General features: G+C 46.4%; 5 protein-coding genes across 13 annotated transcripts; 1 reads left to right on the forward strand and 4 right to left on the reverse strand.

The window, feature by feature from the left end:
* Positions 1-4,434: 4,434 nt before the first annotated feature.
* Positions 4,435-151,677, reverse strand: TTLL5 (tubulin tyrosine ligase like 5). Of its 7 annotated transcripts, XM_082318434.1 has the most exons (36): positions 151,599-151,677; positions 150,867-151,033; positions 146,373-146,482; positions 144,363-144,445; positions 143,434-143,540; positions 142,748-142,878; positions 142,103-142,185; positions 140,020-140,089; positions 139,640-139,724; positions 124,294-124,395; positions 124,075-124,166; positions 121,869-121,976; positions 112,098-112,179; positions 110,495-110,556; positions 109,663-109,754; positions 105,327-105,368; positions 102,155-102,268; positions 101,695-101,786; positions 101,022-101,084; positions 100,031-100,069; positions 98,945-99,090; positions 97,644-97,920; positions 93,433-93,553; positions 91,623-91,769; positions 89,149-89,249; positions 86,014-86,147; positions 85,261-85,374; positions 84,706-84,857; positions 84,447-84,501; positions 82,749-82,939; positions 64,759-64,913; positions 33,160-33,337; positions 24,988-25,208; positions 17,716-17,801; positions 8,933-8,969; positions 4,435-8,846 (listed from the first exon to the last, which is right to left on the reverse strand). In XM_082318434.1, exons 2-36 carry the CDS (start codon positions 150,944-150,946, stop codon positions 8,837-8,839), a joined length of 3,762 nt encoding a protein of 1,253 aa, XP_082174560.1. In that variant the 5' UTR covers positions 150,947-151,033; positions 151,599-151,677; the 3' UTR covers positions 4,435-8,836. The 7 variants fall into 7 exon arrangements, with proteins under 7 accessions (XP_082174560.1, XP_082174558.1, XP_082174559.1 ...); XM_082318432.1 differs by having other exon boundaries at positions 84,447-84,857; XM_082318433.1 differs by lacking the exon at positions 151,599-151,677 and adding an exon at positions 151,254-151,310 and having other exon boundaries at positions 84,447-84,857.
* A 332-nt stretch (positions 151,678-152,009) lies between these two features.
* ERG28 (ergosterol biosynthesis 28 homolog) lies at positions 152,010-154,923 on the forward strand. Of its 2 annotated transcripts, none has more exons than XR_014228733.1 (4): positions 152,010-152,202; positions 152,396-152,571; positions 153,748-153,866; positions 154,036-154,923. XR_014228733.1 is itself a non-coding variant. In XM_082317415.1 (4 exons), exons 1-4 carry the CDS (start codon positions 152,070-152,072, stop codon positions 154,113-154,115), a joined length of 423 nt encoding a protein of 140 aa, XP_082173541.1. In that variant the 5' UTR covers positions 152,010-152,069; the 3' UTR covers positions 154,116-154,923. The 2 variants fall into 2 exon arrangements, 1 of the variants encoding a protein (XP_082173541.1); XM_082317415.1 differs by having other exon boundaries at positions 152,396-152,486.
* Positions 154,924-155,424: 501 nt separating this feature from the next.
* Positions 155,425-197,411, reverse strand: FLVCR2 (FLVCR choline and putative heme transporter 2; the record flags this gene model as incomplete). Its single annotated transcript, XM_082317126.1, has 11 exons — positions 155,425-156,546; positions 164,775-164,872; positions 167,126-167,181; positions 167,603-167,714; positions 168,189-168,294; positions 168,937-169,047; positions 176,027-176,130; positions 176,919-176,986; positions 181,844-181,984; positions 183,261-183,402; positions 196,899-197,411. The coding sequence occupies 11 exons, from the start codon at positions 197,409-197,411 to the stop codon at positions 156,540-156,542; spliced, it is 1,458 nt and encodes a 485-aa protein (XP_082173252.1). The 3' UTR covers positions 155,425-156,539.
* An 11,498-nt stretch (positions 197,412-208,909) lies between these two features.
* Positions 208,910-214,305, reverse strand: BATF (basic leucine zipper ATF-like transcription factor). The gene is made up of 3 exons (XM_082318630.1): positions 214,059-214,305; positions 212,133-212,237; positions 208,910-209,358 (listed from the first exon to the last, which is right to left on the reverse strand). Exons 1-3 carry the CDS (start codon positions 214,122-214,124, stop codon positions 209,152-209,154), a joined length of 378 nt encoding a protein of 125 aa, XP_082174756.1. The 5' UTR covers positions 214,125-214,305; the 3' UTR covers positions 208,910-209,151.
* A 16,694-nt stretch (positions 214,306-230,999) lies between these two features.
* JDP2 (Jun dimerization protein 2) lies at positions 231,000-248,795 on the reverse strand. 2 transcript variants are annotated; one of them, XM_082316867.1, is made up of 4 exons: positions 248,713-248,795; positions 237,745-237,968; positions 232,841-232,945; positions 231,000-231,986 (listed from the first exon to the last, which is right to left on the reverse strand). In XM_082316867.1, the coding sequence occupies exons 2-4, from the start codon at positions 237,943-237,945 to the stop codon at positions 231,801-231,803; spliced, it is 492 nt and encodes a 163-aa protein (XP_082172993.1). In that variant the 5' UTR covers positions 237,946-237,968; positions 248,713-248,795; the 3' UTR covers positions 231,000-231,800. The 2 variants fall into 2 exon arrangements, with proteins under 2 accessions (XP_082172993.1, XP_082172994.1); XM_082316868.1 differs by lacking the exon at positions 248,713-248,795 and adding an exon at positions 242,639-242,755.
* Positions 248,796-288,358: the final 39,563 nt, after the last annotated feature.

Here is a 288,358-nt window from a genome sequence, read left to right on the forward strand (position 1 = left end):
TGGATACAGTGCAAGGAGGAAAACATGCCTTCTAATTCTTTAAAAATAACATCTATTACTTTTTTTTTTTTACATTAAAAATCACTAGAATATATTGGTCAAAAGCTGTATAAAATTAATAACTAACATACATACTATGATGTTCAGTAAAAGAACAACTAGACTTTCAGGTCTCTGCTTTACAAATATTTTCTTTTGTATACAGGGAAGTCATTTAAGCCCTGGTTCATTTTTGATGCAGCTCCAGAAGTGACAGATGGAAACAACTAAGCTCAGTGTCTTTTGTCATCTCTTGAAGAGAGGCTTCAGATGCCCTATACAAATGCAAGATCCTTTATCATGCAACAAGTCAACACAGAAGAGATGAGACAGTTTTGCTCACTGGGAAATAGATCGTCTTAGAAATTAATTCAGATACATCAACAAGAAATACAGCAAATGAAAATTGCTGATTAATGCCATTCTCTTACTTCTCTAAATGACAGTAATGCATTTAAGATGCCGCTTATGCCCATAATTTCAGAAAGAATATGGTACAGTACTTTGGATGTCACAGTGTGTTTCCAGGAAAGACTGATTTCAAAGATGACAGACCTCAGTTACTCGGCTGCTTTTAGAACATCCTTATCTAGGGCCAGGTTCAATCAGGAAGATGGCAGAGATGGTCTGAAGGCATTCAACCAAGCAGCTGGGCCTCTTCCAGTACTGGACTATGATTTCATGGAAAATACACTTAGGGATAAGGACCTTTATATCTAGTACAGCATAGAGGTTTCTTTACAGCTTTGGTTTGTGGCAAAAAAAACCCAGACATTATTGGTTTCCCACATCCTGCAGACTTAGTGAACAGCTTTCAGGCAGAAACTCTGTCCCCTGTGGTATATACTGGCACTGTTGAATTATACCAAGGAATACCAAAGTTTCAAGCGGTATCTTCTGAAGACAAAGATTTATTTCTCCCCCTTTCATGGGGGTAGTGGTCATTGTGCAGGATGATATTCTTTGTCTCTCATTCCATTTAGTTGGCTAAGCAAGATGATACCTCATTGCTGTCCACAGAGACCAATGCAAGAAATAATTACATGTAGGGGTTATGCATGTTGCAGAAAGCAAAGGTGACTTCCTTTTCTGGTCTGCCAACACTCAGACATTTCTCACTAGCTGTTTACAGATATTCGTTCATCATATACAGAAATCACCATGAGGCATTATTATAATATATCATGGCCAGTGCATGTACATCACTTGATGAAAGAAGCCAGCTAGGTCGTATCAAACCAGAGATTTCCTGACATTCTTCAAGAAGGATTTCTTTTTTCTCCTGAAGTTATTATCCTCTTCAGGACGCAGACAAAGCAAAGATTTGCTGTGCAGCCAGGGGCAAATCTTACAGGATTTGTGCAATGCATGTAGTGTAATGACTGGGGAATGTCTTGGTAACAATGTTCTGGTCCTTTCTTGAAACAAACATTTATGGTCTTTTGAAGTGCTGAAACCCTCTTGCAGGTAGACTAGCTGCTTGGGAGATCTCCACTGTTTTCAAGGATTTCTAAGAAACTCCACTTGTGGGGGAAAGCAGTAGCAGTCAGTCTGACTCGCAACAAGAGTTTCTGGAAGACATCCAGCTTGCAACAAACTGTCCTGCGTGACACAATTTGACATCTGCCCCTCAAAGGACACTTGCTACAGAAATCTCTAGCTGTACTTTAGGATCTGAAGATCTCATTTGGTTACTAGCATGCTAAGTGCTCTATTGTGCTAATCTGAAGAACTGGAAACAAATGAACCGAACAAACAACAAAGAGAAACAAAATAAAGGAGATGGCAAAATCTCAGGGAAGTATGGCATGGCAGCAGTTACAATGTGCTGACTACACATTTTAAATTGTCTTTCATTTTTATCAATTTCACTTGCCAACAGCCAAGCTATCATTCAAAAGACTTAAGAAACATGCAGAGCCACAATTTGGCAGGAAGAGCCACCAATCTTTATTCTTAGATATTTTTTCATGAGAAATTTTCAGTAGACATACGGAGACATGAGTTTTGTAGGTCTGTGGATAAGAAAAAAAAATCCTAGCTGATATCATAGACAAAATGTATTCCACGTTGAATTTCTGCAATGAGAAATGGTGGAGAAAACACACTTTCAGGAGGGAAGACAACCCCGATTTGAATGGGGGAAGCATCATGCAACTGGATGTATAAGTACTGTAACTATTGGCACTAATGGGGTGCCTACAACTTCATTTGCCCTCCCAGTAGATTCACAGCTGTTCATCTGCACACCTTGAAGAATGGCAGACATCCTAGATGTATTTAAATATATCTGACACAGCATGACCTTTTCAGGTCATATAAAAAAGGAAAAACCACTTGAAAAACATGAGATGAATCCTATATAGTAATTACTGGAAACAGAGGGGGAAAATGCCTTGTAATTTTTCTTCCCTAATCTCAGAAAAAAACCCAAATTTTATAGTAGAATGAGGGAGTGATGACAGTCAAACATTTGGACTTGGCAGTAGAGGAACTTTTCAAAGATTCCTTCCTGACTTTTGACATGGTAGTACTCAAGACATAGGGATTAGATCACTAACCCCAAAACGTTTTTTTGAGGAGATTGTATGACTTTTGAACACAACTACACTGAGTACAGTAACTTGTCTCCTCTTAGTCTGGCGGAAGGAGACTACACTTCACCATTGCTATAACCATGGTGAAATGACCATGGTATTTTCTAGAATACTCTTGCAGGGACACCAAATTAAACTAACGTTCTGGGGCTGTCTTCTGTTGCACGTCCCAGAGCGCCAGTAGGCAAAAGGCCAAATACAATGCTGAAATTGCTTTTAGAGATAATAGCACCTCTTCTACCTGCCCCAAACAAATGATAAAAATTCTGGTAATAAAAGATACATTTTTAACAGCTCCCAAATTCTTAACAATGGCATCAAATTTGTTTTAAGGCCAATTCAATTTTTTTGTCTGATAGGTCAGATAAAGAAGCCACTCCTTTTCAAAGAACATAAGATTTCACAGGCTCATTGTGTGCACTGTAGGCATGGACACGTAGAGAAGACGCCCTGTTAAATATACTCTTTTCCCTACAGAACCACTATGATTCACTGAATACCACTGGCAAAGGCTTCACACCAGGGTCTCCACAGTGATCAGTGATTATTTCCTTTAAATTGGAACAGCAGTGAAAACTCTTTTTCAATGAGGGCCAGTCAAATCCTTTTTTGGTAAGGTAAGAAAGCAGACTCCTCAGAGCAGACTTGGTGTCTTGTTTGTTACCTTTAGTTCAGTGGAATTCGTCCTCTGTGTTAAAGCTGCACAGAGAGGCTGTTTCAAAAACTCAGAATCCAACAATTTTGGAGAAGATCAGCTTGTGTTTCCTAACTACTCATCTCTAAGGCAGCAGGGAAACTTAATCATCTAATTCTTTGGAAAAAGGACAGTAGGGTTCTAAAGTGGGAAGAAAGCAGTTACCAGGTACTGCAGTTCTTTAGATGTGCTGTGGTTGTGCATATTCACCCTGAAGGTGCTCTGCACTCAAGCACTTTGGAAGACAAAGATGGCGAGAAGTGAAATGTGTATGAATAAAATAACTTAAGAACTTCAGTTAGTGGTAAGTATTTTCTCGTCCATATTTAAGTGATGAACCATTTACAAACATCACATTATGGATGACTTCCATACAGCAACCTACTTTCCTCCAAAATCACAACTGTCTAGAAGTGGATCTTGGTGTTCTTTATGCTCTCGTAAGAGCTTTATCATTCTGAAAGCCTCTGCAGTATATAGTGCCCATCCAGGTGAAGATGTAGACAAGCTGCATGTGACAACTTGGCAGATGTCAGCAATGGAGACTTTTCTTAGAGAACCCAACACCACAGAGTGAATTCTGGTGGAACATGCCGCTGTTATAGAAGGCAGCTTTGCCTTGGCTGTTCTAGTAGGCTGTACTGCAACTGTCAAAATAAAACGTCCATACACAGTCAGACTACAAGACCACCTAGCCCACCTCTTGTCTCTGACAGTGGTCAACAGCACATGCCTGACAGACAAGCTAAAAATTGGAAAAGCCCATTGTGATACTTCCCCAGAAGAGCCACTTGAAGAGTCTTAGAAACTTCCTGCTTGATTTTTAGTTTTAATATTTAATATCCCCTAACAGATTACTTTTTCATGGATTTGTCTACTCGTCGTTTCAAACCACATACGCTTTTTTGTATCCACAACATCTTGTGACAAGAAGTTCCATAGGTCACTTACATACTGTGAAAAAAAACCACATACACCCCCCCCCTTTTTTTTTTCCTTTGAACTTGATATCTGTTAGTTTCATTTGATGCTCCTACTTCTTCTAGACTGTGAACAATTACTCCCTTTTCACCTTCTCCCTTACACACCTCCTTGCCCACCTCTTCCAATTAACCACCTTCAGCATGAAGAGAACTATGAATGTTAAGTTTTATGGTCTTGGTGTAACCAATCTCAAGGACTGTTTGACTGACCTGATTCTATAAAGATAAAATAAGGTCCTCCTGATGTTTGGCATAAACAAGGATGTCTTAGCTCTAGAAACAGGAGGTTCTAGAAGGAAGAAAAGGAGGTCAAATCCCAGGTTTAAGTGAAGCTCAGAAGCTTCTTTTGGAAGAAACTCATGACAGATCCACAGGAATAATGTGTCCAGAAAGGAAATAGCATAAAGAGGATCAATCAGCTAGTTAGTTACTGCAACCAAAAAAATCCAACTATTTAAACATCAGCAAATAAACCATCCAGATTCAAACAGTGAGCCCAGGATTATGTATGCAGCAAATGTAGGACTGACTGAGGAAGAAAGTCCTTGGCAGTTTGATCAAGTAAACCTTAACAAAAATAAGTCAGGAGCCAGACTACTTTTGTTTCCAACAAATAATCCAAAATGATTGGAACTGTTGTATTAGTACAAAGTACAGGCCTGAAAGAATGCAAGCTGAGAATCCAGTCTGTTCTGTAAACTCATCTTAAGTTGATGATCTCCTTCACAGGTAAAGAGGAGGAATGGTCCAGCACTGCCAGCCATTCAACTCCATGCACACAGAGACTATCCATATTCTGGTATGAGGAAGAGGCACAGCATTGAGATTCCTACTAGTAAACAAAGGTCTTGATACCAAAACCTCCTGCCACAGTGTGGAACCAGTATCAGATATATGTATGTTGACTTTCCAGGCATCATAGTGAGGAGCATTTCCAACAAACCATGATTGTCCAAAAGCATATCTAGTCTTGAGAATGGAAATTTCAGTATGTCTCGTTGGCATCCAAGACTCAGTGGTCCATCTAGTGTCACAACATGATCTCCCACTGATGGCATTCACACAACTTGTGAGGCTGTTTTAAAGCCAAAATGAACCATGTAAAAGTGAACTTAATACTTCATGTACTGAGTACAAGTCAGCTGCTTCTGGAGAGGAGAGAATCTAATATCCCCCCCTTAATATTTATGTTGTGGCATGCTCATCACCTAAACACAGCACAAAATGCTTGTATGAACTCTGCATTACCTCAGCCTCCAGGACTCTGATGTGCACCTTACTCCTTTCAAGACTAACAAGCCTGATTCTCTGTCATTGGAACAGGCTCCTTAACTTAGAAGTGATGCAAACATCACAGAGTAGGAGAGAAGAGGACCCCTTGGCTACGTTATCCCGTCTCACTACGGAAGTAGATGCTGAACGATCGTTGGGGCTTTCTATTGGTAATTTTCTTTTCTCACAGTAAACAAAGGCACTTTTGATGAAACTTGTTGATGAGTACAGGGAAATAAATGTCATAAAAGCAGAGGCAAACTAATCCCCGCTTGAGGAGCACATATATAATTGTACTCCCCTTATGTGCAACTATTATAAATTCAAAATGGTTAGCTGTTCTTCTTTCCTCCCTTGCACTAGAAAACACTTCCTGTAAAATGCCTTCTCTCCAAGACGTGTGGGATACAGTTCTCTGCCTCCCCACTGAATCTCTTAACTGAAGCACTCTCTGAGAGGTTTTTGAAAAGGGACAGACATGGAGGTAGCAGAGCTGCAAAGAGACAAAATACATATGTTATCCTTCAGTACACAGTATCCACCATGCACAAAAACATACATGGACTCCAGGCTGAGGGGTACAGGGAGACAGAAAAAGTAAGAGGCTGGAATCACAGGATTTGTTCCTGATTCTCTATTGCACATGCTCCTAAGGTAACAGCATTTGTGCTCAGAGCTGGGATCAGCAGATGCCCAAGGCAAAGGAATACTGCTATTTCCCTTGATGCTCTGGCTGCCCTAACATATCCTGAGGCTGAACAGAAGTTCAAGGTCTAGGTGTTTGGCTTGAGGTAAAGGACCAGTCTTGATATCCCCAGGGTATTTTTATTTTTTTGGAAGCAGAAGAAAGATTTTCCAGGGACAAAGGATACAAGACTTCACTGCTCGTGAAGCTGACAAAATTCATCCCTTTGAAATGAGGGTCTTAGACTGCAATGTCCATTTCTCTGAATATTTCAAAAATCTTAGAGAGAAGATGTCTGATATACTGCTACTAAGTCTTCACAGTTATAGATGTGATGTTGGCTACATCTAACACGCAATGCAAAGAAGTTCAGAAAACATGCTGACTGAGTACAAATCATTATCCCAAAATGAGTGTGTGGGAGACTGGCAAAGCTGACAAAACAATTAACCTATGTTCATAATAAGTCAGCACTAATTGGTAATTTGCCAGACAAAGATATAAGAAAGCTGTTTCTGCCAATGACCCTCTGAAGACAATCACTTTTCCTGGGCTAACTGTGCATTTAAATCTCTGTCCTCCAAACCTCTCTCTAGTTTTCAGCAGTGGCTGTGACAACCTGAATGAAGAAACTAGAGCAAAAACAGAGGTGAGAGTTCCACAAAGATGTATACCCTATAGCTACTCAATCCTGCTCATGAAACCCCGTGGAATAAGGATAACTCAGATCCCCTGGGAGGAAGAAAGGAATGGAATTCATTATTTACTGAAGCTAAATCTTACAGGGAAATAGGCCCTCCAACAGTTCTGGAACAGAGCCGGAGGCTATAGCTAATACGATGAGTAGCAGAGTAGGCTATGAGAAGACAGACCCAAGGTCTTGAAGCCCACAGCTGCTGAGGATGTGCAGAAGTTTGAAGTAAGAACTTCTGCAACTAAATTTTCACTAATCACGAGCTGACAACTTGATGCACCAGTAGAAACATCTATCTCGGAGATCCATGGGTGGAATTCAATGATTACAGACATAAGTGACATGGTGTGAAAGTAACTTCACGAGGTTTTACAAATCTCTTGGTCACTGATGATATGTGATGGCGGCAAAGGCAGCAGACAAATGCTGTGGAGATTCTTGAAGAACACAGCTGAAAAATGCAGAGAAAGCGAACAGGATCACGACTGTCTAGGAAATGAAAGGTAAGCCAATGAAGTAAGAAAGGGAACACCTACATCAGAGAACTGCATTTTGGACAAATGAAGTATTCAATGTCTGTCATATGCGTGAGTGGAACAGAAATAGAAAAATGCATGTTCTGTCCTATGAATTCATGCCTGGATCAAGCGATAGTGAAACTAATGGGGTACGAACAGAATTATTTCATCTTCTCACAATTTATCTGGTCTTGAATGACAGAGAATATGCACAATCCAAGAGTGAACATAAACACAATCATTTCAAGAGAAAACACTTTCCCCCTCTGACACTGTCTCTTCTGTCGGCCATTTGGCTTGATCATTATCTACTTGCCAACACATGCGAATGATCTCTTAACACTGACTATACAGGCTAGAAATGACAGGGGAGCTGTGGAATAAGAAAACAGATCAAACAGGCTATTAGAATCCAGTCTCTGAGGGCTCTGATACACACAATAGGAGATTTTGTACCCTTTGAGAATTACAACCACCTGCTGTTTGACAAGGCAGAAGTTGCAAAATACTGAGTTTTCCTTTAACCTGGCACCAACAGAGAGCCAGAGCTGAAGCTGCTTCCTGTTCATTTTAAGGATGGGTGGATCTTCTCTCCAATACATTTTCCAGCTGCTGATGTTGTTTTCTAACACAAGCAAATTAATTTTCATAGCATTAGGCAAATTTTAACTGGAGTGCTTCACCAAGCCACTATCGCAACTGATAGGAGCCACCTGGGCCTTAGGGTTCAAGCTTGGGTCTGAAAACATCAGCCAATTTAAAAAGTTTATAAAGCCTAAACAAACATAAACCAAAATACAAAAATAAGCCACACAGAACATAAGCATCCAACAGTGAAACATAAAGACAGATTTAAAATCCTGTCCAATATAATGACAGCAAATATTTTGGGGGTGTGAATTAGCAACTGAAATTATAACCAAAACAAAAAAATGAAATTACTTTATTCAAACTCATCATTTCTATGGCTCTGTGCCAAAATTCAAGATGGCAACCAACACGGATGTCTCCAGTCCTATGTTCTAGTATTTTTCTCTGCTGATGGTTGCCATGTGATGACAGCAGAGAATCTTGGCTGTTACCAGACTAGGACAGACTGAAATGGCTGAGCAAATGAGACTTTATGTTCAAACTTGGACCTTAGGAAGAACAATACAGACAGCTGGAGGACCTCTGTCTTATACAAAGATCTCACAGTTAGTGATCAGGAAGAGGTGGGAGGAGGGGACCGCAAGACTCAGCAGCAGAAGCTCTCAGAGGCAATCATTCACCTCAGCTTGCAGGTGTATCATCAGCTTCCACAGATGTTCTGGTACTGTCCTCGGTGGGGTGTACTCTCACCAGGGCCTCCTCTTCACTCTTTCCTGGGTGTTATGGGAGTGTGGTGGTATGAAGTCACTGCTGCTTTTTCCTTTGCCCCATACTTGAAGCAACACCCTGGATTCCTCACCTGGTCTTCAGTGTTAGTCCTTCTCTGCGAGCAGAGGCTGGAAAAAAAACACAGCAAAGATTTTAAGTAATCACGGTGGAATGTTTTGTGGGAAAAATTGCTGTGCTGCTCTGCAAATCTCAGCCATCATGTGGATCTCCCTATCACACAACCTCTCTCTACAGTAAGAGATCACAGATGAGAATGACAACTTAATAAGCTACTGTGTGAAAAAGTGCTGTTGGTATTCCTCTCAAGCTCCAGAATACCTTCTTCACTCTTTGACTCATCTGAGTCATCTCTTCACATGCTCCTCCAGCAGCTCTAAATCCTTCTCCCATATCAGTATGCTTTGTCTCTTTCTTTGTGTCTTTTACTCATTCACTTGCATGGGAGTTGTCGTGGTTTAACCCCAGCTGGCAACTAAGCACTACACAGCCACTCGCTCACTCCCCCCACCCCAGTGGGATAGGGGAGAGAATTGGAAGGGTGAAAGTCAGAAAACTTGTGGGTTGAGATAAGAACAGTTCAATAATTCAAGTAAAATGAAATAGAACAGTAGTAGTAATAATAATAATATAATAATACAATAGTAATATACAAAGCAAGTGATACACGATACAATTGCTCACCACCTGCTGACGGATGCCCAGCATGTCCCCAAGCAGCGATCACTGCCCCTGGCAAACTCCCCCCAGTTTATATACTGAGCATGATGTCATACGGTATGGAATAGCCCCTTGGCCAGTCTGGGTCAGCTGCCCTGGCTGTGCCCCCTCCCAGCTTCTCGTGCACCGGGCAGAGCATGGGAAGCTAAAAAGTCCTTGACTGGTGTAAGCACTACTTAGCAACAACTAAAACATCAGTGTGTTATCAACATTATTCTCATACTAAATCCAAAACACAGCACTATACCAGCTACTAGGAAGAAAAAAAAATCAACTCTATCCCAGCTGGGGAAACCAGGACAGGAGTCTACTTCCCCACTCCAAAAGGTGCTGAGGACCTTGGTGCAACAGAGATGGGGTTGTGAAAAGGTTGATCTTTAAAAGAAACAAAATGGGGATACAGAAAAAAATGTTTCTTCCCATTACTAGAGAGGTAGATATTAATTCTTCATACTGTGACATTTTCCTACTTAGGCATGTTATAGGAAAAAGTCAATGTCATCTTCACTTCTTTCACTTAAAAATCCTTAGACAATCCTTTAAAAACAAAAAATCCAAAACAGTTAGATATGTACCAAGTTTATATTGGACAGTTTGCATTTTACAGCTAATCTAGTAGGTAAAGCTTGTCCTGTGTATCCTGTAAATGTGAGTGACATTTGTTGAGAAGTGTTTATTAAAAATATTGCTATATTTTAAAAAATACACTCTCCTTGAAAGGCCAGCATAGAGCCAAACATCACACAGCACCGAGGATCTGGAAAGATGTTTAGAAAGCAGGATTGCCAGCTGTGTCACTGCACAGAAAGTTTGGAACCTAAATTAGAAACCAAACTGTCAACCATGTGTATTAAGATAGGCTACCAGTCCAGAAACCCATCCCTTGGCAATATGCTGAAATTAAAGAAACAAAGGCACATGAGAAAGGCAGCCAACTCCATCCTCATCTTCCTGTTTTGAAGAGACTTTTGAGCCTTCCTTTCCCTACAGAAATGCACAGTACAGTTTGTCTTTTCTCACCAACTGAATTAAAATCACTTTGTGTGAGTTCCTCTTGTATGGCTGCCTTGAGGACTCAACACAGAGAGGGGCATTCCTGTGTCTACAAGTAAATATGTAGGTTCCTACCCTAAGTGCAGCTCATGGCCAATTCAATCATTTCATAAATATTAATGATAAAACTTCATAGAATTATATACATTTCAAAGCTACTGGTGAGCATTCCACCTCCTTCTGGTTGAGTAGGCTGAGGTTCTGGTTGAGTAAGGGGGACAAAAAAACCTCATTCCTGACAGCAGCCAACATTAAGGATTGATTCTCCCTAGCGATAAGAGTCATTGCAGTGAGTCACCACATACAACAGACTAAATCTCTTCTATTCTCTGCCTGCCAGGAGGTGTTAAAGTATCTGCCTGTATGTCTGTCCACATGTTTACATACTATTATGTCATCCATGACTGCACCTCAAAAACTTTAACACTTTTGCACTTAGAACACCTACATAGGGGGAAGAAAAGGATTACCTCCATTTTACAGATATGATTCTGAGTCACAAGGAAATCACAGGAGTTGTGTAAAGTCATTTATGGGATACCCGCACACTAAAATTCAGTGCCATATAGACTTTCCCAGCACAAACGCACACAGCCTTGGTCAGACATGAGCACCTAATCTACTCTGCTTCCAAGCTGCGGGATTGAGACAGAGCAGAGCACCAGGCTAGATGACCATATTGGGTCAGGGACCTATGCTAACATTTTTTAGAGCTAGTTTGGCCTGTTTCATCATACCCACAGCAAGTCTGTGGCAGAACTGAGAAGCATGGTGAAGCCTTCTGAATCTAGTGTTGAAAACAGGAACTTCCTTTCTCCCTGAAAAGCTCTGATAATCCTAGAAATTAAGATTTTTTTTTATCCCAGAGCAGAGGGAATTTCTAATCCTAGAGTGATGCCCAGCATTCTCTTGATAATATATAGTGCAACTAAGAAAGGCAATAAATAGATGGGGTTTATTTATATCCATGGATGACTGACACTAGCAAGCCAGGACAGCTGACAACAGAAGGCCAGTCTTCCCTCCCCCATCTTTTGGGCACAATTTCAAGTTGGCTTGCTGGACCAGGCAGGCAAGGGAAAGCAGCAGTTCCAAGTCATGAAAATTGACTTGGGGGGTGTGTGGGGTGTGACACAAACAATACACACAACTGTATTTAAGTGAACTGTCCCTGCACGAAAAGAGCAGCAAGCAGCCTCATTAACAAGTGGAGAAATAGCAGTGGAAGCCAGCATGAGCCTTCCTGCTCCCCATGCTACAGAGAAGACATTGGGTGGGCTCCTCACCCTGACTAATGCCCTTCTGCACTTGACAGCCTTCATTCTGATTTCTCTTATTCAGCTCCCTACTCCCTGGTTTGTTGTGGCTCTCTCTTCTCTGGCTCTTCTTCCCTACATTTCATTTCATAGCTTCAGACACTCCTTTTACCCTGTTCACACACATTTTGGCTTCTATTTTTAGTCTCAGTAAAATAATACCAGATTAAAACAAAATCCAATTTGGATGGGCAAAGTCATCCTCTCTATAGGTAGCTTAATGCCAAAGGGCCAGATGTGAGACAGAAGTAGCCAAGATATTATATAACCTCTCCCCAGTCTTTGCACACCTGATCTTGAATGACATTTCCAACACAGCAAGGAAATACAGGCAGTGCGCCATCACCTAACTACTGAGAACAAGCAATGCTCAGCCTCCAGTCAGGCAAAAATGCCAACTGCCTGAAGTCATTACTTATCCTGCTTTGGAGTTTTCTTTGAGTCTGTCAGAAGTGAAGGTTCCTAAAATTCAAGCTGGGTTCTAGTTCTTAAACAGGGATGCCAATTTCTAGAGACTGTCCTTTCCTTTTTCTCCTGCTTTCCCAGTGGTCCTGAGACTTGGAATGTCCTTTCAGTGGCATGAGACCAGTAGCAGCAGGAAAAAGCTCCTTCCCTTCATAAAAGAAAGGCAAAAGGTTGACTAAAGGTGTCAGGAGGCAGGCTGCTCTCACAAGTTAAGGAATAAATGTCATTTCTGATGATTAGAAGTGAATGCTGGCCCTCAGCTCTAGCTGAGAGGCGATGGCTGAGTTGGACATTATCTTCTTAACATCATCTGAGAAGGGCCTGGAATGCTGGTTTTGGCAGCGCTTTACACTCTACTGGGATTTAATGAGACTTACACAGTTTTCGGATAACTGGATAAACTCGAACATAGTCATGCCCTGTTGATAATTTGTATCTATTTTAAAGGTGTTGGTTAGACACAACAATATTTGCTTATTGCTAATCGTAAGGTAATGGTTCCCTGCTCCTTCAGAGAGTCCCAAGAAATGGGGTAAGGAGAAGGTCTTTCTTTACCCTTCTCCTCTCCCTTCTGGTCCATCTGGTACTACAGGCTTGTCTGTCATTATCTGACCTGGGACAGATGCAACAACTCTAGCAGGGAGAGAAAATATCTTTTCCCCCTTCCTGTTTGCCCTCTTTATGAAGCTGTGGAAGTCAGCAGGGGAGAGAGAGGGAGAGAAGATCCAGGATGTTTTCGTGATGCATAAAAGAAGAATAGCTTTAGGAAGATAATTCTAAAAACAAATGTGAAACCAAATATCCTCCATTGCAACCGATTGTTTTGCCCTCCCAAAAAGGGAGGCACAATAGTAGGATTCACCTCAAGCTCCACTGCTTTCCAAAATATGATAAAATGGACTAATTCCATTTCTCAATAATCCCTTCTCTGCACAGAGACGGCACTACAGAGAGAGATGCTGACAGAATGTTATTACTGCTGTTGACAAAGGCTGTGTGCAGGGTGAGAGGCTGCACTGGAAAAGTTTGATGCAACATGCTGGGTATCACGCTGCTGTTCCCTTTCAGTGACCCACCCAGAGCTTCTCAGCCAGACAGGTGGTTCTGGAAGGATTTATGTGGAAGAGCTCATCATTACTCCATTCCTGGACTAGGATAAGTAATGAGGTGACATCAAAAGTTGCTCTTTTGTGTCATAAGGTATCTTGAGCCTGAGTACCCAAAGTAGTCTGAGGTAGAGGTTACTCGAGGTGCCCGTTTGAAGGTCACCTTTCAAAGTCAAGACCACTTGTGCAGTCAGTCACAGCAATAAGAGAGAACCAGAAGGGTGGCAAATGAAGACTGGAATTAACAGGATTAGTAGGAGGGAGGAGGCGTACCAGCAATGTGCTGTGCAGAAACCTGAGTGATTTCTTTTCCCAGCTGCTCCTGATGAAGGATTTGGACAGTGTGGTGAGACCAGCTGAAATCATAGCCAAGGTTCCTCTTGGGAATGTGGTAACAACATAAAAATAAATACATTGGTGTTCAACAGTCTACTGCCTTCCAAGGCTGCAAGGGAGCCTGGCAGAAGCTGAGGAAGCATGGACAAGGCTGGGCAGCTGGGAATTCCACCCTACTGTAGCAAATGGCTGGGAGTCTGACACAGGGCATGCACAGTGGCAACAGTACATATCCCATCCCATCCCCACCCTTTATGCTCCAAGAGAGCTGAGACACAAAGGCTGATATAAGAATCTCCAAATCCCAGGCATTTTCTTTGTTTAGATCTGGCAAACAATACAAAGTGATTGTATGTGTCTTGTTTAAATGCCTGTTGTGTTTACTTCCTTTTTTTTTTTTTCTTTTGCTGGTGCGGGACCATTTTGAAGCTTGTACTTTTGCATACTTGCCAAAAGAATCTCTTCTTTTCTTTCCTTAAGCTTATCTAAAAGAGGCTGCATTTCAGGAATAGTGTTAATTCAAGCAGTGGGTAGACAACAGCTAGTCACAGCTTAGCACCTCCAACATTAACTTTAATTTCAGGTCTCCAATAACAAGATATACATGACCTTCTTATGAAGGACCATACAATAATCTTGGATATAAAAAACTTTAGAAATACACAGCATACCTGTAGATTTCCTGTAAAGTGAAAAAAATCTGGAGCGTGCTAGATGCAGAGAAGAGTAAGTGCAAAAGTGCTCCTTACTATCGCTAGCTTGCAGGCAGGCTCCATTCATTGCTCTATACCAGACCACACTGCTTGCACATTTATCTTATTTGGATGGCGTTCAGACACTGCTCTCCACCTTAGCCTAAAGAAGGAAATCACTAGAAAACTAAGAACAGCAGCCTGTCTTCTACATGGATTAGATCCAAATCAGCTTATTAATCCCCATATTCTTCAACTAGTCTCTTGGCAGTTCAGGATCCAGTTTTAAGCCCTTACAGATGATGATACACTTTATTTCAGAGTTGCATACCTTCAGGACTTAGCATTCATGCAGATATGGGGGCCAGGTGAATGTCCAAAGTAAACAGACAGCTGTGCATCATCCTGCAACTAAGCTCAGATACAGACCTGGGAATCACAGGGAATAAAATCAATACCACCTAGCTCAAGAAGTTTCCTCCCTAGCTTCAGATTGAGTTTTGACATTCACCTTCTGTATGAAGTATTCTCAAGAGATACTTTAAAGCAGACTAGGTAGAGATCTGAGACTTCACATGAATTAGCGGTCTTCACTGCTGTCAAACTCAGATAGCATATTACTAACTTTTACCTCCCCTAATCAGTAACTCTAATGCTTTTTTCTTCTCCCAGCGCACATAGTGGAAAAGCCATGTGGACACTAGTAATATAAACATTAGCACAATAAAACTGCATCACTGTTGATCAGTCTGAGTATAAAAGGTGAAAGTCCTGTCAAGTCTGGAGCCAGACATCAGTCTTGCCCAGTTTTAATCACGATTCATATTCATTTGTAATTATATAGGTTATTAGCACATTATGTTTTTGCCATAGCAAAACAGAACCCCAGAGGCATTCTGTCTTCTGAAGCTTTTAAAATAAAAATTTCACAAACTCTGAAGAAGCTGGCAGCAAACGAAAGAGAGAAGCATAAAGACAGAAGACAAATTTCACTCATAGGTGCTGATACCTTTACAAATCAAACCAAACTAAATAAAATCAGCTGGGGCCGGTTATCACCTCATGCATCCACTCCACAACTGCACTGAGGGGTTAACTATACTTTCAGATTGTTCCTGTCTCCAGGCTCTTGCAGACAAGAGTTCAGTTCAGGAACAGAGAAGTTGTCTGGAACTATGCCGTTATATTTTCATGAAGCGCCCTTCATCCTCTATTCTCTCTAAAACCTGCTTTGTTAGTGTTTTCAAAAAGGAAGTATAATAAATATAATAAATTTCTAACTATGAGGTCTTCCACGTAGCTACAGAACTTGCTTGATGTTTCTTGCCAGTTGTTCAAAAGCTGAATTCTAGTGGGAAAATGACACCTTTTTTACCTAGAACTTCACTTTCTTGAGAAGAAGAATTCATCATGCACTATTCACCTAATGCCACTAGAGAGGAACAGAAAATAAAACAGCAAAATGTGGCAACATGTCTCCATACACCTTACATTATTAATATACACAGTAAAAAAAATGAACAGCCTGTAGGTTCCTTCCTTCATCATCTGCACTCACCATATCAAACACAGCCTCATAAAGACAACCTGGAACTGAACAACCCATCATACTACTTAGCTTAGCTGCTACTCAGCACATATATTCTGAAGAAGACTTGGAAAAGATAATTGATTTCTTAGTTCATAATCACCCTGTTTCACTAATACTAATTGAATTGCTAAATTCCATGAAGCAGGAAACAATCATTGTAATGCTGTGGGACCCTCAAAGTAACACAAAATAAAAAAAGCAATGTGATAATGGCTGTATTTTCAGAATGACTGACAACCCACTAGTGGCTGGGTGTTCAATTTCAGTGAAAAATCAGGTCAGAAGCATTTTGAACGCTCCCTAGAGGTAGTAATTATTAGTATTTCTTTAATAGAATAAATCCTGTTAAGCTTTCAGGAACTTTGATAGGAAACTGTCTGTTCAGACACTACAAGTAACCCCCAAATGACAGCTTGCAGATTTAGCTTCCTATGTGTAGATACTCATGAGAATCTCTGCCTTCTTTCTCATTACACCAGTGGCACAGAGCTCACACACAACTTCTGCGTCTCCATGAAATGAGTATGAGGCCATAGGGATGACAAGCCGCCACACTTTCATTGTAGTTGAAAAAACTAGAGTTTTTGGCAGGTGGTAAAGCATGGGAGACAGTTTGGAACTGTATTAATAAGTGCATTAGCTTAATGTTTGTGCTAGAGGATCAGCAATAAAATCACTGACATTAATAATGGAAATGCCATCTTTAAGCTTCAGAGCTAAATATCCAAGAGATGAATTGGGTAGTTCACCCCTATGCAAACTTTTCTTTCAGCCTGTGAAAACAGAGATCACTGCATTAGTGATACTCAAGTCATGTTTTCAGGGTTTTCACACCAAAACAAAAGGCCAGAAACATAATTTTTTAAAGCACTCGACCATAATTTGTCCATATATTCCATTACAGCACCATCACAAAGTACTGTGGGCCATGGGTAATATGGGTTCATCAAGGCTACACTCTACCTGCTAATAGGTCTGCATCAATGAAAAATGGATTAGGTCCTCATTTACCAAGACCTTAACAGCAGATAAGGCTGTTTGAATTAATTAGCCACTAGGGAATGATGAAGATTTGATTCTATAAGTCTCAGTGATTTTCCTTTGGGAACTTTCACTTCTACTGATTGACTTCACTATGCAGCTGATTCACAAGTCTCAGCTATGTCTTTCTGAACTAAGGGGCTTTTCTACAAGACCAAAGAAAAATGTAAAGAATGTCCTGGCCCTTTATTACAGGCCAAGCTTAAACAACAGAGCATCTTTGAGCCAAAGCCTAAAGCAAAGAGCAACCATTTTAGCCAATTTTTTTTTCCCAGCTACATTTTTAGGCATCTTCCTCTTCCAACTCTATGAAATTCAGCCTTTGCTCCCTTCTGTTTAGTCTTTTTAATCCCAGGAGGAATACATTCCCTGCACAGCTGAACCCAGACTGTTACCTAGGAACCACGACATGCAGGGTAGGCAGCTGTGTTTCTTCTTCTTGCTGAGAAAGTTTTTTCCCTACGAGTTCTTGAGAAAGATGAAAGCATCCTAGCATGCCCACCCCCGCTTTCCTGGTCTTCGGCACTGGCACTCACCTGTGGAATTTGCCCCTGGCTCAGAGGATGCAGCACTGTGAAGGCTGTTCTGGAATCCATTCAGTTGCCTTTCAGTGGAGGTCACCCTAACAGGTAAAAGCATCAAATTAGACAGAGATAAGAAGGGATATACCAAGGAAAAATAACAGTGTCAAACAAAAAATTGAGAATTCTCCTAGTTTACACAATCTCACTGGGATTGTAGCTATGAAGCTGTGCCTGAACATGGTATGAAAAAGGCAGTAACAGCAACCAACTCCAAAAAGGCAGAGCAAGGCAGATGAACGCTCAAGCCACCAACAAGACTTTGATGTGCCTAGAACTCTTAATTGTCCCACGTGCCTTGGAAGCTGATTCTGGAGGATAAAGGAGATAGTACACGGTATTGGACCACCAAAGCACAACTCAACTAGTAATGCTGTGGTCACCTTATTCCAGTGATTTGAAGTACAATGATTAAGCAACCCTAGAACAGAAATGCACATGCTGGCAAAAAAATGCTACATTCAAAAGTTGAGTCTTTGCATCTTGTCTCAGCAGAGACAGCTCATTTAGGCAGGATTTCTCACTTGTCTTGGAAACTGAGACCCACAGGATGCATTGAATTTCCAGTAGTCCAGTGCCAGTCCTCAAGCAGATAATTTATGCAAATCCTCCTGCATTTATCTCAGCATTTGAGTTACAGCAAAACTATATTCTGTGGAGTACAACTGCACTTCCTTTAGCTGTTATAAAGATTCATTACCAAACTGAGACCATGCCCTCCTACATAAAAAATGGTTCTACTCACAAGGCGAGGTCAAGCTATACAGCTGCAATGATCTTTTCTGTCCTTAAAATCTATACAATTGATCCATCTGTTCCTGGTTTGTCCCCTCCTCCCTTATCCCTCCTTGCCTTTCTTCCTTCCTGCCCAACTCTATTCTGATCACTCTAGACTTCTGCGTGTACACTCCTGTCTCTCTGCCAGAGTCCTTCTCCTTCACTCATTCAGCTTTGCAGTCTTACACAGTTACTGTAAGCTCTTCCCCAGAAGAGCACTGTAATCTCCCATCCCCATGTGATGTCCTGATGACTAACAGACCCAGGCACACGTGTGCAGTTTCTATAGTTTTGTCTGAAACCTTTTTCTTTCAGATTTCAAAGTCAGCAAGTTGCCAGTAATCCAGGTGCTCCTGGCAGCTAAAAGGCCAGTGAGGGACTCCTGTATTTTATCTCAGTCAGATTTTAGTGAAATAAATTGGAGTCCATACAGGAAAGGAGAGGGATGCAGATATGACATTTGCAAAACACAACCCCTTACTTCAGTCAGCCATAATTTGAAATGCTATTGTCAAATGAGGTGCCTGTTTCTATGTTTATTGTCTCTTGGAGAGAATTTTGGATCTGTACTTATGGTTTCTTTTGCTGCTGATACTGTATGGTTCTTCTGGGAGCTGAGAATCCAGATGGATCTTTATGCTTCTTTACATAGAGACTCCATCCTCATAATAAGCTTGTCCACTTTGTTAACACAGCACAACTGACAGCCAAATTCAGCTCACCCTTCTGTAGGTAGAATGCAAGACTAGTGGTTGAAATTGTCATCAAGAATGCCAGCAAGTACAACAACAACAACAACCCAAAACAGGAAAGAGTCACACTTCCACCTTAAAGTGCGGTTTATGTTTAGAGAATCTCCTTCTCTCTACAGACTTGCCTTTCTTTTCTGCCTACCCACAGTATACCTCGATTCTTGCAGTTTCAACTGTCGCCTCCACACAGCTCATTCTCAGATCTGCTTCTGGGTCACTGATCTCCCTCCACACTAAGCTCACCCCTCAAGTTCTCTCTGCTGTCCTGATGGAAGCTCCAGTGCCAGAACATATTCACTGCTTAAACTGAGTTAATTCCTTCCCACTTTCTTCCTCCTTGGGTTGGCTGAAGCCCTACTGCCTTTTCTCAGTCTCCTGCTTTTAATGTCTGTGTTGTTTTTGCTTCCACTTTTCCAGTGCAATCCACTGTTATGTTCTCCATTTCTTCTTCTTCAGTACTAACAAAAACACTGTCCCCACTGTCCCCTCCACTTAAATATCTGTCATTGCCCTTTTCTATCTCTTATACAGCTAACCCCTCCTTGAAACTGATACTGACTTCCTTCATTTAGGCAATAAACCAGCCCTAAGCTGCCCAGCCTTGGACTGCAAATTTGGAGGATGCTCTTGTTCCACAGGTGACAAAGAAATACTTTCTTGACTAAATTTTGAACACCTCTGTTTTAACAACCTATTCCTGGGATGCTATGAACGCATCTAATGGTCCGGGGGGACAGAACTGACACTAACAAATTCACATCACAAAAAGCACAGGTTTGACAAGAGGACAGCAACAGATGTGAAGACGCAGAGCCAGGGATGCTTGTTCCTCTTTGTTGCTCTTGGACAGGGTATCTCCGCATATGTATCTGTGTGTACGATCTGAGGCTAGCCAAGGGCTAAGAGCTACAGGCCTAGTGAGCCCAGCTGTGTCAGGGTGTTAAATCAAGGCATGTCTCTCAGATGCACTGCTTTTGCTGCCAAAAATATCTAAGGGTCAGGCAGCCTGATTAACCCAGATGCTCAGGAGCTAAAAAAACAAGCGTGCTGCAGTACAGCAGTAGCAAAAAAGTGAAAGAGGTTCCAGTAACAGTTACATGCTTGCTTTCCTGCTGCCTGTCCTCTTTTCAATGGGCATTCAGTTTGTACATGTGATGCACCCGGCTCACTTAAGACACTTCACGCATGCCTACGAATAAGCACATGTGGGCGAGACAGGATACAAACCAGAATCACAGTGTTTTACAGGGCTCACTCTGTGGCCATCATTTGACTTTTGGCACATTTGCCAGGCTTGGCCAGCCTGTCCTAGAACAGCTGACTACTGCCGTATCCAACTGCAGTCAGGTCTCCACCCTGCCGTGGGATGGATTTCCTGAACCCTGGAGAAACGCATCACCTCTACCCTATTTCTGTACTAGTTACAATAGAGCAGGACTTTGGTTCTTCTGCTACTGGCACCATGCAAAGCAAATATACAAAAGAAGAACAAGGTAAAAAGATTTTGTGCTATGGTGTTGGGACTTCAAGGGAATATTTGTTTTGAAAGGCTTCCTGAATAGAGTTGTTGGGAATGACATTTACAGAGAAGTTCAGTACAAGAAATTATGCCATTTTGATCAGCATCCCCAATGGTTTGTGACATTGCAGTCTATTGCTGGTAAACTCAGTGATCTTCTTGGGCTCTCTCTCTCCCTGATAACATCTTGAACTATATGCTCCTTTCCTCTACCTGGCATTTCCTCTCTTTATATACAGTGGTCTAACATTGACAGCTGAATTTTTCTGAGATCTTTTCTTTGACTGGTAGTTCTGTTCAAGGCCTTGCTCTACTTGATGCTGTCATAGTTAGAGAGCAGGTTTCTGAAAAGTTACTACAGGAATGATAGCGCAGAAATTTGTATTTATTGTGACTTATTCCTAAAAGATCTTCTGTGTACCACCTGTACCAGTTCAGTCTGAGTTCTGACAGTTGAGCTAATATATTTTTCTACTTTGCATGCTGTCATCTGTAACGTGAAGATTTGATACACCAAATGCTGCTTCCAGGGACATGTGCTTCATTCCACGGCTTACAAATACTGTATCTGTGACCTCTGTCTCAAAACATTGCTCTCGGCTATCAGCAGGTCTCTTCATGGTTCACAGACCTGCCAATAGTAGTGGCAACATGAGCAGTGGAAAGGACCCAGTCTGACTATTAGAAAGAAAGAAGAGCTTGTTGTGTTAGCTGTTCAAAAACTATCTTTCTCCTTGTGATAGGAATCCATTTAATCAAAACTATGGAGCCCCATGAGACCATTTTACAGGGCTACATGTCAGCATAGAGCTACATATTAAACCATTTCTCCCAGTTAGTCTTTTTCCACACCTTAATATGGGCCCCAGTTTTCCACTCTGTTAGCTTAAGCAAGGAGTCTGCTTTGGACACAATCCATTATAAAGTCAACCTACCACCTTTTACAAGTTGAGAGACTGAGAAAACAAGAGAGGCCAGGAATTGAAAAGACAAGACTGAATTGTCTGGCTGTTCCATTACTTTTTTCCTTTATGTTTTAACCAGGAAAGTGTCCAAGTTACTAGATAGTTTTTGAATTAGTCAGTAGTGTTCATCTTTAGCATCTCATTCTGTTTGTAGTTGAGTTTTCTACTTCTTATTCTTTTCTTCCTCTTCTGGAAGCCACGTGTGCTGGCTGGGAGAGAATTGATAATGCATGCAAGGAAGAGATAGGTCAAAGAGACAAAGCTGATTTTAGTTTGTCTTCACAGTCCAGTCTCTGGAGAAATTCTACAAACAACTTTAAAAAGATGATCTTAATAAAGATGTTAAACAAAAGCCAGGCGTGCAAGAGCAGACAGAGAAATAAGGTCTGGCTTACTGAACTATATGAAAAAAAGAGAGACATGAGAGCTTTAACAACAGAATGGGATTAGTTTCAGTGAGTCTTGTAGAAATAATATATAGCACTGAGATCTTCTTTAAGGAAAGAGATCAGGAAAACAGCCAACAAGTATTAGGGGGTCAGAGTGGGCAGCAAATCAAAAATGACCTGACAGAGCAATGAAGCAGCCAAAAAGCCAAAATAAGATTAGATGTTATAGAGTGGGATATTTACCGTGTCATAACCTAAGGACATGGTAGTCCCACACTGGAAGAGTACAATTCTGGGTGCCACAATGCAAGCACAAACTGAAGAAAATACAGTAAATTCAAGACCATTAAGGACTTGGCAGGTGGAACTACTATCTGAGGTTAACAAAACCTCAACAAGTCTAAGCAACATTAGGAAACTCCAAGAAGTAGAAGGATATTCAAAAGATGGAAAGTATTTGCAAGGGAAAGTGTTTAGGGTGGTTCAGGAAGGAGAAACAAGGTACAACAGAATGAAACAAAGGAAAAACTCAGATTGCACATCAGGAGAAACTTTCTGATAATAAGGTTGTCTAGATTCTTAAACAGTCTTCTATAGCATATGGTGGGGTTTCTGCCACTGGAGTTTTTTGAAAGCAGACTACACACAGTGTCCTGGAATAAATTGTACATTACATTTGTACCAGGGACTGTAAAGAGCAGGCTGGAGCATGCAAGACATCTTTGTCTTCTCTAATCTATGTTCCTTTGACACAGAGGCTTCTCTCCATTCACTCTCCTCTGTCGATGCATCTCTGGTCTTTTCCTGACAACAATGAATGGATTAAATTAGACTGAGACATTGCAGTTTTTAAATGATCAGCTCTCAGTATGCTGGAAATATAGCTGGGCACTGCTGTTTTCCATGTAAGTGAAAAAATGTTACTGCAAGATCCCATGAATGGCAAGAATGGGTTTGGAGCTTTGTGCTGGAGACTGAAAGGCAACTTGGAAAGTATTTCCGGAGTGGCTCCTTGCAGCCTTCAATACTTGGATTAGTTTTCTGAAATTCTGAAGGAATCTTTTGCTTTTTTCCCCCCTTCTGTGCATTTTTGGTGCTGAACTTTTTCCGGTTTTCCCACACTCCTGCCCGTCACAGAGCAGAAACCACAAAAATGCAGCAAAGTAAAGTCTGTCCAAGGAGCTGCAATTCCATCTCACAAGGATAAACACTTCCTCTGCCAAGAAGTGAACACAGCACACCGGCATCTTCAAATACACATCCCTGCTGCCCAGCAGAGAAACCCACTGACATAGCCTGTCACCTGTACTAACATGAGCTACCCAACATAAAAGAAATCAGAGAGCAAACCCACCAGCATGTACCTGCCAGACCTGATGCTCACATATGCATTTGCTGAGTTGACAAAGTCTACTAACATCTTGTTTTCTTTTTAAATAGTTTTGGGGGATTAATTCAGTATGCTATCTCTTAAGATAGCAAGAGTACAGGCAGGAAATACACAAGCTTCCCCAAAGCAGTTCTGTCCAAGCTCCCTAAATAAGCCTTGCAGTTCCAGATTTGATCCACGCACACTGACAGTACCGTAGCATCTTCATAAGGTGTCTTTCATGAGTAATCTTTTACTAAAACTTCTCTCTTTAAACAGGAAGGGAACACAGAATCAGGAAACCTCACAGGAACCTGCTCTGAAAGCTTTACAACTCTTCTGGCTGTAGAGTAAGTTTAAGGGAGGAAGTTATGAGTGCAATTTTTGCCCTTCAGTATTCAGGCATGAAACAAGTCTGAGGATATATGAGGAAAGACCTGATGAAGGATTTAGTCTAAAGCAGTTCTGTCATTTAAGAGGAGATAAACAGAGAGCTGAGGAAGCTACCAAGAAAGGTAAAGGATAAGAAGAAAACCAAAAAGTCTCACTCACATTCTCTCATAATGCACAAAAGAGAAGACACACCAAGAAATGGAAAGGAAGGAAACTTACAATCAGTAAGCAACATTTCGTGGTGAATTTTTTTTTGTTTTTAAAGATAACACATGCCAAATCCATCTACCTTAGTATGGCAAGCACTATATAACTGAAAGCTTAGTAAAAGTTAAAAGAAGGATTTCTACAAATAATGAGGAAAGCTATCATTACATTAGGCACAATACTAACACTTTAAATGAAATAAACACTTGTGCTTGAAGGCATAAGTCAATCATTGTGTGTTAAATTTATGGGGACACTTGGCTCAAGGGCAGATTAGCTTGGTAAGGATATTGTTGGTTGTTTTTTTTTTTTGGCAGCCTCTTCTGACCCACCAGATTCTAGCCCCCATCAAAGATTAAACATGGAGGGAGTGACTCAAGTGCCTAAACATAGATGTCTAAGTACCATACTTGGTACTTTCAAGTTATTTGAGATATCTGCATGGGCTTGGCAGATACAACACAAGATCTACAGAAGATTTGTGCTCATCAGGAGCAGCAGCTGGAGGTCAGGTGGAATAGCCCTGGGCATCTAAAATGTCACTAGCAACCTGTATTTAGGTAACTGAATCCCACCCTGGATCAGATACTTCTCTGATTCAATCTGGCAGTTCTAATGTCCTTACGTTTGTATGATGTTACAGTCTTACCTGCCTTACCATTATGAAACACGAAACTGCAACACAGTGCACATGTATTTCAGTACACACAGCTCAGGTTATTCTGAGATTTATCTTGGACAGCATAGCCAAAAAGATCTATATCAGAGTTGCATGTAGACAGGTTCTTCTCTGATATGCCTTCTTGGGGGAACCAGTGCCAACTCCCTGTTGTGGATGGGAAGAGATAAAACTTACTTGGAAATCCTCTGGGCTGCAGCCTTTCTGACCACTGCCTGCCTGTGGTTTGCTGGAGGCTTTGGAACCAGCTGAGAAGGCGTACTCTGGGATGGCATCACTTTGTGCAAACTGGCTGCCTTCTGGATACTAGAAGTGGCACTTGATGTCTTGCAGGCATCAGAGCCAGCTGGCATAGATACATGGCTGGTGCTGGATTGTGAGTAATTGGCAAAGAGAGCCTGGTTAAAAAAAAAAAAAAAAAAAGAAAAGAAAAATACCACAGTAATTGGTGATTACCTCTCTGAATATTGCTGAGAGATCTGATGGAGGTGGGTGACATTTTTGTGAAGGATAATATCTGCCTGGTGAAGGCAACCCCAGGGCTCCAGGGACAGTCTCACACATAAGAAGAATAGTTAAGTGGTCAAGTCAGTGAAGTGGTTTTTAGAGCTGAATTTTATACCCTTGGAAGCTGGGACTAATTTCTAGGAAGGCAGACAAGCTCATTACTGCCACAGAATTATACTATTCTGGATTAAAAAATAAGAGGTCCTATCCTCAATCTAATCTTGCAGTGGGCTCCCATCCACAAAGAAGTAAAGCTTTTATTGCTTTGACTTTCTGCATTTATCTTGCTCAATTATTCTTTGTGTGGGAGGTAGGATTTGAGAAAAAGGTTATGGGGAAGATGTTACAGTTCCAGTTCTTCACTGTCATGCTGTAGGTGCTTGGAATAACAGAAAGGCTCTAGGGTACCTTCTCTGAAAAAGGGACTTTAGGTCAGCAGCTGACAAAAAGGAAATCCCCAGTAATACCAGGGAACAGAAAATAGTTCTTTTCCTATAGCAGGTGGGAGAGTAAGTATGTTGGATACTTGTCACAGGGAACAAAAGAATCTGCATGTTATGAGCCACTGGAGAACTGAGCAGTGGACTGGCAAAGCAGGGAGTGGGGAATGGCTCCCTACAGGAGCTCTGCAAACTGCTCAACTCTTTTCAGAAAGAAGCAACCTGCTGGGAGTTCTGCCTTGTCTTTCCTCGAAGTCAGTCAGATTCCCAGGGCAAAGAGGCAATACCGTAACCGGTAGTTTGGCAGCTAGAGGTCAGTGATAGGAGATGAGGGGAATAGCTGAGCACTCGCCAGTCACCTCAGTGTGACCCTGGGAGCAGTGCCCTTCACTGCGTCTGTCCTCTGGTGAAAAACACACAAAGCCACAGCGAGTGGGCTCCAGGCTCCAGAGAAAACCACAGTCTGAGGGCTGGCTGAGTCTCAGCACACAGACAGGAAAAGCCCCTCTCCCCCGCAATTCTCTGGCAAATGGCAGGGCAGTGGTGTGTGGGAAGGCGTTTCTGACAGGCAGAGCTCTAGGGAGAAAAGGAAGTGCAGGAGCCAAAACAGGCCTGTTTCCTAACTCAAGCTCACTGACAAGATGCCTTTGAGCTCCCAATCCTTCTTAACCTCTCCCTTCCCTGAAGCTCTACCTTGATCGCGGCTTTCAGATTTTGAATAAGTAGCTGGTACAAGTGCAGAAGTCTGGAAAATAGCAGTCACACCCCACCTCCCCCCAGCAAAACAAACTAAAATGGAACTTAGTTTAGTCTCTTGCATCTTTGAGTCTGACACATCATGGGGTTGGAATGGAGACCCTCAAGTCACCGCACCCCCTTCTTATTCAGGGGTGACATTTCATTGTGTTCTGTTTGATATTATGCATATTTCCTGTAAGTTGTTGTTCTTGTTATTAAAATCACTAAGATCCTGGAGTCCAAAAAGCATACAGTCTTAACCCCTTCCCTGTGTTAACATGCATTGGCAAGGAGGTCCATGACTCTGAAGAAACAGCAAGCATGGATGCTTTAACAAAGTCTGATCAGCAAAAGCTGGGCTGAGACCTGCCTAAAGAAACGTCATGGATGTTTTTCTTGGGGGTAATGGACTTCCAAAAAGGCCTTTGTCTCCATGCTGTGCTGAGATTCTGGCTGCCTTCCAGTCAAGGATGGGGAGACTGGAAGCTGACACGGACCACGGCTTCTGGATTCAGCTACAAAGCATGCTGCCCTGCTGTGAACTCCACGGGGACAGGACAGGAAACCAGGAGAAGCTACTGTGCAAATAAAGAGGGCAGCTGGGGAGAGCAGAGCCTGACCACACAAAGGAAGGGTTGCGAAGAGATTTCAGCACGTCCAAAAAGTAGGAGACAGACCTCATCACTCAGGATTCTGAAGGCTCGGGGTCTAGGGAGAGCAGAAGACTAGACAAACCCTGACAGAGGCAGTCCTGAAGCAGGTAGCACCCTGCAACTATTGCTGCTGCAAGTAAAAAAAAACCTTGAACCACACTTGCCAGGCTCTCAGATTTAACTTGATGTTGAAGAGACATTTGCTTCCCTCACAAGTTCTTAGGGCTACAAATCTGAAAAATACTTAGAACACTATAAGACTTTTTAGCTAAAAATCATGTAAAGCATTAGTGAGTTAATTCTCTTGCATAATTCTCTGGGGAGGTAGGACAGCACTAACCCTGTCTTGCACATGAAGAACGTTAGCACTGACAGAGGTGATTTTCCCTAAGCCACAGACTGAAGCAATATGAAAAGCTAGGTTGAGAGATCAGAGAAGATCCTGACTCCCAATCCCATATATGCCTCCTCAGACCAAACCTCTCCTTGCTTCCATATCTACACATGAACACCATGCACAAAGCGTTATCTGTACAAAAGTAGTTTTTAATTAGAAAAATCTCAACACGTACAGCATGTCAGTAAGGACAATGCACATCTAAGAGTATTAGCCAGTAGCAGCTGAGCTCGGGCTGCTCATGATTAAAAGCAGGGAGGTACTGTAGTGCTTTGAAGAAAAGCAGATATATTAATGATCTTCAAAAACAGAAAGAATGTTCCTGGCACTTACCATCCCTATATCTAACACCCATCCCTAGCACAGTAACGGAACAAATGTTACAAGCAAAAACATGTTCATTCTGTGACCCGAGGAGGTAATGAAGCTCATTTCCTGTGAATCTGTCATGGAGCTGTATCTTACAGTACCTAATATAAAGCATGCCCCAAATTATGCCTCCCTTCATGGGTTTGGGGCATTCTTGTGTTGATTTTCTGCTGTCTAATTAGGAGCGGCCTCATGCTGCAGCCTTTGCCTTAATGGGAACAGTAGTTGAATCCCTTTTCCAGATATATAGCTCTTTATTTTCATGAAATTCATATGAAACATAGCTGTACGATTTCTATCCTATAGTCATTCAGTTTAAATTGGATCAGCAAATCAGAAAACGATGAGAGACTCAGCAGTGTATGAGAACTGACAGACACACACACATGCACAATGCATAAAGATCTGTGCAAGCTAGTTCCAATCACTAGTGCTGGAAACTGAGATGTTTATAAGCAATAAGCAATGACGAGGATTTAAGTAAAAAAAAAACAAAAACAAAACCAAAAAAACCCACACCAAACCCAACAAAATAAACCCCACCACTTTTAGAAAAGCAACTGCATTTCAGATGACATTGCAAAAATACACAAAATTAAAAGGCTTGGAAGACCTTTGGAGTCATAAATTGTTCAGTGGAGATTCTTTTGAATTAATGCATTCAGTTAAATCAGTTTGGATGCAACAATTAGTTGAGTTGAAAAATCACAAAGTGGCAATAAAGAACAAGGTCAAAATGTACTATTAACTGCCATAGTGTTAAACTGCAGTAAGAGGAGCATCTTGGGGTCATCAAGAAATTTAAAGAAGAGCAGCAAATTCATCGTATGCACAGACTGTCCTGAAGCATGTCTTCCTTGGTAAATTCTTCAGAACGAGACTAAAATATACTAAAATAAGTTGACTTGGTGCCTTCTCCTTTGTCTCCCTTTTGGTACTGGGAGCTCTCTGGCACAAGGATTGGGCCATATCATTGTACTGGAAAGATACTTAATACATCTGGGCATTACCATAATTCTAATAATAGTGACAGGATCAGAAGCATGGGGACAAAATTTCAGCTGGTATAAATCAGCACAGACTACTGCTTTCAGAGCAGTTGTTCTGCTTTACTGAGACTTTGACTCATCAGTATCACAAGACTCAAACAGGAAAAATGGCAGTTAGCACATTTAGTGGGAAAACAATCTGAGCGAGAAAGCTGCAAAACAAGAATGAACAAGAGACTGAAGGGGAAGAAAGACTGCAAAACTGACAGCAGCCCAATATATAATAGTTTAGAAAACAGTTTGATGATGTTTAAGGCTGCATTCAAAGAGGCCCTGTGTCCTCAGGCAGGAATAATATAGTTCTAGGAATACTAGGAATATTATTCTGAATACTCACCATTCCCAGTTAGATCTAAATAAACTGTAGGGAATTCAGAGGAGAGTCACATACATTAAAAGAAAACAATTTTTCTGAACTTCATAAAATGAGGAATATTTCAGAGAATGTACTATTTTTAAATGATTGAGAGGAGAATTATTTAAGATTAACTTAGCCTGATGCTTTATAGCATAAAATCTACTTAAACTTCTGATTGAAAATGTGATCATAACTGACCACACAATTCATTAACATGATTTATGTCTTGTTTAACATGAGCTTTTTTGATATAAGCAGGACTGATGGGGATCATTCCACTATACGACTGTATTTTTCTTGTTTTAATTTAGCTTTTTTCCCATGTGAAATGTTTGGCATAAAATTCTAAACCCAGAAGATGCTAGGCTAAGCAGACAGAACATAGCCACACAGAGAAGGAGGAACCTCCCTAACAGCTAATGGCGCCTTTCCAGTACAGGAAACAATTAGAGAATAAACAATGATGGTATATTAACTGTCTTGCCAACTGCAGCAGTGATACTAACATCTAGGTCATAATGTGTCACATGAAGTCTCCTTTAAACATTAAAAATACTGCTATAAGCCTGGGGTATTTTTGTCTTTTGGTTTGATTTTGTAATTCTTGTTCCTTGATTTTGTTGATATCAGATTTAAGCTTCTTGTCTCCACTTTCAAACTCTGGCCCTTCATTTTTCTCTTTTCTCAGGCTCTGTATTGTCTCTGTTCCTGTCCCTATCACTGCATCCATTTGTTAGATTATCATTGAGTCAGTTTGGTGTTTTTCTTTTTATTCAGGGAATGAAGTACCTATTCTGGCATCAAAGATCTATTTCCACCATACTACAACTGTGTGAACTAACTTCCACATACAATGAGCGAAAATTGTTGGTTATTATTCCTCTTCCTCCACCTACACAGTATTTGCTACTCTGCAAATTGTTAAATGCCTGGAGGAGAAATCATCACTCTTAAGTGTCTGGAAAGTGCTCAACCAAGAGTGGGTGCTGCCATAAAGTACGCAATAAGCCTTCATGATGAGATACATCCACTGCATGGCAGATGGGGGTATTCCTATTACACAGACACTTGACTAGGAACTTCCATACTTTCCAATGCATCCATCTCATCTCCAACATATCGAAACTGGTTAATGTACAGGCAGAAAGATTTGCCTGTGTTATTAATCATGGTGCTTCCGTTACTTGTTCACATGCTATCCATATACATATGACTAGTCCATTTGTCACAGAGAGAATGAAAGACTGGCATCTAGTCATGTATGGTCATGCCATACTCAGGGTGTGCCTTGAGATATATTAATAAATGCACTTCAGCTACTGACAAACAGCTAGCATGCCTTCTAACCCTAACAAGAACTTGAACAATCAGATGAAACAGGCTTGGAGATATCCTGCATGCATTCCCCAAAGCAGAGAGATCATGACACTCTTTCAAGTGATAGGCCTTCCATTTTGGGGGATATATTTCTTCTGTTGAGAGGAGGCTGAGGAACTTGAATGTAGCAGGCAAGACAACAAAGGATGGAGTAGATCTCAATACGTGGGAAGGAAGAGAAGGGAAGAGTAGGCAACGGGAGATAGGTGGCTTACGTGACACTGACTAGGAAATGTGGTAAAGCCATGCAGGCTAGGATAAGCTACATCAACTGTGGGGAAAATGAGAGGACAAATGATGGCCAGCAGGACTTCCATCAGGAACAGGTGGGATGGAAGTCAAAGCAGTGTGAGTGGGAAGGAGATATAGGGCAGGGAGTGTGTAAGCAGCAGCAAAGAGGAGGCAGCTCTTGGAAAGGCCAAGTCAAAGAACCGAAGTCTGAGAAGCTAACTAGTATAAGGAAGAGGTCAGTGACAGGGAACTAGATAGGGAGCAGGGGATAGACAGATAAAGATGAGGGTAGTGCAGTGACTGGGAGGGGCATTAGAAGATTGGTGCAACTGTGACTGGAAGGGGAGGTCTGGCTGGCTCCATACAATGTCTTGTGGCAGAAGAAGTGTCCAAGAGACAATCATTTTATTAAGATTCGGTTTTCACTACAGAAAGTCTGAAAGCCCCCATGTTCAGCAAATACCTTTCTTCATTAATGGCAGCTTCAGTGCAGCCTGAGCCCTGCGGCATGGCAATGGCCTCAATACTGCAACTCCAAACTGCTTGGCTCAGAAGGAGAAGGGAGGGAGAGAAAGGAGGGGCACGTTGTGGGGGTGAGAGGAGGTTTAACAAAGAATCACTTTAACAGAAACTCCTGAGTAATGGCTCTGCCCCAGGCCAAGAATAACATCAGCTCAATGTCAGCAACTAGAAGAGGGCTCAGCCAGGCCCCATGGCCAGCTCCAGCCTCCTCACAGGCACAGCCAGCTTACAGCCCTTTCCTGAGCTCATGAGCAGCTACAGCTGCCCACCCAGAGACCCCTGAATGGAGATGAAAGGAAGACCTCCTGCTCAGAGGGGGAGCAAGAAGACTGTAGGTGAGGGAATTTGGGGATGGAAACTGCATGGCTAAGTGAGGGTCTTGAAAGAAGGAGTGCAAGGAGCAAAGGCAGAACGGCCTCTCCTTCAAGATGCTCAAGGATGAGGGCAATTTGCCTGTAACCTGTTGTAAAGGACCCTGACTAGCAACTCATCTGCTTCACAGGAGGAAGAGTGGGTGTTCAGACCTCCACGTTAGTTCTGTTGATGGTTTTGTAAGAGTCCAGTCCTGCCAGACTGACCAGCAATTAGCTCCTTCCTAATAGAGACCAATCTCTTGTGAATGAAGGGTCATTCACCCAAAAACTTCCTTCCCTTTAGCAGGGAAGGCTTTTAGACATCACTCAATTAAGAGCACACCTCTCCATAATAACAAAGAAAAGTAACGAGTGCATCAATGAACTCATTGTAACCTTGGAAGATTCCCCAGGCAGGATGGAAATGCAGTTCCAGACACAGTGGTCCACCCTTGGCATCTAGGTGTCATCCAGAACACCAATACAAACCCTTTTTCATATTTCCTCTAGCTCCTGGACACTTAGCCAATCTTTTCTCCTTGCAATTGTAACAGAGGAATCATGTATCTGTCAGATGGTTCCATGTAAAGCACTTAAAGGAGATCTTAAATGCAGTAATAACAAAATGTGTAGGGTGCCTGGAGAAGATTTTCAGGGTTGCAGAGAAAACTTGCATCTGGCATCAGGGTCAGTGGCCATGCCTCCTGTACACTGAAGGCTCTTAAAAGAAATTAATTCTTTTTCAAAAGAATGAAGATTCTCCTAAATAATTTTTGAGTCCCCTTAACATACTGCTCTTTTGATAACTGCATCGTATGAGAAGACATCCAGGAGGAGGAGAGTTTAGTCAAGATGAAGCCTTGATGGGGTCTGTTTGCCACAGAGGACACAGTTGCCAACACAATTTCAAGACCCTATGTTTAGGAACACTGAAATACAACAGTGACCCAGCTTGAAGCACTACTCAAGAAGAACTCAAGTCAAAGCAGGAACATATCATCAGTGACAAGATTAAGTGACAAAGAACTGTGGAGACTGTAGACAGTTCTAAGTCTGTCTGAGACACTATAAGTGGACAACAAAGGACCACCACCCTGAAATGGTGCAGAAAAGCAAGCAGCAGCATGCCAGTAGCCAAACGGAGGAGGATGCCAATGCAGTGGAAAAAGCCACTGGAAACTAAAGCATCAAAATGCTATCAAAATCACTGCAGGTAATATTAGTTTTGTTTTTGCAACCCACTTGAAGAGCTACTTCCTTCACAAAAGCTCTGCCATATGTACTGGCTCTGGATTGGTTCTGCACATTGAAGACTCAGCACTGCTACATCCCAGGCAGGATTTTTTCTTAGTTACCTGGTGCCGGGCTTGGCTTTGCTCCAACAGCTGTCGTGACTGAAGTTTCTGCTGCTGAAGTTGCTGCACAGCAAAATGGAGCTGATAGTTGGGATGTGCGAGCGGACTCCGTGTCACCTTGTTGTAGACACTGTTCTCCATCTCTCCTTCCCAGGCAAAACGATGATTCTCTGGAGCCCTGAGAAAAGAAGAGCCATCACGCTTTCACCACTCTGCATATAAGGACTCCTGCTTACAAGGCACTTCTGCTTCCTAAAAATCTCTTAATACTTAGCCAGCTATGAATTTGTATTAAGTGGCTCCAGCAAGCACAACAACTGCTAGAGGTACCATGTGCCAACTGCCATCTTGCTAAGGAGTTTCTTGAATTCCAGGCTGGGACTAGCCATAACACCATGCTTGAGGAGAACAAAGGAAAAGAGAAGAAAAACTCTAAACTGGAGCATGTCTCTGGCTGATTAACACTGAAGAGAGGCAGAGCTGCAGCAGGAAAAGAGCTAAGGATTCCCATTACTAATGGGATAATTATTTATTTGGATTTGTAGAGATTTTGTTAATACACTAACACAAAGCTTACGCCAAGCACACACATGCTGCAGTGAGAGTGGAATAGAAGACAGACATACAATACAATATCCGTAGAGAGGATAAAGGACTGGTAGGATGAGGTTGCAACTAGGGTACATATTGACTCCACACAGTTCGAATCCAAAAGACGTGAGGGGACTGAAGATAGGCTCATTTCTTTTATCATCAGAGTAATACAAGCCTTTCCCAGAGGAGAAAAGGCCTCCTGCAAAGAGGCAGGAGCTCTTACAACCCAGGCTTATACGGTGGAAGTTCAGCTGTGGCCTGCAACATGATAAGTACCAACAGGAGGTCACTGGCTTGCTTTGAAGTTTGTAAGCCTCGGTGAGACGGCAGCACCAACGCACTTCTACACAAGGCTGAGGGGCTTTGCAGAGAGCAGGTGGCAGACTGACAGGACCACAAGGTGTCCTGAAGAGGCTACAATGGCCCAGCAACTCACACATCCTGTGCTCACAAGGCAGGATGCCATATAACCCACTGAATCCTGACACTCTGGCTAATAAAACCTTCAAGCCTCAATGCCTGAGCTTCCCAAGTTTCTGCTGATCTCTGTCATGTTTCTCTCAGCCAGTCTTCCCAAATGTTTCTTTCAGATTCCCAGGGCAGACTTCCCTTGTGTTTCCTATGCATGTCATAAGTAACTGGGATGTAAAAGATACTTGGTGTCTTTTACATTTCGTGCCATGATTCAGAGTGTAGGTCATGGTTTTGGCAAGGGAGTTACCTGCAATCTCCTTGCTTCAGGATCCTATCAAAACTTACAACCTAGATCCTTTGAACATGTCATAGCTTCCCTTGAATGTGTTGCACCTTCCCCCACAAGCTTCATCATCACAGCAAACCCTTAAAATATTCAGAAGGATGTTTCAAACAAGACCAGAAGCAACTGCCAGCCCTATGTACTCTCCCTCAAAAATAACCTAATGCATCCCTTTCAAACCAAATTGAGGACAAGGACTCAACAACACTAAAGGGTCAGCAACAGAGGAGCTATGGAAAAGGAGTCCAGCTGCCAGCATCTCCACCCTGCATCCTCTGGGCCTCCTCCTTGGAGCACCACTACCACTTTTGCTCTTATGGGCCGTTGGCTGTAGGTAACCTTCTCTAGACTTCCCTGTTCAAGGGATCCCCAACCATGCTTCCTCAGGCCTTTGCTTCCATTGTACCCAAGTGCAACACTGGCTAAGTGACTCTCACTCCCTGCTCCCTTTTGCTACAAGATTCTCAGTCTTTCAGTTCTTTTCCTTTCACCAGTGCTTGGGAAAGTGACAACTATAGTGTGCTGACAGTACTCAGGCCTTGAAACCCAAGTTGTATAGGTCTGAATCTGGCTTTGTGGTTAACCTTGGGAGAGCTGCTTCTCTCTTCCAAACTTGCCTTCCCCCTTCTGCTCCAGTAATGGGGTCATGATCCTCTCCTACTGTGGTTTTACCTGCAGTTGCTGAGCTCTGGATCCATGGATGCGTGTGTGCTGCTTGGCCTCCCAGCACTGTCCCCTGCTGGGCACGGGATGCCACAGAAAGCATAACTTAAAAGGAGGACACGACAAGGCACAAGGAATCTTTGAAACGATCCCCAGCTGTCCCCTCTCCAATCCCACCAGCACACCACATGGGTTATCAGCAGGTTACCATCACCTGGCCTCAACTCCCATCCCAAGGCCAGTATCTGCTCCTTCCACTGCATAGATACAGACTCCACCATCCATTCTGATGTTAAAGCTCAGTGGATTTTTCCCTTGTGTGAAGTAGCTGGAGTCTCTGTTACACCACCCCCACCCCCCACCCCAGTATAGTCAGGTCACACTGACAGCTGAAAAGCACAAAGGACTGTTCTGGGACTGGGATGCACCCTTTGGGAGATAGCTGGGGGTTACTGCAGACCAGCCCTTGAAACAAACATCAACTGCACCAGATACAAAGCTGAGAAGCTCCATCAAAGTCATGTTAGTGCTCAGTAAACAGCCTGATTAATTCCTCATCAGTACTACTGAAAGACTATGATCTTCAATACCTCTGTTTTGAACTAAACAACAATTGTATTTGCCCATTTACCTAGAGTAACTTTTTCAAACCAGCAATTTCTCAGTTGAGAAAATTTGGCAAGTTCATTCAAAATGCTCCTAAATAAAGAAAGCCAACGTAGGATAAAGGGGTTACTTCTCATGGATTTCATAACTAGTTAAACACATGAAACCAGAGCTAGAATAAATGAACAGTTTCCACAATGGAAGGAGATTACCACTGGGGTCCCACAAGAATCTGTGCTATGGTCTCTGCTGTTCAAAACATTTATAAGTGATCTGGGAAAAGAAGAATGAAATGAAATAAAAAAAAAAAAGTTTGCTGCTGAAAAACTGAAAGTCACTGAGAAGTGTGAAAAAAACATCACATTACTGAATGATCAGACATTAAATTAGTAGATGACATTCAATTTAATAACTACAAAGTCATGTACCCAGGGAAACACAATCCTAGTTTTATGCAGTGATGGACTTTGAACTAGTTATTTCTATTCAGGAAGGAGACCTTATAACTATAGTTATAATAGATTTTTCTATGAAAACATCATTAAAATACTCTCACAAAAAGCAAATTCAGTGTAAGGAATTATTAGGAAAGGCATAGGGAGCAAACCCAGGAACACTACTATGCTACGATATAAACCAAAATTGCATCCATCTCTTGCATACTGAGGGTAGTTCTAACTCCTGTCCCTCCTCCCTTCTCAAAAAGCATACAGTAGAACTGGAAAAAGTACAAAGAAATGCTGTAGAGATGATCAAAGGTATGGAACAGCTTATATATTGAGGAATGACTAAGTAAATAAGGACTCTTCAGCTTGGAAAAAGGACAACTGAAAGGAAATATGAAAAATACCTATAAAATCATGAGCTTCAGGGAGAAGGAGAATAGGGAACAATTACTCACCTCTCATGATACATGACATAGGAAAAACCAAATGAAGTAATCAGGTGGGCACATTAAAACAAACAAATGGAGGCAGATTTTCTCATAACATAATTAAACTGTGGATGCCTTCTTACTACAGCAAGCTAAGGATGCAAAAAATTTACAGGGGTTCAAAAATAGACAAACTCACAGAAGCAAGAGCCACTAACATATATAAAAGACATTTATATACACATATAAACAAAGATATAATCTCCTGGCCAGAAAATCACTGATTACCGAGTCCCGGAGAGTACTGGGGAAGTATCACCATTCCGTAACATCACCTAATGGTCTTCCCACAGAATCTTCCATCGGCTGCTGTCTGAGCAGGACATTCACAGAATCATAGAATAGAATCATAGAATAGTTTAGGTTGGAAAAGACCTTTAAAGATCATCAAGTCCAACCCTTAACCTAGCACTGCCAAGTCCACCACTAAACCATCTCCCTAAGCACAACCTCTACCCGTCTTTTAAATACCTCCAGGCATGGGGACTCAACCACTTCCCTGGGCAGCCTGTGCCAGTGCCTGACTACCCTTGCAGTGAAGAAATTTTTCCGAATATCCAACCTAAACCTCCCCTAGCACAACTTGAGGCTGTTTCCTCTTGTCCTATCACTTGTTACTTGGAAGATGAGACCGACCGACCCACACCTTGCTACAACCTCCTTTCAGGTAGTTCTAGCGAGCAAAAAGGTCCCCCCTCAGCCTCCTCTTCTCCAGGCTAAACAACCCCAGCTCCCTCCAACACTCCTTGTAAGACTTGTGCTCTAGACCCTTCACCAACTTCGTTGCCCTTCTTTGGACACACTCTAGCACCTGCACGCCCTTCCATTAGTGAGGGGCCCCAAACTGAATACAGGATTCAAGGTGCGACCTCACTAGTGCCAAGTGCAGGGAGACGATCACTTCCCTCATCCTGCTGGCCACACTGTTTCTGACACAAGTCAGGATGCCATTGGCCTTCCTGGCCACCTGAGGACACTGCTGGCTCATATGCAGCCAGCTATCAAGCAACACACCCAGGTCCTTTTCCACTGGGCAGCCCTCCAGCCACCCTTCCCCAAGCCTGTAGTGTTGCATGGGGTTGCATGGTAACCCAAGTGCAGGACCCAGCATTTGGCCTTGTGGAACCTCATACAGTTGGCCTTGGGCCATCGATCCAGCCTGTCCAGACCCCTCTGCAGAGCCTTCCTACCCTCCAGCAGATCAACACTCCCGCCCAACTTGGTGCCATCTGCAAACTTACTGAGGGTGCACGCGATCCCCTCCTCCAGATCACTGAGAAAGAGATCAAACAGAACTGGCCCCAGTACTGAGCCCTGGGCAGCACCACTTGTGACCAGCTGCCAACTGGATTTGAATCCATTCGCCACAACTCTTTGGGCCCAGCCATCCAGCCAGTTTTTCACCCAGCAAAGAGTACGCCCGTCCAAGCCACGAGCAGCCAGTTTCTCCAGGAGAATGCTGTGGGAAATGGTGTCAAAGGCCTTACTAAAGTCCAGGTAGACAACATCCACAGCCTTCCCCTCATCCACTAAGTGGGTCACCTTGTCACAGAAGGAGATCAGGTTGGTCAAGCAGGACCTCCCTTTCATAAACCCATGCTGACTGGGCCTGATCCCCCGGTTGTCCTGTACATGCCATGTGATGGCACTCAGGATGATCTGCTCCATAACCTTCCCCAGCACTGAGGTCAGGCTGACAGGCCTGCAGTTCCCCAGATCCTCCTTCCAGCCCTTCTTGTAGATGCATGTCACATTTGCTAACCTCCAGTCAACTGGGAGCTGGACTATCAGCCAGGACCGCTGACAGATGATGCAAAGTGGCTTGGTGAGCACTTCTGCCAGCTCCCTCGGTACCCTCGCATGGATCCCATCCGGCCCCATAGACCTGTGCATGTCTATGTGGTGTAGTAGGTCACTAACCATTTCCCCTTGGATTACGGGGGCTTCGTTCTGCTCCTCATCCCTGTCCTCCAGCTCAGGGGGCTGGGTACCCAGAGAACAACTGGTCTTACTGTTAAAGACTGAGGCAAAGAAGGTATTAAGTACCTCAGCCTTTTCCTTGTCCTCTGTCACTACGTTTCCCCCTGCATCCAATAAAGGATGGAAATTCTCCTTAGTTCTCCTTTTGTGGCAAGACATTGAACCAGATAGTCCTTCTGGTCTGCGAAAATGCAACCAGTATTGTTTATGCATCAGGGGTCTGAAACAAAACCTATCTCAGTCAGAAGTTAGAGAATTCAGTCAAGCACTCTCTAAGGTATTCATTCAAGTTACATGATTAATTCTAGAAACTAATGTCTGTTCCAACTTCTCTCATATCTACCTCCAGCTCAGAACCTGCAATGCGTAAAATTTATCCTTTGATCCAAAAGAATGCTTGGGAAGCTAAACATTGAGTGATTTGTTCTAAAACATAAAAGTCAAGATGAAATAGAGGAGATAAAACTGATGGAAATGAGAACTCCACTGAAGTTGGACCTGCTGATAGCCAAATTGGCTTTGTGCCACAGAGACGATGTACAGTGACTGCAGTCTGTAGTACTGTGAGGGCCACTAACTGAATGGCAAAACTTTAGTATCATTTCCTTGATCCTCATTTGTTTTGAGATATCTGGCAAAGGATTAACTATTATGGAAATACAAATACTGAAGACTGATAGTCCAATTTTTTAAAATGCACTGGGATTGCTGCCTTGCTCCAACCTTTGTCCACTTTAATGAACTCTCAAATGCTTTCATTTGGTTTCTGACCTGTTTTAATCCACTTTTTCTGTTTTAACCAATATATGATCCATAGCCTAAACTAAATTCGTTAGGATATAATATTGCCCAGATAAGCTTAGTTTAAACTACCCAGGAAAACACTGTTGAAACTATGTTATTAAATCTTTAGGAAGAACTAAATTTAAAAAAAAAAAACAAACAAAACCACAAAAACTTTGGCTAACATTTTCTTGCAGCATAGACAGTTTTGTACACAACTCCCTGCGGTTCCAATACCTTCACTCCACACAATGCATGACAACAGCACTTACTTTTTTCTAGATAATATATTGAAAACACTGTTGCTTGCCTGAGTAGATTTTACTCTCATGGCCTGCAGAATCCCTTCCGGATTGAATAGGCTTTTGTTAGCTTCCATGGGTTTTGCTTCTTCATAGATGGAAATCAGTATAAATTTGTTATGCATGACTTCAGCCTTTTATAATATAAGCATTAAATATTTGATGACAGAAAGCCTGCACATTTGCAAGTCTTCGGATCACTTTCGTAGAGAGATGTTTCATCTGCAGTTTTGGAAAGTCCCCATATAACATGTTATCAAGTTGCTGATATTACATCTAAGGCAAAGTTTGCGTTGGTACAGGAGAACAGGGCTTAGGATCTGAGACTCAATATGCTGCTGCCAGAGACGTGCTCCAGCTCTGAGTCTTTTTGCCGTGCTCACAGGAATGCATCATGGTGCAGCTCTTATTCTCAGTCTCTGACTGTCAGATGATTTATCAAAGCATGACAGCACCTCTGCACCCTTCCTGAAGTTAGCTCTTCTGCTTAAGGAATTCTACAACAGGCTCAGCACAGTAACGAAGGCTGGAAAAAAGCTGTAGGGGACCTTACATGTTAATAGATACTATAGAGTTTACATGGCAGAGAGACTATATAAATACCCCAAACTGAAGGAAAAGCTTTTTCACAACTCACACCGTTTTAGGCAAAGCCAAAAACAACCAGAAAAGCCTCCACACCCCCAGTGGAAATGAGGATCATGGAGTCAGTACTCACGGACCTGCTTGCTTTCAATTCAGGATTATTGCTTGAACACTAACGATTGACTGAATATTCATTGCTCACATGTACAGATGACAGATATAGGTATAGATGCACACAGATGCCAATGGGAAATAGAAATTCCTGCCTGTGCCACCAGAAGAGATTGGGTTTCATTCTGTCAGCCAGGCTGGTTGTGAGCAATCTTCACACAACTTGCTCAGGATTATTTATGAGTTGCTTAGTTTAGAGACCTGGCCAGAATTCAGGCCTTCACTATGTACAGGAAATCTCAGCCTTGGCATTATGGTCCATCCTTTGCAACCAAGATTCTGTCCTTCCAGCAGCCCTTAGGGCTACTCAGTATTTTTGGCAAGAAACCCACTGTGTTCCTTTCTTTCAACTCTAGTTTTCATAAAGCCTGAGCCAGAATTCCCTCTTCCTCTTCACTGACAGCATAAGACCTCTCTGCTGCAGCTTTTTGCATCACAAAAGATACAGGATTGCTTCTGAGACCAATTTCAACAGATCTCCATGCTATTATGATCGCAACCCACCCTGAAAGTGCTAGAACACCATGCACTCATCTCCAGGTTTTCTGGTTCCACATTCCCTTTCTGCTCTAGTTCTCTTTTCCAATTCATTAGCTCTTTTCTGATGTAAGCAACCCTTATGCAATCAACTACCTACACCTGTACTAGGAACTAATGCTAGTGTATTAAAATACTAAATACTAATAAAATACTAATACATTCGCTCATTGACTACAGAAAAAGGAGGCTCAATGAAATCCAGCCTCTGTACAGAAGGGATGCGGTTATCAGCTCTTACAAGAAAGGAGAGAGCTGGCTTCTGTTCCCACTTCAAACAGATTTGAAGGGAATACCAAGGACTGAAGCTGTAGACAAGACCAAACCACAGAACACCACTCAGAATCTCGTAGTGATGAAGAACTATCTGACATACAACAAATCCATACTAAAAGAATGACACTGGTAACTACTAATGATAGCCCACACTTCTCCTAGCATCCATCATTCCTAAGTAACTCATTCAAACATCTGACAAAGCAGGGTCTACTACCCCACCACCACTGCTGGGATGAGGACAATAAAAGGCAACAGCAGAGGACAGGGCAAAGAAAACTCTTTAGTAAAGTGAAACTACAAGGAAGTAACCAGAGGAGGGGAGGGTAATGCAGGAGTAGAAGGGATTCAGAATATAATTTCTTTATGTATAATTTGGATATAAATTGGGTTTAAAGCTTCCAATGTTCCCAAAAAATATTTAAAGATTTTCACATATCATAAATATTACACATAGGGCTTTCATTTATATTCCAACTGAAGCCTTCTTCCAGTGGCACAGCTAGGCACTTGTTTGATACCAGCTCCTGTGTGGCAGGCAACAATACCAGTTCATGAAGTATACTGGTGTTCCCCATATATCACTTATTAAGCAGGCACTTTTGAAACATTTGAAAAGTGCCTACATCCCATTGAAAGGCAATGCAAACTAGGCTCAAATTACTTGTGAAAATGAAGCTTCAGCATTCTTGAAGAATATTCCTCTATGTTTAACCCCGCTTAGTTTGTGAGAACCGATAGGATCACAGCAGGAGTCAGTATAGCTGGAGGTCTAGCAAACTGAGAAAAGAATTATCCTCCTTTTAGACAAGGAAACAAGCTGACAATGAAAGTATTTCACATCCTTTCCTGTAAAGGCTGGAGCTAAGGTTGAACAAGGGCCATTGCTGGCAATAAGAGAACCCAGTGCATTTATAAATCAGTGCTCCCACCTTGCCATGGAATGCAAGACAAACTTAGACAGCAGTTTCTTTCCCACAGGGCATTCAGGTGGTATGACAAGTCCAAGAAGCTTTTAGTACAAAGCCTTGGTGGGCACCAGCTGCTAGAAAGTAGTTGGCATAGTAACTAATGATTCTGTCTAGTGTGGCAGCTCCCAGCATCCTGCTGACTTATGTTCAGGCACTCAGAAAAACACAGAACATTTTCTTTGGCACATTACATGCTTCTTCCATCCCTAACAATAGGCCCTAGATTGGGGCTGGCTATGGAGTAATGATAAACATAGTGGGACAAAGCCCAGGACGCTGGGGGCCTGGCTGGGATGCAGGACTGTCGGGCCTCTCACAGCGCTGCCTGCCTCAAGGCCTTTCTTTGTCTTTTCTCCCTCTTTCTCTCCCCTCAGCTTCAAAAGCAATAAATTAAAAATTGAAAAACAGAGCAACAAGTCTTTGAGAATGGTTTGCTCCTGGCCTCTGCTGTTATCAGGAGTGCCTATGAAAGAATGACTTTGGTCCAGTTTAGTCAGCAAGAGTCTGCATTTTAGCATGGTCTGTAGTTCTGATTGCTGGAACATGCAAGCCCCTAAAACATGCAGCAGCAGCAGCAGCTATGTTACAAAGGTAAAGAAAGGTAGCTTTCCAGAAAACCAGGGGCAAACAAAGCATTTTTAATATTCCTAAAAGAGCTCTGCCTGGGACTTTGGAGATCCCTGAGGCACAGGGAGCTGTCCAGAACTCGCCACGGTGCCTGTACTTGGAGACAGGAAAGGGGCAGGAAGCAGCTGGCCTGTATAAAACGAGGATGCCATCACCTGGCCTGCAATCTGCTTTTGAGCTCTGCAAGAGAAGCCAAGGAAAAGCTTTTAAAGTTAATGAGCAGCATGTCAAGGCTGCATTGGCACAATAAACATATGGAACTACATTTTGGGTTCAAATCCAGTTCAAAGCAACAAATGCAATCTCCCATGGTGAAGGTGTTGCAGAGATGTAGGAGAGTTTCTGTTCCAGCCTATCACTCAAGCTTTCACTTCTTAGTGATGAGGCACAGATGCAGGCATCTTGTAATAGTTTCAGCCTTAGGTCTTCAGCTCCCCACTTTCCCAGCAGCTCAAGCTACTTTTACCTACACAAGAGGTTCTCACCATCAGTATCTTTGTGCCATGAGACAACAGAAGATGTACAAGGTCCATGTGAAAAGCCTTGGGACTGAGTAGGCTTAGGTAAAGAACATGAAAAGTTCTGTGGATTTAACTACAATTTCCAGATCCATTCACAGGTTAACTGTAATAGCTACCAGAGGCACAATTCAAGCATCCCAGGACATTTTAATGTGCATAATTACTAGCAAATGTCAGGAGTCCCCCTCTGCTATTCTCACAATTCCCCCTTTCAACTGAGAGAGCTGATGTTGTTACAAGAATTTTATTCAAAAACAAAGATGTGAGCAAAAGCGTCCAACTTATCTCCTTGTGGTGCAGGATTAGCGCATGTTTCAGTGGCTGGAGGAGTCCATGTGTCACACTCTCAGCTGCACAACTCCACACACGTTCAGTGTCAAGAATTTTCCCTGAGATTCCCAATTAAACCTACATTTTCTCTGTTTTATTGCATGACCTTCCTCTTATTTCAGGTCTAAACCTTCACTACTAGAGCTATGCCTTCTTCGAGCTTAGCCAGCCTTGGGACATTTAACTCCCTTCATGTTTTTTCCTCAACTCAGTCCCTTCTGGCCTTTGATTGTATATTGCTTTTCTCTGAACTTTTTCCACTTTATCAGTATTTGGGGCTAGGCAAGTGCTCAAAACTGAGAACACTATTCCAGATGTGCATGCACAATAGCTATACAGGGAAAGCCCACTGCCTTCTTGCTCCTTCACTTTATTCTACAAGTACTATCAAAGTTCATGGGCTTCCTTTTTTTTCTGGTATATGCTGCTGTATAATTTATTTCCTGCTCCCTGACTTTTGAAAATTATTCCTGCTATTTCCCTGCCATTAAGAAACCTGGGGTTTGGAGCAAAAAGATTTTCTTATAACAAAGGCAAGGCAGTACCTACTCAGTTCTACTGCAGATCAGAAATTAAGTGCATTTTTGGTCCTGGGTCTCCATACACAGGCAAGGTCATGAGTGTAGCAGGTAAGAAATGAGGTGCATCAAAAGAGCCTTGTGACAGTCTAGCAGGGGAAGGGCAGGATGAGGTTATGGAGCACTGGAAAACCTCTGCAGGCAAGGCCTGATCTACCTCAACTATTCCTGGATTTAGCTGGCTTTATCAGCTTCTTACTTTCAGAAGCACTGAACTTGCCAGTCTTAGCAAATTAAATGAAATATTTACCCTTCAGTGAAGCCAATTTTTGTTGGGCCCCTAGTAGCATCCTTGGCTCCGTGCCAACTACGAAATACTGTCAGTCTCTCTGATCTGGGGAATACTTGGCAGGTAAATAACACTACTTTTTTCTTCTCTTTACAAATGGCAGCTTTGAAATTCACTAGTAGAAAGGCTAAATCAAGAAGAAAACTAACAGCCAGCTGGCTGCAAAGTTCAATGCCTTCATCCTATTCTGCCTCATCAGAGGCCACTGGAGAAGCAATGAAGGCAACTGAGCATATCTCCTCCGTGTGATCTAGATTAACAAAATCACATAGCCTTTCTACCCTCAATTAGTGAAAACGTAGGGGTGAGCTTTACTGAGTGAGAGGTGGTTCTGGCTTTGTGTTTCCTGCAAATACTTCCACACCTGCAAATATAGTCAGAGCCTGCAAAAATATTTTCATAGCAAGACATACATACAATAAGACTAACACAGAAACCTGCTATCATTTTACTCTCATGAGGAAGTCTTGGGGAAGATTACCTGCTTAAATCTGACATGCAATTGCCTGAACCATGTCTTGTCATCCACCCCTGCCCCAATTTTAAAGTATTAATTAATTAATGAAGTTCAGACAGAATAGGCGGACTCTGAGTAAAGTTACCTCACTGTACTGTCTAGCTCCACTTGGATTAAGATAAGTCATTCAGACTTAAGACGTGTTAAGTGCCACCTTAAATTTGATCACTTGTCCTAGCCCAGGCAGTTTCTGGGGTGAATATACACACTCCACAGAATTCAAAGTAACAGAAACTTAGATGCAATACCGCACCACTTACAGAGATGGGAAAGGTATTCCTTGCTGCAGAGGTTCCACTGTAAAATCCTAGCATGGATCAAGTGGATCAACACAAAACATGACTTGTACTGACATTCTTCTACTTTTCTTCTACCAATGTATGCAAGTCTATTGAAAAACAAACTGGAAAAGACTGATGGGCTCTATATATTCCTAGTCATGTATTTTTTTAGTGCTTTATCTAAGCAGAGTTTGCATTTTATGGGTGGATAGCAGCAGTAGCACATGAGGATGAACACAGTAAATGGCTACTGCTATCTGTCTAGAATATGTTTATGACTGGGTCTGTAATTAAAGTCACTGATCTCTCCTGGAAACCCATATTCTCTACCTCTCTCCAGAGAGGCAAGGGTTAAGTCAGGACCAGTAAGTTAGCCCTGCACCCTGTAATGCCTCCTTTGAAAAGCCGCTTACACAATTTACAGGGAAAGAGTGAGAGTGCAGCTGCTGTCCCAGCCAACATTTGGTTCCTATTACAGCGAATAAATCTCCCCCTCCCCCTTTTCTTTTCTTTTTTTCTCCCCCCTTTTTATATTAAAAGTCCATCAAACACATTTTTTTCTCCTTAATATTTTCCATTAAGTTTCCTCCTGCGTAGGCTTTCCCAGAGTGTGGTGCTCTTTGCTACATGTGCTCAAGCAGCAGCTGCAAGATCCCACTGCATAAGAGAATGGGGTATGAAGAAAGCAGCTCAGGCCCCTTGTTCAAGTCTCAAGAGGCAAGTGAAAAGTTACAGTTGGGCTAAACTGGTGAAATCTAGAGCACTTGAGAACAATAAACAAACAAACAAAAAACAGGCTGTTGACTTTTGTATGGTTAGGATTCATGAGGTGGGTGAGAGCACTCAAAGCGCTCTGCCCCTGCCCAAAGCTAAATGCCCCTGCCACCATCAGCCTCCCAAAAGACATAGCACAGGATGGCATTACGCTACAGGGCCTTAAGGGTTCCTCCAGGGTTGTGTTGTCCAGGTCTCATACCATGTGAGGCCCAAATGACTTTTTCAGTTATGCCATATGGCCATGGAGCAGAGATGTCATATGCTCCTAAAGTCAGGTGTTTTGCTGTCTAAATATTAAATATCAAGTACACAAAGAAACCTCTAAAGAACATGACAAGCCGCTAGATTCCACAAAATTTGCACTGAAGTTCATGAAAGCAATCAACTTTGCTTGACATCCAGTACACCTATCATTTTGTTATGTGGTAGATGAAGACCATCTGATGAGTGTCTCTTAGAGAAGACTTGATAAATCTGACAGCTTAAATGGTCTGTCTATGGGGACAAAGCATGCTGAAGCATACTGTTTCCCAACATCACGCCTATAAATTTCAAGGCCAAGAATTATAGCCAGATAACAGAACTTCACAAAAGAAGCAACACTTCTGCATTTATAATCTATATACCTAGAGGGAAGGCCAGAATCTGTTCTGTACTTCCAGAGCAAAGATGTACAAATTCACCTAATCCGGGATTGTGGAAAGTGTCACCTGAAAGCTAGCTGGGCCACAGTCATATTAGGAGAAATGCTCCAGGTAAAAGAGTTAGAGTAGCAGCATGGCAACAGCTATATGCATCTGCTGCTGCCATTCAGTAACATAACTAAAGCTGTATAACATCTAGGTGCTGAAATACAGTAGAATAAGAAAAAAATACAAAACAAGAACTAAAGGTCACTTCTCTGGGTCCTTGCTGTGAGGCTGTATGCTTGTGGTTAAGTCTCTTGTTTTTGGATAATTCCCCAAGCATTGATACATGGGCAGAGTAAAGGTCCTCAAGAGACCTTTTCCCTTAAACAACTGAAATTTATCAACCTAGCTCCAATGTAATGAAGCTAAAGGAGTTTCCCCAATAAAAAGAAGACAGGCTTACACAGTTCCCTAAGCCTGATGGCACTTACATGCTTGCCAAAAAGGCATCTCTAGCATCTTCCCCATTTTATAAACCTGATTCCATATGTATTTTCTGTTCTCCTTGTCCCTCACGTAGATTTAGATAAGGTAACTAGGTGTGACAAGAAATAGACTGGATTTGAGAGTGATCTCCCCCCTGTTAAACATAACATTTTTCCTCCTCAGGTTCCTTTTGCAGTTCTGTTATGCTGGAGTTAAGGGAGAAAATTTTTCACCTCCACCTCCTGTACAAAGATCTACTCACCTGCTACAGCTCCCTGAACATTTAAGAATAGAAAGAGGTGACTGTGTCTGTGTCAGCACACACTTTCTGAAGTCTATAACAAAGTGATTACATAAAATATAGTCCGGGGGTGGTGGTGGAATACGCTCAGATCCACAAAGAGAGAACACTAGCATGAGTTACTGCCTATTGCAGAAGCTGAGCCAGTAACTATATGCTGCATAGACGAGACCATCCTATCACACACATTGCAGGGGGGGAAGAGAAAAAAAAAAAAAAGGCTACTGATGCAGAGACTACAGATAGATACTACACACAGACACTACACACAAACCATGACATACAGATTTCCAGCCATCCTAAAAGCAGCATGGCACATTGGCACCAAAGCAATCCCAGGGTTGTGGTGCTGGCTGTTTTACAGTTAGCTTTTTTGGAATCCCTGCAAGTCTCATGATGGTCACACAATACCGTATTTGTAGTGTAAAGGGTAAGTGCTATTTTTCCCTCACTCCACTGGTCACCCAGTTTCCTTAGAGGTTATGGAAGATACTTTCTGGAAGTGCTTATGTCAACCAAGGCAGCACAAATTCCTAGCAATGCTCTTCTCAAGCTAAAACTGACAGAAGTTTTCCAGGCCTGTAGTGTTCCTTCTAAGAATCCTCCAGAGATACCCTACTTGCAGAAAACTACTTTTCAGAAAATAATTCTGCCCTAAAAATTCACAAGGTATTTTTCAAACATATTTGCTGTATTTTTTTGATAGCTAAAATGCAGCCTATTTAGAACAGAACAGCAGGTTCAATTTTGAATTACATGTTATCAATTTTTAATACAGAAAGAGAAAATATTTTAGAAAGATCTATACCCAGCACTGGAACAACAAAAAAAAAAAACCACCAACCCACACAAAAACAAACCAAAAAACAACAGTGCACCTCCTTCCCAAAACTTCCTATGCATCTGTCCCCCTCTATTGCCTCCAGAAACTGGTGATGACATACCAGGACTGGATCATAAAGAACTGCAAGAAAAGAGTGGAAAGACTTATTTTTATAAAGCCTCACCTGGAAAAGCAAGCTCTTCAAGTACTGCAGAGCAAGAACCTCGCCATTTTTTGGCACTTTGTTCTCCAAGGATTAATACCACAGAAACGTGTTGCCTTGCCAGAAGAGACTATTCCAGTTTACAACAATTTTGGCCTCCTTGCTGTCTTTTGTTTTAAGCTATACAGAATACAGTCCCCATTCCACTCCTAACGTTGTTCCATAAATTCCCACCTCCTATTGGGATCTATCTACCTCTTCACCTGAAAACAGAGCTCAGTCTGCAGCATTTCCAGTAACCCAATGTTTCAACAAGAAAAATCACAGAGGAGGTCACATTATCATAAAGAAGTTCAGTATTCAGTGGAATAAACTGAGTTACAGCATCTTGTTTCTGGCAGAGAAAAGCTAAGTGAGGAAAGGGGAAGCTCCCAGCTAACTGCCTGCAGCAGATACAGCAGTGAGGGGTGTCCTTGCTTTAAGAGAGGCTTTATATGAAGCCTTGGTTTAGCCACCACGTTTCTCTGTCTCTCCTTATTTGAAAGATGATCTGGTCCCTCTAGTCTCAGTAAGGAGTTCTGGGGCATCACGGAGGTAAATCTCTGCCTATTTTACATGGCCATTACAGAACAAAAGATTAAAATTACTACGATTATTTTGGGAGGGGACATAAAGCAGAAGAGAGGTGAGGAAGCAGTAATTAGAAAGGCAAAGAAAACAGAAGTGAAATAAATTTATTACTCTAATAGGCCCAAGCAAGTGCAAGGTGCTTCACTGACACGTGGCACAAGGCACTATAACTCAAAGGGTAAAATATAATAAAGCAAAATTATTGCTAATGCCCACACTCTTGGTTTAATTAATTTTCTTTTATTTTCCTCTCTCCATCCTGGCACTGTAAAGAAGAATGCAATGCATGAAGGCTGGGGGCAGAAGTGCTGCACAGGGCTGAGGCAGCATACCTGGCAGCTGCTAAAACAGAACTTCAAAGTCTCAGCTCCCTTTGAAAACCCATCAGGCCAGAACCACTCCTCCCCTTCAGCTTCTTTAGGAGCTGGTACACTTAACCACTTCAGCATGTTTGGCAGTTCTACAGCCACTTCCAAAGCAGGTGGTGGAGTGGAAAATTGCAGGAGAGCCCCAAATCACTCAGTTGTCTCCCTCTTTCCCCAGCAGGCAGCGACACACATGCTGACCAAGAAGGCCAGCTGACAGACCACAATTAAGCACAGAGAACACAGAATTTGTGATTACACCTCTGAAACTACAGAAAAGGCCCAGGCTTACCTCAGTAAACTGGGTTGACGATATCTTTCTCCAGGAAACTGCTAAATCTGATGACAGACAGAGTTTGTCATTAGAGGAAGATGAGTAAAAGGATGTTCAGATAATTATATTGTATAATACAAAGAGCTGGCACACTCTAAAAGGCAGTTCCCAGACTTGTCTAGGACTTGTTGAAAGATCCCCCTCTGTCAGACCCTGTCTGCAAAAGATGCTCAAGTTGCACAAAACCTACTTGGATCACCTAGAGCTTGAAGTCTTTTACTTGAGATTTCTGCCTCTGCCTACAACTACACAGCTAGGAGGTAGAGACTGTAAGCGCTGGTTTTATTTGCAGCACCTAGAAAAAAGCTTTTAGATCCTGTCTATTTGAACAAGCACCCATATTTGTGATGTCTCCTCCTCCAGTGTGGACAGACAAGTCTAGGATGCAGTTGTGCCAGCTCCGCTGGTCATCCCAACTGCATACTATATCCATCTTTTCTCCTCGGGGTTTGAGAAGAATAGGAATCTAGGGATGGTGCTCTTTCTTTAGGGATGCAACTTTGCTTGATTCCTTAATGACTGATTTTGGGTAGGCCTTTCCATTGCTAGGTCTTCTGGACTGTATATGGGTGTTGAATATTTCTAATGACTCTGGAAACCAAAAGCCAAGAGCAGGTATCTTCAGAGAGGAAGTGCAACAGCTTTCATAGGAATTTGTGGTTAAAGATGAAAAAAAGTTATGCAATCCTATATTCCAGTCCAACCCAATCCCTTTTTCTAGAGCCAAAATGGAATTGTTTCCTACAGCGTACAGAGAAAATTGTATAATTAGTCAGAAGCTCTCAGACTCAGGAACACAGATGGGAACCATGGAATGACTACCTCAGGAATTTCACCAACTGATTGCATGTAACGCTAAGCATGAGCACATCAAAGATGCAGCTGCAGATGCTAAACCCTTATAAGGACAGACTAAAATATCCCAGCCACTTAGTGGAATAATGTCCTTTCAAGAGTTCCCTCCTAGCATGGATAAGGCAAATCAAGAGAGGACAATAACAATAGTGTCCAGTATCTGATCAAGAAATATCCATTATATGCCACTTCTTTATACTTGATGCTTTTTGTGATGTTTCAGCAAGTGTTCTGAATAGAGTAGACTTTTCTCACAAAGGCCACAACTGGTACATTTCACAGAAAATGACTCTGTAGTAAAGACAAGTAAGAGCCCAAACATGACCTCCAGGTGGCTTGAGCTGAACACAGTAACATTTGCAAAGAGGTTAACCTTCATGTTGTGTACTGTGTTTATGGCTCTCTAGAGACCAGTTGCAGTCTAAGACAGTAAGCAAGCTCTCACATAAAGGCGAATAACAGACATTAGAAAAACCTGAAAGTAAATAACAAGTGTAGCTGTTACCTAGTTTTGCTACCTAACAATATACACCATAAACACTAGAGTGAGATTTTGATAAACAAGATGCAAACAATTATGCATTCTGTAACAACAAGCAGAACAATTCACAATCTATGAAGTTATACTATATCACAAATTTAGATAATTTCCGAGTGAGACATGCAAACAACAAAATATCCAGCACCACAGTTCTCTTTCCTGTCACAGAAATGCTCCTCAGTAACACAAGCCTAATGTCTACACTCACATATTCGGGTTCTGTAATGCTTTACAGGTCATAATATGTTAACAAAGAATTCGTTCTGTTTAGAAAATACCAATAAAGTAAACCACTGCACTACATGAATCATATTCTGTCCCCTAATGCCTCAAAACAACCTAGAAATTTGCACATAACTTTCATTCTCTTTACATAGGTAGTAGAGAATACTTTCATATTTAAATCGTTTGGGTTAGCATCAGCAGCAGGAAAGTGGAATTTCAGAAACAAATGAAAACATGACTCTGACCTTCGAAAAAAACAAAATCAGTTATGCAAACAATGTCCCGAACAGAAGGACAAAATATTTAAATGACTAAAAATGGATAGGATCCAAGTTTCTTGAAATATACCCAAATAATCCAATTACTAAAATTGGTCTTTCAAAATTATTTTACCTGTATCAATTTCATTATTTTATTTAATAGAATAATTTTTAAATGTATTATATGCATTTATTAATATAAATTAAAATAAAAAATATTTGTGAGCTTTAATAGATAACAGAGAAAGTTATTGTTCCTGTAGATTTTTAATGAAATTAATTCCACATTAAAACACAGCTCCTTCATGAGGGTTTTCAAATTTGAAGATTAGCAAGTTCTCAATATTTAAAACCAAACTCTATGAAAGCAGCTGTTCTGAAAAAAATATTAATAGGTAGCCTTTATTGGAACTGTTCATAAGGGATAAGCTCTAAAAACTTTCTTGATTTTTTTTTTTTTTTGTAAGGAATTTTGAAACCAGAAGGCTAGGGGGATTGCTGTCAGTAGGAACCAAAATCTCACTCTCTTGGAGAATATTCTGGAGATATTTTATGCAGTTCTTTATTAGAAAGAGATGTGTTTATCAATGCACCTCATCTCAAGAACAGCAAAGTCTCTGAAGAATCACTTTTGGGGCTCTCAGAGTTTCAAGAGCCTTTGGCTTAGGTCTTTCACATACATAGTTGTCCTTGTTGACTTCTTCACAACAGATGAGATTGTGTTCTTTGCCATGTTGACTGCCTGAGTTGGAAAGCCTTTAACTGCTGTTCAAATTATCATCCACCAGAAGATATTTACAGAGCAGCCAAAATCTTTAGAATCATGAGACTGTCAAAGAATCTTACACCCAAGCGTCTTCTAGTGGAGCTGAGATCAGAAATATATTGAACAGAACACTCTTTCTAACAAGTTATTTCAAGTTTTTTCTAACACCACAGTTTAAGATCTTTTAGGACACAGGCATGGGAAGTAGAAGACACTACACTGTAAGCAGTAGGTTGTCTTCAATGAATATTGGAAGTTCTCATTTGAAATTCAGAATTATTGTTTATAAGTGACAGAAGCCATAAATCCTAGATACTTATTCATCAGTACCATAAAATACCAACTTAGGTGTCAAACCTCAGCTTCTGACTAATATAAAGGATATTATTCCATTTATGCTGTTCTGTGGCTAAAATCTCAGAAAAGAAAAATCCCTGAAAACGGTATATTAGTTGTAAAAATAGATGTGGATCTGAAAGTTCAAACAGTTTCTAGGAATACCAAGCCTTCATTGGTATGACTGTTACCTCCTTGCAGATCTACACTCAGTCATCAGCAGCAAGAAACAAAATTCTTAAGCTTACTCAATTTCAAGTCTCAGCACCTGCAGCTTTTCAAAATGCTAAGTGAAGCTGACACCTCTACTCATCAGCATCTTTATCCCAGTATCAAAAAAGAAACAGATGGTCCAGACTTGAGGTTTCCTCCTCCTCTTCACACAGTCTACCAAACTGAAAGTTTTCTGAGCTGAATTTTGAAGGAAACTCAATTTTCAACACTGAAGACTTTCACAGCCCAACTTGGCTACCGTCTTCACAGAGAAGATTATAATTATTTTTTTTCAGCAACATCTTTATGCATACAAAAGGTTAAGACCACATAAGCCACAGCCCTTTTGCTCCAAAGGGTGACTCTTGCCCAGGCTAAGCATCCCTGACAGACAGCTGCCAAGTAGCATGTGCAACACTGCCAGATAACAATCTTCTCAGACTAACTTTTTAGTCAAGTCCCATGTGCCAGATAGCAGAAAGATAGAAAGAGCAGTGGAAGACATTTACTGAGCCAGACACAATCTGAAATTCAAGCAGAGAAGCCATGCAACATCATGGATACCATCAGCTGGAACATAAACAGTGTCTTTGATAAGGCGCTCTCACTTTGAAATTCCTTTTACTAAAGGTTGTTGTCTCAGGGCCAGTTTTCAGTAGACTTGGATCAGCCAGGCTGCCTTGGCCTCTCCCCACCTGGTTTGCTGTGGACAGTAATTGGATGAGAAATGTTAATAAGAGTTCAGTGAGTGCAACAGGATAGTGTCTGGAAACTGTGGTATCTTTGAGCACTACCTAGCTTTTTTGCCCTTTTTTTTTTTTAAGAGGATATCCATCTTTCAACAATCGTTACAGAATGAAACCCTAGAAATAACTGCTCATGATAAAGGACTCCAGATACATTGATATTTCCGTCCTGACATTGCAAAGCCTACCTTTGACAGTGTACTTAAAAATCTTTGTAATTGGCACTGGTTCTGGGCAATCCAATAACCAGCTTTCTTGAGCCACCAAGATGCTTTCTTGCTCATCACCAATCAAGTCCTCTTACCCAGAGTATTTTGGTCAAACTACTCACTGGCTGACAGTATACAGTGTTAGGTAAAGACTAAGAAAGTACTATTAACCATGGATGTTACTCATTATTATAATTCACACTATTCCCTAAACAAAAAGCTAGTATTCCACAGTGGAGTTCTGGTTGCCCCAACTTCTTCAGATTACACAATATATATGCACTTCAAAAACCTATGAGCTAGTGAACAGGATCACCAAGCAAAGCTGTCACCACATGCATAGGGAAGCTGAAATACTTTCTGACTTTTTTTACACTTTTTTTTTTTCCCTCCCCCTTTTTCAAAAGAGGTTTTTGTTAAACACTGGAGCCCTGCATGGCTCACAAACAGCTGCTGCTTGATACCTGCAGCCCAGAGAAGCCCTGGAGAATAACAGGCTGTCATGAAGCCAACAGCATACAACTCTCAAACTCTTGTATCAGCAACAAAACTCCCCCAGTGTGAAAGGAGGGGAAAATGAGGTGACAAAGCAGGATCTTCATAGGAAAGGCTGACTAACACTTTCAGTGATAAGAAAGGGGTTTCTTTGTGCTTTTCACAGGGAATTCCCATTTATATCACAAGATAAAACACCAAAAAGAGCATCATGCTCATCCTGAGCACGCCAAGCTAAAGCATGACCTCGGGCTGGATGGAAAACGTGAACACGCATTGGTGGTGAAAACTTCACTGTACAATGGAAGGTAGTCCCAAAACAAACCCTAGCAGGAAGGAAGACCCTTTGGCCCCTTTTGTTACCTCCTGCTCTGGCATTTGTACTTGGTCACTGAAACCCTTAACTCATCTGAGCTTGACTCCAGGCCCTTTGGCTGCTGACTTCAGAGAGTTGTCCAGGGACTGCCCCACATGAGGGCTGCCTTCTTGAAAGGCTTTCCACATGGATCTCAGACCACACCCTGCTCCCAACATCTGACAGGCTTACTGAGATAGCAAGATAATCCTAATTCAATTTCTCTTTCTCAGCTGTACAAGACCAATGTCTTCAACACAGCTGTTCAAGACCTTTGCTCTCACCAGTAATCAATCTTCCTTTCTAACACTACCCTCTAGACACCTCCATTTTCTTGAAGTGAAAAGGTATAGCGCAGACCTGGAAACCTCCAAAATATTCACCATGAGTTCAACTTCATGCGCTGGAGAGCATGAGGCAAATGAAAGAAAGGTTGCTAACCTGTCCTGTCCTTCACAAGCCTGGGTTACAAAGGGGATTTCCACTTTTACAAAGCAGCATTCTGCTGTGTGTCTAGTAGGGAGGATACAGAACATGTAGCTCTGAGATTTCAAAGTGCCTCGCTGTGACCCACAGGAATAGCACAGTTCAAAGATGGGCCCATTCAATCCCTCTGTTCTTAGGCCAGATGGACCTGCCCTAAGATCAATGCCAGAAAGGACGCTCTTCTGGGAAACTTCCCAATGCCCTTCTCAGCTGCACAACTGTGAACTAATTCCAACAGCTATGGCATGGTAGCACAGCTTTCATTTCTACCTCACTACCTGCAAGACCAATCAATGGACAAAACTGGAGGTCCCTGTGTGAGGAAGAGCCAGGGATGGATAAAAATATTGCTAAAAAAAATTAGGAAAGGGGAGAAACCAGACATTCGTGGGATTCCCTGACAGCTCCGTGCAGAAGGAAGGGCTGGGCTGGAAAAAACAGGGCCCCAGGTTCCTGCCAAGCTGTCTGAGGCCCGTCCTTTCCAAACAGCTCAAAGAAACAGCCAAGGCTCCCTTGTAACCCTTTCAGAACTCCTCTAGAGAGAAAGGCTGCTGTGGCCAGATCTGCTCCCACAGAGCACAAGACTACAGGGGTCCCCTCATTCCTAGAAGGCTGTAAGCAGCACAGTCTGTCTCCCCCATGAGACCTACTGAAGTGAGAGCTATGGTCACATTAACCCTCTGAATACCACTCTGGAAAGCAACTATTTTAATGATGATTGGGAGGTTTAAATAAACGCAGAGGAAAGGGAGATCTGCTGGTCACTTTGCAACATAAAATACCTAGAACCTACACAGGATATTTCAAAAAGACGTAAGACCAGGAATGGCTGGGGGGACGTTATGAGTCAAGTAGTGCAAGACACTAACAGATTTCAACTTGTTCTATATTGAATCAGATGCTTATTAGAACAGAAAACAGCATGTGACTTCTGTCACAGCCAACAAAATCCACTGGTGGCAGCTGAAAGCAGGAAGAGGAGAGTTCACTGGTGAGGAAGGGGGGAGGGGAAGAAAAAAAAAAAAGAATTGTATCACCATGAACTGCTTATACCTGTTGCTCAGTTTTACATTTACCACAACAGTCAAAGAAAAACAACTGCATATTAATAAAAAAATTCAGTGTTTAGCATGGTCAGAAGCCAGCAAGATATTAGTATATGTAAGTTATGAGTTCAAAAATAAAGATACAATAGTGTTACTTACATAAAACCAATGTTTTACTCCTACTTGATGTACTGTTTTCATTTCTTGTCATCTCTATAAAGACAGCCAGACAATTATTAGAGGGCTGGGAAGATTTCCATTTAGAACTTGAAAAGAATGGGACTGTTTAATTTAGGAGAGACAAATAAGAAGGGAGATGATAGAAACATAGAGAATAAATAGTGCAGAAAATAAATCAAGCATTTCTGTTTGCCTTCATGTAATAAGGGTGCAGAGACTTTTGGCAAATTCGGGGAAAAAAATTTAAAAAGGAAACTTTTGCATAATACGTAATTCACCTGTGGAACTCACTGCTACTGCTCAATGAGACTACAGTTTTTCCAGAAAATAAAAAAAAAATATGATTAACAACAACATCCACACTAGGATGTAGGACATCTGTCCCATGTACGACAGAAAGTATTGTGAGAACTACAAAGCAGCTGTTAAGAGGCAGAGGGTAAAAGCAAGCTTCCCCCCTAGACAGGGAATTTCACTGCTGCCCATCAGAACATTCTCTGTGCTTCTACTGAAGATGGTGGTGGTAGTTGCTCCGAAGCCCAGGACAGGAGAACTAGACAGATTAGCAGCCCAGTCCAGGATGGCAAATCCTATATTTACATTAGGGTAAGGTCAGTTTGCGGAGACAGCTGAAATGAGAAAACCCAAAACCATTACGCAGTATTGGCTTGGGGGAAGGTATGAAACCCCTGTCACTCCCCTCCACCTACCAACATGGCCTGCTTGCTGGGAATAACGGGAAAGATCCTCATACCTTCTCCAAAAGGAAGTCATGCAGTCAAAGAGAAACCTGCTCCCCTCAAATTCTGAGAGCTATTTGCAAAAACCATAATTGCCCGAGGCCAGCAGACACAAGTAATGCAGACGTCGTGCCCCCTGTGCTCAGCTAGAGCCAGTCCAAGGGAGGCCTCAGGCCGCAGCTCCAGCAAAGCCTCCCAGAAGCAGCTGAGCAGAGAGGCCGCACTCGCACAAGCCCGCTGGTGCCCCGCTCTGCCCTGCTGCAAGGCCCCAGCTCTCGCCTCCAGCTCACAGCCCCAGGACTGGCTCCTACGCTCTCCCTGCACGCGGCCCAAACCCCCTTCGCCTCTGGAAAGGGTCCTGCGATTAATCTCACTTATTACCTCGGAAAAGTAACAGCGCGGCGGCTGCCAGCCAAGTCCGACTCAACAGCGTCTGGGGAGCCGAGGCTGCAGGCCCAGGCCTCAGGCTGTCTGGGCAAGTCACGAGCTTTCCGCCTTTCCTCTCCCGGAGGCTCCAGACAGACAGAGCCAAGGCCTAGCTGTGGGAAGCAGGGATCCTTCAGGACTGTGCCAACCCATGGCGCTGAGGCTCAGGGCGATTTCCGAGCAGGATGGAGAGTAATTGGACCTGCCATCACAAGTTTCTTTAGTGTGACCAAAATATATATAGAAAAAAAAAATACAAGGCAAGCCATGTATTTCTGAAGTTTTAGTCAGCCAGTTCACTTCCACAGTTAACAAGTTGTCACCGGTGACCCTGGGAGATGTGTTATAAAAAAAAAAAAGGGGTAAGAGGTTGCTGGGGTGGGGGAAGGCTGTTACAGGCACAGATATGCATGGGGCAGAAGAAGAACATGCACAAACTAGAGACAGGATGAGTTGCAAGAACGTACAGCTACCCAGGCAGTGCTTCTATTTTTTGCCTGCCCTCCTCAAGCCTCCTCTGAGCAGAAGGTAATAACAGACCAAACCCCAAATTTGGGGCTCTCAGAAATGCTGCTTCTCAAGGACCGCAGGCAGAATCAGCATGACAGAGCTGCTGAGGAGACGCAGACAGGGGATCAGTCATGGAAAAAATCACTGTACCCACCCTCGGTTACTCCTCCACCTCAAACAAAGAATTGAATTAATTTAGGCATTACAGTAAAGAGAAAAGAGGGCAAGCGGTATGAGGAGCAAGGAACAGACACGTGGCTATGCTAGCACAGGGCTGGACTCTGTGCTGTTGGTCTGCTGCTGCTCTGGCACTTCTGTGCTGCTTAGCTAGGGAGGTGTTAAGGTCAACGCAGTTTGCTCAAACCAAACTGAAGGCCTATTGTGTAGCCCTCAGTGCCTGCTGCTTTCTCCCTTCATTTCCTCCAGAGGCATCAGTGCAGCACAGTCTCCAAGTTAGCTCGCACCCAGATGCTGTGCAAACAAACAGGCTTTGACCACTTGGCAAGTGCGGCACAGGACAGCAGTCGGGCAGCCTCTACCTTGCAAGAGACTGCAGGGAGCTTGAAACAAACGATTTGGAAGAGAATAAAGTCACTATCAACCCTTAAGATGCAGAACTACAAGGCAACATATATATAACAGAGAAATAGATTTATGCTTATAAAAACCTGGCATTAGCTGCCAAGATCCCTGGGAATTCTCTCCTCCTTACTTCTAGCTGAAAGCCCATGTGTAGTTAGCTCTTTCCCACAGCCCCTACTGCAACATCCATGCTGCTTCTGCCATGCTAAGCCCACTCTGGCCTAGCTCAAGAGTCTTGCAAAAAAGCAAGACTGTCCCATCAACTGCTCACTCCATCGTTGTGAGAATCACCTTGCACATTAGCATGTCTCTTGGCTATTCTAGTATCGCTCTTCTCAAAGCTCTTCAGAGCCTGTCTAGTCAGGGTCCAAGCCTGATTTCTTACTTTACATTCCACACCTCCAAAATTTAAAATAAAAACTGAGGAAACAATGAAGCCACTTTCACCTTCCCTTTATGTCAAATACAGCAAGCTGCTCCTTTAACACAAAGGATCAAGACTGGTGAACCACAGTTAGCCTGTGATAGTTGTCTGGGGTCTTTCTGGCAAAACTCAAAATTTCAGTGGAAATAGAGAAGCCACTTACACCAGCACAGAATAAACTCTCAAAAGAGATCAGAGACTCTTCCACATCCTCACAAGTCCAAAGGATATATACTTAGTATGATAAGAGCAGAACATCTGAAACCTAGTACATGTACCCCTAGCAGTAAATGAAACTGGCATGAAGCAGTAGTAGGCGCTAGGTGGGGAAGGAGGATATAAAGTATCCACTACCCAGCAGAGGCTAAGAAAGGTCAGCAATTAAAAAGAAGGTCCTGGTTTGGGAGACTGCGAAAGCAGTGTAAGATTGTCAGGGGATGCAGCACATGGGTCTTACTTTGTGAGCTGGGGTGTGCAGGAGAGTGGAGTGTACAATCACTTTTCTGTGTAGAATTTTTAGGATACAAATAAATACACATTTGCTATTACAACAGGCACAAGCAGCTAACATTAAGTGGTACTGGATTCCTGCACCCATATTGTTCAGCTGATTGGTACGTGAGCAGTAAATATATGCAATGTGACCCAGCAGCACCTACTATGGGAGTGCTCTATGCTGTGAATGGGCATGAAGTCTGATTCCTTCAAAAAGCTGCAGGCTTACCGCACATCAGATATTTCCAGAATTTCCAGACACAAGGCATACTGTTTGGGGTTCCTGAAAGCCTGAGATGCCAAATATCTGGGTGGCATCTTCTAGTTTCCCACCCCATTTGATACGTCCAGGCAGGGAAAAATAAAAATGAAAATACACAAAGCAGAACCTGTTTGGGAACCTGGACATATGGCAGCTACATGCACACAGCCCATGAAGCCCTGAGCAGCTGCCGCTGTTACTACCACTGAGAATGGCATCAAAGCAAATTAGACTTAGAAACCCTTAGATCAGAAAATTGAAACAGTCTGGTTTTATACAATTTAACCCAGATTGGACAGCCCACCAACAAAACACCATTTCTTGATGAACGTGAGCACCTTGGCTGAAACTATGAGCTAAGAAGTATTTCGGGCATGTCAAGCAATGAGAAGAGGAGAACCCTTTGTTTCTGACTGCAGTAGCCCTCCCAGGCTGTCTGGTATAATTTGGACTGCCATTCTACCCTCTGATTGATGACAGGGAAGCTTGCTTGCCTGCCTCCCCTAACCAAGTTAGATAAATCTGTCAGAATAGCCAAGGAGAAAATACATTGAGTACTTTGGAACAGCTAGGTTGATCTTGTCTTTAGGTTTGAGAAAGATGTTATGAAAGAACAAGAAGCTAATGAAACAGAGGTCTGAGAAAACACTGACCATTTCACTGCTGGATTACTGCCAACAGACTGCCCATATGAGTTCTAAAAGATGAACCTGAGCAAGGATGGCTGCTGTTGAATCCAAGGCGCCCACTGAAAACACAGAAATCTGTACCAGTTCGAAAGAAATCTTTCTCGCTAGCTTTGGTCCAGGTCTTGGAGATTAAAGTGACCTGCAGAGCCCAAGTTATTCTTTGAGGAGAAATCCACTGTCTTTTTCAAAAAACAAGTGACACAGCAGCTGCAGATTCCAGTGCCAGAAGCTTCTAGGAACATCTACCATCCCCACAACTAGGGATTATGCAACTATTTGCCAACAGGTACTCAAAAGTTAGTGTTCTGGTTTCAGCTGGGATGTTTCTGGTTTCAGCTGAGTTGATTTTTTCTTCCTAGTAGCTGGTATAGTGCTGTGTTTTGGATTTAGTATGAGAATAATGTTGATAACACACTGATGTTTTAGTTGTTGCTAAGTAGTGCTTACACCAGTCAAGGACTTTTTAGCTTCCCATGCTCTGCCCGGTGCACGAGAAGCTGGGAGGGGGCACAGCCAGGGCAGCTGACCCAGACTGGCCAAGGGGCTATTCCATACCGTATGACATCATGCTCAGTATATAAACTGGGGGGAGTTGGCCGAGGGCCAGCGATCGCTGCTTGGGGACATGCTGGGCATCGGTCAGTGGGTGGTGAGCAATTGTATCGTATATCACTTGCTTTGTATATTATTATTGTATTATTATATTATTATTACTACTACTGTTCTATTTCATTTTACTTGAATTATTGAACTGTTCTTATCTCAACCCACAAGTTTTCTGACTTTCACCCTTCCAGTTCTCTCCCCCATCCCACTGGGGTGGGGGGAGTGAGCGAGCAGCTGTGTGGTGCTTCGTTGCTGGCTGGGGTTAAACCACAACAGTTAGTTTAGGTTCTGAATCAACAAGCTTCATTCTCTTAAACACCTGATTTTTTACTTTTATTATGCAACTGAGAATGCTTTCAAGAGAATGCTTTTTCAAGAACAGTTCTAGTAAGGTCTTGGCTTCAGCAACTGGAAATTAGTTTCATGGGATAATGAGGCATCACTTTCATATTTGTCCTTAGATTACATTACTAAAATTGTGATAAAAAATTATATATGGGAATTTTAATTACTTCTACTACAAAATATGTAACCATGTTTAGTGCCTTTACAGCAGATTGTGAAAGGGTGACAATCCTGCCTGATGAATAGAGTGAGAAGCTGAGATGGAACTGAAATAGGGCACTGAGACAGGACTACGGTTGAAGGAGAGAGTAGATTTGGCATAACCTCAATGAGCTAGAGAGGGCAACAAAGGCAGGGCTGCAGCAAATGTGGCAGAGACTGACAGCCATGTTACAGTAGTCAGAAGTAAGCCCATGTACAACTTGGAACATACCACCTCATGTGTAGCCCTGCAGGCTTCTTTGTCTGGGGCACAGTGAAAGCCTAAACCATCATTTGAGTGGGAGTAGCGTCAATGCTTATAGAAAGTGCCAAAAAAAAAAAACCCACCTCAAAAAAGACACAGCAGTGCAGATTTATAAAATAACATTTTAACATATCCAGAACTGCTCTCTGTCTCTAAATTACAAACTCAAGATCTCCTTTGCCTTTTGGCAAAGATTTGGCACCTCACCTCATACAGCCAGAAGAATTCAACAAAATAAGGGAGAACTTCTTTTGAGAAACATTTAGGTAAGCCAGTACCAGGAGAGTGGGAATTTAGAGAGGAGGAAGATTTGTCAGTAAGAATAGCCTGAATCTTTTAAATTGCAAGCATCAAAACAAAATTTTCAAACAAACCTCAGAAGCACTAAAATGGCTTCGATTTACCACAGAGCTGTACAAAAACTGTAAGGACTGAGTTTCAGAGGCAGATGTTTGAACTGGAGCCAAGTGCAAGCCAGATAAGAGACCCATTTACAAAACATTTCCATCCTTGCTGAATTCTACAACTGATAGACCAGAACCTTAATGGAACAAAACAGGAAGCCTTTCTTCAGTCATCTTGCACTAAGCACAGGCTGACACCCATCAGATGACCCTCTACGAACTGCTTGCTCCAATGTAACAGATCAAGTAGCAAAAAAGGCATTTACAACACAAGATAGCCATCTCCATATATCATTACCTTGATATTCCTTTTGGAATTCTCTCATTAAATAGAAGTTCACAGCCCAAGTAATCCAGCACTGCCTCAAGAATCCCTTTTTTTCATTTCCAGATTTACATAAAACTTTTAACTCCCAGTATTCTGTCCATTTGATACAAGCACCCATGAAAATAAAGTAACTCAATAAAGGGTCTTAAGACATCTTTCTGTCTCTTGCTCTGAAGGTAAAAACAGAACAACTGAAGTACTGAAAGACCAAATGGTTCATAATAGGTTTGAAGAGGGAATCTTATACCAGCTGTGGCCAGAGAATTCTGAAGTACTTTTGGATTGCTGTACGAAATAAGATAGAATTTCTAAAGGCATTAAACTATGCATACAATGCTAGATGAGGTACAGCCCTGGAAATCATTCAGAGTGGAGTTCTGGGCATTAAATGGTGGGTTCTCAGATCTACAGGTAATATATAACTGAAATGGTTTCAGAGCAACCATTAATTGCTGCGATTCCAGTGACTTCTGCAGAGTTCTGCAACAGAGTATTTTGACTATGAGTAGTCCTTTTCCAGCCATGTCTGTGAGTCCATGCAGAGCTGCAAGCAGAGTTGGGAAAGGAACAGAAGCTCTAGGACAGCCTGCACTCTGCTGCTCTCTCAAGCTATGTAGGAGGGGAAAGCAGTTTACACCTGTTGGATAGGTTCTTTATTTGGATTAGGTAATAGCTTGCCTGGCTGGACTCCAAGAGCAGAATCACCACCACCTCTCTCAATAACTCTAAACCCCAGAGGCAAACATTGTGCTGGAACAGGAACGAGCCAGGAATTCATTTCTCACATTCCTCTTCTTTAGGCAAGATGAAAAGCAGTGACTGATGAAATAAGAACAATTTTACTTGAGCTTTCCAAATCCCATTCCAATCCTTCTATTGAAGGACCCGTTTGGGAAAGGATGACCACTCAGGTCACATGCCTTCTGCACTGTGTGTCTGCCTCTCTCACCTCCCTCCATTTTCCAGTAGCATTCAGGCATCAATGACAAGAATCAGTATCTTCATGTATACAGTGCTTTCCAGTCCTAAACTCATGTGTTGGAGAAGCTCTGCCTCATTATTCTATTTTAAAAGACAAAAATGAAGGCTTAGGCAAAGGAATAAATAGTATTTACTGAAGTGGCAAAGGAAGAACTCAAATCTCCAGCAGTTCTGGGCCTGTATTGAGCCGAGTCTACTGCAGCAAGCTCGCCTTGCTCCTAGCTTCCAAGATCCAGAATCCTTGGTGTAAATCTTGCTGCTCTTTCAATCCCAGGAAGAATGGTTTTACTGCAGAATCACAGTCCTCTGCCCTGAGTCCCACGAGTATATCAGCCATAAATATAAATTCCAATGTCCAAAATTTAAAAAAGACCATAAATAAGCCATCTGAAAAAGAAACTTTTAGAAACACTGCAAGATGCCGCTCTATCTTTGAACAATCTAAACTTGATATTCAAAGAAAAAACATGAAGATGAGGCCTTAGTGGAGATTTCTGCAGTATCAGGTGTAAGTCTGCATCCTGCATATATGCCTCAACACCAGCAAACCTAAATTTACACATGCAGGGATGACAAATGGTGAAAGAGAAACAGGCATTTTCCTTTCATTCTACATGTTCACCCATGCCCTTATTTCACCATGAACCTGCCAGCTCTGGGAACATATCTCTATTTTCATAGGCCTAGTTTCTAGGAGAGTCTTGAGAACCAGTACTAGGCCCTTAGATGTTATCTTCTGAGCCAAACACAAGTTACAAATGAGCTCCTGAGTGCATTGCATTCTTCTTCAAAAAGCTGGAACAGCAATTTTAACTTACCTGACTGCTGAAGAGACAGATCTTTTGTCAGCTATATGAGCGTCTGACTGAACAGCCCACAGTGACCCCCTTTTGTTGAGTGGTGACCGGTAACTCTGTGGGGTGGCTGCATTCCCCTTGCTTATAGCTCCACTTGCCAAGTTTAGGTTTGTTAACTAGAGGGGGGAAAAAAAAAAAAAGACATCAGAAACAATTAAAAACCAAGAAAAGAGCAAGAGGTGTCACTAAGTAACCTGGATAGAGTATGTACTAAGAGAACTAAGACTGCTAGAGAAGGGAAATCTTTAGATGCAGAAAAACTGTGCTAGTTGCATAAAGCAGTGGGAGAGATGACACCAACAGCCACCATGCTTGAGATGAATTCAAGTACCAACATTAAAACCACAACCCTTCCATTCACAGAACAACAAAGGATGAAAAGGACAAACATGGGGCAAAAATCACAAAGTAAGAAAGCAACATCACTTTCCTGACGTGTGAAAAATTAACTCTACATGCACTAATCAAAAGCTAGAAGCTCATATTACACTGAGTAGAGACCAGAGCGTCTGCCCAGTCATCATGAGCTGTGTCACTAAGCCAGCCATATGCATCTGTCCTCTCTCTACCCCTCTCTATGCACACATACAGGGACAACCCAACAGCATATGTACCTTGGATATAAAATTCAAAACCAAGCTCTATCACGCATGAAAGAAACTTCTCACCCAACCACTTCCAAACTGTTCACACAAGTAAATACACTAGCTAATGATAGCCTAAAATCATCTTAAGTGTAGGCTTGCTATATCAAGCTCTATTGATAGAACAAAGAAATTATCTATGTGTTCTTAAGCATATAAAATGTATTCCAATGTATTCTTGTGTTGCTTATCTTCTTGAAAGATCAAACTCTGCAAGCAGACACTATCTGTTGGTTTATTTAAGCGAACCTAAATACATAACATAATGGTATCTACTACAGCAGTGTAAGTATTAGTTTACATTTAAAAAAAAAAAAAAAAACAACAACATTTTATGAAGGTTACAAAGCACTACAAAGGTTGCAAAACTAAGATTCCCAGTCAGGCATTGTCAGAATTAAGTTTATGACTGCCTTTAATTACATGATCACATGCTTCTTTTTAGGAGCACAGAACAGACCTGGTTCTGCACCAAGATTAACGTCATGTCACAAGCAAGACTTACCTGTATTGCCCTTGCTCGCTTCTACCTGTATTGCCCTTGCTCACTTCTGTGGCAACTGGAAGGCATATAGCCAATGAGACACAGGACACAGCCAGAAAGAAGAGTGTAGCAACTAGCCCTGCATCGGCTCCAGATCTCAAAGGCAATGCTTATTAAGACACTTAGGTGTGACTTAAGCATAGCTTCTGAACTCCCAGCTTTGAGATCTTAACAATGCTCTTTTACCAGAATTTGTGCATAATTGCTCAAACAAGTACATACCAGCTTCATTTCAATACACTACACTCATACCTACAACAGAATTGTGCAGGACTGCAGACTTCGTATCCTCTGACTGAATTCTGGAACGTGAACTAACATTGCAACTGGCAACACAGTAGGTTGCCACTCCTTCTGTGGCTTAGTAGTACAAAGCATCTAAGCATCTTGTAAGCTCAGGAATCTTAACTCCTACTTCAAGTTCTGGACAGGATTAAATTATAGTGGTTACGCACTAGGCTTCTGCCCACTTCTCCAAAAGCAATCGCTTTCGTCTCATCCCTTCACAGCTCTATGCTTTCCCGTTCTTGCTCCTTGTCTGTGTCTCATTATTCACACCTAGTCAGTCCCAGCTTCCACGTTTCAGGTGTCATTCTCCTTATTCTGCTCAGTCCAGTTTCACTTTTACAGATACCCAGCACTGGCCTCACCACTACTTCTGGCCCCTGAGCCACACCATTTCAGGCCTGGAGCTTTCCATGGGAGTAGTTATTTAATCTGTCTTCCCACACTTTTGTTCTCAGTTCCTCTTCCAGTTGCTTACATGCCCTGTATCCAAGTGGCTCCAGTTTTATTCCCCTCCCCAGCCCGCTCCTTTTGCCAGCCTCTCTGTTCACCCAGTCCCAGAATGTGGGCTCCTCACTGGACCACGTTTACCACACTGCCATTCCTTCCAGTTCTGTCCTTTTACCCGAATGGTTTTCAGTGTCCTCTCCCAAATTACATCCAGGTCCAAATTTCACAACCTCCTTGTCCTAGCTGTTCTCCACACCTTGGCAGAATTCCCACTCATTCTGCATTCAAGTCAGACAGGCTACAAACACAGACCAGGTCACTGAAAGCACAGCAGAATGGGGACTCAAGCCTCAGTACTCTAGAGGTGCAACTACAGAGAAATTCAATTTAGCATCCTCAGTGTGGAGGGAATCTCCAGGAAGCTGAGAAGCTCTAGCAGGTGCTGCTGAGTATATTTCACCTGAAGCTTTTCAGATAGTTACTGGCAATCAAGCTTGGACAGAATTTTAAATTCCAAATTGCTATTCCAAAGCATGGGAGATCCAGACATTTGAAAGAAAAGTTCTGTAGATATTAAAATGCACAGAATATTTTTTCTTTATCCAGCCTTGGTTTTGGCTGGAACACTTCACCTTGCCTGAAGTATTCTGAAAACTGAACATCAAGCACAGAAAACATGAGTCCAAATGGATAGTTTCAGAACATTACAAGCAATTTAAAACAAGGTCTTACAGTGGGACATATCGGACAAGCTTAGTAATGGGCAGTGCTACCCATCTTATATGGAAAACAGCATTAGGTGTCATTTTGGTGCCTCTACCCCACCCTTAAATGTTGTTGTCTTCTGTGGAATTTAATTAAAAATTAAAGCATCTTCATTGCAACAACAGAAAACTTCAAATTAGTTCTGATTGTGCCAGGCACTATACAAATACCTAACAATAACAGTTTCTGGCCACAAAGAGTTTATTGTCTGAAAAGAAGCAAGAATGGCAAATGAGGCAAACACAGAGGGCAGCATGGTAAATGAAATAGGATATACACAATTCTCAGCTTGTCAGCAACAGTGATCACAACTTTCCTAACACATCCAATGTGTGAAACGAAGACAACTTTATCCAGTTCTCTCTCCTCATCATCTTGATACTAAGAACCATTTATAGTCTGATGAATTACCACCTCACCCCTGCTCTATTAATGCAATATGCTTTCCTCTCTGTATCATCTCTGTATAATACTGTATCATTGTTTATTTGAAAGCCATCTTTCTAAGCAAAGCAGGTGAGCAAATAGCTTAGCATGGGTAGTAGGGACATTTCACACATTCCAGGTAGACAGGTGTTTAAACTACGGCAGGATTAAACACAGGCAAGGGATTCGGAATGAGGGAAAGAACACCACCAAGAGCATAAGGTTTAGCTGCAGCCGGCCCACCCAGATGGGTGTTACTGCTTGTTACTGTGCCATGTACTGAGACATTTCAGCTGCTGTAATTAGCTTGCCAGGATGTTGCCTCGTGGATTGCTGGGGCACCCCCAACACATCTGTGCTCAGCAGAGCAGCTTCATTTTCTAGTCACCAGTCCTCCTGTGCACCTGATGAAACTATATTCTTCCCTTTATAGAAGCAAATACTTAGCAGCAAATCAACTGTTACTTTGGCTTAAAAGAAGATATTGTATAGCACCTGGAGCAAAGCAGATACCAAAATCTCCATAAAGAATAGCTTGCAGCTTCAGAAATTGTGGTGGTGGAAAACAAAAAACCTAACAAACAAAACCCACAACTACAACAAACAAACAAAAAAAATCACACGCACACACACACCCCCGCCCAAAACCAAGAAAGGCAGGCTAGTGGGGCTCACCAGGGAAGGTGGTTATTGGTGCGGATCTACAAAAACAAAGTTAGTTTTCACACTGATTTGCATCAAGATGGGTTCAAACTCTCCTGCTTGGTAAGATTCCTGTTTTTCACTAGCAGTGAGGGACTTCAGAATATTTTTTTCTGACACTGACAGTATGACAGGAGACCTGTGGGTACTGCACTGCATGCTTCAAGCATCCCTATTTTCAAACATCTCTCCTCACATCAATACGTTGTCTGTGGAGTCTGTAAAAGGCAAGATAATACACAGCTAATACCTCTCATGACAGAATGATTCATAAAGTTCTGCCACAATTTTTAAACTGTTGGGGACAGCAAAAAGGTCACAATCTGAAAGGAACATGCTGAGTGAAGAACATAATGGGATAGTAAATCCCAAAAAACTCTCATGGAAGGAGGAGAGCCCACTTGATTTACTTCTATTTATTATCTAACACGAAGAAATACGTGAGGGAAGAATATGCAGGTTGTCACAGCCATATCAATAAATAGAGCCTTGTGTTAGAAAACCTAACAGCACATATACGTACTGTTATACTGAGTTTGATACAATGTTAAGAAGCCAAAAAACAAATTATTGCACAATGCCAAAATACTTTTTTTTTTTTTTTTAATTCTATAAGCATTACAAGGTAAGTTTATGACTGCAATACACTTGCCTTCTTGACAGCAGAGACACATAAGCTTAAAAGAATTGTTCTCCATGGTCTTGCTTTATTCAGAGAAATTTATTTCGGAATAAATTCAAGATTGAAAGCAAGGCCACAACACAGAATGATACCCGAAAGTGCTGGATATAAGAGTTGAGGGTTTCGTTTTTGTTAGTCTGCTTTATAATTTAAATAGGAAATATGAAATCTCCAAATACAGAGAGGAAGAAAGAAAATTCCAGGATAGAATTTGTTTCTAATGAGTAGCATCCTACAGAAAAAGACCCATTGTATAGTACCTTTAAGAATTCACAAGCAAGAGTTAGAAAAGCAGCTTAGTATCTTGCATATTTCTGATCTACATTATACTATTCTTCCAATAGTTTCCCATTATCATATTCAAGAACCTTTTCTCTATAATAAAGTAAGTATTTTCATTTCATTTTGATCTTATCTAATGTTTCAAATAAGCTAAAACAGCAAATGTTAACAATGGCCAAAAAAAAAAAAAAAAAATCAGTGCTGCAGATCAGTCTTCACGGATTCAGGAAAAGCCTCCTAAAAAGCCTGAGCGTTTCTCTTGCTAGTTTGCAGGAGTCAACCAGGGTGAACAGGGACACATCATCACTAGAAGTTGTTACTCTGCCCTTCTTGGCAGAGAATGGAAAAGTGACTTAAATTTTCATTACCAACATCCTGAACAGCAGATCCAGAGTTTCACTGGTCAATGTGTTACAACACTGAGCAAGCAATGCACTACAAAAAATGCCTACTTCTCTCCCCAGTTGGCAGTTTCAGTATTTTTCTGCCAAAGACCAGTCATATCCTGTTGCTTATAAAGTGCTGGGGACTGGACATCTACAAAGTCTCCTCTCCAGTTCACACATCTCACATTTCCATTTGGATCTTTCTGATTGGTGAGGAGGAAAAGGGATTCAGAGTTCGAGACATATTTCAAAGATCAAGACTAAGAGATATGCCAAAAGAACACAGTCATCATAGTCTTGCTTTATTGCCTCTTCCAAAAAAACCTTCAATATGACAAAAAGTTCACAGTCTGAAACAGGAGGAGACCTAAGGCCACAAAGTTTTTGGCACAATGTACCCTATCAAAAAGTTTCAAAGGTATAAATGAACATCAACAGTTCACTCAGAAACCTTTTCCTTTAAAGAAAGATTGGACAAGGATCATGGTAAGACACATGTGCGATCACTGCTCCTCTACCTTAGGACCAGACCAGAATCTTTAGGTTTTGATGCCTCAGACAGGACAAGATGACACTATATCATAAGCTCAAAGAAAGAAGCATTCCACTAGAAAACTGAAAATGTGCAAAATGTCTCATCATTTGTAATATCTTCTCCTTTGCCTTTTAATCTATTCTTTCCTGTGTGCTCAGTTTGACTCCTTCAAGACCCTTCAGTCAATCCCTAATTTTCCATTTTACTACTAACCATTAATCCAGCAATGCTATCTTTATCCAATAGCTTGTAAAAAGAGATGTTTCTTTTCTTCCATTACCTGGCTTCCATAGTCACTGTATTTTCACCTTCCTCAGACACACATACCCCCGAGACTTTTGAGACCAGTGAAATATTTATATTCCCAGGAACTGAGGGGAAGAGCTAACAACTTGCCATTAAAAAAAAATTGCTGCATTTTCAGTTATTTTTCTTCTTTCAGCCTTCAGAGATTACTATGACTAGATGCTACAACATTATAAATATTCACTGTTAATCTATCCTCTCCCCAGTCTGTGTGTTGCATTTTCTTGGCTTCACCACAGAGCTCCCATGTACATCTGTGATCTAGCGCAGGCTAGCATGACTCGGTCTAACAGAGCACCAAGGTCTTCCAGTACTATTGGAAACAGTCCGTCTGCCTTGCCTTCCTTAATGCATCGAGATACTGGAATCCAACAGGCCACCCCAGTACGGGAAACATCACAGGATCTTAACCTGCCTCTTTCCTTAAGAGGCAAAGGAAACCCCAAACCACAAATCTCTAACACACTGTCTGAATAGTGGCACAAAATATACCTCCTACAAATTCCTTGAAGAAACCATGTAATACGAACAGATTTTTCTAGGGCCATCTTTTTGTTACCCAGGCCAGCTTCCTGATCACACCCCATACTAAAACACCTTCATTTTATGTACAGATTTGAATTTGCAGGAGCAGCCAGCCAGAAGAAGGGAAGAACTGGGGCTAACAGGCTGGGAAGTGTGAAATCTGTGTGTGTACCAAGGCTGATCTGGCCAAAGGCCTGTGACATTCCTTCCCTGCTCGGGGAGCTTACCAGCTTACAGGATATACATATGCATACAGAGCATAAGTGTTCCAGTCTCCAGAAAATGTTCCAGACAAAGACCTGCCAGAGACATTCCTGGGAAACCTGACAAACTTGCAAATTCCTTTGTAGTGTCTCCAGCGTATGCATCCATTTAACAATGAAAAAAAAAAAAAAACCAAGTTAGTGCTGCTGCTGCGGATGGCTGAATTCCCCTCTTCCTTCTCCTGAAAAAGTCAGGCTTTCATTTAGACATTCTCTGCTTCAAAACTTCCCAGTGGGAGTGATTTTGATAAGGCACAATCCTGCCAAACGTTTGATGATCAGGGTGTAATCTTTCCCATAACAAGAGTTCTAGCTGCTCAGCCTGGCCCATTTGGTGACTCTCTGCAGATCTGCAGATGTTGCTGCATCATAACAAAAGCCTCTGCTCCTATTCCCTTTGGAGCCTCAGAGCAGAAGGGGTTCAATTCAAGCACCGCAGAAACTACATTGACACTTTCACTTCCTACAACCTCTGCTGAGACCAGTTTTATTACTGCTGATGCCACAAATCAGTAGTATTAAAAGTAATTCCAGCTCCTGTGTGAACAGCCTGGGGATGAGGAGGAGATGGGGCCCTGCAGCAGTGCAGAGCTGTGTGAAAGAGGAAAGAAAAATATCCCTCAGACTTCATCTCCTGGCTTCTTGCTCCTCTTCCTAGTCAGAGTGAGATGCCTTTTTCTTTTACATTTCCCTTCCTCTCCATCAGTGGAAGGGTAAAAGCCAACCAAATGGTTACATAAGGAAAATAAATCTGATTAAGACTCAGATAGTGGGCTGAGTCAAAGCAAGAGACTAACACTGAAAAAAAAAAAAAAAAAACAAACCCAAAACTTTGGTGGGAAAAATATCCCCACAAAATTTCAGCAATATTTCCTGCATCCTGAGTTTAATGGTCTTTTTGCAGTCACTGTGTTGCGCTACTCAGCTCTAAAACTGAAAGACCTGATGCCCACTGGGACCTGTACGGTGTGCTTTGGCACACTGGCAGTTTGCTTTGTGGCACTTTTCCTCTGCTGAGGCAGGTAACTGAGGAGTGGTGTGGGTTCAAATATTGTTGTAGTTGATGTTAAGCTGAAGCTCGCTATTTTGCGATTCCTGTGGCATATTATTCCCACAAGGTCACGCTGGGGCACTGTGAAATGCCCATTCCAGTTCTTCCTCACTCCCTCTCCTCTGGCCTAAGGTTTAGTAAACTTATCTGCTTCTTGCTAATTCCCACCTTCTATCCAAATGAAAAACATAGAATGAGAAAAGTGCCGCATCCTCCTATGGATCTGTCAGCCTGTCTGCAGGAATCCTGGCTGCTGGATCTTGGGCACTGACGGGCTGCATAGCAGAGATGGAGGCAGCTCGGTATGGCCCTTGCCTGGGTGGTCTGATGTTATCCCTGTGATTAAACTCCCTGGCTAGAAGAATTGGAGCTATTCCTAATGATAGCTGAGTCCTGAAATCTCACACTCTCCCTCACAGAGAGAGGCAGAGCTCCCACCAGGCTTCCCCTCCCCCTTCTCTTCCTCCTCCTCCTGGTGAAGCTAGCCAATTCAACACATTCTTCAGTTCACTAGCATTAATAACTACAAAGTACTACAGCCTGGTAGATATCAACTGCAGGCCCCCACACCAGCCTCTGATAGGGACCTCACACAGATCCAGCATTGCAGAAGAAAACCTTCTTTTTACCTTACAGCATATTTCAGAGAGAAGTAGCATGCTATTCACCGAGAAGAAAACCACATACATATCCAGGATCCAGGCACCTGGCTCTGGATCTGTACACATGCTGTGCATTTTAATGTCCTCCCCATAGAAAGTCCTGTAATGCAAGCACACGGAAATATTTTATGCTAAACACACATGAAATAAAGACTTCAGGATTAACACCTGGTAAGGAACACAGTAGAGGGTAAAGAAGTCTGGGTTATTTTGGTCACATCCTTCATCCATGAGGAAAGGCCAATGGCTAAGAGTAGGTACAGGCGAAAAAACCCTCTTAGTTCAGCTGTCCAGAAGTAACATAGTAGCCAGTAAGGTCCCTATGCCACAACTCAAGGCAAGAAAGGCAATTACGTCTCTACACAATGAAAGGGGCTTACTGAACCGTATCTTCTGGCTTCATTCCCCAACTCACCATCAATTATCTGCCTTGATTCTCCAATAGTACTGTTACTATCTTGGGCTCATGCTAGGCAATGGGCAAACTGAATAAGAACATTTCAGGATAACTGAAAAATTTAGTTGAGTATCGTTAACACACTGACAAGACTGCAGGTGAACCACTGCACTACACATACTGACAAAGACATCATCACCCTGTAAAAATAATTAGCAATCATTTGCATGCCATAACTAGGGAAATGGCTAATTTCAGACACTGATTTCCTCACAAGTGTCTCAGTAACCCACTTATCATAAAGGAAATATTTAGCTTGACTACAGTAAAGCAATGTAGCAAAGAAAAAGCCATAAATATGGAAGCAGCAGCATAGCACGCGTTCCTCAGTATTAAAGACAAAAGGTCAGTTCAGAGCAACAGCCCAGCAAACTTGCTATCCTGCCTGACATATTTCAGAAGATGGAAGAAATTTTAGTTTCCATGCATCTAACTGAAGCATCTTATTGATAAAGAAAATTAATTTACTATTTCTGTATATTAAAAGCTAGGGATCTATCATTCGCAAAATCCTCGTTATTCTGAGGTAACTATGGCCTGTTAAGCTTTCTACCTTAATGGTATCTTGTTGCAGGAAGTTTCAGAAGGTAAATATATTCTGTGACAATAATATTCACTTTTATTATCCGTTTTTACTCTGATGTCTTCCTACTAAACTGAATATCCCGTTCTTATTATGAGAAACATGAATAAAATGAACTTTATTTACCTTGTCATCCACTGCTCTGTATAATTTCTTCATACCTGTCTCCTCCTGGAACAAACTTAATATTTTCACTTCCTTGTTAAAAATGCATTTTGCAGTTAATTGTTGTAGTCACTCATCTGTGAAGCCCAGTTATTTTTCTTGAATTGACTTTAGGAATGGCAACAGAACTGAAAACAGTTTTTCGAAGGAGGGCATGTAATTAATGCTTACATAATTACATACTATTTCCTATCCTGTTCCTTAAACATGCTGATAATTTTTGTTTGTTGCTTTTACTGCTTGACTTAGAACAGGTATCTCCACTGTGCTTTCCAGAACAAAACTCATCCTTTCTTCCCTAAATGATTAATTTAAAGCTTATTACTTTAAGTGGTTAAAATTATTGCTTGTCATGTAATCAGTTATTTGTAAACACTGAAATTCATCTGCCATTATCTTGCCCGGTTAATGCAGTTGTTAAATTTCTCTTAGCTTTTCTCATCATAATCAACAGAAGAATATAGACGTACTGACAAATTACCAGGAGGTAGGCTCAAGTTTAAGTTTACAGCACATATATAACTTCACAGTAATTGAACATCTGGACACTTGTAGCCCACATTACACTGAACGCAACAAGAAGTTACCTCATGTAGTAAACACGAGCTGCACAAGCATGTGTTCACATGGATGAACACTACAGAGTCGTTAATCTACTGTAAATTCACACCCCATATTACCTTGCAATAACTTGCTTTTATATTAATTCCTTATGTAATAATATGCCAGTCATTATGAACCTCCTCCTTTCAAATCTTTCATTTTACACTCCATTATGTGCATTCTGTATTCTGCATCTTCAGTTATCCACTTGCTGTATAGCAAACTGGCTAGTTATTCTTTTGTTTGCTTTCTCTCTGTTTTTGATCTGTAACTTTACCTCTCCCCCTGCAGATACCTGGCTTGACTAACAGTCTTTGCTGAAAGCTTGTCAAAAACTTTTTTGAAAGTTTGAACAGCAAGAACCAGTTCCACTAGATGCTATTTTTCTCAGTTCAAAGAATTCTAATAGATCAAGACATGGGTTGGGTGTTTTGGGGTTTTTTTTTGGTCTGAATTATGTTTACCTGGGTGAATTAAAATTCCACTTTTATTTCAATTTAATATATGTCTGCTAGAGGAGCAAAACTCACTGCTTTGATTTACAGGAAACTTTAGGGGCCTTATTACAGAAAAGCACATTTGTTGCTTTTCTGTCCTCTATACCAGCTTTACCAGTGACCACAGCTTTCAGTAGAAACTTTGTCACTACGCTGTTGCATTTCTGAACTCCTAAATGTATACCAACCAACCACAGAAGTCTCACAAAACATTTTTTGCCTACCTTTTTCTCCTACAAGCTTAACACTTCATTACCTGGAAAGAAAATGTATCTCCACTGTATCTACTATAGTGAAAAATAACGCAAAAGAAATTATTTAATATCTCTAATGCCCATATCCTTCAATATTGGTTTCTGCAGACCTAGACTATATCCTCACTGAATTAATAAATTAATCTATCAATAGCATATTTAAGGCCATTGATTTCCTGTGGGATCCCCGCACATCTCCCTGGTCAATAACCACATCATTCACAAGTCTGCTATCTATGATACCGTCAAGATCTTTCCTCCTTATGTCCCCCTAAGTTACAAGCAAGAACCAGCACATGTTACAGCTTGCCCCAAGTTAGAAGCCTGTTCACTGCTAATTAATACATGCATTCTGACTGGCTAGGCAGCGGTCCAAACAGAAGAGGTATGTTGAACTCCACCTGATTTTAGCCCTCAACTGAAACACTCTCATGGGCCTCGCACTTCTATGCACTTAATGTTTTTTTACAAAATGGGTAAGAACATACTATCTTCAAGACTAATTTAGTTGAAACTTGGGGCATTTGAACATTTGGACATGAAGAGGGGCGTTCTCGTTCTTACTTGTTTTCTTATGACCTTTTGAGCTCAGATAGCTCCTTATTATCCTACTCAGACATGAACTTATCAGGTTAATGCTGGATACTCAAAGGCACACATTTTCCACAGAGATTTCTGTGCTGCTTGCACCCAAACATATTGGGTAGTTAGAGGAACACCTTGTTATTTTTGGATACTGTGGAAGTACTACAGTTAGATGGCGAGTACTGCAAAAATCAGGCAGTGTTTGAAAGATCTCTTATGGATAGAGGTAGATAATTCTCACTGTTTGTCATAACTTCAAGATCAGCTTCATTATTAGATTTTATGTAATAATTTTATGTAATCACAAAAACATTGTAAATCTGTGGTTTTAAGTAAATAAAATTCCCCAGAAGTAAAAACTAACATTCATTGCTAATAGCTATATTTAATAATAAAGATTCTCCCTAGCAGCTGACATGATCTACCTGGACTTGTGCAAAGCATTTGACACTGTCCCGCAGGACAACCTTGTCTCTAAATTGGAGAGACATGGATTTGACAGATTGACCACTCGGTGGATAAGGAATTGGCTGGATGGTCACACTCAAAGACATGCGGTCAATGGCTTGATGTCCAAGTGGAGACCAGTGATGAGTTGCACTCCTCAGAGGTCGGTATTGGGACCAGTGTTGTTTAGCATCTTTGTCAGCGACATGGGCAGTGGGATTGAGTGCACCCTCAGCAAGTTTGCTGACTACACCAAGTTGTATGGTCCGGTCCGCACACTGGAGGGAAGGGGTGCCATCCAGAGGGACCTTGACAGGCTGGAGAGGTGGGTCCATGTGAACCTCATGAAGTTCAACAAGGCCAAGTGCAAGGTCCTGCACATGGGTCAGGGCAATCCCAAGCACAAATACAGCCTGGGCAGAGAATGGATTGAGACCAGCCCTGAGGAGCAGGACCTGGGGGTGTTGGTTGATGAGAAGCTCAACAAGACCCAGCAATGTGCGCTTGCAGCCCAGAAAGCCAACTGTATCCTGGGCTGCATCAAAAGAAACGTGACCAGCAGGTCAAGGAAGGTGATTCTCCCCCTCTACTCCACTCTCGTGAGACCCCACCTGGAGTACTGCGTTCAGCTCCGGGGCTCCCAACATAAGAAGGACATGGACCGAGTCCAGACGAGGGCTGTGAAGATGATCAGAGGGCTGAAGCACCTCTCCTATGAAGACAGGCTGAGAGAGTTGGGGTTGTTCAGCCTGGAGAAGAGCAGGCTCCGCAGAGACCTTGTAGCAGCCTTCCTGAAGGGGACCTACAGGAAAGCTGGAGAGGGACTTTTTAGAAGGGCTTGTAGTGACAGGACAAGAGGTAATGGCTTTAAACTGAAAGAAGGTAGATTTAGATTAGCTATAAGGAAGAAATACTTTACTGTGAGGGTGGTGAGGCCCTGGAACAGGTTGCCCAGAGAAGCTGTGGATGCCCCATCCCTGGAAGTGTTCAAGGCCAGGCTGGATGGGGCTTTGAGCGACCTGGTCTAGCAGAAGGTGTCCCTGCCCATGGCAGGGGGGTTGGAACCAGATGATCTTTAAGGTCCCTTTCAACCCAAACCATTCTATGATTCACTGTATTTATTAATTTGTAATGCTGAATATTTATCTTCCATAACCTGAGATTCTCATACTCCAGTGTGTCCTTAAGGCAACATCTTTCCTGCACTTACCATTAAAGACAGTTACAGAAGTTGCCCAAACAGCTGCTCCTTTTCTAGTCTAAGATAGAATAATACTGCTCCTCTTTTCTCTCTTCATCTCTCTCTCATTCCTGCAACTGAGCAGTAAGGCATCATACAGTGATGCAGGGGATTAAGTAATGATTCTTACAGGTTCTAGATCAATATTTCTATTGTATAACAGTGTGAAGGCACCCTTGTTTTCTCCATGTTGCAAACATGAAGATGCACTGATGAAATTTTATACGATATAATAAAAAAATATTTTTCAAAGATACAAATTAATGAAAGGCAAAACGTTCTCACACACTTTGTGAGACAGTCTGTGAGGACTGAAAACTGTGTACAAGGCAATGAAACTGCACATCAGTAAGGCTTTACCTTCCTACCATCTCCATCTCCCATATTAAGACCAGTTCACTTTATGAGTATCACTGAAGTTCCCAGCTGGTATTTCAGAAGTGAATGGAGAGGACTGACAAGACAGAAAGATGATGTCATCACAAAAATCTTGTTTTCTTAGGACAACAGATTTTAAATATCTTGTTCAAAGCTCATCAGATACTTACACTTAAAATTTTCGCTTTGAACACTGTCATTTCAACAGCCAATTCGCTTAATAAACTGATTTAGTACAGCAGGTAGAATACAAGAGTGTAAGAGAGAAAATGTGAAACAGGTGCTTTGGGGATGGGTAGGAAACAGTGAAGAACAGCAGGGATTGGAGAGGGACTTGCAACCAGAATGGCAACATCATTCCAACCACAGCTGTTAAGGCTACATTCCTGGGAACCCTGGAGACCCACGCTAGTACATGGATATCAGAAGCAATTCTCACAAGAATGGGAATGGAAAACAAGCTTCCCAGCTGCTCTTGGAAGGAGGTAATGTATTCAGCGTACCCCCGCCCCCAAGACACAGCTGGGCACAACACAGGGGACCAAGGCACAGACAAATGTATTCAACTCTCATAGAAGTTCTTGCCCTTGGAAAAGAAACACAGCCCATAGTAACAGTAGCATTTTCAAAAGTCTCTCTTTCACATACCACCTCCAAATCAATAGTCCTAATCTTGCCATTAAACATAATTAAATCCAAATATCAAGTCCCTTTCATACCAGCCAGGTACTTTCCAACAAGGTAGACTAACTCCAAGTTTCTGGAGTGGCTTTAAACAATGGTACTATTTTTATTATTTAGGAAAGTGATGTTCTCTTCCAGGGGTCATCTTTATGCCAATTTATTTTACAATGCTTTTACTTTAAAAGGACCATTATATTTCAAGTGCCTTAAACGGAGGAGTCAAAAGGGGGAAAATAACAATTCAGAATCTTCTGTCTAGAAATGCATAGGAAAGCAGTGCCCTGTTTAACTAAATCACCCTCATACAAGTGATCTCTAGAGATCTCTAACCTTCTCTCAGCTTTCAATCCCTTACTTCTCCTGTCCCAAAGCCACCAGGGTTTCATAACCCAGAGTCCCCAAGCACTCCCATCCCAAGTCTTTCCCCCTTTCAGCCCATACCAATGGTCTTTAACTTCTCAGTTCTCTCCAGCTGTTTAATAAATCCCCTTGCACATGTTTCTCTCTCTCTTCTGCCCCTATCTTCCCCCCTGCTGGTTCAGACCAAATCCTTCTCTGCCCAAAGCTATAACCACACAGTGCTGGCAAATAGCTTCACCGATATCTACCCTTCTGCAAATCACTTCGCAAACTGCCAGCCTACTCTGTAATGCCTGCGCTTCCCTTATTCATTCAATCCTCCTGCTTCAAATCCACATCCATATCTAGTGGCTCAATGCCAGGTGTCCTGGTTCAAGCCCAACCCTTTCTTAGCTCCTCCAGTTTTGCCTGTACAGGCACTTGCTGCCACACTATTATGCTTTTGTTGTATGCTGGTACCTCTTGTCACCCTTCATTGTCACAGCAGCCTTGTCTTCCCACAGAACTAAAGCCCTTGGTCATTGTTGCAAGACAGGCTTTAAAAGTCAGGCTGGATCAAAAAAAAATAAATCAGAATGACTCTTAGATGACAGAAGGGTAGAATTTGTTGGGGGTGGGGGGGAATAAAAAGCACAAGGAATAGCTGTATGCTTTAGCCATGTTCCTTTGGGCCTTGCAGTTACACCTGAACCTTCCAAAACATCACTGTTTCAGGTATGATTAAAATAATAGTCTTAGCTTAGAAATTACTATATATGTCATAAATTCAGTACTGAAGAATCAGTTTGCCTTAAAAGCAAAACTGTCCTCAACTAAGCCATCCAAATTTTCATACTAAGCAAGCTTCAGATTTCATCTCTCCAAAGGGATTATTGCAGAAATATGGCCTGGAGAATCACAGTAGAGAGCAAATGTCTAGAACTGAATGGATGCAGGCTTAGGAAGGAAATTCATTGTCAGATAGAGCTCCAGCTCTAAACTTTTCATTGACTTGTGAATCCCTTTCTACATGGATCTTTTTCATGATGACAGAAGACCACTAAGACACAACCCAACCCATGTTTCTGTATTTCACTACAGAAGCAAAGCCTGTACAAACACTGTGTAGCTGAATACAAAATGCATCAAGGTCACTCAGAAAATCTACATTGTCTGCTAGGAGCTCAGGTCTTTATTGTCTGCTTGTCACAAAGAAGGGAATTAGCACCTTCATTCTCCTTCTATACATGCTGTGGGAAAGTATCTTGGGAGAACCCAGAAGCAAAAAGCAATGCAGACACATTTACCACGACCAGTGCATTTCCAGAGCTACCACTGCACTTCATAGCCACTTTCAGATTTCAGTATACCTACACTGACTGACCGACTGGCGGCTAAACAGGTTTCGGCCTCCACCATCTCCAGCTACCAGAGTATGCTCCTTTGTCACTCAACACAGCTGTGCTCAGGAAGCTACCCAGCCCTTCCCATGTAGATCTTTGTGAATTCTTCTCTGGATTCCCCCTTCTGTACTTCCTAATTTAACTAGCAGTAACTAGCTATGGTAGGAATACAGAAGTTTAAAAATCATCTAATAGCTACATAAATGGCAGCAAGAGGACAACTTGGGTTCTCTAGACAGACCTAAGAAACCACAGCAGTTGGAGCCAAGTGCAAAATGAGTGGTTTTAGGGAGAAAGGCTATGAATTTATTTTTAAAAGTTCTTTTCTGAAAAGACTGAAATGAAATAGATGCATTTCAATTTTTTTCCCAAATATTTGTTTAGATACTAATTTTTATCCAAGGAGGCAGTTTCCACATATATTTAGCTTTCAACAAATCAGCATTTCCTGGATGAAAATGTTTCACTATCAAATTTTTTGAACAGTTTTACTGACTAAGTTTAGCTTAAAAAAGCTGAATTCTGATTTCATTAAGAGAACCAGACTGACAGCTCTGAATATTACTGGACAAGCAAACAAGCTTCTCCTGATGTTCCCATACCACTTCAGGCTTTGAAAGATCAAATTCTCTAAGGAGGGCCTGGCCTGATGCAAGATCAGGCCTCAGCATCACTGGTATATTCAGTGCTCACATTCTCTGCTGAGCCCATCAACAAGAAGGTGCTTTGTTTTGCTTATCCTTTAAAGTTCAAGACCTATCTGCAAAGACCAGAGTGCCTGTGTTAGTTTTGGAACTGCCCAGACTGAATCAAAACCTTGAACTAGATATAGAAGAGTCCAAAAATCTATTCAGCTTCCTAGAGTTACAAACGCACTCCACCTTTTGAAAAAGGCATATTGCCAAACATCTAACCAGATATTCAAAATCCAAACATATAACAATAAAATTGAAAGAAACAAAAAGAAGCAAATAGCAGCAGCTATTGCAACTATTAAACATGCCTCAGAAAACTTCGCAAAACATCACTGTTAAAACAATACTTCCAAAATCAAAGTATCAGAGCAAAGATATTTAAATTGTTTGTCCCTAGCAAGTAAAGAGGGAAAAAATTAATTTCCAAGGCAAAGTGCCTATCCTGGAGAACCTCCAGTTGGCAGCTTAATTAACTGAAAAGTGTTCAACTTGAACACCTTTGATGAATACAACTATAGCATATTATAAAGAAAAAAATGACTATGCGTGTAGCCATTTAGGATGTAACAACTCAAAAAGAAATACAAAACTAGAGTGTAATTCTACCAGAAGCCAATGTAAATTTGATCTATACCACCATGTTTAGCAACAGGATTATCATATCCCATGCTAGTAAGTACTTCATTATGTCTTTACAATGTTATTGGAATATAGAATTTACATTAGAACCCATTCTGCAGACTTCCATTCCCAGCACTGTGATGACACACTGGAGGAATGAGGAAGCGAATTGCATGGAAGCACAAATCTGAGAAGACTTGGGTTTATTGTTTAGTAAGACCAAGCATGGATTTGTTTTTTTTATAACATATTTTCTAATATTCTGCCCAGTCTCGCTTTCTTCTACAAAAGGTCTTTAGCAACATTCTTGTCATCTCACAGAATATCAAAATTCTGGTCACTGTAAACACTTCAAAACAATGATATGATAGAAATCAATTTTCATGAGATTTACTCCTTCCAGTGTGTCTCAGCCCAGTGCAGTGCTGACACAGAAGCCTGTGACAGACTCTTCTGTTGTCACAAGGACTCTTAGCTTTACTGCTTACATACCTGCTGTGTAAGGATACTCATGTGGCTCGGTGGGGAATACTGACAGGCTGCTTGCTTTTCTGCCAGCTGCTGCAGTTCTGCTGCTACCATACTGGGGCTATAACGTTTGCCCTGGGAAGAAGTATCTTCTGCATCTTTGTGCATCCTGGCTGAGCCCACATGCTGCCCACTTGGACTGCGATGGCACAAACCTACCAAACAAACATTTGGATATGTTTAGTGAGCGGTATGTCAGACTCTCTCAGCCTGCTGATCACAGATATCCAAAAGCAGGTATGACACTTTCTCCAGATTCTAGGGAAAATACAGCCCGTTATTCTGCATGGGTATTGCCTATATGAGCTTTTGTCAATTCCAGACCTGTATTCTCTTTATCATAATGTATCTAATGGCACTGAATTCCAGAGAATATTGGCTGCTGTTACCTAAGTTAAATCCATGATGTTTTTCCTTAAAAACAAATGGATCCTTATAAATAAGCTACTCAGCTGGCAAGCCAGATTTATTTTAGTGCTAGAAAGGTTGTCAATATATACACAGCAACCCTAGTCAACATGTGCTGACCCTGACGTACAACTTAAAGCAGATGTATACCATCATTAAAAAATATATATACATATATATATATTACTATTAGCTTGTATGTGGTTCCCAAAACTTTCCTAATAGATTACAGTCTGCATCCATAAATTCCCTTGGTTTCTTCTACCCTTCAGATTCGTTACACTCTAAAGCTGCATTGCTCAACTATGTTCTACCCCTGAATGGTAAATGAGAGGTCTCTAGATCTTGTTTTTAAGACACTCTTGGATATGGCCGTGCTGAAACATCCTAGAGAATGAGATACGGTAATGATTCATTCAGATCTTTCTTTTTTGGAGGTCTTGACACCTTTAAGTATTCAACAATTATGAGGTTTCATCAAAGGATTTCTCTGCATGATAAACACGGAACAAAGAACAGCACATAGACTGAGACAAGATTTCTGCTAACCAAAACTACATTAAAATCACTAAAGATAAACAAGACATCAGTAATACAACCAAGCAAAAATACACAACATTTCATTTCCCAGCTCTTTTCAAACACGTTCAAAGGCTGAGTTCAAAGTTCGAGGCTGAGTGGAGACCTTATCGCTCTCTACAGCTACCTGAAAGGAGATTGTAGCGAGGCAGGGGTCGGTCTCTTCTCCCAAGTAACAAGTGATAGGACAAGAGGAAACGGCCTCAAGCTGCGCCAGGGCAGGTTTAGGTTGGATATTACGAAAAACTTCTTCACCCAACAGGGTTGTTAAGCACTGGCACAGGCTGCCCAGGGAAGTGGTTGAGTCTCCATCCCTGGAGGTATTTAAAAGACATGTAGATGTGGTGCGCAGGGACACGGTTTAGTGGTGGACTTGGCAGTGCTACATTAACAGGTGGACTCAATAATGTTAAAGGTCTTTTCCAACCTAAATGATTCTATGATTCCCTGTCCATCTGCTCAATAAAAGGGCATCTTTGGCAAGCAAGAACTGCTTCCTGCACTCCTCCTTTCCATGAGAAATTTAGCACCATTCAACCAACAATTTCTCCTTTCCATGAGAAATTTAGCACAACAACAATTCCAGAAATGTAAAATTTTCTACCTACTCCAGAACAGGGATTACACAATCTCTATGTTAAACTAGCAGGTTATTATGCATCCCAGAACACTCACCTACTTTTGCAGAAGATGGTCGGGACAATCTTTGGCTGTAGATCTGAGCAGCTCTCTGAAAAGATGAGAATGGGCCAATGGTGTAGCTACCAGAATGACAACGATGTAGCCCTGCAAGGCTAGAAGCCTCACTGGACACTGGGTTTGTGAAGACAGAAGAGCCGTCAGGAGCTGTGCTCTGCAAGGAGGGTAAAGGGGATGGGGACTGAATCAGCCTGGGACCAACTGGAGGAGCCGGCAATGAATGGTGACCAGGCACCTGTGAATTTTCAGAGGCTGCAGGTTGAGATGGTATCCAGGAACTGGTACTTCTCTGGAACGGGGCACCAGAAACAGAGGAAGAAGCACTAGGAGGGCCGCACCGAGGTAATTTCACTTCAGCATTTAAGGAGAAGGCGGGTCCTTCTGGAACTACACAAAGATAATGAGCACACTACATGAGAAAAAGCTGCTTTTCAGGTCCTTCAGATAATACCAACACACCAAAGATGCCTCTACTCAGACACACTGAAGCCAAAATGACCTCATCTAGCAGCAAAGACAAGAAGAGGCTCTACATGATTAATATCCTCTTTCAAAGCTTGCCATATCTAGATCTTCCCCCACAGAAGAGCAGCTAACTCTTTCATACTGCTCACTCTACAGTATCTTCTCTTGGGTTTAGAAGAAAAACCTGCAGAATCTTCCCCAAAATTGGGCATTTGAATCTCTCAGTTTGAAACCAAAGGTTCCAACCTTTGTTTAAAAAAGTATTAAAAACAGTGTATGCATTCATTATTTTTTTCTTGATGATGATGTAAGCCAGTTCACTTACAGGTTGATTTAACTTCTTTGGGTTTACAGACTTTCAATGCTCCTTCTGCAGGCAGATCTGCAACTGAACGTTTGGGCTGATCACCTTTTATTTTTTTCACCACTTCAGGATGCTCTATAACAAAATCAAGGAGTTAGGAAGTAGAACAATGCAAACTGTGATATCATTAGAACAGGTCTGCAGAATTTAAACCTTGTTACAATGCACTTTCTTGCCAATGTTTACTGTAGACCATGCAACTCTATTGATTGCAATTGTGCCGTCATGTACAGTAGCATGGACTACTGGATATGTATGGCTGGCACTGCACTTCCTTCCATGGAATGCCTAATTAGGCTCAAATATACAGACTCTGCCCTCAAAGGAGTATGCTCACTGTAGGCAGCACAAGGCCTTAATTTCTCTCATCCCTTACTTTGATTTTGGGATTCTCTGTTCATTTAAAATCTCAGTGCCTTCAGTTTGCACATTCTCATTCCAGTCATGAGCCACCATACCTAGTTCCCTATAAATGCTAGTCCAGGTTCATCCCATTTCACTTCAGGCAAAGAAGGTAGGAGTGCAGTTACTCTAGTCTTCACATACAGAGTCAGTTAAATTAAAAAAAAAAAAAAAAAAAAAAGAAAAAGAAAAAAGACATGCAACCTCAAGAAACCTGAATAACATTCTATAGGGGTTGTTCTCTTTCCATAGCCTGAAGTTAAACTGAATTTGTCTGGGCAACATCATCTCAGAACTGCCTGCAACACTTACCCCCTGGAGGCTGTTTCTCTGACTGGTTACTGGTGTTGCTGGGTTTTGTGCTTGTGGAGTTTGTTCCTAGGAAGACACTTGCTGACTTGTTTTTGTGTGTGTAAAATGTTAGCACTTCCTCCAGGTCACTTTCACTACAATAAGGAGAGAAGAATGGATGTAAGTGAGGATTCTAAGCTTTTCTGCCTTCATGTAACAATCAAAGACAAGAAGCAATAAGGAGACTGAAGAGGGGAGTAGGGAAAAAAGGTGAGGCCAGACAAGCTAATGATTTGCTCAGTTCTGCAGGGTAAGAGCAGAAGGAAAGGAACATGCCTTGGTTAAACCTGAGATTCCCACTGAAATGCCATTTTCTTATGCAGCACAAAATTCAAGGCATTCAGGAGCCTTCCCAGGATAAATAAAGAGCAAGTGAAAACTCCAAACACATTTTTGGGGAGATCGGCTCAACAGGAAAGATTTGGTTCACAGCTAAATTTGTGCATCTTCCACAGGTGTTCTCTAGAACAAGCAGCTATCATGTTCATGACACAAGTCAGCTCAGCTTTTGTTTTACAGTCATCATTAGTAGTTTCAACAGTGTGGGGAGAAGAGGAAAGAAGATGGAAGAGCTTGTTAATTAGCTTAAACTGCAGGACAAACAAACAGAACAGTCAATATTTTTATGAATCTCACAAAACTTGCATCCATTTCTTGTTTTCTTTACACGAAGATAGTTTAACTGCCCCAATGTGCTAAGTGTCTATTGGTCCCAAACCAGTATCAATTACTTGAACATTCATATTAGAACTTGTGCAAGCTGTAATTTTAGTTGTTTTGATATCTAACATGCTTTCCTTTTGCTTTATAGTGTTGCCTCAGCATTAGTGAGTGGGTATATGGCATATCACACTTGTACTAGTCTTAGCTAGCCGGAGCTTTGGTAAAAGCAAAGTCTAAAGCTGACCCCACTGAAGTTTGGACCTTCAGGGTGTGCTGCAAAGTTCACCTTTTCTCAATGAGAATAGAGGTGAAGAGAAAATGCAAGAATGAAAAGTTGTTGGTGGAAAGGTGCTTTAAGCTTTTAAGTGAATTTACCAGCATAAATACATACTTTTACATTGCACTGAGAATGTTTAGAAACAATGGTTTTAGCGTGTGTATAACTAAACACAATTCCATCCATGTGATATCCAAGTTAGAGTCAATGAGACAATCCCCGTTATTAAGTGGCAAAATTTATTACCCATATTTTCTCAAGTGTTGCATCACTGTACTGCAGAAGAAACACTCACAGGGGAAATCTATCCCCTTTGCGTGGATCCAAATGACTAGCTCACTGATTGAAGCTTCAAGCACAGCACAAAGTAATGTCAGATATCAGAGTTTTCAAACTTACCCGATACTTCATAAGAAGCAGAAAGATCATCACTAGAAATTGTCTGATTGTTGGCAAACTGGCTTTTGCTGTTCTTTATTACTCAGGCAGATGACCCAGCAAAAAATCTCCAGCCCCAGCCTAGACTGTGCATCAGGCCATGATGGCACGGTAGCCAATAACATGGAAACAGAAGAACATGCAGTTCTGCCCCAAACAACCATCTCTTAGCATTTCTGGCAAAAAGCAAAGTGACCTGCCCTGGGAGGCAACAGTCATTTTAGTGGCCAGAGATGTCAGAGAACGAAGAGCATGCTGTGGGCCCATGTAATCTGCACTTCTAGTGACAGGAGTAGATGCTATGGCATATGGTAGTCAGACATCTTGAGTATCATCCTTTTATAGAACTCTATCTGAAAAGCAGCGAGATTTTTCTTGGAGCCTGTCAATCTCCTGTGGTTTTATGATATATATTTTATAATATATTATAAATATTTTATATAAAATAAAAATATATAAACATATATTATCATATATATTCTATATTATATTATATTATATATTATTATAATATAATAATATATTTTTATATTTATATATGAATATTTTATAAAATATATTTTATTATCAATTTTATTAGCAAAATGTAAAATTCATTGTTTTCATAAGAATGTAGCCTGAAAAGAGACTGTGAAGCCTCCTGAACTTAGTTAAGAAGCCTCACCTATTACCCACTTCTAATCAATCACTGAGTGCTATCCAAACAGAGAAAAAGAAAGAACAGTTTTGTAACTTATCATGAAAAAGAAGCAGTGACTGTCAACCTTCCCAGAGAAGATAGAAGGGCATTAAAAAGGCAGGTGAACTCTACCTGTCCAGGTATTGACAGGGGCCCTTGCCCATACAGGCATGTCATTTATGGGTGAAATAAGGGAGTCAAAAGGAATCAGTTTTTGTGCTCAAGAGTCAGAGACTTTGAGGACATAATTCTGGTTCACTGAACAATTTCAGACCTCTCCATAGTCGGATACCTGTAATACCATTGTTTTTCATGCAATGCTACAGGCCATAAAGAGTATTTACCTATTTTCAAAATACATTTCCTACCAGATTCTTGTAAGTTTAAGGCAGATGAAGTTCAGAGCATGCACAGTTAGAAAATGCTGCTTTTTCACTGTGAAATTAACTGCTTGCACTGAACTGCCTTACCAAGCCAATTAAGAAGCTAGGATGAAGACAAGGAGTCTACCTCCCTTCCTTCCTCACCTCAGAAAGCCCAGACCTGGAGAATTCCTGAAGAGAGGCAGCAAGCATGAGATTTGATTCAGAGAGCAGAAACTTGAGAACCAAAGTCACAACTGTTCAACCACAGCAGCTCAAGGCCATCTGAGCAGCAGCTCTAGTCTCATTCTCCTTCCAAAGTACTGCCACATTTGCTCCAGCATCACAGGAAAGGAGACCATTAGCCCACCAGCATCAGCTTGAAATTTACACAGACTAGGGCAACCACTGCTGTCCTTTGGAAATCAACTTAGTAGTCAAAACATCTATTGTATGTCCTTCTCTATGCACCAGATGCCGATGCTACAAGTGTTTGGTTGCTGGAAGGGAGAAAAGAGAAAAGACAAGTTCTCTGTCCCCCAGCAAGAGCAGGAGCAGGTGCTACAGTCAATAAAGGTATCTAGAGACCTTTAGATCAATCAGATCATCTTTAGAACAATCCCATCACCCTCAGGGCTGGGAGATCCTTTCTCAAAGGGAATAAAATCCATTCCTACCTTGCTCTGGTAATAAAGTTCTGAAAACCTTCAGGATTCACTCCCTCCTCCTCCTCTTCCTGTTTCTTTTTTGATCGCTTCTGAACCATCTGCTCCGTTTCCTGTTAATAAGCAGCATCAGTAAGTGTCTCTATGTAGTTACTTTATGTTCCATTTCCATGGCATAGCTACAGCTCAGAGAAGATAAAAAACAATTCCATGGGATCTAAGAAAAAAGAACATCAACTCCAAAGAGCCAAATTATAAGTATTTCACTATGTGCAATAGAATGGATAAATATAGAGAGCCCCAGAGACAGCATGCTAAGCATACACTAAACTCCTCATTCCTCCACCTGACATAACTTATTAGAATTGATTTGCTGAGAAAAGGCTAAGTCTTCACAAATATGTGCTGCTCCTTCAAATATACTCTTTGTTGGGACATAAGGAAGTATGGAGGGGAAAAAATATAAAATCATTCTTTACAGATATTAGGTCCCCTTTCTACTTCTGCTGTTTCTGTCACAAATACAGAGTTCCTCAAAATAGCTTTTATTTGAGCATCTGTCCCAAAAGGAGACATTCAGGAAGAAAGGAGGACAAAAATATGAAATTATATTAAAAAACTCAATCAAGAAGGTCTGCTGAGGGCATCCACATTTCCTACTGTAAACTAGGAGTTCTCTTCTTGAGTTAATTTCTCTTGTCATGCAGCAAATTGCCAAGGGTTTATCTACATACCAAAAATATCCTACTTTAGCAAAAGCAAAGAAAGTAAAACAGTAGAGCCTGTGGCAAATATACATTTATACATTAAAATATTCTGGAATAAAAAATGGTAAGCCTTTGTGTGTGAGAATGGGAGCAAGCTCTCAGATATAAATGATCTATTTTTACACCAGTAGAACTTGTTGACACTAGAGGTTGTATTGACACAAACATTTTTGTTAATTAAAAAATTTTTATTATTTTTATTTTATTACTTAATAAATTATTTATTATTATTATTTATTATTTTAATATTTATTTATTAATTAAAAAAAAACCCTACAGGCCTGTCTGAAATACCAATACCAGCATACAAGCTTTATCTGACCAGACTTGACCTCCACTTCATTGCTTCCTACTGGTACTCTGAGCATTCCCAGGATGAAAGAGTCAAATACATCTTTTGAAAGATAATTCAGGAGGGGGAAGAAAAAGCCACTCTGGGACATGTCTCTACCCTTCACTACCTAAGTAAAAGTCTGGACAATGTGTGATCTGTTTTACTTAGCTTGCTGGAGGTAGTATTTTTTCTTCTGTGTCATTACAGAACATACATAGTGGCTAGTAGGAGTCCCCTACTAAATCTGAAGTTACAAGTCAGTGAAAGAAGTCTATAAGTTGGAATCAGACATCAAAAAACCTCATAGCCTAAGAGTCTCTCAATGGCTTAAATGTGTACATCCTAAAATCTCAAGTGATCTGTTCTTACTTGTTTTAACTGAGAAAACATGTTTATGCACCAATTTATTACCAGTTACACAGCTTTATTTTGTGAATTTACTCAAGAGTTAGCAGAAAATCCTGATGTTTGAATACAATTTGAGTGGAAATTCTATCCAAAGCAGCTGCATTCTTCACTCACCACAGAGACACCCGAGTGTTTTGTGGTTACTCCTAACACAGTAATTCAGTGAGCATTAGGCGTACAAGGCACTCCCTGGAACAAATTTGGTCCAATACCAACCTTGCTTTGGCAGATCAAATTACCAGATGTCAGTTCTGACAAGGTAATGTAAGTGAACATCCTCTGCTAACGAGTAGGAGCTTGGAGGCCTGTGTGCACAGCAGCCTCTGAAAGCAAAATTTAAACTACCCTTGTTCTAACACCAAAGAAATGCTAGGGGGCAAAGGAAAGGGGAAGCTGTTCTTGCAAAACAAAGATTAGCATGAAACCACTATGCTAAGAACAGCATCTTCTACATCTAAAGAGGTGAAAATTATTTAAATTAGGACCTACTTCTCCTTATCACTGAGCATGCAGAGTCCCATACTACAGATAGGTAGCAGTCCCTCAGTATACTAAACAAATTGTAAAATACATATTTCACACTGTTCTGTATAAAAAAAAAATATCCCTAGGGAAGCATCATAAAAATAGGGAGAAATGGGAAGAGCCATTACAAAGCACTAGAATCAAAGACAAGCCAAAGAAAAAGCAAACTGCCAGTTAAATTCCACTTCATTTCAACACTTCTTTTTACTTTTATGCACATGATTAACGGATTGCATATATAATGTAGTAATACTGTTGTCTATCTAACAATTTGACCAGACAAACTACCATTACTAGATGCGCAACTGCAAAAAGACCATGTAAATTACAGAACCAAGCCTTTAAAACAGCCTGGTGTCTTGACAATGACAGCAGCCAGCAGGAGACAGTTTAGAAGAACAGAGCAGAACCAAAAGAGCTACCAAAAGAAGAATCAAGAAAGAATTAGTCACCTTATTATAACAGGTTATGAACTCGCCCAGCTGGTGAGCCAGGATACGACGACGATCGTTTAATCCTAAACGACGGCTGGGGAGCAGCATCCTCAAGGACTGCTGAAGATTGCTGGCAGCTCGCTTCAGAAAGCGTACCACAAGCTCCTGCAAGCAAGAGAGATGGAGTTAACAATGGACCAGCTGCAGGATGTGGGGAGAAGAGAACAGGTACTACAGCAGCTAATGACTGGCAAGAACTAAACTGACTGTCCTGAGAAAATGAGCTGACAACTGGCAGGCAAAAGCATTCTGCAATGTGCATTTTTAATATAGTCCTAAGAAATCCAAGGGGGGGGGGGAGAGAAGAATGATAGTGTGCCTTGCCTGAGGTGGGTCAGAATTGGGAACACTTGAGGAGTGTTTGTCTGAAAAGCATGGCAGATGAAGAAAAAAACAAGCAGCAAAAAGCAGCAACAACACAGAATAGCCTGTAAAGTCCAATACCTTAGGAGAACATTTCCAAAAAACAACTTGCAATGTGTTAAAGAAGGCCTGTGATGAAGTGTATTGACATAAAACCCTCTCAGTGCTATCACAGGGAAGGGGATCTTGGTCAGACATCTCCACTACAGTGATGTAGCCTCATTTCATCACTTTTCATATATGTATACTATTGCCACAGCCTCTCCACAGCAACAGATGACTACATCTACAGCCATGTAATTCCAATCCTCCACCACGTCTGTTTGACCTCTGGTGGAGGAAACGTATGGCAAGGCAGATCCTAAGGCAAGATGCATCCTGTGGGTGTTTTGAACCCTTTCTGTCTCCCCTCTAGATTTGCTTTTGGTTAGGAGCTCTGCTAATGCATAAATGAGCAGCCTCACAGCCAAACTATTGGATTTCACAGCTCGCCTCTCACTGCCATTACTCTAGGCTGGTTTGATCTGTTATTTTAAACATTATTTTTCACAGTACAGCAGACAAAGTGACTCTCAAAAAGCCAGTTTTAATTTCCACTTGGAAAGAGCAGGGGTAACATTTTCCACTGAGTTGACTGATTATTCTTGACACACAATTTTATCTCTGAACTGCACTGGCTGTTTCCCTGCAACATGCATTCAGCAAGAAAACATTTGGATTTGCAGAAAGCTCAAGAGCCTACGGTACAAAGCTCTTGTAGGAAGGTTTGTGAGGGGATCTGGGCTTGCTGCACTCTAAAATGTCTATACATCAAATATAGGACCTTAAAATTCAGCCTAGAAAAAATTCATCACATGTTTTTTTAAAAAGAAAAACCAACACCATATATGCTAGGAAGTAACTTTCTCTCCTCAGTGGCTTTTACTGTTTTTTCCCCTTTATCTAGAATGCAAGGAAGATTCCTAAGCGCAGATACCTGCAAAGAGTAAAACAGCACATAGGAGAAAAAGGTTAACTGGGTACCTGTTCTATTTGAGTAGATGTATGCTGTGTTTAATGCAGCAGAAACTGGATACTGCCAAGTAATCTTAAAGAATTTTAGAGAGAAGAATTCAAAAGCAGGTAAGCTCAGAGACCAGTGAAGGAGAACCAGTGAAAGATCTGAGTAGCTTGAATGTCAACCCCACTCTGGTCATTAAAAGCTGTCTAGTCTATCGCTGCTCAGATGTCAGTCAGCGGTCCTACCTCATCTGTATATTAAAAATACAGCACTGGCAGCTGGACAAAGATAGATGACTATAATCTCAGCTGGACTTCAACTCTTCCAAGGATGGGAACTGACCTCAAAACTCTCAAGGCAGATTTCAGCTTGGCTTCTCAGTCTGGCCAACATAAAGCTTCTTACCATTTGCTCATCCTCTTTGGCAGCCCAGGCAGGATTCTGGAGCTGGTCACCAGCCTCCTTCATCAGTCGCAACTGAACGTGCTGTAGATAGGCAGAGAAAGCCCTGCGAGCTTGCACTTTGCTGTGAACCAAGAGAATCAGTCAGCTATCTTCAGAGTAGTAGTGGGAACAGTTACAGCAGTCAGGCACAGCTTACGGATCAAAGTATGGTCAGTAAGGACCTCCTAGGTGCACAAATGTTGAAGCTCAAGGGAAGGAGGATCTCTCCACCCCACCATTATTTTCAAGGAGACCTTCAGTTCACCAAGATGGGGAAGGTATTGCAGGAGATACAAAAGACAGCAGACGCTCTCTAAGTTCTAAGATCATCTCTAAAAATGGAATGCTCTCTTTGCCTTTTCACAGCCTTAGCTACTCTCCTCCAAAAGCCAATAACAAGAACATCAGCAAAACAGTGTATTTTTAAACCAAATTCAAGGCTCTCGTGGGCCTCTGTCTTCACAAGCATTTTGAACACCACAACAACAGACCATAAAATAAATAAAGGGCTTGGTACTGGTGCCAGAGTTATAACAAAGGCCCTGCAATTCCCATTGGAAATGAAAGAATTAAATCTGTGAAAGTAAGCTCTTCCCCTGCTGGCCCAAGGACACAAGCCAAATTTCATTGAGCAAGGCACCACTGAAGAATGAAATAACATCAGCAAAATCTGCTGTGCAGCTGGCTGAACATGTTGGGAAGCTGTGAGCATGAACTGAGGAGAGGACTGGGGTAGGACTGGGAGGGACGCATTGCTTCTCATTCCCTCACAATGGTAGTCACTTTAGTGTATGCATCTGTTGTGAGGGAAATTGCTGAAAGCTTTGCCTAATTCTGTTCATTACCATCTTGGCCTACACCATCTTCTCCAACATTCTGCTCTCCCAGTCTCCACTCTTCCTCATGGTTTTACCTATAGTCGCTACAAGCTGTCCCTTGAATTGCCAAGCATGATTTCTCCTTTCCTTTTCATAATGATGTAGAAGCAGATGGCCTTTAGTGTCAGTGACAGATTCCTCTTCTATCATAGGCAATGTCCTTATCTTTTCTATAAAATTATCAAGTTTTGTCTTAAAACAAACTAGAGAGTTTTCAACCCACTACTTTCCTGGAATATTATTCCAGAACTTACTGTTCTAATAATTAGGAACCTTCTTTTACTACCCAGCCTAGCTTCGTCCATGAGCAGTTTATATTTACTTTTTCTTTCTCCAACATTGTCCTGTATCTTAAATAATTTCATCCCTGATGGGTCTCCTACCTTGAATGTATTTATTAACAGCAGCTACAGTTTTCATTTTATTAGTGTGAACTATCAACATCTTTCAGTGTCTTCTAACGAAGCACCCACACAGCTGACATGATGAGACTAGCAGCTCATATCCACCTGTTCCAGTCACAATTTACCTTCCATAAACATGGGTGATAGCAACTGATACAATATTCCACATGAAGTTTCAGAAGTATCTCAAGTGATAAGCCCTAGACAAAATCTGGTGTTTTCATGCGTGCATGAGCTAGAGCTTCGCAAACCTCCTGTGATCAACAAGCACGCAAGATATTTTTCCTTATAATTAATTTCCAGTTGATCAACACCCAGCTGATAGAATTTCTGCTGTAAATGATTAGTTCTTAAAAGCATGCCCTTGCACTTTGTGCTACTGAATGTCATCCTAGTTATATTATTCCTACCCTCAAGGTCATCCAGTTCTTCCCATATTTATTCCACTACTTTTCTCTTATGGTAATAACTCCCAAATCTTTTCCATCAGCAAATTTCACTAGCACGTTTCTACATTTTGTGTCATTCCTGAATTGATTCTTAAAATCAGCTTCAGACTGATTCCTGAGGAACCTCACCATTTTTTCTCTACTTGCTCTCTGCTTTTTAGGAATATTCTCAGATACTTATATGGTCCTCATCACTCCATGTACATGAGTCCCTGAAATTTCATTAAAAACTCAGTCCAGAAATTTAGTCGTCTTCTTTTGTACGTCTGTAAATTTCATGAACACTTTGTTACGGTGTTACACAGAAATCATACAACATAGTAGCACTTACAGGGATCAATGCATCAATCTAGGCAAGAATTGAAGTTAAAAGAAAATACATTAAAAGTATCCATGCATCTGCTTAATCATTAGCTTTTGATGCTTCTGGAAGACTATGCCAGGCCCAAAGAGGGGCTAATGATGAGTTCACAAGAGTCTCAAACTCACATCCTCTGTGGATAGCTGTACCAGTACTGCAGTAACTAAAAATGATAAAAATATCTGGTTACAATTCCTGTCTTCAGTGAACTCCAGAATGCACAGCAGGCCTTGTAACACCTCCCAGCTCTGTATGCTGCTAGTCACCACACCTGCCTTCTCTTCTGACATGTGTGGAACATCAGGAGAACACACTGAACCCTAAGAACCAATACACTATACATCAGGCCACCATATATCAGAAAGCTCTCCCCTGAGGGCTCTCTAGGACTGCCAGGTTTGTTTTAAGTGTAACTCAAACATCTCGTGACCAGGAGTTCAAGATTTGTGCTGGTAGGAATTAAGGACCCCCCATTATCAACACCAGCACAGTAATACAACTCTTTGCCTGCACCTCATACTTCTGTGATTACAAAATGGGAAACTGAAGGAGGTCCTTGTATAACACTGCTATTCCTCTGGTGTGTGGAATATTGAAACCTGAGGCCTTAAATGCAGGAACAAGTAACTCCCTTTTCTTTTTACTTCCCTGGGAATGGCACAGTTGGGGGAACAGGTTTTGTTCTACTGTCAACTCTTCACCAGTAACACCCAATGTGTAGAAGGCAGAGAAATTGCCTCATCAGGCCAACCAAAGGAGACAAAAGTCCTACCACTTAGAAAAACTGACTGGAACAGGCCTGGTTTCTTTTGGAGGAAAATTTCATTACTTCAGCTCCTCTGCCTGTTGACCCCACAAGCAAAGCTTTCATCAATGACAGATCAGATGGGGCCAAGCCCAGCACAATCCTGGAACATGAGGTCACCACAAGCCTTACACACTTCTGTGGGGAATCCCAACAGTACTGGGTGCTGAGCAAGATTCTGCCAGGAACGCCAGACAGAGCTTACATTCTTGGCAGGAGTCAATTCTATATATAGGTAGATGACAGCATTGCTACGTTTGTCCTCAAAACAGGTTTCAGAATCTTCCCTGTCACAACTGCAAATGTCCTTGCCACAAGAAGACATCAGAACAATCCCCAAAATCATCTGATAATTCATAAATCCTCTCAGAAACTAAACTAAGAAAGCAACAACAAGCAACAATTATTTTCTCTACCTTTGGACATTTTTCACAGAAAACATAATGCTGCTTCTTATCTAGAAGATGTAAAATCCTCCTGCACAGATATATATGACCACTCTTTCTTTTTGCCCTTCTTGTCCATCTGCAAATAGACAGTTTTACTACCCACACTTAAGGGGAGGATCATGCTTCTAAACACCTAGTAGGACCCTGGTTGGTGTTATTCTATACAATTTCCTCCAGCACCTCTCTTTTTTCCAAGCAACAGAGCCATGCATCAGAACATACTCTGCTCCACACTGTCATACTCAACAGCAGGCAATGAGATGTTTCAGTAACTTGTCACTCTCATATGACCTCCTATCTTGCTCTCAGGGGGTGATGACCTTGAGCAGAGATTAGAGGTAAAAATTTTATCACCAAAAATAAAGGCACAAAAGTGAGAAAACTAATTTTATGGAGAGGCAGCACTGAGGTATTCCTACCCAACCTTTACTGCATAGTTTAACATGTTTGGAAATGCAAAGAATGAGAAGATGAATTTTAGAATTCAATAGCAGGCATCCTGAGAGGCATTTTAGAAGCCTGAGTTGACCAAAGAACAGCTTACATCACTAGATTAGAGAACAGCAATGGAAACTATGGCTTATGCTTTATACTGATCCAACAGGTCAGGCATTTAGGTAAGCTGTAAGTGTTTGCAACTACCTCCCTTCTGTGCCGACTAGTCGTTAAGGCAGCCCAGAGTCAGACAAAACTCCAGGCCCCTTTCTCTAGGGTCCTCTTTTCAGCTCACACTCATTCATAATGTGGCAGTAAGTGTACATCCTCCATATTTTAACCAATATTATCTGCCAGTCAAAACTCAAGGCAATACGCAGAAATCTCTTACCTCAGGTTTCCATGCTTTTGAAGAGTCTGCAGCAAGTTAAACTGAGATTCTGAGTCTGTTTTTCGAAGAAACAGCTCTCCTCCATCTCCAGTTTTCTTGTCAGGTTTTTTTGGCAACCTCTCCTTACAAGTAGTTTTCACCAAGTCAGAGAGCTTTGGCTTGCTTTTCACCTGGGTGTCCGAAAGAGAGCCAACAGTTCTATCTAGCTCTTCATCTTCATCCACCTCCTCTTCCTCCTCACCCTCTGTGTCTGACTCGAGGGTTGGTTCTGATTTCCCTGTAGTAGAGAAGAAATCACCTGTGCTGATTTAGAAAAAAAGAAGCGGGGAAGACTGTCCTGCTACTCATACCTTTTGGGTTACTTCTAAACTCTTATGCTAGAAGGACAGAACACCACCATTTTAGAATAGCATCTTAAGTATTGCTGCCCTTTATTATTCTTTCTGTCTTTCTGCTTGTGTATCAAACAGTTGAGAAGCCCATTTTTCCAATATCAGAGAAGACAGACCAAGATTCTTGTCTTAACTTTACAAACAAACAAAAAAAAAAAATCAAAGAAACAAAGGCATTTTCCTATATTTTATCCCGATTCTTACATTTATACTGACATATATATACACACTCATACTTGATGTATATACTCATTTTTTATATTTTTGTGTGTGAGAAAAAACTAAAGCTACAAAATCTAAGCTTCCACATGTGCCAATAAAGATCACATACCTTAACATAGCACCAAAAATCATTTTATAACATACAATCTCTCCCATTGCAGCCACTATCACATAGCTACTAGAAAGAGTTTAGAAAATGGCTTCAGGAACAGCCACTTGTGAGGAACATTCACCTCTGTATCTTTTTCCCACATCAGCTTGAATAAGGATTTCTCTCTTTCCAACAGCTTAGTCACTGCTGTGTAGGAGAACCAGCCTGGAAGGTCCCAAGTTTTCACCTTTCTCTGAAAGGCTGGAGGACTAGAGAGGCACACGTACTGTTGAGTTCTTGTACCCAAAATGCAACCACAAGATCATCTTCAAGAAAATATTTATTACCTTTAGTCATATACATAGGAATGTGGAATAGTGGGAATGAAATTCTAGGCACTAAGAAGGCAGGAAGCTCAGAAGAGGAAGGAAGTGAAAGCTATTAATACTTGAAATGAAAACTATTAACTTCAAACTGTGAATCCCTTTAGGGACTACAAAGGCCAGAACAACCCCATTCACACACATTTCAAATGAAAAAGTCCTAGCCTGCTTGTTTTTGACTAGCTGCTCATCTAAGACTCTAGCCATGCATACCTGATGATCTTATCCGTGCTGCTCTAGCCTTGCCATGACATCGCCGGCGCTTCCGTAACTCCAGTGAAACAAGCTTTCTCTCATAAAAGAGAGCATGAGAGTCTACAGCTTCCAGCCTCATATCCAGCCTTCCATTAAGACCTGCTCTGGGAACCATAATACAGAGACATCCTCAATCTCCCTTTATACTTCTCTCCCTGATGACACAAGAGACTTAGTAGATTAAATTTATTCAAGAAACAGTTTTCCTGACACAGGGAAGAATTATTTACGATCAGTCTAACTTTGCTCTATTTAAAGCATGCAAATGTTTGAAGGGAGTCTTGCAAATACTTTACAGAACATCATCTCTCAAAGCCCCAAAACGCACTTATCTAGTGTCATGCTTTCATGATTGAGCAGCATCTGTCCATCATGCAGCAGCTCTAGCCACAATAGGGAAAAATTAAATTGCAAGAGTACAAAACAATGGAGGGGAGTGGGAAGAGAGCACATGGACCTGAGTCCAGTCTTCTGAACCTTTTACGTAGACACCTTGTTCTTCACTGTTTGGTCAGAGAGAAGAATTTTAACATAATTTAAGTGAAAAATGACAACCTTTCTACAAGTTCTGCCTAAACCAAGGGAGAAGGAGCCCTGCCAGATAAGGGAGACAAACATAACTTTCTGCCAGTGCACAAAGATCCAGCAAAGTGTTCTTTATGATGTAAGTGGAAATATCCACAGAAAATTCCTGTTGCTTCATTTCTTCTAGATGTAGCAAAGTGAATATATGGGTATATGAAGTCCAAAACCCTCATGCATTATGGGATCTGTTGAGAGAGCTCAATGATGGGGCTCATCAATATGGTAGGAATGTTAAAGTAGGAAGCCTAAAAGCAGCAATTTTAAGGTCCAATCCAACAAAACTTAAGCTCTCCACATGCTAGGATACTCTTTGCTCACTGCATTTACTTTTCTAAAATTAGTTTGATGAATTTCAGGTAGACAAGGTGTTGACCCAGGACTTGGAAGATGAAGCTGTTGAAATCTAAATTTAGATTAAATCCTACAAAGTACAAATTATTTAATTAAGAAGCCATTTACCGGGATCTCCCAGTGATTAAGTCTCTTTTCATCTTGCCCCTACAAAGGGAAAAACATCAAAAATTACCTTCCATTCTGGATCATCGACTGGAGTAAAAAGCCTCTTATGTCTTTCATATGTACAATGACAAGGCCAAATTTACAGAATTCCTTGTGAGTTCCTTAAAGGAGGAAAAAAAAGGAGGAAAAAAAAGGCTCTAAAAGAGAAAATCTGAGCAGCTGTTCTACCATTGATGCTTTCATCTGTCTGGCTTAAATTGCAGAAGGTGTCATTTGGAGCTACCCTCTAGACACATCCCTGAAAGTACACAGGAAAAAAAAAAAATAAAAAAACCTGTACAGTGCTGATGCTGGAAGAACTTCTGTAAATACTGTCTCCTCAGTCAGCAACCTTATACTTACTCTGTAGTTACTTTATTGTGGATCTCAAATTTGGATAAGACAAACCATTGAGAAGGAAGAGTGTTAAACATACATTGAAAGATACTGCATACAACTCTCAACAGAAGTTCAGCTAGTGGCATGAAATGTCATTTCCACCCAAGTACAACCCAGAGAAAGAGGCATCAAATCATGCTTGCACAGGTCAAGAGATAGGGATACTAAACCTTTGGAGTAAATTTCAGTGCTTACTTTACATAAGGACAAGCTCTAATATGACTTTAAATTTGAAACAAAAGGTAAGCAAGGACCACCTATAATCCCTTCATAGAGAAACCTAGGTGCTTAAAGGTTTTTCATGTCTATAGTCATCTTTTGACTGCAATGACTCCCATGCCTTTTGTGTATTGTCCTTTTTGCCCTTGGATTCAGAAGTGCAACACGTAAAAATGAGAAACCTCCAGTCACTGCACACTAGAGAAGAGATGTGCAACTATTACCACCCCTGTAAATCACAGACTGATGTTTATAACATTGGATAAGTGAGGAATCAATCCTTTTCATGCTGTTTGTGCCCTTTGCCTCCCTCCCAAATAGAAAAGCTTTCTACCTGTCCTGAAACAGACGTGTAGCCAGCATGTAGTTCATTGATGTTTTGTGCTCTAAAAAGGATCTAGGAAAACAAAATACAGGATGTATCAAGATAGAGCTCAACACAATGAAAGGCAGCATAACGCAGAAATAAATGATCTATAAAAAACACCCAGAAGTGGATTGAGACAATATGCTGTACCATAAAAGAAAAGAGAAAAGGAGGAGAGCTATCCCTTCTCAGCTGAAGTTCCTGGTGAGGCAAGAGACACAGAGAAACATTACAGACTGGAAAAAAAAATAGAAAAGCGTAATATAGTATCACTCACAGGATGAGTCCTATTTTGTGTTTATGGTCTAATGACAGAGTACACAGTATGTACAGCTCTAGGATGTAAAAGCAGATAGCAGGAATGGATTATCTGAAGTGAAGACATTTTTAGTCTGACAGAAAAAACATCAGAAACAATGCTTGATAACCTTCCATGAGGTGCAGTTAGGCAAAGCAGCAGCAGTTAAAAACAAGAGATCAGATAAAGCATCCTTAACACTAAAATAAACTCTACCAAAACCCTCAATATGTGTTTTTCTGATTGCTAAGCTGTTTGATATACATATATCTAACACAGAATATCCCTCAACACAGAGCATCAGTGCAACACTGAGCCATCCTATTGGATTCTTACTCTTACCCATAAAGGTCCCATGTTAATGGGGTAGGGAATATCCGGATGAAGCCTCCTCTCCGTTCATTCTCCTCTCTCACTCGACGAAGAACTTTTATCTTGAAATAGAGGAAAAAAAAATAGCCAGCAAAATAGATACAATGAAAAATGAACCCTAGAAAAATTTCTGAGTTTCAAAGGACAAGACTATTACTGCAGTTCTGGGAGTGAGCTGGGTAAATATGATATCCTTAAGCAATTTTATCTTGCATTTAAATTCTGAAGGAGTTTATCACTGTTTGGAGTACATATGTATGGCTGGCATGACTGAGGGCAAGGGCAGTATGAGCAGTACCAGCTCTGTTTCAAAAATTATACTACTTCTGTCATGTTTTTCATATACGTGCACTTGCTCTTTGCTGAGCAAATAACCCCACATATTGCATGAAAGCCAAGGTAAATAAAAGATATTTAATAGCCTACTTACCTCCTCCATGGAGAGACCTAGCACAGAGCTGCCTTGCCTTCCTGTTGCTTTTTCCCTGCCTGAGGGCATCGGGTTTTTAATTTCAGCATCACTGGCAGACAGAGGTCGGGTACGCTGTAGAGACAGTGAGAATTCAGATTTTTCCCTTTTCCTCTCTCAGCTTACTTAAAAAAAAAAAAGGTTAGATTCAAATTCCAGGACTGCATTCCCAGCAGAATCTACGCTCCAGAGTACTACAGCCAGAATTCACAATTCCACACTCCAGCTGTTGAAGAGTCCACACCCCAGCAGGCACTAAGTGTGAGTATTCACATTCCTAGTTTTTAGCACAGCAGGACTCACAATTCAGGCATCAGTGCCAGTATTTACACCCCTGGCCCCTTTCAGAAAAACATGAGACATACCCAAAAGCACCAAAGCCAGGATTTCATACAGAAAAATCCTCACCCAAGTGGCACTAGAGCCAGCATTCACACTCACAGGCCCCGAATACACTTGGATTCACACCTCAATGGTACCAGAACCATGATTCTCTGTTCCAGTTGTGTTGCTACACTAGAAGAATAGAACTGTAATTCACTGAGATACAGCAGCAGGGAAAAAAAAGTGAAAAATTCAATTCACCACCTGTTATTCTTTTGTTACTATACTGCTGGATCTCAACTCGCACTCTCAACTTTCTCACACTTAACGGAAGGATCTTGTATATGTACATAGATACATCATGCAAATTTTCATACACATGCAAATTTAAAAAATAAGAAAAGAAATAATTTGCAGACAGTCTCTCCAAGCTCATTCTTAACCTGATGGGCAGTTCTGATCAATCCTGACAAAAGGACAGGCATTCAAAGTGTCTTCAAATTAGCAGGATTATAAAATCTTAAAATCCCAGCAAGACTGAAACCTTTGAACATGTTCTCAAGTACATTTTAGCTGGTCTTAGGCCCAGTTCAGATAAACTACCTCTGTAGAAATAGCATTAAAAGCATCTAGATAAGGTCTCATGCCTTTCTACAAAATTCAAATTTTCTTTTACCACTATACTGAGCAAAGAATGCACAGAGAGCCTTCTTAATCTAGAAAGAAGAGAAAAACATGACAGAAACCTTAAGCTGGATAAGCCCAGGGGAATATCCCATACTGATCAGATACAAATAAAACTCACGGCAAGATCAAGTTGTATCTTTATTTGTAAGGACTATCGGAATCGAATTCCATTCTCTCCATTTCATCAGAAATTGCAAGCAGCTATTCAGAATCTGCAGATGAAGCAATTGCAAAAGCAACAGGCATTGCACTAGAATGGGTTACACTGCAGTGATTGGCACAGAAAGATCCAAAGAGAAAACAGACATAGCAGGTGCCAGCTGAAACATTTTGTTAAGCCTAATGAAAACTGATTAAATAAAACAAAAGAAAACAAGACAATCTGGTTGAGAAAGTAGGAGACACAAGCATTTGCAGAAGAAATAATGTCAGCAGGCAAACAGGTTTGCTTGATGCTGTAGATGGCATTAAGTTGAAAGGCTTTTAGTCTTTCTTCCTAAGCTTTCCTCCATTTCAAAAGCACAGCTCAACAACTTTGCTTAATAACTTCCTCTAAAATCTCCTGCTAGATAACCTCTTCTTAAAAACCATTTCCTGACACTACCATAACAATCATCATATGAGAACTGCTGCTCAGAGAGAATATTACAGGAAATTTTTCATCTTATCAGATGATGTCCTTTACTAAGGAAATACTTCAATGAAATCATCTCCATTGTATTGAGACAATGGAGATGATTTCATTGATTACACACAGAAAATGTATGCCTATGTATTGGCAGCTCTGGCTCCCACCTGATGAGAAACTACACTGCCGTCAAAATGGTAGAGAAAAACTCTAACTTTATTGAACTTCCTGCATAAACACTTCAGTGTTTCACTGCAGAATTCTCTCTGGCTGTAGGACAGAAACGTCTTGAACTTCACAAAGATCTTGTTTCCTCTTTGACCCAGCTTATCTTTAGAAGTATAGATAAATCCAACAACTTTGTTTTATCTCCAAATTCTGCAAGCATCTCTGGTTCCCACATCATGATTCTAATTATACTAAGCACTGACAGCAGTTGGCACAAAGATCCTTCCTATTCTCTATGAAACCTCATTATTCAATAAGACTCTTAGCCTCAGCTAAACTTACACAGAATGACATAAACGGCAGCACATAGAATGAATTAGGTTCTCAAGATGATTCCATCTGTCTTACCTTCCTTCCTGCTGGGAAACCTCAAAAAAATGAGAGTCATCACTATTATGTTCATGCATGAAGCCCAGCAGCAAAATAATGCCTACCGTGTCCCACACAGCCAGGTGCTTAGAATTGTAAACTAGCATTGATTTGTCCATATGGCTTGCAAGGAGGGTGCCAAATATGACATTTAGAAAGGCGGATCAGTCTGACTTATGCTAACAATAGTTCTACATTTTTCCATTATCTTTAAGAAATCCTTCTTATCTCTATACCTATTTTGACCCAGTTCACTCAAATTTTTGCGGTTTCCTTCAGACGACTGTCTCATGGAAAATAATTACTCCTTTTATGGGGCCACCTGCATTTTGCCAATACAGATTCACCTGTGCTATCCTTCTCATTCAGACTTATTTTATCCCTTGTAGTACACCAGACAAAAATTCCTCCTCCCTTTTAGTGCGACACTCCTATTTGTTGCTGCTTTCACCAGCTCTTCCTTCGTTTTTGCACTTTCCTTTTCAATGACCTACCAAATCCAGAAGGCTGTGCTGCCACTGTCGTCATTATTTGATGACCAGAGTGACAACTTTATCTTTAAACATCTATATCCAATTTCTTTAAAATGCAGTTCAGAAATACTTGTAGGGTTAAAAACTTTGAGGGATTTGACCCGGCTGACCTTGACTGTCAGCACACCTCACCTACTCATTTTTTAAGCTGCTAGAACCGATGTGTTTTTCCAACCTTTGCTCTTGCCACATGGAAACATATGCCAGTACCTATCCATCTCCTCTTTTCTTATAGTCTTCCCTCCCCCACCAGACTACTTAGCTACAAAATATATTTTAGGACCAATTGCACCAAAAGTATTGTACAAGGTAACATTTGAAATGGTGTCCCTTATATTGGTGAAGGGAGCTGAAGGGTACTTACCAATCTGGTGTTTGCTGTTTGTGACTGCGCAGACACAGGACGCTGCAAGAGACACACAAAGAGAATAAAAACCTTGTGCTCTCCAAGACACTATCATACCTGCCCGAGCTGCAGAGGAGTGGTGAGTACACTAAAGCAAAAGGGTATAACTGAAGTCCAGAGATATAGCTAACAGCTTCTATCATCTCCATTCAGGTCTTCCTCATATCCTCCACAAATGTATCCTGTCCCCATTCCAAACACCACACTAATCCTAACCTCAGATGTGCACAACTGTGCAGAATGCATCTGGACGTACACATAATTTTCAAAAGCACACAGAAAAGAGCTCTGCAAAATGGATGAACGAACTCAACTGTCATGACCAAAATTCGTATTTTTGTAAGATAAGAGTTATCCAGAGGAAAATATTTAATAGTTATGTATTAAGGAGAAACAGATGCTGTCAAGTAGAATTGTTCATAGAACAGATGGGATAAAAAAAAAAAAAAGTAAAAATTCTGACATTCCAGAAGCCATTTCATTTAAATATCTCAAAAATATTCCAATTCTTGTGGAGAAACAAGATGCTATTTAACATTCCAAAATAGGTGTAGAAATACCAGCAGAATGTCGAAAAGTACCCGGTATTACTTATCTGGCTTCAGGCCTACAATCAGGACCAGTTTAATGACAGGGGTAGGTTCAAAAGAAAACTATTATCATAGGAGCTTAGATTTTTCTTGCCTTTGGTGGTATTCAGGCGGGTTTCCTCCTCTCCAGTGTCCAAGAGGAGTAAATGGTGTAAGAAAGGATTCTCGAGAGACCTATCTATCATTTCTAGCTGTACTACTGCCAAGTTCTTCTCTACAGTTGGTCTATACAAAACAGGTCAAGGTCTCTTTATTGTTTACAATTAATTGAAAGAGCTCCAAACCAAATCAACAATAAGTTACAAAGGAAGCAGCTAAATTCTTCATTTCTCTAGGAAGAGAAGTGCTCAGAGAGCCAAATCAAAGAAACGGCACAAGGAACTTGCAGTCCAGTCTGGTGAAACACAGAAAACAGAAGCTGCCATAACTATCTCATGACCAAGAACGCTGGTATCAGCATTTCTTTCCCAAGAAGCAACTTATACAACAATTAAAGATGGCCTACGTGAACAATCAAAACTTAAGACATCATGAAAGAGTTAAGAAAAACAAAAGAGGTTCAAAGTACCCTTTGCAACTGAGAATGGGAACAGAAGTATCAAAGATCCAACAATCTGAGATAAAATGCATTCAGCAAAGAGCAGGCCAAAACATTGTTGAACCATGTAAGGATCTAGACACCTATTCAGTCATGGGATTTCCATTCAGGTACTTCAGAAAAACATGCTATAAAACTTTATGACTAGATTAGAAGCTTGTTCCTGGTAAACACAGGTAAAGGGGGACACCTGTCCCAAAAGATAAGTTAATCCCATCTCATAATCACTGCTCTGTCATACGAATCTTCGCACATTTCAACTGGACAGGCCTTACACCTATTTGTGTTTCTTTAAGCAAAATAAATCTGTAAGTTTACATCACAGAATCATAGAATTGCTTAGGTTGGAAAAGACCTTTAAAGATCATCAAGTCCAACCCTTAACCTAGCACTGCCAAGTCCACCACTAAACCATCTCTCTAAGCACCACATCTACCCATCTTTTAAATACCTCCAGGCATGGGGACTCAACCACTTCCCTGGGCAGCCTGTGCCAGTGCCTGACTACCCTTGCAGTGAAGAAATTTTTCCGAATATCCAACCTAAACCTCCCCTAGCACAACTTGAGGCCGTTTCCTCTTGTCCTGTCGGTTGTTACTTGGAAGATGAGACCGACCGACCCACACCTTGCTACAACCTCCTTTCAGGTAGTTCTAGCGAGCAAAAAGGTCCCCCCTCAGCCTCCTCTTCTCCAGGCTAAACAACCCCAGCTCCCTCCAACACTCCTTGTAAGACTTGTGCTCTAGACCCTTCACCAACTTCGTTGCCCTTCTTTGGACACACTCTAGCACCTGCACGCCCTTCCATTAGTGAGGGGCCCCAAACTGAATACAGGATTCAAGGTGCGACCTCACTAGTGCCAAGTGCAGGGAGACGATCACTTCCCTCATCCTGCTGGCCACACTGTTTCTGACACAAGTCAGGATGCCATTGGCCTTCTTGGCCACCTGAGGACACTGCTGGCTCATATGCAGCCAGCTATCAAGCAACACACCCAGGTCCTTTTCCACTGGGCAGCCCTCCAGCCACCCTTCCCCAAGCCTGTAGTGTTGCATGGAGTTGCATGGTAACCCAAGTGCAGGACCCAGCATTTGGCCTTGTGGAACCTCATACAGTTGGCCCCGGCCCATCGATCCAGCCTGTCCAGATCCCTCTGCAGAGCCTTCCTACCCTCCAGCAGATCAACACTCCCGCCCAACTTGGTGCCATCTGCAAACTTACTGAGGGTGCACGCGATCCCCTCCTCCAGATCACTGAGAAAGAGATCAAACAGAACTGGCCCCAGTACTGAGCAGCACCACTTGTGACCAGCTGCCAACTGGATTTGAATCCATTCACCACCACTCTCTGGCCTCGGCCATTTAGCCAGTTTTTTACCCAGCAGAGAGTGCACTTATCCAAGCCACGAGCAGCCAGTTTCTCCAGGAGAGTGCTGTGGGAAATGGTGTCAAAGGCCTTACTAAAGTCCAGGCAGACAACATCCACAGCTTTCCCCTCATCCACTAAGTGGGTCACCTTGTCACAGAAGGAGATCAGGTTGGTCAAGCAGGACCTCCCTTTCATAAACCCATGCTGACTGGGCCTGATCCCCCGGTTGTCCTGTACATGCCACGTGATGGCACTCAGGATGATCAGCTCCATAACCTTCCCCAGCACTGAGGTCAGGCTGACAGGCCTGCAGTTCCCCAGATCCTCCTTCCAGCCCTTCTTGTAGATCGGCATCAAATTTGCTAACCTCCAGTCAACTAGGAGCTGGACTATCAGCCAGGACCGCTGACAGATGATGCAAAGTGGCTTGGTGAGCACTTCTGCCAGCTCCCTCAGTACCCTCACATGGATCCCATCCGGCCCCATAGACCTGTGCATGTCTATGTGGTGTAGTAGGTCACTAACCATTTCCCCTTGGATTACGGGGGTTTCGTTCTGCTCCTCATCCCTGTCCTCCAGCTCAGGGGGCTGGGTACCCAGAGAACAACTGGTCTTACTGTTAAAGACTGAGGCAAAGAAGGCATTAAGTACCTCAGCCTTTTCCTTGTTCTTTGTCACTAAAGCTTCCTTGAAATTCAATGCTTCCCAATAGCTCAATTTTCTTAGACTGCCTTGTATAATTTTTTTCAGATAAAAGACGTCAAATTATCAGGATCTGTTCGTATTACCCTAAGGGAGAAGGTTGCTTTTTCTGGAATGGTTCCTAATTTATCTGACATACCATTTGTCTGCCACATAGAGTACCTTCATGGTCAGAGGGATCTGTATGAAACCCTATCTATTAAACTGGCCTTAGAAGCTTTGGACTCATCCACGCATCCTATGGATACTCAAACCTCACCTTACCAGCTATTCACCTCTCTCCCAGTGACTTAAGACTCCGAGTTTTACAAGAAGCAAAATGTTGCAATTTCTGTGAGTTTTCCCTATACCAAAATGAACAGTGTATTGGTACTCTGTCACTGAACAAAAATGACTTTTCATTTCCTAATTGAACTTGAGCTACACAACCACGTTGCATGTCCCTCACAGGAGCATATGCATCAGCTGCAGAGAGTGTCAGGATACATCGTTTGCCTATGTGCCTGAGGAGAAATACATTTGAATGCCCAAATGACATAAGGGATCTCCCTGCCTTTTGTGAATGCTCAACTTGCATGGATATTTATAGAATCCATCTCATAGCCAAAAAGAGAGAACAACTGCCCTTCAGCATTACAGTGCTAAGAAAGCACCATCTCAGCAGAAAAGGTAATGGACAGTCACAGCAAGCCACATGAGGCCTCAGTCCAAGGATCCACAGGAAAGGAAGTGAGAGACTCCAGGAGTGAATGGGAAAGCAGCCTTAAATTTAAAATGCAAAAAAAGCTTTTTCTGCCTAGAAGGAGGTCTTGGAGACGTTCATAAAGCTCTAGGGTTCTGGAAGTTTGTTGCCCACAACAAAACGAAAGTGGCTGAACAGCCCATAGCTCAGGTGCATCCCCTGAGTCTCTTCTGTAGTGATGCTAGAAATCCAGATAACCTCACTCACTCCCTGGCTCTCTCACCTGTGAGCCAAATTCAATGAGAATGACTTTCCAGCTATCCTCCTCAGCTCTGGCTTGTTGAAGTCACTTACCTGCAGCTTCTGGTATGGATTTCTCCTGACAGATTCAGATGAATGATAAATGGCCCTGCTTGACCGCTGGCCTGGATCCTGGCACACGAAGCCTATGGGCATCAGGAGCCACATGAGAACTTTTAAGACAGTCAAATCCTGAAATATAAACCTAGCATTCCTGTTAATGATCTCAGTTTATTCATGACCTTCCTGTCCCTGCCCAAGGACCAAAAAGGATGCTTTTCTTTTTTATATCTTGTTTTGTTTAATCCCTAACTGTACATTGCATTACATTTTTTGAATAAAACTAGAACTTGCTTCAAAACCAAGTACTTAAATCAATAACACAGGTTACTGAATAACAGCATAGAGATAGACTCCATTTCTTAAATAGCTGAGCAGGCTTCCTGCCTCTTTTAGTATTAGAGGTAAGTTGTGTCAAGTAACTGAACCAAGATGTACTAGGGATGCCTAAAAGGTGCTGTGCATCAGGAAGTCATGCAGCTTTCACAAGCATGACTCCACTTCTAACATAGCCTAACCAGAACCCACACATTCAACCTAAAAAAAATGCATGAATACTGATTCTGAGGGCTAAACAGAAGTCACCTGCTAAAGAGAAAGAGTACTGTCCTCAAATACTAAACTAGGGACTCTTAATACCATCTAAGCATCACAAACAATTCTGAAGCTGTAATGTCCACATATAACTTCCCAGTGCTAAATACAGTTGCTCTCCTTAACTAGAGTTCTCCTCTACTATATTCATCTAATAACATGCAGCTCATAAACCTACCTTTTATTGGTTTTAAATGAGGGAAAGATTGAAGGAGCTTTTTGTTACACTCACCTACAAGAGTGAACATATCTGAAAGCATACTAGCTTTGATCTTCAGGTCCAAAGGAGCATCACTATCCCCACATGCAACAGAGGACAAGAGGAATTATTTGTCTGGCATTAAATAAGAGGAATGCATCAATATCCAAGATATCTTCCAATATAGTTTCTTTGTATTGGTCCTTAACACAGACATAATCAACATGGGAGGAAAACTAGGTGATTTTCACACACATAGGTAAACATGAAACAGCAACAGATTAATCTGTTTCTGTTTATCCTTTTTCACAGCTTTAGTCTTCTAATGCAGCAATGTACAGCCTTGTTTTAGCTCTGCTTGGCTAGAAACATTTTCTTTGAATGTATCTATGCTACATTTCATGGAGTAGATAGAGGCTGCTGTTGTAGAATTCTTAAAAATCACAGTTACCTATGCCTCTTCCACATAAAATCATAAAATCAGATGGGTTAGTTCTAATGGATGGGAACAAATGATTAGGGAAGGTGACAGATATGAAGAAATCAGACAGTGGGGAGAGATGGGAAGCATCCAGTGGAAGAAAAATCAATGAATACAGTTCAGATCAGACAGGCAAAGTTTGATTCCTTGGGAGCAGAGAAATCAGCCATGTTCTACAGCACAGTGACAGACGCCAACAGCTTGGACAAAGAAAATGGCAATCATAACAAAGCAGAGCATAGGATGCAGATGTGAGTTAAGAGTTTTAAGTAGCAAAGGATGCAAATAATTCAGTGTGTATGTATACAAGCACAAACCACCAAACTGGGAAATTAAATGTTGTGGAAACATTCTAGTTGCACCTGAAAACAAAATGGGTACTGCGGAAGCTAGGGTTATGAGCAGTGTCTGAAAAAAATTCTATGCAGGATAAAGAAGGGGGGGGGGGGGGGGCGGGGGGGCAGAAATCAAGAGGAAGGTCAGATACGGCTATTCCAGGAACACATAACTTAAAGCTTATTTATATCGTTATAACTGAAATATTACGCACAGTACTACAAAAGTGTATGTGCATCTGCACTCCTGTAAAGTTAAACAGTAGTCCAGAAAACACACATAGTTGGAGAGCTACAAAAATAAATCCTCAAGTTGCATTAGAGTATGAGGACCAGCATAAGGGCCAAGACAACACTCACTCTCTTTATATTTTAGCTAAAGAGAGTACTAGACTAAAAATTTGAGCCCAAGCATACAACTACATACTTAAGTCAAGCATAATGCCTGAACTCTGCTTGGACTCCAAAATCTTGAAGTTTCTACTCAGCCAAGCAGATTGAAACCCCACACAATAGTCTGGAGAGTTTCAAAATTCATCTATGATGGGAGATTCTGAAGTGTTAACAATGATGATGGACCATGGAAGAGAAATAATTAAAAAGAAAATGGAATCCCAACTGGGTTCTTTCAAAATCTATTGCTGCAATAAGTTTGTTTATGTAAAGGGAAAAGCAAAGGACTATCCTCTCTGTCAGCTCTTAGCAGTGGAACAAATACTCTGCAGGCATCATGAAACCATGCCCTCCTAGGACCACAAGTTTCAAGGACAACCATCTCTAGCAACAGTTCCAGCCTCGTATTAAACTGGGAATCACTCACCAGGCCAATGATGGGGATAGGTTCACTTCCAACAGCCAAGGCTTGAGAGTGTCATCAATAAGGACATCAAAACCATACAGCTCTGAAAACACAGCAGACATTGTAAGTTTACCTTACTGCACCTTTAAACATTCAGGTAAGGTCCAACATTGGTCTCTATCAGGTCATTTCTATCTATATCACTTATGTTAAACCCAGTGAAATCTCTAGGGCTGAACAAATAATAGCATTACAAAAGTGGGAAATTTTACTTCCTCAGAATCAAGATTAAATATATTCTGTTTGTGGTGGAAAGAGGGAAGCAGAAAATGAGTCTTAGAAAAGTAATATATAGAAAAATAAACTCTTTGCTGTTCACAAACTGCAGTTCATGCAGAACTCTACTACTTGTTTTCACATAGAATTGACACAAGCACAGCAGGTCCAATCTACTTCTTCCATTGGATCCTGGAAACAACAGAACTTCAGTCTCCTTTTCACTTTTTAATTCCTATATTCATTGTTCCGGTCAGCTATAGAAAATCTTGCTTTTTTCAAGCATTTGCTTCTTTCAAGCATCAGCTTCTTTTCAATTATTCCTGTATGGTTTTCTGCAATATCCCCACAGGAGTACACGAGTCTTCTCCTCAGCAGCTCCATCTACATGGACAACCTCCCATAACTCTTTATCTTATTGACAGCTTGCCACTTTGCAGCAAACCAGTATAGAAATATTTTTTTCTTTAGTTTCTAAAACATTCATAACATATTACATCTGCTAGACGTGTTCTGCTCTACACAGGTCAGATTGATGCCAGCTTCCCATTCCAAGACTGATTTTACTATTTCACGCAATACACACGTTCTCTCTAGTTTGGAAAGAGCTGCAAGAAGGATGCTACACAAAGACAACTGTAAATCAGAAGTTGGCGTTAATGCAATTCCCTCTTCCAGCATTAAGAAATACAGTTAATGATCATCAGGGCAACTTAGGCACATTTTTTCAAAACACTGCAGAACAGGGTACTGGCAGAGAAGAAGGATTTCCATGGAATTAACCAGTTCCCTAGTGCCTGGAGTGAAAGCAGGAGAATTTCTTTGCCATTCTGCTTTCCTTGAATTCTGGCCTTGGCCTTTTGTCGCCTGCCTGACGTTGATGCTGGCTCTGGGAAGCTGGACTGCTTGACAAGATCTTCCTATGCAGACAGCTGTGCGAGAGCTCATGTAGCTTATAATGTGAAGTTAATGAGCTGTGGGGGGGACTTGGAAGGGGAGGAAATGGCAGCAGAGTGAGTATTGCCTGCTCACTTTTCTAGACTATGTAGCCAGACATTGAGTGGGAAGCAAAACAGCAGAGTTAAGGAGTTGGTTCACTCCAAATAAATGAGGCTGAATCTATGTTTGGCTGTCTTGCTCCCCAGACGGGAAAGGCTGCAGTGGAGGGAAAAGGAGGAGGTGAGGATTATAAGTGTAAACACTAGCAAAGCGTTTTGACCAGGAGAGACTTCTGATGATTTTAATACATTATTTCAAAATACAATCTCAGGTTTGGTGAAGACTTGTGACTCTTAATGGCATAGCAAACTCCAGTGGACAGGCAGCTCATGCTTCAGGCAGAGAAGCAATGAGTGGGCCTGTGGCAGTTGCTGGTCTGCGACCTCCCAACCCCAGTCAGGAAGCAGAGCATTTTGTTTTGACTAGCTGCTGCTTCTTTTGCTGCTGGCCATTCCCGCCTCTGCCCCTCAAAGGACCTTTGCTAGTATTTTGGCTCCTCTGACTTTGTCCTCCTCTCCCACACTTTTCTCCCTTCCAAACCACTTGCTCTTTAAACCTCCCTCTTTCCCACCCAGTTACTCACTTATTCTGTCCACTTTTACAAATACATGTGGGAAACCTCTTGACCTTAGCTAGCCCTGACCATGCTTGCTGGTGCTTTACACTCCTTTCCCTTGTGTCTGCCTTGTTTATTAGGACAGAAAGCTCTTCAGGGTATCCCTGTTGACTCAATTCCATTCTAAAACACAGACATCTAATGCCATCTGCAATGCCTTAGGGTCTCCTAGGAAGACTCCACTGCTGCTCCATAATGCCCCAAGTCTCATGTATTCTAGGTCACATCTACCACCCCTAGACAGATGTCTCTGCTACCTCAGGGCATCGGGAGTTACGCAATATCCATGTTCTGGCAACAGAATCAAGCCTCACAGGTTCCCACATAGGGCTTAGCACAAAGGGGTTCTCAAGTCTGCCTGGGATACTAGGGCACAAACAGAAGATAAATTACCTGTGGTTTCAACTGTCCTAAAAATATCTCCTTGGCCCTCTTCCACATTTGGAAAACACACTATCTAGATTAAACACAGAAGAAGTATCCTTTCTACTGTGAAACTCCACTATCATTTGTAAAATTAAATACATAGGCAGCACAAAGATGTAGAGTCACATGAGCATACCAAGATCAGAAGTATATCCTCTGCAATTACCAACTTCAGCAAGGCTGCCATTTCCCTCTTTAGAGAGAGTAAAGAAAACAGAATGACCAAAAGAGAAACACATGCCTCAGGCTGTGGCAATGGTAGGTTTATGACAACCCACCTTGCACCACTATTGTTATTAAGGGAAGAATAGAAGAAACTAAGATATCAAGTTTCCACAGTGCCTGCCCTTGCTCCCCTCCTCTTGCTACTACAATCCACAAAAACGTGCTTCACCCTCGCAGTTTGCTAAAGAGATTGGAATTATATTAGGAGGTACCAGCTGTTGCCAACACTCAGCAGCAACAGCCTGCCTCTGCCCTCCAGCCCCCACAGAGAAGTCACTGCTGACCAAGCTTCACAATCCTCCCAAGAGAAGGGCTAGCTTCAGACTAAAGTAACAGCAACAGTTCAGCAAGAGATTTTTTTTTTGCCAATGTCATTATTTAAGACTAAGAGGAAGGCTAGAAACACAGTCTTCAGCTTTTTGGTTCTGGTAAACTACCATGTATTCCAAGTTTGGCTTACAATGCTGTCAAAGATTGCACTGGCACTCCCTTTTAGAAAATATCCCCAAAGAATTTGCTATTCTCTGGAAGTCTAGAAACGAAAGTCACAAGTGATAGCCTGGTAGCGCAAACAATGTTTTCATGGTTTTGCATAGAATGAATAAGCTCAATTCCTAGAGGGTCGCTGTAATTCTGGTCTTTGTTTTCAGCTTGTTCACTGGGGAGAAAGAAGCAGCTTTTCTGCAAAGTACATATTCTGCAACTGAATGGAGGCAACCTGAGGTTATGAAGGGACACATATACACCAAAAAAAAGCTGCATAGTATGCAATTCTTCTGCTTTTGCAATAAAACCAGATCATCTCATTTTAAGCAGGAGCACATTTACAGACATTCCTAATGCAAGGAACTACACCTGTGCTACTGAAATTCAAGTCTTCCCTTTTTTCTTCCTACTCCTTCTGTGCTTTATATAAAGGTGTCCCGCAGACCATCTTATAGACAACATGTATCAAGGAGCTTAGAAAAGCCATGACCACTTCCTTCAGAAGCCTGCTCCAGTGACCAACCACCCTCTCAGTGAAGAACCTTTTCCTCATGTCCAATCTGAACTTCTCCTGAAGCAGCTTCATTCCATTTCCTCGTGTCCTATCGCTGGTCACCAGAGAGAGGAGATCAGTACCTCTGATCCGGCCGCTGCCCCCCTTGAGGAAGTTGTAGACTGTGATGAGGTCACCCCTCAGCCTTTTCTTCTCCAAGCTGAACAAGCCAAATGACCTCAGCTGCTCCTCGTAAGTCTTGCCCTCCAGACCTTTCACCATCTTGGTTGCTCTCCTTCTACGTACACCACTACTTTCTTTGGTGAAGATTACAGTTGGGCTCATCACCTATACCAAAATCAGACTCAGAATCATCCTTCTACTCTGAAGTCAGAAAAGCTAAAAAGGCCATCTATCAAGGCTAATATCAAAGAACGGGAGTCTTGGCGCAAACTGGGCTGCCTTCATAATCCTAATCTTACAGGGTAAATAAATTATCACCCATGAAGGAGAACGTTCGTCAACCCAGCATGTGAGATCATAGTGAGTGAAGACGTTAACATCCCAGTAACCACCTTTGGACAGCACTTAATCATAGAATCGTTGAGGTTGGAAAGGTCCTCCAAGATCATCTTCAAGTCCAACCTGTTAACCTAACTGCCTGATCCAACTCTAAACCATGTCCCTAAGCACCACATCTACACATCTTTTAAATACCTCCAGGGACTGTGATTGTACCACTTCCCTGGGCAGTCTGTTCGAATGCCTAACCACTCTCTCTGTGAATAAATTTTTCCTAATATCTAATCTAAATCTCCCCTGGCACAGCTTGAGGCTGTTTCCTCTTGTCCTATCACTTGTTACTTGGAAGATGAGACCGACCCACACCTTGCTACAACCTCCTTTCAGGTAACTGTAGAGAGCAGTAAGGTCTCCCCTTAGCCTTCTCTTCTCCAGGCTAAACAACCCGAGCTCCCTCAGCCAGTCCTCGTAAGACTTGTGCTCTAGACCCTTCACCAGCTTCATTGCCCTTCTTTGGACACGCTCCAGCACCTCGATGCCATTCTTGTAGTGAGGAGCCAAAACTGAACACAGTATTTCGAGGTGTGCCCTCACCAGTGCCGAGTACAGGGGCACTATCACCTCCTTGGTCCTGCTGGCCACACTATTCCTGATACAAGCCAGGATGCCATTGGCCTTCTTGGCCACCTGAGGACACTGCTGGCTCATATGCAGCCAGCTATCAAGCAACACACCCAGGTCCTTTTCCACTGGGCAGCCCTCCAGCCACCCTTCCCCAAGCCTGTAGTGTTGCATGGGGTTGCATGGTAACCCAAGTGCAGGACCCAGCATTTGGCCTTGTGGAACCTCATACAGTTGGCCCCGGCCCATCGATCCAGCCTGTCCAGATCCCTCTGCAGAGCCTTCCTACCCTCCAGCAGATCAACACTCCCGCCCAACTTGGTGCCATCTGCAAACTTACTGAGGGTGCACGCGATCCCCTCCTCCAGATCACTGAGAAAGAGATCAAACAGAACTGGCCCCAGTACTGAGCCCTGGGCAGCACCACTTGTGACCAGCTGCCAACTGGATTTGAATCCATTCACCACCACTCTCTGGCCTCGGCCATTTAGCCAGTTTTTTACCCAGCAGAGAGTGCACTTATCCAAGCCACGAGCAGCCAGTTTCTCCAGGAGAATGCTGTGGGAAATGGTGTCAAAGGCCTTACTAAAGTCCAGGCAGACAACATCCACAGCCTTCCCCTCATCCACTAAGTGGGTCACCTTGTCACAGAAGGAGATCAGGTTGGTCAAGCAGGATTAGGTCAATTCAAAGATGGCAATTCAATGTAGAGAGTCTTGCATCCTGCTTACTCTTTGTAAGGTCTTTGTAGGTCTTTTAACTTCCCTTATTTCACTGAGGAACAGAAGAGTAGATATGCTGCTACTTGTTCTTCAACAAACTTAGTAGCAGGCAGATCAAAATAAAAGCCAGCTGACTCTATAAGATATATGGCTACATGAGGTGAAGGAGAAAGAGAGCATGTTTCCTCACTTCATTAGCCCAATTTCTTCTGATTTCAAGCTCCTAAAATCCAACAACCTTAGCCCCAAGCAAACTAGGAGACAAGAATAACCTGGTGTTCTTCACTTCCATGTTTTCCTCCATCTGCTAAAGACCTTAATGTCATTACAAGAACCAATGGCAGTAGAAGATAAAATGAGAAGCCAGGGTTGATTCAGACTTTGGTAACACAAGTCCACTGATGATAAATTGACAATGCTGGTCATTTCTTTATGGCTGTTTTTGGAAGAGTTAATTCTTCCTAGGTCTGCCCCAGCACCCTGAGAAAGAAAAGTGGTGCTACCAAGCTGAGAACAGCTTCCTAAAGACACTAGAAAGCTTCTGCAGCAACAAGGATCTTGACTCTTTCAGCTGAGCTCTGGGTGCTAAATCATCATCAGTTAGGTACCATTTAGAGCTACGAAGTGACAAGTAAGGAAAACAGTGCAGGGATAGACCCCTACTCCTACAGGAGCTACCACTAGAAGACCTATCCCTTGAACTCCTTTTACCCTTCAGGCTCAGCTGACAGTTTTGTTAAATTCTGAAGATATATTTATATTACAAAACCTACCTTGGCACACTGGATCATCAAAAGACCTGTCCTGAAAGGTACAGGGCTCCTGAATCTGGTGGTAGCCAGAGGACTCTAAGGACAACCTTCTTCAGATTCAAAATGGCATCTTTACATACTGGCTTTAAAGCAAAGACTGACAGTAAGGGTATAAAAATAGAATGGATTACGCTTTGCAAAAAAAGGTAAGTGTAGGGAATACGTGTTATGCTTTTCTTTGACATGCCATCTATGAAAACAGAAAAAGATATAGGATACGTGTACAGTATATGTATGGCTGACCTAAGTCTCTAAGCAGGGACTCACCTATACTCATGTCAAGCAAGTCTGCACAGAAATTCCTTAAGAATCTCAAATTTTTAGGGTCCTACAAAATTCATTATGGAGCAGGCCAGCACTGTTCAGTACTACAAAAGGCTACCATTCCCCCAAACAGGTCAACTGCCACTACTAAGAAAATGAAGTGCTCATGAAGAACAGTAACATAGATGGTCGAGAACTGGTGATTAGATACAAATGAAGACTTTAAGCATTTAGCTCCATGTCAGCACCACTCAAGTAGTACAATAGTTTATTGTTTGCTCTATACCATCTTAATGTAGATGTGATTAGAAGCATAAGCCTGACCAATTCAGCCTTAGGACACAGGAACAGCTAAGTAAGAAACTCACTGCTTTGGTGGGATCAACAAACATGCCTGTTATCCTATCCTGCCCCTCCTTCTTGATTGCAGAAGAGCTTTACAGTGTCACCACCGGGTTGACTAGAGCTGGGAATGAAACAGGGTGCTTCAATCTTTTGCTTCTTCAGGCTCATGTTTCAGTGAGTACAGAAAATAGAGCCATGCTGGCAAAAATATGTGCTGCACCCAGTTGCCTTCATCATCCCCTACTAAACCATCCTACAGAGAGATTTTTCAGACTGTCTGAAAGCAGGCTTCGCTGCCTTTTCTAGCCTACCCAGAAGTGCTTACTCCAGGAGGGAGAACACTTCAGTCTTTAATCAGCTTGGGTATATGTATCCCTATCGTACCTCCTGCTCCCACTGAGATGTCACGTCCCTCAAAGTTAATGCAAAATCCAGTTTCTCTTAAAGAAGGCTCCAGAGGCAACCAACAACTCAGGTGGTGACCAGCTTTAGGACAATGCAGCGGTTCAGAGTCCTGCAGCATGCCCTCCTCTGGAGCTACTGGTTAAGACAATTTTTACTTGCAGCTTTATTTTACATGAGGAATTATTAGTGAATCATAAAGAACAAAATAGAGGCTTGAGATCACATTGTTAATAACAATGCATGAACAAGGCTGCAACAAAATCATGTAGTACTTACACTACTTTGTGATGCACTTCACAGGACCAAAATTGCTGAGCATCCCAAGTCCTCTGAGAACTGATTATTACTAGAATGCAGTAAACAGCTCACATGACATGGCCAAAAGGGGACTCACTACAATCTTCCCACAAATTGTCAGCAGCACTCTGCTTTAACATTAGAAAAAGAATCATCCTGACCTATCACTCTCACTTTCTAGGCAAGCATGGGTAGCTGGAACCATACAGACTGTCTCACCAGCCTTATTTTAGAACATGAAGAAGCCATAAATGGAGTCTCTTCCCTTAAATCTAGAAAACAAATATATTACGTAAAAAACATTTACTTGGGAAAGGAATGAAGGACCACAGCAGTGCTAAACTGTTAGAGAAATAAAGTGGGCAACCTAACCTAGACAAATAAGTACTTTGATTTAATTTTTAGCAAGAAGGTGGCAATTGTGCTGGAGTCCTATTCCCTAGAACAGCATTACAAAGCCTAGAGCAGAATACACATTGTTATTCATCTTTTTCTAGAAGTTTTCCAAACAAGGCCTACCTCTATCTGAATCTAAGATACAGGTTTCTGAAGTCTGAGATACTTTTCAAATGATCAGTGTTTCTCAGGACACACATGCAGTTCCATTGTTCACAGCCCAGAATGAAAGGAAAAAAAAAAAAAAAAGGCTCTTGGGAGCCTCTGCATGCTGCCTTGAAATCTGCATTCCCAGTTTTCTCCCTCATGTTAACAGCTATGAACTCAGCCATTCTGCACAACTCCAGCTAGAAAAACTGCCTTTTTTACAACAGGGTTAAAAGTAGCACAACCAAAGAGTGTCAGCAGTAGACACGCGGATGAAGAACGAGCCATACAGCATGACAAGGGCAGTTCAAATCCTTGGGACAAGGACCACCACTTAATTGTGGGGGAAGGTGGCAGAAAGTACTGAGCTCTGGAAATGCCTCAGGCTCCCTGGGGAAGCAGTATGGCTCCTACTTAAGCTCTCTTTCCTGGGAAGCTCTTAATTTATGTTTACACTGAAATAAATGGAACAAAACAGTTTATTTGTGGGGGAGCATCTGAGAGGGTGGTTAGTACAGCCCTGGGGAGGCAGCAGGAAGTGGGATAACCTCAGAGCCAGGCCCAGCAGAAAGTACATGAGGAACATTAGTTTCCACATACACAGCTCAGGAATCTAGAAACACAACTGAGGGGGAAAAAGGGAGAAGGAAAAAAAAGAGGCAGTTAAAGTTTTTTGGTGTGCTTTTTTTTTAATCCAGTTGATATTTCTGGAGTAGCTGATAAATTGCTACTTCACTAAGACTATTTGGCAGGTAACTAGACAACATATCAGCCATGGCTCCTCCTTGATTCTTGACTGTCTCATCACCCCCAAACATCCAAAGATGACAGCATCTGTGTTGAGTGTTGAACGCTGCAGAATTGTCAATACCCAAGTGCAATGCAAAAACCACACAAATGGATTTACCTGTCACAGCCAGTTTAAATACAAGTCCCAATACCTAAACACAGGATACCTTAAGCCAAGCTTGGTCTTTGGTTTAAGCACTGACTGAGACTAATTCTAGACCCAGTTCCCCTGTCCTGAGACTCCATCTTCGTGCGTGTATCCACATGAGCAAAGGGCGGCTAAGAGCAGAAGGAGGCCTCTTTAGGGAAGGTTGGGAAGCAGCCGCTGGAAAGCGGGAGAAGGCACACTGTGGTACCAGCCGCTGCTTTCTGGACCTCCTCCCAGCATCTGCTGCCAGCGAGTTCTCCAATCCCTTTGCCAGCACATAGTTCTGCATCCAGCTTCTGCCAGAAACAGGCTTTGACGCCACCATGCGGTACTCTCACGTAAGCACAAGCCCAGAAGCATTACCACCACCGTCATTCCAGGCACTGCATTACACATTCGTCCCTAGTCCTCAGATGCATGTAAGACAATAATTCAGAATTACATTGGGCTAAATGGCTCAATAGAAAATATTAAATGGTCTAAAGGGATGTTTAATCATCCACAGCCATCCTTTGCAAGGGCACTAGTGGGTCAGTAACTTCAACTTTCCAGCACTTCCCCAGTTCCCTTTCAAGTCCCTTTTCATCATCCCATTTCTAGCATGAGATTCTGATGAACGACATTGGCACAAGGGCAACTGTGATTCAACATCCCTTGCCCTCATAGAGGCCTATACTGAGGAAAAAAAAGCAGTATCCGGCTTCCTTGCAATACGGAATGCACATTTCTCTGTACTGTCAGAGAGCTGGAAGTTTCAAACAGTATTCAAGAGCCAATCAACAAAGATGCCCCCAGTGCCTTACCAAAGCAGCTGCCACGATGTGAAAGAAAAGTTTTACAAGCTGTGGCAATGGCCAGCTCAGCAGAAACTACAGTCTTGATAATCAGGTCCTCCACGTTGGCCATCAGTGCTGCAAGGAGGGAAGAAGAAAAAAAAAAAAAGGAAAAAGTAGATTGTGAAGTAACATACAATATCTAGAAAAGCATGAAGAATATGCATATGGACAGACACCTTTGTGAATTAAAGCAGGTGAGAGCCTATGGATGACAAAGCAATGATGTTTGGAAATCCATGCAAGCATAAGTATATAGATACATGCTTAAGTATCCTAGTGCAAAAATACTCACAAATGACAATGATAAAAGTGAGTATATGTACAGTGCAAATAAGCAGAAACATGTGGCAAGCACATCAACACAAGTCAGCTGGAGTCTGATCACAGCCCACTCAGAGTATTAGGAAGGATTAAACAAGAGTGGGTTAGTGAGATAAGCCCTTAAACTACAGAGAATAAGCCATAGCCATTGAGATACAAAAATTTTTCTTGTGGACTTTTATGAGATAACTGTTCCATGATGTTGCACCTTCCTCTAAAGCAGCTGTTCCCATACCATGATTCACAAATCATTTCAAAATTATATGCCTGGTGACAGCTCCCAGTCCTGCTGACCTATAGATAAACTGCAGTTTCAGTAAGGAAGCTCTCTCCAGCTTCTGTACAAGCCTGTAAACAGAGCTCAGGCACAGGAATCTGGGCTGACAGAGGGAGCAAAAGGCAAGAAAAGATGCACATTAGATGTAGACCCGGATTCTACACTGGGCTTGGGATGAGTCATGCAATAGAAAGAACACCACACTTAGTTTCTGTTTTCAAGGACAAGCAACAGAGAAGTGAGAGGAGGAAGGAATGAACAGAACACTGGGGTCCTAGTCTGAAAGGTTAGTAGGGATGACAGGACAGCCTTCCCCACCCCTCAAAGGGAGCACAAGCAAACACACAAGACCTCCAGCAAACCCACACAGACATTTGGTAATACCTGTCCCAAAGAACGTCTAGTACAAACCACTTGATGAGAGAGTTCAATTTAGGCCTGCAATTACTATTTCTCATGTTCAGATGATGACATGCAGGGACCTGAATAATTACAGAGGAGCATGCAAACAAATTCAGATGTGAACTTCTGTGTCAGAAGACAACTAAGTGGAAGCAACACAGCACAGGAATGTCTAAGTGCACATAAACATCCCAGAGCACAAAAATCTTGCCATCCCAGACAAGGCCAGCACTTTCCAGCCAGCATTCTGCCTCCCTATGACCAGAACCAGATGCATCAGAGAAAGGTGCAAGAAGTCTTGTAATAGATAGTTAGAGAAACCTGCTTGCATTGCTCAGCAGTTTAATTATTAAGAGTGCATGTTTTATACTTTAGGTTGGGGTGGGGTGTGGAAATGTATCAATATAAATAACTATGCATACACAGCTTACTGAAAACATAGGGTGCAAGTGATTGGACAGCCATGCACGCATATGATGGGGAAAAAGTCTACTTCCATCTGAAAGCCAGATTCAAACCCCTTCCTCCAACATCTGAGTGTTCCCTGGCAACATTTGCAATATGGGCATAGCTGCTATCAGTAGTGTTACCGATGCCTCAGTATCACAGGTAATTTATCTGTTAAAGGATATACCTGGATTCTGCTCTGCAGAGGCATTTACTCCCAGCAGACCTGGCAAAGGTGTGGAAGAGGGAGCTATTTTACATGAAACACAGACTGAAATGAAAACACCCAGCAAAAACCTGAGCCATGGAAAGATGACACCACATCCAAGAGTCATTCAAACTGGCACAGTTCTCCAGAGGTTGGTCACTCATCAGACTGAACAGGTCATGGGAGCAGTAGAGGGAGGGAAGCTTTTAGAAGGAATGGAATGACCTTAAGAAACGGGAAATGTAGGTAAAATATTAAGAAACGCACCCTGAGAAAGTCTCAGAATATTATTTGCAAAAGGGAAGGGATAGGCCTCATCTCTGGGGATAGGACTCATCTCTGGGGATAGAGAATAAATGCACAGCTCTAGTGCGTAAGCTGTAAGAAACAATGCTTCCCTCCACCCTGCTCTGGTGCTAAATGGGACTCACTGGGGCTCCTCCCTGACTTCTTAGGATTCACACTTGTGAGATGATTAAGATCCAACAAAGGAATAAAAGAACAAGATCTGTACTGACCTGCAGTGTCTCTCCCCTCTTGTTTTAAGTACCTCAGCATTGCACTCATGCTCCACTTGTTTCCATAATCCTCTACTTCAGGATCATCACAGCTAAAAATAAATGAAAGAAGCAAGCTGACACCACTGGCCTACCTCTATGGACTTGCACCAGCCTTAGACCAACCTAGGTAAATTGACCCAACCTCTAGAGATCAAGCTCCATTCTCCAGCCAAGTACCTGACATAATCTCCACTCTTCTTGTTGACACTGTAGTTGGTCAGATGCATGAACTGGTTTTTAATGTTCTTGGATGCCTGGTCATACCTCACTGTTGCAAACCTGTAAAGAGGGACAAAGATTCACAGTATTTCTTGAACAAGTGACATGCTTGTTAAATATGACCTACTACACAGACCACTCAACAACAGCAGCTACGGAGAGAATGCCTGTAATAAGACTTCATCAAATGCAACTCTCCTCACAAAAAACACAGTTTATTCTCAAGGGCTATATCCAGGTGCATTTTGTCTCCTTTTCAGTGTCTTAGAGCAGGAAGCTTCCTTTGTTCTCCTGGGAGTTTTCACAGCCCAACAGTATACACATCATGCTAGGCACATTTTTCCTCGACTGCTTAGATTTGTGGTCCTTGGGCATTCTCGCCAAACAGGCCACTTCGCTTTAGACAGTCAGCGTCACAGTCCCTTCTATTTCACAATAGGACCTACCATAAATACATAAGATCCACTGGTCCTGAGAAATGCACACATTCAGAGCAATCATACTACATATCACATACCACAGTCAATATTTCCTTAAGTCTTATAGAAGCACAGCTCAGTTCTTGTGTACTCCAAAGATGCCTTAGGAAAGGCTGAGGGTGGGAACAGATTTCTACCACCACCAACTACACAGCCTACAACTGCCAATCCTTTCTCAAGAGGCATCCAGGAAACCCGGTACAACCTGCAGGCCAGACCAATTTGTCCAACAAGGAAGCATCTGCTCCAGGGTGCTGTCATTCTCAGAGACTACGCAGCCCTTCCATGTTTCAGAGATGTCACCTCGCTGTGTACAAGGAAAGGGACTGTGGGGAAGATCGCAATCAGGAGCAAGACACTGCTACAAGCTTATCTAGTCTCCGTATGAACCCTGTTACGGACAACAATACCACAGTTAAACCAGCCTGTTTATTATGGAAACAGTGGTAACCCCCTGATTAAAAGGCATCACCTGTACTGTAACCAAGTACCCCGTTCACCACTCCCTAAGCCATACACTACCATCACAGATGTTTGTGTTGCAATGAATAAAACAATTGATCCAATTGAAAAACAGCCCAGGATTTTGGTTTGTAAGGTGTTTGAGGGATTTTTTGTTGTTGTTTTTGTTTTTGTTTTGCATTGAAGGGAAGGCAGAAGGAACAGGACGCAAGAAGAAGGGTGCAGAGGGACAAAGGTAGACCAGCTCCCTGATCCAGCTACAAAGTTGGACCTTGATAATCTTTTTCCACCCCCCCACCCCACTGGCCACACAGACTTAAGCTATCCATATTCTTTCCTCAACTATCTGCCTTCATTTTATCTGCACAATACTGGCAAAAGAGTGTCTGTCCTACACAGCAAGCCATCTAAAACCAATCTTTTTTGTTAAGCTATTTATCAAATCAGATCAGTTCACTGCATGGGTACAGAAATGCTTGTGGTAAAACAATACAATGGACACCACAAGCCCCTGAATGACCGCAGGACTACAGCACAAAAATGCACTGGAGCAATCTGAACGGTAATCTTATCAATAGCACACCTCTTTAAGAAGAGGTTGGACGAATGCTGAAACAATGTAAGTTTGGGGGGGAGGGGAAGGAGCTTCCTGCAACAACTGCTAGTACAGTTGCCCATGCTACCCCTCCATTGGAGTTTGCACTGTGCAGCCAGAGGGGAACTGATCATATACCTGTGCCAGGAAAGGAAAGGGTCAACATGAGAATGGGAACAGCAGCCAGGAAGAGTGCAGGACTGTTTCACTTGATAGCCATGTCAATTTAAAGTGTTTAAATTATACCTTGTGCAAAAGTTGCTTTCTAGAAGTGTAGTTGCATGATTGGCCTTTGTCAATCTTAAGGATACACTGCAGCTGAAAGCCCATCCACTACTCAGTTGAACACTCCAGCCACTCTACTTGATCTGCTCCACAAATTACGTAGCCACAGGCAAGCCAGATCACTTCACAGATCTGACTGAACAGTCACTTGAGCAAATATAGAAACATACCAATAAACTTTCAATCAGATGCAGGTACACCTTCTTCCAGATATAACAAAGGAGAGTGTTAGGATGCAGTCAAGACAGAAAGAGGGCAGTACCTCCATTTTAGAGGCAGGCACAAAACACCTTAAAAAAAAATATCAAACATTAAGCAGAGGATAATACTATTTGTGGTGACATTTGCAAAATCCTACATCCAGACAAGGACAAGCCATCAAGTTAAATACAATGTAACAGAATAATTCCAGTTGGAAGGGACCTATGATGATTATCTAGTCCAACTGCAATCATTTTCTTATTCTGCTTGTAATCAATTCCTGCTTCAATATATATTCTAGGCCTCAGACTTTGGAGAAAAATAAATAAAAGATTGAGGGCAGAAACCAGGGCATCTGGTTGGCAGAATGACCAGTATGAGCCACTGCTAACCACCACAGCTCATAACAGCAAGCATGTTCTAGTTTAAAAAAAAAAAAAAAATCAACAAGAGAAAAAACACCTTCTTCACTCTGACCATCCTCCTACACCACAATAGCTTAAGATGCCAATGTCTTAAAAGAGATAAGGGGAGTAAGAAAGGGCAAAGGCGAAGTCAGACGTACGCTATCCTAAGAAGCCCTGGCAAGAGGGAAAGAAAGTACTAAGTTGAGCAGGGTTTGTTGCAAGAAAAGGAGAGTAGATTTGGGTGAAGCCTCAAAGCAGGAAAAGGGAGGCAGTGCTCCACAAGAATGGAAGAGGGAGAGAGGGAGAGGCATTTGGAGCATCTGGCTGTGCAATGAAGTTAATGTCCAGAAAAGAATGCATCCCCAAATTGCTTTATTAATAGCCATCTCTCTTCATCCTTCCCCTATTATTTTCCGTAGTTCAGAAGAAGCTGAACTATACAAGGACATCTAACAAGTTACACAAAAAAAAAAATCCTTCCTTTAGAAAGAACTGCCAAAAAAAAAACGCAACTCAGTTCTCAGTGAAAATGAAGCCACTACTGCCCTCACTTGGTAGCCATTTTGAGAAATGTGTCTCTCTCTGCAAGAACTATACCAGCAAATCCATGAAGATGCTCATCAGATTAAATCTATCCTTAAATACACAGGTGGGAGCAGGAAGGAAAAAAACCCCAAACCCTCCATGATGGAAATTACTCTGAACAGCAAGGTTAAAAACAGTGAAAAAGATTTTGCACCATATTTTTCTGAGCTTCAACTACATATGAAGTCAGAGCAGCTGGCAACAGAAAAGAGTTTGGAAGTTTGGATCCCCTTTCCACATATTTCCACAGCTTAAAGTATTTTAATTTCTTTTCAGTTTAACTGTAAGTTTCCTGGATTTAGTACTTCTGTTTTGAAAATAGTGATAACAGCCCTATCATATATTTTACTCTTAATTATGATTTCATCATCTCCACCTTAATAATCACTTATTGGCAGCATACTGAAAGCATTTGTTAATAATATGCTTTCAATCACATCCTGGAAGATACGGAGTACAAGCAGCAAGCTATTTCAGAAAGTCATGGCTTCCTCCATACTTTGAAGCAGAGGGCAATTAGGTTCACCATGCTTATCAGCTTCTGTTTTTTTTTTTTTTTTTATTATGCACACAATCAAAAATATGAGGATATGAACCCCTGGCAGACATATACAATACTTCTAAACAACAGTATTTCTTTACCTTGCAAATGCTTGCATTAGCTTCCTTCTACAGAGACTGTCCTTAATTATTAGGTGGTCTGAGCTCCATGCCCATAGAATTTACATTTGCATGGGAACTGATTATTCAGAAAGGATTTCAATGTGTTCTAGAGCCCTCAGTACATAAACTTGCTTGCTACTAGGATGCTGTCACCTTAAGGGATATCATGGGCCAGTTAAGCAATGCATCACAAAAGAATTACAAAACATTAAATGATTCAAATCTACTATCAAAAAACCCCAATCTTTAAACAACAGAATCAAATGCCAGCTTAATACATTCTCCAAGAGCTGGTTTGACAGCCTTACTAGCCTCATGCTAAGCGCAAGTCTGCAAATGGAAAATCCAAGTTATTTCCAGAGCCTCTATCAATAGCCTCTGGATGTTAGAATGGTGACAGATCACAAGTACAACGCTGGCAAGAGCCCACACCCTTTACACTGTGTTTCGCACTTGCTTGGGATGGAAGAGCGTTACTACCACTGAAATACCAGTTACAATCTCCACAGTTCTACAGCTTTTCATTCTATACTTCACCATATCTTTCTTCCACTGTAGTAACTAGGCTACTCATCCACCACACTTGTTCTCTCCAAGAAAGACAAGAGATTTGCATGCTACAGAATGTCTTGCTTCAACAGAAATTTACAGGTTATTTTTAGCGACACTAAGGTCACAGGAACAGGCCTTACAGTAAGTGTGGAAAGTAGGAAAATGTCAATGCTTGTGAAATCTTCTAGGTGTTAACTTGAGATTAGAATAAACTCTTGAGAAATCTTACAGTCTTTTAGAGGATGATTTCACTTTGGAGCCCTGCTCTTTTCCAATTTTGTTTTGGGCCCCCCCTCTTTTCCGATTTCAGGCCCCTTCTAAGAATAGAATATCTGTCACCTAAAAGGTAAGAGCCAAGATCCCAAAAACAATTTAGAAACTATATGGTAAGGTGGCACAGAAAATAAAGGGTGAGCCTGATGTTTTCCCAGTAACACAATTTACCACAGGCACATGCTGCAACACACTGCACGAGCTATTTTCCTAAGCACTAGAGGCTTCATGCCCAGGTATCTCATATTGCTATAATCCAGCCAAAGAGTGATGAAGGCACAAATAACTAAGGCCAGGTCATCATCTGCCAGGATAGGACTGTTTCCTAGCCAAAGCATTACTCGTGGATGCTGCTATGTGGGAGCCTGCAATCAGCCAGGAATCCAAGAGTACTCCTAAACTGGAGGCTGGACTGTCCACACGCGGAGGTGCATCTTCAGCCAAAGGAGACTATTTTATCAAACGAAACTCTTCAAAATGCTACCTTCTGCTCACTAACACCACCTCTTTCTTGCTCTGCTTCAAGCAACTCTTATTTTCCCCCACTGTGATCCAATCCTGTCCCAGTTCTGGACTACTCCATAGGCTTTGCAATGCAGAGACCCAACACACTTAACACTGCTGTGTATTGCTGGTAGTGAAGTTTGTGTGGTCTGAATGGTTCAACAACTGGATCCACATTGCTTTGAATTCTTACAAAGAACTTTCCTGTAGGACTTGTCAAGTGAAAAAAAAAAATTAAAATCTAGAAACAGGGGAAATTTTCCACTATTCGTCGGACAGGAAGGTTTCCTGCCACTTCAGTGCATTCTCCTGACTCCACCTCACCTAAACCAGCAGTTCATCTTGTTAACAATGTGAAACATTATAGAGGTAACCAAGAAAGGAATGGATGTCTGTTCTGTATCCACCATGAGAAGGATATGAACTCTGTTTTGGCTCGAATTCAGATTTGCTTTCTCCGCAACACAGGTTCTAACCACAAGTTTTCAAAGCTGGATTTCTCCTGTGTTGACTGAACTCTCTTCCACCTGCCAATGGACTTGGGGGTGGAGGGAGACAGGCAGAGGATGCAGGAGGAATGGTCCCCTATCACAGCATTAACCTGGGTCACCTCTGTGATACATATTACACAGATACATAGCTCACAGCAGCAAGGACATAGGAAGCACCTTCCCCTGTCGTGATGTTATGTGCTGCTTGTATTCACTGTCTAAATTGAACAACGAGTGATATCAAAGATATTCACTTTCATTAACTTGTTTCCCTGGCCTTACTGCGCTCCCATTGTCTCAAAGATGCTCCCCTTCTAGTGAATCTTGTCCTTTTAAAACCTGAGGAAAGGGGTAAGTTAAGAAAAATAAGAACACTTACTAACATGATATACATGAGATTAGATTCCAAAAGGTTCTAAACAGAAATATTGTGGCAGAGCTTCTACCCCAAAACTACAGCTGGAAATAGGAGAGGTTAAACTGAGGTTGACTGCGCACTGTTCAGTTTCCACACGAACTGCTGCCAGCAATACAGCCTCCCAGGCAGAAGTAGCAGCAATCATATTGTGAACAGCCCTGGCAGCCTCCCTCCCTTACACTGCAGCTTCTCTTTCCTCAGCGGGACAGAGGAGATGCTTTTCATTTCTGAATTCGAAACGTGGAACAGAGAAGTGATACTCATACATTCAATCGTTCTGACACACCTGCCCATGTCTCAGCTGGTCACAGCCAAGTCACACAGGCACACGCCAGCTCAGATGAAGGCAACAACCAGTTACCTTCACCAGCAACTACAAACTGCTACAGAGCTCACCTTCAACAACAGCACGTTTGCCTTCCCTCTGGCTGCACTTTCTCTTGGATCAGAGAGGGAGAAAGAGCAAGCAAAAGCAAGCAGTAGGGTGGCAGTAGTGGCAGCAGATGGCCTGGGCAGCAGGAACAGAAAATCAAGGGAGAAATCCTTACTAATTTCTCCAAACTCCAGAAGTACTCTCAACCTCAGACTAACACTACATCACCTAGAGGCAACCCAGCTCTCTGCCTCCCTGTCATGCTTCAGACTAACCCTGTTAAAAATCACCTTTGGCATTCAGATACTGACAAATTACTGCCCTCCCTCCCCATCTTGTAAGAGTTCACTATAAGCCTAATAAGCAACCTTAAGCTCCACCTTCAATAGGCCATCTACTCCACAAGTGACATGCAGCACTTTTCCCTGTTGACCTAGCAATCTACAAAACACATCTCAGAGCCCACATTTATCTTTAGAAATCCCCAAACCCACCACACCAAACTTTGATTGGCCCCTAACCCACACCCCTACATTGCCTTAACCCAAACAACCTACCCTTTTACTGTCAGTACCCGAGGGGTTGTACACCACTTTTTGCCTTATCCCCAGCAGTACTTCAGGAAATGAATTGACCACAAGGTAAAGTTTGTCATATGCAAGTCATTTTGGAAATACGTAAACTGGATCATTAAATATTTACATAAGATGTTACACAGCTTTGCATGAAACTTGGCAGGTCTGGCACGCTTACTTGAGACATCTAGCCAGAGCCTGGGACAGGAGAAAGAAGAGAAAAGACCCTGGAGTGGGAAGAAGGAAAGAATAGTTAATCCTTTTTCTCTCAAACAAGTGCTACAGAAAAAGCACGCGTTATGATAGTCTTTTCCATGACTACACACAGGGTTCCTGACTAAATGTCCTGGAAACAACCAGTATACTGTTTCTATAAGCACGCTCCTCACATCTTATGCTTGGAGTCACTGTCTCAGTCCCTCTTCCCTCCCCTCACCACGCATTAGAGTTCGGCTTCCCTGCTAGTCTATTAGCTGCCACTTTGTTTAGGGAACTAAGGCCACATAGAAAGCTGTTTGCACCATTCAATTCTCTTTATAGTTCCCATGAACTGCTTTTAAAACCAGGATGAAAAGAAACAAGACGCCCTAAGGGAACTGTTCAATGGACAAGAACTGGTAGATGAAAACTACAGTTATTCCCATTTTTAACACTATCAAGGTCTGGACTCCAAAATGCCACCTGGGACCCAGTTAACTTGCAGTACAGGACCGAAAGCAGAAAGAAGTCTAGAGACGATCACAATCCCCCTATCTCCAACATGAATATTTTGCACAGCATCCACCTGATATGTCAGTTAGCAACTGAGTATCAATAGGAACCAAAGCCTGTAAGGGAATTACTAAGCATACAAAGGAGGTTTTGTGACATATCTATGATGGCAGACTTTCTCTAACCAAAGCTGGATAAAATTATTCAAATAGCTCTATGTTAAAGAACAAGATCCAGGAGCAGTTTTACCAGATGTCCGCAGGGACAGGAAAAAAAGCCTTATTTTCCTTTTTTATCTTTTCATAACAAATTTGCAAGTTTTCAACTTATGCACAACCATTAACAGTATTTTGAACCCATGGAGCATAAGGAAACACCATGAGGGTGACTGAGCACTGACACAGGTTGTCCAGAGAACTTGTAAAGTATCCCTCCTTAGAGATATTCAAAAGCCAGCTGGACATGGTCCTGGGCAACTGCCTCTAGGTGGCCCTGCCTGAGCAGGGGGGTTGGACCAGATGACCTCCAGAGGTCCCTTCCAACCTCAGCCACTCTGTGATTTGGTGAACCTCTCTCTATTTTGTTTCTCACATCCTCTAGTTTCTCATTGTGCAGACTGCCACCAAGAGTTGCCTACCCTCTCCAATTCTTTAGTACACTGACCCTGTCTGTTAAGTGCAACAGTAGGGCCATTAGTTATAGCCAGAGACCCACTATGCCTGGGTAGACCACCCTCCGCTACCCAAAGACAGACTCAAAGGACTGAGGCAGGGAGGAAGTAATTTGAGGAACATGAAAGATGAGGAGGGGTCTATAGAAGAGATCAAAAATGAATTTCTTAATTAGTATTTAGCTACCTTTTCTTCAGATTTTGCTAAAATATGCCATCAAGAAGACAGGTTGCTGAAGCTAGCAAGATACAGTTCTTTTTACTGGAGAATGGTGATATGCTATGTCAATATTATAACTACATTGCTGCTAGATATACAAATATTGCTCAAGAAGCCATTTTTCCACTCCTTTTTTTAAACAACTCTTTCAACAAAAAGAGCAGTTTTGATGAAGCTCAACAAGAACAGGTTGTTCAAAATGAAACCCTTGTCCAAGGACCCTAACTAAGGGCCACATCCTATGCCACAGACAAGTGTTTAGCTACCTGCCATGGTAACCAGATTTAACAAAGGGCATCACTAGGCCATGACTTAAACATATATAGTAAAAAACACTAAAAAAATTATTTTACATATATATAAAAATATATATAGTAGGCTTCCTTGCAACTCTCAAACAGTAGCAGCCTGAGGCCTAACTACCCCACTTTACAGAAGAAAATTCAAGGTAAAAAACACATAGTCTAAAATCAGGTAACAAGTGTCTGTATAGGCAGTAAATTTCTATTAAACAACATATACAGATAGACAGACAAATAAATCTTTTCCCTCAGTGATTCAAACCCTGCTTATCTTAATTAAAAAGCAAGAAAGCAGCAGAAAGTCTCCTGGCTTGATGCACTATCCACTGGTCCAAAGTCCAGTGGGGACATCTAGTGAAGAACACTGCTCCACAGCTTCTGTGTGAGGCAATGCCTACCGAAGTGGCTGTAGTCCGATCCCAGGTGTCCATCCAGAAGTGAGTTACGCTCCTTAAGAACCGGAGGCCTGCCAGGCAGGGGTTACTGCAAGGGGGACGGGGCTGCTGCGGGCAGCCCAGCCAGCTCTGGCCTAAGCACAGCCTGTGAGGTAATGTGAATTCCTTGGCTCCAAGCGAGCACCTGAATTCTTTGGAAACCACAGGAATCCAGCACAGAAAAGGTAAATATCCCAGCGGAGCCAGTGCTAATTAGGAAGCCAGGCTACCGAAGGAGGAGGCGCTGTGAGGCTGAGGGGGGTGAGCTCAGGCGGCAGGATGGCAGCCGCTGTGAAGCCCGGCTGTCTCCCCTGCCATGACAGGAACTCTCATGTCCCTCTGGAAAGTCTCCCCCAGCTGCTGCTCCCTGGGCCCTTTGCAAGAACATTTGGTTTTCAGCTCAGTTTTGCCTTTTTTTTTTTTTTAATCTATTTTTCAAATTCAGTATAAATCTGACTAAGAAGTTCCTGCTGGGCTAGGACCCTTCCAGCCATTCAGGCTCAGAAATAAGGCTGTCTAAACCTGGTATTTTAGGCAAAAAAGTAGGCTATAGAGAAGTCACCCCAAAACAAAGAGCCATTTCACTATGAATTCCCCACACCATATGTCAAGTCCCCATTATGTCTGCAGGCACCAAGCAAGACAGGTCCACCAGGCTCCTTTCTGTCCCACAAGGAGGTACACAGAAGGAGGGAAAGTCAGACAGGAGAGAGAGGTGTCCCTAGCTGGCAAAATGGGGAAGGCTCACAAACAGCACAAGCCTCTCCTGGCCCCATGTCCTCTTCAGCTGTACTTCAGACACAAGTCAGGCTTGTTATTTTCTCCTTGCATGGATGCCCCTCCAAAAACCAGCATAATCCATTAATTCAACAGTTGGCTGTAAGAGCAGCCTTGGGACTTCCACTTAGCTGGGCTTGGTGAGTCACCTTCAAGAGCATGTCAAAGTTTGTAATTAAGACTGTTTATTAACAATGCACCTCTTATTCATACTAGGATATAAGGGGTATGTCAATAAACATATTCCATCACCTATTTTGGAAGTCTCAGATAAATAAAACTACCCAGATTTTTAACGTATGATCAGATGACTGAGTTACACCCTCAGGCAAACCTGAACCAAGCTTGCCAAGACCATCTCATTCTCCAAACTTATACCTTCAATGCAAAAGTCCCAGCTACAGTTCTCCAGGCTGTGAATCACAGATGGCCAATCTAGATGATAATTGTCCTTTCCAGCACAAAGTTACTAAATATCTGCCAATTTAACAGATGTATGGCAGCACACTTTGTCTACTTTTTTTTTTTAAATATGTACTAGAAAAGTGTTCTACACCACATTTTTCAATCCAACAGACAAGTATCTTAAGTCACCGAGTGCTGCTTTACGCCTTAAGCACAGCTTCAGTCTTGTTTCAAGCCTCAGGAAAGAGAAAAAAATCCCATCCCACTCCCTCCAAACAGATCACCGAATATCCCCACGTGAATCTATTAGCAGCGTTCCTTCTAGAGGTGGACCAGGCCCAAAATATGCAAGAGGAGGTTTGATAGAGTTTGAGGGAGGCAAGACCGGAAAAGTACTATTGTAACAAAAGATGAAAATAATAGAGCACATTCACTGATACCATTCTTAGTAACTCTCCAGAAGTCCGATACCTGACTCTGCTGACCTAAGGCTCTGTCCCTACTAAATACAGCTTATTCCACAGGAAGTGGGGTGGAAATAGCTACAAAAGGAACCTACTCAACATCAGCCCTTCTTAAGTTCTACCCAATATTCTTTTAGGGAATAAACAAAAAAAACCCCTTTGAGGTCAATATCTTCCTGAAAAATTGCATTACAAAAAAAAAAAGAGAACTTTGGCCAGGGCAAACCAAACAGTTATTCGGTACTTCCAGCACAAATCAAGCAACAATAGCTGAAGGCTTTGTTACACACCTCTGGGTACATACCCTTCGCATCTCCTTCAAAGGAAACTTTTTCTTCACTCTTCCACATGGAAAGTGAAACATAAGTTACACATGCTGGATCCATAATCCCTATCTTCTCCTCAGCACTGAAGCCTCACATTTCACTCTAGATCATGTCATGACAAGTCCATCTTTGCAAAGAGAAACAAGGCCTAAGGAAGCGTCTAGTCAAACATCACAAATCTGTATTATACCAAGTCTGTTCCTTTTAAAGATTATTACATCTTATGGTTTCCTGATAGCACTCCTTTTCTGGTAGAGGTCACCAACTTTATTGCAACAGTCAGGTTCCTCTTCTACTTGGAATATCCAAAGCATAACACTGGATGGGAACATTAGCTTTCAGACAGACTAAGAAAAAGGGAAAAAGAAAATTAAGAGAACAACCCAGAAGAGGTCACCCTGACTACACTTCAGAGACTACCTACCTTCAGAAAGCAAACTCAAAACATGGAAGTCACCATAGTGCACCACAAGCACTAGCGGAGGTCGCAAAAACAGATTTCTTTGCTCTGCTGGTGGGTTTTCCCTTAGATTGCTTCAATATCACCTTTGATTCCAGGCCCTGGTCTTGCCTCCCAGTTCTCTGCTACAAATTGCTTCCATTCTTAAGCAGTGTGGGCTTTTTTCTTAAGAATAAAAAAAAAACAGCTTCCACTCCAAAAGGTTAAAGCATCCCCCCCCTCCCCACACAGCTAAAGCTTTGTCCCAGCTTTAAACCAAAGCATTACACTGTGTGAGGTAATAAAAGGGTCTCTCCCAGCACTTAACTCGCACTGTTAAACGGAAGGCAAAAAAGCTAAACAGGAAGCCAGAATCCAGGAGCTCCAGGTTCTTTACCTCCTACCAACAAATCCTGGGTATGGGAAACAGCCACATCGCTAAAGCTAAAGACCACTAGTGCCATCTGGAGGCTATACAGAACAGCCCACCTAAAGTTTTCTGTCAACCTCTGCTCACACTTGAGTGTTGTCCTCCAAAGAGAGCTTGCCAGCACTTGCTGCACAAACATACCAACTCTACAGCCACAGAAGAAGGGAAAAGTTTAAGAGTAATTAAAGATACTGGTTGCAATAAATTTATACCTATCATGTGAAAGCATTCAACTACAAGTCTTGCAACAAGCCTTTAGCCATAGCTGACACTACAGTCGAAATTGCTCAGTGGGCAGTTGAACTTCAGTAACAGAACTAGAGCTACCCTCCAGAGTCAGGACTGTCCTTGGACCAGAGATAACACCTCAGTATTCCTTCTGCACCAGCCCCACAGTTGTACTGGTACAGCTGACCGTACCACAGAGCAGCATTAAGATACCTAGTGCCACAGTTAGTCTCCATATACTAGCTACCTCTCACAGAGAGCTGTAAGATGGGATGCAGTTTGAAGGAAAGGATAACTACCATTAGTAATACTGTGGTGTCCTGTACATATATGTTCCACTTGTCATGTATGTGGACACCATGTGCTCTAGATTTGATTATAGTTTAAATAAATGGAATCTAAACATGTATAAGACTGTTAAGGATTTTAGAATACTAAAAAGTGATTTGCAAGTATTACTGCCACATGGGATCTTAGCAAGATGGAGAGTCCAGAATTGTTGAGACTGATGTTTCTGGATGAATACCAAGAAAGAAAACTTAAGTTATTTGCTCAGGGTTGACTACAACACTGTTTCAAGCTCTAGAGGTGAATATTCTGAATGTCAAAAGAACAAAGAAATTTAGCCAGCCAGCATCCAGGTTATCAAGTAGGGACACTGGCTCACATACTCAAAGAAATCAGATCATTGTTTCAAGAGACTTTTTACCTAGGATAGCCCAGGTGATCTACTGTCTCGCTACCAGCAGGAGCTCCTGGACTATTATCTTCCAGGAAGGTATTTCCACGCACATGAAGGATAAAACGATTATTGGGAACAGCAAGCACAAATTTTCCAAGAGCAAATCACATCTGATGCCTCCTGATTGCCTTCTAGGATGACATGAATGGTTCTGGGGACAAAGGGAGAGCAGTGGATGGCATGGCTCAAGACCTGAGCAGTCAAAAGGCCCCTGTAAAGCTAGAGGAATGGCCTAACAGAACCCTCATGAACTTTAGCAAAAGCAAATGCAAAAGTCTTGCACCTGGGAGGAATAACCCTGTTCAACAGTACAGGCCGGGTGGATAGAAAACAGCTCTGCAGAATAGACAAGCAGTCCTGGCAGACAGCAAGGAGAAGAGGTAACAAACTGCAACAAGGGAAATTCTGATTAGATATAAAAACCACAGACACATTCACAGTGCGAACGGTCAAAAGTTGGAACACGTTGTCAGGAAAGACTATGGAATCTCCATTCTCGGAAGATACTCAAAACTTCATGGTATAAGGCCGTAGAGCACCTGCCCAAACTTTGAAGAAGGTCTTGTCTTGAGAAGGAGGTTGGACTAAAAACCTCCAGACTTCCCTTCCCACCTAAGTAATTTGATGATTCTGTCTTAAGGGATTCAGTAGAACTGTCTGACTCGTGTATTTCAGTCAAAAGACTATAGTTGTCTCCTTCCTCATTTCCTTCCCTAGACCTCTACTACAACTAGAATTGTTAAAAGAAAAAAAAAAAAAAAAAAAAAAGCATGCACATCCCCACATACACTTCCCCCCCAAGCAAAACATGTTACTCTGTCAGAGACAAAAATGCTATCTATCATGGAATTGGCACACTTGCCCCCAAACAGAGTAGAACACTTCTCTTACACAGACGGATTTTTCCAGAAGTAAACCCCTTTGTTACAACAAGATCAGCAGAACTACCTTTAAGACATTAATAACGGTGCAAATCCTACTTCGGAGGCCTGCTATGCACTGCCCATTTTCAGAACATCCTAGCATCTACTCATATATTCACAATCTCTTCACTTTCCAGTAACATTCAATATTAGCAATAATTTAATTGCTGATTCCCAAGAGAAAAGTCCTGCATGACAGGCATGTTTAAGGCTCCTTTTCTAAAGTGAATATAGTTGTCAAGTTTTCCACTGACCAAGATGAGCTACCCCTTCCTGCCCCCCTTTAGGGAAACAATCTGTTCACATTATCTTTGCAGGCAGAGGCACATCACAACACATCTGAAGGGGATCTGTTCATCAATTTAAAGGAGAATAATTCCTGTGGGATCATTATTAATATATACTTTTGGATTCATTATCTGCTTGGGATAAAGGTAAGTTGGATTCAGTATCTGCCTAAGTCAGAGCCATGCACGCCTGGACCCTAGAGATATTCTTTCTGGGTATGTCAGATGTGCTTATAAGACAGATTCAGCATTGCTTAAAACTGTTGCAGAAGACAGTCCTATGAAGCTGTCTTCTCAAACACCACTACTGTTAAGTTTCTGGTCTGTTGGAAATTCAGAGGAGTGATTATTTCAAATTTATTAGTTACTATAAATAGGTATTTAGCTAAACTTTTGTGATGAAGAGAAACATGTATTTTTGGTAGCTAAGTGTTCCTCCTGGGAATCTTAAGTATCTTTCATGAATTACATGCAAAAGAAAATTGACATCTTGCAGGGTAAGAACAGTGAACTAGTCTAAACCCACTTACTCAATACTGTAGAAAATACAAATACTGACCTAAAATTTAAAAGAGCCATTGAAAGTGTTAAAACAAAGGCCAATACAGCAAACAACAGGTCTCCAACTGCTTTTGTCTTTAGGATTAAACAGAAATTGACAAAGTTTAGATTCCCTTCATCTTGGAGGATGGAAAAAGGGGCACAAATACACCAAGAGTCCAAAGAGGTTTCAAGAAGAACCCAACCTTGAGAATGAACATGCCAATGATAGTGTGTGTGGCCATTGAACTGTTAAGAGTTGAAAACTTGCTTTATTTATTACATATGTAACAAAGTCCCTCATTAAAGATATAATAATCTATATAAAGATACAATAATAAATAAAGATATATAATGATCTATATAAAGAAAACTGATGGGACACAGCATGATGAAGTATCATACATTTAAACTCTGCAGAACTCCCTAACTGGCACTTCCCTCATTTGCTATTGTGTCAGGAAGTGCCAGGAATAGAGGCAAGCCAAGACGTCTCTGGATCACTAAGTGCAGGTACACTGAGAAAGAAGAAGCCTTCCCTACCTGGTCAATCCTTCCTCGTAGAGATAGATGACAAGTGGATCATAGGACGTAACCAGAACATAGAGGCGCACATCGAATTTGAAATCTGAAATACAGTTGTCAAGAGTCAGTGACTGCAAATATCTTTCAGAAATCATATCCAGTTGAGGAATTTCAACAGACCCAGAGAGCAATTAACCATTATCTGCTGCTTAACATAGGTGCCTGGAGCTTTCCCAGTTGAAAAGCTTCCAGATTTTAAGGAATTCTCTAGTTAAATTTTTCCAGTACTAGAGGAAGATAGACCACTCAATTATTCAAATAGATTCCTGCAAAGGTTGCAGAGATCCTCAGGTGTGGAGTTGGGGGAAGAGAGAAAAGCAATTCCTAAGCACACTCACCATCTATGAGCAGGGGGTTGCTGATATAACGAGAAACCAGGATGTTGTCTTCCAGGACAATCTGGTTTGGCTACAGAAGAACAGAGAAGCCAAGAGTGAAAAACAGGCGGCTTAAGGAATAAGAAGATGACTACATCAAACCCACCATTTTTTCCAGCCTTTCCCTCCTAAAGCCACTCTGTACCAACAACTATGTCTGTGGAGGGAAGCAACAAAAACAAAATGAAAACACACCACTGTCCATCACAACATACTTAAGGTAATTAGATCCTAACCAGAAGCCTGGGAATAACTACATTATGAAAAAAAAAAAACTGCCCATTGAATCTTCCAGTTAAGTGCTCCTTACAGATTTAACAGCCACATGGCAATGATGTAACATAGGCAGGAAGAAAACACATCTAAGAAGCAACTGTCACCCTGTTTGCTTCTCAAGTGTTTAACCAAACACATGGAGGAGGGGTTTAGAAGACACTGGAAGAAGTACGTAACTACAGTTGGTGAGTAAGTCACAAGTGAAGAAAATGACTCCTCAACTTGTGATCTTTGTAGCTAGATCCTGGGCTAGTATCCAACCTTTTTGCCTGCATGAGTAAATACCTTCCACTGAGGTTCAGTTCACAGCAGGGCTACTGTACCAGGGAGATGCTACCCTTGTAGCTCAGAACAGAAAGCTCTATCTATGACAAATATACATCGCAAATCATGGGATCTGTTGAAAAAGCTTTTACTTTTTGCTGTATGCAAGCCTCTCTCTTGTAACCAGTTTTAACTACTCAGACAAACAGCTTCTTGCAAAACATTTTCTTGCCTTCAGTTTGCAAAAGAGCCAAGAGAACCCTGTCATCCTGCCTTTATTCAATTTTGCTTGTATTCAGCCACATCATGAGCAGGAAGCCTAGCATATAGAGTGCATATATACAACGTGAGGGAACAAGCTCAGCTTTCCTCAGCACATCACACAGAAGCGACAGCCTGTTTTATTATGGATCAGAGAAAATCAAAGGTTTGGGTTTTTGTTGGGGTTTTTTGTTGTTGTTTTTAAACACCTTTGTGAGGAGATTCTAGAAGACACTCCCTTAATGGCATCACACTGAAGGAAACTGAAGTCTTTGGGCCAAACTAGCTGAGTGTCTCTGGAACAGATATACACAAAGGGAGATTGGTCCCAGAAGGGTCTTTTCCCCAGTTCATGGCCAACTGCCATATAAGCCTGAGCTCGTTCCTCTTTCAAGCAAAGAAAAAGCTGAGTGCAGCTCTGGAAATACTTACCTCATACACTTGGCGAATTGCTCCCTTATTTTATGGGAAATGATCCAAGTAGAGAACAGATGAGGCAGCATGACCCCTTCAGTGCAGGGGAGGCTAAAGGGGTTTGAGTGAGTGAAAACAAAATGACTCACCAGTCAGTTTTGCTGCTGAGAATATTTATTGGAATCCCCTCATGTGTTTGGCTCCTGCCCAGATGTATTTGTTACCTATGACAACCTACCTCCCTATAAAGCCCAAAAAGGGCAAAGGACACTATAACCAGCACATTGAAATCAAAGAACCATCCCCATTACACCTCAGTAAGACCACACTGGCATTTAGATAACGCAGCTCAAAGACTGATACACATCCTACTGTATCACATAAGGTTTCATTTCAACTGGTCTTTTCCAGAGGGAAGAGGGAGACAAGGGGACTGTTTAAGGACTGTTTAGGTCGCACAGGGAAGCAACTAAGGAGAATTCTGGGAATCTTCCCAAGGCCAGTCTACTGTCAGCCACAAGGAGAGCATGAAGCAGCACACCTTCCCAAACTGTCTCAGGGAGCATGAACTTGCCCCTAATAAACTAAGACTTTAAGTAGGTTACAAGATAAGCACAGCATACAAAGAAATAGATTGCATTTGGCTACGCAGCATAGGCCCAGGCAGGCTTTGCCAGCTGCTCAGGACCGTTGAACTGCTCACCAATATATGGTTGAAATCCAGAGCAGGGCCAATGTCTGGTTAGATGTTTCCATGCCCCTTGCCTGGAAGCTGGCATAGTTTTGCAGAGAGTGTTACTGAAGAGCAGTCCTTTTGCTGAACACTTACATTGTTTATCAGGTAGACACCTCGACCCCTGGAAGAGGCCACGGGCTTCACTATCCATGGGCCTCTGTCCTTAGAATAGGTATCTGGTTAAAAGAAAACAGCACAAGTCTGAAACATCTTCCATTTTGCTTATTTACAGAGGAGCAAGAATCAAGAATGTTGCCTACAGTAAAAGCTTTAGAGAACTCCATGAGGAGATCAAAGTCTACTTTTTTGATGTCCTATTTTACCCCTTGGGACTCTCTGCAATTATTACGGCCCCTCCCTGAAGCCTCTCCTGCTGCTCTGATAGATTAATTTCTCTGCCCTATGCCTCCTTTTGGCACTTCTTTCTTCAGTACTCCCAGATATTAGTCAGGGATATTGTGAAGTTGATCATCATCAACGCTGTGCGCAAAAAAAAGCTGAATTCTGGAGACTTAAGCCCACATCAGCTTCTTGAGGACTTACGCAGGCATGGAGTAAACAGCAGAGTAGAAATTCTGTAAAGAAATCATGTGGGCCTTTTCCACTGTCTTTCCAGCTTCCTCTAACTTTGTTACCTTAAGCACTGGCATGATCAATGGCTGGGATATTAAAAGTAATTCCCTTCCCCCTATCCAGTTATTTTGCTTTAGGTCTGGACATCATCAGCTATTCACTTACTGCAGAAATCCTGGTACTCTGTCGGGAGGATAAAGGTCTGAGGTAAGATATGGAATGTCTTGAATCCGTGGGCCAGCTGCATACGACTGACGTTCTTGTATAGTCTGTCCTTTCGTGTCAGTTCATATGACCTGAAGTCCCAAAATAAGAGACTATTTTTTCCCACAAAAGAAACCCACATTACAGCAACTCTTCATCCTAGTTACTAAAGCATCTGTAGCCCTGTCAGATATCTAAACCCTAATCTGCAGTTACTCTTCAGATTTACTGTCTCTGTCCTATGGCCGTTTTAATAGCCATCCTCATTTGTAGCACCTCTTGCAGTTCCCAAGACAGACTGAAGCACAGCAAACTGTTATAATGGTGTTTGTAAACTTTAGCAGGTGACACATGACTCCCTCTGTAACTAAGAGCCCAAAGCCCCAAATATTTTACTTATACCACCAAATAAAGAAAAAAAATTTTTTTTAATCCAGTATTTGGGCTACAGACAAGCACTTCAACTCCCATACTATCTCCCCAAAACCCTTAAGACCGTTTAGAATGAAGACAGCAAGTTGCACAGGCCCAGTGCATTGGGACTTTACAGTATCATATATACTCTTTTTTTTTTTTTAGATATCTATGTTCAGATTTTTGCAAGCCATCACAAAGATGTTCAGCAGAACACAATATCAAGGCCTTACCTAGGGAAATGATTGACTTTCTGAATATCTGTAAGGGAACGCAGCAAGTAGGGCTTCAAGTGTGATCCTGTCCACATGAGATTATAATCGCTGCTATTAGGGTGCACCTAAGAAGCAACATAAACACACCACACACATAAAAACATAGAACTAATGAAAAGCACCACCACTTGTCCTACAGACTGTGACCTTATGTCTATGAGACCAAAGCAATTCTAGTTTAAGACAATCTCCTCTACCCATGTCTAATATTATGGTAACTCTAGCCAGACTCCTGTCCTCCTAAGCTACTGTACAGTGGTGCTGGGAAATAAACATGTCATATTTTTCTAAACAAACTTGTGGTTTTGTTCTTTTAAACTCAATTTGTAAAACATTTTAGATTTCTTCAGGAAACTTGTGAGGCCAATTCCTTAACTTGGTGTTATTCAGAAGAAAATCCACCATACACACACCTCTCAAACTGTCATTAGCTGCATATAGGACATTCTTTAGAGCATGACAGGTGCTATAAGAGAAACATGAAACACTACAGCGATGCTTGCGTGAGCTTGCAAAGGCTGAGAGATTAAATCCTTCAGATCTTCCCAAGGGTGTGAGATGATGCTTTAAAAGCAAGAAGAGAAAAACCCAACTTCAGCATCCCTTTTTCCCTAATTTTGCAGGCTTAAGGCTAAAGGGTACTCCTTTGAGAGAGCAAAACCACAACATATTTCCTGTCTGACTGGCAGAGTATGTAAAAAAAAAAAAACCTCAAGGGCATCCACAGCAACTTCCTGGTTCTAACCCTGCAGAGTTAAAAAAAGAAAAAAGGCACAAAACAAACAAACCACAAAACAAAACACAAAAAAACCCAAAAACATAATCAGCATCATCATCACCACTTCCCAGACCAGCACATAATCAGATCTGAAGTTCATTGCACTCACCTCATGGAATCCATGGGCAGCCAGAATGCTTCGAACCAGACGGCTGTCTGTTCGCACGATCTTATAGGACAAGTGGTAGCGCTCTGTTAAGAGGGCAAGAGACACGATATTAGAGTCTGCACCTAGAAGAATAAAGCAAAGTTACCTGTGCTACAAAAGAAGAAAGAAGAGCACCATAGGACTCAGCAGAGTACAGATGCACTTAATCCACAGTGGAGCATCCACACTGTAGCAGCACATAACAGGCAAAGAGTGATAAGAAATGCCTGTCTGTCTCTTGGGGCATTAACTCCAATGATAGCATTGAACTGACTTACATCAATCCTTATGTAAAATATTGCTGCATCACTGAACCCTATCGTATCAAAATAAAACACAGAACATCCTAACAAATGCCCAGGTTTGTTTGTTTGTTTTTTTTTAAACACCTCTTTATATAGACTGCTTTATAACACTCCAAACATGATTTCAGCTTTTTCTTCTCTATTCAAGATTGGTATTCCTAGCTAAAAGTAATCATGCCATATGCCCCTCATTGACATGGCTAGCTTATATGATGACTTTTTAGATCCTGAAAACCCAAAATGAAACACTGAATTTTTGTTCACATCTCATTCACCTGTACTGATCTTCCAATAAATAACAGCAGAAAATAGTAGGAAATAAAATAAATAGGACAAGGAAAGAAAAAGAGAAAAATCACTATCCAAGTAGAAAGTCATAAAAACAAAAGCAGTAAGCAGCACTGGAGGTATAAGATAAGCAGAACGCAAGTAGCAAGACTAGAGGCCAGCTGTCATAGAAAAGGATGTGGCAATCCATAAAACAGTTCAAAGAAAGTAGAGGCAGCAATTGCAACAGTAGAATACAGAATCACTTGGAAAAGGCACTTTACAAAATGGTTCAAACTGAGAATAGAAAGATGAAGATTAGATTAAACCTTAGGAAATATGTTCTACCAATAAAAATAAGTCTAAAGAAAAAAGTAAGAAGTATCATAATCTGGGACCGGACAAAGCTTAAGGAAATTTAACAAGTTGCACTATTCAACAGTAGACTTGTTAAACCAGGAAAAGCCTCTACCTCCTGAGAAAAAGCAGAAGAGACACCACACTCCAGTTAGAATACAAGTTACAATTACCATCAGCTTCTGCCACCATTCAAGTATGTTTTTAACTCACATGAAAAGGATCAGGAGTTTCCAACACAAATCACCTTCTCCACCCCTTACCCCAATGAGCCAGAAGCATTTCTGCTTGGATAAGATATTAGAAATGAGGGCACCAATTACCTAAGAGAGGGAGAAGCAAGAGAAGAAAGAAGTGTCAGCATCTTAACAAAAAGAAGCCGAGTAGATTTTAGCTTTTCTCCAACTCAGCACATCCAGAATGAGCTCCCAGGTGTACACACCCGCAAGTACTAACTCTTGCAATCCAGAGTGACTGTTTATAACAACTCTGCCTCTTATTTAGAGGCTCTCCCTTATTTGACACTAGACAGGTTTGGTCTCCCGACTCAAGTGCTGCCAGAGCAGCAGTCATTTTGCTTACGGCCTTACAGTTGTGAGGCTGTAGACGCAGAGATTTGTTATTATAGATTACTACTGTTCTTACCACTGTGGGGCTGGCTGCTCTATTTCCCAGTGAAACCCTCTCAAAACTCACTGCAATGATTGATTTTAAGTTCTTAGCTACAGAGCAATGAATTTATATTCTGGTTGTAAGTTCTAGCATGGCCTCCAAGTCTGATTTGCAAGCAGACTGTTCCAACTCAAAACACATCAGGACCCAATGGAGGGACAAATATAGACATTTGTCACAATCCAAAGACATGATAAACATTCACCAACTGATCAAGCATTTCTGAACATCTCAGTGCTCACAGACAAGAGAGGGTTGTAATTTCTTTCCTACCACGTCTTCTTCGCCACCACAAAGAAAAGGCAACATCCAGGTAAGAGACTTCCACCTCATGCCTTCAGGCCAAAAGCTGGCACATAGTTGCACCCACCTCCAATTAGGCGGAGGTAGCTGTCGTTGGTCAGAATGGCTTCAGCATGAAACACCAAGACGGGGATCCGCCTGCAGCCGCCACCAGTCCACTTGATACACGGATGATCCCTGAAATGGCAAGATAGTCAGTATAAGCAACTGCTGAGCCTCATACACACAGCAGTTACTTACAATGAGGACACAGCAATTCTCTGTACCTGCCCATGCTTGTCCACCTAGCCTGTGGGCAGGACGCAGGCAAACACACTGTGGGAAAATATCGGAAGATTGGCAAGGAGGATTGGAAACACTCAAGTGACTTGCAGCTGGAGTGTAGAAAAATACAAATATCATTCTAATTGTTGTCTATCCTTGTGTGTTTGACAAGTAGAACATCTGTGTTCAGATAACATAGGCTTGTGATACACTTAGAGGCACCCTATCGAACATGCATGGGATTACCTGTTTCTGTTTGAAAACCAGACGGCACTTGGAGAATGACTGTTGATTACAGAGAATTGAATAAAGTCACCCCCACACACACAGTTACGGTACCAGACGTGGTTACTCTTACAGAAAAAAAAATCAGCAAAAATTTACAGCCCTGGAAGGTGGTGATAGATCTTGCTAATGTTTTCTTTTCAATAGCCATTACATATTTATAAAGCATGTGTATATAATTGTACTATTTGTATGCAGCTACATTTAAGGGCATTATTTAGGCCATGGGGAAAGATAAAACAGGGTCAGCAGGCCTTGAATACCTGGCAGGTTGATTACTTGGGCCCCCTGCCCCTGTCAAGGGGGTGGCGATATGTATTCACTGCTGTGGATACAGTCTCCAGACTGTTTTTTGCTAAACCTACCAAATATGCTAATCAACATAGCACAACTGAAGCATTAGAACAACTCATTCTCTCCCAAAATATTAACTACAGGGCAAATGGAATTGTTTACACCAACAGATTGCATGGTAGGACCAGGACCTTTTAGTCTAGATGTGAAGATTCATATAATAACCCATGAGAATGCCATATGGTTCTGTACCCCAACTTCCCCTCTTATGTTACATCCTTTGTTGATATCAGATTCTCGAGATCTCGTACTTCAGGTATCTTCAACAAATACCTGTGCCTTATCTAGAAGGGACAGCATTGGAACGGTGTTATTGGTGTCACGAACGCAACATCGAATTGACCTTCAACCTGAAAAAGTGCAAGCCATAGCTCTTCAATCTGTGTGGGCAATTACCCCACATCAGGTTATCAAAGCCAGACTAATATTAGCTGAAGGAGCTAGAGCAACAGCATATGTATTACTGGAAGGAGATGACACTCCTGTTTTCCTCCCTTATCACAGGTTGGCTCGTCGTGCTTTGTAGTCTTGTACTAGAAGCCCATGCCCTGGATACAATTCCGCAAGATTGACATGTAAATACCTGGATTTGGTTGGCTCCTACTGTAACTAACTCATCTGCCTTTTGTATTGAGGGAAGATTAACAGCTGCAGATCTCCTGACAGCATGTTTCATTGGCCTGCCAACCCCAGTAGCTATATTACAGAATTATACTAAATGTTTTGATATTAATGTTCCTCATTGCTATTTTTTCCGAGTAGGTAACAGCTGTACGCCAAGGAGCATTACAAAATTGATTGGTGGTGGACTGTCTCCTTCTTCAACACCATAAACACTGCTCCGATTTTGAAGGCATGTGTTGCTTCAGCATAACTGATCAATCAGCCAGCGTAGAGGACAACATTCAACATCTCCAGGACTTAATGCACCAAATGAAACAATCTACTGGTGGTACCTGGATGGCTGAGTGGTTTAATTCCCAACAGGATGAGTGGGACACCTGATTCAAAGCATTATTGTAGCGATATGTTTATTCCTTTTTCTATATGTGTTTATTACATGCCTCTAAACTACCCTGCCCTACACCCCGCAGGCCCAGATGAACACTTCCAGCTTTGCTAGCCCCAGCAGCAGTGGTCCATTGAGCAAGGGGGTGGAATGTGGGAGAATATCAGAAGATTGGCAAGGAAGATTGTAAACATTCTCAAGTGACTTGCAGCTGGGGTGTAGAAAAATACATATATCATTCTAATTGTTGTCTCTCCTTGTGTATTTGACAAGTAGAACATCTGTGTTCAGACAACATAGGCCTGTGATAGACTTGCATGGTGGGACCTGTGTAGATAGGCACCCTATCAAACATGTTTGAGATACCTGCCCTGCTATGGGCAAGATCAAAGCACAGTGGTAAACTACGCCTGCACAAATCCCTGAAAAACAGGGGCAAACAGCAGGTTCAGTGATCCTCTAGTATAGACCAAGCTCTGCGGTGCCTCCGTCCCTGCTTGTGTGCCTCTGCCCAGGTGCTGCTTCAAGGATCCCCTGGTCGGCGAGGTTACAAAAATAAATTCACTCTTTGCATTTCAGCCGTGGTTTTGTGGTTGTTCCTGTGCCCTGCCTGTGCTGACTCACACACACATGCTAGGCACCCCTGGTAATCAGCTATATAGGGAATCTTCCAGATCATCCTCTTTTTGGGTTGGTCTTGCCAGTCTAAGTCAGTTTTGTTTAATTTGCATTTATTTTACCAAGTATAATTTGGGAGAAACCCCACAAGTTTTCACAGCTACAGTTCTCTGGATTTATAGCCTGAAAACAGGATCTATAATTCAGGATAAACCATAATTGCTGGTATCCACACAAACAGACCTTACGATGCAGGTTCCAGTCTCCAATTTAAGAACTGCAAGTCAGTGCATGCTGCCTGGTTATAATCCTAGGCTCTGAAGTGAACAAAAAGGCACTCATGCAGAGTTTGAGAGACTAGAATAGGCTTGGCTCAACACAACAGATAAACTTGTGTGTTCTTCCTTTTTAATTTCTGCCAGATGCAGTGGAATGCAGGCCCAGAATTCAACAACAATGCCCCCAGCCAACCACTCAAGCTACAGGTTCCGAGATACAGTGATCAGTTCTGCCCAAAACAACAAGGCTACATCGGGAACTATCATCTCCTCAAACGAATTAAGGGCACACAAAAAAAATTAAGATCTGTTATATAAAATCTTAAGAGCACAGAAAGAAAACCTGTCAACCTCCCTAAGCAAATAAAACTCAGAGTGCTTATTACTCACTGTGCAAGGAAATGAAACCATGAAAAAGTTAACAGAAAACAGAGACTGAGTGGTTGGAGAGACACATCTCTATCTACACAGACAAGAAGAAATATAAAGACTGGCAGAGATACACAGAAGCATTTGTCTATAGAATGTGCATGATCACTGTCTGCCAAAGGTCTGGATAAACCACAGAAGACAAAATACTTCCTATACTTAGAACACAGGAACAGAAATAAAAGGGCAACTTTCTGATGCTAGGACAAGTAAGTACTCAAGTATAACCTTGGTCCTCTTAACCAAGTAATTACCAATATCACCCAGACAAATTAACTTCACAGCACTCCCATCTGCTTCCACCACCTCTTAAAAAAAAACTGTAAAAAAAAATCAACTACTAGGGTGTAATTAGCTGTTCAGACTGGACGGGACCCAAGAAGCTTCCAGAATTTACACTACAGGCCAGAGCCTTATATAAGTGGGAAATGAGCTGAGGCAACAGGAGGGGAGTTTATGTTAAGCCTGTCCTGAGGATTTGCAGTAAGGCTCAATCCTCCAGGTGACAGTCATTCATTCCTAGCGTGACCCTTAGTCACTTGATGCAGACACGCTGTTACAATTACGTTCTAGGTGAAGGCAGTTCTGGACCTTTCCATCCATGAGGGTCTGGCAAGTCTGAGCCAACTACTTGGTATGAAGCAACATTCCTCTAAATGCCTTAAGTCACTGCCGTTTGCAACTGGGTGCTCAGTCACAATATGCACCCAAAAGAAAACAAACAGTACATATTAAAGTAGGTCCAGCTGAAACAGAAAAGGGATTCCACTCTGGGAAAGAATAAGGGAGCGACTCCTTCACAAGCAAAGATAAAAGAAGTTACTAAACAAAGATGGAACAAACATACACTAGTAAGTAATAAGAACTCTAGGAGTTGAGTTCTCACAAGGCAGTTTTTAAAAGAGGACATGAAACATTGCATATCAGTCTACTGTACAGCACATTTCCACTCTCTGCAGCAAAGTAAAAACTAAAACAAAACAAAAAATGAAACAAACAAAAAGAAAGGACATTCATTTCTTTCATTTTCTTAAACATCATCAAGAAAGTTCCCAGCTTAGGAACATGATGGGAAGAGATCAATGAAGCTACGGACTTTAGAGTAGCCAAGGAAGAACTGCACCTCCAACCCTGATGAATATGGTGGTCTTTTAGGCTACAAACGTAGGTAGCCTGCCCACAGGCTTGAGGCTCAAACCAACCATCTTTCACTTTACAGGGAGGAGGAGGAGGGTAAAGAATGCAACTGTCTTTTCAGATTAGTACAAATCCTGCAGGAAGCACAGGAAGATAGAAACAGTTAAGAGGTTTTTTTCCTACTTACTCCAGCCCATCTACAACATCTTCCTCCTCCTCTGAGGATGAGCCGGTTTCCTCCAGGTCTCGAGCCATCCCAACTGGCATTTCCTCTGGGAGTTCTCATACAGCCCAGCCTCAGTAGCCTCCGAGACTCCTTCCTGCAGATTCAAGAGAACTTGCAAGAGCAGTTACCTACAATAAGGATTAAAAGCATGAACGCACAGCTGAGCAGGACAGCAAGAGAAAGAAGGTAACTTAACTCCCACCTCCTGTCAATGCATATTTCTCACAGGACTATCAACAAGCTTGTTACAGGCTGTAAATCACCTCCTAGCCAGGGCAGTGTAGAAAGAAGCATCGCTTTCCAGCAGATTATTCCCCACCTGCCCGTGAGAGCCATTCAGGCGCTTACCACTGAAGCGCGTCCCTGCCCTGCCCTGCCTCCGGCCGCAGAGCCGCACCAGGCCGGCCAGGCCCGGCCCAGCGGGAAACGCCTGCTTCTCCCCGCCGAGGCTCCCCCGCCGCCCGGGGCCAGCCGGACACTGCAACGCCTCCACGGGCGCGGGAACAGCCCTCAGGCCCGGCCGCGCCCGGAGGGGCGGCTGGGACCCGGCCCAGCCCGCTGCTGCCGGGCTCGGCGGCCTGCGGCGGCCCCCAGCGAACCAAGAGCGGCGGGGAGCGCCCGAGGGGCCGCGGCTCCCACCGCGGGGCCGCCAGCCAAGCGCCCCTCGCCAGCAGCTCCCTCCGCTCCCCGTACCTGCTCCCGCATCGCCCCGGCCGGCGGGGCGGGCGGGCGGGCGGACAGGGCAGCCCGCCAGCCGCGGCCCCTCCCGCCGCTTCCCCGTTACTACAACAACCGAGGGGCGACGGCCCCGCCCCGCCCCCACTGCGCAGGCGCCCCCCGCCCGTCCCAGCGCGCAGGCGCAACAGTCCGGCCGCGCGCCCCGCCTTTTCCCCGCCCACCGCCGCCGCTCCCACCGCCTCCCGCGCGGCGGGCGGGGCCAAGGGGGGGCGGGAGCGCCTCTCGGGCGGCGAGGCGTTCGATTGGCGGTGGAGGCCCGCACGTCAGCGTGGTGCGTGGATGGAGCGGCGCGCCCGCGGCCAATGGGAGTGCTAGGCGGCGGCGTGCGCTGCGGGAGCGGGCGGGGCCCCGGTGAGAGAGCGCGGCCGGCAGCGGGCGGCGACGGCGGCCCGGTCCTTGCGGGCGGGCTTCGCGGCGGCCGGGAGGATGAGCCGGTTCCTGAACGTGCTGCGCAGCTGGCTGGTGATGGTGTCGGTGATCGCCGCCGGGAACACCTTGCAGAGCTTCCGCGACCACAGCTTCCTCTCGGAGAAGCTGTACACCGCCGGCCCCGGCCTCGGTAAGGGCCGCGCCGGCCGCCCCGGGGCCTGGAGGTCGCCTTCCAGCCGCGGGCTTCCTCGGGGCCCCGCCTCAGCGGCTGCTCTCGGGCCCGGGAGCCGCCTGCTGGCCCGGCGTGCGCCTCGCCGGCGGGGATGGGGGGTCGCCGGCGGGGCGGGGCGCGGTCTCCATGTGCTCCCCCCTTCTTTGCGCAGTGAACGGGCTCCAGGCTCGGACCTTTGGCGTCTGGACCCTGCTGTCATCAGTGATCCGCTGTCTCTGCGCCATCGACATCCGCAATAGGACGTATGTAACGGAGCACCGGAGAAATCCTTCGGTTTGCTTGCTAGTCACGACCCGAGCGGCTAGCTTAGAGGGCAGCGCGGAGGAGGTGGGGAATCAAAAGCTGTTCCTGTTCTGTAGGGTTGAAAGCGTTCCCCTGAAAATGCTTAAATAGCAGTGTGGGATTTGTCTGTTACCTGCTGCTCCCTTCTGCCTCTGTGGGGAGAGCCTGTGCATCTGAGTTCTGTTTCTTAGCTCAGGCAGAAATTGGTAGATCCGAGAACTTCTTACGTCACAAATTTCTGAGCTCCAGCTTGGAAAGCATATTCTGATGGCGTTGCTGCTCTGTTGACGTTACGCAATTGCTAACGCTGTGGTCTGACTGATGCTCGGTACTTCTTTTCCTATGACAGCTCTGCTAAAGACTGTGGCAGGTTGAGAGGCCCCTTGCAGTGGTCTTAACCCGCTGCCTTCTTCCATACACTCTTACCTGGGGCTGAGGACAGGGCCTGAGGTGCAGCCTGGTGCTGTGGTGGGAGGCAGGCCGGCCAGTTCTCCCTGTGGTAACAGTGGTATTTCTGAGAGGGATTTCCAAGCAGGCTGACTCTGGGTCTGTGCTAGACAAAGCCTGTGTTGGAGGTTGCTAGAACTCACTGTCTTGTCACCGGCTCCCCCAGCCCCGCAGCAGAAGTCACTGTTCACCTGGCAGCGTGTCCTTGGATTACCTAGGCTTGTCTGTGATAGCGAAGTGCAGGGACTCAATTATCTGGTTTTAGGGGGTGGTGGAAATGCCAGTTACCATGAAGCCCATTGTTTTTTAGAAAGATTTTTTGTCTTGCATCTCTTGGACCTGCTCCGTTTCCACAGCTGTGGCCCCTAGAGGGTAGCAGAGCACAGGTGAGAAGACATGTTGGGTGATGCAGCCTGGAGTCAGCCAAGTCCTGTCGCCCTAGTTCTTGGCTCATCCAGTTCTCGCCCTCTTTTTGTGTGTGCACATGCTTCTCACTTCAACCGGTGCCCTACCCTTGCTCTCCCCTCTTCGCCTGCCTTCAGGCCAGATAATGCCTGTGAGCTTCAGTGCACCATTGAACACGCTGCCCTGTTCTCCTCTCAGCTGTTGCCCAGGGAGCTTTTGCACCTCACTAGGCAAGGGACCAAGTGCCCTCTGTGCTGCCACAGTAAGGACAGATGGGGCAGCATGCAGGTTTGCCTCTTTTCCACTCATCCATGCTCGTGCTCATACTATGGGCTATAGGATAACCTGCTTCTTTCTGCTCTCCAACAGCCTCTATTACATCACACTCTTCACCTTCTTTTTGGCCCTTGTTCACTTCCTCTCTGAGGTCTTCATCTACCACACTGCAGCCTTGACAATTGGAGTTATGGCACCCCTCATGGTAGCAAGTAAGTAGAGCTCTGCATCCTCCCCCCACAAATGTTCCTTGGAGCTATGACCCCCCAGAAAAACTCTCCATGGGGCTATGAGCTAAGGGCAGGGAGGGGATGGTGGGAGGGAATGTCTCATCTCCTGTCCAGCATTTTCTACACAACTCATCCTGCATCTCCATCACAGGTTTCTCTATCCTGGGGATGTTGATTGGGCTGCAGTACCTGGAGGTAGAAGCACTGTCACAAAACAAGAAGAAAAACTGAAGCTGAGGGCCCTGTGTAGGTCAGCGTTGTCTCCTGTCTTCACTGCCAAACTTCCACTAAAGCTCGGCTGAACTTCTCCAGGACACCAGTCCCACTGGTGGATCAATGTTGGACTCTGTCAATCATTCTTCATTACCAAGTGTTTTTTCTTGTCCAGGAAACATTTCAACTGACTGATGTCAAAGACCAAGTCCCAGAGGAGTTTGTGTCAAAGCTTGCAGGGGGCAGTTGGTGACTGCCTCCCCGGAGGATAGCAGGGAATGTCTCGGGCGTGCCCAGTGCACGAAGGACTTCTCTCCCAGTGTACCTGTGGGGAGGAGGTGTAGTGCTACCCAGGATCCACTGAGCACTTCGGACCAGAAAAAGAGAACATGTGCTGCCCCTGGCACTGCTGTGTAACTTGCATGTCTGTGTGCCTCAGGGGCCATTTCTAATAAATGACAGAAAACTGCAGGGTGCTACGTCCATCTTTCTGCTACACAGCAGCAGGTAGAGGATGTACAACCTCAGAGCAAACAGCAGTTTCTACTGTATGTTGCAGGATAAATCATCTCTTTACAGCAAACCCACCTTTCCCTGACTCCTTCCCACAAAGTTCCAGGTCTGACTGCTCACGTCACGCACCCACGAAGAGAGTTGTTGCAGCTCTCACTTCTGCAGCATGCTGGTGACAGCAGCCTGTGTGCATCTGTGAGCAAGGACTGAGTTACCTTTGCAGTGAGCTATAACTACATAAGACGGAGAAAACAGGAACAGGTTGCTTAGACCTAGATGAAATAATGCCCAAAGCAGATAAGCAGTGCCCAGAAGGTAGGAAGGAACCAGCAGGATCTCCTTGCTGGGAAGATGGTGCATGTGCAGAAGAAAGAGAGGAAAAACACAGAAGGGAGGTAAAGAGCACAACAGTAGCACTGGGCAGAAAGATGATTTTTCCATTCTGCAAAACATTTCAGGCTATTAAAAGAGCCAGATATAAACTGTTTCAGCCATTTAATACGAGTGTGTTTGGTTTCATTGTACACTTCAAATGTTTTTATTTTATATAAAAACCTCTATTGAAAAGCCATTTTAGACCCCAATCCCAAACTATCCAAGATCGGACTTGAAATTTTTCAATGTGTCAAAAGACTGCATGATTTCACCCAAAAAACATTTTGTCAAAAATGGTATGTCAGAGGACTATTTTTATCCATTCCACCTGGTTGTGGTTTTTGCCTGCCCCCCCCCCCCCCCCCCGATATATGCATAACTGCATGATTTAAGGAGTATAAGGACACTTGATGTCTCCACCAGTGGAGGGATGCTGGAAAGGAAGGAGAAGGGATATAAGGATCTACATATGTGTTTAGAAGATAAGCAGCAGCATACAGAGGGGCAGTGTCTATGAGACACAAGTGCTGGTAAGAGGGCTGCTTCTTCTGTAGGAAGCTTCCACACTGGAGCAAATCTGGATTCCCATCATACTCAAACCCCTCTCTGTGGCTGTGAAGAACACAGCCTTGGCTGGTTATCAAAATGTAACACTTCACAAAAGTTTTTATGTAGTGTTGAAACATGCAAAAGGCACTTCAAGGAGGAAGGCACAGTCCTCAGCCCAGGGAGCCTGTGGTTTAACTCACTCCTATTGCTAGTGTAGTGATGAGCTGGGCTTAGGCTGTAGCTTCAATATAAGCTGCAGACCTAGTCCTTGCCTCCAGGTAGGAGGCTTATTCATATCTCTCAATTACTCCTAATATATAGGAACATCAGGGCAACCTCAGTGAATTCTGAGCAGAGGTTTATCCGCAGACTAAGAGTGCTTCATCTGGGACAGCCACATAATAAAACCAGAGCTGGCAGCAGATGCACTGCTTTGCACTTGCTGGTGATGTGTTGAGGCCTCTACCATCACCTGTGCAACACAGAGCATCACGGGCACCAAGGCAGAGCAATCCCTCTTCCCGAGAGCCAGCTGAAAGCTCCTCCAGGGCTGCTCACAGAGTAAGCGTGGTCCAGCTTCTGCATTTCATGTCATAGCTTGCCTGTGAGAGGAGGAACAGACATGTGCAGGGTGCCACCCTCATGTGCTCAGGGCTAGCCTGGAACTATGGCTTTTCTCAGCACGTGTGCTTTTTCTTTTCCAAGCATACATGGTGGGATGGGGGGAAGCATTGGGTTTTCCCAACTTTTCCTCCTAAGCAGCAAAGTCTCCAAAACAGCAAGATGCAGAGGTATAACTGAAGAGAGCAACTCCCTTCTTGTTTTGCTCTTTCACACTCTCCACAAGCAGTTCACTGGGCTCCTGTCCTGAGTGTGCATGTAAGAGGAGGACAGTGTAGGTAGCAAAGACGGGAATGAGGGAGGCTGCATCTCCTAGCTCTGCCACCCCTTCATTTCACAGCTTTGATTCCTCAATGACTATGGGATCAGTGCAGGCTTCTGGCATCACTTTCTGCAAGTCAGAGAAAAACAATATGGTTAGGATCCTGGGTGGCCAGACCCAGGCTTCAGAGAGACCAGCTGGCCAGAGGCTGGCTAATTCATAGCTCCCTGCTAGTGTGCAGAAATCCCCAAAGAATCACTATCCTCGGAGGGTGCCCCTAGTTCCCTCCTCCTTCTCCAGACCCTTCTACTGCCCAGACAAGGGGCACTGGGGCAGCAGGGCAGAGCAAGGGTCCCACTTCCCTTAAGCTACTTGCTGTAGTCCTCAGACCACAGTTAATTCACAGAAGCTGTACAGGCCCAGATATCAGCCCCACAGCCAGCTCGCTGAAGACGTTTCACTGTGACACAAGATCAGCCTCAAAGCGGTGAAGCTGCAGGGCTGGTTCCCTGGGCAAGGGAAGGAACTGGGAACTCCCCCTTCATGCCACGGGGCAGCACAGTGTCTGTGCAAGCACCAGAGGGAACCTGCATCCTGTGCACCCTCAGGAGGCTCAGCACAGCAACTAGCTCCTCTCTGTCCTTACTCTGGCACGTCCGAGGGCCTCTTCAACTCCCAGACAGATTGCTGGTTCTGCTCATCTTCAAGTCTTTTCATCCCCACCCCCCATTCAGGGCTGGCACCCTCTGCCCTGCTTCTTCCCTGTCCCCTGCTTGGACTTACGGCAGGGATAATGCCACAGAGTGGTATAGATAAGGTCTTCTTCAAAGTTCATTAGTCATATCTTAAAGAGCCATAAGAAATGAGAGGCAAACATACATACACGAGTTTTTTTCTGCATAAATCCTATAGAAGAATTAGCCTGGTTACTTGAACCCTCCTACAATTTCTTCCCTTAAAATGGAAGGAGCTGTAAAGTCATCTCCCAGAGGAAAAGCAAGGACAACGGAGGCCAATGCCCAATTACCGCACTATCCTGGGCCGCATGAAACAGCCAAACTTTCACAATGGCAGTTCAGCCTTCCTGGGTGGAGTTTGATGAGCTCTCTGCTGACCCTTTCTGGGGTGTGTTAGGATTGGACCAGAGACTTCTCCTTCCCCCAGGGCATTTCAGATACCTCTCTCCAAGTTCTGACTCCGCTCACAGTGAGACACCCCAGTTGTCACCGATTCAGAAGACAGCATGCAGACCAGGAAGGGTAAATGAGGAGCCTCCCACAGCCTGGGCTCTGAGTTAACTCACTGTGGGGCACGACTGACATCCGAGGCAGGAGTCAGAGGTGCACGGGAAAGAGGTTCACATCCCCAGTGCAGTTCAAGAGAAGTCCAGGCAGCGTGGAAGCAAGAGATACGAAACAGTTTCATTTTGAGTAGCCTTTTACCCGAACTGCAGGTGAAAAGGTTTTATAGAGGTCATCAGCAATATCCCAAAGCAGAGGAGTGAGATCAGGAAAGCTTCAAAGAGCTGCCTGGCAGCGAAAGCCAGAAGTGCAAAGAGGGAACTCCTGCCAGCAGGAGGGGTAGGGGGGTGCATGAAGTAGTGCCAGAGGCAGGAATAAGGGGAAAGCTGCATTTAGCCTTGGGAAACCCCACCAGAACGCATCATGGAAGCACTCTGGCAACTCCAAACAGGCTCCCCAAGCACCTCTGGGGTCTGAACACCACTCACCTGCTGTGGAGCTACAGGAACAGAGGTTTAGGAGATTAGCCAGCCTGCAGGGCTCCGACGCCTTGGGAAAGGAAGGCTGCTCTCACAGTTGGGATTCACAGTACTGGAAAAGGGCATGCAGATGGCCTGCCCATGGCTTTGGGATAGGAGGAGAAGGCTGCTTGCCACACGGTAAGCACAGAAAGGGAGCAGGGAAGTTTGGGAAGCAGGGGATGGGGTACACACCGTTTGTGCCTACTACGCAAAATTCCAGCAGGTTTTTTTTTTATTGGCAGTATTTCACTAGAGAGTAAGCATGCTACAGCTTACAAGGGACTCCAGTAAGCTACTGAGGGTGGATGCTTGCCCTAATTCCCTAAGCCAGCCACTAAATCACACTGGCCTTGGGAGGAAAAAGCAACATGCTTTTGTGTAGTCCACTGAGATCCATCAGATGCATCTTTGCATCCAGGCAAACATACAACGAGCGAAAAAAGGTACTTGGCCCTGATCGAGTCCTGACTTATCCAGGACATGGTTTGAGGACACAGCAGAACTTCAGTCCTGTTTTAAACAAATCCCTTGCTGTACACCTACAGCAGGTCACTGGTCATCCAAAATCATCCACTCATCAGTGCTCAGTGCTGCTGGTAGCATAACAGCCCAGGTGAAAGTTTTTAATTTTATTACAATTCAAAAACCAGGACAAAGTCTGAAACCACTTTACTCCATACTCTCTGCTATCAAGAATAGGTTCTTCACACACACACAAAAAAAATTCAATTTATCTACCACCATATAAGACCAGCACAAAGTAGTCTCAAGTGCCCTGAACACACATTAATCAAATTTGCAATTTTCAAAGAGGCCTAACAAAGCCCAGTTTGAATGAAAAGACAGTTCTGTCATTTTGGAATCCTGCACTCTATATGATAGCTGCTCTCTTAAAAACCCACACAAGCTTAAAAATATTTCCAAAGAAACATTGCGTAAGAGTTTTCTTGAACAATTCACTCCTGAGTCAAAACAAACCATGGAAAAATGAGCAAAAGATGCTTATTTCATAATGCAAAGAAACAATGCAGGAAGGTTTGCATGGATGCTGGAAATCAGGAGCAGATGAGCACAGGCTGTACACAGCATATGCGTGAGTATAACGTGTATGCTGAATCAACTGACGCTACTATGAAACCTTAAGGCACAATGCTGGAATGGCTTCAGATGCACTTAGAACAAAGGCAGCCCACAAAGAGACTCATTATCATGTAAAACAGGCGTTTGATCCAAGCGTCCTGAGATACAGAAAGCTAAACCTGCTGGCGCTCTGGAACTGCGGCAGACAGAAGTGGGAGGATTATTGGAACCACGCTACAGCTTTATTAACAGAGGACAAGGTGTCCACAATGCTATTAGGCTAATTCAGTTCCCACTACAAGCTCTACTAATTGCAACATCTGTTTAATTACAGCCGTAAGCAGATAAGGGCACGGATAGAAGACAAACTGCTTCTGAACACAAGGCAGGTCCTGCAGGAAGAAGGGAAAACATCCTGCAGTGTGGACGCAGTGGCCAAAGGCTCTGACAGGTGGATGCTGAGAGGCTGTGATTCCTGGGCAGAGTCAAGGCTGATAAACACTGACTCTTGTCACTGAAGCTATGGCTTTATTCGTTGCTCTTCTCCCTGCAAAGTCAACAGCTCAGCCAGATTCTAGGCTTTCCATTTCATCACCAGAAGGTGAAAATGGAAGGTGTTTCCCTGTGAGAATCAGCATGTGGGTTTTTCCCTTGTGTGTTCCTTAATACACTGGGAAATCAGGCTGTTCCACAGTCCTACTCGGTACCAAAGCCACTCAACAGCTGAACATCCAGCTAAAGGTTTTGACAGTTTTCCATCAGATCATGTCTATTTCTTCAACAGGAAGAATCACACCTTGTTAGGCCAATACTCTGGATGATGGGCCCCCAGAGAAAACAATAAGCCAGCTGCCTACCTCCACCATGGGACTGCACCTCCATTGGGTCAAGACAGAGGAACACCTACTGTCATCAAAAGGGCTACCCAGCCAATGGTACAGTATTTCAGTGGGAAGGGTGAGGCCTGCACAGCTCCACAGCTCTGCATCCTCTAGAAGCTCACATCTGACTCTGAGTGTCAGTCTTCTCCTTGCAACAGCCATAGAATCATAGAATCATTTAGGTTGGAAAAGATGTTTAAGGTCATCAAGTCCAACCATTAACCTAGCACTGCCAAGTCCACCACTAAACCATCTCCCTAAGCACCACATCTACCTGTCTTTTAAATACCTCCAGGGATGGGGACTCAACCACTTCCCTGGGCAGCTTTCAGTGAAGAAATTTTTCCTAATATCCAACCTAAACCTTCCCTGACACAATTTGAAGCCATTTCCTCTCGTCCTATTACTTGTTACTTGGGAAAAGAGACTGACAGTCACCTCGTTACAACCTCCTTTCAGGTAGTTGTAGAGCATGATAAGGTCTCCCCTCAGCCTCATTTTCTCCAGGCTAAACAACCCCAGCTCCCTCCAACACTCCTTGTAAGACTTGTGCTCTAGACCCTTCACCAGCTTCGTTGCCCTTCTTTGGACACACTCCAGCACCTCGATGTCCTTCTTGTAGTGAGGGGCCCAAAACTGAAGACAGTATTCAAGGTGCGGCCTCACCAGTGCCAAGTGCAGGGAGACGATCACTTCCCTCATCCTGCTGGCCACACTATTTCTGATGCAAGCCAGAATGCTATCGGCCTTCTTGGCCACCTGGGCACATTGCTGGCTTATATTCAGCTGGCTGTCGACCAACACCCCCAGGTCCTTTTGCACTGGACAGCTTTCCAGCCACTCTTCCCCAAACCTGTAGCGTTGCATGGGGTTGTATAACCCAAGTGCAGGACCCAGCACCTAGCCTTGTTGAACCTCCATTCGCCACAACTCTTTGGGCCCAGCCATCCAGCCAGTTTTTTACCCAGCAAAGAGTACGCCCGTCCAAGCCACGAGCAGCCAGTGTCTCCAGGAGAATGCTGTGGGAAATGGTGTCAAAGGCCTTACTAAAGTCCAGGTAGACAACATCCACAGCCTTTCCCTCATCCACTAAGCAGGTCACCTTGTCATAGATCAGGTTAGTCAAGCAAGACCTGTCTTTCATAAACCCATGCTGACTGGGCCTGATCCCCCGGTTGTCCTGTACATGCCATGTGATGGCACTCAGGATGATCTGCTCCATAACCTTCCCCAGCACCGAGGTCAGGCTGACAGGCCTGCAGTTCCCCAGATCCTCCTTCCAGCCCTTCTTGTAGATCGGCATCAAATTTGCTAACCTCCAGTCAACTGGGAGCTGGACTATCAGCCAGGACCGCTGACAGATGATGCAAAGTGGCTTCGTGAGCACTTCTGCCAGCTCCCTCAGTACCCTTGCGTGGATCCCATCTGGCCCCATAGACCTGTGTGTGTCTACATGGTGTAGCATGTCACTATCCATTTCCCCTTGGATTATGGGGGCTTCATTCTGCTCCCTGTCCCTGTCTTTCAGCTCAGGGGGCTGGGTACCCAGAGAACAACTGGTCTGGCTATTAAAGACTGAGGCAAAGAAGGCATTAAGTACCTCAGCCTTTTCCTCGTCCTTTGTCATTATGTTTCCCCCCACATCCAATAAAGGATGAATATTCTCCTTAGCTCTCCTTTTGTTGCTAATGTATTCATAGAAACATTTTTTATTGTCTTTTATGGCAGTAGCCAGATTAAGTTCTAGTTGGGCATTGGCCCTTCTAAATTTCTCCCTGCATAACCTTATGACACCCTTGTAGTCCTCCTGAGTTGCCTGCCCCTTCTTCCAAAGGTCATAAACTCTCCTTTTTTTCCTGAGTTCCAGCCAAAGCTCTCTGTTCAGCCAGGCTGGTCTTGTCCCCTGCCAGCTCATCTGTTGGCACATGGGGATGGCCTGCTCCTGCACCTGCAAGATTTCCTTCTTGAAGAATGTCCAGCCTTTCCGGACTCCTTTGCTCTTCAGGACTGCCTCCCAAGGGACTCTTTCAATCAGGCTCCTAAACAGGCCGAAGTCTGCCCTCTGGAAGTCCAAGGTAGCAGTTCTGCTGACCCCCCTTCTCCTTACTTCTCCAAGAATTGAAAGCTCTGTCATTTTGTGATCACTATGCCCAAGACAGCCTCCAACCATCACATCACCCACCAGTCCTTCTCTGTTCGCAAACAAGAGGTCCAGCGCCTTCCCTAGTTGGCTTCCCTCACCAGCTGTGTCAGGAAGTTACCTTCCACACACTCCAGGAACCTCCTAGACTGTTTCTTCCCTGCTGTATTGTATTTCCAGCAGATATGTGGTAAGTTGAAGTCCCCCACAAGAACAAGGGCTAGCAATTGTGAGACTTCTCCCAGCTGCTTATAGAATATTTTATCTGCCTCTTCATCCTGTTTGGGTGGTCTATAACAGACTCCCACCATGATATCTGCATTGTTGGCCTTCCCCCTGATTCTTACCCATAAACATTCAACCCTATCGTCACCATCATTAAGCTCTAGATGGCCAAAACACTCTCTGACTTACAGGGCTACCCCACCGTGTCTCCTTCCTCGCCTATCCCTTCCGAAGAGTTTATAGCCATCCATTGCAGCACTCCAGTTGTGCGAGTCATCCCACCATGTTTCTGCGATGGCAACTATATCATAGTTTTCCTGCTGCACAATGGCTTCCAGCTCCTCCTGTTTGTTGCCCATGCTGCGTGCATTGGTGTAGATGCACTTCAGTTGGGCTATTGATGCTGCCACCTTTTGGGGGGAGAAGCCCTAATTCCTACGTGACCATTCTCAGGCGCTTCCATGGTTTCTAACACATCAATAAGCCCTGCGTCTTTGCTGCTGCATGGATCTCCATCCCCTACCTCCACTGAGATGGCAGATCAAAGGACCTTGCTAGCATACCGTCTCTCAAACACTGGCGTGCTGCCCCCAGGCTTATCTCTAGCAAGCCTGGTTTTATCCCTTTCCCCCTTCAAATCTAGTTTAAAGCTCTTTCAATGAGCCTTGCTAACTCCTGTCCAAGGATCCTTTCCCCCTTTGAGACAGGTCTGTCACCAGCAGGCCTGGTGTCGTGTAAACCAACCCATGATCAAAAAATCCAAAATTCTGCCAGTGACACCAGGCTTGGAGCCAGGTATTGATCTGCTGGCTCTTCCTGCTTATTCCCTCATCATTCCCTGCAACTGGAAGGGCAGAGGAGAACCCTACTTGTGCTCCTGATCCCTTAACCAGTCGGCCCAAGGCCCTGAAGTCTCTCTTGATTGCCCTCGGACTTCTTGTTGCAACTTCATAGCTGCCTACCTGAAAAATCAATAATGGATAATAATCTGAGGGCCATACCAGGGTAGGAAGCTTTCTCTTCACATCTTTAACCTGGGCCCCAGGGAGGCAGCAGACTTCCCTAAGTGGGTCAGGTCCACGTATTTGGCCTTCTGTTCCCTTCAGAAGGGAGGCTCCTATGACAATGACCCATCTTTCTTTTCTTTCTGGAAGCAGTTTTGACACAGGGCATATATAGAAACATGCCTGAGCCTCACAGTGTCTGTTTTGCAACTGGGATGTCAGTGGTAACACTGGCAATTGTACCAAGCTAGGTCTGCTAACAAAGGCAATGACAAACTTCAACCATCAAAAAAGTACCAGTATGCGCCAAGCAGGCTTGCCGAGCTCATGCAGCTACAGCTTCTCAACTACTTGGTCCCAAATCAACACCACACGTCTACCCTGCTAAAACTGCCACAGACTGGAGCGTGGAGACAGGTTTAGAAGCACTCACCCTGGAGTCAAATCTTTCCCTGCCTGTGGGACTCTTCCTCACGCTTGCAAAGCATGGCAGCTTCACATTCCCTGTAGCACACGCTCTAGTCTTAGCAGATTAAGGCTGTTTTCCCAGGACTCGCTCTGCTTTTGCCTGTTAGTCCTGTTGGCTGTGGCACTAAGCGATACACACACTCGATGAACACCTTAAAAAGCAAAGGGTAGCGTGGTTAACTTTGCAAATCAGCCAGTCAGTGCAAAGCAGAGGACAGTGAGTAATAAAGCATTACACTCCAAGCAACAGCTGAGAAAATGCCAAGTGCCACTGAGGTTCACAGATCAGCAAGTACAAAGCTTTACAATTTTCAGGCATTCTTATACCAAAAGGCACCAACCCAATGACTCTGTTATTGCTAGATGTTTTTAAACTGCCTTCCTGAAGTTGGCCATGTGCCCTGGCTGTGATTAAAGCCAACTCTTCTACAGGGTTCCTGATATCACTTCCAGCCAAGAATCTGGACTGTAAAAGTAATGTTTGAGAAGAGTCTCCAAATGCTTGCAGATCCTCTCCCCAATAACTTACTGACAGTTCAGTTCCCCATCTGCTCCAGCACCAGGCTTTGCCTTGCTGCACCTAGTTGAATCCCTATGCCCCTATCTGACGTGAGTCTGGTGGGATCTCCACTCTGTTCTTGAAAGCTGTCTTGTCTTTCCTCTCAGGTGGGTACCCGAGAAGGCCAGAAAGATTCTCGGTACTCTACAGCCATTGCTGTCACCCTAGAAGTGCCATTGGCTTGGTGCCTGTGCCACCCGTGAGCGTTCAGAGAAGCAGATTAGTGCAATTCTCCTACCTTTGTGTATGAGCTAGTGAGCAGGAATGGGAATTCATGGGGTTAGGGTTACAAGCTACAGTCCCATAATCCGTGATCTGATTGATGCCTTGGAGTCTCTGTAACAATAGCCACAAGTCACCATCCCAGAAAAGACAGAGGCAAGTAGGGAGGGAAACAGAAGGGGAAGGGATAAAAAAGAGGAACAGGCAAAGGAAGAAACCAGTAAAATCATCCAAGCATGTGTAAGGCAGCTGTGCCATGTAGAAAAGCTTCAGTACCTGACTCCATCAGAGCTCTGCACGAAGGCAGCACACAATGCCCAAGCCCAGCTGGCTGCTCCCCTGACTGAGGCATCCACGTTAGCACAGAACACCAGGTTCAGCCCACCTTCAGACAGTCGAGCACCTGGGGTTGTTTGTTAAGGTTGAGAAGTTCTTAGGTGTGCTCAGCCACGTGGAGGCCACATTTGGGGGTGTGGAGGGGTGTCCGTCATGACTTCCTCAGCAGGAAGGAGATGCCAGTAAAGTTTTTGGCTGACTGAGACCTGTTACCTCACACACATCCCTCTGGTTCTTACTGCTGTCACTTCTGGAGGCTTTTAGGATTACAGAAATGACACCTGTGCCACCTTTGCTCTGTTGTCAACACCCTCCCCGCTCCAGCAGCAAGCTCTTACAATTGTATTTATACTAAAAAGATGTATACTAAAAATGGCTTAAGCAGAAGTGTAAAATTCATCTGGTGAGAGAAGCGTCTGACAAAGGGAAAGGACCGTACTACTACTAGGCATCATGTTCACTGCCAAAGGACCTTGATATTTCCTGGACCTTCCACGTACGTGTTATGAATTAACTCACAGTGCCACCAGCACCTCTCATTTCAACCCTACTGCTTCAGGGCTTGCAGAGGATGGTTTGGCCTTACAATTCATCTTCTACCTTTGACTTCAGCACTGTTAAGCAAGGGATGCAAGCAGTTTATATCAAAACAGACTGGCCTTTACCCCAGCTCAGCTTAGCTGTGTTCCAGTTAGCCCCATTCATGCCAGGATTCTGGGAGACCAGTTGTCTTCTAGCTTGGTCCCATAGACCATGATGCTCACCACTGCTAAAATCAGCCAAAGTTGTAAGCCTCAGAGCAGAAAAAAAGCAGGAATTCTTTTTAAGTTATGACAATGGGGGGGGACTCCTTTACCCAAACTAGATAAATTTTACAGCCTTTCCCCACCCCGTCTAGTCTAAAATGATATGTGCAAGAACTACTCAAGGCAGCATCAATTCCCTTTACTTATCCTACCCCCTGCATTTGTGCTCAGATAGTTCAGTAAAAATAAATAAAAAATAAAAATAAAATAAAAATATAAAAGCATATATTTTTTAATTGAAATCCACCTTCCTGAGCAGCCAGTTGGAGCAGAGCTGCTTCTTGGACCTTCTGGTCTCTCTCCAGATCAGACTGGTTAGATTATCTGGAGGAAGGTAGCACTGTCTTCTGAAAAGAGCTGACTTGAGCCAGCAGAGAACTGAGCTTATGCACTTTGCTAGTCATGGTTGCTGATGGCTTCATGAATGTTGAGTGGACGTCTCTGATAACATCCTAGAAGAGGAGCCCAAAGCAATAAGGAAAAGAGCCTCAAACAACCACCAGTCCCCTCCCTTTCCCTGCAGGGAGAACTTCTAAGAGTATCCACTGCAATTAGTTCACCGGAGGCCCTCTCCCACATGCAAACAGCTGCATTTATTGCACTGCATGCCACAGGGACATCATACCCTGAGCTCTGGTGCTCACATATGAACTAGCAGCCTTGTCTGCAGCACTGCGCAAAGGGTGGGGAGCCAGGCTGATCCAGCCCTCATATGGGCTTTGCCACCTAGCTTCCTCCAGTCCCATACACTGAACCCCACTTGGCAGATGAGGACAGGTAATAAGAGGAATAACCTGCCTCCCTAGGGGCCTGGAATAATAGTTACCCAGCTCTAAACAAGGGCAAAGCACTGGAGGGCTCAGTGCATCATCAGGGGAGAGAAGCAAGCACAGCGCTGCCCTACATCTGTCCCTAGACAATAGGAAGATGTGTGAAGCCCTGCAGACTCACAGAGGGCCAGAATCTACAGATTCTGTGTGACATTAACAGTAAGCAAACAGCGGCCCCAGCTGCTAGCAGAGCTGGGATTACAGCCACCTGTCTAAAAATGCCAACAATGAGCTTCCCCACAGGCTGGGCAAGAAGTGGTGGGATAAAAGAAGAGAATTGCAGCTGCAATCATAACTCAGAAAGGGCCAGCCCCATTCCTAGAAAGGGGAGAGGCTGGGTGTTGTCCTGAGCTAATAGCAGAGGCACAGCAGGGATTGAAGGGGGGTTTACTCACTGTCTGTTCATTATCCAAATTGGCCTGCTGTCTTCGGAGATCAGCCTTAATGAATGCTGGGACAGAGGAAGGGAGAGAGATGTGAAGGCAGTTAAGTCACCATGCAGAGCCCAAATCAATTTCTCCAGGACTCAAAGGGGCAGCAGAAGCCCCAGAGGAGACATGAATGTATTACAAGGGAAACCGGTCTCCTGGATGAGGGAGAGCGCAATTCTGAAACAGGCAGGATAGAGGCTCCTTATTGCAGCATGTAGAAGGCACATCTTTGAGACCCCAGCCAGCAGCCAGGGCAAGAAGCCTTGGATCTTCTTTGTAACACAGACCAGATGCTTAAATAAGCACAGTAGCATTGCTATGGGACTGCTGTGTGGGTCCTGCCCTTTCCTTCAGGCACCACTACACAGAAAAGCCCTTCAATTCATATGCCAAGCCCAAGGGGAAGAGTCACAGCAGAGGAACACTGAAAAATTTAATTACCTGTCATAATGGTCCCCAGGAACAGGAAGGAACAAAGAAAGAGGTTTCCTGCCTTTGTCCCAAAGTGATCAATGATTTGTCCTTGGCCAATGGTGAAGGCGATACCAAAAATCTACAAACAAAGGCATTGTCAAGCTGTACTGTTATTATAAAGCAGCCCAAACAGCTTCACAGCTTTACTGAAGCATCAGAGCATACAGGTCAGCCAAGCTCTTGGCAGAGCGAGGCTAAAGTTTGGTTATAAACACATCCAGAGGCACCTCCTTGCAACTGATGGGAAGACAGGTGACCCTTAAGGCTGGAATCCCATTTCTCACTGAAGAAGAGCCAGGTCCTAGGCTGTTAGGAGCAATGTTGGAAAAGGCAAGGATGACTGGCATCCCGATGGATTGTCCTAAGCAGAAAGAGAATGGGTGCCACTAGAGAAATGCCATGAGGAACATCATTCAATAAGCCAGGTCCTAGGATGCTTAGATCTGCAGTACATTACAATGATCATGGACAAGAAATAGGAGTCAAGACTGGGAACTACAATTTAATCTCTCTGCCTATAAAGAGGCAAGCAAAGGGAAAACAGCACACCTACCTGTGCTGAGACATTAAGGAGCCCTGATGATGTTCCTTCTGATTCTGGGTATGTCAACTCTGCAGCAAACTCAAAGCCCAGGGGAAGGTATCCTGTCATGAAAAACCTGTAAAGAAACACACAGAAAGGAAGACTCAGCAACTGCCAGAAGGAAGACTGAAGAGGCACAGTGTAGCCCATATCCCTTTTGGGATGCTTCACTGACTGCACAGGATGTTTCCCCTAGCATTGTCACAGCCCAGGCAGCTGTCTGACTCCCTCACCATGGCACAGGTCTTCCTCCTACCCAGAAATACCTTTGCCCACAGCCTCAAGGCACAGAGCCAGGCCAGCAGGGAGCAGCTGGTTGCTACAAGAAGGAGGCATTAAAAGCAGTGTCTCCCACAAGTAAGTCTAAGGGGCATCATCCCAAGCACAGTCAAACAGCCACCCAGGCCCACATGCTTTTCATTCCTGCCCATTGGTCATCTATGGGTCTGTGGTACCACTCACTGCCCAAATGCTTTCACACTTGATTACCTGGAACATTTAAGGCAGCTGCAGCTGAGCAGGGCCATGCTAATGTCCCTGACTAATGAAACACATATGAGAGGCAGATGGGAAGAGCAGATCGTTTTGTCCTTAAACCACACAGGAGCCACCCACAGGCTATGGCTCTCCCCAATCCCTCCTGCGCCATGAGCTCTGCCTCCCTGCTCATCCTCTAGCAGCTCACATGTAGAGGAAAGCAGCCTGCACACAAACTTACCCCAGCATGCCTGCAGTCACAAACACCACCCAGAGGTGGCCTAGGCTCAGAGTGAAGGTGTAGGTTATCATTCCCACCAGAGACATGACATAGATGACTAGTGTTGTCTGTCTGCAAGGAAAAGCAGAGTCAGGGTTTTATTTAATCCAGTCCTCTTATTCTTTTCACCCACTTGGTATAGTTTGCACCACATGGTTAAAAAAAAAAAATTAAAAAGTTGAACAGGTCTCTGACACCCTTACCCCAGACAGAGGAACTGGACTGACAGAGAGCACAGAAGGGCCTGCACACACAGCAGGGCAGCAGGAGAAGCAAGAACAGGACCTAGGAATTTTCACATCCCTACCTCATGACCGGGAGCTTTGCTCCCTGTGGGGTCGGGGCATCACATCTGTAAGGAGGCACCTATGAGGCAGCCAAGAAGCTCAGATCCTACCATGGGCTGACAGGTCCCTGGTCATGCACTATGCATTCCTCTTGAAGGAGAGACCAAGACCCAAATAAAAAGATCATTAATCTTTCCTGGGCACCCTCTGTACTACCACCAGTTGGACACGTTTAGTTATAAGCAGGAGCTGAGGTAATTAAGCACTCCCAAGCAGGAAAGCAAAGGGAAGAGGTGACACAACACTGCTAACAGTGTTATGGGCCTGTATTTTTCAATGCTATCCAAAACACCTTTCATTGCTGCTCCTTTCTCTGTTTAAGCTTCCTACTGTACTTGGAGAGGTGACGTGCAAGCCAGGTTGCCCATACAGCTTCACCCTCAAGCCACAGCAGCATTTAACGGGACTAGTGCCAGTTCCATGGCCAACAGCGGCTGAACCACAAGCTCTCGTCTCTGGGCAGAGGGGACAGAGACCCTGTGCCCACGAAGCATGCTAGGCAGATCCTTGGAACAGCCATATCTGCAGCCTGGCCACACTGAGCAACATCAGTGGGCTCAGTACTGCGAGACACACGCAGCAGCCCAGGCTGGCTTTACCAGAACTGAAACATTAGCAATTGTCCTCCCTGACTAGACACCAAGGAAACTCTTCCGATATCCAAAAAAAAAAAAAAACAAAAAAAACCCAAAAAAGAACAAACAAGTGTCTCTTTCCAGTACAGGAGGTAGTAAGTAGCCCTTCGCAGTATGTAATTTTGGGAAGGAAGAAAGGAAAGGTAAATCCTTTACCTGACTGAAATTCCACCAGGCTCTTGAAAGGAGAACAGTTACCAGAGTTGACAAAAGATTAACGTTTTGGGCATTGTCTTTTAGGAAAAAGTTAAATGTGTAACTGTAAGCTACTGCACTTTCTATAAATTTTAGTCTTAATCCATTAAAGAATGTGTTTGGTATCAGTTCCTAGAATTCTGCTAAAGAAACTAAACCTCAAACTGTTTTTTACTTTTTTTTTTTCCTTTTTAATGCAAATGACCACCACCAAAAATCCAACCCCAAACGGGCAGCCAGTATTATATTGCATGACAAAATGTTTCCAGTACGCTGGCTTACTACAGCTAAAACCAGAATGTTCCAGCTAAGGTTCTGTCCTCCCTCACTGTTGGCAGTGATTTAAGTCAGCGGGTTTCACGCTCCTGCATCACTTCTTATCCAAATACAGGCTTGAGAAGCTAATTTCAGACTTCAACTATCAAGCCATGCTTACAGAGGTTCACCAGACACATTTAACGCTCTGAAAGTCTAAACAACTTTTTGCTGTGACAAGTAACTTTGTTTAATGTCAAAGGATTAGGCAAATCCGTTAACCTCCGATGCTATGTCATTTCTAGAATATGTTCTTTCCAATGCTTTCATGGAGGAAAAAAGTCACCTGTGAAGGCAGCATAAAGGAGCTGCTTACTTCTGCTATAACCCATTATAGAGAGGTGCTACATGGCCGGCACACAGCCTGGAGGCTGAAGAAGGAAAAGAGATGAAGGACTGACAGAGGAGTTAGAGAGCAGCCCCAGGAAAACTAAAGAGAATCATCGAACGGTTTGGGTTGGAAGGGACCTTGAAGATCAGCTAGTTCAAGAAGCAGGTAAAAGCCTTTCTCTGCTGAATACAGGGTTCCTCAGATATCTCCTGCGAGTTCTTATGCCTCCCATCTCTCGAAAAGCAGCCATGGACTGCGCTGACTAGGAAAGGCGTTGAAGGCTAGAATTACAGCTCCTTGGGCTGCATGGACCAAGTTTGAACTGGGTGCTCCTTCCATAAACAGGAGCCTCCAAACTACACAGCAGTCAGTGCTAAAACACAGCACAGGCCTCCAAGAGGTGGCTGTGACACTAAGAAGCTTAGTCTCAGCCAGCAGGGACACTTGGCGCATGGAGGGGTTTTTTCTTCCTACAGCCGGTTTTGGTCTCAGTGCAGAGCTCTCAGGATAGTCCCACAAAATCTCACCCAGTTTCCTAGGCTTCAGGTTCAAGTGTTCTAAGTAGTCTGTATCTGATTCACTCTGTCGTGACAGTTGTCCTCAGCTGCGCTTTGCTCCTCATCTCCAGGCAAAGATGATGAATGAGTTAGTGACCAGATGCGGTCAGGACTTTGTTTCGCATTGATGCTATGATGTCATTAGTCAAGCTGCAAGAAAGAAGTTCCCAGAACATACAGCTCCGCACTGAGAACTAGAGCACGCAGGCTCAGAGAAGCAGGCAGCTCTTGCAGGTTAAAGCCAGTGGTGTTCTCCATTGGAACTGCAGAAGTAAGTGGGGGACAAAATGGAGAAAACTGTTCCATTTTGCCATGGGTACCACACCTACCGCACATTAGCTGGCTCAAGGACGATCAGCTTTCCTCACTGACCTGCCTCCCTGAATCATCAGGCTCCAGCAGGACAAAATGAATTGTCAGACCCTTGTGAAAGAACAAGGCTGCAGGCTTGGCGCGCTGTGGAAATCACACACCAGGGAGCACCCTGAAGCCATGCATTGAGCGGCTGCCTGCCCAACACGGTCCCTAACTGGGACTTGAACAGACAGCCCTGAACGCAACTCCTGCTGCAGGGAACAGCCTCAAGCACACAGGCGGACTTCTACTAAACCAGACTTTAGCAAGACCCTGCTCCCCTGAGCATACCACTGATGACAAAAAAGGAGATTGAGTTAGTGCCCAGCAGTCCAGTCAAGACCCAAAAATTTGCAAACAAAGGGTTTAGTTGAGACACAGGTAGATACTGGTGCATAGGGAAACAAAGAAACCCCTGGGGAAAAGACCCCGAGGCAGGGCGTTTCTCAGGAAGTGGCCTTTGTCACCATGTTCACTAGAGGACAAGAAGAATGCTCTGTGGCCCTAGGGGCACCAGGGCATGGAATAATGCCAATTTTTGCTTTATAAGCCTCTTATCATAGCCATAAATATTTTATGGGAGAGATAAAAACCCAAAGGAGGAGCAGATTCACAGAGGACATTCACAGAGCATCCCAATGTTTTTAGCAACCTGTTCTCATGATGGCCCTACATGGACTGATGTTGTCTGGAACAGGTACAGCCAGTCTCCTTGAAAGGCTGTCCAGTACAGTGAGTGCAGGCTGGAAGTTACACATCCTGCTGCATCACCTCCAGATAACTGGGGTTAACCTACCTCTGTGCTCTGGGGCGTGGGAAGGAGGCCCAGCGCACCGATGTGGAAGCCGTGCCATGAAGGCACCAGCTGCCAAGTCTCTGTGGCAGAGCCAGAGGGAGATCTGTGGAGGAGCTGACACGCTTGTCACTTAGGTGAACCTAAGCTGCCCTGACATTCATCTGCCTTCCCAGCCACATTCCCTACTGTTTTGAAGAGGCAGATTAAAGAGCTCACACAAGAGGCTGTGAGAAAAGAAAGACTTCAGGGGAAAAAAGCCAGCCAGGGCCAGCACTAGCAGGGAACAGGACTGAAATGGAGAGCCCAACTCCTGCCGTTCAGCCAACTCCAGATGAAGCTCTAGAGCAAGGAACGGGCATGGCCCGGCCCAGCCCAGCAATGTCTCACAAGGTCACCAGACTCACAGGGGATCAGAGCTGCAAAAACACTAGAGTCAAGCAACATCTGGAGCAACAAATGAACAAGGGGTGGGGGGGAGGCCACAGCCACGTGCCACAGCTTTAGCGGCTCACTGGGATGTTGTGTGCAGCTCCAGAGCGCTCTGCTGTACAGACTGGGATGACAGATGGCCTCCACAGGCTTTGCCATGAGGACAGCCTTGTCCAGGCTGCACAAGACCCTGAACAAAGGCCTTGTCCCTATACTCCCAGAAGGATCTCACTGTTGAAGACACTGAGGTATCAGATGCTGGAGAAAGGAAGAACTGGAGAGGGCTGGTTTGGTTTTCACCGCCCCCTCATCCTTCAACACTCAGTTTTATGCCACTTTCTTCCTGTATGAAGGTCACAAAAAAGGACAGCCTTGGTAAATTATTTATATAAGAGATATGGCAGGACAGGGTGAAGGCATATCCACTACACAAGGACTAACCTGGAAAAGGGCTACAACAAGAAGACCCAAATTGCAGGCCAGGCTAGGCTGAGAGAGCATTCACCTTTCAGTGGAAGAAACCCAAGCGCCCCATTCTCCAATATCCAAGTCTTTCCTCCCTCCCCCAAACTCTAATGAACTTTAGGCCTGAACAGACCTAAGTTTAAAACACTACTTGGGGTCCTCCGCCTAATCAATGGAGAGAGATGGATATTTCTGTCATCTTGCCTTACAGAAATGCTGCGATAGCAGCAGAGCGCGCTGTCTGGAACCAGCTGGACCCGAGGGCCATGTGAACACTGCCCATAAAAGCAAAGCAGGGCCAAAGAGAAGTGCTGATTAATCCAGTCCCCAAACCCCCGATTCTGAGCCAGACTTCCCTACAAATACCAATACACCCAGCAGCCTCCAGGTGTCACAACCCCATCTCTCCTCTGAGCCAGAAACCTGAAAGATATACATGGAGCCCCATTTAACTTGATGTCAAATCGTGTTCTTCCGAAGAGGTGGGCTGTTCTCAACAAGCCATACCGCCAGAGGCAGCCCCAGTTCTGGGACCGCTCGCTCATCACAACGTAACTCACGTATTTGTATGGGCCAAATCTGCGCCTGCTAATTCCAAAAATAAGAACAGTGCAGGGGCTGCTGCAGGGACTTGCCTGCCAAATAAAAGCAAGAATGCAAGGCCATTTGGTGCCTGAGCACGACAGATGGGGAAAGCCTGACTTAGCACAGCCTCACCCTTTCAAGGAACTGCTGATGGGACAGTAAAGATCAAATACGCATATAGAGCTCTGCAATTCCTTCTGCTATTAACCTCCCCCTGCTCCCCTCAATCACAGCTGGATCCCATTCATTTGCTTTCCTCTCTCCAAGCTGACTAAAAAAAGGACTTGACATCTTTCCTTCCTGATTTTCATGTGCTTACCATTTCGTTCCTGACACTATCTGAGCAGCGGAGGGAAGGGGGAGGGTGCTTACCTAGAACATCTGGCATCTTGACAGTTTTTTTAAATAGACTTTTAAATGGGGCTAAATAAAGACTCTGTAGCACTCAGAAAAATTTTGCTAGTTCCACAGAAACCCACTTTGTAGGCTGCAATGGAGAACAAATTCTTAGCAGTGTTTTTCCTCACCTAAGGCTAAATCTATCCCCAGATAGTCCCTGGAGTCTGTAGGATAAATTCCATGGGTTGCGTGGATAGCCCCTATTTTTCTGCACTTTCAGCCAGCTCTGCCCACCTACGTGGTCCCTCCAAGCAAGCAGGGGCTGTGAAACAAATCCAGGATTTTTTTTTTTTCCCCTCTCTCCCATTCTGCCAAATTTCAAGTCCCAGCTCTGTCTGGTGAGCCACAAAACTCTTCAGCCTTCGTGCTGCAACCTAGCTGCACTTAGGGAGAAGCAGGAAGACCATCCACCCTAGCAGTGCCAGTTGAGGCTACCTTACCACTAGCCCAGGGTCGGAAAGAGACACAAGTTACATTGCACAGTAAGCTAGTGCAGTTCATAACAGCTGTGCTTCTATTTCCCAGGACTGCCAAATGAGAACTACTCAGTGGCACACAATGATCCAGAAACAGCGACAAGTGACCTGCCAGTCTCTGTATTAGTCATCTGCTCCTCTTTCCCAGCACCCCCAGGAGTCCCCAGCTACCATTCTTTCTTGCTAGAGAAGCCCATTTCCTCTCCATTTTTGACCCCTGTACTTGACAGCTAGGGCCAGAGGCCACTTCAGATGCTGCAAGCCCACAGCTAGCCAGATTCATCTAAGCTGCCCACAATAAGAACGTGCTTTTCTGGCCCAAGACACCAGGCAGGATGGCAGTGGGACTCCCCCAGGTGAAAATCTGCTGCAAGGAAAAGAACTCTGAAGTTGCCTTCAGCTCATCACCCGCACATCACCAGTAAAGCCCCTTCTCACCCAGCCTGCTCAGACAACAGGTTATAGCACAGTTCTCACAGCCAGCAGGGAAACTGAAAAGCTGACTACACAGACCCCAATGTAAGACAGGAGAGGAACTCTGCATCCCCCGGGACACCCTACAGAGGTCTGTCAGTGAGATCTGAGTTCCTGAGGACTGGGAGCTGCAGGACACCCAAAGACTCTTAGCTGTCCCTTTGCAGATGGCAGGGTATGCGGGCCAGATCTGCCTTCCCAACCCACCAGGCAGCAAACCCAGAATCATCCACCCGCAACCCCAGTACCCCTTATGCCTGCCCTAAATACAGCAACGCACCCTCACACAATGCCCCTAGGCACTGGATTCAATGCGCCTTTCATTAAGTCAGACAAAGATTCACAGAAGCTGGTTTGTAAGGGCTGAGAAATGGTCTGGTACAGTCTTGACTCTGCTTGTGCCAAGAGCTCTCTCATCCCTGACACAGCAGCTGCTGGGCCATCTCATCCTCTCCCTATGCCTCCCTAGGGACCACTAGAACCAGACCTTGTACGGGCCCAGTGCAGACTAACACACAGCTTCAAACTTCACTTTAGACTAACCGGATTTTGAAGAACCATATTTTTTTCCTACAAACCCTCCCAATGATTCCATCCCCGGACTGCTGAGTTGCAACTGCACAGGATTGCTCCTTGCACAGTATGGGGGAAGAGCAAAGTCACTAGGGGCACAGAGGCAAACAAGGGACTTACTTGTACATTTTGGTTCTGTCCAACCAGATGCCGGAGATCAGAGCCCCAACCATCCCCGACAGTATAATGGTGAGTCCAATCCTGCCAGCATTCACCTCCTCCCCCTGTGGTGAGACACACACACACTCACACAAACGCAGGAGCCAAGTCATAGCCCACAAGAAGCAAAATGCAGAGAACCCAGAGAGGAAGAGACACCGCAGTTCACGTCCCATACCTGTCTTCTGCTGGTAACACACTAACCAGAACTAGGCTTTGCAAGAACACTTTTGAGCCCAGTATGAGCCAATGCAGTGCCCTATTCTGGCCCATGAAGAACAGTGGTTTGGCACTTCTCTCTGAGCCAGCCGAGAGAAAAAGGTGATCACTTGCCAGCGTGAACAGAGACTCAGAGGAGTCAGCATAAACCCTATGAAGCTTGCTGCCTGGTGTTAGGATTTGGGCCAGATCGACCAGGAAATATCGGGACCCACTAAGGCAGCATGGAAAGGAGCTCTCTGGCACGCAGCCCCAGCAGTAAGCTCTGCAGTACCTCAGCTACTGAGGCACTCCACCCTTCTGCCACCAGACCACAAGTATGGGCAGCCTCCTGGTACAGATGTCCCGGTAGAAATCACTGCCAGGAACAGGGCGGAGGCAATTGCTGGAAGAATTCCTCAGAAGAAAATGCTGTCATTTAGGGTGTAAAGGAACTGTCTTTGCTAGAGCTCGCCAGCTTTTGCATGGGGTGGTGTAAAGAACTAAAGGAACCAATGCTCTCCTGCCAGCCAGCCAACTTGTGCCAGAGACAGCCAGAAGTGCTGTGGCATTGCATTTCTCACAGACTCTCCTTTGGCAGCCAGCGCCGGACAACAGCAAGCATCAGAAGGCCATGAGGGTTGGATGCACTTACTGGGTAGTGATGGATCACCACGCGGTTCAGCAGAGTGGACAGGGCGTAGAAGCAACCTGTATTCAGACCTGAGAGGGGGATAAAAATGCAGCACATTCAGAGCTTGCTACTCTCCTGCTGGGTAGTGAAAGGGTAGAAATCCAAAGAGAGAGATTTTTGGGAGCAGCAATCCATAACAAGGCTGCCAAGTCTCAGGAGAGCCAGCCGGACCGGCTAGGCATAGGTTACTGAAAGAAATGCAGACCAAGGACAGCCAGATCTCAGCATGCAGGAGGAAGCAGCCTGCAGTTTCAGGATGGTTCTTACCTTAGCAGCTAGAGGAAGGGCTGTGCACATTTCTGGTACTGAAAAGTCTTACAAGCCCTTCATAGGGTCTCAGCCCTCCCTCACAGCCAGATCCATCTTTAGCATTGGAGTTTCCTCCTCCCTCCAGCCAAGGTAAAATACTAGAAAAGCACCTGTCTCAGCATCACACCTTTAACAAGGACCTGGGATCCAATTAACACCAGCGCCATTGACCCGTGTGGTTTCCTCCCAGAGAAGAGCCTGACAGCACTCTCTCTGCTGAAAGCCAGTAAAAAACATCCTCTCCAAGCCAAGAAACACCAGAAGGCAAGTACAAGCAGAGCCAATGGTGAAGCACAGACAGCACTTCCCCCAGGCACCTGGTGTGTGTGTCTGCATGGGAAAAGTCTTGCATTTTAAAAGATATCACTGAAGCCTGAAAAAAAAAAAACCAACTGTGAAAGTAATTGTCTTTCTGAAAGGGAAGTTAGATTAACTGTTACAGGCATCAGCCACCTGGTGAAGGTTTCTCAGTATCACCCAAGGTGAGAATGGAAACCGTTGGGGTGATACTGGTCAAGCCCTATTCAGACACTCTGTTCTAGCTTGCATGCAACTCTGGTTGAGTTAAACACCTTCCCAAAGGGCAAAAAAAACCCAAGAGCTTTGCTGGTAATAGACAAGAACATCCACATGGGCGCTGGACCAGCAGTACTGCAACGGCTACACTCTCACCTTGGGCGATACTGAGAAACCTTCCCCAGGTGGATGAGGTCTGTAACAGCCAGCACAACTTTCTTCTCAGAAAGTCATTTACATTTGCAGTTAGTTTCTCTTCAAGGCTTCAGTGATCCTGATGGGGGGAGGGATGGCGACACAGATTTCACCACTGCAGCTCACACATCTATAGGCTCCATAAGGAGGCATGGGTTGAAAAACTCTGGCACAGATGCCTGAAATCCTGACAGAACAGATACGTGTCAAGTTCCCACTTCCTACTTTTCCTCTTTCAGCCTCAGCTAAAAGCAGAAACATTGCAACACACGATACAGAAGCGCAGTCTAGCAGGCAGAGCTTTGACAAAGGGAACAAAACCCTCAGCTCCCCTAATCCTGAAGTCTTCCAGCTCCCCTGATCCTGAAGTACTCAGCAATCCTGCGCCTAGCCCACTCCTCCACTGGGACACTGGATACCCGTTGCCCTACGCAGCTCATGAAGCGCTCTGAGGAGCCACAAGATTGGCAGCTGGAGTGGACATCACCCTTCCTTCACACACCATCTCTGACAACGTTAAGCAGAGCTCACTCCACAGCTTCATGGCACAGAGAACAGATGAAGAATCTTATGCAAGTGATGCCAAATAAGCCAATTGCCTGTGACAATGCTCCCTGCTCCAAAATCATGTGTCAAGAGGTTACAGGAGAGGCTAGTAAGCTGAGTGTCATGCTTTTTAGGCAGGAAGAATCCACCCAATCCTTTCCAAGAGTTACTCAGAAAAGCTGGGAACTCCAGCAGGGACAGCAGCCAGAGAGGGAGAACAATTGGAGATCCCACAGCAAGGAGGCGCCCTCCAGCCTTGAAAGCTGGCTCTTTGCAACACCTGGCTATGGCAAAACAGCCCACAAGAGCCTAATTCAGCTTCATCCTATCTCCACCACTGGAGCACCCTGCTCACGAGGGGACACCACAAACTGCAGTGCCAGGACATGGGAGTGTGGCAGATCAGCACCATCCCTCTACCCTCTACTGCTTCACTTCAAAGCTGGGCATAAACATAGACCAGTCATTTGTATACTCTGCTTCTCACCTAGCCAAGAGGACAGCAGCCTTGTGGGGACAGCCAGACGCTGCTCTGGTAGCTGATGCTGTCACTACACCAGCTTCACAGCAGCCCTGTGATGCATGCAATTTCCAAGAGAGAGAAGAGCCCCTGCTCCCAAGCTGGGCAGAAAGCGATGCAGAGTTGGCAGCAACACTTGGCACCGGAGTCAGGCAAAATATTCTAAGAATCAAGACAATGTGCTGAATTTGCATTTGTGAGGGCTGGCAAAAGTTGTAGGCATTTCATATGTCACAGTTGCTCAATGAAGTTTCTCTGTGAATTACAGCTGTTTGAATGCCCATAAAACAGGCAAGGGTTGTTTCCAATGGGGCAGCGCCCATTTGCCCACACAGATGAGGAAAGCCAGAACTGTCCTGCTGGGAGCAGGACATCTGAAGGTCCAGCCCCACCTGATTCATTAGCTAGTTACCATGGTTTTCTTGTAATGTGCTGTACAAAGAACATTTTTGAGACCTCACAGTGTCTCCTCTATTTTACAGAGGCCAGAAAGGGGAAGTTTATTGCTTATGGCTCCAAAATGAGCCCTTATTAAGCCTCAGACTAGAACCGAAGTCTTCTATAGCTAAGCAGCCTATTCCCTACATGCCAGACTATTGGTCTCCCTCTTCTTCACCCTTGTCATCTTCCAGGACAATGGTTCCTTATGCAGATCTCACTGGCCTGCCTCCTCCTCACTGCCCCATCACCTTTCCAAATGCTGATTCTTTGGGGCTGTCTCATCACTCCCACTTTACCAGCCTTTCCCAGGCTTTCCCAGCTTTTTCCTGCCTACTGCCTCCCAGTAGCAACATGCAGTTGCAGTGGCTCTCCAGTGCAGAGCCCCACTCAATAAACTGAGAGTTGCTTAATGCCCAGTCCATGTTATGCCTCAGCTGTACAGAAGCAACGTCAGCAGCCTCTGGGAAAAGGCTGTCTGAGGGTTTTCCTGAAAAACAGTCCACTAGCACTAACATAGTCGCAGTGCCACCAATGTTTCCAGCACTGCAAGTCTTACCACAGGAAAGGAGTTGGCAGCTGCTGGTAATATCAAGACCTTAGAGGTCTGCAGACCTGTTCTGACCTGGTATCATGTAAGGGCTCCCATTATTTCTACAGCCAAGGGATATGAACAAGCAGCAGGTTTCCCCCTCTCTCCCCTGACACACACTATGCTAATACGAAAGCTAAGAGAGGCTGCAGATATCTGTGTGTTAGCTAGGGAGGATGACTCAGTTGCACTCATGTGACTGCAGATGTCTTAAATCTTGGCCAACATAACTTTTGACTTGAGTAGGAAAAACTGTCCCCATTTTAAAGCCAGACTGCTTAAAAAAAAAAAGTTTCACTGCATAGTTCCCTCTCTGAGTAACAGTCATCATCTCAAGTCAAGCTGGAGACTGACATGAGGCTGACACAGAGAGGAACACAACAAATGCACAGACCAGCAGGAAGAGAGACTGAATTATGAGCCACTGAACAGCCTTTCCACGTCGTTTGTGACTGCCAGAAGGGAATTATCCCAGGAAGGTCAGATTCTAAACATGCTCTTCATACTGAGAGCCCTCCTCTCTCCTGTAGGACTTGTTTATGCCTATTAGAACAAATGCTTTCCCCTTTCTTTTCCCTGAAGAGTAAGTGCAGAGCAGATGACACAATCCAACTTTTAGACACAGTCTGCCTGACAGTTTTTTCTATCTCCACTTTCTGAGAGGACATCATGTACTGTGGAGAGAAAAAAAAAACAAACAAAAAAAAACCAAAAAACTCCCAAACAAAACAAACAAACAAACAAAAAAACCCAGCAGCTGCAATGCAAACCAGCAGAGCTTAAGGGCGATCTGAGAGGGGCATTTCTAGAAGACTACTGCACTGAGAAGGGAGAAGAGATTTCAACAACTCCAAAGACCATTAGCACCCTCAGCAGGTACAAAGCCACCATCTCACTCTCTCCAACCTGGCTACTCATCCACCAGGTCCTTTAGGCACAACTGCTGGCAGAGCAGCAGAACTTCCAGCACTATTTAACTTTCTCCCTTGAGGAGCTTCCACAGCAAGCTGGTAGGAAGCGAGGACAGAACTCCCTGCAGACTAGCTGGCTACAGTACCTCCTATTATGCAGCCAGGCATAGACCGCAATGGCCTTTCTGCTAAAGAGAAAAATACTTTTCCGTATGACAATTCAGCATCAGGAACAGATTCAACACATCATGCTGCCCTCAGAGAAACAAACCAAGACTGATGAAGAGAAGCAAGCAGCAAACCCAGTGTGTAAGGACAGATGGCAAAAGAAGATGTGCTCTAATCCTTCCTTCCATTTGCTTCATAGGGACTTGCCAAGGAAGCTGACGCAGTCTGCACATCTGCGTGCTCCACGTGACCTCCACTGGGACGCCTGGCAGCCATACCTTTGCCTTGGGAAAAGACTTTCACTCAGTGCTGTGACTTGCACTCAGACACAGCTCCATATATTTCTTAGGTAAGCACTTAGATTAGTTCATTGCAAGTAACTAACTGAATAGAAGACAACAGGATAAGGAAATCCGCTGAACAGAAAACAGCCAAAGACTGGGAGAACAGTAGCAGGGGCATATTGTCCTCTGTGTGCTCGCCTTGCTTTTCTTCTTCCCTAGGCATTTGCCTGTAACCACTGCTGGAGATTACTGGGCTAGAAGGACTCCTGGTCTGTGGCAGCACAGCTATCCTTATGCTCCCCTAAAACAACTCAGGCCAGTTACTGCCCCAGCAGAGCACGGAGAGGGAGGGAGAAGCTAAGCATGTCTAGCAGTGATAACTGCACAGAAGAAAGGCCAAACCTTACCATAAGTGACCATAAGCAGCAAAAAGTTGGCATTGCGGAGGAGACGGAGGATTGATTGCACGTAGGAATACTCCTCTGTCAGTCTTGACTGGATCAAGGCCTGAGCTCGGCTCGGAGGGTGCGGGGGCTTCTCCTTGAAGACTGAAACCAGACACAAAGTACACCTGTTTGTAACGGAGCAATCAGGGAGCCTGAGCACACACTGTGGGTAGAGCCATTTGAGGGATGGCAGAGGGGCTAGTAAAACCAAGTGTACAAAACACACCATTGTCCTTAAGCTTTGATCTCCATGCATGAACTTATTCAGGAACAGAAGAGAACAAGGTCTCTCCAACAATAATTCCTGTCACTGGGGAAACACCTTGCCTTCAATTAGCTTTTTGTGTATGGAGTGTCTGCAGCAACAAAAGAGTTCTCAGGACTAATAATGCCTTTGTCTCCAGGAGGACAGCCAGCCAGCTGCAAGTGTTGTGTGGAGTTACAAATGCAAAAGTGGAATGGTAAAAGCCAGCTGGCAAAGGTGGCCTGGTGCCCTGCAGTGCCCAGGGCCTAGGGAGCAATGACCTATGCCAGGTTTTATTTCAGGCCTGGCAGTTCTTAGGCTGGCCAAGCCATCTGCTGTCCCTAACTAGCGTTAAAGTAGCATCCAGAAATCCCGGTTGCCAGTGACACTGCTGTACCAGGCGCTAGACAGCCATTTTTGTACCTTGTCTATTCCCTGCCCCACATTCTTTAACATCTACATCTGATTCAGCTACCAGGCAACATGAACAAGCTGGCAAGAAGGGCCTATAAAAAAAAAAAAAAATTACATGGAGTTCAGCAGACAAGCTCTGCTCTCTAGTGAGCATGCCAATCATTCATGCTAAAGATCTGGCTTCCACTTCACATGTTAAGGAGGGGAATTGCACCTCTGGTGTCCTGCTACTGCCCTTAATACTTCCTTCTCTCCACTCACAATTGGCTACCTTTTTGTCTCCTGGGAGCAGCTTGTTCCTGTGATGCCATATAACGTGCCTCTTTCTCCCTACCCTTAAGAGGTAGTCAGGTCCACGACATAACCCAAGGCCCAGCACCCTGTTTGCAAGTAAGATGACTGTGAACCTTGGAAGATATCTGTTGGCTTTTAAAGGACTTACTCAGGGGGTAAGCCAGGGTTTTATTACGCAGGCAATCAAAGGATGAAATGAACAATTTGGCAGGCTCACTCACAACCTCTTGTACTCCCTTCTACATGTGCTGTTCATCAAGGGCTCGAAGGTGCATGATATGGTATTACATGACCCTGTCAGCTGCGTGCTAGGACACATCCCCAGATGACTTCCCCGGCCCATTTCCTAGCACACAGGCCCCTCACACACACAGGCTGATCTTTTCAGACCCACCTGGTTTCATGTGCACACTCCCACCTCCTTACCTATGACGACCAGGATGAATAGGGCTGTTGCCATGCCTGCAGTCATGAAGAACATGATGCTGATATGGTAAGCCAGCTTCTCCACATCTTCCACATTGGGAACCAGAACTGGAGGGACCAGAAAGCCCACAGCAATGCCGAGCTGAGCAGGAGAGAGAGGGGACACACAGAGGTGTGACATGGAACCACAACGCTGCCACCACCCCACAGCTCAGCCCCCTGGTGCCCAGTAAGGGCTCAACTGAGCCTAATCCAATTTCACAACTGAGGTGAAAATCTTCTTTACCACCCAACAACTAAGAGATAAAAGTCAGCTTCCTATTGCAGCTAGGCCATAAAAGAGGTCCCCCCACTGCACTCCCAACTGTCAGGATATTCAAGGCAAGGTTTTACGATAGAATTGAGCAGAATAAATACCTGCGTCCATCGAAGTGGAGGTCTTGCTTCCCCGTCCTCCCCCATGCATGTATGTTCCTGTCCTCAAACACATCCCACTCTTTATCTTGCACCTGCTCTGGTACTGGCCTGATCACCCGATAATCCAATTTTGATCATTAAAAATGGCAAGACTGTCAAAACCCACCACAATTCTTTGCTGGGTTAATGAGTCGAACCACTTTATTTTCCAGCCAGACAAGCGCAAGGGCTGAGACAGAAACCTGCCCACTCCTAACGAGTGAGATATTAATCTGGCTCAGCCACTTTATGACACTGTTTCCTAATGAATCCCCTCCCAAGACAAGACTCACCCTATGACCACTAGAAGAACCTAGAAAAACATCAAGGTTGAGAGTGAAGGAAGTGCTGACGGCACATATTCTAAACATCAAGGTTGTGTGATGGGGCTTGGCAACTGCCCCTGGATAAAACGCTTGGTTCTGAAGGGCTGCAAGAAGAAACCCCTGCAGCTCTGGCCTCTACTGCACCAAGAGCCCCACGTGTCAAGCTGAGGAGCTCCTGCAGTGCAGGCACACACTTGTGAAGTGTGAAGTGAAGTGAAGACATTAGGGCTTTTTACTCCACAGCTATTTCTCCAGGACAGCAACAGGGACCTGTAGTGGCGCAGGCTTTGCCACACTGATAAGTGGGACTGACAGTGGCACAGACCTTCAGTGTCACCCTCAAATGGAAGAGAGAAGAAATAGCTGCTTTGGTGCTTAGGAGTACACTCTTCACTTCATAAAGTGGGAGCAAAAGCGCACTCAGCCCATTCGTGAGAACTCTAAACACAAGAGGAGCCTACAAGAGCCACTTTTTTCCCCACTTTGTGTTTCACTGTTTGTGGCTGTGTTTCAATCACTGTTTGGTTCCCAAGCACTGTGTCTTTACCTGTTCCCCTGGCCCTTCTCAGCACTTGCAGCCCTCTCAGACATCAGAAAAAGAGTCATGCTCACGCTCAGCTCTCATTCTTATTCTCCTCCTTCCTTGAAACAGAGATTTCCAGTCTCTTTTGCAGGGTGTACTATTTGCCTGGAGACAGGAAAGCGCTAACAGTAGCAGAACAGTGCTAAGTGAACCAATACAGACTATCAGCATAAAAAAATCCCACCCACAGTGGTTATTCATGCTACACCAATACAGCCTCTATAGACCCACTGCCCTCATCACACTAAGAGAGGCAGTAGAAGTATGCAAATCATGGAAATAAGGATATAGTCAAATTAAGCCTATTGCATTTACTGTTTCCTTATAGGAAACATTAGGTTGATAGGAATCAACTAGCACCGCCATGACCTGTTGTCCCAGGATAATAGACTCGAGAGGATACTGTCATGCCTCACTGACGACTGAACAGCAGCAAAACAGCACCACTACCCAACCGCTGCCCTAAAGAAGGATTCTGCAGTGCTCGATGTCTTCATAGTTCTCAGAAAGGGTCTATTACGCTACAGGTATGGAAAGCAAGGACTAAGAAAGGTGAGGACTATGCTGCCCATAAAGCACATCCAAGCATGTCCGTATACAGAGCAGAATGACCCAGGAGCCCTGTAACCCAGGCATGAGCTCAGACGTGTTGCCTGGACTGCCTTTAGCAAAAACTCCTTCTGCTTTCTGCATGCTTTCTCTGTCATATCTCCATATTTCTGGGATGCAGATGGACTCATTTTGGAAGACCCACTCACTGGCCAGGATCAAGATCACAGAACAAACACATTTCAGGTGCCATATCTAGTAGTTGGGATAAAAACCAGCTTGTGCCATCCAGCCCCAGAAAACTCTCCACAAACTCCCTCCTCCTCCATCCAGCCGGTGGATTTTTGAGACAGGAAAAACGCTTATGTTTCAAACAGAGCTATCTGCTAGACTCAGACACCCTGTTTAGCTTACAGACAAGTAACTTTCAACCATGTCTGGCCAAAATTTTCCTGTGTCAAACAGTGCCCTCCATTGGGACCTGGAATAGCCTGGGTCAGGATCAGCAACAGGCATTTGTGCCGAGTTCATTCTTGGTGCTGGGACATCACAGGGAGCCAGTGGGAAGAGTCACCAAGAGATTACAGATGTGCCCCACCAGTTTAGGGCACTGTCAGGAATGAGAACATTCAGGGGCTGGTTAAATGGACTGATGATAGACACAAGTTGTGCTGTCCCAGATAGCAAGTCAAGGACTGAAAGAGCTTAGGAGGAAACTTAAGAGACCATTAGGAGGGCTAAACCTTCCTAACACCCACATGGCACAGTCAGCCTCTGACACAGGACTAAACTTGCCAAAGCTCAACTTTGTTCAGACATGGCCTATCCCCAGCCTCTTGTCACAGACTCACATCTGCTGTTCTCCTCTGCACGGCCCGCTGACCCCTGAGCCTCACTGGCTACTGGCAAGCACAAATATCAGCTGGCCTAGAGGCTTCAAGCTCTGATCTTCATTAAATTGCATGCCTTCCTCTTCTCTGCACAAGGCAAACAAGCCTGCAGCTGCACAGAAAAGGCAACTGCACCAAACACAGATGCTCACAGAGATCGCTCCTAGAGGGCAGAAGCCTGTTTGTCTCTGCAGCATGTTTATTTTGCCCGGCTTGTGGCCAAAGTACAGGCCTGTGGCTCCAGCATGCCGGCTCAGCCCGGGACACAGCCTCACTGGGCTTCACTCCTATCTCCTTAGCACTCCCAAGGGTTCAAGCTTCAAGGAAAAGACTCTCAACATTTCTCCTTTCCATTTGAGGGAAGAGTCCTGCTAGCTCTTACACATCACGTCTCACGTGTGCCCCTCCACCCTTTACCAAATAAGGTCCATAAGCACCTTCCTGGAAATTGCTCCTTTGTCTTATCACCGTTTCATTCTTGGAAGAACTGGGCTGGATTCCTGTGCTAGGTGCTTCTTGGCTTCCTGCTCTCTGCAATCATGTGCTAGTCCCACAAGATGCTGAACAGCAGCAAAACAAGAACAGAAAAGGAAGAGAGATCCCTGCTTTGTTCGGACCTCTGACATAAGTTTCTCCAGGACCACAGTCAAGATTCATTCTTTTCAGATCTCCCTCTATCTTCTCCTTCCTGAAAAAGCATCTCTCTGACATACCTAGCAGAGAGGGTATTGAGAACCTGTTTTGCAAGTTGTTCAGAAATCCTTTACTGGGAAGTCCTATATTCATCACTTACCCAATGGGACGCAGACTTACTCAGCTTTCTCGGACACTGCTGTTGTCTTTTCAGAAGACCTGAACAATTTTTCTAATCATAAATGGATGTTTTGTCCTCTCTCTTCCCCTCCCAAAAAAGGAACCACTTTTATCCACTAGGAGTTTGTTAAACCTTTGAGAAGGACTAGGTGGTAGAAGGGGAAAAAAAAATCCCAGCAATCGTAGCAATAGGAGCTACATTTTCAGAGCAACTGATGTTATTAATCCTATGAAGATCAGGCCCCTTGACTTGACTAAAACTGAAGATTTCCTGGAGGATACTCACAGACCCTGGATTATTCATACCATTTTTAGCAACGAAGACAAGCTCTCAACAACACAATGAGTATTATATAGCACATACTTTACCTTTCACAAGGATATTTTTAGCCTGGTTCTCAGCAGGCCAGAGCCCACATCACCATCAGCCCAACAGACAACACTGTAATCAGTTAACCAGAAAATTTAAAGATGCCTTAGCAAGGGAAAAATAACTTTTCTCCCTTCTCCACACCTCTCACGTCAGGGCTGGGAAAATAAAGTAATGTAAAAACAAGGTTGGTTCTGCAACAGTCTGTGCCACCCTCCTTACAGAGGCCATCAGTCATTAGGGTTCATAGTGCAGTCCCTCTCACCAGCATACAAATTAGCATCCAACCTTTGTAAAGGCAGAAAGGTCTCCAAGACCTATACAGATAGGCTCTAGTTCCCAAAATGTGGCACATCATTCAGCATCCCCACATCCAAAACACACAACATTGTCCTGATCTCTGAGAATTTCTCCTCGGGAACCAGGCTGCTGGCACTTTATATTAAGAAGGCTTTGGGGTAATTTTTAAACAGAATACCAGGGAAGTCAACAACTGCAGCAGAGTGCACTGTTCAGAGGACTTATTCTTTAAAGTCTGATAAAGGATAGAAGGAACGTATTTCCTACCTGAATTTTGCCAAGGACCAGTCCCAACAACAACATCATATTCAAGATTCAAGCATATACCAGAACAGGCAACAAAACGAAGAGCAAGTGGCTAATAAGATGGTATAAATGTACCCAAAGTCTTGACATGAAAAATGGGATGTCTAATTTAAATTTAGCTGTTTGTATACTAAGAGTCTGCTGAAGGAAGATAATCAGTGCAGTATCAGCATAAAAACTGTAAATGAATGATCGATGGAGGAGTGGGTCTCCACCTTAAAGAAAACTAAGAGTCAGCAACAGGAATACAGAAGCCCTATAAAATTCTGTAAGTAAGCACAAATATGGACAGAGGAGACCACCAAACCCAGAAGGTCAATTAAAGTGTTACAAGATAGAAAGAGAGAGATGCTGCAAAGGCAGAAAAAGAAAAAATACAACACTGAGAATTTTCGACAATGCCCTTGCAGGCTAAATAAGCGTCATGGCAGGGATGATGCAGAGACTGCATTTTTTGATTTCATAAATACCCTTTTCTGAGGAGAACCTATAAGAGGCAGCACAATTTGTGATTTAGACCTAGAGCAACACAGTGTAACCACAATCAATATTACAGAACGGTTCTGCACTGCACTCAAATTCAGCTTCCTTGCAGCAGCGACAAAAAAAAACACCCTCCAAAGCACTATGGCAATATTTAACTCATGAGAAGGAGCTGCCTAAAAGGAAGGAAGCTTGTTAAAAGGCAATTAAAAAGAAAAGCCAAAGAAATTAAATGCTTGCAAGTGGCATTAAGACTATGTAAAGACACTGCATCAGAGGCTCAGTGTAAGCCTAGAGAATATTAGCAAAAGATTTTAGAACAGAATAAAGGAACCACAGTTAAGTAAAAAAAAAAAAAACACGCCACCACCACCCAACTCAAAAACTGGACAGCAAGCTGGACCAAGCTAAAGTAAAACCATAATTAGGCCAAAAAAGGCTGCGGAACAACTTTACAAACTAAGTCAAAACTCTTCAAACACAGCAAAATCAGGAAGCTTGCCAGGAAGTCTGTAGGGCCAGAAGATGATCACTATGGAAGGAGAACATCTGAGAAAGAGGGAGAACTAAATGAAGTCTTGCACCAGCGTTCACAACATGGTATTTATGGGAGGTTTCCACATCAAGAGAACCTCTTCACATGGCAAAAATCTGAGTCATTATCAGTGGAAGATCCTAATCAATTTATTTCAACTAATTTCTTCTACAAGGTGTCAGGACCAGATGGTATTCATCCAGGAGTTCAAAAGATCAAGTCAACAGAAAACCCACACTACTCGCACACAAACACACCAAACTGCTAACTCTGCTCTGTTACCAAATACTCAAATCAGGAACAGAGGAAGGGAAAAGTGATGTGAATTTTTAAGAGGCCCAGCACAGGCAACCAGGAAACCCCAGGGCCAGCAGCCCACCAGTTTGGCCAAATGGTCAGAAACTGTAGGAATCAAAAAATTGAAGTTTACACACTGATGAACAGCAATACAACAGGCTTTTCAGACACTATGATTTCAGCACAATCTCAGCAAGTTCCCAAGCCAAGACTTCAAGAGAGTTAGGAGGATACAGTAAAAAACGAGTGTATTTCCCTTAGCACTTATCACTGACTGGCCTGGGGCTGCCTGACGAATTTGGCCTGACCTAGGCCAGATGCTCCTCTGTTCTGATGCATTGTACCTTTCCAAAGGAAAGGCTTTGGGGGAAAAAAAAGAAAAAAAGAGAAAAACAAAAATCAAGGGCTTCACCTGCTCTCAGCAAAGAGAGCTCATTGCATTTGTCAACACGCCACTGGAGCTACTCTACCTTTCCACTGCCAGAAGAGTGACTTTTAACAGGGCCCACACTCATTTTGATCTGGGAATCAATCTTTCACACACACACACCACCCACACCCCAGATCAGCCTGGAGAACAGAAATAGGAGAATCTAACTACCCACTGCAGACCTCTCCTTGACATTTGTGACACTATCAAATTCAATGTTTTAAAGCACGAGTAAAGCCAACACTTCACCTGTGCCAAAGACTTCCCTCCTGGCAGCCCTACACTGAGCCAGTGTTGGAAGCCTTCAGAGGGTCACACCAACCCAATGCCCTCCAGGGCCACCCCTCCATTTCTAACGGAGCCTCCTCCACTGCCTCCAAAAGCAGGGGAGACGGAAAGATTCGTGTAACTGCTGGGAAGATGCAGTACCAGTCTTGAACCATTTACTTTTAATGCACAGCACTACCTCTAATCCTCAACATCCACATCAACCACAGAACATGGAAATGAGGAATCCTCTAGAAAACCAGAGGGGCCATCATGCTTTGGAAGGAAATGACTGATATTTCAATTGTTTTAACAAGTCAGTCCTGCTGTACACACTGATTTACCTGTTTTCTGACAGATATGTTCAAGCCTGTAGGACTTCACATTTTCAAGATGTTCTTCTCCAGACACAATAGTAGAAATGGTTTTGGGTTTGGGGGTTTTGTTTGAGGTTTTTTTAAATTATACTTGATTCTAATACAAGTGGTTTCAGATACCAAGAGCTTCAAAACAAATCCTGTGAGATTCCCCAAATGAACGATGAGAACTGACCGGACAATATTATCACCAGGCAAGCCAAGGTTCTTGATGAAAAGTCAACAAAGCAAGCCTGCACACTGCAACCGTTGTTTTTCTAGAAACCTCCATCTCAGATAACCACCACAATAGGTTGTCTCTCCAAAAATCTTACAGACAAAACACACAAGCCAAGTACAGGAACACCCGTGCTGTTCAGTAACAGATGAGACCAGATCAGGATGTCACACGGCCCACACTAGCTACCCGGTAGTGCAAACCAGTGCGAAGGTGCAGAACCTAACTGGTAGTGGCAAAAGGACACATCTGACAGGTGGAAGGAGGGGCAAGTTGCACAGTTTGCTGGATCTGAACAACGTGCCTCTTGTTGCAATAGGAAAGCCCTTATGAAGGGGAGCAGAAGGGCTCTCCTTCTATGTTGCTTTTACATGTATGAGAGAGGGGAACTTTGAACCAAGCTCAATACATGCAGGACCCATGCCAGATGCCTTTCCAACAGTTCTGCCAACATAATTAACTGCATCAGACCTAGATCTCCATTCACCCAGGGAGTCCCTTTGAGGAGGTACCTATTCCAAAGCCCTGGGCAACACAGCCTCTTCCTCTACTCTTCTCTGTGTGTCAAAGCTCTGCCCTGTGGTGCTCCCTCCTTTTCTAACTACCGGTGCCTCCCACACTATAACCATGACATTGCACAGGAGCAGCTAAACTTTCTGACCCTACAATTCACCTATCGCAATCTCCAGAGAGCAGACAGCCACCCCCTTCTCACACCCTGTGACTCCTACTGCACATCGGCTTCCCAATCATTTGCTATCAGCACAGGTCCCAGCATCTTTTCTATACAAAAGGCTACAGTAGAATTGAAAAACCCAGCTGAAGTGCTGTGTAAAGCAGAAGAGGTCAGTTCCTACCCAGTATACTTTTGTATGGATTGATGTCCAGAATATGCTTCTTCCACACCACTGACAGCAAAACTAAAAGAGCCTGTTGAAATCCAGATAGTCAGGAAGTCAACATACGTAAATGTTTGCAAACCACAGCTTAGTCACCTTTCTTGCAGTGTTTTAAGAAGCAGAAAGGACCCAAGTTGTGAAAGGAAAAATTGTAATCCAGGCCTTGTGACGAGATAAGATAGGGCTTAGGCTCTTTTTTACTCTCCCACTGATGTAGGAGATAATGTATTTTTTCAAACTGCACTTGCACAACCAAAGCTCTTCTGGAAGCAAAGCAAACTCCCTTCCTCATCACACTTCTGCTTCTGTGGCATCACCTCATATTGCTTAATATGATGCAATGCTATGTGTGAAGACTGCTTCTCTATGCAAGTCACTCTCTGCCTTGAATGCACCTTCCCCCAGTTTACCAGCAAAGAAACACAACGCAGCAAAACAGCAGCAGTAGATAAGAGGGAGTAAAGCAGAAGAGGGGTTTCAGCCCTGACAGCTACCTCAGCTGCTGCTGGAATCCTCAGTCAGGATATAATACTTCGGTCAAGGACCTACTACAGTCACTGAACATACCCAGCCCCGGAGGATCCTGCAGGGCAAGTGCTGAGGGTGCCATAGGGCAGCCTCTCCCAGAAAAAACACTGCAGTCATTCATTTAACTCGCATGCAACTTCCACAGAACATAACCCAAAAGCCAACTGTGTTTGTGAGGGAGAAGGGGGAGCTGCCTTTGGTGTATGGCTGGGAAGGGAGCACAAGATGAAATGGGTAGAAGAAGTTCATTTCAGGCTCCAGTGTCCATTTATAGAAACCTAGGCATTACTGGGAAAGCCACGTTGCTATTTGGTCAGCACGCCCTCCCACACTAAGCCATGTCCAGGCTCTCGGAGAGCTGGCCACATAGCACTCCTTGTGATCCAAGTGCTCTGATCCACCCTGCCCTTCTTTACAGGGGGAGAAAGGAGCCAGGGCTGGAGAATGTCAACCATGAACTACTGCCACTACCAGCTGTTCTTGGTTCCTTGCTAAAATCTTCTCTATTCTAACAGGTAAAACCCTGGGAGATACAGGGCCAAGCTACAGAGGGATGTGAGGCAGATCACCACCTGCCTCTACTTCTAACAGGGATCAAATCTCATCTGAAGAGATGGGAAGCCTCCAGCAGGGACAGAACAACCAAAGAGATCTAGAAGTCCGCTTGAAGACAGGATATCCACACGATATGCTCCATTTCCACGACACTTCTTAGACTTTCAGATGCTGCCTTCCCTGAAGGGCAAAAGGTACAGAACAGAGTTAGCAGTGAGGCATCAAACAGCAGCACATGCTCAGCACAAACAGCACTGCAGGCTCACCAGCACAAAAGCAACGGCCATTCAGATGTTGCAGACCCGATTATTCGGCAACACCCACGCCACCCACTACCCCATGCAGACTCTTTCCCACTCTTTCCCCCAATTCAGAACAAGAGAAAAGGACCCACCAGGAGAGAGAGAGCACTTCCCTGAATTTCATTCACAGTTTATCATCCAGTTTGTTCACTTCAAAAGCCATCACCTCATCACTGCTAGACTGGCACTCCCAGCAGTCTGCAGATAGCACCTAAAAGCTCTGCCTCAGGCCGTTTCTGTTATGGAAGCCCTAAATCTCTGAAGTCACATGCCAGCTGCATCAGAACAAGGACAGACCCCACCTGAAGGGATGCTGCATCATTCTTCCCCAGAGGCAGAGACGAATACGAAGCTGAAGTTTTCTTTCCTCCCAAACCACATCAACACCTTTTATCAACCCCTGCTAAAAAATGAAGATGCAGAACTACAGCAGAAAGATCATCTGACACATCCGCATCCTTACTCCCAAGCCCACCAGCTGCTTGTTTCTCTTTGTCAGAATGACAAGAGCCAGGAATAAGGTCTATTTCAATCAAAAATAGTAACAATACTGGTGGCAAAGCAATACAAAGTCATAAACACAGATGTTCTTTCATTGCCCCTGTGCAACACAGTTACACACTTCTCTGCGTGCTGCCCCTGTCCCTTGCCCATCAGGTGCCCACAGGGAGATAGATAGAGCAGTAAGAGATACACCTAAAACCAACATGCCTGAAGAAGCGTGGCCCAAGCACAGCAGTCCAGCACGCACCATGGCAGGTGAAGTAGAGAGCTGGTACCTGGCCACCAGGCTCCAGCTTATAAATCTCAAAAAGCCACGAGAATTTAACTCGTTACCTAAGTATCCCCACCACTGTGTTAGTTCTGTCACGCCGCAGCACCGTGTTTCCTCATCCCCAAAAGACAGCAGAGCAAGCATGTTAAAGGAAGGGGCAAGGCCTGCTGCTCCAGCAAGGACGTACTCCTGCAAATGCTACTATCTCAGGAGAGCATTTCTTCCCACTGCGGTCCTGTCACCAGACAGAATGAGGGGACAGTCTCCCTCCAACATAGAAACCAGAAGCCCATTTGCTGCAGCCTGTCAGGTCTGAACCACAGCGCCGAACAGGGTGTTAACAGGGTGATAAATCAATACACCAAAATGGAAGCAGCACGGCCTTACACAAACCGCTCTCTCCCACCCACCTCTTGTGCATGGGACTTCACGTAGATATCCAACACCAAGCTCCTCCACAAGTGACACTGCTGACGACGTAGCAGGCACGCGACTACTGACGGCTGTATTTCAGAAGCATGTCAGACAAATTCCTCCCAATATTCAAACACATCTGAAGGACATTAGTGAACTCTCCAAAACACTTCTGCTTCCTTAGGCCAGAACTTCCGCCTGAGGAAAACTGCCCGCATAGATTTTTTCCTAGTCTTTTAAGCAATGAGATGCTAGTAATATTTTAATAACACTAATTTTAATGCCAAAGTATCCAACATGCAAGTAAACCCCATTCTACACCTCCCCATACATGCACTTGCAGGGACAAGGAAAAAGAATGGAAAAACCTCTGCACCTCCCTGTTAAAATGGGGAAAAGTAAAACATCATGAAAACCAGCAGTGGGTAAACAAGGGAATGTGATCGCCTCCTCCGCGGGTGTCCACGCTCTTCTCTTCTAGAAGCTCTCCAGCATTGATTCAAGAGTGCTCAGTCTAACTCCTCTTCGGACTTCAAATACCACAGACAACATATGGCCAGACAAAAGCAAGGAGAATCTGATACTCTACTAGGGTTTGTTTGTTTTTTAAAAGATATTTAATACCCAGTCTGACTGATTCAATGATTTACTGTTCAAGGCTAACTTTGAACCTGAAGGTTACCATCACTCAGCAAGCAGCAGCGGCATCCTGAGCAGCCATCACCCCGGCAGACCTAGATGAACCAGCAGGCAGGGCTCTCCTCAGGACAACACTGCTTAAGTGCTGCCTAAGGCCGAGAGGACAGGAGTATCAAACAAAGGAGCAGCGACACTGCCCCACTCCTCCATGTAGTTGGTTGCAATTCTTGATGGAGAGGGACATCAGTGCTTGGCATTCAATAATAATAACTCATGACAGTTTTCCACCTTGAGTATCTGTAACTAAGTGACATGGCAAGAAAAGGAAAACCATACAGTTGTAGAGGAATGAGCATAGGGAATAATTTGCCCTATTGCCATACTGCAATTACAAACTCGCTGTATTGTACCCTTTGCTAACACTCCCTAAAACACAGTCTTTAACTGCAGTCAGGAAAAAAGGATGCCTCTATTTCTTCCTCCTGCTCAACATCACCAGTAAACAAAATAGCTACTTTTCATTCCCTGTAATTATGCACCTCAGAACCCTTGACTAAGGGAATGAATAGGTCCTTCCTGTGGAGTACACCCTGCCTTTAGTCATTGCCATTTCTGACTTCTCCAGTTCTCTAAAAGGAAAGTCTGGGCTTACAAAGCAAAGGCTATGTACTGAACTGAGGTCTCATTGCCCTGTCAGTTCAACCCCCAGAGCAGTGTGAAGCACCAAAAGTGTAGCCAAAGTTTGCTTTTCACAACCATTATACTAACCCGCTCCTTTTAGGATGATGAGGATACCACACACGCATTTAACATAGGCAGAAAACCTCATTGTTTGGATTTCTTATGCACACTGTTGAGTAACTCCACCTGAATAATTAAAAAAAAGTCTGACAGCAAAATGCTCAGTTACTTATTTACTGCTAAATCAGCAGAGTGCTCATGCCAAGTTAAATGCCTTCCACTCTAAAGATTCATTTAAAACACATAAAAAACAGCCCACTAGCCTGGGTGATAAGAGCGAAGAGGAAAGCTTAGATTCAGTCAGAGGAAGGTAAGTATGTTTTCTCTTTCCAAAAGATGTAAACCAGAGTCTCCTTAATTCCCTAGCGCTGTTCCACAAATGTCAGTTCCTCAAATACTATCTCCGAGCATTCACCTCTTTTTGCCTCAGCAGTATGAATAAATACAGAAACCCAGGAATGTGGGGAAAGGAGACCTCAAACCAACTGCACACAAAGTTATCTGTGAGGAAGAACCATGCATTAGAAACTACCTGAATTGCAAACCATTCAAATCTGAATAGCAGCCACCCACAGGCTGAATCAAAGATGGCCCGGGGTGGTGCAGAGTCACATGTAGGGAAGCGCATTGGGTCTCAAAGCAAGAGGCACAGGTCCAGCCTAGCAGCTAATGCCAGGTTGTCCTTCCCTCTTCTTCACATCAGCGTTGCAGAGCCAGACTCACTTCGCTTACGCCACATTGCATCAGTATTGGCCCGTCTGCTTTGTGCAACAGGGATGAGCGGGTGTTCCGGTGCAAAGGTCAAGAAGCTATTTCCCTGATCCTTTCAAAGGTGTGGAAGAATTTATCTCCTCTGAGCACTAGCTCGCTGCAAGAAAAGACCATCACAGCTTGATACAAGAGCGCTTGGGGAGCTTACCTCATCCTAGCCTGATGGAAGGTTTGCTTCTTTTCAAAGCAACTGCTTGTGGAAACTCTGTACCTACTTTTAAGAGGTATGAAAGTGCTAAAGTCCTTTTCCTCCAGGGCTCAGTGACAAGGACTCTTTTCAGTAGACAGCTCATCTCCTTTGTCCCATCTAGTTGTCAGAAGGAGGAGGATATTGCAGTGTCAAGTCCAGATGCAACTGCAGATCCAAGGTTTGCAGGACACTCTCCCTAAAGCGTGTTTCTCAGCACTGCGCATTCCCTCCAGCCCATCCATGGTTCTACTGACTCATACGCCTGGACTGGAGATTTGCAGACACGGGAGTAGGAGGGCACTGGAGAAGACCCTGAGTCCAAACACCTCTCAAAGCCAGAATCACACCGAACCCCCATGCTGCTCCCAACTTTGTAGGCTTAGGTCCCACTTGCCTCTGCCGCCACCTCTACCCACAGCCCAACCCCAGCTGCGTCCCTTCAGGTACCAGCTGCACTTCCCAGGTGGAATTTTGTTTAAGTGCCTCTTACCCCTGCTGCTGCCCTCCAGGCCCTGTGCATCTCTTCCCCCTCCCTGGTTTGCCCCCTTAGCACTCCCAGCCTCCAGCCAGGCAGGTGACAGCCCACCCCACAAAGCCGGCTAGCCAGGGGGCAGCCGCCCATTACCTGGTTCCCAAAGACAGCGATGGAGCAGGCGGTGGAGACCTCCCGGGAGCTGAACCAGACAGAGGCGATGCGGGAGGGCATGCCCAGGATGAAGACCTGGGCCAGGGAGCAGATGACCTGCCCCAGGACGGTGATGGGGAAGAGGTGCGGCTTCAGGCTGCCCAGCTTCACCCAGGCGCCCAGGGCGTTGAGGGCCGAGCCGGCCAGGGCGATGAAGCGCAGGCCCCTCTTGTCCAGCAGCCAGGCGACGGGGAAGAGCAGGGGGATGTAGGTGAGCATGTAGCTCATGGAGAGCCAGTCGATGGCGAAGGCGCTCACGCGGTAGAAGTGCATGAAGATGTTGTTGATGCTGCCGTACTGGATCCACTGGAAGGCGTTGCACAGGGAGTAGCTGCTGAAGAGCAGCACCACGGCCCAGCGACGCCGGGACAGCCGCACCTCGGGGGTGGCGGCAGCGGCGGCCTCCCCCACCGCCGCCAGCCCCGGCGCCCCGGCAGGCCCCTGCTGCACCATGCCGGCAGCGAAGGCCGCCCGGCCCGGCCCGGCTCGGCTCGGCTCCCCGCCGGCACCCACCTGCCCGGGAAACCCCGCCCGGCCGCCCCCGCCGAGCTCACTGGCTGCCACCGCCCGGGGAGGCACCGCCACCGCCCCCGGCCCGGCCCGGCCCGGCCCTCCCCGCCCTCCGCCCCGCCCCGGGGGCGGGAAGGGCGCCTCGCTGCCCGGGAGGGAGGCGGCCGGCCGCCGGCACCGCCGGGTACCGGTGGAGCGGCAGCCGTGGCGTGGGCCCTGCAGAAGCGCTGCCCGCGCCGCAGCGGAGGGGCCGCGACCCCCTCCCACGGCCGCCGCCCCCCGCCTTCTCCAGGCCCCGCCGAGCGGCCGCCCCGGCGTGAGAAGGTCCCGGTGCGGGGGAGGCTTCGGTGCGTAAACCGCAGTGATGGACCAGGACGCGGACTGACCCAGAACCGTGTCCGGGCGGGCTGTGCGCGCTGGGCGGCGCCTGGCCCAGCCAGAGGTGCCAGGGTGGGCGCCTGGAGGATGAGCCAGTTTGGGGTTTCGTTTCGGTTGGCTTCTGATGGTTTTTATCATGACATGGCACACCACGAAGTGAAAACATCTCAATGTGAGCCAAAACATCTCAAAGAGCCAAAAGCGATGTTTGTTTTCATCCTCACAGGGAACGCAGTTCATAAGTCAGCTCTTGTTTTCCCGCTACATTAGCAACACACCACTCTGACAGATTCCTGCCTGGAGATCACTTACGATCTACAGTTCATTTAATTAACATTGCGTTATCTGCACTGTACAAACATTACTCAGCACAAGCTTTAAAACGTGGGCTTGGTTGCATGCTAGTGGTCAGCTCTCCTCCAGCACTAAACACACAGCTCAAAGTTCACTTGGAAAAACGGGAGCAATGACATGTCTGTAGGATGTTGTATTCCTGAAACAAAGACTTGGGTCAGAGAATGAAAAAGTGAAGTTTCTCTGGCTTGTATTTACTTTGTGGAACGCTGTCAGAGGTTACTGATGCTGTCCGCTGAATTATCCACCTGACTACTGCCAGGAGCAAAGGCAGGCACTCAGCTCTGGTGCCTTTATGTTCATATATCCCATGCAAGCAAAAAAAAAAAAAAAAGCTTTGGACAAATTATTCCAAGGAGAGCAAATGTCACCTTAAGTGGTTCTTGCTGTGTATCCAGCAGATACTGGAGATATCTGGAGAGCTTGCTTCTTGTCACCCGCTTGGCTTTCCTACTCCCGGCAGAGCGGCCAGGAGCACAGCTGGAGGCAAGCGAAGCCAGCGCAGCCTTCCCCACGTGCTCTGCTGAAAGCACCGCAGGGCAGAGCGGCAAACCTTCCTACTCTCCCCTCCTCAGCCCACAGCTTTGCCAGTGAACTTGCAGCCTCACCTCAGATGCTCATTACAATGGTACAACATAACCACGATGTAGCCCTTTTACATAATAAACAAGAAAAGCAAATTCATAAGCAAGAGGCAGAAAAGAGGTTTTCAGTCCTATTTTTTATTAGGTTGGGCACCCAAAGTTATTCCAAGCTTTGTACTGAGACAACAGAAAGAACAGAGGAATTTGTTCTAATAAATTTGTAATTTAAATGTATCAGGAATGCAATGAGTGATAGCGGTGCAGAGAGCGCAGAGGTGAAATGGAGCAGGAACAGGACTGTCATGGTCCAACAGCTGCTTAGTCTGAGAACTCTGAGGATATAGCTAAAATAGTACAGAAAATTAACTTTTAGGTTCATCAGATTTGAAAAAATCAAAGTTACCCAGAGGTAATCACTACCATTGGTTAAAGAGCAGTCGAAAAGGAAAGATCAAGAAAAGAAATAAACAGGCAAATTTTAGCAAGGCAAACTGTGTTTGCTCAGAGGAGTGTCATTTATTAATAATCCCAAAAGCAGAGCGAGGAGCAAGATTTGCAGATGGTAAGACATTATTTAAGTTACTCAAGACAAACTTAAATATGTCACCTACATGTATTTAGGTCTGTATGACCTTAGGACTGTAGCTTTAGCTATCTGTAGCTGAAAGTGTTATCACAGTCCATGGCATCTTTAATTTGTAAACTCGGATAAATGCAGGATAATGGAGTTAGGTATTGTATGGCAGTCTGCTGTAGTCAAAGGTCTCTGGGCAGCAGAGAGGAAGATACCGGTGACTAACAGGGATTGAATGTGGTTTTCAGGCTTAGGTCACAGAAAAAGCAGAAAGAGTATAAAGAAAGAAAGGAGTTGAGGAGATACTGTCATACATTAGGAAAACAATGAGAACAGTTAAATTTCTTTACATGTGACTAAAAAGAGAGCACAAGAGCACACACACATAGAAAAAACTTTAGGTATATGGAAAAGGAATAAGAAACGCACACTGGGTCCTTTGCCTCCCACCAGCCCTACTCCAAACTGGAGTCAGAAACAGTCTGTCATCTTGAGTTGTGTTTTAGTCCCACCTTCAGCTCCTAAATTTCTTGGGAAAATCCTCTCTTTTACTCATCACCAACATAAAGTCCATAGCAAGCCAGAGCTTGCCGAGCTGTTTGCTTGCACTAAACCAATGTCTTAGCCCAATCAGAAAAGTCAAACAGTAAATCAAGAGTGACTAAAACACAGACGCTGCTGAAAATAACAGCTGAAAGTAGATGGATTGAAGTAGTGCCCAGCCTCTGGTGACTGCAGCCTGTCAAGTGAACATGAGCCAGGCAGGGAAGCAAGCCTGACTCCCCCAAACCCGATTTCGTCAAGTATTTTTCATACCTATAGGCCCACACTTCCCAGAACTCCTCTCCTCTGATTTCAGGGCTGTTTTATTTTGTTTCTGGCTCTGTGAACTCTTCAATCACCCCTTTATATAATTTGCCAATTTCTGGACCAAAATAAAACCCCTGTGCTTTGCATTTCTTCCTCTCTCCATTGCCGCATCTGTTCCTACTCAGATGAGCCTCTTTCCCTTCTTGAAGCAACACAGCAGCTGCTTTTGGATTTCCCTCATCAGAGCATCTTTATATAAAAATTTCTTAGCCATGAAAAATTATTTATGTTTCAGGACAACCCCTTCAAGTGGATTTTAAAGCTAGAGGGAAATCTCCTTTACACAGAGATTGGCACAAGTGCTAGAAAGGTTACAGGATCCTGTAGCCAAAAGTATCTGTGAAGGTTGGAAAGCAGAGGCAGAAGCAGGGCCCAAATTAAATCTAACAGTACAGGCCATCAGATAGAGCCTAACATCTCTGGCTTCCCTACTGATCTCAAGAAATCCAACTTCTGACACTCTTGCCTTTATGACCAATGAGTACATGCAATTCCTTTATGTTCTGTAAGGACTGAAGAACATGCCTTGGAACAAGCTTGATTTTCTCAAAGCCCACCCAGTAAACAGAAATGTCAGGGATGTTGCTCGCAATGATAATCCAGCTTTCTGATTTCTAGTGGATGGCAATAGGCCTCAATGACAGGCAAGGCCATAATGAATGGATGGTGGAAATTGGCTTGGAAGGTGTGCAGAAGGCACATTAGAACATTATTGTGGAAAGAATGATTCCTTTATGCCTTTTCTCTCCCACACTGGATCAGAGGTCCAAGAAGCAGGTGGACAAAAGGTAAAGGTTGCCAGGGAAAAGTGGGTACTCAGGGATCTACTGGATCTTCCAGCCATACAGTTCCTGCGGAGACTTCAGAGCATGCTTAGGCTCCCTTTAAATGGGTAGTATCTAAGCTCAGAGGATCATGTCCCTTGCTCTCAAACTCACAGCATTGTGCTTTCTGCCTCTAAATCTCATAATTGCACTTAGAAGGCTTAGCTAGTGCAGCTCTTGGGTGGCTCTATCACATTTTGATTGATAAGACTAAGGTCTAGAAGAGATGTCAGAAGATCTCCCAGTCTATCCCACACAACCTCTCACAACAGACATTGCAGGGAAGGTTACAAGATCTTTGTTGGCAGAGGGAGAATATTTTATATGGGGTTCAACACCCGAACTGCTTTAATGGAGGTCTTCAGAAGTCAGATAGTTGTATCATTAGACCAAACGGCAAGACTCGAGTAGCTGGCAGAATCAGTCGCTGCTTCTGGGTCACAGCTGGCCGCAAGGCACAGCTGGAGACACCGTGCGGAGCGGGCTGGCCAGGGCGGCCGCCTCGGGCAAAGGCAGCGTCGTTCCCCTATGGACCAGGGGGGGCTGCGAGCCCTCTGCTGGCACCTATAGCTTTCGGCACCCCAGGAGCCACCCGAAAGCAGGACCCAGCGTATAGCTTATAAATGTAGTGGATTAGTTTATTACTGTAGATTAGACAGACACACCATTATTTTGATACCCTAAACCCTTACGAATCTTTCCTATTACATTTCCTGTGTAAAGCTCTGGGGACATGTACAGTGATGGACAGCCACATTTCTAACAGTGCAGCATGCAGGCTCTGCAGCATTCAAAATTTTGCAAAAATTACCTTCCTCTACACAAAACGTGATGGCTTAGTTGCACAATCTAAATCTCATCTAGAGAAGACTGCAGACCTCAGAACCACTAAAACTGTGCAGGCAATAACTTTGAGCACCAAACTTCTCCTCCTCAAAATTTAAGGCCTTTCAAAAGCATAACTCAAGGAAGGGAAATAATATTTTGCTCCCCTTCAGCACATCTCATCCGTAGCTCTTGGAGAACTTCACTGGGGATGCATCACCTACATCTATTTTAGAGGGGAAACGGGGGCACAAAGAGTTAAGGTGATTTGCCAGCGTCCCTGCCAGGGGCAGGGCTGTTGTTCCTGACTGCCAGTCTGACGCCTTCCAACCTCGCCTGCAAGGGCTTGCCCAACGGCAGCTTGAACTACCACCTCTGTACAGATCCAATCTCCCTGTTCAAAGCCTGGCTTTAACACAGCAATGGCTTTAGTTTAACCCTGTCCAGCTCAGGTGTGATGTCTGTATGGATGAATCATATAGGTCTGAACTGCAAAGAGTACATGGGAGGGCATGGCTGAAGTGCTAATATTCACAGCTGCCTTCTTGCAGCAAGCAAAGGGTGTAAAAAGGAGCGCGCAGCATGGAAGAGCACTTGCACCCATGGTACCTCAGATGTGCCGGTTGCTGGTTAGCGCACACCCCTCGAGACACAGGGTGGTTATGCTACTTCTACATGGCCTGCTGCAAACATATATCAACTCACTCTGCCCCATGCTCTCATCTGGCCGGATGAGAACCAGCTCTAATCCAAAAGCTGTGTAACTGTGGTTAGCCTGCTGCGCTGCTCGAGCATCTAAGCCCAGCTCTCAACCTTTGCTTGCGAAAAGCTGTGGAGGTACAGATAGTTGTGAGGAAAGCCACACATAGGCTCTGTTTGCTCCGTCATTGGAGCAAACCCACCTCACTCCTCTGCTGTGCGCCAGGCGCGCACATGGGACATGAAGATCTCTTCACTCAGCTCAGAATAAAAGAAGTGAAAAAGGAGCCAGCTAGACTCAAAACTCAGCTACAATCTAGATTTACATCCCCAGTCCAGATCAGGGTCACAGATTAACCCCAAATACCAAAAGCTCAAAGTATATAAGCCCTTCTTACTCAGCATCCTTCAGCCTCCATCTCAGTGAGTCATACCAGTTCATGCCAATGACACAAAAAACGTTTTCATCTCCTAATGCTTGCAGCTGGCATTAATTAATAATTAAAGAGCGCTGGAAATGTGCACGGCTCACTGCTGAACTCAGGCACGTTCCTCTTCTTCCTGCCACTCGCACTGCAGCAAAAAAGTCAAACCCAGGACGAGTCCTGAGGATCAGGCCACCATACCATTGCCGTTGGGGTGGGGGGAGAAAAGTTGATTGCATCTTAGGAAAGGGTACAGAACTGGTGCAGGAGCTGGGAGGAACGTGTGCTCTCTCTGCGTGGATGTCTCTGAAGCAGCAGGACTCTCAGCAGCTGGCGTCTGCAACCTCAGCTGCGAGAAAAATTATGGTCTGACGTAGTAACCTTAACACACTGGTTGTAACCCTGCCCTGGCAAGAAATGAATATATATTCCCTACTGTTTAGTTGGGTAGATTTTTGATTAACCTAGAAAAGTTTATGTATACACATGTTGCTGCCTCACTGCTCAAATCCCCTCCAGATCATGAAGCAATAAGGTGGCAACAACAAGGCAGAAGAAGAACCCAGACAAAGCGAGCACAGTGCTGCTTGCTAGGAGGAAGTCACACCATTTCATGCCATGCTTTTCTTTTTTCTCTTCTCGCTGGCTTTTGGTTCATAAAAATACTTTGTCTCTTAGCAGTGATTCCTGGTCTTCTTTGATCTCTGTGTGCTGAAATATTAGCACCCAGACAGCATTCTTGTATGACAAGCACTGGTTTGGACACTATGGTCATTGTAAGAGGCAGAGAGAGGGTCTCTTTTGTGGGCTGCTGCTTTGGTTCAGTATGCAGGAGATTATCCTCTTGCTGATGCAGGCTGGCAGCACTAACAGAAGTGAATTCTGAGATGGGATTTGCAAAACAAGTGCATAAATGCTTTGGAGCCACAGCAAAGCGGGAAACAGAGCTGCTTAGTCTGTCCTTTGCCAAACTGAAGACGTGCCTCTACTTCTCTTCTGACTCCATGCATACTGTGCTTGGGTATTACCCCTTCTTCTGTCCCTCAAGAGAGAAAATTCACATGTGAATCAATTTAGAGGGAGGGCATCATACCAGTGACAGCTGGGATCATAACAGCCCCATACAGTAGGATGAATGCACCTTCCCCTGGACTGGCTGGCTCTGTGTCTACCCACCTTGGCACCTGGCACATTGGGAGCCTGCAGCTGAGCTGAGGAGGATGAAGCAGGAAGGGAATACCAGGCATAAAAGATTACCCTAGGCTTCCCATCTGGGGAGATACTTTAAGCTTAAGTCAGCACCGAATGTCGTATCTTTATTTATCTTACCATAGAAGCAGCCCTGAAATGCTGATACTGAGTGCTTGTGAAGTGCTGAGCCTGTGCTTTTAGGGGGATGGAAAGGGAGAAAATTACTGCACCCTCCATGTTTTGTGACTTGCTGTCCTTCTGCACAGAGTTGCCAGGATGCCTCAATCCGTAGGAGGTATTGAGATTCAGTGAAGGCCACAAAGGAAAATGTAACTCTCATGTCCCCCCGGTTCCCATCTCCACCCTCTGATTTTATCAACAGTTATTTGCCACACACCTCTGTTTTGTCTGCAGAGAAGACACCAGCCAGCAAGTAAATGTGGAGGCAATGGTCACTAAGGATTGAAAAGTACCCACAGCAGCTGCCTCCCTGTGCCATCTTCCACCTGCCCTCACTGCTCTCCCAGCTCCAAACCATTGAGCTTTTGGCTGGCTTTGCCCACTATGCGCCTACAGCAGAGCCCCCAAGACAAGGCTGCTGGGCAGAAATACAGCCCAAGCGCTTCTACAAAAGCTTTCCTGGGTATCAAAACACTGAAATTCACCGTTCTCATCTCAGGTCTCGGTGAAGGTGATTTTAGTTCACCAGGGCTGCAGCCAGGTCTATGTTCATTTAAGCAAGTAGTTGTTACCCCTCCACCCGTGATGCTTCCCAGTGCTCAGTCCCCACATCCAGCCCAGCACTGCCTGCACACAGCTCTGCAAGACCCATGGGAGCTGGAGAAGGTGGGGGACACCAAGCCAAGCTCCCCATGCCCTTGCACAGCAATGGAAACATGCTGGGACCACAAAGCAGAACCGGCCCCTGGCCCAAGCTACGAGATCCTTGGCCAAGGGAGACCACAGCCCCGCATTTCCACTTGGATCTGGACATCCTCTTTCAGGCAGCCTTACCCAACCCTTGCCTTCACACACACATTAACCTTGAGACTCCCAGTTCTTTCCCTAGACTCTGGCAACAGCCAGGCTAACCTTCAAGCCAGCTCTGCCGTAGGGGAGCACAAAGAGGAGGCTGCTGAGAAGCGCGGTTGTAGGCTAGGAATGCTCAGCCTTTGCCCAGCAGAGGCCAGCACAAACGCAGTATTTCAGCAGGCTGTGCTTGCAGGGAAAAGTTGTATCTCTGTCTGGCCTACCCCGGCTTGAAAAGTCTCTCAGCCTCCTGTGAGCCCTCATCTCTCTACTGCTTTGAGAGAGCTTTTCAGTGAGGGACTATGTAGTGCAACAGAAAGACACTGACATCCTACCTGGGTAGGGACATGCTGCCACAAGCACAGCCATCACCCAGTTTCTCCACTTCTGTGCCCAGAAGCATCCCCTTCCCCTGGAGCAGCAAGCAGGACAGTGCTCCTGGAGGCTGGGCATGGGCAGATAATACTCACACAACACTTTAGAAATGCCAGGTGCCATGGAAATGAAGTTCAAAAGGAATTGCATGGCAGGTAGGAGCAGGCAATCAAAACCAATCAGGGATGATTGCCCTGGGCACCACCCTGGCCTTTGCTCCTCATTTGAGCTTATTAACAGTTCATTTGCTGACAACAGTGAGGGCCACAACAGAGGACAGGCACTTGGCTACTTAGAAATCAAAACTAGTTGCCTAGGAGGAGCCTTGAGTAGAGGCCAGGAGCCTGGGAAAGAGAAGCAAGAGACAGCACCGGTACAGAAGTGAAGGAATCTCCTCAGGTAGCCTGAACAAGCAGCTTGTGCAGCTCTGCAAATAGCCTCAGGAAAAGGTATTTTTCTCGGCGACTGGTTGAAAGGGCTGGTGGCCCTGGAAGGATGTGTTGTCCCTCGTTGTTTGGGTGCTGAGGATGGTCTCCCGGGGAACCATTCTTCATAACAGAGAGAGACCAGACCACATCCGAGACACCTAACAATCACCAGAAGCAACAGAGAGGTCAAAAACCACTTGAACCATGCAGATCATCTTTTGTGATCAGGTTTTTGAGGGCAAGACTGGGGCAAAGACAAGTCAGATTGGAAGATGCATCCCTTAGCACCAACATCCACCCAGTGTTTGGCCAAAACGGCTGAGCACAACGCTGCTTGAAGGCCTTCCACCTCACAGCCAGCCATGCAGAGGAAGGGCACCTTAACTGATGATGCCAAGACTATTGTTTAGGTTCTGGAGAGGATGTTGTTGCAAACCCGTCTCCCAGTCTCACCACTTACCACTTATTTTCATTCTGAGTAGCAGGAGTAAGTCTGAGACACTACCAGTGAGTAGTCTAGCAATTCTGCGGGCACTACGCAGAACCCCACCCAGCCTGCAGGATCTCAGACTTCAACAGCTCTGCAACAAAAATATTGGCTTCGTGTCTGTGTGGGCATAGGTGATACATATACATCCAGGCAGGACCTTCTCCATCTGCAGCTAAAACCAAGCTTAGCATTTTATAGCCATGAGGAAACATGAAGGCTCGCAGCAAGGACGAGATTTCTTGTTATTGTAGGCAATGCTGTGTTTTAAGTCAATGCAAGTTTTGCTGGGCTCTGTTGCATCCTCCAGCGAGGAGCGTGAGCCTGCGGTGCCCAGCACAGCAAACCCCAAGCGAAGTAGCAGTAGCTTTTTTCTCTGATTCTGTGTAACCCAGGAAGCATGGGGGCATCAGAGCCCTAAGGAACAGCACGTGAAAAATCTGGGAGCAAACCCACCAGAAGCTGAAGGAGCAGAAGCGGAGCCTGTAAAAACAAGCTCCTCTAGAGCTGCAGCCCGTTGTTTCTCCCAGGCTCAAAGAGCCAGATCCCAGAGAAATGCAGTTTGGAAAGGGCCTCTGTAGCCTGGGCGGCTCAAGGCATGGCCTGTGTGGGGTATCAGCAGCTCTGGTTTTGGTACCACTGGTTGGAGTGAAGCCTACTGGTGTGAGATCTAGCAGAGGGAGGTGGTGTAAGACACACTGAAATTGTTCCTGCTGCTTTTTTGTGAATGTTGTTAGAATCTTTTTGCTGCCTGTAGATGTATTCTGCATGTCCTATATGCAGAAACTCAGCTCCCCAACTGGAATAACCACCATCTTCCTCTATGTGTGAGCATCCTCCCTGGGGTGGGGGGCAGAGCTGCACAGACAAGGGCCAGTGCAATTGCCCATTGCCTCAGCACTGCTTTTGTGGGGTGGTGTGGGGTGGTGTAGGGTGGTGACACCCAGGCCAACGTGCTGACACCAGGCATCCTTGGCCACGGTGCTTCCCATGCCAGCACAGAAGCTGCAGGCAGAAGGTTCATAAGCCTCTTAATAGGCTTAAGGTGCAGGAGAAATCGCGGTGCTACCTGTGCCTCTCCTGAGGACAGCTTGATGAGGAATGGCACTGTTTGGTTATCATCCCATTAGTGCGAACCAGAGAGAGAAAATGGGCACGGCACAGAACAGCACATTACAGACTTTTCCCAACTGCTCTTGAGGACTATGATGATGGGCGAAAACCCATCTGGAAATATGCTGCTTCTCTGTGCCTGAAAGAAGGGTATCTACAAATTCAGTCCATTTAGCTCAGTTAAAAGCCTATGTCAGCAGCACTGCTTGTGGTAGCCTTTGCTGAAAAAATTGCAGCTGATGCTCCTTCGAGATGGCAGCAGTCCTGAGCCACCATTAGCAATAGGACCTGCACTGGCAGGTGGTCTTCAGCCTTGCGTACAGAGTGGGGCTGATAGGTGGACTGCTGGCTGGTGGGGTGTTAGGTGCAGAGACCGTCTATATGGACCACCTTGTGTGTCCACTAGATCAGACCCTGCAAAACTAATCTACTCTTCACTGGTCTTTCAGGTTTCCTCCTCTTCCATGCATGAGGTACTGCAGCAGCCTTTTGTGGAGCTGTGACTGGCGGGGAAGGGGAAACAGCGTAGGCTGCAGCTACGTGCCTTATAGCCTTGGAGCAAGGGTCCTGCTAGGTCTTGCTTCCCCTGTGCACTCCAGCATGGCATCAGCAACCCCCTCCACGCTGTGATGTTCCTTCCCAGCTGCACTGCTGGTCAAGCCAAAGGCTCTACCAGCACACCAAGACCCGCACGTGAGGTGACACGATATGGCAGTGCACCTCCACACGTGGCAAGGGGAGCATGTGGAGGTCTATCCATCGGCAGCAGGGAGCTGAGGGGGTCAGCGGGGAAGAGACCTGTGATGCTACATGGCATGTCAGGCTCATTAGTCAGGTCCAGCCCTGCAGCGAGGAGGGACCCATCTTCCCCAGGGACCCCATCACCCCACAAACTGTTGTTCTCCAGCCTGCCCAACCCATGCACATGGGACCCCTTTCTAAATGAGGGGTTCCAGCTGGATTAGACACCAGCACACACAGGGCTGTTCCCTGAACTCCAAGCTCTCCCCTCCTGCTGCCTGCGTCCTCACTGTGTCATGCCAGGCCTTAGGAGTGGCTCAGGTCCTATTTTGGAAAGAAAGAGTTAAGCATTTTCAATCTTTATTTTACAAAAATAAACCAGTTTTGCCCTGGTACTCTGTGGCCCCCAACCTTCCCCTCTGCCCCTGCTCCCATTCCTCTCCCTGGAGCTCCAGCTGTTGCATGCCGCAGCCAGTCGTTCACATGGAGGCTGCCTGTGCCACACGCTCCTGCCAGTGTCCCCAAGCAAGCACTGGGGAAGGGGGTTGGTGCCCATTTGCAAATGCCTCCTCTTCCCAGGATCCAAGCTGGAAACTGCCCAAAGATGCCTCCTGGTGGCTCTGCCATTTCTGCACAGGGAGCAAGTCTTAGGCAAGTCACTCAGAGTACACACTTTGAGAAGGGGTGTCCGTCCGTCTGTCCCTCTCCCTTGGATGGAAAAGCAAGCCCCACGAAGTTGCTTCTTGCTGTCGGTGGAGCCAGCAGGCTGCCGTCCTGCTGGCTGGCTCAGTGCTGGAAGCGTGGGGAGCTGATGTGGGGCTGGTGGAAGGAGTGCGTGGCATAAAGCACTTCTGGAGGCGGTGGAGGGGATGTCAGGATGGAGCAGAGCGGTTCGTGGGAGCTCAGCATCGAGGCAAAGTGCTTCATCTCCTCCGTCAGCTGCTTGATCTCCCGGCGCAGGGCAGCATTCTGCCTCTCCAAGTCTTCGCTCTCCTGAGGAGACAAAACCACAGGGGCTTCCTCAGTGCGGGAGCCGCCGGAATGATCTGGGAACACGGGGGTCGCAGTCCCGCGCCTCTCTGCCCCGCAGATTTTCCAGAATGACATGTTTCCGGTAAATTCGGCACAGAGCCGCGCCTGGGCAAACCCCACTCCCCCAGCCGGCCAGGCTGGGCTCGGGTGCGGACACGATGCTGGCGGCCCCAGCCACGCTCCCCGGCCCCGGCTTACGAGAAGTGACTGTGGCGTGCTCCCGCCCAGGCTTTCTCGCTCCCTCTCACGCACACGCACGCCGCCGGCCGCTTCCCGGGCCGCCCGTCCGGGGGGAGGGTGCACTGAATAACCGCCGTCTTTAACCAGAAAACCACCTGCCACAGGAAACCTGTCATTGCCCTGGAAAGAAAAGACTCACTGCTTCCTGCTAGCAGCCGGGGAAACCAGCGGCACGGTGGGGAGGAGGGGGAGACGCTTGAGTCAGAAGAAAAGAGAAACCAAGGCCTCAGAAGAACTGAATTAATACTGTTATTAATGAGAATAACAACAAAGGGGTTAATAATGATGCTTAGCCTTGTCTCAACAATCCTAAGAGCATCGCAGCCTTTGCTACCTCTACTGCTGCCAAAGTCCGGTCAGCTCTAGGCTGGAGCATCCCAGGCACCAACCAACCATGGAGCCAGCAGCCTGGGCAAGACCAGAGGAGGGAAGGAGGATGCAGTGGCAGGCTCTGCAAACTCAGCCGAGACAGCTAAAGTGGGACCTAGCGCTCTGAGGCCCTGGAAAGCTGCACCACCACCTCAGGAAAGTGAACCTGTCACCCCTCCACTCAGCTCTCCGCTGCCATGCTGACTTCTGACGGTGCACGCTCTCTGCGCGCAGGTTGAAACGCACCCAGCAGCTACAGCAGCTGTCACAGGAGGAGCTCGCACAGCAGATGAGCATCTCTCAGACGTGACTGCATGCTTTGGAAATCATAACTGACGTTGAACTCAGGAGCTGATGGGAATCACCCAGGGGCCGGGAGCCCCAGCCTCCCTGTGACTCATTCCCCCCAAAACACAAGCTACAAAGCCCTGGGGCAGATGGAGCTGCTCGCTCCTTTCATACCACCATAGCTCAAGCCGAGCCATGCTCTTCTGGGCAGAATCACATCAGAGAAGCGAAGTCCGTGATGCAGAGCCAACCAACGGCAAAGAGCACTCAGGGAATGAACCCAGGAGCAGCAGAGGGTCACTGTCCGCCAGGAATTGGAAAAACATTAGCAAAAATTCACCATCCATCCTCTACTTGCCTCCCTGCACTTCTCCAGCTGCCTGCCAGGATCCTCTCTGTCTGAACAAAACTGGGCTTAGCCTCCCTGGTCCCATCCCCATGGGAAGGCAAGGAGTGTGTGCTATCAATGCTAGCTGAGCAGTAGTAATCTCGTAAGCAAGTGGTTTGTCATCTGCTCTAAGAAGAGCAGCCCAATTCTTCTCGGTGCATAGCTAGGCAGGATTTTCCTTGGGGAGGATCAGAGCCCACATCCACCGCTAGGATTACCTTGGAGAGATCACCGACCCCAAGGAAAGGGTGTCTCTTCACCCCTCTCAGGCAGTCGCCCAGAGCCATCACTGCTGACAGACGTAACGTAATCAGCCTAGAGCCATGTCAGCTCTAGAAGGATCATCAGGTACTGAGAAAAGAGTGAAATCTCTGTCTTAAACCCAGCTCCAACCATGGACTGAGGGCATTATGTAAGGAGGAAGGTTCAGGACCGGCTTCTCAAGAATTCTTCCCAAAAAATGGGGCTCTGGGGGGAATATGAAGACCACTAAGTCAAAGGATGTTTTTTTGAACATGAGCCTGACTACCACTTTTCAAAGGGCAGCCAAGCCCAGCGTAGGGATAAAGATGGTCTCTGCCCACAGCAGGCTGTGTGTTCTGCATCCTGCCTGCCGGTGGCCCAAAACACGTGGGACTGCACTTACCAACGTGCAAAATGCAAAGGAGCTCAGCCTCTGTGCTCCAACACTGACCACACACTCCTGCCCAAACACACACAGCCAGAAGTGACCAGCCCTCCTGAAAAGCAGATGCCTAATTCCTCACACTGGGAAGAGCTGCAGGGGTGCCCACAGTGCCACAGGAGGAGAGTGGGACAGCAGGATGAAACCAAAGCGGGGAAAATCCATGCTAACCAACAGGAAAAGCCTCCAGGTACTGTACAGTGTTTAGATGTAGAAAGGGGTACAAGCACTACCATGGAAACATTTAAAAATATTAGAAAATTATTAATATTTATTCATCTACGCTGCACAGCGTCTCAGGGAACAGACCAGAGGAGGTAGCCCATTCAGCCCCACATCGCACCATCATCCATACCAATGAGTACAAAGTGCTACCATCTCAGAAAAGCATCCTTGTATGTTGTTGCACCGCTGTGTAAGTGACAGCATGAAGCACAAACCCGGGGTGAGCCAGCCCGGGTGAGCCAGTGCTTTCAAAGAGCTTCTGACTGAGCCGGTCAGAAGAGGTTAGGAAAGGAAATTGGTAATGTCAGATTGAGAGATAAAGATGGATTAAAAAACTAGCTGCAAAACTAAATGCTTTGGTGGCAGTCGTCCTGGGCTGTATGCTCTCGCTACGAGCGCTGACTCCTACATCCTGCCCTGGCCTCACTTTTCCTGTCCTGCCTCAACTGAGCATCTCTGCTCCGAGTCCCCAGGGGAAAAGCACGTTGTCCCCTATGTGAGCCCTCAGCACCAGGGATGGGGAAGGGTGGGAGTGCTCACCAAGTGCAGCGTGTCTGCTTTCTGGGTCTGCCGCAGGCGGCTCTTCTGGGCAGCAATCCGATTCTTCTCCCTCCTTTGGACTTTCCTCATGTCATCAGAAGAGTCCTAGGGAAACAAGGCATGGAAATGACTGGGGCATCCCCTCCCTCACCCTGCTCCTGCAGGGCAGTAGGTGGGAAGGGGACACAGCAGATGATAACATCACTGAAGCACAGGACATGGGATACACACCCTCAGCACCAGGATAAAGCCATACCCCAGGGATGTGTGATGCTTTTGGCATCCCTGTTGCCAGGAGGGGCAAGTCTGGTACCCTTGGGCATCTCAGCACAGCTGGGAAATGACCACTCTACCTTCATCAAGGCACAGGCCTGGGATGTGGCTTGAGGGACCAGAGTAAGGACCTCTCCCTGGAACACAGACAATTTGAATTCCTTGTACAGAAAACCTTTCCCTTCCCTGTCTCTCAGCAGGGATATGGCACTGCAGACATTCCAGGTCCTTGGCTAAACTATCTCTCCAGAGATTCAGCCAGTGTTTTCCTCCTTTCATCCCTGTAGGTCCCACCCTCTCTCCATCACCCTTCTCCCTCAGGCTTTATTTGTTGCAGACCCTTACAGTGCAACGTGGCCCCTGCTTTGTTTACCTAGACAAACTCAGAGCTTTTGGATTTTCCCCAGGTCTCATTTGCTCCAGCTCTCTGATCTCTGTGCTTGCTCTTTTCTGGAGTCCCTTGGTAGCAATGCCTGCAATGCTGACTGCAGCACTCCCAAGCCCCTTGGGCAGGGGAGAGCACTGGTCTCCAGGTCACGAGCCTCATGCAGCAGCCGTTCTCTGCTGAGATCTGGTCCTGCTGCTGCCTTCTGACAGTTGAAACCGTCACACAGTCTGTTTCATCTTCTATTTTCATATTGCACTGCCTCTTTTGTGGACTCTCTAACATTCACACCACCGCTTCTCCACAGGACTACAAAACTCAGCCACAAAAGTTATCTTCCCAGCCCATCAGTCTGTCCACATCCTCTCCCCCCTCCACCCCGCCCAAGATCTTTTCTTTTCTTTGAACTTAACCGTTTTATCCTTGCCTTCAATACCCTACAAATGTCTCAGATATGGCAGCTCCCACATCCTGAACCAAGTCCAGTCCCTATCCTTTGGCAACCCCTGTGCTTTGTCCCCTTCTCTACCAGGATGCCTCCCCATCCCTGGTTGCAAGCCCAAAATCATCTGCCCTGATCATCCCTAAGACTTCTGAGCAGAGTCTCGGGTACTTGCCGTTGTTGCCAGCCCTGGAGAAATGGCAGATGACAGATATAATAAAGCTCAGCCAGCAAAGGCAGTGGAAATACCTCAGACTTGTGTCAGTATCTGCCAGCAAAAGACCTACCATTAAGGTATCCCGTGCAACAAAACAAAATCCCTCTGTCAAGCATGACCAAGATGAAAAACCTCTGAGGCTGAACAGAAAAGAAAGCAGACCCAAGGTGACAGGGCTTTTCTGGGTCCTGAGTGCTGTCCGTGGCAGTGGGAAGCAGGCAGGCTGCCCCTGAGCCATCCCAGTCCATGGCAAGGAGCTGCATGCTCAGGCTCCTCACCAGAGCACCGACTCTCACGCTGAAGCTGCCTGCCCAGCACGTATCGCAGGGCCCACCGTGCCCAGGGGTCCAGGCTTCCCCACTTGCCCCTGGCATAGTGCCAGGTAACCGGGCCTCCTCTCGCCACCCACACCCAGCTTGGTGGCTGGGGCTCCTGCTGGGGCTCTCGGCTCAGCCCCGCATCCCTCTCCCCACAGCCGTTCCTAGAAAGCCCCGCCATACTGCGCTGTGAAAACGCCAGCGGTGGGTGCCACCCTTCCTCCTGCCCACCCATGGCCCACCCCAAAGGACTCTCCAGCCGGGGGGAGCTGGGAAAGGGTCCCCGCTTTACCTGCTTGCTGGGAGGGGGAGACTGGCTGAAGCTGCTGGAGTCGCTGCTGTCGGAGCTGTGGGGCATGGCTCCCGTCTCTGGCTCCCAGGGCCTCTTCAGCTTCCTTTGTGCTCTTGGTGTGCCTGCCTTCTGTCTCGCTTCCCTTCCCTCTCACTTGCCCTCCTCTGTCCCCCCTGAGGTGGCCCTTGGCTTCCCAGCTCTCGTCCGTCCCAGAGGCACGCTGTCCTCCTGCCCCACGCTCTGCCACTTTCTCTGCCTCTCCTCTTGGAGCTTCTGCACCTTCCCTTTAGGTCTCGGCCTCCTGTGGTTTCTCAGAACCTCGGGGATGTAAGCTGAAAGTCACGTGGCCGGAAACTTTAAGGCGAAGAAGAAAAGTTACAGAAGAAGAAAAAAGAAAAAAAAAAGAAGAAGAAAAAAAAAAAGCACATCTGGGAAAAATGAGCTTCAAAATAGCCTGAAAAACCCCCGAAAAACACCTTCAGGCGGTTGAAAAACAGCGAGATGGGTTTTCTCTGAGACAAACAGCAGAGATGGAAAGGAAGAAAAGCCCCGGCTCTGGCTGCGAAACCTGGACCCTCAAAGGAGGGCAGTGCGGAGGAGGTGCTGCCGGGAGCCCCAGAAATTCCAGGGGCACCGTGTGCTGTGCCAGCCCTGCACGGGCAGGAGGTCGGTCCAGCCCCGGGCAGCCTCCGCCACCCCAGCCCAGCTGGGGAAATTCCCAGGCAGCCACCCACCTCCCCACAACCCACCCGCCCCCTCCTGCCGCCCCCGACACCATTGACGTGGGTCCCGGGGAGGGGACGGGTACCCTCAGCGGGTGCCACGTAAATGCTGTTTGTGCAGATGGCTCGCGTGTGTACGATGAAGCACCGGTCCCACCTAAGAAGAAAGGCTCGGGATCGTAGAACATTTGGACCGGGTTTGGTAGGACTGGTATTTTCCATAAGGCAAAGCTTTTCAGCACTTTAAAACATTCATTAGTACCTCACCGCTGGCCCATAAGGGGAATATCAACCCTGGCACACAAATTAAAGTGCTGTAAACTTAATGGTCTATGGCCCCAGAAGCTAAACCTGAGACCTAATTCTCACTCCGTGCCATGGTATGAGCTTGGCTACACACGAGGGGCTGTGAGACTGTCATGCAGGGGTCCTGACTCCCTGCCTGCTCCCCTCTAGCCCCCTCTCACCACACCTGGCAGTAGAAGACGTGGGTCAGGACTATGGGGTGACAGGATCATTACGGCACGTTGGAGGTATTTACCTTGCTATTCTCCCTCTGCCAGAACCCAACTTGGGCACAGCCCATGCGGATGGCAGCAAAGAGAAGCTGCTTTGTATCCCCTTGTTTCTCCCCTGGTCTGTGCTGTGTGGGACTGCTTCCATTCCTTCCTACGAGCCTCAGTAGACTGAAGATGTGCAAGCAGCCCCTGGGACAGCAGTGCTTCAGGAGTGCCCTCAGGGTACCCCATGCTAGTGGCTCTGGAGGTGACAGTGCAGGAGCAGAGAGTGCCAAAGTAGGAGCCATTTGCTTTCTGATCTGCTCATGTCACCAGAGCCAGTGGGATGAACCAGGGCCATGTGCCAACAGGCTCTCCATCCACAGACAGGAGCACACATCTTCAGAGCAGCTCAGTTCTCGCATGTGCCATGAGGAGCAGATACAGAAACAGGCATGAACCCATCCACAGTAACCCAATCCTGTGGAAAGCAGCAATTCCCAGTTCCCACTTACTGGTTTTCATTGCATATTGGTGTTTTGGTTGAGTTTCTCCTGCCTCAAGCAGAAGCACCGAGCAAGTCTCAGCAGCAGGACATCAGCAAGGGCACTTGAGATGCAGTTGTCATTAGGGAAAAAGCATTGGCAGCTTTGGGTTCGCAGCCTTATTGCAGCACAGAAAGCACACACGCAAAGGAGCACAGGCTTGGAGCGTGTGCAGACTTGTGTGGGCATTGCTGGCATTTCTTCCCAGCCCTGCCGCTCATGGAGCCAACACAGGGGCAAACATGGCCAAAAGCGAGAACCGCGTGGGGCTGGCTACGGGCTGGGCGGCTGAGGAAAATTGCCTGGCCTAGCTCTAGTAGCAAAACCGCTCCGTTTTGGCCCATTTCCCTCTTTAGAAACATCCTGTGGCACTGGTGCGCTACCCTTGGCCCTATCATCTGAACATTTCACATTTCATTGAATGTATTTTTTCTTCGGGTGTGCTGTAGGGAAATGCTAGGATCCTCCACTCTTTCGAACGTGGCTGCAAGGCTTTGCTTGCTTGGCATGAACCACCCTGAGGGACCCCATCTCCTGGCAGTGCAGCCCCCCTGTAGCAGGCAGGGCTCCCCTGGCACGGCCAGCTCCGGGAATGGGGCAGCCGAAGGCACCGGTGAGACAAGGGGCTCGCGGGGAGTTTTGTTCAGGCCTCCCAAGGCACCGTGAGCAGCACAACCATTGAAGCATCCATTCGCTCGCTGCATCGCTACACTTCCTCTGAACTCTGCAACCCCGTGCAGCACTTCCTTTCCAGGAAGCACGCCGCTGGATTCCCGCTCTCCCGAGAAAACCCATGCTCCTCTGCTGGTCAGCGGGTCTCAGACACCGCCTGGCTCTCACTGCTCTGCAGGCTGCTGTTGCTCAAGGCAGGACGGAGGGGCATCCTTCCTCAGGGAAAAATATCCTTGTTCCATTATTGGGCAAATAAGCTGAATTGCCTCCTTTTGTATCTAGCGAGGCCGGCAGCTGAAGAGCGGTGATCTGGAAGGCAGCAGGTGCATTGACAGGAGGCGGTACAGGGAAGCTAGGTGGCCTGGCAGGAGCTGGACGGTCAGTGCAAAACTGTCCAGAACATGGCTATGGCAAAGGCTATTCTCTGATCCACAGGAGGGAAGTTCTGAGCTGCACCCTGGTTTGCCCAGAGCTGGGCTTTTATTAACAGCTGATGGAGAAATCTTAGGAGAGAGCAACATCACGGGAGAGAGTTTGGACACTTGGTCTTGCTGAGTGGGAATAAGACAGCATCCCTCCTCCCTCCTTGCCCAAACACACTCCTCGCCCTCAAGCTGGCTACGATGCTAATGAACTCCTGTCACTTATGAGCCATGAATAAATGTGCTGTAAATGAGACAGCGTCTCCTGGTACAAAGGTGGGCAGAGCCTTCACAGCGTTCCCCTGGGCTGGGCAGGACCCATGTTGCCTCCTCACAGGCAGTGTCCCATGCCGTTCCTCCGGCTGTGATCCCGCGGCCCAGAGCAGCAGAGATCACCAGCGTGGCTCCACCAGCGTCCGCTCACGGCTCTCCAGGTGCTGCCCTGGGCACCTGCTGCAGGCACAGCATGGGGAGCTGCTGTCTCCCCCCCAGGATCTCCCTCACCCCTGCTATCAGGGGAACCCTGAGGAGCCAACCTCCTAATCTCTGTGCTTGATTTAGGTGACTAAATTTACACCATGAATAACATCCCCTGACCTTCCCTCTGGGATCGTTTAGGTTTCTTGATCTTAATCACAGGAGCTGTGAAATCGCTGTCAGTAGCACTGGATGAACTTGCAAGCGTTAAGTTACTGCCACACCAGCAGCTTGACGGAGCAGGGATATTTCCAGAGGTTTTTAGGGGAAGGATGGGGCCATCCAGTTCTGCATTTGTCTGTTCTGAATAACAGCAGGCACTGCTGAAGGGAGTCCTGTTCTCTCCAGGACAGAGCAGCTGCAGGGAGTCTGGACGCTAGGCTTAGCGTGATCTCGACTGCCAGAGAAATGGTTTGAAAGCAGCAAGATGCAGTTCAGCAAGAACAAATGCAAATGTAAAGCAAAGAGAGATGTAGGTAGAAGAACTGGGGAATAACCGACTGGGCAGCAGAATGGCAAGGAAAAATCTGGGGGTTGCAAAGCATCATAAACTAAAGCCTTGCCAGCAGCGCGGAGGTGTTGCAAGGGGGCTGGGTACTGGCCTGGGGTGCTGGGTGAAAGGCAGAGGAGATGGCTGCCGCACGCTGCCTGCGCAGGGCCAGGACCTGCTCAGAGTCCCAGGTCCAGAAGTGGAAAAGTCCAGAAGAAAACAATACAAAGGATAAATACACAGAAATCTTGCGCTGAGAGAAAGGAGTGAAGAAGTTGGGTCCATTTAGCCTAGAAAAGAGAAGTCTTGGGGGCGGGAAGTGGGTGGGGAGGAAGGAGCAGTCTTTGCTAGGTTGTAATGGAAAGGGTGGTCAGCTGTTTTCTGTGCAGCCAGCGCAGGATAAGACGCACAGGGCTCCAGCTGCGGCAGGAAAGGTTGAGGTCTGAGGTTTGAAGCAAGATGAGGTCAGGAAGACCTTGGGATGGGCAGTTCAAGCAAGTTATTCAAGCCACTTCATATGAAGAGGCTGGGAACAAACCTCTGTCGGAAAGGGTCCAGGTTGAATCCTGCCTCTGTAGGATGGGTTAGAGTTATTTTTCCTTATTTAGACCCTGGGAACATTTAAAAAAAAAAAAAAAAAGCTAATAAGATGGGCTCCTCAGAGCCCAGAGAGCACATGGGGCATTTCTCAGCCTTATCTGCAGCCAGTCCCTTTGCCTCCAAAGTCCAGAAAGGTCCCTATGTCCCACCTGGGCAAACAGCTTCCTCAGCACCAGAGGTTGGTTGCTAGTTTCCTTGTAAACCTGCTGCTCCAGCCCTCTCACCTGCTGCAGGCTTACGGCAGCAATGTTCAAAACTGCATCTCACCCCATCCATCTCCCCCGTCTTGTTTGCATGACCATTCAGTGCATAGTGCTATTTAAAAATCCAACCTAGAGCAGCTACCAACTTCAGCCTCCTGTAAACCACCAAGGTTGTTTCTGCTTCGCATGTAGCATTTTATGCAAATAATGTCTTACAATATTTGGACAATTACAATAATTTGCTTATCATTGCCTACATGAGTTTGAAGACTTTTGTGTGGGATTCAGCACTGATAAGAAATGTTAAGTGAATGGTGACACTGAACAAAGTCCTTGCTCTCTACCAAACAAGCTTCTGGCGTGTCCCGCTCTGTCAGCACATGTTGGTCCTGTCTGCAACGTGGGCAGCTTCCCTAGCTGGCAGGATGGCTTGTCTCCATCGCCAGGGAGAGCTGAGTGAGCTCCATCTCGGCTGAGCCGAGTGAGTACGAGAGCAAGGTTGCGGCAGGAGAGCTCAAGCGTAGTCCCACCAAATTCATCCCACCCAGCAGACAGCAAACGCCCATCACACAAACACTTTCAGCCCTTACTGGGCACAACCTGCCAATGTACAGGAAACAGGTACTTTACACCCCAAATGTCTGATAAATGACAAGGGCTGTAAGTCAAACATGCAAAAGTACGGAAATCCCAGAATTAGCTCCCTTAAGCACACTGCATTTACACCCTCATGCCATGTAACATGCTGTGCTTTATAACTGCATGAGCCACAAAGATTTCTTCCCTGGGATGGCTGCGTTACCTTCATCACTGTCCTGTGGCCAGAGCCTGCTCCAACGTCCTGCTTTTCCATTTCTTCATGAATTCTCTCTAGTGCTCATCACTGCAGCACTGTGTGAGTACTTCAGGGCTATTAATGAAGCTGTTTTCTCAGCCACCTTTTCAGGTGCGGGGGTGGAGTTATCCCTATTTAACAGTTGCAAAACAAGAGGCAAAGAGAGATTTAGGTCATAAGTAATCATTCATTTTGGACACATAGTTTGAACCAACTAGGATCAAATTTTTCAGTGGTTTTAGCTCTATATAGCACTTTATTTAACCAAACCCCAGCTCCTGATGTCTGTGACTGCAGCTGCAAACTTTTAGCACTTCTGTAAATCAGCCCCGGCAAATGAGGAACACGCTGCTGCTGCTGTGAAAGCTCTTGCTTATGTGGCTCACCAACTCACAGAGTAACTTCGAGGCAGGGGCAGACACAGACCCAGCTCTCCAGGGAGGCACCAAGTATCTACCCAAGAGGCCCTCCTTTCTTTCTGCAGCCCCTTGCTTCACCAACTGGACAGGAGTTTCCCAGCCCTGCTCAGAAAAGAGGCAGCCTAGCTGACCAGCGCAGTGTTCCCTCTGGCCGAGGTCCAGCCTGGGTGCTGGAGAGATGGCAATCCAGGGCAAGATGCAAGAGGTGATCATATGCACAAGACAGCTGAAGTTAGGTTGCCCAGGCAGACCCATTTCTGGGTACTTGGCTTTGCCACTTTTATGGGGTTTTTTGAATTTAATTAGTAATGCTTTTTACGTCTGTATTTTAAAAGAAGGAAACTATAGAAAGGGAAGGCCAAATGTGTTAGCTTTCCAGATATGGACATAGAGCTCCAGGTAGCTGGGGTCCATCTGACCCTGCTGGAGGGGGAGAGCAAGCCTGGCCAGAGCCTCCCAGCTGAAGCGTTGGCAGGAGGTTGTCAAGGTCTGACCTCCAACACATACGGGAGTTTCAGTCTCAGGACACAGATAATTAGAGTTCAACCCAGGCTACCCAAGGGATGAACCACAATCTCCTTCTGTATGTCCTGTACATATCGACTGGCTGGGTAATTAGTTGAGCATCCTCTGATCTTTTCCTGGCCAGGACTTAGCAGCTCATGAGCAAGTACTCAGATGTGCATTTACATGGCTGTTCAGGTCAGCAGATCCCAAATCCTGGTAGAGTGCATCCATTGAAGGCCAAACTTTCTCTCACTGCTCTCTTCACAGGCCCTGTCTAGCTTCTGGGATCTGGCCAGAAACAGACCCAGGCACACTGGATACGTACACACTTGAGGCACCGAAAAGGCTCAGCCACCAGACGCCCCCCCAGTCAACCAGGGCTTCATTGCTTCCGCCGCCTGGGGCTGAGCCCACCGGTTGAACTATCCAAGCGCATGGACGGGGCGTGCAGAGGGTGCAGATGTTGTCTGACGGTTTGACTCATCTCGGTGGCAGTCTCGTTCAGTGATGATGGGGAAGGCCCAAAGAGGAAGGGCAGTGACCCGTTTAACCAGAAGGGCTGATCCACCCAGGGGTAGACTTACTGGTGCTGGTAAGGGGCCATAGCCCCACCTTCCTTCGTGCTGCCCAACGTGCACATTTCCAGGCTACACAAGGGCAGGAGAGACGCGTGGCTGTCCAGCCCTGCCACTGTGGCAGCAGGACCCAACCTTGGGCCTCTGCTAATGCTGCAGCAAATCCAACCACAGCAACCAAGCAGCAAAAATTGTGCTCCCAGGGACTGATCACAGCCTGACAGGGCATTTGATGTTCACTGGGCATTGGTTGCAGCCATGTCCCATGGCATGGAGGTGGAGGGTGAATGAATTACTTGTCTCTTAAATTAATGCATGACTTTTGATTGTATTACATGGCTGCTCCATGATGCCATTCAGAGGAAAATGTTCTTCAACACCACCCATCATCATAAAACATGTTCAAGCCTCCCAAGGATTGAGTACAGCTTATTCAGGGCATGTTCTTGCAGCTAGACTCCGAGACACCCATCTCAGCAGGAGATGACTGCGAACAGCACTCATGCTAGTACTGTATTCCCACCCCAACGGTATCTGCTTCGCTTTTGGCTTAAGGGGGGTGTATACACTGGTTCTCCCTTCCCCCCACCCCATTTGGTGGGAACGAGTGCTTCCCAAGCTCTTTGGCTCATGTCGCGTGGTTGGAGGAGGTGTTCAGCACAAGTAGCAGCACTGATGTGCGCACGTGCAGTGAGCTTGCGCCCAAGGCATGCATGGTGCTCGTACAAGCGGTGCTGGAGCACAGCGTGTCAGAGGCAGCATGGGGGAGGACAGGCAGCATGGAGCAGAGAGGCCGTGAAGGAGAGGGCAGGGGAGCTGTGCAGAAGCTACACTTGGCGCCCGTGCAAGTAGCGCTGGTCGGCAGTACCGCACTGGCAGAGTTATCAAAACACACACAAATGCATATAAGCCCCCTCTCCCTGGGCGCTGCGTTGGCACATGCTGGTGCACCCGCAGGCTGGCATGCACAGCTCCCGCCTGCTGGCAGCAATTCGGGAGAGAGCCCATCCCAAAGCAGGCTGCCAGGGGAGGCAGCGGCAGAGCTGAGCCCCTGCCTTGTGCCTAGTCAGTCCCTCCGAACCCCCCACCAGCTCAGGGCTCCTCCATGCCTTTTTGAGAGAAACACGAGGAGAGAGGCTCATGGTCCCCTGCCCGGACACGAGGGAGAACCTGCTTAGTGCTGGCTATTTCAGAGGGCTTGCGACCCCCCCCAAGTTTCGCAGGGGGCTCAGAGCAGCAGACAGAGGGAGGCAGAGGGGACAGTTTCAGATGAGCACCGATCCTGTGCTTTCCACTCTCGCATTTCAGTGCCCCAGCATGACAGAGGTGCTCCTTAACCAGCCTCCCAGGACATGGCTGCTTTTCCTACGGCTTTGGCAGTGGCTGCCAGTGCCAGTGCCCAGACACAGCTGACCTGTGGGCTCTCAGCAGCACCTCATCCCCAACGGTGCTTTGGAGACGGGATGAGGGAGAAGTGCTGCACACTAAGCTGTGTCAGCAGTGCTGCTGCCAGGCCCTGGCTTGAAGAGCCAGTCCTCCTGCCACCACTAACAACTGCCAACACTGGCTTCAAAGAGGGGAGAGAAAAAGACAGAAACTCCTTCCTGCCCTTCTTTACCTGAATGCCAAAGTAGGTGTCCGAGAACCATGCCATCTTCTATCTTTTTTAAGCCAAACTTTGACCTGAGTTTTGGGTATCCTTGTTTTTCATATCAATACCTGTCCCCTTGTGAGCGCTCTGAAACTGTTGGCCGACAGGGCATCTTGTCCACCTGCACAAACCAGTTTGCTGGCTCTGTGAGAAGTGTGTCAATTTACCAGTTTGAAATGAGTTGTCTTTCCATTTCTTTGAACATCTTGTGAGGGGGTGAGCAGAGAAACAGACTTATCTTTAAGCTAGGCATTGCTCTGTACATCTCTCTCAGGCGGCATTTCACTAGTTTCCGCTCTAAACTAGTGGGACTTTTAGTCTCCACATAGGGAAATTTTCCTGCAGCCCTAATTTAGGTCAGCGCCCATCTTTGGATGTCTCCTGTTTTCACAGCAGGGCAACCAGAAGCAAACACAGCACCCCAGGAAAGCTGCCCCACAGCCATGTACGATGGTATTATGGGTATAAAGGATGGATGTGTCTTCATCCCATTCCTCAAGCAGCCTTCCTCCTTTCCCCACTGCTGCACAGTGAGCGGGACCCACTAGGCAGCTCCACCCTGAATTTGGAGCACAGCCTTGAACCCATTGGCACTCTCATCTAAACCAGCTAGGTGCCAGCTGGCGCTTAGGCGTGCTCCAGAGCGTGGCTGGGAGAAATGCTGAGGTGCTGCTACCCCAGCGTACAAACCCAGCCACCGAGCAGCCCCGGCCCTTGCAGCCCCGGTGCGTGGTTGCTATCAGGTGAAGAAATGTGCCCCAAAGCCCTGCCTGAACGAGGCTCCATGTCACACACGCGGTGGCCCGGCAGGGTACGCTGGCAGCTTGCATTGCTCCTAAAACTTGTGCACATGAGCCAGCAACTTGCAGGTGTCCTACAGGCAGCAGAGAGGGTGCCTGCAGCCACATTTAAGTCAGCTCTGCACCTCTCCCTTGCAGACACAGCGAACACCTTGTACCTGCACCCAGCAGAGTTTGTCTGAGCCAGTGAGTTTGGTTTTTCCAGCCTGTAATGCTGGCAGCATGGGGTGCCATTGTCCTGCCTGGTCACACAGCAGTGCCAGCATGCACCAGCACCTTGACTAGCTTAGCCACTCATCCGTCATCTGCTGGCTGGAGGGGGTGAATGAATCAGGTCACTTTGCTTACAGGGAAGGTCTGCACAGAAGAAAAGGGATGCCTCACTCGGCAAACATCTACGTAATGCAGCAGTGACTCTGCCTGGAACCCACGGAGTTTACCTCTGTTGCAGAAACCGGTAGCCCACATACTGAGAAGCACTTGCCGATACCCACACGTTAGGTGTAGCGCAAACCCCCTCTTGCTAACTGTCTTGTCACTGGGTGTTCAGCATCACCTTGCAATGAGCTGTCAGTAGCCATTTTATCCTCAACCAGAAACTACGTGTTAGCCTGCCTAAAGGCTCCACTGGATTTGGGAGCCTGCGCGCCTGCGGCAAAGCCTTGCCGCCCACTTCCTCCTGACAACCCCTGGCTGTTTCAGCACAAGCAGGTGTCCAGCAAATCCAACCAGCCCGGACGATGCTGCTGGAATTGGGGCCATGGCAAAGCAGCGGCAGGAACTGCAGTGTCAGGAGTCAGGACTTCCCCTGACGGCGCCACAGATGACAACTCAGCAAGTTCATTCTGCAGAAACTAGATAACATCAGCACAGGGTGGTGGTTACTGGCAAAGGATCCTGTTCCTGAAGCTTCATCTGAGACGTGACAGGCTGCAGTGAAACCTCGCTGTCACACAGACCCAAACTCTGCTTTTGCTGAGACCCACGCGGGCTTCTGGAAGTAGCTTCTTGCTGGTATTTCCTAGGAGCTCCAGCTTGCAGTGCTGGGAGCCAGGGCTGGAAAAGCCCATCAACTTACTAACATGGGGTCTTTTTGTCTAGCAGAGTCCCTTGAGCTGGACAGGGATGTGGAGCTGTCAGTCCTACCCACCTCCTGCCTCAAGTGACAGGAGTTTTTCATCCTCCCCAGGGGCTAACCTTTCCCTAAACCCCATGGCACCCTGCTCACGCTCTGCACGGACAGCTGGACACAGGGCTGGAGAGAGGGAAGCCATTCCTTTACCTGATGGGGAACTGAGAGCCTGTCTGCGCAGAAACATTCAGGGTGGCTAAGCTATATTAAATCTGGAAGTGACTGAAGTGCAAGAAACCCCTTGGCAGATGCTCTTATTCAGAATTAAAGTGGTCTTGGTACAACTGGGCTCACTCCCTCCCCCTGGGCAGGCTTTGCTCACAAAGAGCATATCACCATGGGCAGTCATACCCACTGCCCGCTCTGCCAAATGCATCCCCCATCTGGAGACCACTTGAGTAGGTCACTCCACTTAAAAAAGCCAAACCAAAGTAAACCCACTTTAACTCAGCAGCAGGGCATCTGGTGGAGGGTTTTTACACCACCAGACCCACCTAATTTGGATTAACTTCTTGCACACCCTGACAGACAAACTCAAAGGCTCAGTGATGTTAAGCTCTCTCATCCTGAAACCACACACTGCATCTGCAGCCAAGCTCCGACCCAAACTCGGCCCCAGGCAATGCTTGGGCTGCAGAGCAGGGTTTTGGCCTGTGTGAGCTGCTCTGTGCCTCCATACCAGCCCCAGCTCCAGCCCCAGCTCCTCCTCTGCCCTCTCCCCATCTGTGCAGTGAGGAGCTGAAATGTGCCTGCGCTGAGCAGGAGACCCAGCTGCGTGCAGGCAGAGCCACCGAGGCTGCCGCAGGCACAGAGGCTTGGGGAGGCATCGCAGGCACCGGCTGCACCTGGAATTAAAATCCACTCGCAGTGGGGGAACTGTAGCACTGGCTACACCTCTGACAGCACCCGCCCTGCCTGTCCCCACGTCCCAGCTGGGAGAGGCCCCTGGCCACCCCACCAGCCACACGGTGCGGGGGGGCTCGTGCCCTTCACCAAGGACAAGTGACCCACCCGGCTCTGCCCTCTGGGGCAGTTTCCCAAGCCCAGCAGGAGCACGGTGCCTCCATGGCGGCTGGGGATGCCCATGGTCCCATTCCCATGGCTGGTGCCTGCCTCCCACCAGCTCACGCCCATGCTCCAATTACCAGCAACCAGTGATCACAAATAAGCAAAAAATGTACAAAAGGACAGGGAACCAGGTGATATTTTCAGGTTCATGGAAGCTGCGGTTGGATTTTCTCATTTGTCCGCGATCATCCTGGCAGTGCAGGAGTTTTGCCCGGCTCCAGTCCTGCTGCCCAGCCATGGGCCGCGCCAGTGCCAGTGCTGCTCAGCACAGTCTGGCACCCGTGGTAATCAAAGCAGTTTCCGTGTCTCTTGGTAAATATCAAGGCTGGGGATTTTTGGGGCTTGTTTTCCAGCAACTTGAGTAGAAGAACCAATAAAGACAAAGATAAATGAATACCTGTTGCCCCTGGCTCAAAATGAAACAAGAGAGGCAGGTCACTGGCAAAGGTTAGTTAATACCATTTACCGCAGTGTCACGGAGTCGCCCTCGGCCCCTGCCGAGAAGGGCAGAGGAGGCAGTTTTTCAAACACAAAGTGAGACTGATACTATGAAAAACTGCAAAGTAACGGCCTCCAAGCATCCTTTGCCTGTGACCGGCCGCGGGCCGGGGGGGCTGGATGCCCTTGCCCCCAGGCCAGCACACAGGGACTGGCACCTGCAGGGGGACAGGGGCAGCAGGTGGGGAGAGGGTGAGAAGAATAGGAAAGGAAGGGAGCCACGACCAAGCTTTGGGGAGCACGATGGGCTGCTGAACTGCTCTGGGATGAGCTGGTTTCCGGAGAGAGGGGTGAGGAGCTGGCAAGACCCTTGTGGGGAAAGCGGGTTCCTGCTGCCCATGGGCCCTGGCACTTGCCAGGGATCTGGCAAGAAGGGAGTCAGGCATGGAGTGTGGAGCGCTCACACCAATCTACAGTAGCTGGACCCTCAGCCCGTCACCCCAGCACTGCCTCAGGCCTGGTGCTTTGGAGCAAAGTGGCACCTCCCTTTCCCTGGGGGAGAAGAGGTGAGAGTGGCTTTGCAGAGGGAACTGGGGCTAGTACATGAAGGACACCAGGGAGCTGGGACAGGAATCTAAGCAACAGAAATGTGATGGGGCTCATCTGCCTGGGCTTCAGGAAAAACGTGGTATCATGCCCTGGGGAAAGCTCCTGCCTGAATTGGTGAGCGTGGGAAGGAGCACAAGGGTTATGACCGCAATGTGGATCTCACGAAACAGGAGACAGCCATGCGCTGGCGGGGGCTGCTGGCACCCCGGGAGCTACTGCTGGTGGTCCCAGTTGTCGAGCCACCTCAGGTATCCTGCAAGCAGAGGGGCCTGCAGGTGAAATGGCTGGGAAGCCCCAGCGATGCCAAGCAGGCTCACATCTCTGACGAGAACCATCTGACACTGCGGGATGGCACCACCATAGAATCACAGGAAGGTTTGGGTTGGATGGGACCTTTAAAGATCATCTAGTCCAACCCCCCTGCCGCTGGCAGGGTCATCTTCCACTAGATGAGGTTGTTCAGAGCCCCGTCCAACCTGACTTCGAACACCTCCAGGGATGGTGCATCCACAGCTTCTCTGGACAACCTGTTCCAGTGCTTCACCACCATCAAAAAGTTTCTTCCTTATATCCAATCTAAACCTACCCTCTTTCAGCTTAAAACTGTTGCCCCTTGTCCTGTCAGTACCGGCCCTGAGAAAAGTTCCCTCTCCATCTTTCTTATAAGCCCCCTTTAAATATTGCAAGGCTGCAATAAAGTCTCCTCAGGGCCTTCTCCTCCCCACGCTGAACAACTCCAGCTCTCCCAGCCCCTCCTCACCGGAGAGGTGCCCCAGCCCCTGCCCATTCCCGCGGGCCTCCCTCGAGCAGGTCCGCGCCCCGTGCTGGGCCCGGAGCCGGAGGCCGGGCCCCGGGCGGGCTCCCGCCGAGCAGCGGCGCACGCACAGCCGGCGCTCCGGGACAGGCGCCCGGGCTCCCCGGCAAAGGCCGAGCCGAGAAGGGCCGGGGGGGCGGCCCGGCGGCCGCCCAGCGCCCGGCAGCACCCACCGGCTCCCGCCGCGGCAGCCCGGCCGCCCCGGCCCCGCTCCCGGCGGCAGGCGGCGCCCCGGCCCGGCCCCGCCGCTCCCGCGGCCGCGCAGCTCCTCCTGCCGGCGGGCTGGGCTCCGGCCGCCCGCACCGCCCGCGGGCCCGGGACCCCGCCGCCTCCGCCTGTCCCGGGGAGCGCCCCGGCTGCCCGGCCCCGGCTGCCCGGCCCCGGCTGCCCGGCCCCGGCCCGGAGCGGGGCGCGGGGAGCGGGGCCGGGGGCGGCAGCGGCCGCGGGGTGGCTTAAGGGGAGGCACCCGGGCGGGAAACGGCGAGGCCACGGCGGCTCGGAGAGGGACCGGCACCGGGAGCAGAGGGGAGAGGGAGGGGAGGGGTCGGCCGCAGGCGGCTGGCTGCTCCCGGCGCTTCGCTGGTCCCCAGTCCGTGAGCCCTGCAGCGGCCTGCAACGGTCCCATGGAAACCTGTTTGCAGCCGCCCCGTGTGCAGGGTTGTGTCAGCACAAGCGGCCTTCAGGCTGGACGAGGCGGCGAGTTAAGGCAGGAGGTCTGCGTGCCAGCAGCTGCAGCGGGGCCGCGCTCCTCCAGGGCTCTGGTGCCCGGTGCCAGCAACTGCAGAGACCAGCTAAAACCAGCTGTGGGAGGAATCCACAGGTCTGCGTGTGTGTGTGCGCGCCCGTCAGGACTCGGGGTTCAGCCTGACGTCTGGCTGGACCGGGGACGTGGAGCTGGCGGCAGCCTCACATCTACCCGGCTATCGCCTCCAGCACCAGCGGCACCAAGCCCTGTCCCAGAAGTACGTGACACCATCAGCCCTGCGCCGGGGGTGGCCCGCGGTGCACCCAGCACAAGTTGTGTGGGTGTGGGATGGCCAGGAGGTGGCTGCCTGACCTTTGAGAAGTGTCTCGTGTTTTCCCAGCAAAGCCGCATTACCAGCCCTTGCATGAAGGGCACCCAGGTGGGAGGACATTGACATGGGTACAACCATCGGTCTTTGGGTCTGGGAGCACCGTTCTGGCATGGAGCAACATGGGCCGTGCCTGGCATGCACCCGCTGCTCCTGCCTATGCCCAGGAGATGCCACTGTAATGCACCAGCCTGAAATGTGTCCAGCGGGACCGCCTGTCCCATGGCAATATCTGTACCTCTGCTAAGGGGGGGTTGGAGAGGGCACATGCTACCAGAGTCAGGAACATCAAATAGCCTAACCAAGTCCCCTGAAAAGAAATGCCCTAAACTGAGTGGCAAACCCCTTGGTACTGACTGGAATGCAGCAAAAGGCTGTTTGGAGGACATACAGGAGACCAGGCAAAAACCTATCTGGGCACTGCCAGGGCTCAGATAGCTCCTGCCTGAGCCTTGGCTGGAGGAGCTGAGCATTAAACTGATGTAGATCCATCGCTCTTCTGCTGCTGCGGTTCCTAGCTGCTTCTAGTGTGCTTGGTTTCAAAGGGCACCTTATATTTCTCTTTCAAGCCAGCTGTTTCCATAGCAGGAAGTTTTACTGCAGCGTGGCCGTTCGCCAGGGAAGGGCCATCGCCTGGAGCCGCGGCACTGCCAGTGCTGCTGGAAGGTGCGTGGCAGGCAGGTGAGAGTCCCCTGACGTGGAGATGAGTGCACAGGCTCTCCAGGTGAGAAAAAGCACGAGATGCCTGTGGCTGGACCATCTGATGTCCCACAGGGAGATCCCACTGACCACTGAAGAGGAAACTGATACTTGCAGGAGCCTGGAAATTCATTACCATGCATACTCTGCAGAGGGAAATAAAATCCTGAAGAGAGAAGCAGGCCCAGCAAGTGCTCTGCATCCTTTCAGCAGAGCTTGATGAGAGGCATCGTGTTCCTCAAAGGATGAAGACTAGCTCCTGACAGCAGCTGAGAAATGGGTCAGGTCTGAGCCACCGCTGCTGGGTCTGGGCAGAAGGCAGCGCAGAGGGACAGCTGCCCTCAACGGCTGCACAGCAGGCGGTGGGAGCCAGGCCAGACACGGCTTTTCTCCACCAGCTTTGTTTCGGGTCCTGTCCTTGCACAGCCCTCTAGAGCACCTCAGCCAACAAGTCCTCCCAGGGCAAAAACTTTCCCTGTAACAGATCCAACATGCTTCACACTCAATAAGGCAGCTGGCAGCATTTTGGGAGGTCCCAAAGACAGAAGTTATAGAAAGGGAGGGGAAATTCATGAAGAAAGTATGAAACAGGGAAAGGACTACTGTCAGATGTCTCTGGAGGTTAAGGGCTGGAAAAAGAGGCTACAGAGAGAGAAACATGCACTAGAGAAGCAGTCATGCTCAGGGAAGACCTCCCATGCTGTTGTCATGCTTAGGTCAAGCTCATCTTCTCCCCAACACCACTTCAGTGCTCCTGGCTGGAGTGTGCATCTGTACCAGATGCTGAAAGCTTCTTTCACCTGCACTTTGCATCGAAGTAGCCTCACCCACACTGGTAACGGGTAGTACACTGACTGGGAGAAGACTGGGTGCACCACTGCTTCTCTGAGACAACCCTCAGTGATGCCCACGTGTGAGATGGGGTCTGCCCCAGTCCAGACCAACGCGCCTTCCCTCTGCCTTCATATCCAAGAGTCAGGAACACAGCAATAGTGTCAGGGCTTGGTTATTCATATGGGGATGCTAACTCTTTCAGTCCTAGCATCTGAAGCACACCTGGCTGATTATCTTCTCAACTTCTGCACCCCTGTGCTCTGGCTGAAGCCCAGGGCAGGCTTTAGGAGCTTTCCCAGCACATCAGTTAGGGGCCAGGCTAGGACCCAGCAGAGACCCAAAGGAACTGTTCTCCACCTCCTTCCATGAAGGGATCACCACCACAGGGACAGAGTGACAGCTCCCCCATCTCTTTCTCATCCTTGAAAGGAGTTCAAGGTTCTGTATTCAGGCCTGAAACAAGAAGGACCAGGTGAGATGGTCTCCCTGCCCCACACCTCTGCCTTTCCAGCTGGCAAGCCATGCCCTGCCCACCCTCTTCAGTGCAGCACTGAGCTACTTCTCGCTTGACAATGGTCACAGCTGCCTGTGAGGTTTCCAGCTGCCCCAGGGTGAATTCCCCTGGCCCATGGCTGCTAACACAGAGAACCACCAAAAACAGCTCTGGGATCAGCTGCACCATCCCACTCAGCCAGGAACACACCCGGCATGGTCAGACCTGGCACATGCTGCCACAGTGCCGAGTTCTGGCCAGAGCCCACCGTGGCCTGACCCGGACAGAGCACAGGAGGACAGCGTACGTAAAGGTAACATTTACTGAGAGATACAGAACTGAGTATTATGAAGGACATACATGGATGGAGAGGGTAGCGACACCACTGCGGTGGGTGGTTTGGACCCCCTTCCCAGCACGCCAGGGAAGGAGCCGGACGCTACCGGACAAGTAACACAATGGAGATAACTGTGCATATGTGTTTGTAACAAACAGACCATCATAACATACATTTCTATGGGATCACATCTAGTGATTATATAAATCCATATAGATCGCTGTATAAAAACTTTGTAAAAAATACTTTAAAAAAGTGTAAAAATGTGCATTCAAAAGCACGGCGGACATGGACAGCTGGGCTGTAAACATTATACTGAGAGTGTGCTTGTGGGGGGCGCCTGCGCCACCAAGCCCCGACAGGCCTGCCCACCAGACGGGGCTGCATCAAGTGTTTGCGGTTCTTGGGTTCGGGCTTCCCTCTGGAGCATGCGCCAGGAGCGGCAGCAGCCTCTGGGCAGGGCACTGGTGGGCACCGCACGGCTGCTGCTCCTCCCCCGCTCCCCACGGAGTGCGTGGTCCTCGTGGGACGTGCTGCGGCATCGTGGGTCCCCGGGGCCGCGAGCAGGCTGAAGGGCCGTGATGAGGTATCACAGGGAGGTTGCCCTCACCGGCGCTGCTAGCCCTGCTCCCGGGTTCAGCCTCAGAGTACATGGTTGACAGGTTCCTGATCTTCTCTGTCCCCATATTTGTTTGGTCCATAGTTCCCAAGGAAGCCCACTGGGTCCTGGCTGCACCAGGCCTGGGTGCACAGTTCTTCATACAGTACATACATTAGAGACCCTGGAAGACCCTGCACCACTGTCTCCTCCTCCTGGCCCAGTGCCACCTTCACTTCTTCTCTAGCTGCTCCAGCAGTGGGTTGGCTTCGCTCTCGGGCGTCTTGATGCTGTCTGTCCGCACGATGCAGGTGGGACGGTGCCGATTCAGCATCAGGATCAGCTGCTGCCTCTCCTGTTTCAGCTCTTCTATCTGGGCCTTCAGCTCAGCATTCATGAGCTCTAGGCGCTCTGACTCCTAGCAGGACAGAAACACAACCACATGTGACTTTACTCCAACAGGACAAGATACAAGGACAAACAATTTGGCCAACAGGCCATCTCTGCTCAGCGCTGCCCCTCAGCCCCTGCAGCACAGGAGCAGCCTGAAGACCTGGCAAGGCACCAGGTCCCTCCAGGCAGTTCATCCCCAGCCCCGCTGCCTTGTGTTACCTAGTGCCACCGCAAGGAAATACACAGCCACCTCATAGGACAGGTCTCTGCTGCACCCCAGCAAAACCCCTGCCTGGCTGCTTTCTATGGTCTGGAAGGGTGTTTGGAAACAAACCCGCATGTAAATTGTCACCCCTCATCTGCAAGGATCTGCCCTTGTGAAATGGCTCCTTGTCCCCCAGTGTGTCAGTTGCCCATGTCCCACCACCCCTTGCAGAAAAGCAGCAAGGTGCTGTGAGAGTTTTTCTGCCTTGGGGTCACAAGTGAGAGGGCATCTGGCCTCTGAGCAGGAAAACCTTCAGGAATTTGGGCAAGGGGCCAGCAAGCTGTTGGCCCCTGTCCTGTGCCACACTCCCACAGGTGCTCCTGCTCCAGGAGGCAGGGACACTATCAGCCCTCTCTCCCCTACGCCCAAAGCCCACCTCCAGCCCTCTCTATCCTTGGTACCACGGGCACAGGGATGCCCGTGAGCTCTGCCTGGGGCACATATACAGCCACCACCTTCACAGCCTCGTGGAAAGGGGGGCAACAGGTCTGTATTTTCCCAGAGAAGGGCACAGGAGCAAGGGGAGGCAGAGGGGCAGCTCAGGAGGGAGTATTGCCCGCAGCTGGGGCACACCGAGGTCCCCGCTGCACCCTGGGATGGATCAGGGCACCCACCCGCTGCAAGAACTCCGTCCTCTCCTTCTTCTTGTTACGACATCGTGCTGCTGCTACTTTGTTTTTCTCCCGGCGCCTTTTCCTTCTCTCCTCTTCCTCGTCCAGCTGCAACGAGACAGAGAAGCCCAGGTCAGAGCCGGCAGGGGTAGGGCAGGGGTAGGGATGAGCATGTGGCAGCCCCATCCGTGGCAGGGCAAGGAGAGGGGTGGCAGCCACGCATGCCAGTGGCCACCAGCAACATGGTCTAGTCCTCACCAGGAACCAGGCATGCTGCTGCCATGGCCTCTAACTCCACTCTGTGGCAACACGGGGAGGGAGACCAGTGTGGTATCCACAGCTGGGGACCTGGCTGGCAGGGGACAGGGCTGCTCCCTCCCTGAGAGAGGGCAGAGACAAGGGGAATAGCGCCCCATCCCACAAAGACAGGCACAGTTTGTCACACAGACATCTACAGGCACAGCTCTGTGAGCACAGTCATTCAAAGCATCACACAAGTAGCCAAGGGCGAGAGGCAGAGAAATCCAAAAGATCCCCCAGCTGGGCCTGGCTGTTCCCCCCCTTCCAATACACGGGACTGTCTGCTGCAGCTTCAGCACTGCCTGAGTCACAGGGCCACCACGGAAGGTGAGGACAGGTCCCGCATCCCCTGTAAAGAAGCGGGACATGGCAGTGCCTGCACCGCTCGCCATGACTCAGTTGCTCTGTGCTGTCTGACTCAAACCACACAGGCCAGGCCAATAAGCCCTATGGGTTAGAAACCCATAATCAAAGTATTTAGGGATATTTACTACAAAGCCTGTGTAAATGGCCTATGGCATGCTTACATCTGAGAACCAAAACCAGCTGCTTCAAGAAAAATCTGAGTGCTGGAAAGCCCTGCAAAGTCAGCATCTGGGCTGCACTTTGTAGCATGGCTAGGGAAGAAAAGGTCCCCCATGCCTTCACCCACATTTGGCCTGGGACTCCAGAATTTGAGATGTCAGACTGAACTGCCCCGTTCCTATCAACTGATACCTGACAGCACACATCTTTTCAAATGCAGTGGCAGCAACATTTGCTTTATGAGCACTTCCACTGCCTGTTTGCACCTGCTCTAAGGGCAGCTCCAGTCTGAGAAGGCAGCCACACGCTTCCCTTCCTACCTCCCCAAGTCAGTGTGGTCGAGGGACACATCTCCCAGATGAGCCTCTCGCAGCACACACCATCTGAACAGCCTTGTTGCTCTAGCGCCCAGGCTTACTCACCTCAAAAGGAAAGTCAGAGATTCCCAATGCCAAGGCAACGAAGTGGTGGCGAGAGTGGGGGACCACCAGATTACCGCACACATAGGTATACCAGTGGTGACTGTAGGAAATTAAAGCCGCAGGTGCCATCGTCCACAGCCAACTGTGCACGCTGCTAACATTCACCGAGTCCAAAGCCCACTAATCAAAGCATCTCAGTGTGATGTGCAAGGACAGGATGAAACATTGACTCGGCAGAGTTAAGGTGAAGGGGTACCTTAAGTAATCTGCATGTCCCATATGCAGCATGTAGCATGCTTTAGAAGACAATGTCCAAGTTTTATAGCACTAATAGCTTTTGCATCTTGTCTAGCTTACTTCCCAAGCGTTATACCGAAGTTGCTATTTTAGCTGGGGCTAAAATATTAAGCAAAGTCAGCACAAGCTATGCACAGACTTCCATAGTGCCCAGCCACCACTATTCCTTTGCCAAGGCAGTGCCATGGGGCATCACGCACCACACTTGGCAGAGCCAGGATGGGAACTGCACTGATGTCCCCAAGTCCAGTTAGAAATGGCCAGCTCTCACTACACCCATGTAACTCAGACATGGCAAGCGTTAGCAGAAGTGACCAGGAAGGCTCTAACTCCACGTTCTGCTGCCTTTTCCTCCTGGCAGGACCAGGATACCTCACAGCAAAGGCACAAGCAGCTCTTACAAAATTTCCACGCAGAGTTTAAGATGAGGTGGACATCAGGGTAGCCACCACTTCCCTCCACGCATTTACCAACCACTCATCTACCCCTTAGGTAGCTTCTTGGCCTTTTAGTTCAAGGATTATTAGGAGGGTGCAGAGAGGGGATGTGCTTACAGCTCCAAAGCTCAAGAAACACACCCCAAACATTCCTGCAAAGTACATCTTGGGTTGTAACAGGAACTGGAAGAACAAACAGTGACCGCACAAGCCTCACAGTATCCCTGGGAACCGCCCGACACATTTCCATGCCCTGTTGCTCCATTCAGCGAGAATCAAAGAATAAGTGACCTGTCCCTGTCCCCTTCAGCTTCCCCTCCACCCCAGAGAGGGCCCAGCAAAGGGCCATGTCCTTTAGGTGGGGTACAGATGCTCAAGGAGTAGGGCTCAGCACAGACAGCGGCAGCTTGAACTCTTGACTCTGCTTTTTCACCACAGCTTCTGTAACTTCAAGAAAGCAGGTTTCCCCTTCTCCGCTTCTGCTTAATTTCAGTTCAAAAAGGTGACATGGCCCTAGTGCTGGGGGTTAGGACTCAGAGGCACAAGGGACAGTGATGGTGTATCACCCCATAGCATGTTTCAGTAGACGATCACCAGGGGAGCCCTGTGGGTAGAAGGTCTGGGGTTGCCTCCTGAATCGCTTCAGTCAGCAGCATCAGGGACCGAGGTGATCAGCCCAGGAGCAGGGCCCTGTCCCAGAGGGAGCACCCCAGGCAGGTTTCGATGGCAGAGGAGCCAGGCAGCACCTGGCTCCAGCTGCCCCAAGAAGAGGGCAGCCTGCCCAGCGGGGCTGTCCAGCACCCTGCAGGGAAGCCAGCGCCCAGCACCCACTGGGTGGGTTTTGTGCGCACTCCCGGGGACAAAGACCCCAGTGCTGGGAGATGCTGGTCCTCCCGGCACAGCAGAGAAAGCTGCCTGTGCCCCAGCTCGCGGGGAGCAGCCTGCCCTCCCAGGCGCCACACAGAGCATGGCATGCCAGTACCCTGCGTCCCTGGGCTCCGGCTCCCTCCAAGAGGAAAGCAGCTGCAGGCTGCATTGCAAAATTATGCGTGGGCAGCTTCTTGGCTAGTCATGCGATAAGCAGCTACTGCTTCAGCTCCCCCAGCTGTGAAGCCTGTGCCAGGGGCAGCTCCATTTGCTGTCCTCAACTCCTCAGCTTCATAGGCCTCGCAGGGGAGGAACCGGCTGCAGGGAAGGCAGCCGTGCAGGGGCTGCCAGTGGACTTCCCCTTATCTTTCCTCCACATGGTGTCTCAACAACTGGCTCGGAAGAGACTTGACATTTCCAGTACCTGCTGTGTGGCAGAGCTGCCCGGTCCCTGTTACGCAGAGGCCAGTGAGACCACATCCCCATGCCCACCGAGCAAAAGTGGCTGTTGCAGGGCCAGCTTAGAGATGCCCAAGATGCCACAGGAAAAAAGCTGTGCCCAGGAAAGACAGCACAGCTACAGACTCCCTCTTTCTTCCCCAACCCATGAAGCAAGGTAGGCCTTGCACCCTGTTTGCTGCATGACACCCAGGCCAAGAGCCTGGGACAGCATTTGGCTTCAGCTGCCAACCCATGACTGCTTTGCCCATGGAGGGACCAAAGCCATTAGCATCCCCCAGGCCCTTCTGATGGCCTCCCACAGCATCCCAGCCTCAGCTCCTGCCATTGCAGAGCTGCCCAGTCCTTCCCCAGGTGAGCTCCATGGGATGCTGCATGAGCTGACTGGACACCCCCGTGGGCACAGAGCTCCTGTGCAAGGTGATCAGACTCCATCACACCAGTTCTCACCACAGGAGTCCACCGCAAGGGGCTGGGGGGGGAAGGAAGAGGCACCCTCCCCACAGGTGGGCCTGGGTGCTGCTGAGCTTTTGCCATAAGAGTTGGGCCAAACCAAGTGTCAGCACCATTTGGAGAGCGGGCTGCCCCTGGGACTGATGTTTTACCCCCTTCAGCTCATAGGTCATCACGGGCAGCTTTTCACATTGTCTAACACCTCCTTGCTGATGTCTCCAGAGAATGCACATCACCCCATCCTCACACAGCATCATCTGAGGTATCCTCATGCAGGAGCAAATGCACTGTTCAGAAGGGTTGTTTATCAGACCTTCTGACAGCAGCCACCACCCTCACCAACATGGGCCTCCGAACTGATGGGTTCCCAGCTCTGTCTGCAGGCAGCGGGAGGTGCAAACACTCATCACCAGTACAGCAAGGGTCAAGGAGTCAAAGACTGGACAACCAACACACAAGAGACAACCATACAAGGGAAACACTGTGCAAGTGTCTCCCAAGTCTCTGCAGCCTGGTTCTGACGTGCCAGACTGCGGTACCAAGCAGAAGCCACCCACCTTCCCTGTCCCAGGAGCCCTGAGGTAAAGCCAGCCCCCCCCGAGCAGGAGCAGCCCCAGCCAGCAGCGCCTGCAGCACAGGCTGAGTCACCGCTGCCGCTCAGCACTGCTCACCCACGCACCTCGTCCCTGTGGGAAAGGCAATGCCAACGCCAGCAGCACCAACGGCTCGTTGGCACCAGAGATGGGATGAAAGCATCGCACAAGCCCTCTGACAGGCTGCGCAGCTTCTCCTCTGGGTGTGTGCCCCAACCTAGGGACACGTTGGCGGCACCAGACCCCACTCTGCAGGCAGGGTTTGAGTTCAGCCGGCTGCCAATGGCTGCGTGGGACCAGTCAGGTCTGGGACACCAAGGCCACCACTCCCAGCCCATGCCTCAGGGACAGAATTTCAGGCACAGGGAAAAGGCAGCCAGTGGAGCAGCTGCCAACACACGTGCACATCACCAACGAGGCAGCGTGACATGCTTATAAAACACATTGCTGGCCACCCTGGCAGGAAACGCAGGCACAGGCAGGAGAGAAACCCAGGCAGGTGCAGGCAACGGCCCTGCAGGGCCATCTGCAGCCAGCAGCCCCCCAAGACTCACCTCACTTTTCACAGGCTGGGGTCTCTTCCCAAGCTTCACCTCCAGGAACTGGAGCGGTGAGATCATGGCCCCAATGTTGCGGATGTCAGCGTACTTCAGCTCCTCAGCGGTCAGGGCTGTGCCAGGCAGTCCCGTCAAGGGGCCGAGCCCAGGCAGCGCGCCGGCCGTCAGGGACGGGTCAGGGATCTGCCCTGGCATCATAGCAGGGGAAACAGCTTCGTAGGCTGGAGGGAAAGTGAGACACAGCCCATTACAACCCAGCTACAAGGCCTCACAACACGGCACAAGCCAAATTTATTCTACAGTCCCATCAGTTAACAGGGTGCAAACCAGGGAAAGCAGCTGCTCTTGCCCAGGGATGGCAAAGGCATGGACTAAGCAAAACCTGGGTGATAGAAACCAAAACATATGAATCCTGCTGGGAAGGATGCACTACTGCTGCGTAGGTCAGGAAGGGAAGAGACCCAAGAAGTAAAGCACCAGAAGAAGAGGAGCTGACTGCAATGACAGTGATGCGGTCCCATGGACTACTGGTTTTGGCACACCTTTCTCTGGAGTGCAGAAGATCAAGGTTTGCTCTTAACTGAGTTTTGATTAAGGTGTAGGTTATTAGGACAAGAAGAAAACAGCACAAAGAGGACCACAATATGCCTTAGGCTGGATTTCTTCTGGGCAGGCTCAGCCCACTGGTCAGGGCTGGGACACGGCACACAGGGACTAGGGATAAAACCACGAGAGAAAAACCTGCCACTGAACAAACATCTCCCAGCACAGACATGAGGAAGCGAAGGCTGGAGAGGAGGGGAAATGGAGCAAGGTGCAAAAGGCTTCTTCTATCAGGAAAGAAAAAAAATTGCAGCACAAGTGAGAATAGTATCAGGACAAGCTTTGGCAAGTCACTTATAGGCAGAAGAAAAGGAGTTACCAGGAAACGTGAAGAACAAGCAGCTAAGAAATAATATTATACCTAAAATAGGAAGCCCACAGAGCTGGAGCTGTTATATCAGCCAAAAAGCAAAGAGAGCAGGTGGTTGTTGGCTGCAGCACAAGTACATCCCTGCTTGTGTAACTGGCCTGGGACACTCACAAGTGACCCAGTTACAACATGCAGAGTCAACTTCTGTCTACATAGCAACCATTTTTGCCCCCCTCTCAACTCAACCACATGTCCCAGTGCTCATGCACTGCTCTCCTTGCTCTGCCCAGCCAGACCGGTCCCAGCACACTCCAGGAGCCTCCAGGCATCGACCCCATCCTGCCCCCATGCCAGGAGGCACCCACGCAGCAGGGAGAGCGACCAGTGATATCAGGAGAGAGAAACAGGCTAATGGAGTGGACCCTCACTGAGCAGCTTCCCACAACCACTAGAGCCAGTCACAAGGCAGGGTTCAACAAGCAGTTGGGCAACTCATGGAAGAGGGGACCATCAGTCACATCAGTCTGCACAAACTCCTGGAAGCTCTGACAGCACCGACGGCCAAAGCAAGGAGGTGCATTAAGCGAGAGATAACATGCACTTGCCCTGCTCTTTCCAAAGAATCCACTCTCAGCTGCTGAGAGACCAGGTAACAGGCAATGCAGACTTTTGGTCCAGGCAGTACAGCTAGAGGCACACACACTTTCTCAAGCCAGCTGCCACAGTTGCTCAGCTCTTGCCATCCTGGGGTGACAAATCTATGTCAGTACCAGGCTGAAAACTTGAGTAAAGCTGCATGTGAGATAGGACTGTTGGATCATGGAGTCACAGAACAATTGAGGTGAGGAGGGACCTCTGGAGATCACCTGGTCCAACCCCCCTACTTAAACAGGGTCAGTGGGAGCAGGTTGAACAGGATTAATCATGACAAGCAGAGAAGTTAAGGATTTCTTGGTGCTGGCACATCTCTTTACCCAGGAGATTATCTGGTATATTTCTTAACATGAAGGAGCAAGAGATGAGCAGCAGAAGGGAAGGAAAGCCAATCATACAGGTTAGTCAAGGATAGAGAGGCTAATGCAAGCTCCACAGCTCCCAGCACAGGTGCTGTGCAAGCTATACTGGCATGACGGACAAGGGGATTTGCATCAGAGGGTGCCTACAAGCTGCAATATGCTGTGAGCTGTCATATGCTCTAATCTGCCACCAAAGAGGTCCAGGTGTCAGCATGAGATGTCCCCTGGCAGAGTTCGCTCAGCAGACAGCAGCGGCAACCAAGGGGACTTGAGAAAGAGCATGGAAAGCAAACGCAGCAAGACCGTGACTGTAAAGAGGTGGCGAGCAGGAATCAAGCTCTCTGCTCCAGTCATCCTTCAGAAGGAGAGACCAGAAAGGGGCGAGCAGGCCAGTGTTCAGCACTGCTGGTATGCAGGGGCAAGAACCTGGGCCTCGGGGAGGTGATCTGCACAAGGACATTAAAGCCTGAAAAGGAGAAGATGGGAAAGATAGGAGAGATGAGCCACTTCTGAAGCAAAGTGAAACTACCTGACGAAATGGACTCCTGCCCATTTGGTGACAGAATAGGAAGAAAATACTCAGTAATGATACTTGACCTCAGAAAAAACTACACATCAACTCATTGAGATTGCAAGGACCTAAATGGATCCAAAGTATTCATTCTTCCATAGCTATCTCTAAACCAGACAGCTGTAATTCCACATCTGCAGGGGTTGCCTTGTAAGGTGTCAGGAGATGCCCGCTCACAGCAGGGCTCTGAAGCTGCATGCTACATCCCTCCCCTTCCTTTCAGGCCCACACACGGCTAAGATGCTTCCCTCCTCCAGAAACCAGGCACCATCCTACCCTAGGCTGCACTCCAGACAGAAAAATGCAAAAAGGTATTTGGGGACTGTGCCTAAATCCCTCCCATCTTCCTCAGAGACTGCCCCTCTCCAGCAGGAAAGCGCCAGGTCAGTGAGGTGGCATGGCAAAGAGGAGGTGACTCCAGAGGCTCTTCCCAGGACACACTGCCACAGGACTCAGCCACATGGAGTGAAATTCAGTCTGCCATTTTGGGATAGCTGCATGCACTGCAGAGCTAGCCATTTCCCAGCCGCTGCCACTAAGACAACATACTGTGGCACTGGGGAAGAAGCAGCGCACCCTGCACCAGCTGCTGCACACCCCCTCACCAGCAATCCCATAGATGTCCATCCCCAGCCTGAACAGTTTGGGCTTCAGTAGAAATAAAAATTAAAAAAATATCAGTAATTAAAGTATACGAACACCCTCTTGAAGTCTCCCTCCTGCAAATACCACGTGTGAGCTGCTATGGCACACACTGATTTGGAGTCCTGACCCACTTTCACAGGCTTCAGGCTGGGAACTGACTTGAGCCCAGCACTGGATGCCTAAATCCATTCCAGACTTGGGAGACCTGGTTTTAATTTGTTGTCTTCCATCACAACATGCAGCTGACAGCACCCAGGCACTGGGCTGGACAGTCCAGGTCCTCAGCTAGACCGAATTCAGGGTCACTGCAATTTATGAAATAAGGAGGGAGGAGAAATCTGTTCTCCAGACTGTGGGACTACATGGCTTCTGAGCACTCCCCTGCACTCCTGAGCCTGGGGTAAGTCCCTGAGGACAACTGGCTAAAGATTTGAGAAAACACTGTGTTTTCTCTGGCCCGCCTTTTCACTCTACCTCTTTGATCTGGTAGCTTAACGTGCCGTGAAATAGCCTCCATACCAGTGTGACATCAGGCACAGGTTGGAGTGAAGGAGCTGGCCCAATACCTAACATGCTCTAAAAACTTATCCTGGATCCAGGGACTGCACTGCCAAAGCCCACATCACACCTGCATCAGCATAAACTAAATCTAAAGCTGTTCAAAGCAAAGCACCAGGAGCCACCTGGAAGAATATGAACCCGCACATTAAGATGAGTTGAGAACTAGGTGGGAAGGAGCAAAGTGACTTCTACAAGCGAGATCTTGCTCAGGGGTCAGGAAGCTCAGGAGCACATTGAGAACTGCCAAGAGTCAAGCTGAGTTAGACCTTGGAAAGGAACGTAAAATCATTTCCAGCACGGCTATAACCATGGAAATAAGAAGGGAATGAGGAGAGACGCTGTCCCTCTCTGCAGAGCAGGGCTGCAGTGACAGATCATCCCGCCCAGCCCTCCATGCCCCTCAGCCCCAGGCACTGTTGCTCCCTGCTGATCAGAGGGACTCTCTTGTTCCACTCCTTTTGCCCCTTCCTCCTGTAAGAGAGGCTTTCCTTTCCTCCCAAATCCCAGATACTTTCACCTTCTCTTCTGGTTAACACTAGAGGTAAGAAGTTGTACTTCGATTGTGTCAAAAAAGCAAAGGCATGTAATTCTATGTAATACTTTGGTCTTCTTCCCAAGGCCGTTACCCTGGAAGACACTGACATGCCTGCCTATAGCTCCAGCATATTTACCACATCTGCATGGTAGAGCAGAAATAACTTTGAAGTTCAAGATCTGAGTTTGACCTTTAAGTTGCAGTTTTTCAATAGCCATGTCTTGCGGGATGGGGTGAATACAGCTGGTGCCTTGCCAGTTCCTAATTCCTTTCTGGATATTCCCTCGCAGTGTTTGTTATTTCTAAGGCACATGAACCAACTCACCTCTGTATTCCTTCACTTTCTAACACAGTGCTTTAGCCGAGATTCTTATTAAATTTTTTCTTTTCATAAACTGATTATTAACAGAGTCTTTTTTCCTCAATGCCAGGCAGTCTTTCAGTGTCTCCTTACACAAGCTGAGAAACATGTCTTCAGTAAAACCTAGCTTTCTGGTGTCCTGCTGCTGAACCACACAATTCCTGCATTGTATCAGCTATGCTTTTTCACATAATGAAGCCAACAGCAAAGCAAAGCAGTGCGGGGAAAGAGAGTGTGCAGTCTTACATCTGACACTGGGATCTGCATGACACCAGCTGCTCGAGTTTACCTTTGCCGTAGCTGTGCCTTCTGCACTGATGCTATTCATCATTTCATGCCACGACATCAAGATTCTCCAGAGTGAATTAGGAGACAGAGAAGGCTTTCTTAAAACTTCAGTTCAGTGATGAGCAGCTTGTGTCGTTCAACGCTCTCTTCAGTAACTATCCTTACAGCAAAAATCTGGTCAACACATGATTTCACGGGTCAAAATTCAGTTTGTATTTCCTTAGCTTTGCCTCTACACTCCCCTTGTTCTGGTTAAAATGGTGTAACACAAGACTTGACCTCTTGCCGAAATGTCTGTAAACCCTCCTAATTATTGCAGTCACTTTTGCATCCTTGCTTTGGCACTGTTCTTGTTGTGGTCTCAGTCAACCTCAGGTCAAGCGCAGTTATTTTATCAGCAGTCTCATCCCCAAAAAGCTGACAACGCTACAGTTTCCTTTGCTCACCATGGTGTTGCTGCGTCTTTCCCATCAGTGACAAGTGTTTCTGTGCTTTGTCCCCCAATTATGTCCTTATGGTCAACAGTCTGTGACACTGGTTGATTTAATATTTCTTAAAGGCAGTGCCCATTACTCAGTTTTTCTCCTGTTGCCGGGATCTGTTATCCTCTGGAGCCCACAACCTAGCAGGAAGAAGCTTTACCAAGCTGTCACTGTCCCATACAGTTGCTCAGTCTCCTCAGTGACACTGTCCCTGCATACCCTCCTATTCTTTCTCCGGCAGTTCTAATCTTCATTTGCTTGGGTTTTGGTTGGGTTTTTTTTTTTTTTCCTTCCCATACTCATTTTGCTGCTGCTTTTTCTGGGGACTCTTTTTGGTTTGTTTGGTTTTTTTTGAAGGAGATTATGCTTGCACAGCAATTACGTCATAAATCTAACGTGCGCAGGCATAATCCATGTAACTCAGCGTCCCTGGGGGCTTGTACGCCGGTTGCTAGCCCGTATTGACACCCCTCCTGCCACCTCTTCAGTGCTATTCTTACCCACAGACTAAAACTGGCACAGGAATGCCTACCTGTATTGAAATCATACATTCATTTCCCCGTGCAGAAACTGTCTTAGTTTGTATCCACTGTTCCCCCAGGACCATCCTATGCATCCTCACTTATCCAGAGGTGCCGTTTGCTTCTTTATAAACCCAATGCAGTTGCTGCTGTATGTGCATCATCGTGCAGAGAGGACCACAACATCCCAAAGCAGGCTTTGACAGTCACACTTCAATTTAAATTGCCATTACTGTCTTATCTCTGCTGTCAGCTTCCTTGGCAAGAGTGAGGGCTGTTTGCAACCTTATTTTCAATTTTGCTGTCTATAAATCACAGTTACTTCCAACATAAGCTATTTTACAAGCTCTGACATCTGCAGTGGTTGATCCAAGTACCCTTCTGATGCTCAGAGAGCCAGTCTAGCACCTAATATTGCCAGCCAGCAGATTCTGACACTCTGTAAATACCAGCATGTTTCTCTTTTGCCCATGTTAAGGCAAAGTCTGTCCTACCAGCCCTTCTCCATGCCACCTGCAGAACCAAGGCTGTGCTTGCCTGTTGTTCTCTCACTCCAGGCTCGACCTGGGTGCCTGCCACTACTTGTCAACTGCCATGCATCGGAGCACTGCCAAAGTCTGCAAGCCACCATACAAGCGATCTTTGATCTCTTCATCAGCGTGTTAGCACTTAACATACTATTGCCATTTGTATATACTGTCTTGGAGTGCCTAAGTCACAGCAATCAGCCTTTCATCTGCTCCTGGCCAACAGGCAATAGCTCTGCTTTGGAGATCAGAAGTAGCATTACCATCCATGAGAAGCAGCTTCTGGTTCCTTAGATTTTACTATGGCTTTATTATTATTTTTTTTCCCCTCCTTTTTTTAGCTCCTGGCTATCAAGTTTGCTCAGTCTGTATGTCCTACATTGCATCTTTCTGGTTCCTTCTGTTGGCAGAAGGATGATTTATACGAAAGCCCTTTCCTGACATGCCCAACTTCTTGTGCCCCTAGAATGTAACTTCCTAAACAAAGACAGAGCAGTTGGCTATCATTCACTCTCTGAAGCACACACCCACTTGCTGTTTTATATCTGGACTCTCCCAGCTGGGGAGACCACAGGCTGCTGAGGGTCACTGGAGCCTACAGACCTTCTTCCACTTCAACGTTCAGCCCCCAATGAGTACCAAGTTAAGCATGATGAAGCTGGAGGCCGAAACCCACTACCCCATATTCCCAGTGCCACGAGTACCTAGCCATGCGATTACAGTTTTCTTCTGTTGACCAAAATGTGCTACTTTCCCATTCCCAGGCAACTGTTATCTGCTCCAGATGCATGTGATGCATCTAGCTGCAAGCAGTACCTTACAGCAGGTCACACCATCTCCTGTCTAGCTTCTTCTGGTCTGTATTGTTAACAGCAGTAACTTGCAGTGCCACAGGCCACACTGATCAGTATCAAAGTTATTTGCCAACCATCAGAACGCAGCAGCAGTCAAGCCCTTTGGTTGTAACTGGTCTTTTCCGATACCCAGGCAGTAGTGCTGGCAAACATGGATTTTAAAAACAGCCACTGCACATTCACTCATCTGCTGAACCTGTTGACGTAGAGGAACCCACCTGTAGTGTACTGAAGAGCTGCAGTGACACCCACTGGGATAAAACTGTGCATGCCCCCTCTTTACCAAGGACCTAACATTACTTACTGTTACACAGCATTCAGGGAGATTCCCCTTTATTTAAAGGCCAGTTTAAGGCACGATCACTGCATGGCCTACCAGGTTCACTGAGCTGCAGCATGCCACCTCTGTAGGCTAGACATCTAGTACCTCACTGCCTCCACACTCCACTTCCATCCCAAGAGGGAGAGACAGCTCCTGCAACCAGGTCCTGGGTTTGCAGGGCCAAAGAAGCATCTGTGCCCTTCCCACAGAGGCCTCCAGCTGCTGCCCTTGCTGTTCCCTTCCTCCCAGAGGCAACCCCACGTGGTGGAAGAGCAGCTGCAGGATTTGTGAACACCCTTACAAATAATGTCCCATCTCAAACTCCCGAGCTCAAGCAAGTGGACTGCAGGGCCACGAGGCTAAAGAGAGGAAAGAGCTGTGAAGGAAGGTTCCTCAGGAGATGGAAGTCTAAACCCATTTCTTGAGTGGGTCTGGCTCAGCCCTGTACGTCTAGTTTCACACAGATGGCAGGAGGAACATCCGAGTCATTCACAGACAGAAGGTGGCGAAAAGTTTTCCCGAAAACAGGAATGCAGAGAGCCTTGCTGCCTCCCTCCTCTTCTCCATCAGGGAGACATGCAGCTCCTACACTGCACTCACAGGCAGCCTGAAGCAGACAGCCTCTCCTTAGCCGAAGTGCAGTTTTGTAGCCCCCACCCAGCTGAGTCCCCCCCATCAGGCCCCCACACCAGCCTGTCCAATGCTTTGACTCCTTATCCTGGTTATGAGGAGGGGGGAAATGGTCCTCCAGTCCTCAGATTTAGAAATAAACCCCTCTTTGCCATTAGCAAAGCAGTCAGCTCACAGTGCTTCTTGTTCCCTGAGCGTTTTCCTTCATACCTTCACAGGGTAGTAAAAAGCTCTAGTTTAGCATTACACTGCCCCCACCACTGCAATGCAGTGATTGACTTGTAAGCAACCTGTGACAGCAGGGTTTTGTACAGCACCTAGCATAGCAAGGCTCCTCTATTGCCATAATTAATTGCAACAACTGCAAAAAAATGCAATTCATTACCACAGTATTATTATTATTATTAGAAATGGCAATTAATTATTTGTGGCAGACATTGAATAATGCTGTATCACCCACTGGACGGCAGTCCAGAGCAGGAAGGTAAAAGCTATCCTATTTCTGCCTAAAGCAGTTCAAAGGGATTTGGGGAGGAAGGAATATCCTGGTCTTAGCCAGGCTGCAGCTCAGACACTGAGGTTAAGGACTGACTTGTTGAAATCCCCCAGGACCTTCCATGACCACATGTGGTCAGGGCTGGAATCTTCTTCAAGAAGACAACCCTCCTCCGGCACAGAGCTCTGCCCTCAGGAGCCAAGGATGGCCTCAGAGTTGAGAGGCCCCCCCTACAAACTCCTCAAAATTATGCCCTGAATGCCAGGGTCATCCACAAAGACCTCTAATCCATATAAAGACCAGCTCTGGCTAGTTTGCAACAGCCCTGCTCAGCTGAGAGGCCCATATGGACCTTCAGCTCCCTGGCTGCATGTTAAAATAGCCTGCATGTTTGGATTGATACTCTGGACAGTCCAAGCAACTGAGAAATCCATGCAAGCAGCTAAAGGCAGATGGCACCAGGTTTGCCATGCCCCCTCCTTGCTGCACTGGCACTGCAGGACACATGCAGGCTGGCAAGGGGTCCATGCCACACACCATGGCTCTGCCTCCCTTGCTCTTGGGGCCAGGCCCACCGGGAACAGCCTACTGCAGTGAAAAGAGCCTCTCAACAGCTTCACACTCAAGACACTGAGTGGTGCCAAGTACCTGGCCCAGGCAATGCAGCTGAAGTAGCAAACACTAGCACGGGGAAGGAGACCACAGAGCAGATGCTCAGCGCTGCCTGCGCTTGAGCAGCCTAGCTGGACACATTGCTCAGATGGAGAGGGCAGGAGGAGGCAAGAGGTGTGAGGGAGTATCTACCCTTCCCTGGCAAGGACCGCAGCACAGAGACCTTCGCATCCTGTAAGGAGGGAAACGCTCAATGCTCAGCCGCAAAGAGGAGGGAGAAGCATCCATTGGCGTCTCAGCGAGGAGACAGAGGCAGCAACCTGCACGTTAACTCTCAGCAGATCTTGTTAATCCCCCAGACCCCAGGAACCTGGGACAACCAATCGCTGCTTGACACAGGGACGGTTTGGACGGCAGCTCCTGCACCCACCCACTCATCCCCCAGATGGGCAGGTTTTTGCTTTTTTAAATCACTAGGAGTCACACTAAGAATCTGAACTCCAATGACTGGCATTCCCAGATGTCCCCACGCAAGCGCTCACCAGCAAATTCCCAGTGCAGGCTCTGGCAACAGCCTCCAGATAGAGTTTTTCATGCAAGTTTTCTCAAAACTCGCTAAGAAATCCTGGTCTGAGCTGCAGAAGCATTTGTTTCTGCTGAGCTCTCGGAGTCCAAACACACACGCACACACACACAGTTTGGCAGTGGTTGTGTTCCAGGGCTGGTAATACAAGCCATGGAGCAGGCTGCCAAGACAAGCAAGAGAACGAGCCAGGCCCTGTTTCATTGGCCACCATACGCTGCATATGGCCCTGGAACCAGCCAGCACAGTGTTCTCACCCTCCTTGAAGGCATAGGAGACCCTGTGTTTTCAAATACACCTCCACAGGGCCTTCATTAAAGGAAAATGGAAACATAACGTGGCTCTTGCTCTCTTGGTATTTCTCCCTTTCCCCCAATTTGCTCTCAAACCTATTTCCCTCCCATGGAAAAAGAAAAGTGCCTCCTGGAGCAGACCGTGCAAAAGAATGCAACTTCCATTCAACTCCATGCCTGACTGCCACAGCGGACTTGGGACCGAGCGGTGGGGGGAACCTCCAGGGCCCCTTTCCCTCCCAGGGCCCCGCGGACCGGAGGCCCGGCTCCCCGCACCGCCAGGCCGGCTCCCCGCACCGCCAGCCCGGCTCCCCGCGGCACAAACACGGCGGCCGGAGGCAGTCGGGACCCCTCACCTGCGCGCCCGGCCGGCAGGTGAAGCGGCGGGCCGAGGGCACCGCAAGCGGGGAGCGGCCGCTCCCCGCCGGCCCCGCGGCGGATCGGATCAGCGCGGGGGCAGCACCCCGCCGCGGGCACCCCCGCAGGCGGCCCTGGCCCCCGCGCCTCGCCGGCGGCGGGGGTGGCAGCCCCGCTCCGAGCCGCCGGGGCGGCTCTGCCCGCCCCCCCCCGCCCGAGGGTCTCCCCACCCCGCTGCGGTGCGCCCGGCCGCTGGCACCCGGGCCCCCTCCCCGCCCGCCGCCGCGGGGTGCCGGGATGCTCCTCCGGCCGCCCCCCGCCCCAGCCCCCCGCCGCCGCCGCTCCCCGCCGCAATGCCGGCCCGCCCGGCGCTGCCCCCCGCCCGCGCCCGCACCCACCGTGCAGGGGGACCGGGCTGCCGGGGTGCCCGCGGGGCCCGGCCGCAGGGGCCGGGCGCGGGCTGCAGGCTCAGCCCCGCCGCCTCCGCCGCCCGGCTGCGCGGCGCTGCCCCGACCCCCGGGCCCCGCCGGGTGCCGATACCGGTGCCGGCCGCCGCCGGGGCGCCCTGGCTCGCCGCCGCCCCCCGCCGCCGCCCCGGTGCGCGCCTCCCGCAGGCTGTGGCGGGCGGCGGGTGGGTTGCATCAGCCCCGGTTATATAGCGGCCCCTGGGCTGCGGGGAGGGGTCGGGAATGCGGAACCGGCCGGGCTGCCAGCGCCACACGTCAGGGAGGGCGGGGGAGCGGGGCCGCGGGGCGGGGAGCGCCGCGCAGGGGTGGGACCAGCCGGGGCACCGGCACCCCGCACCCCGGCACCCCGCAGCCCGGCGTGCCCGCATCCTGCACCCCGCGACTCCGCACCCGCCGCCCCTCGGCACCCCCGTGCCCTCGCAGCCGGCACCCCCGGCCCCTCCGCGCCCCGGCACCTCGCACCCCCCGACCGGCTGCGGGCCCCCCGCGCCCCTGTTTGCGCTCCCCGCCTCCCGCCGCCCCGCGCCCCCCCGCGCACGCCAGGACCCCGGCCCGGGCAGCCCCTCGACCCGGCCCGGCGCCGCCGCAGCCCTGCCCGGGGCAGCCCGCAGGGGCAGGCTCTGGGGGGAGCCCCCGCTCCTCGGTCCTGCGCCTGAGAACAAGGAGGCAAGGGGCCAGAGAGAGTGGCCAGGGCTCCCCAGCGCCAACCCCACCTCGCCCAGGGCAGCAAAGAGGCAGGGGCAGGGAGGGCTGCAGGGCAATCCTGCTGCCCCGTGGGAAGCGAGCTCCTTCTCATCTCATCCCACCCCAGCCCAGCCGGCTCACACGCCACACGATGCTGTCTCCCCCGTACACAGGTCAAGGGCTGTCAGCCCCAGCTCCGCTAGCACTTTGACTGGGATGGAGAGGAGCCAGGAGGAAGCAGAGGGGTTCAAGGTTCCCCTGCCCAGCTGCTTTGGTCTTCTTCCCTTGGCATCACTGGGACGTCCCAGGAGGGATGCTGCCTGAGGCACAAGCACGCTCACGGTGCCCCGTGCTCTAGCACCATGATGTCAGGTGGAGATGGGGGAGCAGCTGGCGGACTGCGGCCTTCCTGATAACTTGTTTGCATGGATTTGAATTGTCTCCTTCCTTCTTCTCTCTAACATTGGCCTCTTCCCACCTGCATCTGCCAAACCGTTCTGGGAAGCAAAGCTCTGCACAGCCGCAGGGCCATGCTGGACCTGCCACAGATACTGGATGCTCCAGGGCTGTTGCTCCTAAAGCATTTCAGGACAGAAACGCTCCTTTTTCTTTGGAAAGAAAAAATACTAGAGTGGTTAGCAAAACCGCCGGGCTGAGCTGCTCTACCCAGCTCCCTCTGCCTGAGCCTATGCCCAGAGTAAAAGGGGAAAGAGATGAGATGTGTCTCCCAAACAGGATGAACCACAGCGAGGACTCAAAACCAGCAAATTCATCTGAGACCTCTTGTGTGTCCCTGGGCCCTGTGGGCAGGTCATTACAGACAAGAGGAGTCTGTCATGGAGCTGAGCGATGCTGCCATCTCTTTGCCCTATCCTCCCCACTCACCCAGCCGCACAAAGAGGCACCATCCACCCTACCTTGTTTTCCTTCTCCTGGCTTGTCAGTCATTGTTACTTTTCAGCATTCACCAATTTCATTTCTTTTCACCACTGACAATTCATTGCTATTCATCATCCACAAGGTCTCACCACCAGCACTTCCACCCTTGTCCTCTTCATCTGTGTCTCAGCAAGAGAAAGAGAATTCAGCTGGGAAGCTGGGACTGAGCAGGAACAGGGGACCAGAAACGCTGTGTTCAATATAGGATATACTTTGCCCAAGTTGTCCTACAGAAATAGGTAACAGCCTGGCTCAGCAGGACACTGCACACATCCTCATTCCTACTCTCCTCATGCTGTTGTTCTTTTATCTTTTCGTTTTCAGAGAGGCAGAATACTTTCTATACACCTTTGCATACAACCCCAATATTTCTTTAATCTTGGCACCTCATCTCAGGGGGAATGGAGAAGTGCGAGCTGAGATGTATTTTTCCCATATGCATTCCTTCACCTTCCTGTATCAGATAGGACAGTCTTTTCTAGTGCCTTAAGCTGGAGGGATCCCAATGTGGTTGACAAACAATATCTCTCTCCAGCAATTCACTCAAGTTGCCCTCAGGGCATGGCAGCTCCCTCCCAACTGCTGCGTCCTGAGAGAAGGGAGGGGAAAAAACAGGGGGATTTCAGAGGAGGCTGATGACCTGGCTGAGCAAGGTCCAGTCTGGGGCGTGGTTCCTCCTGAAGCCCTTCCCTGCCCTGGGGAAGGTGGGAAAGTGCCATTTCCCCTTCTCCACTGGGGGCTGGAAGAAAGAGAGCACTCCCTGCTCTGTCTTCCACTGTTTTTCCCTTTTTTATTTCCCTTTCTCTAGTGGGCAGAGCTGAGAGATCTCATTGCACCATAGACATCTACAGCCCCAGCCTCGAGTACCGACCTCTTCATGGGTGCTCTTCCCCCCCAGCCAGCCTCCATGGGATGGGAGCAGGGACCCCACACCTACCAGTCTGTATATGACCAGCACTCGCAGCATGTTTGCCGTGCACTGATTTCAAAGCTGTGTACCCAAGAGTGTGCTGAAGAAGGTCGGGAAGCAGGGAGGAGAGGGTATAGCTGAATCCCACCCTTCAGCCTACAATGTCTATCCTTCCCTGTTTCCCCTCTGCAGGTCCTGGGGGCAGCTGAGCCTCCGTTATTATGATAATCCAAATTAGTCCTACCTGGGACTTGTATAACTTAAGTGTTGAAGAGCTAGTTCCAGGGAAGCATCCTTGTCTGGGACAGTGCTTACGCACATGTTTAAAGGGACAAACTTGCATCATTCTTTCTCAAGTTGGGAACTCTTGTCTCACAGGGGAATTTTCCTCGGTCTTGCAGCCGCCTGTGCTTGAACTGTTCTTTTCCCAAGCTGGGGTTTGCCTCATGAAAACACCAAATATGTTTACTTTTCAGATAGTTTCATTTGGGCTAGAAAAGGCGTAAGAATTCATTGAGAATTTGTGGCTTCAGTGGGTAAAAGGGAACAGAAAAGTCACCAACAACAGGCTGCTTGCCGAAGGATGCGGAGTGGTCGGGTAAATACGGCTGGCCCTACCAGGGCCGGTCAGTCTTGCCGCTGCTGCAGAAACATGTGCTGACAAAGACAAATTAACCAAGTGGAAATGGCAGCATCTGCAATGGGGACAGGAGCGGCTGAGAAAAAAACCAAAAGTTCTGCTGCACAGAATATAAAAAGCTGTCAGTACCTTGCCGCTTGGAAGATGGCTTTCCCCTCAGACGAAAGGGATGATTTGCATATTTTTGTCCAAAATAAAGTGTGTGGAAGGTGAAGGCTCACGGGTGTGGAAACACAGCCCCGGCAACACAACAAGGGGCCAGAACGTTATCAGGAACAGAGTGAACTCTGGAGCAAAACAGAGCTGCAGCAGCAAAGGAGTTTGATTGCAAAGGAGTTGCTCTCAGTCCTTGGGAAAAGTCTTTGCTTTTCGCCTGCCAGCATGTGTTTCTCTCCCTTCCCCACATGGCTGAATTGTGAGGCTCATCGGCCGGGTTCAGGCCTCGGCCAGGACACCACATGACGGCACTGCAGCCATCCTTGTCCTTCTCAGCCCTCTCTTCTGGATTGTCTGGTGGCCGTCTCACAGCAGGAGTGGATGCTGCCTTGGGCAGGCCCGCATCCTCTGAAGGTGGGCAGGGGAGGCAGAGTCAGTACTGGTCCATCTTGCCAGGTTTCTCAGCATCACTCTTGATGTTACAGCCCTGTCCGTGGCACAGCAATGAGAGCCAGAGCACTGACAAGGCTCCTGAGGGTCCCCAACATTTAATGTGCCATGTCCTCCAAGAGCACTGAAAGCCCGTTTAAGACCCCAGAAATGCTAGTCCTTCGCTTGCCCCCCGCACCCTCCTGATGCCACCATCAGTGCAGATGAGCTCACAGTAACCTCCCTGGGACATTCTTGGCCAGGAAAGCCAACGATACACTAGACCTAAATCTCTCTGCTGCATGTCCAAGCACAGCTTTATGTGCTTGATATTAATTAATATTCTAGGTTTAATCAGGATGTTAGACACTCCAGTTCATCTCCTTTCTGTAACCTCTTCAGGACTGACGAGTACAACAACATGCACGTGGGACATGTGTGGCAGACATAAAGCCACATTGACCTCCTACATGTAAAATTCCCTCCCGCATTGCGTCTCCGTGCAGGCTGACAGGGTTAATGATTCCTTTCCCACCCACTGAGGCTCAGAGAGCTGTGCTGTGGCTCTGCTTAACTGGGATTCCTCAGACCGGCTCCTTGCGCCCACACTTGCCATTTAACATTTGCTACGTGAAACAGTGCTTTTCATCTGTCACCCCTCCACCTAAATCACCCAAATCCTCATGAATCTGCTTCCCTTTTTCCTGATCTTTTCCTTCAGTATTAGGATTATCTGCAATCCTGATGGTCAATTCTGAAAACCATCCGCTGAAGGACGCAAGCTAAGACTTACACATTCAAACTCCTGTAAGTCAGAGTACAGCACCTATCTGCAGCAAGAAAGAGCTTCAGCCTGCAGGGGAGGGTGGTGGTGATGCAAGTCAAGGCATAGCTGCCCTTCGGCCACCTCTGGCTGCACGTCACACCATCCCCACCGACCACAACTCAGTTCTGATTTAGCTGTTCCCTTCATGCAACGCTACCTCATTTCTAGTCTGATATTTCTTTAAAAAAAGTTACTTCCAGTCATTGCGCAGAATTGGGCTGGAGAGCGAAGAGACAAATCAAACAAGCAGTCGGAGTGAGAGGATGGTAAATTGCCCTGGAGTCACTGGGGGAGAGCAGCTGGGTCTGGGCTGGTGGCAGTGCTGAGGCCACAGCACCCTAATGGACACAGGCTGAGGGGCTGACTGATCCCCAGGCTGCTTGTTTATAAAAACGGGACTGATTAGATACCGGGGCTGGCAAATGCTGTGCAAAAGCTTGTCTCTGACAGCGCTGGATCCTGAAGTTAAATGATCTTTATGTTGGACAGTTGTGGAATAACCTCTCCAGAGAGGAATTTCCTTCTTATCTTTGTCAGTTAGGCATTGGCTTAGACTTTGAAATATATAGTCTTTCCTAAAAAAGTTATAGTCCTATCTAATTCATATCCCTTCCCCATTTATCTTCTTTGTAAACTGACATGTTGCGTTCCTTGCAATCCCTGCTCATGTGGCAGAGGCTTCATCTTTTTAGTAACTTTATCTGCCTGTATCTCCCCTCTTTTCCCCAGCAAGTGTGATGAGAAGCACTCGGACTATTCCAGCTGAAGGTCTATCCCAGACTCACTCAGTGGCATTACAATATTCTCTGGATTAGTTTCCATCCTACTATGAAGCCACCCCTGCATGGCTCCCAGGGATTAACTTCTCTGAGCCTTCAGGGCCTTTGGCTTCTACTTCTTTGCAGTATTTCAGCTGTGCCAGCACAAATCACCTCGTGGCCACTTAGCCTCATCGAGAAGTTCCTGTGAAACACACTGCTCCCAGCTTTTTGAAAATCTACGTCCTGCTGTTATTTCCTACAGCAGGAAACACTCTGTAACTTCTAGCAGCTCCAGGAGCACAATTTTCCTTTGCAGAGGAAAGCGAGCTGCGGATTTCTCGCTGCAATGTACCAGATCAGGTGGGTGTGCAGAGGGATCCTTAATGAGCATCACAGCAATTTACCTGGGATCGAAATAAGACCCGTGTCCGCAGTTCCTTGTCTCTCTCTGCCCTCCCCTATTTCTGCACAGAGCTGCTGGTCTCTAGCACTCTGCTCCTCAGGTGCTGTGCCCAGTCCTGGGGACTGTTGTTTTCTACCACACCAGCCTTTGCTTTTAGAAGTTCTCACTGCCTGAGGGTGCCTTGTCTGTAGCAGCTGAGCTGCACGATTAGGGGGAGTTATCTTTTTTTCTTTTTGGTATAGGAATTACTTAGCGTCTCTACAGTGGCCTAAGCTTCCTTAGCTGCTCTACTTTCTTCCCTGTTCCCAGAAAACCTATCAGCCCTCTCCCAGGCTTCCTACTTCCAACAGACTGAAAGAAGGTCCTATATTTTTTTCTGGGTCTTTGTGCTTCACGTTCTCTCTCCTTACCCACCAAATTCCCATCTAACATTTTCCCTGCTGCAGCCTGTGCTCCTACTGGCTGCTTTAGGCTTGGATGTTCATTTTCTGAAGGATCTCTTTGCCTTGAATAACCTCTCATGCCTTGTGTCCTAGGCAGATGGGGGGGGGTTCCTTGCCTTCCTCTGGATATTGCTGTCTGCTGCAATAGTGTTATTAATAACAGAACCAATGAAAAAGCTCTCCTTGATATTTATCCAAAACTTTTTCTCTGCACAATGCCCTCTATCCTCCTTCCCCGTTTCATTCCTCCACTGTTTCTTCCTTACCCCGCTCCCCTGCACACTTTGCTTTCTCACTTTCCTGACTTTCTTCATCCCTCCCCTTGTACTCCCTCCTTCTTTCACTGCCTCCCTTCTTCCCTCCCTCTCCTTGGCTCAGTGTTCAAAATCCCTGCCCATAGCGACGAAAGGAAAAACAACAACACAACACTCCAGCCTGAGGAGGCCAGAGCACGGGATTCCTTCCGAGAAAACTCAGAAACCAGGGAAAAGAGGGAAAGCAAACAGTGAGACCAGGAAGAAGTCTGAAGAGAGCAAGGATATTTCAAGGGGGAGGGATGAGCTGGTATCTCAGGGAAACTTGGTGGGGTCTGAGACAAACACAGAGACACGATCACAGGTCCAACCTAAACACAGCAGAGCAAGCTCTGCTTTCTGAGGGAAGGAGCTGGGTCAGGAAGCCCAGCTCCCACAGAAAGAGCCCCAGTGCACAGTTGTGCAAAGGACAGAGATAACTGTACAGATGGCGAGGAAAGAGAAAGCGGTGACTTGCTCTAGAGAGTGGATGGGCCAATGCCCTGGGCCACAAACACGAGATAACCCTGCAGCAGAGGGAGAAGGGCTGATTTTCCCAGGGATGGTGGGGAATTCTCCATGCCAAAGGGAGACTGTGGGCCCGGGGCTGAAGGGTTAATACCCCACAGGAGGGCCCTGGGGAATCCACTGTAAATAGGTGTGGTTTTCTCTGCAATTCCAAGAGGCATTTTCTCTCTGTACCAGTCTGGACAGGTGAGAAATCGGAAGAAGTTGGAGCCTGTGCTTCCCACTAACACAAAGCAGGGCTGTTAGTACAGGTCTCGCTGTTTGTTTGCACACTCCAGCCTGGCTGCTTAACTCCGTAGTACCCGGTGCCAGGAATCTCTGGCAGTCAGCATGGTGGTCCCCCGGGTACAAGCACCTGCCTGTTAATGGAAAGCCACAGATTAATGGTGCAGCACAAGGAGCCTTAGTCAGTTACTCATTGCAGAAAGGATAAAGTCAGTGATAAGCAAAAGAGCCAGATACAGTATGTACAGGAAAGGCAACTCTTCCTTTCTCCTCCTCCCCCCATATCTCATGGGCCTGCACCCCCTACGCCAGTACTGCACTTGGCCCTCCTTCCTTGCCCCATCACTCATGATCGCCCTCCCCAGGGCTCTGCCTTGCCCTCCCCATGCCACATCTCCATGTCAAACTACAGATATTTTGTTTCTTTCCACAAGCCAACCTTCTCCTAGCCCTGGCTCTGCAGCCTGCCTGCTGCTAGCAAGGATAACCAAGAACCAAAGTTTTCAGTCGCCTCTGCTCCATTTTCCATTTTTAATTCAGAACATTTGAACCTTGAGGATAGTTTTTCCTTCTTCAAACGAATTTTAAACATAGCTGGCTCTCAGAAAGGTAGAACTGGAAGAGACACTGGATCACTAAATCCAGCCACAAGCTCTAACACCATCACTTATATAATCCCCTTCATAAACTAACCAGGCTCAATCTTGAAACCAGTTGGGGTTTTGCTCTCCTTGTTCCCAGTAGAAAGCTGCTCAAGGATCCTACTACTATGAAAGGAAGAAATATTCTGTTAATCTCCAGCCTAAATTTACTCATTCCCATTTGCTCTGGCAATGAAAGACAGCACCCAAGCAGCAAAGGGCTGGGTAGGACATATAAGCCTCAGAACAGAATTCAAACAAATCAGATTGAATCACAAAGAATAATGCCGAGGAATGAAAGCAGAACTGTTTGCAAAGCAATGAATCTCGGGCTTGGAAGTGCTGATACCCCCAGCCATTTCAGATCCCGAAGGCTCCTCAGCCCTATAGAGTCCCCGCATCTCTTTCTTTGATTCCCTAAGTGCATATTAGAGCCATGACCCCACTGTGCCCCTGTACCAACAGCTCTTCTGAAAACTGCTTCCAGGAAAAGACATTTGCATGAAGACCAAGCCCCCACCCAGTTGCCTGAGTCCTACCTAGCACAACTGCTGCCAAACTGCAGCTGAGCTTCAGCCCTGGAGAGCTTCAGGAAAGAATACCAGTGTCTGCAGAGAGTACAAGGCTTATATCGTCCAAAGTTCAACATAGAAAACAGTAAAATGAGCTTGCAGAGGGCTGAAAGCTTAAGGAGAGATACTACAAAGCCCTGGGAAACAGAAACTGCAAGTGTTGAACCTTCCTTCTGCCCACCGCTCATAGGCACCACTGAAGTCAGCAAGAAGTTGTTTATTTTAGGGTTTTGGTCAAGTTCCATTTGCAAGAAGCCAAAATGGTGATGCTAGACACAAAGGCATGTCATATCCCAGCAGAAACATGGCTCCCCAGCTTACATGGGTAGATACAGCTGTGCCGCAGATACCTGCACTGCATCATAGATCCTGTCATCTAACTGTGGATGAGGATAATGGGATGGGGGAAACCATCTGCTCCTCTCGCTTGATTGCACTGTGAAACTGTAGGCTCTGTTTGGGATAAAACAGCACTTATTTCCAAGGCAACAAATTGCAGTATCGTAAACAACAGAGGACCAGGAGATGCCTGCAGGTTGGAAGCTGAGAGAAAGAACGTCCTTCATGGAGGCACAGGCAGACCGAGCGAAGATGAGGCAGGACTCTCAGCTCTTGCCCAGGGCACTGTTTTTGCCAGTGTCACCATTTGAGACCTCTTCCCTGCTCCTCCCAAGTACAAGGCAGCCCCATGGGAGGGCCCCCACCAGTGACCCCATAGTCAAGCTGGGTGTTGTCACAGCCACAGAGGGGCTAAGTTCCTTTCCAGCCTTGTGGGTGTATTTATCTACAACCTGACTGAAGGAACAGTCATAAAAACCATAGATGCAAAGGGTCCTTTTGGTGCCCAGTGTCTAGAGCTACAAGAGGTTGTGGCCAAATCACAGCAGAGAAGTTGCTGGGACAAAACCCATGTATTCCGCTGCGCCTCCATGTGACAAGTGCTCAAACCCAAGCAGGGGATCATAAAGCTGGCTCTGATGGCCTGACATGAAGAAGACAGAGCGGGACAACTATAGGCTAAGGCCCAGAGAGCCATAAGGTAAGCATAAGCAGAACATATTATATTGGCATGACTTGCTGTAGGATTGTCCCCCCTCCAGTGTGGTGACGCTCCCAGGCTGGCGTAGAAGACGAAGTGCAGCTGGACCTGCGGGAGACCAAGGCGGATAAAAGCTGGAGGAATAAAACTGCAGCAGAAAGAGAAGCCTTCTTTAGGGGAGGAATGAGGCTGAGCAGGAGGAACAGGAGTGATAGGAATAAGCGACACTGATTTGGGTAAGCCACTGAGTGCTAAAGAGATAACGCCCTGCAGAGGAGCACAACCAGTTCAAGAGAAAAAGATAAAAAGGAAGAGAGCTGGGCTATTTACTGGAGATGGAGTATGCTCTCTGTGGGGCAGATGGACCAGCTAAGCACACATAAGTTCAATTCTTGGGGCTAAAATGTGGGGTGCAATGAAGAGAGGGGAAGGTAGTGGGTGAAGAGAAGGAAGCCAAACCAAGAAGAGGAAACAGGAGTGGGACTCCAATAACAGACGGCAGAAGCTGTAATCACAGGAGATATGAGCTGCAGGGATTCTGACAGCTTAGGTGTCTGTTTAAAATGCAGACTTAGGATACTAAAGACCTGAGTAAATCGGTCTCTGTACATCCAGCTGCAGAATGGGGATGCCTTAAATGCCAGGGAGCTTGAGAACTGGTGTGCATCTCTCCCACAGCACCACTGCTGCCGTTCCTGAGATGTTCACCCCGTGTCCTCCCAGCACTCCTGGGACTCTCATCCCTAAGGCACAGCACAGGCACTCCCACGGTGGGGCTAGGTGAGTTCTGCTCCTACACAGCAGAGAGCAGGCCGCAGAGCTGAGGAAAGCCACCCTGTGCAGAGGGCAGGAAGAGAAGTAACAGCAGGGTGGGGAAGCCGCCCTGGAAAGGTGCTGAAGACCTGGAGGTGAGAAGAGGGTCACGCGTACGAATGGACATGGGAGGAATCCCAGGAAGTGTCAGAGTGAAATGGAGAAGGGTAAGGGACAGAGGTGCCAGAGCTGACCTGCTGAGGCTGCAAAAGCAAACAGAAGAAACCTGAGAAACTGGAGGATGAGAGAGGAAAGTGCAGGGCTTGCGACTGCCCACGGAGAAGGGAAGACAGCTGGCCAGGGAGAAGGTGCAGTTGCTCACAGGCAACTTTACTGAAGGTTCCTCTGAAAAAGTCATTATTAGCAGAGTCTCAGAGTGAGAACAGTTAACAGTTACAGGAGACATCCCAAGGCAGAATGAGGATGGGGCAAGCAAAGATCCCATTGTGCAAGTTTTCAGTGGGACAAACTACAACTCCTTGATGAGTTTGACAGTGGAACGAGGGGCAGAGGAGAGAAGCAGAACGCCATCCCTCGAGACGCTTCAGCAATCTGCATGCTCTGGAGTTAACAGGCTGCCAGTAGGGCCTGCGTGAGCCGGCACTGTTGTACAAGATGGACCGGACTTTCCAGGAACTGAGGAAAACCACAAACCACCTTTGTGATGTGGACAAAGCATGTGTGGAGCAGACAAATATCTTGGCTCATTCCGATTGATTGCCATCAATCAGTTCCCCCAAAGGCTGGGGCAGATACATCCCAAGTGAGACTGGATCCTCCACTGCCACCAGTACATAGGAGTCGTGAAACTGATTTTAGCCCATGGAAGCAACAAAGACTCACTGGCTCCTTATGTGTTTTTCCCCTGAGAAATGCAGTACCTCCATTTTAGAGTGGGAAAGATTTCTGTCCTTCCTTTCCCTGCTCAATTCTTCCGTACCAACATCTTCCTCTGCGCACTCCATGACTCCATCAGGGCTTCCTATTAACAGACACTGCGAAAAAGGAAGTCTTCCTTCTGTGCACAGTCAGCCCTGTGTCACTGCTGGTTGGCGTCGTGTTCCAGCAGTCCTGAGGAAATCCAGCCTGGGATGTGGCTAGATGCTGCACGGCCAGATGACACGGCACACACAGCCAATATACAGCTTGCCCTCAGGTGTGTGAGGAGTTAAGTCCACCAAGAACACGCTTCTGCTGCTTAAATGAAAATTACTCTTTTTCTTCTCTTTTTTTTCCTTTTTTTTTTTTTTTGTTGAGGAGTTCATGAAAAGGGGAAAAAAAAGCTGCTATTTGTTTTGCCCCTGCTGGAGCCATGAAGGGAGCTCTGCAGAGTGGACAGTACAGTCACTGTGGCATCACAGCAGTGAGGGAGCTGAACCAGGAGCTGCGAGGTGAAGGTCCCTGTTTAACAGCTTTCCGTTTGTTTACCGAAAAAATATTGTTCCATCATAAAAATTCCCAAAATAGTTCGCGTCTTGACAGACTGACTGGCAGCTGCCCAGCTCTGCAGGATCCTGCTAAATGAAAGGAAATAAAAAGAGCTAATCTGGTACCCATGGCCCAGTGCTTGCAGCTTGGGAATCTGCAGAGGCTCAGGGCTCGGCTACCCCCGTAGGTGCGGGGTAGGGTAGAGAGTCCTCCGCTCAAGGGGTTGGGTTTACTGATGGCAACAGCTTTTCCATGGGTGCTGGGCAGGCTGATGAGGAAGGCAGCACTCACCTTGCAATAAATGATCAGCTTCTGCTTTATTTTTATACCAAGGTTTTTTTCCCCCCCACCCAGTTCTGTAAAGCTTTCCCTTGACAAGACAGGCTGCCCCACACTAATGGCCATATCTCTCCAAGGTCTTCAATTCCTAAGATCTGTCAATGGCTCCTTTGGGGAAATTTTTCATACAGGCATCATTCTGGACCAGTGTGACTCCTGGCCAGCTAATGTATTGCTTGTTGCTGAGAAGATCTTAGGATGACAACCTACCATTGCTGCAGATCGTGGTGATCTTATTACACATAAATGGAAAGTGTCAAACAGCACATGGCAGCCAAGTCAAAGAGAGTCATCCTCTCTAGGAAGAGCAAAAGGCCACTGTGAAGTCCTGCAGCCTGCCGCAGTGACCAAAGGACCGTGCGCACTGTGACTCACAGCACAGAGAAGCAGCAAACCCAGATTAGGTCATGCAGAATTAGCAGCCTCTGTGGAAAGAACCTATCCTCGCCAAATCGCAGATGTCTCCCCAGCTGCAGAGTTAACTTCTCCATGGCCCTCATGGCGCCCAGGGCAGGTCTGCTTTAGGGAGGGACAGGGTGAAATATGCACTCCAGATCATTCCCAGCATTGGCCTCATGGGACTCTCCATTCGTTCCTTAGACATTTTAGTACCAGGCCTCCAAACCAGGCCAGGTTCTAGCAATGGAGCTAGGGGAGAGTGGAGGGATGACCATTCCCCCGGTGCTTGCCCCCGTTAGTGGTCTGCAAAGCCAGGCTGGCTGGTGCGGTAGGAAGGGTCAGGTTGTGCAGGGCCATGCTGGCCATGGTGCTTCCTCTTCCTGTGGCAAGATCACTTTGGCCTCCTGCCGCAGGACATTTCTGAGCAGCGTCACACCAGCTCAGCAGCCAGACGTGGGAGCCGTTTCAGTACAGGTGAGCTCAGGGCTACCCATGCTTGCTTGGTTTAGGTACCCCTGTCACAAAAGAGAGTTGGGGCTGGTGGGAATGGGACAGCTGGTCAGCTCTCAGCCAGGCCATCCACAAGCCAGACAAAAGTGACAGGTGACATCGCTAATGGGTTTCACGTGACTCTGAGGTTCCTTTCACACTGCACGTGGCGTGCATACTGCCAGTTGGGGCTCCCTTCACCTATCTGTAGCGCCTGGGAGAAAAGCTGACCACCGGTTTTCTACTGGAGGTACATTGCCATCACAGGCTGGCTCTGTCTCATGTTGGGCCACTCAATCCATTTCCATGTACTGACTTGGCTCTGGGTGAGCCATGTGGGTTCTTACGATGGAAAACGGACCCAAGGGCACTGGGTATTACTGCTGTCCTTTCAGCCTCAAGGACACAGGGAGATGAACCCTTCACAGCACAAAGAAGAGGAAGAGAGCCTTAGGCTGAGGAAGGCCTGTGGAGGAAGAGGAGGTATGGTTTGCACATCAGGTCAAGTTGGAAGCATCCTTGGAAGCCCCTATAAGCAACAGACAGTTTGCAGCCATCCCATACAAGCCTGGGAGAGCAGGGAGCCTCCATGAGGTTCCAGCTGGATCTCCAAGCAAACATGCTGTGCTCCTCCTGCACAGGCTGGCCATCCCATCCAAGTCAGCAGCCGCTCTTCACCCTTTCCCCTCTGCACTCAGCTCCCCAAAGCTCTGCACGGGAGTTTAACAAGTGCCTGGAAGGAGCACACTGGGGGTCTGGTCACTGGGTGAAGGCAGCACAGCTGGAAGTGTCTCTGAAACGATGTAGCCTATTTTGGGATAACCGTGGACAATGGTCTTACTGATCTGGCTGTCGAAGTGCCCAATTCTTCTAGTTTATTTTCCCTTTGTGCTTGCTTTCCTGTAGACTGTGAGAGGACTCCTTGTGCAGCTGTGGATGTACTCCAACAAACCTGCTCCAGGATAAAAAGTGACTTCAACCACCAGTCCCTCTTCGCGTCTTTCTTCCCCACGTTTGCCTGTGTCTCACATTCACACGGTCAAGTGCCTCTGGTCTGACATTTTTGTGAGGTGGGGCTGCTGTAAGGCAGGGCTGGAAACTCCTCTCCTTCAGCCCTCACAAAGCTTGTTGGGGGACAGAGGCTGACCCCCATGGATAGCATTCAGCCGCTCTAAGCCAGGACCCTGCAAGGCAGCTGCCGCCTCCCTCCTGCCCCTGCTGTGCTGCCAGGCCCTGAGTCACCCATTTCCTCTTCCACTGGTGGGGCAGGTGATGCACGGGACTGGCGCGGTTCTCCCAGCACCTTCTCAGTCATATTTTCCCTCTTATCTTATGACTACCATTTAGGAGATAATCATCAGCAGACCAAGTGGGCAAGGGCGCAAGTGAAGGGTATTCCCCTTTCACATTTTAACCCTCCAGGACTGGCACTACAGCCCATGCTAAACAAAACCAAGGCTTCAAGTTTGCAAAGAAGACAAAATGCTGCCATCTTGCTCCAGGGTTACCAAAGCAAATCAAGGACTCATCATTCACCAAAACCAAAAGCCCCAAAACACTAAAGAGCTCTGGCCGTAACCCCATCTTTTTGTGGGGTGTATAAATAGGAGATTGTTACCAGTCTCCTTCCAAGAAACTAGCTGCAGAGGAGCCCTGGCCCTGTAATTTGGGTGTCTGAGGCTCCCCTGGGCCCATAGACCCAGTTGCTCCTCTCATCTACAGCTCTGCCTGCTCTGTAGGCAGAGCTCCCTTTGGCCAGGGTATCTAGGGTCTTGGCCACATCTCAGAGGAGAGCTTCTCACCTGCTTCTGGATGTGATTGTCCATTTAAGACCCTACTCCAGCCCTTGGCTCATATCACAGAACAACCCCCAACCAGAACATACATTTGTCTTTCTGCATTCTTTGCTGGGAGATCCTTCCACTCCAAACAGCATGGGAGTGAAATAAAGCTCTGGGGGGGTCTCTGGGGTCCCGCTGCCAGCAAATAAAGCACAAACTGATCATTGCTGTACCAGATTCCTTCTCCTTCAAATGACAAACCTCAGAGAAGGGGCCCAGGAATTGAACTTACCTCTGCTCGAAAGTATTGAGTGAACAAAGGTCTAAATACAGGCTTTATGGCTCAAGGAAGTCAGCAGAACTCCCAGGCATGCCCTGCCAGCATCAGAAACCCCTCAGGTCCCACCCTGCTCATCCCCTGGCTTGTGCATTTGATTGTTATCAGAGAACTCTAGCTCTTTATCAAGATTCATTTTACATTTTTTGTTATCATTACATGACAAGTAATCAGACTTGTTATTACTTATTGCTGTTACCATCTTGCCAGATATGGGACTCCCCACCCCCTCCCTGGGGAGACACAGTTCACTTCTAGGAAGTACTTTCCTGATGCTCGGTCTAAATTTTCTCCTTTGTTAATGTAATCCCCATCTCTTCACAGATGTTTGGAGACAACAATGCTTCCCCCACCTTAGTCATCTTTTGGCTAAACTGGTTAGCACTATGCTCAATCCATCTCCCCAGTCTGTCAACAGTTCCAATATCCCCAATTCAGATCACAATATTTGGTGAACTGTTCAGAGAAAGACTCTCACTCCCCTCCTTGGAGAGGAAAATCACACTGACCTTTGCTGCAGCCATAACGCAACACAGACCCCCTGCCTGACTTGCTCCCCACTGCTGTCCTTTGGGATGCACTCCAAAATCAGTGAAAGTCACTGGAAAGTCAATTCCATCTCTTATCTCTCTGTTTCTGTAGGGGTAGGACCATGCTTGCTACCAAGCTGGTGCTCACATGCATAAACAAATTGGCACAGTCCTTTTTCAACCAATCTGCAGACAAGTGTCCATGCAGGAATAGATGACTCCAGGACATGAGATTTTATGAAAGCCGTCGGGAAGGGTTGTTATCTGCCTTGCCCCTTCCTCAAATTGCCCACGACACTGGCTCTTTTGTGAGCAGGAGGGTGGGAGCTCCATGCTGATCTCATCCATCACAGACGGCGGAAGGACGACCAGCCCATGCTCCTGAGCACTGGGGAAGGGGGAAAGCAAGACTCTGTGCATTGGCAATGAGCAACTGGCTAAAAGAGAAAGCTCCCCCTTTCAAAGCAGCTTAGCAGGCCATGCTTTCACCTGTTCTCAGTACGACACACCAGCCCTGTCAGTCCGCAGGTCTTGCCGCATGAAGCTCTAGGGGGAAATATTTCACACACGTTCTCCGCATTTTGGTTTGAGAAAAATCACAAAGATAATTGCCTAGTTCAAGCAGTCACAGGTTGACATCATTCTGCACACTCCTTGTGCCGTGCAGGGTATTGCTCACTTAATTCACATTAACTGGCTCCAGCTTCAGGCTTCTTCCCACCCTCCCAAGGATCCTGTGACAGTGGGTGGATCACGTTAAAAAATCAGAGCTGAGAGCAACAAAGCAATCTCTGCCTGGTCTTGCTCCCCACCTCCAGAGAAGAGATGCTTTCTTAGGCAGAGGGGCTGCGCTGTGCTGGCCACAGCCGCAATGAACAGGGAAGATCTTGCAGTCAAGCAGGCCCCCAGTGCAGGACTCGGAAGGGGCTCAGGTGGGGGCTGGCAGTCATGCAGGGCAGCCGGGGGGTACGGAGAGCTGCAGAGAGCAAGCAGCCACAAAGAAGAAGTAGCACGGGAGAGCTCCTGTGGAACTTAATCTCTTTTTGCATGCTCTGTGGCAGCACTGAAAGCACCATTACTTGTTTATCTCTTCTGGAAGTGGACTAAGCAAAACTGCAGGATGGTATGCAGAGTTCAGCGTCCTCGCAGGGAGCTTGTGCAGAAGAGCCACTGGCCTCACACTCTCTGCCCTCAGCGTTCCCTGCTACACACGGTAGAGAGATGGCAGCAGCAAGAAGAAGAAAGAGAAAGAACCGTCCGTTTTCATGCCTGGTGGTGAATGAAAGCCATTTCCAAGGAGAGCAGCAGGGATGGGAAGAGGGAGCATTAATTCCTCTCCTTTACAGATTTGGAAAGGACTTGTGAACATTTCCTTTCCTGCACTCTGCTGTTAACAGTTCTGCAGGGTGATATCATCGGGGCCTTTTCCAAACTCAGACCGTCTCAGACATTACAACACCAGGTTTTGGCTGCCTATACATATCACCAGCTACACCCACTCCAGCCCCCTCCCTGCAACACCCCCAGAGGGATCAGTGAACCTCCCACTGCCGAACTCACCAGAGCTCTGCTCAGCATCTCAGCAGTCACAAGCCCCCAAGAACTCATCCCCAGACACTGTACCTATACCTACTCAACTGCTCTTGAAAGCAGCTCAGCTAAAAACAGACCCTAATTGCTCCAAAAAGTCTAACACTCCGAGCCCCATTGTCTTGAGAGCAAGCAGCTCGTGATACCAGGCACCAAGATGCTGATGGGTGGGTTTGGAAGCAGAGAGAAAAAGGAGGAGAGCGGGTGCCTCTGAAGAACATCTCCAAACAGGCCATGGTCAATGCAAAGGTCTGTTTCCCTTGTGCTGTAGAGCATGTACTGGGGAAATCAACAGCCCCCAGTTGAAAACCTGCTCTTGGTGAAGCCACTTGCAAGCCGGAGGCAGGAGAGCTGCTGTCCCTAGTCCCCAGCTCACATTCTGCATTCCAGCAAGTTCACCTCTGTTGCACAGATCTTGCTAGCTGCAGCAGGGGAGAGTTGGAGCTCTCCTCTATGTATGGTGGGGGCTCACATCCAAACTAGCTCTGCGCCAGCGTAAAGAGGAAATGTCTCCACTGACATTAATGAAATTACTCCAGAGTGTCAGGTTAGGCCAAGTGAAAGCAGAATCAGAGTACGTCGATATGTTGGAGATTTCTAACCACAGAGCAGCCTACCAGCACAACAGACAAAAACAGTGTGTCAGGGAAGAGGTTTTAGTTTCAATTTGTCCAAGAATCACATAAAAGCAGCAGTTATTTTAAAAATGCCTGAGTTAGGTTCCTCAAAATAGTGGGAGTTTCGTTTAGTGCTTACCCTGAGCAGTGTGTTAGCAACGCACTCAGGCCTTCTTCTGTAAAGAGCAAAAGCGCCAAAGGCAGAAGAAAAATAAACAAAGCAAATGCCTGGACTGTTCCACTGGCCAGCCCAGATGTCAGATTTGCTGTTCATAATGCCGATGATTTGACCTGCTTTCCCGCTTGCAGTCATGTCCAGGAAGGTGTGAGGAGCCCCTGGAGATGCAGACAGCATGTGCTCGAAGTGTGAGATGGTCCCCCAGTGGGTCTGCATGACAGCCTGGCAGCTCTCCCCTACAGATGTGCTCTGTCAGTATAAAACCTCCCAGGGCTGTCAGCCTGCTCCCGGCAGCCTCATCCACTCCCCCTTATGCTTAAGGATCACAGAACTGCAAGGCTTTCTTCTGTTTACTGTAAGGAGATGTTGCCTGGATCCTTTTTGGATGGAAACTCTCTGCTACTTTGCTCTCTAGCAACCTTGGTCAAGGTTCCCCAGAGCTTTTTCCAGCCCACCGGACAGTTTAGCTGCTCCAAAACAGGACTGGTTTGGTTCAAATCCAGTATTTGATCCAATGGCTCAGCTACATTCCTGCTAGGATATTGCCCTCAGTATCACCACTTGGCCTGCTTAGCAAGCAGTCCATGGATGAGAAAGACAAGTACACGCCAGCAGTTACTGGGTTCACCAAAGCAAACTGATCACAAAGGTCCAGAGCTGGCAGCCTTTAGTCAGGAAGAGATCTGCTCCTAAGGCTCTGCTCTGCCATCCCTCTGGCAGCTTTCTGCTGCTATTGTTTCCCTTCTCTCTCTTCAGAGATTTATTTTGGTACTGACAGGGACACTGCAAGGACCTTTCTTTCCTTTCTCCCTTCTAAAGCACTTTCTTTTCTCTCTCTCCCACCCTCTGTGTAGACAAGAGAGCCCATTTCCCTGAAGTGATTAATTATTTTTGGCCCTTTAAAGCACTTACAACTCACAAAAGATTTTCTGTTACTGCTGATTTTGTCCCTCTCTGATTCAACATGCACCTTGCATCATATAAAGTGGCTCCAAGCACTTCCCTTTGGGAACACAGGTTAAAATCCAGCCTGTGTCCTTACAGTAGACACTCAGAAAAGGACATGTTGGGTAGGGGTAAAGGAAGGTACATGACACCGGCGTACAGCACTGACAAAAGCATTACTTCCCTGCCTTAAAAGGGGTGTTGACCACTGGGGGATGGAGGGGGAAGAGAGACTCCAGTGGCTGAGAGGTGCACTATTTGCCCCATAGTAAGCTCAGCCTCTTTAGCCTCTCGAACAGAAGAAAGTGCCTTTATCCCACTGCAATCCCAGGGAGTAAACACAGGGCACTCAAAAAGTCTTTAATCTCCCGAAGAAAGGAAGAATGGGAACCACAGCCGGATGCCATAACCAGGCAATTTCTGATTAGAAAGAAAACACTGTTTCGTAGAGTGTGGCTGATCAACCCGTGGACATGGTAGATTCCCTGTCTCCATTCGATTCTGCACTGAGGCTGGTTAACTTCCCAAAAGCACTGCTGGCAAGCACATATTATTGGGTGTGGGACAGGGGTAACTACATGAAATGAAGGGGCCAGTCTTATACAAGAGGTGAGGCTGGATGATTGCCTGTCAAACCTGGGGAGCCTGTGAATTACCAGAGCTCTCGTTTTGCCTGTGGCATTTCTGTAAACCTGCCGCAGTTTCTTGGTGCTGGTTCAGTGCTGGCACATGTCCTGGAAGCACACCTTCTCCAAGCTGTTCGTTGTTCCAGGTCTGCTGGAGATTGAATTTGCTCCCCGGCCTGTGGCAAGAAAGTTTCAGCTTTCCTTGTATAACCTTGCAGAAGCAGGGGGCATGGTGACCAGAGGGGGCTGCTGCACCCTCAAGCCACAGACAAGAGGCCATGCACTCCCGATTCAAACGCAGAGGAGGGTGGCTCGTCAAGGTGACCCCAGAGTCACAGAACACACGGACGACCCAGCAAATCAGCCCAGATGAGAAGCGCTGCAGCGTGGCACAGATAAAGGAGGAATCCCCAGGGTGTGCAGTGAATCACGAGGATCCACTGGCATCAGTTGTACAGCAGGAGATCACCTTCCAAAACAGAGCTACAGCCCTTCCAGAGTAATGTGGTAAGATACTCCATAAGGCAAAAACCATGGTTCCTGCTTGGGTTTGAGGTTGTTTATGCCAAAAAAAACCTGTAAGGCTGTGGGACCATGAACTTTGTGCACAGGCAGTACCCAAAGAAAACTTCACCTGCCATGTAGCACCCCTGAGTCATTGTGGTCCCATACACCTCAGGCAAGGGGACAGCATATATGGACCAGGCAGCGAGGGCTTCCCAAGAAAAGAAGCCATGCCACCTTGGAAACTTGCCAAGAGCTGGTGGGCTGCACCTAAATCTCCCCAAAGTCCCTCAGGATGGAAGCACCATTTTCAAGCTTCAAACCTGGTTAAAGAGGAGCTTAGGATGCAGCCAACCGAGTCTCACACTCAGTGCATGAAGCTACAGAGGTGTATCTAAATCTTCATTCATGATCACAGACTGTCTAGATTTCTTTCCAGAATTAAGATGCACAAGCCGGTCTGGATAAGGATCTTGAAACAGAAGAAAACAGCTGGTGAGCCAATTTCCACATTGGTGTCCTTTGCCTTTGTACACCTCTCCCGCACTGCATTAAGCCTGGCTTTCTCTTCACACTTCTTCCCATCCCCTGCTCGGGCTAGTCCTGATGTATGTGTGTGCTGGCTGTCGTACAAACGCGCACACCCTGCATATACAGGTCACGGCTGCCAGAGCAGGATCCGTACCAGGTGCACTCTCCATGCCTCTTCCATGGCACAGCACTGAATTGGGCCTGATTCTTCTGTCCACCTGTAGAGCGTCACAAAACCTGTAGAAATATAACAATCTTGGAAATTTCAATTCTTCTCTCAAATTTGGTTGAAACTGTCCAGCATGATCAAAAGTTGCCAGAAGGGCCCCATGGTAAACAGCATGATTACATAGACTTTGTCACCTTAGGAATCTGGCCAGAAACAGCTGAGAGGCCCATACACTACATCCACAGCCCTACAGGTATCTTGCTGCAACAGGACATGGCAAGGAGGTGCCCTATGTGCACAGAGCACAGGCAGCTGCTTGCCAGCAGTGCTTTGCTGCCTTTCCAGCTCGCCTGCACATTGTAACTTCGACGAGAAATAAACTGCTTATTAAGCAGCGACCCCAGGTTTGTCTGGTTTTGTTGATGGTGGCTGTCGATCCTCACTGAGGTGATTCATGACTTGACACTATTTTCTGTGCTCCCCTTCTGTCTCCAACCAGAGCGCCCGATATCCTTGGCTCCCAGCCAGGGTGCAGGGTGAGTGTCTCTCACTTGTTTATAGCAGGGCTGGGGGATGTTTAAACTAGGGTGGTGATGGGAATCTTGGGAATTTCACAGCAGACATAACTGCAGCTACAATCCTCCCTGCAGCCGACAAGCTCCACTCAGGGCAGAGTATAGAAAATTCTTTATCTAAAGACAAATCCATTGACCAGCTACTTCTGGAAATGAAGGCACTCTCAGGGATCATACTAGTTGCAAAGCAAATTTAAAAACCATAAACACTCACAGCCTGATCTCTAAAAGGCAGGAGTCCAAAGCAACAGGAAAAACTGTGCGTGCAGCTGCATGCTTAGTTGACACATGCAGCTACCATGATTGCCTGCACAAAGAAACACTTTGATAGGAGAGAGAGAAAGAGTCTGGCCCAGCCTCTGTGGCAAAAGCCCTTTGGAAAGGCAGGTCCATGCTGAACCGTGCAGACTTGGTGATGATGGTGTCAGAGTACAACCCCAGCTTTAAAATAAAAAATTCTCCACTCATTCATTTAGTAAGGAAGCACTACAGATTATTACTAAGGCTGAAAGAATTTGTTTAGATCCATGCTGTGTTTCACTGCGAATGTTTATTTTCTTTCAGCACTTCATTCAGCTTAGACAATGACACCAGCTAATTAGTTTCACATTTGTCCATACTTTTAAGCCCTTCTCCTTTGCAGAATTTCATGGCTGCAACACCAAGGTTGTAAGCATGATGAGCAAAGGCACATTTCTTTTTTTGGAGAAAGTCCTCACTTGATCTTTATTTTTGATCATCAAGTGATTCCAATAAGTTTGCTACCAGCTAAAGCCTACACTGGGGGCCAAAGCTGACCTGATCATGTTTCCTTCAAAAAAAAAAAAAAATTACAACTGCTGCCTAGCTTAGGAGACTGAAAAGCTTGCAAGCAGAAAAGCTCTTGCAATCAGAGGAAAAGCAATCAACTCTGACATGTTACAAAATTATTTTTTAATGCCTTACTACTTGAAGGTCACTGGTATACTTGATGCTTGGAAGGGCATCAAATGCCAAGACCCAGCAATACCACTCCTATCTACATTTCCAGTTCAAGATAACAAACACATTCAGGGTCTCTGAAGGACTGTCTGTTAATGATCCTTTTCAAAAAAGCATTTGGACTCCTTACAGGACACTCTCAAACACAACAGTTTGGGGAAAACTTGGACAAACAATGCACTGGAGCACCTGAAGCTCCTTTTTCATGGGCAGTTCTGTCTGAAAGTGCAGCTAAGCACTGTTTCAGTGCTGGACTGCTTATTTTCTGGGGATGCAGCACCAAGCACAGGAGGCCCAGATCCATCACTGGCCACGAGAGCCTCACAAATTACCATTTAAGAAAAGACAGAACCTGAAAGGCAGAAGGCGCTGGGCAGCAGGGCGCTCTAACTCTGCTGGGTGTGTTGCCTGCACTGGCATCACCACCACCACTGGCAGGAGCAGTGGCACATTGGGTGCTGAACCCTGGGTCACCTTTCAGGGTCTCGGGTTCACCTTGCCAGGGACCTATCATTGCTGGGGAAGGCCTGGAGCAGAGCTGGGCTCCAGCTACCACATGGCACCCTCAAAGTGCCAACATGGATCAGGCTTAGCCGAAGTAATTCCACAGGACAATAATGTTCTCAGCTGCCTGCTCCTCCCTGGGCCCACACCAAGGGGGTGTACTCCCCATAAAAGCCAATGTCACACCTCCCTGCTCTCCTGCAATTACCCAGTATCAATTTTATTTTCTTTTCTCTCTGCTTCCTTTCCACATTCTCCCCCACCTTCCATGTCTCATCTTCCATAATTTCTACTGATGGACAGTCCTGTTACACATCAGCACCAATATTTTGAAGAGTAAAAGCCCCATACAGCTGTATCACAAAAAAACAGCGATCCTACATTGTATACATGCAAAATCTAGGGACCCAGCAATTGCTGCTCTCATTACACACATCACAAGAGCTGATCCATGCACCGGCAACAGCTGGGTTGTTGATCCACCTGCACCGGCAACATATCAGCATGCTGGGGGCTACCACTGCTATTGCTTCACTGCATTGCCTGGTGCCACAGTTCTGGCCAAATCACTCGGCTCAATAGATTACTCACAACAGCAGTAGGGCTGGCAGGTCTTACCAGCTGATGGTGGAGCATCAGGGTGACGGGCTGCATGGCCAGATGAGTCCAAGTAAATTTGTAACAGCTGATGCTGGGGATAAGTTGGAGACAAAGTCTAACCTGAATGTCACAGTGGTGAAAATCTGATGAAGCTCTAGAAAAAAGGCTCCTGCTGACTTGCCTGAAACCCCCTAAATCTTCCTCCTCTGCTGGAGGCTAAAATAAAGAAGAACAAGAAAGTGGGTTCCCTATAGGAGAGAGCAAGAGACAAAATTCCCCCCAGAAAAAGTGCAGTATTTTCCACACTGGTGGCTGTCTCATCATGGAAAGACATCTGAGACACTTCATTAGTCACTGCCTGCAGTTTGCCTCCTCAAACATGTCCCCAAAGCAGTAGAGACCAAAAATACAGTGAGAAAAGAGGAATCTCTGTATCTCCTCAAAAATGCGGAAATAACTAGAGCAGCAGTTTAGATGCCAGGCAAAGCATTTTCTTTGTATATTTCACGGTCCCAACTCTGACCTCTTCTCCAGTGCTATTTTCATCTGTAAATAACTCCTCCAGAACAGGGGCCAGGTCCAGAACTGCACTACTAAAAAAGGCCAGAAGTCATTTTTTCAAACAGGTGTCTTTACTAGTAAGTTGAAATCCTGCGAATAATTTAAAGCTGCCAGTTCTCACTGGGGCATCTCTCACAAGTTTGGAGGTGCTCTGGTAAAGAAGCCCACATGCTGAAAGCTAGGCTGGATGTGAATACTGAAAGCCCTGCCAACTGTCCCCCAAAGGGGGCTGCAAGTCTTCACTGGCAGGGTCAACAGAGACCACTGGGAGGAACCAGAAGAATGGAGAAAGCAGGAGGGATGGAAGAAGGTACTGCAGTGCCTAAAATATTTCTTTGCAACTCTGACTTGTATTTTATTAAAATGTTAAGAACCAGTAAGGCACAGGACAGATACCCCCCTTTCAAATCTGCCCTAGACCCTAGTCTGCACATACAGCATCAATCCATACATGAGAGAAAAAGAAATGTCAAGTGGAGTATGGAAAATGGCTCAGTATCTTGTCTGAACTCCGAAAAAGGGCAAAATCATGATGCCAGAGTCTCCCAAGCTCCCCGGCATTCTGTGGTTCTTATCTGTCATGCACTCACCACTTCAAAATCAAGCAATAAAATTGGACTTGTCCTTCCAGCTCTGGCAAAGACTGCATGTGAGAGTGCTGCCCTGGGAATCACAGAATCATAGAATCGTTTAGGTTGGAAAAGACCTTTAAAGATCATCAAGTCCAACCCTTAACCTAGCACTGCCAAGTCCACCACTAAACCATCTCCCTAAGCACCACATCTACCCATCTTTTAAATACCTCCAGGCACGGGGACTCAACCACTTCCCTGGGCAGCCTGTTCCACTGCCTGACTACTCTTTCAGTGAAGAAATTTTTCCTAATATCCAACCTAAACCTCCTCTGGCACAACTTGAGGCAGTTTTCTCTTGTCCTATCACTTGTTACTTGGGAGAAGAGACCGACCCCCACCTCGCTACAACCTCCTTTCAGGGAGTTGGAGAGAGCAATAAGGTCTCCCCACAGCCTCCTCTTCTCCAGGCTAAACAACCCCAGTTCCCTCAGCGGTTCTTCATAAGACTTGTGCTCTAGACCCTTCGCCAGCTTCGTTGCCCTTCTTTGGCCACGTCTTTCTTGTAGTGAGGAGCCCAAAACTGAACACGGTATTCGAGGTGCAGCCTCACCAGTGCCAAGTGCAGGGAGACGATCACTTCCCTCGTCCTGCTGGCCACACTGTTTCTGACACAAGCCAGGATGCTATTGGCCTCCTTGGCCACCTGAGGACACTGCTGGCTCATATGCAGCTGGCTGTCGACCAACACCCCCAGGTCCTTTTCTGCCAGGCAGCTCTCCAGCCACTCTTCCCCAAGCCTGTAGCGTTGCATGGGGTTGTTGTGACCCAAGTGCAGGACCCGGCACTTGGCCTTGTGGAACCTCATACAGTTGGCCTTGGGCCATCGATCCAGCCTGTCCAGGTCCCTCTGTAGGGCCTTCCTACCCTCCGGCAGATCAACGCTCCCGCCCAACTTGGTGTCGCCTGCAGACTTACTGAGGGAAAGGGTCTCCAGAGCCAGCCAGGCCTATCAGAGCGGCCAGATGACTTGGCAATGGAGAAGCAAGACCCTGGTTTCTACAGCATGTTAATTCATCTATCCTGGCAGTCAGCCGATGCTCAGCTCTTGCTCGGACATCCCTTCCTGTGACTGGTATAAGGAGAATTTCCGCGGAGCCAAGCCAGGCTGCAGAGCACCCGGGCAGAGCGGACAGGAGGCAGCTGCCAGCCCCGGGGCCTTTCCCCAGGTGAGGTGTGCGCCGTGGAGGGGGGCGGCTGGCCTCGCCCACCCCGGCAGCCGCAGGCCCGTGCCCTGGCGGTGTCGCCGAGGCCGAGTTAGACCAGATCGGGGCCAGCAGCGAGCTGCGGCGGGGCGCCCGGGCGGGAGAGGGCCCGGGACGCGGCCCGCCGCCCGCCGCCCGCCGCCGGGACAGGCCCGGCCGGCTGCGCCCTCTGCCGGCCGCCGCCCGCCGGCGCCAGCGGGGAGCGCGGCCTCGGCGGCTCCCGCCGCCCTCGCCGCCGCCTCCCGGCGCCGCGGGACGCCGCTCCTGACACTGGAGTGGGCTAAAACGGGACGGGGGAGGGTCTGGTTTCGGACACCGCGAGTGTACCCGCGTCCCGGGCACGGCGCGCTGGCCGGCTGCCGAGGCTAACGGCGCTAGTCGGGCCTCCCCACCGCACCTCGCCTCCCACCCGAGCCAGGAGCGCTCCTGCAGGCAGGAGATTTTCCTTCTGCCTGCTTTCCCCTTCCAGAAGAGCAACTCTCCGCCGCCCCAGCTGTATCAGACCAAAAACACTGCTTCTGTCCTCACAACCGCTGCAGGCTCTTAGTTTTTGTCACCAAATCTTCATTGCAGGGGACTCATCGAGCTCAAAACCAGCGTGACTTGCTAAACCACAGGGCCCGGAACTCACTTAAAGAGCAAAAATCCTGCCATCGGACCAAGCGTGTTCATTTTGGTACGACAGCCTTCACCAGCACAAAGACTAAACCTCTGCTTAGGTACCTACGATGCCCTCAGTGTTCTGCAGCCTCAAAACAGGATCCAGGGAGCTTCCAGAAAGGAAACAGGGCAACAAATACTTCAGAGAGGGCAAGGGAAACGGTGATGAATCTTTTTCCTGGTGAGCTAAGAGCCATTACTTTATCAGCTCCAGCTTTCTGGGGCGGTGGGGCCCCACGCAGGTGCATGGCACTCCCTGCAGCTGGCAAGCCACGGTCACTGCAGGACAACACGCTGTGATACACACGTTATCAGCCTCAACAGAAAAAGAAGATTTGCCTTTTTCCTCACCCCCCTTCTCCCACAGGGCAGCTTGTAATTCCCAGATGCAGCTAACAGCAGGGAGTCAGTTATCTGGAAATGACTGGTTGCAGTTTCAGGCTATGATAGATGGCACTCACTGGTAATCCTTCCCTTCCTCTCTCTCTCCATTAATACTCCTCCTCCCTCCAGTTACCAGAAAATACAGCATCGCTCCCTTCTGCCCGCCCCTCTCTCCTCCCTCCAGGCTACTCCTTTAGAGAATTGGCTCCACAGCTGGATTGTAAAATAATCCAGCTGTTCCCATGACAACGTGCTGGCAGTGGGCAGAGATGACGCCAGCACACAGTGTTGGCCCATTCACTACCAACACCCAACTCTGTTTGTTTTGGTTTGGGATGCATTTGTTTTTCTATGCGGGCAGCTCTGCCGAGTACATTTCTGAAGGCCGGAGGGGCAGGAGGATCCACAATCCCAGAGACGCCAAGAAAGTTGCTGGCTCTGTGATTTACCCTTTTTTTTTTTTTTTTTGCCCCAGCTCCATCTGATGTGAGGATAAAAACCCCTCCAGCAGTCTTGCAGCTGCACCCAATCTTTGCAAGACTTGATCCAGAGCCTGAGTTGAAAGGCACAGTGCAAGACTTCGCGTGTAAGGCTTCCACAGGGAAAAAAAAAAAAAAAAGCCTTGGGCAGAATCAATAGGGGCCACACAGCCTTTATTTTAACATCTTGCCTGTCAACAGAAGGATTGCAGTGTAGAGGGAAGCAAAAGAAAACCTTGCTCCTTGTGACGCATTAGCCAAGCACCTGGCTGGACTCATCCAGCCTCTACAGCTTTGACAGCAGCTAGCTCATGTACCAAGAGATTTGGGCAGAGGCCATTAGCAGGAGCAGAAGGACCTTACTGTCAGGCTCAGCAAAAGGAGGAGGCTCCTCGGGTACTGCAGCTATTAGATCTCCTCAGCAAAGCCTGCTCCTTCTGCGTCATTGAGACCATTCTGCAGACACCATCTACAGCTCTGCGACTCCAATGACAGGGCTCCCAAAGGGAAGGGCAGGAACGTGCTTGACAGTCCTCAGGAGAGGAAGACAATTTCCCTGGGACTAACACCCTTCACTCACAAGGAAACTCAGCACAGCAAAATGCCCCTGTTCCCAGCATCAACAAAACGAGAGACAGCGTTTGTTACTGCCTGTACATTTCACTGCATCTCCATTTTTATTCTGAAGGTCTTGAGAACAGAGCAGAGCATGTAAGACAGGCAGGACTCTCTAGCTGCATAACTGCTAACAAACTGTTTCCTTTCAAACCCAGGTAATAAACCATCATTACAAGCACAACAGCGGCCATTTCTATTGCACGGCTGACTGGAATGACCAGGGCTCCCACTGCTCTGCTTTCGACATGCTGAATGTCAGCAGACAGGGGTGAAGAAAGATGGTCCTCAGCCAGAAAAGAAAATTGTGGAATTAGTTATGTTGTTTTTGAAGAGAGACCTCCATGGGCCACTCTGGAGACAGGACACAAATGGCCAATTAACCCAAGCAAGTGCAATGAAGGGAATGTATCTCAAACTACACAGGGCTGGTTCTGCGATCTGGCATGGTGAGCAGCTGGACATAGCAGACTGTCAGGTACAAGGGAAGTGAAGAGATCAGATTAGAGCAAGGAAAGAAAAATGACTAGAAGCATGACTGTTTCTGGAAATGCCTTAGAAATTGCAGACCCAACAAAGCACTGTAGCACCTATCACACAGTGGTCAGGTGGGTTCGGACAGACCTTGACAGGCTCAGGAAGCCACCCTCCTAATGCTGCACCTGGCGTGTCTGCAACACTGCTGCTTCGGGGTGCCTCCCCTCCTCGGCTCTCCACAGCCACCTCCAAGTTGCCCTCAGCATCTGTCCCCCACCCACTCTTCAACCATGGAAAAGTCCCAGACATCAGAGATAGCAGCAGCAGCAGCAGCAACAGGCCAGTGCTGGGTTCAGAGGTCTTCTAACTTGCCTTCCCTCCTCCACTGTGCAAGGGGTGAAGACAAGCTAACTTTTGAGACCCAGCTGCGGTGCTGCTGCTCACACAGCAGGAAGCCCTCCTGTACACTTTACCCAAACTCTTATCCCAGTCTTACTCCTCACTTCCCTTCTCACCACACAGGGATTTCTGTTCTGTGTTCAAAAGATCAGAAATAAATGTCACAAGCCACACGTGGACAACACTTTTTTCTTGCTATCCATTTTGCAGCAAGGACATAAGTAATTTAATAGCAGCGCAGAAAGTTTTGAGGTAGCTTCCACCAGGGCTGTATTTTCCTGCTTTTTTACTTTAGAAATCACCCCCAACTTATACGCACAGCACAATGTTTGAAGCCAACAAGCTCTACAGCCTCCTCTATATCCAAAGAGCCCTTCAGCCTCAGTGCCACCTGAACATCCTCTGCCAGCACAGTAATTACAGCAAGAGAGTCCTTCAAGGATCTGGCCTCTGTCGACCGTTCAGCATTGGGCTCTCTCACTGGCCCAAGACAGGCTCAGCCCAAGATCTCCCCAAGTCCTTCCTGCAGAACACAGTTCAAAGAGTCAAAAAACAGACTTCCCAAAATCAACAAAAGCAAAGCTCTTCCCCTGACTAGCACAGCCTGTGGGAGTCCAAGCTCCTTGTGTGCTGTGCTTTAGTCTTCAGCACTTTTCACAAGTGCCAGATCCCAGCCCCACAGTGGCTGCCAGATCCCAACCCCACAACCTCTCTCACACTTTTTACTATTTCCTAGGGCAAAATCTGATAAGAGGTTGCCGGGCCCCTGGTCTGCATGGTGTTTACAGGAACAGACCACTCTATCCAAAGCTTCATTAGGTAAACTAGACTCAATATCAGCACATGTACATATTTGAGAGGATTAAGAACAAGATTTCATCAAAAGGTATTTCAATTACCAGACTGCACAGCAGATGATGCACAGCAGATGATACACAGCAAGGCAAAGGACTCTGAGAGCAAGTCTGGCCATGTAGCAACAACCTGCCTGTTCCATGAAAAGTCTACCTGCCTACCCGGTCCTGCCCCAGGAAGCCCCCTTGTGAGGCTCAGCAATCATTGGAAAGCAGATGGGCGAGAGCCAGGAGGGCAGCCTGGGAGCAGTGTCGGTGCAGATGGGAGAGGGGATCAGGTGAGTGACTGGGGTGGAGGTGTTGTGGAGAGGACTGGAGGGTCTGTCTGGGGTGGCTGGCAAAGCAGGCTGCTGCACCGGGGGTGGAGCATCAGCCCTTTGGTTCTGATTGAGCCAGTAATGTAGACTGACTTTAGGGAGGCTCTCAATGCCATCTCCCCTAGTATTCTTATAACCAAACTAGTGAGATAGATAGTCACTGGGTACATGAATAATGAGGTTGTTTGAAAACTGGCTGGACCACCTAGCTCAAAGCTGATCAGCAGTTACAAAGTCCAAGTGACAACCAGTGGAGTTGAGCGGCATCTCTCAAGGCTCAAAACCGGGGCAGATACTCTGTGATGCCTTTGTTAACACCCGGAATGATGTGACAAAGCATATGGCCAGCAAATTCATGCACCATACCAAATGAGGGGCAGCGGTTGATATACTTAGAGAGCAGGGCTCTTACTTGGAGGAATCCCAACAGGCTGGATAAACGGCTGACAGGAACCTCATGAAGTTCAAAAAAGTTCATGAGGGTGGTTAAACACTGGACCAAGTTGCCCAGAAAGGCCGTGGAACCCCCATTCCCAGCAACGTTCAAAACCCAGCTGAACAACGCGGTGAGCGACACACTCTTGTTCAACCTGCTTTGGGCTGGGGGCTGAAGTAATGACCTCTGGGGCCAGAGCATCCTGATTCAATACTCCTCAACCAGAACCCGTCGCTTCTGCTTTTCTACCCCAGTGCTCAGCTTCCTGGAGACCAGCAGGGAGCAGTGAAAGGCGAGGAATGAAGACTTACCCACCGGACCAGCAGCATTCCTGCAAGGCTGCAAAAAACATGCCGGGACTGCCCAGGGCTGCAGCCAGGAGCGCCCAGCCCAGGGGAGCGGGGCAGGGCCCGGCCAGGCCCGGCCAACAGAGGGCACCGCCGGATGCTCGCAGCGGGCAGGGAAGAGGCAGCGCCCGGGCGGGAGCAGCCGGCCGGCCGCGGCCAGCAGCCGCCGGGGAGCCCGGCTGTCGGGAGGGGACCTGGCCGAGGCACGGAGAGGCTGGGGGGAGTCTTCTTCAGCCGGCGAGGCAGGTGGAGGGGGCTGCCCAGGCGGCTGCACCCACGGGTGCCAGCACCCACGGGTGCAGCCCACAGGCCAGATCCCCAGTAACTCCCGAGATCGGCTCGATACTGCTGCTGTAAGCCTTGGACGTCGCTTGTTGCTTCAGGCGTCTGGGGCTACAGAGTTCATATTGCCCAACTCTCCTCCTTGATCTCGAGATCTAAACACACGCTTAACAAAAACCGAAATTTAAATTCTTACATAACCACATGACTCCAGGCACTGGGATGACGAAATCCGAAGTAGCACCGAGACTCTTCCACTGCCAGAGGACCTGGAGGGAACCGCCAAAACCCCGGAGACACGGGCAGCCCTGTGGCATTTTACTGGACAGCTTTGCTACAGCTCAGGATCGTGCTCACATCCGTCATGCAACTGAGCACCAAGGCCACAAAGACATTTGCACGCTTCTGTCAGTTCCAGTAAAAACTATAGCGTATTGGTTTAAGCTAGGGCACTTTATCCACAGATGACACGTATGGAAAATCAGACATGGGAGAAAGAATCCCCAGTGAATGGAAGTCTCGGGCCCCCAAAGACCTGGGTTTAGAGGCGGCTGAGCCTAAAAGCGCTGCCTCAGGGGTCTGACTCATGCATTGATGCAACCGGCTGGGGTGGTTTCAGGCATTCCCATGCCAGCCTCCCCACCCTGCTGCCTGGCCCGGGTTAACACACCCACTCCAGGGGAGGCAGAAAGGAATGGGAACCTCAGCCCTTGTCACTGGGCACTGGGGAGCTCTGCACAAGCCCCTTTCCTCGTCGCTTCGTCAGCTAACAGCGCTGGGGACGGAGGAGGGTACGCACAGGCTCCTTTTTGTCACCTGGGAGAGCTAGCAACCCGCTGCAGACAGCAAAGATGGTATTTTAAACCGCTAGTTACATCTGTCAGAGCATGTCATCCGGATCTTAGAGATGCTCATTCATATACATAGAGACATTTCGTACATCTGGAGTAGTTCCTTGCCACAAACCCTGTGTGTTACCGCTCAGCTGCTTTCACAGACACCGCCGGTGCGTTACTCCTCTACTCCCCCTGACCCAGCTGGTCCTGCCGATCGGAGACTCAGTGCCTCCCACAGGTGGAAGGGGTCCCTGGAGGCCACTTACCCCAACCCTGCTCAAAGCAGGGCCAGTTAGAGCAGGCTGCTCAGGGCCTCGGCCAGTCAAGTTCTGACGACCTCCAAGGCTGGAGGTTCCACAACCTCTCTGGGCAACCCGCTCCAGTGTTTGACCACCTTCACGGTAAAACATTAGGATTTTAGCACACGTTCTGAAGAGTCAGCACTCCAAACTGAATTTAGGCAAGTCACTTATGCCCTCGATATGCTGTTCCGCAGGAGTTTATACAGCTCTGTCAGCTGCAAGATCTGCCTCTTCCATTGCTCTCCTATTAGCATTTGGCTGATCCTGCAGTAACTTTGGTCAGGGACTCAGACTAGCTGGAACTCGACCCTCCCACCTAAATACGTTTGTTGTGCCAGTGTAACTTCCTGAACCATTTCACTGAGAGGTCGGACAAGTAACTGTGTAGCAGCCAGGAAGGAAAGAGAATCACATGGATGGGAGCAGAGAAGATAGCAGGACCACACATGTGGATCCATTTAAGCTATCCTGAGACTGTAGTTTCAGCACTTCGATTCACCTGGCTATTAAGATGGGATCACACTCTTCACCTGCTTCATATGGTTCTGGGGGACAGCTAATTGAGTCAGTGAAAAGTCAAGGCTGTCTCCTTTAAAGCACTCAGTGATCTGGCACCAGCACATCAAAAAAAAAAGGTCTCCTGAAATACCAAGCTACACTGTAGGCAACAACTCTGACCCTCTGGCGCAAGAAGACTCTGCAAGAACGTAATGCTTGCCTGTGCAAGAGACCCTGTTTTCCAAGGACCTGTCCTTTTGGAGAATGAGCTCCCTAGGGAACCAAGGACCCTTCAGCACCTGCCCCTCTGGACTGCAAGCTATGCTGCTTTCCCCTGTAATGCAAACACACTGCAACACAGAATCAACTGCGGAGAGGAGAGGGGAACAAACCACACATTTGCGTATTAGTCACATTTGAGGTTAATGGGAAAGTATTCAGATGCTGCCCTGAACGGCTCATGGTAAGCTGCAGAACAGAACCGAACACTTCAATCGTTAGCGCCCATAAGGAGCTCCAGGATCCTCAGATGGAAATCATTATATAATAAATACTTTGTCCTCATAAACACATTATTTCAGTGCATGATGTATCTTAAAAGGAAATACAAACCTTTGGTTAAGAGTCAGGACTGGTCTTTACCACATTCTGTGCCTGATTACCTGCAGGGCACAATCTGTCATGCAATATCCAGTAATTAAGCTATATTTATGACAAGATTGGAAGCTGTGAGATCATTCCCTGTGCACCTACACGTGCCTTAAATTAGCTGTGATAATCATTCTCACGCGCACGCAACAGTTCAGGCCTTTAGCAGCAGCCAATGTCTGATGCTACCACAGCAAGTGACAATGTGACACGGAGAGGAAAAACAATGCAGACTTCGGTCATAAAGTGGTTTGGAAAAAGGAGATTTTGTTGGGGTTTGACTGCAAATACTCAATTCCACGTACTCAGCAAATGGAATTGGTTGGCACTTTGATCACAAACGCACAGATATTGCCGACTCCAGAACTGTCGTCTTAATATCTGCTCTCTATAAGGAATCAGCAAATAAGCTGCATTTATTTTTGGCATGAAAATACTTCCACAGTAAAATGTTTTTCAAATTATAGGTTCTAAAAACTATGAAAAAATTGAAACATTTCAAATCTTTGCCAAGAGGGGTTCAGCACTCCAGATGACTTGTGTTTACATGATATGCCGGGTTTATCAAGAAGCCATGTTAATCCTGCTCTGGTGTAACAAGCAAGAGTCTTGCACTCCTGTAGTACCTTTCTGCAACAAGGACTAAAGCTACAACAAAATGAGCTTCATTAGGAAGGTGATTACAAGTTCAGGTCCTGACTAAATGTGCTGGGACTAAGAGCCAGAAGCCATACTCAGTGAAGCGTTTGCCCTCAGTAGGGCCCCTAGGAAGGCAGAGGTATACAGAGCATACATAAAACTTTCCTCAGATAAGTGTTCCTAATTGGGGACATCCCTTCTGGGGGAGGTAGCTTGCATGAGTATCATTCCGCAGTTCCAAGAGCTGTGGAAACCATCCCATCAGTTTGCCATGCCCCTCAGCTCGCAGACTGAAACAAAGATCTTGAAGATACACAACCAGGTAGAGCAACATGTTTCCTTGTGTGTTGTTCCACTGTATTTGTCTCCAGTTACAGCTACGTATCTGCCTTTCAGTGAAAAACGTTAGTTAGTTCATGTTTCCCTTAAATCCCACCCCATATTTAGGATGATTTGGGGGTAGTTTACCAAACACTGCAGTCATCAGGATTCTTTTGGAGCACTGAACGCCTTACAGAATGCTTACAGTACAGTAAATCCTCTAAGCTGCCAGAGCTCGTTCATAGAGTGGTGACACAGGCAACATCGACAATACCAAACGAAGCCGGGCCAGGAACTGTTCTGTGGTGGAAGGGCCAGGCGGTACGCTCACCACATCCACACTGGACAGCACTTGGCCTGCGGTCACCTCTGAACTACACGTGGTGTCCCTGTAGCCCTTAAGGCATAGGTATTATTTGAGGGGCGTTATTTCAAACACCCGGAACTGAAGAAACGAGGGCTGTGCTGTAGCCCAGAGGGGTGATTTACAGCATGAAGCTAAAGGACTTTGTCATAGGTCGAAAGCACTGAGGTGTGTTTGATAGGATGAAACCTGGTAGGATATTGCTGGATGACCCCAGAGTGGAGGGAGCCCGGTTTCACACGGTCCTGCCCGCTGCTTATCAGACACACGCTACCCTCTGAACCACGCCCAAGCACCACCGTGGAGACGGCTAGCTGACACAGGCCAGGACTGTTTCAGGGACCAGAGTTATTACTGTGTAATAAGGCAGCGTGGAAAATCAGCAGTCCGATGCCCAAGCTTGCTACCTACCCCCTGTGATTCAGCAGCACGGGCATAGCCAAGGAACCCAGGCTTGTGGCACCTGGAACTTGCTGGCAAACAGCAGGGCAAAAAAAAAAAGGGGGGGGAGGATGGGAGGATCTGAGACTCCCATGAATAGTTAAAGCTGTGAAGAGCTGAATTCTTTGAAAGTATCAGAGCGAAATCCTTATCTGTGCCGAAACTCCATTCTTGGCTTTGCACTCAACTCTTATGTAATGACAGCAACTTATTTTGGTTTACCTTCCTCGGTGTCCTCGAGGTTAGTGACACATCATCATTAGGTTACGTTACTATTTTAATTCAATTGCCATACCACATGCTTAAATGCTGTAACAGAGCTTGTCCTTCTTTCTGCCGCGCGCTACCGGCAACTGTCATTTCTCCTACAATTAGAGTTCAAATGCTCCATAGCAGCAATTGCATCATTCTCGTGCTGAAGCACCCACTATACTTCAGAGCAGTGTCAAAATAACGTTTTACTTAAAAACGCAAGTAACCTGGTAATATCTGAATCTTGTACATTTCAGATTATAAGCTTTAGGACTGACATTGCTACTGTATTTTATGGCCTTTGCAACACTGTTACCTATTCAAAACAAATACTTAGTTTCCAAACATAAACAGATAAATACTGTATCATGAGTTGGTTTCACTTCCCTTATTCCCTAGCATAAGAAGATTCAAGACAGGCTATTTAAAAGGAGCTAAATCCTTACCAAATGGAAGATGCGATGCAATCAGAATTAAAATGACTCCTTTAATGTTGCAGCTGGTTGTCTTTAACCAACAGGATCAAGTTACAAAACATTTGCGTAAAAACAAAGCTCAAATATAATCAGTGAAGAGGAGCTGAAAATCTGTTGTTCTGCAGACCAAAGATGCAGCTGGGGGGGAAACAGCACGAGAGCTCCATAACTGGAAATAATACTCTGTCCACATGCTAGCTACGACCTTCTTTTGTTTTCCCATGATATCCTGTTGATATAATATCCAGGTCCCTGGTGGACATCCGCTGTTTCCAGATGAGAAGAATGAGTGTTGTTAGTTTCGCTTCAGCACCTCACCGGGTCACCAGCTTACCTACTATGTCGGGAAAGCCTGCCGGAAGCAGCGTCAAGGAACAACCTTATCTGCAAAAGATCTGAACGGATGAGGAGCATGGACATATGAGATCACATCTTGCGGTAATTTAAACAAATTTCAAATACCATTACAATAAGGAAGCACAGAATAAGAGCAGAAGTTCAGCTAAATACTTACAAACCCACACAGGAATAGTCATAGTTGAGATCAAGCACAGCTTTCCCCGCTCTCTGCTATCAGCCACAGTCTTCTGACACTACCTGACAGCAACCACCCGAAGAAAGTTGTATGGACAAAGTCAGGGTGTAGTGCTGCCTCCCCGCAGTGTTCCCCAAGGCCCCAGAAATTTACAAAAATCAGGACTTCCACAGCCAAAGGGGTTGGTTTTGTATTTAATAGTCCTCGCTAATTTTTTCTTCTCTTTGTTTTCTGGACTTCTTTTTAGCTCAAAAAAACCCTGGTAGTATCCACAAAATCATGCAAGGAGGTTTTCCACAAGTAACCACAATACGGAATGAGCAACCTCCTCAAGTTTGGTTTCATCCCACATTTTCCCCAAGTTTCATTTGATGCACATCATTCTTATGTTGAAAGAAACCTGCCCTCACTCATGTCTCTCCAAGGCTGAAGAGTCCTAGTTCATTTATCTGTTTCTCACCCAGAAGCTGTTCCACCTGTTGATTTCACTGCACCTCCTACAGTGCCCTACGTCCTTCTGAAGAGGAGATCAGAGCTGTACACCGCATTCGAAGCACCGGCACACCACAGATGTACCCCGTGCCACAATGATGCGCTCTGCCTTGTTCTCTAGCTCTTCTTTCTTACCTCCTAACATTTGATTTGCTCATTTACCAAGCCTTGAGCCGAGATTTTTTTACAGAACTATTATTGTGCCAAGATCTTTTTCCTAAGTGATAAATCAGCTTCTAGGCTGTTCCTGGATATTTGGAGTTGGGATTGTTTATCTCCCGTTTAAAACACTTCACATTTATGTACATCACATTGCATCACCCACCTTGTATTGTGACGTTTCACTAAAGTTCCTCTCAGATCGCAGGCTCCAATTCAGATCCTCGTGGAACTTCATGTATCGACTCCTTCCACCGAGAAAACATTTTTGCTCTGTCTTACAGTGACCTGTCTTTAACCCAGTGTCACCTACCCACGGGAAAACTTCTCTTATTCCATAGTTTCTTCAGAAGCTGTTGCTGATAGATTTTGTTGAATGCTCTTTAGAAACCCAAGTAGATGACATCAGCTGAATCTCTCCTGTCCACATGCTTTGCTTTGACTCCTCACAGGACTCCAAACGATGTGTGAGGCCAGGACTTCTCTTTAGAAAAGCTCCGCCAGCCCTCTGAGTACACCATTTTCTCCCCACGCCCACTAGTTCACCTTTTCAAACAGTTCTCATTAACTTGCCTGGTACAGATAACAGGCTCGTTGCGCAGCAGCTCTCCAGAACTTTTTTAGCCACTTTTTTTTAATTGGCATATTAACTATCTTTCCATTCTCTGTTATCAAAGCGCTTCTAAATGTGATGTTACACAAACCCATTAGTAAGCAGCTCAGCTATTTAAATCTTGACTTCTCTTAGAACTCTTGGATGAATATCATGCAGTCCAACTGTTCAGTGCTTTTTATTTCAGCTATTTGTTTCATAACCTTTTCTACAGACACTGCAGCTTGAGACATACCCTCTGATAAATCTTTCACAAAACTGAGTATAGGCACAGGAATCTTCTTAAGTTCCTCTACAGTGAGCACAGAACAAAATACTAATTTAATTTTTTTCTAGAACCTTATCTCCTCTGAACAATCCATTTATTTTTGACTGTCCACTGGCTCTGACAACTTTTTTGGCAGGCTTCCTGTTCTATTTTGACTGGAAGCAAGAGAGAGTCAGATTTATTGGCACAGTAACAACAAAACAAATGACAAGAGAACCGGCAGAACAAGTGTTCAAGGATACAGGTGCCCGGTCACCTGCTACACTGCAGTCAGGTTTCATAGGGTAGCTCTTGTACTGCAAGTGCAGTAAAAAAATGGTATTTTCTTTCACCTAATTCCATATGGAGATAAAAGGTAATTGTTGTTATGCTATTTTTTTATGTTAAGCTGAATTGTATCACCTCTGGTTTTCCACCGTCACAGGTCAATTCTTCCAGCTAAGAGCTGATCACGGCGATTTGCAGGTGGAGAGGTGACGCTAGGGAAGCCCAGGGAAGGACAGCGAGATCTACAAGCCGTTACGTGTGAAGGCGGCTGGGATGCAGCGCCCAGGGAAGCCCCCGTTCCTCCTCCCGAGGCCTCACCCCCCAAGCGGGCGAGCGCGCTGGAGGAGGGGTAGCGGAGCCCAGGCAGCCCTGTCAGCCCACGCCCCCGGCGCCCACCTGCGAGCAGCCCCGGGCAGCGCTCAGCCACGGCCTTCGCGCCTCCTCCGGGCCGGGGCGAGGCACCGAGCGCTGGCCCGGCTGTGGGGACGCTGCCGGGGCCTGGCCGCGCCCGGGCGAGGCTGAGGAACATGGCCGCCCCCCGCCCCCACCCCGCGCGCCGACCCTTGGGCCAACGGCCCGGCCCTCGCACGCGCGCCGCCGCCCCCGCCCCCCCCCCCCTTCTGGAAGCTTCCCGCCGCAGCGCCGCACGCGCCAACCGACGTCCAGCGCCCGCCACGGGAAGAAGGGCGCCGCCGCTTGGCCATATATGGGCACGGCCGGAAGGACTTGCGTCATGGCGTTGGCTCGTAGCGTCTCCGCGGGGAGCGGGACGTCACGTCCCTGACGCGCCCGCCGCGCGGCGCCCTGGCAACCAAACAGTAAACACGGCGGCGGGGAGGGGCGGCGGGCGCGCAGGCGCGGCGGGGCTCGGGGCGGTGGAGGCGGCGGCGGAGGCGGCCCCCGCAGCGCCGGCCCGGCCGGGAGGGCGGCGGGGCCCGGGCGCCCCGCCGGCCGCCCGAGGGGAGGGCGGCTGTGCCTGCGGCGGGGCGGGCCCGGGAGCCGCGCCCCGGCCCCCGGGAGCGACCCCACGGCCCCTGGCCAGCGCCGAGGGTCCCGGGGAAGGCCCGCCTCGGCCCCGCTCCGGGCCTCTCCGCCGTTCAGCCGGCTCCGTGAGAGGAGAGCCCCGCGGGGTCGCGCCGGGGCTGGCCCGACGCTGGGAACCTCCGCGGGGATTTCAGGTATCGGCAGCGGGGCCGGCCCGCAGGCTGCGGGGGAGCGGGGCCGCCCGCCGCGGCCTGGGCAGCAGCGCTGGAGGCGGGGTGCGCAGGGGCGTCGGGCTGCAGCCCCCGCCAGCGCCGCAGCAGTCCCGGAGCCGCCGCGCCCTTTGCTCTGCAGCCCTTCTCTGTGCTGCTAGGAACGTGTTTGAGGCTCTTCGTGTTGTTTTACAGCTCTA

This window comes from Platalea leucorodia (genome assembly GCF_965183815.1).
Source record: "Platalea leucorodia genome assembly, chromosome: 7".
Taxonomy (NCBI): domain Eukaryota; kingdom Metazoa; phylum Chordata; class Aves; order Pelecaniformes; family Threskiornithidae; genus Platalea; species Platalea leucorodia.

Bases quoted from the DNA above. Each gene is read 5' to 3' on its own strand.
- BATF (XM_082318630.1), bottom strand. From the start codon at position 214,124: ATGCCCCACAGCTCCGACAGCAGCGACTCCAGCAGCTTCAGCCAGTCT. The intron at 212,238-214,058 runs GTAAAGCGGGGA...TTGTTTCCCTAG, and splicing joins CTCCCCCTCCCAGCAAGCAG to GACTCTTCTGATGACATGAG. The intron at 209,359-212,132 runs GTGAGCACTCCC...TTGTCTCCTCAG, and splicing joins AAGCAGACACGCTGCACTTG to GAGAGCGAAGACTTGGAGAG.
- ERG28 (XM_082317415.1), top strand. From the start codon at position 152,070: ATGAGCCGGTTCCTGAACGTGCTGCGCAGCTGGCTGGTGATGGTGTCG. The intron at 152,487-153,747 runs GTATGTAACGGA...GCTCTCCAACAG, and splicing joins ATCGACATCCGCAATAGGAC to CCTCTATTACATCACACTCT. The intron at 153,867-154,035 runs GTAAGTAGAGCT...TCTCCATCACAG, and splicing joins GGCACCCCTCATGGTAGCAA to GTTTCTCTATCCTGGGGATG.
- JDP2 (XM_082316867.1), bottom strand. From the start codon at position 237,945: ATGATGCCAGGGCAGATCCCTGACCCGTCCCTGACGGCCGGCGCGCTG. The intron at 232,946-237,744 runs GTGAGTCTTGGG...GTCTCGTTGCAG, and splicing joins CCCAGCCTGTGAAAAGTGAG to CTGGACGAGGAAGAGGAGAG. The intron at 231,987-232,840 runs GTGGGTGCCCTG...CTGTCCTGCTAG, and splicing joins GGACGGAGTTCTTGCAGCGG to GAGTCAGAGCGCCTAGAGCT.
- TTLL5 (XM_082318432.1), bottom strand. From the start codon at position 150,946: ATGCCAGTTGGGATGGCTCGAGACCTGGAGGAAACCGGCTCATCCTCA. The intron at 143,541-144,362 runs GTGAGTGCAATG...GTTGCTTCTTAG, and splicing joins CTGCCCATGGATTCCATGAG to GTGCACCCTAATAGCAGCGA. The intron at 101,085-101,694 runs GTAAGAGTAAGA...TTGTTTTCCTAG, and splicing joins TTAACATGGGACCTTTATGG to ATCCTTTTTAGAGCACAAAA.